We start from the raw sequence: 229,599 nt of genomic DNA on the forward strand, positions 1-229,599 counted from the left end.
TGGAGGATGCATTGATTACATTTAATGTTGTGATTGACAAGTTTTTGTAAACTTTGGGAAACTTCGTAATGAGAAGGTACGGGAAATGTATATCTTATACAGTGAAGGGTTTTGTTTAAAATGTTGATATTCGAACGGTTAAGAAGCTTTGTTTATCTTTTTATACATCAACATTACCTTCAAGAAGGTGTCAGTAACATTTCGCCAGGTTCCCCCAGCGTGTGTGAAAGCTGAAGGAAGTCATTGTCAACATCCTTTACAAAAGCCAGAACTTATATCGCCGAATACCAGTTAGAAATACAGGTTTTGTCATATTATTACAGTCTGGCGGGGTTTTGTTGTGGAGGATCCACGAAAAATGGGGCACCACTGATTATTACCTTAGTGAGATTCGAGGTTTTCTTGAGGCAATTCCAAATATGGCTGTATCCTGTGCTGTTGCAACTTGTAGTCTGGTAGAAGTAAGGACCGTTCAGTTACACCGTTAAATTTCCATGCAAAAGATTATAAAATATTGTTTTCGTTACACAGAGAACATAAATTAATGCATTTCGACTGAATTTGTTATTGTTGATCGATGAAGCGTGCTGTTCAGATTGGCATCCATTGCATCTGCCTCAACGAATAGCTCTCACTGCAAACAAATTGAACATAGAGCGACTTTGTTGATTCACTATGTAATATTTAACGAAGGTCTTATAACAATCGGAGTAGGCCTATATTAGAGCAAATTAATATTTAAGCTAATTTGGTGTTTAGAATCGCAAAGGATTGTTATGTTCGATAAAATGGAATGCATCTATCATAATAATAATAATTAAAGCAAAAATAATTCCAGTAGTTATAAGGTCAACAGGAACTGTCTCCAGGTCGCTCAGGAAATATTTGGCCAACATTACGGGCGAACACGACGTCAGGGAACTTCAGAAAACTGCCATTTTGGGAACTTCATACATCATTCGAAAGACGCTGTCGTAAAATAAAATAATATAATACATGTAATACATATTAAAAACAAAATGTATCCCGGAAATAGCTGCTGCCCTATGTACCTTAGGGACAAGGTCTGTCTCGGGTACATAGAAGTACATACCCCATAAAGTGGTGAAGGGATGGGATAATAATAATAATAATAATAATAATAATAATCATCATCATCAAGTCCACTACTACCCAGATTGGGTCTTAGCTACCACTTTTTTCCCTCTTTCCTAACAATTTTTCTTTTACAGGGATCGGTTACCAGACAATCGCCCAAACCCGTCTTATATTTATATTAATATTGTAATGGTACTTGGCCATAGAAGCTTCAATATATTTCTGTACTTGTCTGTCCTCTGTTGACGGGATACGAAGTGACTGTATTCAGTTACAAACAGCCATTTTGTGGCGGTTCCAAGCGGTAAAGGTTGAAATGTAAGAGACCGATTTCAGCGGATCATAAAATGTCTTGTTGCATGAAAAATATAGAAAAAAATGTCCTGGTATTTTACATCCGTATTGCAGTATCATTACTACTTTCAACCATTTGAAGAAAAATAATTATTGTATAGAAAATAAAACTCCGACTCGCGACATAAAGTTAAGTAAAGTTAAGTTTAAGGAATAAAACTCGTGAAATACCGAAATAAAAATTAGGAAAAGACATCGCAAATATATATTCTTTATAGGTATTTGAAGATTTTGAAAATAATAGAAAATAAGAATAAATTATTTCAACTGCTGAGTGGCTTCCTTGTCACAATGGTATGGCTCGTGGAGTTCTCTACAAAATGTGAAGGTAACTGCGAATGTATAGGATAATTAGTCTCGTACAGCCGACATGGGGCAGTCCTCCGGCTTGGGGGCTGGAAGAGGGCTTAAAGCCAGCATGTTAAATCGCCTTTCGCTTGGCGGGGTTCTTCAGAACACGACAGTAAATCATCGGGTTGTATAAATGGCTGGTATATTTTTAACAGCTGAACGTACTGTTTGCTTCGCAAGAAGGTCTCTACTGTGTGGAATTATGTGTTTCTTATATGTGTCCTTTCTCCTTGGCCTGGCCTTCGTCGTGTTGACTTCTATCGTCCCAAAATATTAGGTGAAAAGTATTGGGTGTGAGGTTTCTCATTTTGTAATTTCCTCCAGTCGTTTGTTACTTGGTCGTCAAGAGGTGCAAATGTCTTTGTTAGCAGCACGTGATTCTGTCGTTGCTAATGCAAACACTAATCTTCCGCCCCTGATACAGACCGACGTGGAGTGCGCTGCAAATGTTGACATTCACTTAATGTGCCCAGCATAGTAAGTAGTGCGAAATTACTGGAGATACATTAAACATTCTCCGAAGTGTTTTGTATAAGAAAGCAGAGTACCAAAGTTCCAATTAAACACTAATGACTCCATGGGACAGAGAAGGTAATTAGTCCTTCACCTGGTGAAGCAATTCTCCGGCTTTTATGGATATAGGAAGTTCATTGTCGTATTCACAACAGCTCGCCAACAGACCCAATCCCAATTCAGGTGAATCCAGTCCGCACCTTCAGAACGCATTTTTTCGATGTATGTTAATGTTATCGCCCTCCCTACATCAAAATTTCAAAAATTTTCTCTTCCCTTAAAGATTCTCAACCATAATTTTGTAAGAAATTATAATTTATTGATTTGTGCATACATGCATCGCCCATCTCGTATTTGATTTGATTACTCTGATGATTTTAAGAAAAGAATGGGATTGAAAAGTCACCATGTTGCACCATAGTCTAATGCGGCAGTTTAATTTAAATTAAACTGTCAGGGAATCGAACTCGGGGCAGACGGGCACATCACTTATATTTATGTCAGCTGGGATTGCTTTTGTGCTGCATTTTAGATTGCTCCGCGTGTCATAGAGTTCTCAAGAGATACGAGAAAAGTAACTTCATTTCTTCGATGTTTGAGGGAAGGGTGGAGTAATTTGTTGGCATTTCTTAGCGTTGTGCGTCAACTTTCCGTGTCGCTGGTCGTAACGTGCAGGAGAGACGAGCTCTTGAAGTCCCATTTATTTTACTTCCACGTGCATTCACACGTCTTACAGCATTATCTTGGGAAGGGCACAACATTGAATCAACTGTGGATCGTGGATGGTTGAACTGGACAACTAGGTTTCTGAAAGTAAGTTATGGCATGAAAACTGAAGTTTATACGGCAGCGGGCTCAATAAAAATTTTATTTTCGCTTTACGAACAAAGTTTGAAAATTATAAGAACCACCTTCTTAATAATAGCAAGAGATGTATTGAAGTTCTCCCTAGGTTTTTTGTCGTAAATATTAAGATTTTGTTAAGTGAGATTTTAAGTTTTCAAAGCTGCGAGCTTTAAGAAGACTGTCTTTTAGGTGTAGTCTGGTGGAAACAAAACCGACGTAACATGCGTACAAAGAAATATAATTAAACATTGTATTATTATTGTTATCATTAAAAGTGGCAGGAGAAATATTTCGGAACCCTGAAGTATGCCATAAAATTGTCGAATGCAGTTATGTAAATCTTTGCTTTTACAAATGTCATTGTAAACCACAACTTCGGCGTATCGACTCTACACCTTGTTAAATTAGATTTGATGTATTTTCATTTGCATTATACAGAGTCTGGCAGAAATACCCGACAATTTTGTATAGTTACTTACCAGAGCCACGGTTAAATTGTTAAGGAATTAATATATTATGAATTTAAATAAAACTTCTGTGCTTGTATAATTCAGATCTAACCTCAAAATTAAACCAACGTCATTACCTCAGAAGTATTATAATTTCGAAAACCTTCAGGTATTTCTGCCGGACTCTGTTTGAAATTTTCGATGTTCATAAATATTTCATATTGCCTGTGTATTAGAATGCAAATGACCTGAGTATAACTGCGTATTTGCGTTCCCAGTCACAAGGGTTTGGATATAGTAATATGGTTTAATGAACTGTAATAAAATGGAAAATGTCGTGTTTTACAAATTGACTTTGTTTTGGCTTGCGGCGTATATTGGTTTAATTCATACTGAAAAAACAAAGAAGCATAGGTCAAAGAATTATAATTATGAATTCAAAACTAGAAACGAAAATACGTAATTGAGAAACGCTCGACGGACGTTTGGTATAATTCTGTAAATCTATATGACCCGTATGGAGTCTTAGTTTTATTAAAAGACCCAAAATTCAAAGGATTTGCGCTCGTGTTTCGGCGAAAATGACGATCTTTATGGAGTTTAGAGATATAAAAATATGCGAGCACCAGGGTTTGGTGAGACATCGCTCTGAAAATTTACTTGGGTTACAGATTTGGTAGAGAACATTTGTAGGAATTCTGTGTGGGCGAAAATTAACAGGATTGGAGGACACGTGTTTTTCGAAATATTTCTTTGCTTCTTTTTTATATAATTGTATTAACGTTTATACATGTCTGTTATTGCAAATCCAACCTTACTACATAGCGCATAGTCAAGCAGATACTTCTATTTTGTTAAATGTTTATTATACCAAAATGTTTATGGAGTGTTACAATAAAAGTGTTACTATTTTTAAGAGGTTTATGAAACAATGCGACTTTTTTTACAGAATACCAAGTATATATTCTTACTACTTGCATTGTTACCATTACATATTTTACCATACGTTCTGTCACTTTTATAATCTCAGAGCGTTTTGACGTAAATAGGATTTCAGGACCGATGTTTTTTAATAAAATTTTATGTTTAAAACATGATTTTATTAGAATGAGAGTAAGAGAATTATGGGTTAAGAAAATAGCGCTAACTTTATTATTTTTCATGAAGATGCTTCAGCAATAGATGCTACGATACTATATAAATGCATGTATACGTGGTCTCTAGAAACCTGATCCAATAATTATAATGCAGCTATAAAAATGCCATGTAAGAATGTACATTGCCCTCGGTGCCAGGAGTGCTTTTCGAGATGATATACGCGTATAGTTTGAGACAATGGTTTTATAAGTACTTGGCTTCTCTCGGGACAGCGAGGTAAAAATTCTCTGCTCTTTAAACAATCTCTCATATACGAAATAAGTTCCCATTTCTTGTATAAATAGGTGGATGCTTCACCGACAGTGTTCGATGGCTAGCAAGCTGTACGTTATGCTTCGTGCAGAAGGTGTCAGAAGTTGCCGTCAGTCTCAGGCATTTCATTGTCTTTGTTTTGATGATAATTGTTTTTACTAGTTTGCGGGGAGAGAACCGGTTTGACATGAAAATGAAATGTCTGTAGTGAACTAAATAATCCGTCCTACAGCCTGAATTCTGGATATTTTGTAGACTGGCCGAAGGCCATATCGAGGAACAATAAATGCTCTGTAGCTCCGTAATTTTTTTAACATGACATTGTCCTGTTTCAGGAAGATACTTGGATTGTACATATCAGAAACAATCCAACACATTTCATTTACACGTTTACTTTGGAAAATGTTTGTTGTAAGGCACTTACTCTTGTCGTGTTTATAGGCGAAACCGATTCATAATGGAAAATTAATAATGGTAATACTAATAACAATAACAGAGGCTTAACGCAATATTATAAATATGACAAATCTTCAGTAGTCGAAAATTTTAATTAAAATTTTACTGGGATGAACCTGGATAAATTTATAGAACTGTTGATTGCAGCAAAAGAGTTATGTTTAGGATAACAATGAAAGCGTAGACTGAATAACAGAAACAAGGGACCATTAACAAAATCTCTTGAAAGGTGGATGGAGTAAGACTTAAGTAAAAAATTCTTTATAGAACTCAAAAATATAATTGTTGAAGAAGTTGAAACAATGTCAATACTAATCTCAATCACTGGTCTTGTCCCCTGGAGCTTTGGTAGCAACACATTTAATATCATTTCAAAAGCACAACTTTTCTTCTCCAGACGTATCATCTGCTGAAAAAAATTGAACAAGAATTAGAAGTTTGGGATAAAATTTATTTTATAAAATCTGTACAGAGGAATTTTAAACTGAAAAGCAAATATGATGGAGTTGCATTTATCCAGTTGAAATTTCACTATAGCAGAATAAGACTTGTTATGAAAAGTGGATGTTGGTTTTCTGGGTTGTAACGCTATGTTTACTTGTTGATGTGTACCAACATTTCTAAAGAATCTTCAACCTCCAACTTCAGAACTGAAGATGGCGGAAGTATGTTCCTCCGAAATTTTTTTATCTCCCTGTAAGTTCGCATGGCGTTACAACACAGGAGACATTTTCATTGCTGTGAGAAGTTCAAATATCAAATTGAAAAGAATCGTCTGATAGCTGAAGAAATTTAAAAAGAACGTCGGAGGGGATAGATCGATATATCGAATGTTTTGGTACGTACCTATTTCTGTGGAAAGCCTTCAAGGACCCTATAAACTTAAACGCAAATATTCGTCGTATCTGATATAATATTGTAGTATCATAGTTATTTTCAACTTGGCTGCAGGAAACAGTGCATCATTTATCTCTCACCGTCGTAAAAGCGCAAATAAGGATTTTTTTTTGAAATTCACCAAGCACCACTTTAAGCAGCCGTTTATTGGGGGGGGGGGATTGCTCTAAATGTGACAGCCCGTAGGTCTCAGGGGCATGTAGGCAAAATAACTCAGTGAATTGTTAATGAGCATTGCTGTTGTAATTACAACTTGTTTACACAACGGAAGTTGGTGATTACATTTTGACAACGCGCCCGAAGTTTCACATCAGAGTTACATACGAGTACACACTTCCCTCATGAGTACTTACACATTCTGTGGTGTATATGCCGCAAAGTATGATAATTAAAAACGAAGATGCAAAATTGTAAAAGTTTTCCTTTTCTGATAAGTGAAGGTATTTGGAAGCAACACGCTGAGATTGATAACCGAACCCAACGGAGAATTTTATTGCGATGATGAACTCCAGGATGAGATGGGGAGACGAGTAGCTCACATAAAAATTAAAAGTGCTGTAACTTTTGTAGACGGGAAGAGAATTTAGTTAGACGTGGAAGGTGGGCGGTCACAGTGTTCGCGAGGTCTGGGGCTTGGGCCTCGTGCGCTTGGAAACTGGGGCCGTGGGTTCGAATTCAACTCAAGACATTGATGTTTGTCCGCGTCCCTCTATTTTTGCACTATCCTCTGTACGGACAGAGACCTTGCGAAGGGCTGATCACTCGTCCAAGGGGTCCCACCAAATGTCTAATTAGATCAAGTAACCTCCAGCTAGCTGAAGATGATCCCCAGTGTTGAGATGTCTGGTTGATATTAATATAGAAATTTTTTTATGCATACTCTTTCTTTAATGATGTTATTTTGTTACATTTCTCTGAAGGTGTTGTGTTAATTGTGTCCTTAATTTTCCAGCGGTAAATAAATAACACAATTGTTATTTACCAACGTATAAAATGATGTAAGTGATTTACTTATTCTGTTAGTCGTTTATAATATTTTAATTTAGGTCTTGTATTTTTTGCATACATGTTATTTCATTTTCTTATTACGATTTTTTCAGTTGCACATTTATTAGAAAATATTTCTGAAGTCGTTATGAACATCATATACACATTTTAATTTATTTTCTAGTACTTTAATAAAATGTATAAAATGCTTGTTACAAAGGACTAGCGAAAGTTCTTGTGTATTACATGTTTTACTACAGTGAGACAAAACGTAGAATGAATTCCCTCTGTAGACAATATTTCGGTTTCTTTCACTTTTGAATAAAGAGAAATAAAATATAAGTTTAATATAGTAGGGACCTTTGTATTATTCATGTGAATCGGTTTATTACCGGAATACATCAGATGTTTTCTGAAAAAATTTATGTCTGTCACATCGTTTACTCTGAATTGCTGCAGACTTCAGAGAAGAGTGTTCAGATGGATTCGATGTAAAGTTAGGTTAGGTTGAAAGAGGGAACTAATTTTGAGGATGGATGGATTAAACAACAACGAACGTCTCAAAGCTTTCAGTGTAGCGTATTTGAGTGTTATGGTTCCTGTTCCGTTAACCGAGAGCCGACGTTAAACACACGCGGTGTGGAGTTATCTTATGAAAGGAAGAAATTACGCAAAGGCAGAAGAACTTTGAGCGTATTATAAATCCTGAGATTTATTAAAGCGTTGAAACTAAGATAGTTTTATTCATAAACGAAATACAAACAATTTACAAATTTAAAGCTGAAAATTATTACTTCCTCGGTGGTGATAGTCATTGAAGTACTAGACCAGGGGCGGGCCACATTGAAAGATGTAATGTGCTACCTGGACCGGAGTTTTTCAGTATCATATGTATCATATGTACCATAAGCAACACAAAACTTAACATTATAATAAAATCATGCGTTAGTGTAAAAATTGGGCTTACCTTTGCGTTGGAAGAGAATTAGCATTTGGTTCCATTTTTGAAATGTCAGTTCGCCTCATATCATGTTCGTGTGCATCGATGATCCCTGAGTGGAAATTGGATTTGCTTTGTTTCATACGTGAAAGAAAAATGTTTACATGTGTACGTGCTACTTAGTGCAGTTTCCAAATGTGCTAGCAAGTCATAGGACCAAGAAACGTAAAAGGTAATTAAAGCTTATTAGTTGGACGAGAAATTGAGTCATACTGCAGTTCAGTCACTTAAAGTTCTAGTTTTTCTGGTGCATCAATTTCTTCACCGGGGAATGCATTTCCAAAGATACGCAAAATTGTACGATAGTCTTTGAATTTCATTTTAAAATTTCCGCTGAATTAATCAAATAATTCTACAAAGCGGACACTTGTGAAGGGAACATTTACAGATCCATCTTTGTGAAGAAGATCACAGGAAGAAAAATGATATCAAGTCATCATTTTCCAAGTACAGAATGTCCAAAAAATACGTATACACGCAACCATTACGTATGTCAGCTTTATATATAAATATTTATGCGACATGCTGTATTTCTGAAATAGTTTAAGCTTCATTTCGAAAGTCAATTGAATAAAAATTTACTTGGATATTATCCATCGTCTAGTAAATATAAAACGTAAAACGACGTTTCGGAGATGGGACTCTAATCCCTATCTCCGGAGATAGGGATTAGCTCTATCTAGTGGGCCCAACTGTGTAGGAACCTGAAGACGGAGATAGAGTCCCATCTCCGAAACGTCGTTTTACGTTTTATATTTACTAGACGATGGATAATATCCAAGTACATTTTTATTCAATTGACTCTTCACCATCGTCAAGAAGTTTTAGATTTGATATTCATTTCGAAAGCTTTGTCAGCCCCATAAATATCAGAAATGAGTTTATGCTGACCTTGAAATTTGGTATTTAAGTCATTTACGTTGTGGGTGATATCACAGTTCAATGCCAAATTTCAGACTTATCTATCTCTCTTATGTATGAACATTTCTATTCATAGCCTCAAAAAAAAAATCTTCAGTGTCTCACGACTCATTCAGTACGTGCTCATATTCAACATCAATTACCGACAAACTCTGATAATGATTAATTCCATGAAATTTGGAAACAGAAAAATAAGTACGTTTATTCAGAAGGAGACAGACAAACTGAGGACCAGACGAACTGTGGAAGGAGGGGAGTAAATAAGTGGAGGAAAATATAAGAAGATAACGAAATAAATGAGAAAAGGATAGGAGTATAATATTAAAATGTTAGACGAATAAGGTATGAAAGTGTGGCCTGCGTGCACGACAGGATTTGTGAAGACGGTGAAGAACCGATGAAATCTGCGAGAGTAGGAAGTAACTATCAGCTGCTCTACGAAGATTCTGCACCGTGGAGTGAATTAGATCTTAAATAGTAACCCGTCGCTGTTGTAATTACTTTAGTCTGGTATCCCTTGTTGGCAGGATTTTGTGTTGGGGTGGATGTCATTACGACGCGAGCTGTTACATCGCCTAAGTGCATCATGACTTCTGTAAGTTGATTTTAATGTCCCCATTAGACGGAACGCGTCTGATGGAATCTGAATCGATTTTGTGGTAATCTGCAAGAAGTCTCTAGGAATCACGGCATTTTGATTCGGTGGGAAGAAACTCAGGTCTGATTTATTAGATAGGTAAAGGATCGGCCGTGTGCGTCATAGCATAGGTTTGTGTTCTGTTGTTACAAAGGAGAATTCTGACAACAGAATAATGATTATGTGGTTTCTGTGACGATAAAAAATCGGGAACTCCTGTAAATAAGTAAAAATGCGTGACGTTTGCTATGGAGTGCACGATATAGGTTGAAGATCTGAAGTGTTTGTTCTGCAGTCTTCGGTCTAGACGCCTATAATTAATCCAAATCCATTAAATAGTTTTGGATATGAAACACATGAATGGACAGATATACATTTCATTCATACACGTCGTGCAAAGAACTCATTCTTAAACTTTGTAATGGAATTAATTTTTGTGAATAAAGACATCACTGTTCTCTTAGTACTGACATTTTTATTAATTTATTCATATGGGTTTTTATTATATTTTTACAAGTTCATAATACGTTTATTAGAAATTATATTTTAAGGGCACCAAGCATAGACCCAGTCGAAAATAAATTACCACTGTAAGCATAAATCTGGCTGGAATGTCTTAGAAGGGTGGAAAGACACCAGGATCATCCTCTTGACTACTGGCTCCCCGAAAGGCAAAGACCTGGACATGGCAGGATAGTATGCACGTGAAGGGCTATGCAGACATGCTGGGATTTAAGAAACAAAAATCGACGCCATAAGGGGTTATCTTCAAGTCAAGAAGAGAAAGATCTCGAAGTCTGAAGTGTACAAATAAAGGCGTTTGTTTAGTGGAGATGAATGAATAGATGGGGGTTCATTTCTTTAGTAAGAAATCTAATTAAATGTAATTTGATCTAAGTTTTGATAGTAGCATTTTTACTTTCTCGGTTTTATTATTTATATTTTATGACCCAGTACCTCGAATTACGTAATAAAGTTTTTTTATGGCGTGCGTTGTGGTTGAACTTCCGAGACTCGGTCGCCAGAGCCTTGTTTTAATGAGGTGTTCGTCGTAAGTTTTTCTTGATATTAAAAGAGTTTTATGTCGTCTCTCCGACTTCTTAAAACCTGGATATGCTTAAGAAATTTTGTTTTAATCTACAAGAGATAATCTGAAATTTATAATTGGAAACAGAAAACTTCAGTCTATTCAACTGTCTGAACAAGAACATTCAGTGACCTATAAATTATAAATAACACTCACATTTTATAAAAATAGACTCACATTATTTTCTGTTCTTTTCTGACTGCAAGTACGATAAAGTTGCACTCTCTCTAAATATTTTACGCAATTATCTTAAATCTTCATTCTAACGGTCTAAAATCACGTAACGAGCGATGCAGTTAAGCTCACTCTGTAAATCGCGTGATTACATACTCAGAATAGCCAAGAGCAGAGCACGAGATATTCACTATAAATCACCAGTTTCACCCTTGTTTTGTGGTACTACCTGTTTCAACTACTTGACAATGTGCAAGTCTGCACTTTTTATGTTCAGTTTAATTTTCGGTGTAAACAGCTATTATTTTTTAAACATAATTAACAAACTGATTTTCGTAAAGGTGAAGTGTTTCCTTTGCGGTACGGACTGACTTATTAAATAATAGCGGCGTGCCCGTAGTGCTACTACGGGGAGCCACCGTGGCGATCTTGGCGACCGTCGTGACCTGACGAGTATTAAGCCCTTGGCGACCTTGGCGACCGTCGTGAGGTAGGCGAGTTTGTCTAGTCGCGCTAAGGTTTGGTTATGTTCTGATAGGATAAGTTAGGACAGGTTAAATCAGATTGGGTCGGGTTAGATCAGGTTATCTCAGCTTACGTTAGGTCGGGTAAGGTATGTTTAGGTTATTTTAGATGGGTTGAGTTATATTAGGTTTGGTATGTTTACAGTTATCCACGTCTCGGCGCTTGGCGTCGTGATAGTTTTTGTCCATACACTCTGCGTCGCTTTGCTAGCGTTGTATGGTTCCCGAGCCATCCTCATCTCTAATATATGCGTCTTGACGCACGGCGTCGGTTTGCCAGAATCGTGACGCTTAGCTTTCCGGGGTTTCTGTTGAATTCACTTTCCGAAGTTGACGCTGCTGTGTTTGATTTCCTGACGCTCGGCGTTGGTTTTCCACTGTTGTCCTCAACGACATCCTGAGGCACAACAGCGCAAAATGTGACGTCTTCGACAGCGTCGGTTTCTTAGCTTCCGCCGTAAGGTGTTTGGAGACATATTTTCTAAACGGAATGACACTGCCTTTCACGTACGTGTTGTCACAGCTTCGGTTGTCGCTTATCCTATTCATAGCGGCACAGCCGTCAAAAAATCTTATTGTAGATATAAAAATGAGCACAAGTGCCTTTAGAAACACATATCCCATCTATGTTGTTCAGACTGTTCTAACTTTGCAGTTCCAAGTACTGTAATTTAATGCAGGATGAATGCGTTTGTGTGTTTGCATTAGACATTTCACAGTGTTTACCGCTGTCACGCTGGTTCACTGGAACTCGTCCTGAACAATCCACGTAATCTGCCATTGTGCATTACAGGCTTACAGTGATTAATGTAATGGCCGACTAAGTGGCGACTTAGCATAGCTTAGGCCTGTACGTTAGGCTATGACTTTTGACTTAATAAACTTTGTGCAGTTGCAAATTAAGTTCATTTTTTTAATTATAACCACTTATTATTTTCGGAAATAGGAATCCATATGCAAAGAATCATGTAGTTAGCTGTACTTAATTTGATAAAGCGGCTATTTAATGTGATTTATTAAACTAAAAGTCTTCAAATTGAAACAAATACTGAGATGGAAGCCTGTGTTGAATAAATCAATAGTCGGAGGCAAAAGGGGGATAGACTCAGCTCAGATCAGATTTTGAAGACCCTTAACTGGGCATACACATTTAGAGGGAAGCGAAATTAGATATTCGTACTGATATAGGTGAGAGATGTTGGCTAACCATGAGACTAGGTAAAAGCAATTGGCTACGAGTACCAGACCTGGACGAAGATTAAGAATAAGACGTTTTGAAGTCTGTGTAGGCAAAGAGTTTCCTAATACGAGAAAGGAAACATCGTGTTTTTTTCCACAAGAGTTCATTAATTATTTTAAACCTGCTTCTTAATTATTAATAACTTTTTCTATTAAACTATCCCAAAATGGCAATTTCACGATTGCCTATGCTCTTGTGTATCCGGTACATAGGAAAATAACTTTTTTTCTGTCTTAGACATTAGGTACTCTTGTGAATGACGTAACATAACCAGTTATTCGTTTTTATCTGTGTTAATATTAATTTCTTGTTGCTTGCGCGCGAAAAGCTTTAGAGACGGGAAACAAAAACAGTGTTATCGATCCTGGCCGCTTGTGATGTTTCTTGCAGGCCAAATAAATCTCCAGGCTATGTGTTTTTGTAACAGGCTCAGGCCTGTTGTAGGTCCTAACAATGCTGTGCCAGTTCTGCTTACTGCGAACTAATGCGCTTTTGACTAATTAAGAACTACAATAAAGCAGTCTTTGAACCACTGGGGTGACTTGGAAAGTCGATACTTAATGTTGCAGATCAGATACATATTTAGCTGTGTGTTTTCGTCGAAGTAAGTAAGTAAACGCTTGATGGTCAAGCCGTTAATGCCCATCTGTCTGTCTGTCTTGTCTTTTTCATCTCTAAAAGTACTGATCTGAATTTGATGATATTCGGTATCTTGGAGTAAAGTAAATAGTTACTGAGAGGATTTAATTTTGTGTTATATCGTTCTAGTTTATGCAAAGATAAAATCGAAATTTTAAATTTTTCTAAAAAAAATTGATCGTAATAAATTTCAGCACCCCTCTTAGTAATCTAATGATAAAATTGTCAGAAATGAAATTAACAGCTGGCGGAGACAAACGTCTTTTATGTTGTTCAGGGAAACGGTCGCTGTTCTGAGAGCCGTAAGAAAGCCCATCATGCAACACGCAGAGTTATCGAATGTTAAAACAGGTGGCACGTGTAGTAACAACTGTGCTGTAAAGGGTTAAATAGGGCTTATTAAGAATAATGTTGGATATTGTCAGTTGCCAACCGTTGTGTTACTTAAGTGACACTCATATGAACAAGGTGCAAAAAATGGGCCTCCAAGTCAGATGAAGTCCCTGTGCTTAAACACCAGTCCAAGAGGACGAACAGTGGGCCCAAAGAGAAATGTCCCACCCCTTCCCCAAGCCGGGAGTCGAACATTGGTCTTTAGGTTGACCTGTGTGGGCCTCGAGAATTCAGACGCGTCGCCTTAATGCACAGCGCCGTTCGGCGCGCACGCCGGCCGGCGTGGCTTTCTGCTGCTCGTTTGAATTCCGGACATCAGTCGCGTCTTGCTCGTCGGTCCGGACGCCAGGAAGCTGCGTCACGATCACTCAGATTCTGCCGCGAACTTCGCGCTAAGCGAACTCTATGTTCTATTAGCTGCAGGACTTATGCTGCGAAGAAACTCCGGTTTATTTTGCGTTCAAAGGTACATAAAATTGTAACAAATGTTAATAGTTTTATGAGAATACGTGAAGTGTGGTAGCTTCAGGGAACCAAACGTTTGTTCTCTGAATAGCGACTAACAATTTGTTGTAACTGAAATTTATTAACTGACATAGAACTCTTTATATTCTGCAAAACGTTACTTGATAAAAGTCTAGAGTCCTGTTGATGTTTTCTGTAAATATATTGTTAGTACTACCAATTTTCTCTAATTCCATTACATAAAACTTTAAAAACTTTTCTTTAACTTCCATTGCGATAAACACACTGGAAGAAACATCATGGGTACCTTATGTATATACGTTTAATTCTCTGTCGCAGATTCTGAATTTCCAGTTCAAGAATGTGTTGGGAGTCCCATTTGCAGCTGATGGGATGTTTATAATCGCCGACAATTCGGGGACTTCCTTATAGACAAGAAAATGCTAGACAGTGTCATTCTTCAGCTCGTAATAGAACAGTAATTCATTGTTTCAAAAGTCTTGACCCTCTGTTTAATGATCGATATTCTGACGATTTGCGTTGTGTGAAAATAATTTTCTGAAGTTCCTGAAATATAAATGTGAAGTATTAATTGAAATCTAAGTTAAGAATGGGAAAATTTGTGGTCTAATCCTCAATACAACTTAAACAGAGCTATGGAACGAACTGTAGCTAGTTACAGAACTGACGGGTATTATGGAACCTGAAATAAAATTGTATTTACATTTTAAATTGTTCATACTTGTTTATGAAATGGACATTAATATTCATCACGGAACAGTGTTTATTGTGTAATTTATGAACAAATAATTCTATGATAATCTTATTATTCAGTCCAGTGTACCGAGAGTTTTGTGGACTTATATTTCATTGTAGCACTGTGTTTGAGACTTCAAGAAGACTCGTGTTTTAGTTCCTTAAAAATACAGTTTTTAAAACGATTGAAGTCTTGCTTCTGTGCTGTGATTGCGTAGAAATGCGTGTCTGTGACTGTCACCTTACTTGAAAAATGACAGTAAATTCTTTGTTGTAATCATTATTGCTTTGTGATTCGCTGAGCTGTACGTCGGTTTTCCTCAGCCTTAGAAGATCAAAGAAGCTGTTCTCAAGTCAGGGAACGTAGAACGATGTATTGCCCTCATTCACGGTTTCTGATTAAGACGACTGAACATATCTGCAGGGTTTTCCCTCCTGTCAGCACAAATTATAATTAACTGATTGTTGCGATGACAGTAGCCAGTGCTTTTAAGCGATTTTATCTTTTAAAGATAAGTGCGTGGTTCTCACTGTTACCCTTGCTATTTCAGTGGAGTCAGATTAACTTTTATTCTGTACATTTGTATCTATAAGAAAGCCATTGATAAAGTAGGCGATTAGGGTTGCATGTGCTCGTAAGTGATGAGTTATATTCATTGCGTTTCCGGGAAGTGAACTTTAAGTGTATTAAGGGTTTTAAAGTGGGCCGTGAAAGTTTTCATAGTTAGTGGATTTTATATAAAATGTTACGTTTCGCTTGTTTATTATAGATCAGACGTGAAGAATGATTGACAATTCTCGATTACGTATTTAAACAGTTTAGCCAGGTGTTTGAATATATTTCGTGTGATTTTTAGCAGGACTATGGAAAATGCAGACATTTGAATTTTGTATATCGTGTGTTTGAACAGTAATGTCAGATGTTTTGATACATTCCATATGATTTTGAACACACCTTCGGAAAATGCAGAAAGTTTATTTCTGTATGTTATCGCCTTGGAACTATTGTGTCACGTGTTCAGCTACACCTGGTGTGATTGTGAACAGATCCTTGGGGAATGGTTGATAGTTGAACATATTTGAGCCGCTAAACTGTTGTGTCATGTTGCGACTCTAAACAGAATTTTTGGAAACGTAGAAAATTGATTATTAAACATTTTAGCTTTTCAATTGTTGCGTCTTGTATCCTATTAGTGCTTCTGAACAGTGGTTGAACACTCGTACTGATTAGTGATTAGTTCAACCATAGAAGTGATTTAGTGCAAAGGAAACATCATGGACCCCAACTTCACCTTCACCTCTAATTACTCTTACTGGTACAACTCAAGCTTTAACATATCTTGCGAGAATGGTCCCGGTGGTGTTGACACATCCCCTTGTTATCAGGCGGCAGTGTACATAATGTATTGCTTCATCTTCATGCTTGCTTTGGCGGGCAATGGGCTTGTTTGTCACGTGGTACAATCTTCTCCACGTATGAGGACAGTCACCAATTACTTCATAGTCAACCTTGCTGTGGGTGACATCCTCATGACATTGTTCTGCGTGCCATTTTCTTCTGTGTCCACTCTGCTGCTTCAGTATTGGCCTTTTGGAGCCGAGATGTGTCACACCGTCAGTTACTCTCAGGTCAGTCGAACGACTTTTTTTTCATGGAAAATCGAAATAATTAGCAGTGGTTTATTTTGTGTTTTGTTTTTTTCTTGTCGGTAGAACAGCAGACTAGAGAGAGTTATAAGATAAGTGAAGTTTTCAGGTCCACCATTTGTTCATTAGTAGGTTATTTCATAGAACTGTTGTTTTTGTGTCGTCGAATGAGATGCGAAGCAGATTATGAATGGTGAGTATTTGAGGATCTGAAAAAGGCGGTAATGTTCTACTTGAAGGTACTGGTCCGGCATTCTCCTTTTCTGTGACTGAGGGACATTACGAAATGTCTCAGCCAGAATAATCGCGAGCCTAAACTAGATTCGTACAGGGTGCCTTCCGTAAACAAGCATACATTTTGTAAGACTTGAGGTTCTCACAGCGGTGAGTATGAAGATATCCGTCTTCTGGGTTATTGCGCTGTGTAGTCTGGTCGATGTTAACCAACGTTTCAGAGGTCATACTGCCTCCGTCATCAGGGCGATGAATACTCATCGCCCTGATGACGGAGGCAGTATGACCTCTGAAACGTTGGTTAACATCGACCAGACTACACAGCGCAACAACCCAGAAGACGGATATCTTCATACATTTTCACTGCTCGAGTTCGCGTGCATTTTGGTTGTATATTTTATTTCATAATAGATTCGATAAAGAGGTAACGTCGAAGGAATAAAAACACAGGAAAAGGAAGAAATACGAAAGAATACATTAAAAAAAATGAAAGAATACAAAAGAAAGGCGAAAAACAGAATGTGTGAAGTCTAAATAGAAGGAATTGGGTGTAAGTCTTAACTGTTCGACCGCTAGCTTATCAAAATATTGCCTCAGTTCCTCTGAGTTTGAGATTGAAATGTCATTAAGTACAGTTTTCTTCTGTAAACTAGATATTCGTTACTTGTGTCACACAGAATAAAAGTAAATAACACCATCCATTTTAGAAATACACTTATTATTTTTATCATACAGAAGAAGTATACAGTCAATTTTGGAAATCACACTCACATTATTTTTGTCATGCTGAAGGAAAATTTTATTTTCCCTACTCAACTTCGCCACACGTCTTTTTGGAGCAAAGAAAAGTCGATTCATCGTGATGCTTACCTTTCTGACACTATAAATCCAAGTATAAATATTTCCATGAAGGTCGTTTATTTCTCTTGGCACATAACTAAAAACATTTTATAATGAAGTACAGGGCTAGATACAACGTAGTTTCATATCTGAACGTTTTCAGTTCTGTATGTTTTGACGTACTGTAGGCAAAAGTTTGTCGAATTGAAGATCTAGCTAGTTACTCTGGATATTCTCACACGATCATCAATTTCTTTCATCAAACAGTGCACCCAACCTTGCACTAAAATTAGGTCAGCTGAAGTTAATTCACTGTTGGAATATTTGATTTTAACCAGCGCTATTACACGTCGACCTCTTCACCTAGTGAGTTAAAACTGCAGTACGAATTTCCTCTCCTCAATTTCGCTTACGCTACCTTAATTTAATTTCGTAGGATACATTGGATAATGAGTGAAGTGGAAGACTGCTCAGTAGAAGTTAAAAGTTTCCTGTTTTTACAGCTCTTCCTACAGCGATGTATTGGGGTTTAAAGATTCAGAATGTTGAGGTGGGCCTCCTAGGTTGTAACGCCGTGTGGACTTCTAGGTATATATTAACATTTCGGAGGAACAAAATGCCTCCATTTTCAGGGTTGAAGTGTGATCATAAATATACTAAAGTGCAGTCAGTATTTGTTGCTTTTCTCGTAAAAGCATTTTAACATTTTTTATGCTGTGAAAATTAGACAATAACTCGATATTAAAACAGTTAAGCTGATAATCTGATAACAGTCAAGGCTTGAGTTTTACTAACTAATCTGTGTATGATGTGCCGCGAGGCTTCACTTTATAGTCTGTGCATGTTTAAGATTCGTGTCTTTTATAACTTTCGTCTGTGAAACACAAATTTGGCCACGAACGCTTCCTTCTATATCCACTGAATTTATTATTTATTATCATGTTCTTTGACGTTATAGTCTGAGTTTCAAACAGCATCGTTAAATGCTCCACACTATTTAATGGGTTACAGTACCTGCTGCATTGTGGAATTTTGAATGGAAATTGATCAGATATGTACTTACATTTCTTTAAAGAATATATTTATTATCTTTTGTCAAAATTATTAATATTAAAACTTGAGACTCACATAAGCTTGAATGAAAAATAATGCGCATTATGTAAAGATCCCACCTGCTTTGTGTTAATTTTTGTGTTTTTCGTGCAAAGACCGCACAAAAAATATAATTTCACTTGTACCTACTTGTTTCGTGCATAAAATAGAAATGGCCAGAGTTGGTAATACTCAGGACTCACTCGCTTATTTTCTGTGCTGCCACCTGTGGTATGTTTCAGTTCGGAGTAGCAAAGTAGTCCTGCTATGTTCAAAGCTAGTTAAAGTGACGTTCAGTGGACTGTTCACCGTAAGTTTAGACTCTAGTAGTGCTTCATGCAAAGCAAGGGGTGTTCTAGCGAGAGAATTAAAGCCTCTTAACCGAGGCTTATTCGTGTCGACCAAGAAAATTGCCAATTTGAAGTGATACTGGCATGTAATGATGAAGTAGACTACGCGTGTAAGGTTGAGGTGGTAGGCTAATAGTAATTTATTGGGGCGTGCGATGCATTCAGGGATTTGCCTTCCTCTTACAATCCTGTGTTTCGCGGTCCTCCTACGGTAACACTTGTCTTCAACGAAAACATGTTTTGCAGGAACAACTATCTTGTTCCGGCGGGTACAAAAATTCTTGATTATAAGGAAGCAGACTACTTGGTAGATCTAGATGTAGATGGTATAATATTAAAACTGTGAGGTACAGTAATGAGATGTGGATACTACCCAGTGAATCTTGAAGTTTCTTTAAATGTAGAAAATTGCGACCAGATGAGTTACTATAAGCTTCTCAAGGAGGATCGTGCTCTATGGTGTTTGTCTGTTGTACTAAAGACCAGTTTATGGTAGAAGTGACATTAAAATTGTCTGTGAAAATAATGGTTGTTGATGACAATAGAAATTGGCACAAATTAGAATAACTCTGCTCCTTTTGTTTAAATGTTAATTACTATTAGCATTTTATAACACTGTGGCATTATATAAACATTAAAATTTAAAATATAGGTTTAGTAAATTAAAATGTTATAAATAATTCATTAAATGACTTCAGTGTTGTTAAATTTATTGTTAGGGGTCCCTGAAAAAGAATGAATATCGTTGTATTGGGTTTAGTATTCAATGATGTTTGGTTTTAAACTAATTTCCGTGCTCCTGTTAGCATGGAATTTTAAATGGGTTAAACACACTGTACTTAGTCTGCAGACTGCAATCTGATTATTACTGCATTACATTCCATGGTGCATGAGTGCATATTGTGTTTTAAATTTATTTTTTTTTGATCCAGAGCTAATGCAAAACTGCAGAGAGAAATGTTAAACATACTGCAGTCGAAACCAGTAAATTAATATGTGTGTTTGAATTATATCTGAGTATACGGCGTAAATCGTGCCTGTAAACTTGACGTCTTTCAGCTGGTCAAATTTTTTTTGTGGAAACAGAAGATTTATTAACACGTTCACAGAGCTTACTCCTGAACTCTGTCCTCAGGAAGTAAAATCCTTGCCCCATCCTGAATTTAAAAATTTTGTTCCAAAGAACGTTCGCCCATTCCAAACTTTTCTCTGCTTAAATACTTTTAAATCTCTAAGAAGGGGCTCTTTATACCTGATTGACACTCAGAATATTTTGGGACGTCGTGTTCAGTGAAGAGAGGCTGCTAGTCTTCATTACGTTAATGAGCATAAATTTACACACGAGCTCAACAGAGTAAGAATTTCCACACTGATTGAAGATAATGGACCGTGTTATGCGCGTTAGATTACATACGCTGTCGGAAACGATATCGGGCAAATCTGAGAAGAAGTGAACGACCTTGCACTATTTATTGCTTATGTTGGTTCATTCAGCAATGAATGTTGAGTCACATTGTAATTAATGATTATGTAATGAACGGGGAAGTATGTGATAAATGACAGCTAATCTCATAATCTCTCGCGTTGTCGAGTGAAGGACTCGCTGATAACAATAGATGCTGATGTTCGTCTGCTTTCACGTACGACGCCTATAAAACCGTAATGGTACTATCCCGTCCGACTGCTGAGTCGGAGTTGTTGCCGGGTTAGAACGGCGATGAGTGACTATTCACAGAAGAAATCAACAACCCGACTGACCAGATTACTTGTTTAACTAACCAGCTAGCTCACCAACAAATGAAGTACATAACATTCTTTTAAGTCGTTTACACTTAAAATATTATAACACTGTGTTTATCACGTATCGATACTGGTCTTTTGATTTGTAACTATGTGGACTTCTACCGGTTGTATAACAATGATTCGGAGTAACATACTGTTTCCATCTTCAGGAACTTTACTCCTGATAACAAAGACAATACGTTTGTTTCAATATTGATACGTATCTTCTTACAAGTCCACATGGCGTTACAATCTGGGAGACAAACATCGATTTCTTCACCGCCCTAAGAACTACAGGTCTGAAGTATTTGCCACGTAGTTTGCTTTGTAGTTCTGTAATTAGACTACATGATGTAGCTTTATCGTTAAGATTTATAACATATTTATTTGAAAGATTATTAATATTTCATGTTTCCAAAATGACTGTCTTTCAAAGTTGGTGATTTGTTTGTTATGTATGAAACTCTTGAATGTCAGCTTGAACTAAAGCATGTTTTAAGAGATCTGAAGATGACCATTTTAGGTCGAAATATGTAGTGGATTTTTAATAAACATTGGAAATATTATAAAAAATTGTTGTCTAGACGGACTGTAAACCTAAAGTTGACTAAAATGACTGTGTTCATGCAATCAATGTTGTTATTGTTATTATTTTTATGGATGTTCTTTCAGGCCGTGTCAGTGTTTGTGAGCGCCTACACTCTTGTGGCCATCAGTGTGGACCGATACATGGCAATCATGTGGCCACTTAAACCTCGGATGAGCAAACGCCACGCCAAGGTGATCATTGGCGTCGTGTGGCTCGTCGCCCTGGGAACAGCTCTTCCCATCTTGCTGCTATCGAACTTGAGCCAACCTCACAGTTGGTACGAGGAGTGCGGCAGATTCGTCTGCGAGGAAAAATGGGACAACCCGCATTACCGCTACTGCTACACGTGAGTCTCTTGTGTGACTTTGTATCCTACGTTAAGGGAAGAACACGGATTGAACAGTGTCCTCAGGAGGGTATTTGGAACCTAAGAGACATGCGTAACAGGAGTTGGGAGAAAATCACATAATGAGGAGCAGTATATTTGTACTTTTCACCTGTTTTTATTAAGATCAGATAAAGGAGGAGGACATGGACGGGGAATGTAGAGAGTTTGGGGGAGATTACATTATTTTAGTTGCATAACCTGGTAGGAAGAGACGACTCATAAGATCTAGGCAAAAAATGGGAGGATAATAAAACTGAATCTTCTGGAAGTGGGGTGTAGGTTGGATTCATCTGGTTCAAGATAGGGACAGCTGGTGGGATTTTGTGAACATGGTAATGAACCTTAAAGTTTCATGAAAAGTGAGGAATTTCTTCGCTGAGTGTACTGTCAGCTTCTCGAGTAGGACTGCTACACGGCGTTAGTTGCTTAGGGTTTGGTGCTGCCATTCGTTTTTAATCTTTTGTCTGACTGTCGTCTGTCTGCAAATGGAAGAATCGAAATATGTGCAGTTGTAAATGGTTTTGGGATAAGGGAGTGATTGGTTGTGAACAATATGCTGAGGAGAATATTTGGACACAAAGGAGAAGAAATAATAGATGGAAGAAAAACACTGCTTAATGAGGAGCTTTATAATATTTTCTGTTCATTAATTTTAAAGTAAATTTTATCATCGTGACAAATACGTGTTTTGCTGTACAAAGTTACGGTCATTGCAGTTCGGGCTTTAATTAAGTCACAACGTCTTGATTCGTTTCACGTTTCTTTCTTGGATTTTAATGTCACCGGCATCAACTTCAGATGTTGAACATGCTAGTCTGTTTCGACTGAAACAACGCTAAATCTGATCTCTCCATCTTTTCATAGATCTTCCTGTTTCCCTTTCTCCCTTTGGATATTAACATATGAAATAATTTTGGAAACAGCTGATTCACTCTTTGTTACACATTTCACTGTCAATTCGTTTCGTAAATTATAATATTTTTAGTAATGAAAATATATCCTATTTAGTTGTCTTATGTTTTAATGCGATTTCGGCTAGATCTTCTGATTATCTATACAAGTTGGATAAATCTTATTTCTAATCGTTTCCGCTGGTTTTTAGTTACAGTTCAGGATTCTGGATCATGAGGAAGCTTAGACATGTCCATTACTTTATAGAATTTAAAAATAATGTCTCTTCTTTTTCTCCAAATAACGCTGTGTTGGTGGTAACACGTAAATACTGAAAACTTTAGTTGTTCATAACAAGTTTATTTGAGTCTGGAAATCCTATTTAGCAGCTAAACTCTTCAACTGTTTTGTCCCCACATTCTACCCTTGCTTTTATCTGAGGGGGTATTCCTTTGAAAAGCTGAGTTTTGTTTAGTCTGTAGGTGAGTAAAACACATCTTATTGCGATCTCGCCTTCCAGGAAACTTTTCTGGATCTTTCCATTTGCGCTCTGAGTGCAGAACCCGCAATCCCTGTTTTACAGCCACTGGAGTTTGTTGTAAGTTTAGGCACATGACATTTTCTCCAGGAGTCGTGAATTTTGCTACCCTTCGTCCTTCTAGATTACTCCACTGTGTGTTGCATAGTTTACAGGACTGAATAACACGGTCGAGATTATGTAGCGCTTGCTTCTGTGTTTCAACTTTTACAAGTTAAGAACTCACATAAATAGAGAATAATGCCCTCGTATGGGGAGCGCAGGAAATGTTGTTTAACTTGTTTTCTGCCCCACTGTCTTGCCGCGGTAACAAGTAGCCCCCTTTTGGTGCTAACACGTAACCAATAGTGGGAAACCAGTTACACACGTGCCAAATGTGGCACGTTGCATTCTTAATTCCATTTTTGGTTTTTAAACACGTTGATGAACTTATCGATGTTAGGTAGGGTCTAATTTAATGGGAATGTAAAAGTGAATAAGTGATTATATTTGGAAGTGATCGTGGCTTGTTTTAAAAAGATTCTACTACTATTCGTCTCGAGAGACTGAGGTAAACAACAAAAACCTATCACGATAGCAGGTAATCCGGCTCAGATTTGAAATGTTTACCTCCCTAATACGGGTTTGTAAAATTATTGCTATAAATCTGATTCAAATCTTTTTAGTATGTAGTTTCGCTCAATTGTGAACTACGCATGCGTGTATAAGTTATACGGTCTGGTTCATCGACGTTCTGAATCAGAAAATAGGTAATTTATTTCTTGTATTTGTTTTCGCAACCAGTATTTACAACATTTTCGACTGTTAGCCTCACCATATGTCTATCCGTCTGACATAATTTAACAACCAGAGAGACGCTAAAAACAATCTCATAAATTTTTATATTGTTCAGTTTTACTTAAATCTGCCACTCTTTGGTTCATATTGATGGAGTATTTTCGGAATTTAATTATCAGGCATTGTTTTCTGAAAATTCTAGATATTTATTTTGATGGATTTTGTTGTATTTATTCCAAGTTATTCTTTAATATCGTCTTTGATTTCATGATGAAATATTCCGTGTCCTGCGTTCGGTATAAGAAAGAAGATTTATTTCTTCTACATTTTCTCATTTTTTTGTACGTTAAAGAATAACATTCCAGTACCTGCTAAATTGCTGGCGTGGTTAGAATTTTTGTAAGGTTTATAAAACTTAATAGCAAATATTTTCCGAAGTTTTGACTTCGACACGTCCAGAATCCTGAATGTTGGTGTGTACTTAACGTAGCGGGCTGTTACAGAGGGTGTTGAAGGTGTATGAATTATGCATGCGAGTAAGTTCTTCGTGTAATGGAAGCACCGCACTGACGGCCCGCTCTGCCAAGAGGGACCCTGTTTCGCCTCTCCCAGATGTTAGCTAAACTTGCAAACTGCTTTTCGCTTTCATTGTTTACACGCGAAACTCTCCAATTAGAAGTCTGAGTGCACTCCAAAACAAATGTAGTCAAAAGCTCCGTACTGATTATCACGTTAACATCGGACGGTTTCCACGCGCTTCGTATTTGGGAGATTCTGGGTTTGATTCTCGGTTCGGTGGCCGGCTTCCCTGGCCAAGACACTACCCGTAGTTTCTGTCGTGAGCCCGCAGACTCAACGTTGTGCGCTGCTTTGCTTGAGAGTTATCCAAACGCTTATTCCATAGTCGGCGGGCGAAGACGATGAAAGAGGGTGATGGGGAGTAGTTGAAGGAGAATAAGGAGGAAAAGAAGACGAGGGGTAGAAAAAGGACGGACAAGAATATGAACTATATGTGTAGAAGAGTGATTAAAAACACGAAGAACACATGGAAATTTTATGGTTTTGTATGGTATAACAATGTTTGTATTATTCAGGAAACTACATGATTATAGAAGACACATTACCTGATGACGTGAATCTTAAGCTGATATATAGCCAAGTTTTGTTTTACCCGATTCGAGTGAACCAAAGATATAATTGCATCTGTCTAACTGCTGTTGGTATTTGTTTCTCTTACGTAAGCAAAACGCTAATTAGCCGTACGTAAACAGTGTTTTTGCGAAATCAGTATTCTTTTGCCTTTTTGGAATTTATTTTAATCCTAGATGTAGACACTGAGTAAGACCGAAAACGTTTAATATTAATGTCTGCGATCGTAAGAAATAATTGTGTGCCGAATGAATCATATTTATTTAACCTTTTTGTATTTTAATCAAATATCGGTACTTTATCCTGTTAAGGGAGTAACAAATCGAATAATGTTATTATATCACAGTTATGTAATTATTTATTAATTGTTATGATTCTTTAGAGAAATATTGCTAATATTTGTTTTGACGCCATTTCGGAAGTGAGTAATCAGGGATTAGGAAGGAGGTGACCTAGCGTATTTTAACTGTTTGTTAGGTGGGGGTGTGAGGAAGGTACTAAAGAACTTAATTCTCGACGGCTGGTGGAAAGGCGGAATTTCTAGTCGGATACGTCAGTGTGAAACGGATTGCCTCGATGATAATTTGCTTAGTTCCTAAAGAGAAGTGATGCATAAAACCACCTGGTGTTCTTATTACATAATCTGCTTAATTCGGCGCAAATACAGAGGACTTTCAAATGTTCAAGAGATTTGTTGAAAGAGTTTGTTTAATTAACCTTTCGTGTTCGATACGTTTTACACATTTCCAGTCTGTGAGCCCTGACACATTTTCCTTTTGTCCGCGTTTACCTGTAGCGTACCTTGTTCCAGGCGGTGGGACCGGATGAACAGCGGTAGCAAAACTTCAAATCCGAGTCACACTTCTGTAGTAACGTGAACGAGGATGAGAAATTTGTCCCTTACGCAGGACAAGCGCGTTCTTTATTCTCTTACCCACAAAATAGTGTAGTTGCGTCATATTGTGATTTATTAAATTAAAATTAAATTATTTGGTTATTCCATCAAATCACAATGTATTTAAAATAAGATAATTAAAATAATTAAAATATCATTCTTTGTTCCATATCGAATAATCGATTTACAATTGGAACAGTTACAACATGTTTCGGTTTTATTAAACCATCATCAGGTGTAAAATTATATTAGATATCTGGACACGACCTCCAAAACTACACTACGAAAAAAATTGTAAAAAATTGTAATTGAGTTTTAAATTTAATATAATTTTACACCTGATGATGGTTTAATAAAACCGAAACATGTTGTAACTGTTCCAATTGTAAATCGATTATTCGATATGGAACAAAGAATGATATTTTAATTATCTTATTTTAAATACATTGTGATTTGACGGAATAACCAAATAATTTAATTTTAATCTCTTACCCACATAAATGTTTTAATGTTCATTTATTATAAATCAAAGTCTGCTGTTGCAGGTCTTAATCGTACAACATTTAGGACCTCAGCAGATAGAAAATAAGGTATCCTTAAACTTCGTAAAATATCCACTGTATCAGAAAATATTGGAAGAAAACGTTTGTAGAATTTAAAGAGATAAATATTACGTGTCATGTTTTAAATTTTATTAGAAAAGATGTTTTGATAAATTTTATAAGTTAAATTTAGGTCTCTTGTAGAATAGAGATTTTGTTGACCGATAAAGAACAAAATTACAATGTTAGTGTAGATTTTAATATAGATTATCAGTATTTATTTTAAATGGCGTCCGTATATTTATTTTCGATGCGAAATATGACGACTGTTGGAGACTGACAGGACATTTGTACTATGTTTTTGTGTAAACGACACATTAAAACCGAGACAGATACGCTTAATAATTATGAATGCATTCAGTTAAAAAGAAAAATTATTTGTATGCGAGTTTGGATTAATAAATATGAATAAATACAGTGTGATACAAACACCAAATTAAATAGGTAAATACCAACTATAATTGATTGCACTTTAATTGTAAATTAATCGAACAGTGTTCATTACAGGTGGTAAACAGTTAAAGTTAGTGAAATGTTTTAAACTGTCATTTAATTACAAAATGAAGCAAAACCAGTAAGGTACACATATTTTCCAAATATATACTTTAGAAATGTGTACCCTCTTATACCTTTTAACTTTTGTTTTTAATAGAGAGTGTCCAAAAATGTATAGGAATTATAATACGGAGTATTAACCATATATGTATACGTATTTTTGGGACACTCTATTTCCGAATTCAGTCGTAGTTGTCAAAATGTTGCTTTGCGGTATATTTATCTCTTGTTTCTGTTTGTCTATCAGCCAATTACAATAAAGAATTATACTTAAATATTTTTGTTATTTTTTTTTGTTATTCTTTGTTGTGAACACGTGTAGACTCATAGGTATATATAAAGGTTTAGGAGAAACTCCTTCTTCAGGGCTGAAAAACAGGTTATCAGCCCAGAAGATGAAGACGGTATATTTCTCTTGAACCTGCGGGTATGCACGGCATTCCAACCAAGAAGAATAACAACTCCGCTATTCTCACCGCCGTGAGAACATCAGATCTTAAATGTGAAATTGTCGTCTTCCAGATATTTCCTACGACACAAACCTGTTAATTCCATATAAATTAAATCCACTTGCTTTTTTCTATTTATTTGTTTATTTATCTGTCACAGTGTGGCGTCTTACTATTTTCATTTAACAAGCTGCCGTTTTTATCAATAGAAATTAGAAATTGTCTAATATTACATTTATTAGCTCGTTCTGTAACTTATTTAGAGAACAAAAACTTTCCATAGTTCATTTCCGTTTGCAAAGAAATCATTCGTTATTGGTTCATGCTGCCAACAGATGGCAGAAGGGTTCATTTTAACTGATATTTTCAAATAGTGTGGTTGGTTTGCAAAGTGATCATAAAGTTTAAAGGTTTAAATAGAGGAGATTTATAAAATAGATCTTAATATGCGTATATAGGCATCTAAAGGAATTAAGTACGATGTAACAGGTCGGAGATGACTGACCATTTTTTTTAAGCATCATGAATCTTGAGTTGCAAACTGTAATGACGTTGATTAATCTTTTGATTAAATTTACTTCAGGGTATTTCAGTGCGTAAATCAAGGAATTTGAAAGGCATTTCCTCGCAAGATGGACCAAAATGTAATCTGTACTCCAGTTTCGCTCTTTAGAGGTTGTATGTCAGAGGAAGAGGTCATATTTCCAATTAGAACGTATTCATTAGTCACTGGCGCTGGTATGGGACTTCCTTGTTAGTCCAGTGTTTGCGGATAAGGAGATACGAGATTCGTGTTGCTTGTAATTGAGATGGCAGAGATTTCCCTGGATCTGTAAGGCATTTTGGTGGATCAGTGGAGTTAGAAGATGTTTTGATACAGAATTACGTGATTATAACACCTTACAAAATAATTAATTACTAGATCGAGTGAGTTAATCCTCTTATCGCTCCTTTCTTGTTACTTTTAGATAGAAACTTCTTTCAGGTCTGTTTTCTTTTCGCCATAACTATAATTATATTCGTGCAAAATACTGATGAGGTTTTTTGTTGTTAACCTCAATCGCTTCTATTTTTAAATACTTTCTAATTTTCCCATTCAAATTTATTTTCCTACCGACGTTACGTGACCTAAGAGGTTAAAAGAAGCGTAGTTTTTTAAAATAAGCTAAGAAATATTATTATCCGTTTCCAGGTTGGTGTTGTTATTTGTCGTAAGTTTTGATTCGTGTTTCTTGCAGTAATTTTACAGTCTCTTTGACGATACTTAATGTTCACTATGTAAGATAAGGATAGATGATAAATCAACTGCTTAGAGGTAGTTTAATTATTTTTAGGGGTCCACACTTTAGTCCATCCACGTCGGTCTGTCTTTCTCGGGTTCGATTCTCGGCGGTGCCCGAATTTATAACTTGTGTTGGGCAAGGCCGTGGTCTAGGCAACACGGAGTTTTCCTCCGGGGGCTTCCCCGGTTTCTCCGTGGCATCCCAACAATTACTCCATTCACACACAGAAGAAGGCAATGGCAAACCACTTCTGGATCATCTGCCAAGAACGTATATGAATAGGTCCCCAGTCCGAGAAAAGGATGGAAGGATCCTGTTCATATGGACCTGTCGTCAGACAGAACACTAAAAAATAATGACCCGGGGTCATTGTTAGAAAAAGGTTTGTAGCAGTGGGGACGTAGGTAATTGTTGGCCCACAACAATGACATGATGCATGAAGAATACTTTTGGAATTTTAGTGTAATCCGTACTGATAGGCCATTCTAAGAACTAGAATAAACAGAGACAACTGAATTGTTCTCTAACTCGGAGACAAGGAATTTAGGATGCTGTTCGGTAACGAAGCAGACGTTTACTTTGGACTTCTTTAATCTTATCGTGTGTCGATGACAGAGAACATTGCGTTTGAAAGGTCAGATCAATCAGCGTCAACTAGAACATGACGGAAGATAGTGGTCTCAGTGGGCATAGCTTTTATAACTGGAGTTTATTGTTTTCTAGCATCTGTTTAGTTGCGCTGAAGCATTAGCCCCTTTGATAATTTAATAAGGGATGCTTATGTAAATTGGGGGGAGGCGAGCCAAATGGCGAAAGATATTAACACTTTATTAATCAATGCAGTTAATCTGATAGTGAATCTATCTCCGTTAACAAACTGGAACGTAATTAGAAGTTTAACCGAGTCGACAAAAATTAGCAATTATAGTCCATTTACCTAAGTAACTAACCAAGAAACTCATTGAAGTATATTTTGTTTTGGGAAACCAGTAGTTGCTCATCTAGTTGAGAAATGGCAGCCTTTTATGGAACCGGAATGTTCTCTACTTTGCTCACCATTGTTCGCTCTCCAGAGCCGGATGAATGTAGTCCACACCGTCCTAATCTATTTCTTGAGATCCATTTTAATATTATATTACAATTTATTCCTAGGTCTCCCGATCATGTATTTTATTTATGAAGAGAAAAGCAGTGAGTTCTCCAATGATAAGAATTATAGCAGTAGATAACAAATTATTTTTATTTTTCTTCGTAGAATATTTTCATGAAAAAATAATTTATTCATATGTAGATCAGATAATCGATTTCTGATAAATAACTAATCGATTGGTAGCCCTATTATAAATATTACATTTTCGGATATGCATTCCTTAGTCGTTTGCTGTTGAGCACCGTGTGGTAACTTCTTAGGACACCCGAACTTAGCAACACCTAACGTTTAACTTTGGAACCGCCTATAAATCTGCATAGTAAAAATTTAGAATTCAGGGCAGGTGACAGACACCGTTGATGGTATCTTTTTGTTATCATAACCTTTATTCACTGCATTTAATGCGATCTGTACAGACTCGCAGCAAATACGTTGTTTGATTGATTACTTCGTTTATGGGCTCCTGGCTTATATAAACATCACATGTTATGATTGTGTCATTCTGTCACATATGTAAGGGCTTATCAACGGTGCAGCTAGCAATGGAACGACTGTCACAGTAGTATGCTTGATATTGAGCTGTATTGAGCTCTACAAAATTTTAAGAACTATCTGAAAGTGAAATCAAATTTATTTGTTATATTTCAGTATCGCCAGTCCATATTTGATTTCCTTCTCAAATAAGATTAACATACTGCATAGACTATAGACTTTTATTATATTATGATGATGATCATTGAGAATGACATCGCCGGAGGAAAGCTGTGAAGGCAGTTATGAACTGTGAATACGGAGGGGTTATCAGGAAATGCATACACAAATTTTATTATTGAAGCTGAAGGGAGGATAACATTTGTGTTCCCTAAGAGTTTGTGAGAAGAAAATATTAAAATGGACCTTAAAGAGGATATGGGAATGTGGAATGGGTTGATTTGAATCGGAGTAGGGTCCAGCGGAGGATATTCTTAAACACAATGATGAATCTCTCGGTTCCACAAATTCATGCTAACTCAAACCAGTTTTGTACGCCAAGAAATACGTACGTTGTACCTTGGACGAATCTACTGCCGACTCCAACGTTCTGATTTAAAGCCGCTTGACCTAGTTGGGATGCTACGAACTGCAGAGCTGGTTGTCGCGGTATGAAAGTCTAGACTGCATTCACGTGTAAGGAGTTGTACTTCCAAATTTAAACTCATGAATTTTGCAATAGTAAACCTACATGGAACCGACTCTATATAGCTTCCTTAAATTTCGTGTAAGAGTTTCGGCTTCCAATATTTCTCCGTCTGATGTATTTTTATAATTTTACAGCGATATATTTTATGTAAAGCATTGAGCCTAGAACAAACGAAATATTAAAAATAGATTGAATTGTTCTTACACAGCTTAATGAACAGGACTTCTTAATGGCCGCTAAAGCGATTAAAATAAAATACCCATTAATTACAAAAGACAACGTCTCAACAAAAAAAAAGACACGGACAGTAACAGTTACAAATAAGCAGGATTTGAGGTTCTTACTGTGGTGAGTACTAAGATAAATGTCTTCCGTTTTGTAGCGCCGTTTAGTCTAGTAGAAGTTCATCGTTTCAGAAGTCCTTGCTGCTTCATCATCGGGGCGATCAGGGCCCTGATGATGGAGGCATTATGTTCCTCTGAAACTTAGGCAACACATCCCACTTCGAAATGGTGAAAGCAGGCAAAGCGCGAACAACATAAGTGATGAATCACGTTGAAAGCTTACGAACCACTTAACTTATTGCAGTTTCTTCTTGTGAACAGGGCATTTGGGTGGAAAGTAATGTTTGCCCCGTTCCCACTGAACATGTCTTGTTCTTGTTGCAGCATGATGCTTATGGTGCTGCAGTACGTGGTTCCACTGTTGGTGTTGGTGTTTACGTATACGAGAATAGCCATTGTAGTCTGGGGCAAGCAGATACCCGGAGAAGCGGAGAATTCGAGGGATCAACGCATGGCTCGTTCCAAGAGAAAGGTCTGTCATATCACTGCATTACTGATACTTGGTTAAACATCGAATTTTGTGTCCACATTATGAGGAATGAATTCTCGTGACATTTTTAAACCCTGTTTTTTTTTGTTGTGAGGAAAATAGCTTATGGGACACTTTAAAGCCCAAGAGAAAGAAGGGAGACAGTTTTGAAGGGTAACATAAGAGCAGAAGAAAAGAGAAAAGTGTGGAGGGGAGTGAGAGACACTTTATTTGGGGTGGGGGGATAAACCCCATCTAATAGAAGATTCCCAGGCACTGCCCGCTCGTCCCTGTGGTAAGGGAAATTCAACGATGCGTTGAGTCACTTGGTGTGGGAGTAATGCTTTGTACCTTTGGTTCCGGTACCTTAAGAACACAAACTTTATACAAATTAACCGATTTCTGTGAAAACCATTAGACGTATATTTAAATATAGGCTGATGATTCACGTGGTGGTGATGATATCTCTTTATGGTGCCATTTACCATTTTAGTAGGTTTACCCTTATTAATACATATTGAGCTTTTATGAAAGAGTCGTGGTCGAGTCGGAGTTTTCGTCGAAGCAAGAGTCGGAGTCGGAGATTTTAGTACCGACTCCACAGCCCTGCTTTTTAAAACACTCTTATGAAGTCTATGGCTGTAATACGCAATATTGCGAACATCAAGTGTCAGATTAAAAATATCGCTGTAACTGAATGAATAAAATCAAGAAATAAAATGGATTATGCTCATTTACATACCATGTAAACAATAAATAGGCATTGTCTATTTGGTAGCTAAATGACGCATTTAATTCTGTTTTAATTAACAAAGTATTTTATATGCAGAAAGCTGACCTGCTCGTACAAATATTCTACTAATATTGATTATGTACCTTATATAAAGTACGTATTTTTTTATTAACACATTAATTGATTCTGCGTTATTTAACCATGATTTTTAACAGCATAAGTTACGGGTCTGTAGCGTCGATTAATAGGGTGGTTATGACGTGTAGATCTTGAATGATACAGATTTTATTTAAATGACCTTTATGTATTTTAAAATATTGACCCGTTTCCTCGGACAAACGGCATACAACGACGAGACACATAATTCAAGACAGCTGGTCCCCCGGTCAAGATTCGAACCTCTCACCCCCAACGTTCGGCAGGAGAAGATTAATGTTACCAGTATTTCGGAGGAACGTGTTGTCTTGATCTTCGGAGTAGGGAGATGGTGATTACTATTTACACCTAAGTATTAATAACCATAACACTGCTTCACAACCTGGGAGGCCATAATCGACGAGATTGCTGTTGATTAGCATAAAAACTTTAACTCTCAGCGATGGAAGAATTTCATTGCAGGGGATCTGGAAAGTACATGATGAAGATGCAGTTGTTTAGTGTTATAAATGTTTCAGACCTTTCTGATGGAACTGAAAACATATGCATTGTCACGGAGATGTATGGCACCATGCCTGGTGGCGACAAAACACAGTAATAATTTGTGGCCTTACGGTATGCATTAATTTGGTCTTTTCATCACCGCCATGACAGTAGGCGACCAACAGAAGATGTGGGTGAACATTCTACGTGCATCTTTGCGATTTTCACGTACGTGAGCAAGGCGCCATTTAATTAAGGGGAATATGAAGTCATTATTATTATTATCATTATATCGATTTTCAAAATATATTTCGATTTACGAATCTTCAGCGTGTGTCGTTTCAAATGGCTGCACACGATTCTTATTATTAGGAAATTTTTTCCCGATTTACGTTTTGTTCTTTTGGCTGCAGGTGACGAATTACAATTAGGGTTCATTTTAAAGTCAAGTCAGCTGTATTTTTCGTACTTTTTACGACGCTACAGGATACACACATTAACACTTTTTGTGGCCACACTTTCAATAAATATTAAGTAGGTAGTGATATTCCTAACTTTATCTATTAAATATTAAAACAGGACCACACCAGAAATTACAACACCACTTTAAAACATAAATACCAAACGACTTTGGTAGAAAATGGCGAAGAATGGAAAGCGATTACTGACTAATAACTTGTGTTCTGTCCTCTGAAAGCCCTACATCCCGCCTCCTTTATCTCGTACTGATTCAGTTAAATTCACTTCTGACAGTCTCATATTTATTTGAGAAATTTTTTAATATTATTCTCTCATCGGCGCCTCCTGTCTCTTAAGTGGTCTCATATTTTGAGGTTTCCCGGCTAACGTTATGCGTTCATTTCTCATTTCGTCCCATGCGCGCTAACATATTTCGGTTGACTATTAGAATTCAGGTCTTATGGGTTTTAGCGCCGTGCAGTCTGGTAGAAGTTTACAACGTTTCAGAGGTGCCATCATCAGGGCGATAAGTCGTTCATATCAACGCCGTGAGAACCTCAAATCCTACTAAGTTGACTAAGTACCGTCAGGTCACATTTTGCTCAGTTTACCATCTAAAATACTTTTACCGAAACATTCTAAAACAAAGTCTGTGAATCGCCAATCACATCGAAAGAATGTTTCTGTATTTTCATGGCACACGATACAGCGAGTATGAGTACAAGCTAATAATAAGTCAATAAAGAATGACTACAGAGTTCGGGCGTGGCTGGTAAGCAGGTCGTGGTATTGGCGAAACAAACGCCAGCCTCTTTAATGTCGCAGCGGAATGGAACCTGAACTTCGAGAGACAAAGCGAGATGAAGCGATGGGATTGAACAACAAAAATATAAAGAAAAAGGAATGCAGGGGAAGATAAAGAAAGAGAAAAGAAAGAATGAATTTGAACAGAATGGAAGCGTTGAAGAAATTAATGCAAAGTGAAGTCCATAAATATGCTAAATAGTTAACCGACACTATGTCACTAAGCTACAATGAATTTAATCTATTTCATAAAATATTTTGAAGTTAAATTGTTTTTTCCTCCTTTAAAAACAATAATAATAAAGCAAATGTGAGTTATAAAATTCATAGTCCTCATTCAGACACAAATATTCTGAAAATAATACACACTGTTTCCTTTTAGAACAAAATCTAGGCCAAAGACTTATGAAGAAAAATTATCAAGGAACACATTTAAAAAAACTATACGTAATTGGAATACGCATTTAAACTCTGATCATTACAATGTAACTTTCACGCACTTTATAACGGGACAGTGTGTGTTTGGAAAATAGTTTTGAAGCACCGTTTAGTGGAGAACACGCCTGTTTTGAGTTGTAATTTGGTGCAAGATCAAACGAAGAGTTTCCTGTTCGAGGTCAGTTTGTTACAGCGGACCTTTGATGCTGTTGATTCTCGGCCTGGAGGGACGAGATGACATTTATGTAGGTGATTTGCGGTTATAAGTTTTTGCGTGTCTATTCTGATACCTTGGCTGGTCCCCCCTTAGTAACGTCACATATTAAAATGTGAAGTGTTGTCTAAGTGACAGCAACGTTCTTATAATTTTTGAAGACAAGACCATGAAGGAGCTTGAACTTGACCAGCTGATAGTTGCTTGGTTGGTCAAGATATTTATGGAACCCAAAGATTTATTATCTTTGTTCATTTTCTGGACCATTTCCATCGTCCTATTTTAAAAGAGAAAACTACGACTAGCTCTGTCTAAAAGACCCAACTGATTAGGTACCCATCACCTGAAGACAGAGACAGAGCCAGTCCCTGAAACGTCGTGGTTTTCTCTTTCAAAATATGACGATGGAAATAGTAAAAAAGAACAATTTTAAGTGTAATCTATCGTCGTCAGAGCCCTTTAGAATTGTTTTATTACTGTGTTCACAAAAGACCTCCACAGGACACCGTTAGTTAAAATATTATCATTTCGTTTCTCTAAGTTCCATTTTAACAGTGTATTACAGTCCACGCTTACGTTACGCAAGTGGTATCTTCTCTTCAGATTCAAAATTTTCAATCAGAATTTTGTGTGCACTCTTATTTCTTACCAGTGAGTTTTAATAAAATGCTAGTATTGCTTATTGTTTATTAGCTACAAGTTCATAAAAATGTGTATTTTACGAAACAAAGAATTATCGCCTTCTTGCAGTGAATCGTAATTCGGCACTATGTCACATGTTTCATTATCGATTTACAAAAAATTTCGAGGCGAAACTTTTCAGAAGTTGGTCAACGAAACTGCTGAAGTCTTCCGAGGCAATTACATTTCTCTATTTCCTCTGAGACTTGGGATATATGATTAAAATCCATTTATAAATAAATTTATGGTGTCACCGCTGAGTTATTTCCCTTGGCGTCTGCTGCATAACAGTTTGAAACGAGACCTTCGCCATGCGTTTTTCTCAAGGGATCAAACAACTCATCGTTTCTGTTCTGAGCTTCGAACTCGTGTGTGTTTACGCAGGATAACAGTATGAACAGACGCTCCTTTGTCTTTAGGTCAGACAATATGAATTTATATTAATTTTTGATACGAGAGGTTTACTGGCATGCAGTTTTGTATCACAATTTATAACAAGAGCTTACTGTTAATGGAATATATTGTGTGCTCAGACACTCTTCTCGCGTACTTAAGTTGAGACCGTGCTATGCAAAGTCAATATCTGGCTTTCCTTCCATCCGACAATTTGATAAGCCATGTCAGTTCATAGCGTTTTCAGAGTCAACAATTCGTTTCGATAGGAAATAAATCTTAAAGAAAGGCCTTTCTTGTTTATACTCCGATGTAGTATCCATGGTTACACCAGTTCCTCAAGCATCACAACGAACTGAAATTAGCATAGAACATGTAGGAGAAGTAGGCCTACTTTTTCATTGGTATTGTTAATCGCCGAAGTCAGTCAAAGCACAAATGGCTATTGTTTCTGAGTGAAAATGTCTTTAGTAGATTTATGACAGCTAATCGATAGAGTTCTTGGTTTATAAACAAAATCAAATGCATATTCAACAGATGTATGTACCAAAAAAATACACAAAATTTATAGAAATTAAATGAGATAAATGTGTACGGGATGGATTGTCCGGCACGTCTTACTGTGTCTGATGCCTTCCGAGGCTGCGATCACAAAATGTGGTTCACACGTATGCAGTGTCCATGTTCACTCGTCGGGACGCACATCCTGTTACTGTAATAATGATTGCTGTAGTTGTTAATAACGCTTCATGTCCTAAGCCATGCATCTCATTGTCATCCGTGCAAATAATCTCCAAGTAAAGACCCTTATTGATTAATTTATAATCCTCTACAGGTTTCAGCTGAGGAAATTGTATTTGAATGCAGATTCAATCTTCAAGAACCTTTTAGTGAGGTTTTCTGTACCTGCAACGAAGTATTGTCGTCACATTTGAACTTAAAAATTCTAAGTGTTATGTTCACTGTATGTACCCTTGTTACATTCACAGGCGTTTTTGTTTACAACATTCGTTAATACGATAATCTGACGCCAAATTACAACTAGGTCTCCCGCCGACATAAAACAAACAAGTACTGTCACAACTTGGTGACAGAGAAGTAAGCCTTACGTTTAAGAGAAAGGTGCTTACACAGCGTCTTCTTGGACAAACGATGGATGAGTCAGCCGTTCCTTCGGACGATGTAGGTCTACAAAGTTAAAGACGCCTCATGTAACAAGCCGACGTCACTGTCACCGGGTGTTTCGTAAACTGCTCACGGTATATCCACATGAGCGGATAAGCGTGTGTGGTAAGCAGTATGTACTCGTAGTAGGTTTTTGTTTGTTTTTCTTTTATTACAACTGAATTTTTTCGCGGCCTACCAGACTTTGCTTTGGGTAAAAGCGTTTGTGCTGTTGAATACTTTTATGTATTTCATTAAATGCAGGAAATGTTCATAGCAGTGTTTCTGTAAAAAATACTACGAGTGCCCGGAGCTCAGGTTCTTCTTATTACCCTGTTTAAAGAACCATTGAAAATTGCAGGCGCCTTGAGCAGTAATGGAGTCAGTTTCGCTCCTTACGTAGAGCTTCAGTTTTAACAAAAATTGCTAGTTGTATGCGTTTAAGTGTCTAGCACTTAAAAAGAACCACATTTCTTGTATACTATAATAAGAACCTCTAGTTCCATTTATGCTATTTGTGAATTATTTGTAAACTTGTTTTTTTCAGATAAAGTTTTTGTGAATGAATAATTTAATTGTGAAGACAATAGACCATACGATTTCAAACGCACAATTTACCCCAGCCGAAATTCGTCTCTCTTATAACCTGTAATCTCGACGTACATGTTTTAATCTCGACTGGGCCAGCTATTAGCCAAATTTAAAATAATAATTTATTCTAACTGAAGCCTTCGTGTATTTTTCCTTTCGATTTATAAGATATATCGGTATATAACTCTGAAGTATAGTTATTTGGTCACAGTTGAAGGCTACTGAGCGCCAAATTCTGCTAATTGAATTATATTCATAGCATTTATTGGTATCAGCTTACTGTTTGTTTGTCTAAAAGTTTTCGGCAGAGATTGTCACTGAACAAAAATTGTTACAAGTTTTGTATTACCTGACAGATTTTCGGAAGTTGGCTCTGCTCCGATAGCCAATTGACTGCGTGCCATTCTGATTAGTTTAATAGTCAAGATTCTTCGTTTGAGAAGCTGATAGCTACTCACCTTGCCAATAAACAGAGTTATGTAAAGGAACATAAAAATCCATGTCCAGATTTACAGAATTCTGCAATTGTACCCTTTCATGGACTATTTGAATCCAGTCCATAGCTTCGAAAACTACACATCTAAAATTCGTTTTAATATCATCTTCCAGTATACTACTAATCATACAAAATGTTCTGTACCCTGGAGGGTTTGGAAGAATGCTTTTATAGATCGTGTTTGTAAAAATCAGTGAAGAGACAAATGCCTGCTGAACGCGGGGGTAAATGCAAGTCGAAATGTCACGTGTATTAAACATTCCTCACAATGTTCAATATCGAACATGATTGCGGTGTAAAAGTCTGCACTATTGAAAATTATCTGTTCAAGCTTAATATCATAGTAAACATCTAAAGACCTGACAAATTACATAAATCTTCTACGCTGTAACACGTGCGATGCATAGATTTTTGTGTCCCCTCCTGTGAACTGGCCCGAAAAGATGGAGGTTATAAGTATTTCTCACGTCCTCTTCGCATTTTATACCACGTCGCTGGGAATTTGTCACCCAGATAAGTCGTAAACCACGCCGTATGTCACTATAGGGGTCTTTGCTAGCCAGAATAATAGGGCACAGTTTTACAAGATTCCGACGCGATTATTAAATATGAGACTTTTAAAGCAATGTTGTCATGCGTAAAGAAACAACAGTTGGAACATAAGAGCAGAAAGGGTGTTTTATACAGTCCTTTGAGACCAATGAAAGCCGATGGCCTCGTTTCAAATTCAAATACCTCTGTAGTAAAAGTGGACTCGTAAATTGCATGGAACAACATATATAAGGTGGTTTATTATTAAGATGGGTGTCTTCTGGGACGTAGCTGCGTGTAGTCTGGTAGAAGTTTACCAACGTTTCAGAGGTTCTCTCTGCTTCCATCCAGTAATTTTTGGTTGTTGATAATAAAAAGAGTGTGGCGTCGTAATGGCTCATCTAAGGCAAAAAGACCCAACACTTAAAACTGGGAACACATGATTTTTAACAACTATTCCCTCTTCACATTTTTTTTCATACTTTGCCAAATGAATAAATTCTCCTATGACCTGTGTACTCCTTTAAGGCTGTTGAAGGATGGCTCAAGTTAAGTAATGTACTTTAAGATCTGTGAATTGGGTTACTTTATAGAGCTTATGCAATCAACAAAGGTGTAATTTCAAATTTAGTTTGTAACTCAGATGTGCTTTGTTTATGTCGAACCACGTTTTCACGGTAACTAAGCGGCAAGGAGTATTTTCTTGGATTCATCTCCTTTTTCTTTCATAAAGTTACTTTACGCCTTATCTTTTAATCGAGCTATTTTCATTTTGGGTATAAGTTTTCAGAATATATTTAAAGCTTCATGCAGTAAACTTCTAACTTATTTTGTCATAGTAATGTTTTTAGGGTGTCGACTGTTGTAAACTTACAAACTTTGGAGTTGTATATTAAAACGTTTCACAAACTTTGCGACAAGTAAATAGGAGTTTAAGTTAACATATACACGCTTTCAACACAAAGTAACTTTTGCCCGGCGTGTGCAATTTATTCTTCTCACATCCGGAGTTATCTCTGACGTATGAACAGCCGATGTGGGAGCCGCGTTAACACCACTAGATTGAGAATTCTGAAATAATGTGTATTAGTGTGTCGCATGATTTTTGTTTATGACTTCCGCCTTTGTGGCAAGAACAGCTAATCATAAATATACCTGTAAATTACATAGAAAATAATGTTTCCGTGTCAACAGAAATAAACATGGCGTCGGTGGAGACATATAATGTGTAATCGGAACATACGAGTATAGGCAACTAACTGAAAGTATGTACACATACGTATAATTACTAATTATATTAATTTATTGATATATTTTACCAGATTTATTATTTATTTAGTGTTCTGTCTGACGACAGGTCCATATGAACAGGATCCTTCCATCCTTTTCTCGGACTGGGACCTGTTCATATACGTTCTTGGCAGATGATCCAGAAGTGGTTTGCCATTGCCTTCTTCTGTGTGTGAATGGAGTAATTGTTGGGATGCCACGGAGAAACCGGGGAAGCCCCCGGAGGAAAACTCCGTGTTGCCTAGACCACAGCCTTGCCCAACACAAGTTATAAATTCGGGCACCAGATATAGGTCATTAATTAAAAAAATTGTTGTACATGTACGGAGATAGGTCACTGATGAGAGCACGCGTTACTTTTTATGCATATAAGTAGGCCACAGTGTAGTATGATTATTAATACGTTGCGGGTAGTCTCACCATATGAACTGAAACATTTTAAGGAAAACAGGCATTACAACTTCTTCCCAGAACGTCTTGTTTAAGAAACTTTCCCTCGCAAGAAATGTCGTGAAAACAGACTTCGTAGCATTTTTAAGACAGTTGCGTTGTATGCTCTAGCCACACTTACGAGTCGGTCTAATGCCCTGTAAAGCCACCGCGACACCGTCGTTTCAGCATTTCAATGTACACACGGCGACAAACAGTTTAGTTCCGTAGCGTGAGAGCTTGCCCGACTCTGTACGTAATTAACTGAGGCATTTCCAGGCAGGGGCTGAATCAACAACAGCAAAGCGTGGAACGGCAACCACAGAATGTAATGGCATCTGGTGCAATGTACACTGAATGGTGTTGCCGATTCAAATGAAGCTAGAAGTGTGATCTCGATATTCAAACAAAACGAGTCAGCCATTAGACTTCCCCCCCCCCCCCCCTGGTAACTGGTAGTACAGTAGCGTACAAAGGGTTAATCATAACTTGTCGAACATCGGATTATCCTCTGCCTGTAATATGGTATCAATCACGAAACATTTGATGTGCACTGCAGTGTTTATTCTTGCCAGAGTACTCGTAATTGTATTGCGCTGTTTACTGACTGACGTGGATTGTTCGTGATGTTTATGCGATTGTGCGTGTGTACAGTCCACGACTGTAATCTTGAGACTTGCGGAAGTCTCAAGATTACAGCCGTGGACTGTAGGACATGTTTCAGAGACCAGATCGGTTGTTTTGTGACGTCAAATAGGATGCGAAGACGGTCTAACTGAATAAACTAATTTACTGATAACCTGGTAGCGAAATCCGTAGGTCCAACAAGGCCGAAACCAAAACCAGCCATTGAACAGATTCTCGAGTCACTTCTGTCCATATCCCGTGCTCAGAACATATTTTCCTAAAATCCTTCCATCCTTAGTCTTCTGAGACTTTAAATGGACTTTCCTTAGATATTTATTCCCCACGATTATGTGTGTACTTCTTGTGTCCCTCATCCTAGTTATATGCCCACGACATGGTTGCCTTATAGATATTACTGCCCTAAGTTGTTCAAGGGAGAATAATATTTTAACATGTAACTTTAAAACTTGTGAGATTTTAAGTTCTCAAGGCGGCGTGTGAATATGAAAACCTCGTTGGTTATTGCTTCGTGTAGTCTCGTACAAGATTACCGACGTTTTAGACTTGCGTTCATCATTGGGCAGTAAGCACGTCCGAAACGTCGGCTAACTTCTACGAGACTAAACAGAGCAGTGTCCCAGAAGGTTGTTGTCTTTAACATAAAGATAGACTTTCCATTGTATATGCTGTTTATTTTAATCTGTATTACGTGAATTTATGGATTACATTTATAATTGCTCGTACTTACCTCTTCGAAGATCTCCATTCGTAAATAGATTTTTCATAACCTGCGTCTTTCCCACCTAATTGGTTTTTATTTTGGTTTTGGTATCAATAAGTAAACGTACCAATTCCATTTTCAAGAATTCGGAGATTTTACGAAAGACCTTTAAAACTTCCACGTGCCTCTTTCTTTGAAGTATTTTTACATGTGCCGTTATATTTGTAGTAAAGAGGTTGTTTCTTACAGGCAGGGTGTCATGAGGACGAAATTGAAATTCTGATTACATTGAAACATTCCAACGTACACATGAAATATATCACAAAAAAATGTATCGGTTTTACAGGAAATGGTGAGCGAGGAGCCGATTAAAACAAAAATATAAAAATAACCGTGCTTGAAAATAAATAAAATATAAAAGTGAACAGACTGAGATAAGACGTCTTGACGGTAGTTCTGAGTTGTGACATCTTGTAGGTGGTTAAAAACGTTCTGGAGGAGCGTGTCGCATCCATCTTCAGGTTGAAATGAAACTTCACTGCAAGACCACGTGATATCACAACCTTGAAGACCATAATTGAGAAAACTGATAAAATGTGTGAGAAGTGAATGGAAGGAAAATTATGTAACGATTATCTAAAGGTCTGTGTAATATCGGATGATAAATTACAATGCTAGCAAGTTGGTCAATGAAATATGTATTTTTGTGTAGTTACAGGGAATCCAGTCCAGTTTTACTTAAAGAGGTCATGCTAATGGAAATATAATTTTCCCTTTATGCGTTCATTTTAGAATTTCATGTAAAGAATCGTTGTTCACATGGAACATATCCAGAGAAGGAAATGTTAGAAATTCTTGTGCTTATCATTGTTAAAGTTAACTGTTTGATTAAATTTTGTATTTATGAAAGAATGTCTTTAAAGAAAAGCGGAAAAAATCTCAAGAGATGAGAAGCGTTACCTTGGATACCTCTTCTATATTGTGTCAGTTGTTAATGTGCCCAGTTTGTACCTGCGTCGCCAATGCAAGTACTCCACCGAACTTGCAGGACGGCCAAGTTTCAACCATGAATTCCCCTCCCCCAATAATCGCCCATTAAAGGCGCCAGTCGCTTGGTCGCCTCGCACCCACCGGTGGTTAGAATACAGTATTTTGAAAGCCTCTATTCATAAATACATGCTACGGTTGGTTCTCTGCCATATTCCCTTAGCCAACACCGAATACTTTAAGGAAACTGACTTGCAGATAGGATTGGATTGGATTGGATTTCGTGTATAAGCCTATATTGAAAGATGGAGAGACTGCTTGCTATTTCTGTGAATTTCATATGACGTCAACGAACGTTTCGCGTTGTGATTTCTCCCATCCAATCAGATCTTAACCAGTGTGGGCGTCGAACGGTGTACTTATTTTGCTGAGTGTTTGGTTTTTCCGCTTTGTGTGTGTGTGCATTACTGAAAACAAGCCACAAGGATTAAAATATTCTAACGTAACCCGTCGAAGAATTTTGTCGGAATTTTCATCGCAAATGAAGAGACTGTTTATTTTATGAGTAAGGACATACGCGAGGTAGTAGATGTCTAACAAGGTATCCTGATATTGTCATATGTTTTATAAGTTTTGAGGACTATAATTTAGGCAGTTAGTCGCCATATTTTTACCTCAGAGGCCTGGGTTCGCACCCAGGACATTTCATGTAGGTTTTGTTGTGCGCAAAGTGGCACTGTGACAGGTTTTCCTCATAGTATTTCGGTTTCTCCTGCCAATATCTTACCCTTCTGTTCCGTATTCACTCATGTATCACCTCGAGGATGGACAGTGGACCCGTTAGCGGCCGCATTTCCATGGAGACAGTTTTATCTCAATCCCAACAATAAGTATCGGGAGCTCTTTCAAAACATTTTATCTTTTTTTGTCTGTGTTTGAAAAATATTCGAAAAACTTGTAAGCGCGTCTCGGGAAATAGATATGTCCCCTTCCTTCCCTTCCTTCTTCTTTTTCTTATTTTATTTCTGACTAGACAGCATGGCGACGACGCGAAATTTTGCTGGCATCTTTCCCACTACCGATAAGATTCGTTCCGAAAACCTAGAGAGTTTTACAATTTAGTATATTGGAAGAATGTCATGTGTGCACAAATATCTGTTGTCATTATGGGTGTGTGTTGAAACATAGGGACAAGTAAGGCTGTCGTTTCAGAACAAACAGAAATGACCTTTATTCAGTCCTGTCCTACAGGTCTTATATTTTTATTTACTTTGTATATACATATTTATACTCCATTACTGCTTGTATCAGACAAGAGTGAAACATGTAACAGTTTATAAGATAAGTAAATGTCCCTGATAATATTCCTAAATACTTTATTCTTCGAAAATATATATCGGTCTTCTAAACAACCAGTAGGTATTGGAACAAATGAAGAAGATTAAAATGTAAAGTAGAAAGCGACAGAATTAATGTTGTATGAGGGTTGGAAGTTACAGGGAAAAGCTAGGGACACCTCGTGTGTGAACAAGGTGAATGGAAGACATGTACGAAGACTTGAAAAAGACATTCTGTGTTGTTTATTGATGGAGGAATTCAGTTTGAATCACACCCACTTCTTTAGAGTTTTTCTAAAACTTCGTTATGTCTTTACGAGAATTTTCTGTTTTTCCTGTTAATAGTGGGACTAAAAGATGTTCAGTTTTCTTCACTCTGTTACGCATTTCGCAAGAATCGTCCGACTTCGCGTTTGACTGGTCAGAATTTCTGTTTCGTATTCGGTAGGTCAAGGTTTAGATTATGGGACCAAGTTCAAGGCTTAACATGGTTTTTCCGGCGGATAGAACATTACAACTCTCTTACGTGCACGTGACAGTGTATAAAAACGCTTTTTTCAGGCACTACTCCAGGTGGACCAGCACTCTCTCGTCCAGTGTTGTAGTGGTCACTGACCTTTGACTGCTTATTCATTGTGATAAACATTACCCTTTTACCGAGGAATGGCACTTTGTTCTATTGAATATTAGCGCCTGGCGGCTGTGTTACCTCGCCCATGTACCAAGCGATCCATGAACATTAATCATTCTAAAGCGTACGAGATTGACTTTGTTTGCATATCTGATGACTCTGTTTTCTTTAAAGCTGACAAGTTTTTTTTTCGACTGGCAATTTACTATGAACATTTTAATTGGCCTTACGTAAAAAACGTAGTAACTACACTTTATTAAACGAGAGTTTTTTTTCCTTGTTGTCACTTTCCTCAGTTTTTACGTTTATTTATTGCAGAAATAAATAAATGTGTTTATTTCTTTTATGTTTTCCGTCTTGTGCTGAGTTAACGTGAGGGGACTGAACGCTGTTAGTTTGTGGAGCAAAACGTACAAAACATTTCGGAAGGTATTTTGATAACATTCAGGAAATTCATATCGATATATAAATAAAAATTGAAAATTTTAATTAGAACTTTTGAAATACAGGTTGTTTTAAACAGGCATGTGGAAAATAGTTTTGAAGCTCAGTTGGACCTTCGTATGAAGTAAAACTTGTATAGTAAACCAAGATGGACCAAAATTAAAACGTAACCACAATTTCTGGTGCTGAGTATCAGTACCAGATTTTACCGAATTCTTTAAACAAGCAAAACATCGTTTCCTACTTTGTTCTTTTCATGTTCTCACTTGTCCGCCTTGTATTTTCATTAGTATTATAAATAAATCATGGGCGCTTCAAGTGTCTCTCCAGCAGGACTACGGATTCCCTTAATTAAACATTTCCGAATATGAATATTATTAAACGTTTTATTTTATTTCGAGGCATTTATTGTGTAAATTTGTACATTGATATATTTATAAGCACCAAAATATCAATTAGAATTAATCACTTTCGTACCAAAAAAGAATGATATTATTTTGGGCTTGTAGCTGGTATTTAATGCTCACTTAAAGGTAGAGAAGGGCAGTAGTTGGTAGGATACGTGAGCGATATTGCAGAATACAGGAGGTATTCAGACGCACTCATTAGGCATTTGTGTGGAAAATTCCGTACCGTTTCGTGACAGGGTAAGTCCAGGAATAAACTGAGCTGGAGTAAATGTGAGAGACGCAGTGTTTTACTACAATTTAGTTTGTAATAGTTTCTGCTGTTCATTTATTACTGTCTTTCTTTTCTGTTTTCATTTTATTACGTTGCTATTCCTCCACATCCCTTTACCTGCTCTCTCTCGTTCTTATTTCACTCTCTCTTTTCTCTTTATGTTATTTTATTTTATCTTGTTACTTTCCCACTTGGTGAGTGCTTTTCATTCATAGGTCCATTTCTCGTTCCTTGTCTTTATGATCTCTTTGCATTTCCCTCAGACGTACAGATTCTCATATTTGTTTACTTTACCAAATGTTACTTCTGTGACCAAATCAAAAAGGATGTCATGTGGCACGTACCTTCTTTTGCGATAATGTACCGTTGGATAAGATAGGCTAAGAGAAGCAGTTCTCAAACTGTGGTACCGGTACCCCTTGGGGTACCACAGATGTTTTCAGGGATACCATAATCCTAATTTATGTGCTTACAGTATAAAATAAACGCGAGCTTTGAGCAATCATGAGTCATAAACCATTTTAAAATTAATTGGGATTGTAGGCTTAAATAAAAGCTAATATACATCTAAAAATGTGAAAGTTTCTCTTATCCTCATAATTTTTAAGTTCCTTTTGCGTGAGGTACAAGATATTTCTTTGGTTTTATCAGGGGTACGAGGCACAAAACGTTTAAGAACCCTTAACCTGTAGAGAACCATTATGAATAATTAATCAGAGTAGATATGGGACGAAGCGGTTATGGACTGTAATATGTTAGGTGTACCATCTCGGAAATTATCAGCAGAGACTAAGGAAAAACAGCTCAGATTCTCCGGATATCTGGTTATCGACCGGGATTTGTGTCTGATACCAAAGACTTCCTCTCAAGGCAGATTACTGCTGTGCTGAGACAAGAAATCTTATGTTCCTCCGCTTTCCCAGTTAGCTCATTCTTTCGCCCTCTCTCCGTCTTATACTTCTCTTCATTTCCCAATTTTTCTCATGTTCTCCTCCATCTCTTTACCTCCTTTACAATTTTCTTCATTGCTACGTTTAGTGTCTGAAAGAATTGAAGCGAACCGACTAAGGAAAGGTCACAAATTGTATGAAACCCGCATATTTGTAACAAAGTTAACCGTGTTTGTCGATTTTCTTTGGGCGAAGGAAAATGTACCCTGTCACTCAGCATTATGATCAGCAATATGATAATGAAGCCCACACAACAGGTAAACCCTCATGAAGGTATGAAATTACTTCTCAATAATGACATAACCCGTGGCATTAGTTCTCAATTTACGTCAATATGAATATATCATCTTTCCCTAAGTCTTACCATTTAATAACTGGTAATGAATTCGCCTGTTTACTCAATAAATTGGCTGTGTTAATTGGATTATCTTGTCTGATGTTACGGAAGTTCTACTAATTGGTCTTCATAATGAGGCGCTGATTGTGACGTGTGAGTATTGTAACTTTCTAGAGCCCAGTGTGAACTGTACGTACCACGTGGTTTAACAGTGAGTTAAAGCTGCAATTAATGTTTATGTTTCTTGGTGTAACAACTATTATTTCCTTAGACAGCATTGCCCATTTGATCTCTGTAAGGGCGAAGCGTTGTGTTTTCTTTGCGGTACGGACTAGATTCTTAAATATTATTTAGACGTGCTTCGGCGTAGTGTTTAAATGGGAATTGGAATGTAAGTGACCAACTCGTATCATGCAACGTCGAAGACGATTGACTGGCACACTAGACCAGTCGCTCTGTAGACCTCTGAGAAAACAGTTTTAGAAAAGGGAGTTCCTGATAACCGTTGTTTCATTGCTGTACTGTGGTAACATTTGAGGCTTCAGAAAATGTTTTGTTTCTTCGGAATTTTGGTAAATATTTATTTTGTCTCTAGCTATGAATTTTTATGTTGTATGAGACGTGAGTCCTCACGGCTGTGAAGTTTGACTATGTTCTGAGTTGTGATATCCTCAGACTCGTAGGCAGATACCGACGACTTGGAGAAACATTTGTATATACCTACAAGACTACACGGCATCACAAGTTATAACAACAATATCGTCTTTGATACTGCACTCTACAAACGTTTTATTGTTCAGAATTTAGTGATATACATTTGTAGAAGACCGTCGGACACTTCACGATTTACATCAAAGATAATTATGGGTCATTTCGTGATTTAACACAGTATTCTATCAGGAGAATAGACATTTTTGTGACCGTGCTAATTTAGTAGTTAGCGAACTAACAAGTTATATAATGTGACTTTAGTATGCAAACCTTCGAACTTCATTTTAAGTTTGTAATTGCGTACCTTTCAGAGAATTTTAATTTGATTATTCTCCCGTAAGACAATTTCTGAATCTTTACAGTAAATTTACATGAATTAACTTTATCAAATACGTATAGGATTGTCACAAAGTTAGTTTACAGTACTGGTATTCATAGAAGAAAGTTTCACACACTAATTCAAACGACGGATAATGACTTGTGTTGTTGAAGCCATGTGCTTCAAGACACTGATAAATATTGAACATAGTTACAGACCATTAAAGCTGATGAATCACTTCGTTCTTATTCCATATGAGGACGGAATTGTAGCAGCCATATTTACTGCTGACACTTGTCGAAATGCTTTGAACAGGGTATGGTCATGTCAGTACATTTTAATTTAATCGAGTATAAGTAACTTGTAATCAATATCCGATATAATGTATCGAGAAGCGGAACTGAATATGGCTTTAATCTCCCTTATTTTATTTATTTAATAATTTTTTATCGTATTCAGAGGTTAATATCGATGGAGAATGAGTGTTAAGTTGAACTGAGAATTAGGCTGTACTTGAAACAGTCGTGGTTTTCCCCAAGCACTGACGTGAAAACTTCATGGCTTGTAGCTATCCTTCATATTGAACCTGGAACCTCAAAAACACGAAAGAGGAAACTTATCCACTCGACCACGACTTTTGTGGAATAGCAAATATAATCGAAATCAGTTTGCGTCATCTCACGATTACCAGTTAATGTAATGCGGTACGTTGTGCAAAAAAAGGCGTGAAGCGAAACGATACGTCATTTTTCATGTCATCCATCATTTTCGATTATATTGATGTCTGCTGCTCTGATTATAATCGTATCTTTTCCGTCCCTTTTGTTAAGTAGCCGGAGACGAATCGTGCGCCATGGTAACCACGTTTCTGTATTTCTGTACAATGGCAGATAAAAATGTTTCTACGTAACCGTAGGAAGCGTGTATAGAACCGCTGATTTTAGCTATCAGTCACAAGTATGATCTTGTATATTTCATCGAAACTCTTTCACTGAACAGGCGTGTGGATATGTAGCAATTTATTTTAATAGTTCAATACTGTCTGATGTAACGGCAACTGTATTCCTAAGGTACACGGATCATATCTCATCCGGCTTACCGATTATCCTCACTTTTGCTCTTAATGGGTTTCCACAGTTTGTCCAGGCGAATTCTGGGATATATATTAAAGTAAGCCACGGCTTCGTCCTTACAATCTCTTATTTACTCACCAATCATGATCATCTTACAAACTCCTGCAGTCTCGCACCTTTGGTAACATGGTCATAAATTACGAGTAATTTAATTTTCCTTAAGCTATTGTTATTAAGCACCAAGTATGTAAACTGTTAAGTAGAATCGTTGAATAAACTAAGTAACTGAATGCAGTAGAGCCCTTCTTGAGAAGCTAATAGTCGTTCAGTTGTTCAAGTAAATACCCGTTATTTGTGGACTCCGATAGTTCATTAATTCTTCACAAGAGCTCGACGCCAAACTATGTGATGAACCAGATAAATTCATTTAACCTCCTATGTCTTTAAAGCCCACTTTATTATTATTCCATCTCTGCCTAAGGTTGGCTGTGATACCTTCCTTTTATGTTTTCCGACCAAAATTTTATAAGAATTTCTCATGTACTTAAGAACCTCAAGGAATTATTTTTAGAATCATAAAATTACTTTTAAAATGATGTTACTTTGATCTGCATTTATCCGGTATAATGGGAACCACCGTTTCATTTCACATCGCTTGCCGTCTGAAGACATTTTTGTTGCTGGATGAACCCTTGTCTCTCTCGGGTACGACACTAACTTCCCCTTACTCTGAAGTTTTTATCAGCTTTGCTTTGCAATCTACTTACACTGCACTCAAATAACCGGCGTATCCACTTGTCAGGTTTCCTTTTAAGGAAACTCACAATATTACTTTCAGAGTGATCTTCGTAATATCGAAGTAGGCTCTACGCGGTTTAAACAAAAACACAAGCAGTACTCTGTTTTGCAATCCTTATTGGCCTAAATGTTCATTTATTTCAGATATGTATATTTTGTGCCACGGTGGTCTAGCGGTTAGAAGGCTGGCCTTGTAATCCTGGGGTCTCGGGTTCAATTCCCGGCGGTGCCCGAATTTATAACTTGTGTTGGGCAAGGCCGTGGTCTAGGCAACACGGAGTTTTCCTCCGGGTGCTTCCCCGGTTTCTCCGTGGCATCCCAACAATTACTCCATTCACACACAGAAGAAGGCAATGGCAAACCACTTCTGGATCATCTGCCAAGAACGTATATGAACAGGTCCTAGTCCGAGAAAAGGATGGACGGATCATGTTCATATGGACCTGTCGGCAGACAGAACACTACAAATAAAAAATGTATATTTTATTATAATGTCAATCACATTGTACAGAAGTATAACGTGTTTTACATATAAACACAGCCCCTCGGAAAATATCTCAAGTTAAAATAATAGAACTTAACACGTGTATTTTTAGCCACGTATCAATTCTTCCTAAATTAACCCCTTTTTTTTAAAGAATCTTGATAATCTTTTGAGAGTTACATTAAACTGATGCAATTCAAAAATAAACTGGCCCGGTAAATTTTATTGTAATATGCCGATACCAAATATAACCCAAATCTATTGTGTAGTTTCGATGATGAATTATGACGACGTGCAGACTCATATGCCGATGCCCCTTTGTCTTGGTTTTTGCGTGCCTTTGAAAGAGCACGTCAGAAGCAGCACTGTGACACTGACGCCGATGGTCCGGAATTTCACTTCAGTTTGCCCTCTTATAATTTAAGGCCTGTAACTTTATACAATATTATTTTATAGATCTGTATAATACATAATATTCACTATTACATAGTAAACAATAATATAATATGAATTGTGTTTGTAATGTAACGTGATATAAATGTTTTTCACTCGTATTCCATTTCAAATTGGAAGTAGGTCTGCCCTCTTCAGTGTCGCATAACAGCTTTATATATCCATATGCCTCCATGTTACTTAATGTTTCCTTACAGAAGTAATTTTCGTTTCTTGTGCGGCAAAGGTGATAATTTTTTGGACTGCGAAGCATAAGACTAATTGATTACTGCAGTTAACATCAGGATTTCCTTTCTCCTTTGTCTGTCTTTCTTCCATTATGCCCCTTCAGAGACGTTGCTAACATTAATTTCTCTCTCGATTCTCTGACAAACAGTGAAAAAATGTTCTGTCACTGAAATTTATTATGTTTACCATGTGGTAATCTAGTTTACTAGAATCAATTTATTTCCACTTAATATATCGAGTATTTTAAACAATCCAAGTATCGTACGGCGAAAATCACCCCATGACGTTATCGGTTTGCTTCTGGTCCAGTCAGAGGGAAATGTAATTAGCACTGAAAGCAGTTGCAGTTATGATTATTTATTTATTTTTTTACGTTGTACAAATATGAAGTCAGGCACAAGATCGTTGAGGAATTTAAAGCGAATTAGATCCATTTGTAATAGATTACGATAAAGAGATCATCGATAAACTTTGCCTACTTTTTTGTAATTGAATTGTTGCCGCTGTACTGCAGGCACGCAAACCTGTCACGACAGCGTCAGATAACAGAACACATGCGGACGACTTCGTTTTCAATTATCAGGTTCGCTGTGCGTTAATTAGTTTCGAATTTGCTCGCTCGGCAAGCAATACGAACTCGCTTAGGCTTCTCTTGTGGCGTATTTATCGCCAGTCCTACCCACAACTCAGCGCGTAAATATGAGGTGGAAAGAGTGTGATCGCATCATTTAATTGAAGATTTGTAAACGAGAGATTTACTTCTACACAAATCCAATTTCGACATTTTGTGTGGTAATTCCAGTTTGATGTACATATATTTTATAACTGCATTGATTGTAATTTTGCATACCTCATTGATCTTGATGTTAATTTATATGAGATTGAAATCTGTTATTAAAAGGTTAATCACAATCCATGATAATTAATTATTCTCTGTGTATTCGTTGAATACATTCCGTATTTAATAACATTGAAATATCAATATGGAGAGAAAGGATTTACAGAATTGTTTGCTTACTCCGTGATGAAGACTCATAGATCGGTAGAGCTTGTGCTGTGGAAATACGATAGCTCATTTTCCTCCATATTATTTCTCCAAAAGATGTAAGTACCTCGAAACCCGTTCCTGTGTTCAGAAATTGATTTGTCTCTTACGTCCGTCCCTAGGTCTTCTTGTATATATTTTTCCTGTGGGAACGAATGCGTCATCTTATGAATATTTTCTTGCCTTCTTTCTTTGTTTCCTCCTATTTAAATGGTATTCTTTATTTATTCAGCTGGGTTTATTATTTACAGGCTTTTTTGTTATTTATTCGTTTTGAAATGTTCCTCGTATCTGCGATAGGCGCCTAAGAAACCCCACGTGTTAGTTCACTTGTTCTTTTGTCGTCCATTCTCCAAACATGTTTCGTTTAAAAACCATTAACTCTGCATGAAACTTTGTGTCGCCTCAGTAAGATATATCGTTTCATTTTTACGTTGTTATATTTGTAAATTTTTTAAAAATCTTTTTCTGGATCTTGATATTTTTAAGCCCAGGGAATTTAAAATTTTAAACTCATGTCTGTTCAGTAATCTGACCATTTATGGATATTTCACCTGTTCTTCTTGATGTTAATAACATTTTCAGTATTATTAAAAGTGTATAGGATGATTTTATCGCCATTATTGTTATTATTGTTAATAGAGTCGTGTGACGAGTTGTCTTTTGTCGATTTCAACAAACTGGCGCACTTGGAGTCGGGAGAACTGAAGTTTATTCTCCAAATACAATAATACCGAAATGTAAAGCAGGCAGTGGCTTTAGTGTGGGACATCATTAGGTCAATCAATTATAATCAAACGGTTCATTTGTCAGTTGCACACATCTGTAGCATTGCGACCACACGTGTTAGTTTAGTGTTTCACTGTGTGTAGCATTGTGCCTGAAGTGCACACAGGAAACAGTCGGCAGGTAATCTAACTCAGTAAAAATATCTTCTAATGGTTCACTGCAATCAGATAAGTTAAATATTTTGTTCAGTATAGTGTTCATATACGTCTTATGACGGTATTTACAAGGAGTGGTACTAGCGTAATTATTTCTTTGAAGTCAATGGACCCTAAAATTTCAGTCTTCATACCAATCCAGAATCAAAAATGAATACTGTTTTACTATAGAAACAGGTAATTAAATGGAAATGTCATATTATGTAAATAATTCTGGACGAGCGAATTTTCTTTGTTTTATTTCTGATATATGCTTTAAAATTAAATTTGACACCCATATCAATTCATTTACTTTTCTTAAATATTGTCACTATATTAATTACTGAAATACGTAACTAGAACAGATGAGTACAGGATCAAGGAAATATTGGTTTGGGGCCGATCAAAAACTGGATTTATGTGACGTTTTGTTCTTTTATATTCCTGAGGAAGCGGACTTGAATTCATGTCTCTTAAAATGTTATAAACAATTCTGTTGATTTTATTCTGGTAATTTTTAACAAGTTATGTTGGTAAACTAATGTATTGCTGGAAGAATACTTAATTTAAGCCAATAAAGGAATTTTTAGAACAGTGTAACTGCAGATTTCTCTCTTCCCCCCCCCCCCAATCAAGGACTTGGTGGTTTGTAGACAGTTTCTTCGTTCAGAAATTAAATTTGTCTTAATAAAACGTTCTAGCCATTCTACTAAGTTGCTCGTTGCATCTGGTGGTGAATCGGTTTTGTCATAGAATGTGGGAGTGCCTGAACAACTTATTTTGTTTTGAAATAACCAATTGTGCTTTATTACACTCTGATGATAATATAATTTTTTAGCAGATTTTTGATTTTTTCATTCCCAGTCCCGAATTGCATCGTTTTGAGATGGGTCTAACTCTTCTGCATCTGCTGGGGGCACATTCGCCCCGCCTGGTGGGTCTCCACCGGCGTCGTTTTGTGGTGGGACGCCACCTCCACCTCCAGGTGGTAGAGTTCCCCCTGGAGGACTCGATGGTGTGCCCTGTCTTCTGAATATCAAGTTTATGATCCTTACCAGTACATCCAAAAATGAGTTGCACCTCTGTGATCCTGCAAAGCGAAGAGACATTTGATTTGCATATTTCAAATATTATATGGACGAGCTTCGGCTTCAAAAGGATTGCTATATCCTTTGAACACTGTTATTCTTGGCAAACGCTAAACAACTTTTAACAGTGTTTATGGTCGTGGGTTTTGTAACATAAAAACTAAAATTTTATCGGCATATGTTTTGTCATGAAGTTGGCTCTAAAAATATATATGCAGAATTATGTAAGCTGATATAAATTTTGAGCTGGCGTCGAATTATTGACTGGGGAAATAAAATCTTTGCCACCACACTTATGAAAGCTGCGAAATTATCCTGTTTTAGGTAACAATTGTTGAGTGTTAACATGTAGAACTCTGATTCACTTTTTGAAATCTTCTTAGATTGTTATTGGCTTTTGTGGACATTATGATTGCACTGTATTAGGAATAATTATTATATAGGAGAGATAACAAAATAATTACCGTATTAATAAACAAAATCTCTACAGGAACGTGAATACAAAATCGAAATAGGGCATAATTAGAAAGTAATCTGCTGACATAGTTATCCGTAAGGTGCTTGGATATGAATTTTACGAACGCGGTTAGATTTTTGATGGAGGAGAGGGTAAATAGGCCCTTATAAAAGCGAGCCATAATGATAAATCTGTGCTTTGAAGCTATAATGCCAATAATATAATGGCGTTTAAGCCTACCACCAGAAGGTTAAGAAACATGATCGTAAACTGTTGTAGATTTTGCAGAGTGTGAACGTCCCGATCACGTCAAACACGCTGAGAAGTGTTGTTACCATGGCAACGAATCACAACGCCTTCCACCTCATTTAGCTAGTATACGTACTTCTCTGTACAAACAAATACCATTTACCGTCTTTCCCTTCTTGACCGTCTAGACCGTCTTGATCGCCTTGTCCATCTGCCTGCTGTTGTCCAATACCAAGAAACTTCTTAGCCTTTTCGACCCATTCCTTTAGTTTCTGACCAACTTTCTCAAAGAAATCAGGGCTTCTTTTCTGCCTGGAGAACGTCGTCGTTTTGAATGGGTCGTCACTAACGGACTTTTGAATTTCCTTCCCGTGTAGGAACTTGAAACGCTTCCCAGCCACTGATACTCCTCCATCTGCACAATGCTTGCTGAGAACCAGGTCGGAGTCTGAAACATGACAAAAGAAACTCTGGATGCGCGGTGGAACTGATCGGATGAAATTGAGAATTTGTATCGAAAATCAGGATCAAGTTGTTAAACGCTAGTGCGAGGTTACTATAAAGATAACAAGTTTGATCCTTGGTTAATCTGACTGCAGGATTTAATATTTTACGTTTTTGTTTAGAAAATTGCTGGGATAGTATGTTAAAATAAACCACGACCGATTACATACGTAATCTCCACAATTTACTGTGCATGTTGAAAAAGTCTACCTATTCCTCGCCTATTCAAGAATCCTTCAGTGTGTTTCTATACTCTGTGCTAATGCACCCTAATTAGTCTCTTCCCTTCCAATCAGACTTTTGTTCAGAACCTCGCAGAAGGTAAAATGTCAGCGATCGATCTTTAACTGCGTGAAAAGGTCACAAACAATCAGTGAGCCTGACCTACGTAGAAACCCCAGCGTGTTTCTTCCTTGACGAAGCCAATCGTTCTATTGCCGTTTTCGTTGAAATTCATTTGCCAACTGTCCCATGGGAGAGGTGTTGTTAAATTTCCCTCCGCGAAACAGTTCCACGTGATGGTGTCGCTGTGGCCGTCACGCAGCCAGCAGACACCAGCGAGAGCCGTTTCCTTCCCAGTCTTGTTGAACAGGAATCCACCGCCGCTAATTTCTGTAACAGGTAGTACGTTCTTTAGGGCTGAAGGAGAACGGGTGTAGCCTACTTCGGGTTACAGGTCAGTGTTCTTATAAAGATGGCTGTCTTCCTCTGGAATGTTGCACCGTGTAATCTGGCAGAATTTTACTGACATTTTACAGTAGCTTGCTGTTTACATCATCGGGGCTGATGAAGGCAGTAAGCAGCTGTAAAACGTCGGTAAACTTCTACCAGATTACACAGCACGACAACGCAGAGAACGGACATCTTCATACTAGCCACCATAAGAGCCTGAGATCTTATTCAGCATTTTAACATTTTTTTTTTGTGGCGAGAGAATAAAATATAGGTAATTGTCTCAAAGTACAGCTAATCCTGTGTTCCTTACATGCACGCATAAACTATATCCTTACTGTTCTTAACGCTTCGTTGTGCTCTTTATTAATATTTATGCTTGAATGTGCGTAAGAATATTTGTACTGATTGCAGTCCACAGAATAACTTAAGGCATTAACATAATTGTTTCGGCGAGAAACACGCTTCCTAGCCGACAAATCACATTAAGATGGCTATTTTGAAAACGAGTAGAATGTGGTACGTAGAGAATTTTGAAATGTGCATACAGTCGCACGCACGCATCCATACAGCCCTACAAAATAACTTTCATGTCATATTGAAGTACATTTAAGTGACCACCTTAAGGACTTACCACTGTCGCCGTTGGATTCCCACGTCCAGGCTGTCCACCTCGCCCTTTGACCTGCGTCCCACACACTCGTTGTGCCTTGCGCCCATCCCAGGTCCCAGCCGAACTGCAGTCCCATTTCAGGACGTGACGCGTCCTTAAAATTTGGGAACTGGATGAGTACTGAACTGATGTAGGCATTGTGGTTCAGTGTCAGGTCCCACCAGAAGTCTGGAACCGTGGTTTGCTGCGTGTCGGAACACAACAAAGAACTTTAGTTACTTTGCTACAGAATGTTCTAGTTCAGTCAATAATTGCAGCAGTCTAGAAAGTACCTGTTTTACGGAACCCAAAAATTAATTTACTTACTCTCAAAACCCCGCCACTTTGTTCTGTCTTGGCGCAGTTGAGAACCACTTTTGATGACTGTCGTCTGCGATGTTGCGCCGTGTATTCTAGTAGAAGATTACCGACGTTTGCCAGTGCCGTTTAACCGGCAGTAAGAACCCCTGAAACGTCGGTAAACTTACACCAGACCACACGGGGCAACATATCCTTGACTAAATTTTACCGAAACATATGTAGCATTCTTAATTAGTGCGTTTAATATTGAATATATCTGCAGTTATCTGTCCTACCTTACACGCGCCTCGTTATCTCTACCAGGACTCGACATCTTGGCCGACAATTGTCATAGTTTATCTTAGTACTTACAGGTGATTGGTGGGGAAATGTATTGAAATAGTTAACGGCCAGTTCCACCTCATTATTTTCAGTTTTACCTTACTTTTCGATGCTATTGAACTCACATAGTTGATAGAGAGTCGTTAGAAACCAACGATCCACCGTACCATTCAACCCGAAACACGTCGTAGGCTGCCATATAAATTCACTTCCTAAAGCTACAGGTGTTATTTAATGCCTACTTACATTCTGGAACCCACTGGATGTGTATTTGGTGGATTTTGCGTGGTGCAGTGTAACCACTGCGAGGCACAGTGCCAGTAGGTGTCGCGGTGCCATTGTAACTGCCGGGCGGGCTGTTCGTCGGGACACTATGTGTGCCCGATCACCGGACATGGCACAAAGGAAGGGAAGTGCTAATGAGCGCCAGCCACATCACACTGCCAAGGGCAAACAACAATATTTTATGCTTGTGAGAATGAATGGACTTTTGGAGAAGCCGCTCTCTCGATAACATGCACTTTTTTAGTGTGGGCTTAAGTTCAGTTTATTTTATCTCATTGTGGTTTTATTTTTTTTTAAAAAAAACTGCGCTAAGTCAACGCGTGTAGGGGAATTATACGAAACTACTGAACGAATTTATGCGAAATTTTGTATTGAAGGTCTAACCTAAAAGTTTTCGATAAAATGTAAATTATATTAAGTTCTTTTTTTGTTCTTACTAAGATATTATAAATCTTTCGTACACTAAACTGAAATATATATATATATATATATATATATATATATATATATATAAGTAGGTATACGCAGAGCACCGTGGGAATTTATGTTATTTAATAAACCATTTGGAAGACATTCATGACGATTTTAAGATAACTTTATGATGAATGTTAGGGAGATAAATTACGAACATTGCAGGTGAATGGAACTGATTGTTTGATAAGTATTGCAGGGAAATATGATGATGTATTACTTATCTAGCTACTTTCTTTCTTTTCAGGTAAGCTGGCTTGCTACGAGTGGCTTGCTCTCATCTAGATGTGAGTAAAGAGAAAGTCTAAATTCTTTTAGAAAGTGCACGGGTGTAGATGAACGCGAAACTGAAAGTCAGAGGAAACAACTAATGAATAACTGAGAATTCAAGAGTAAAGAAAAGAGATTGAATGTGTAGAATTCTGTATGTTCAGTACAAAGGAAGAGGATGCAGAATCAGTTAAAAAAGGAGTAGAAAGGTGTATTGAATGGCTGGTGTGCTCTCGTCGGGGTAAAATTTGACATTCGCTGCCAAAGAACAGAATTTTTCCTATGATTCGTGAAGAGTATTTCTTCGAATTTATGTTACTTACTTTTGGGTTCTGCATGCTGAATTTTTAGGTTTTGATTTTTAAAGATTTTCATATTTTGAATTTATATCAAATGCTGGCAAAAGAATTTTAAAAAAATGAGGCCAGAAGGTACTTATAGATCGAAGATCGCGGAGGCATGCCTCAACGTACAACTTAATTACCAGTTTAATTATTCGTGTTTTTTCCGTCTAATCACAATTGTATATAAATAAAATTATACATAAGATATTAAAATATCATTTACATATTTGGTATAACTTTTTACTACATGTTTCGGTTACATTGAACCATCTTCAGGTGTAAAGTTAAAAGTTAAAAGTTATAATCTTATAAACTAAAACTTAATTACTGTTGTTGTGTAACTTCTGATGATGTTTACTGCCAAATTCATTGGAATGAGGGTATATTTTGAAGTGATAGTGGTTTAACATTGGCCTGTAACGTAAATAATTAAAATATTTTTAATTATTACTGAACTTGAAAGAACGAGTATAGAAGACAAAAATATAAAAATGGAAGGTAAAATGTAAATTTTACATTTTACCTTCCATTTTTATCTTATGTATAATTTTATTTATATACAATTGTGATTGGACGGAAAAAACACGAATAATTAATTTTTAATTCACAATATGACGCAATTATATCAACTTAATTACCAGTTTTAAAAGAGCCCACCAGCCACCGATCCCTATCCTGAAAGAGGTAAATCGATTGCATACCATCCGACATTAGTTTCGTGATATTGATATTAATGTTATCCTTTAATCTACACCTGTTTTATATACATTCCCGATCGCACAAGACATTTGTTTAATGTTTCATATTTAACAACTGTAATTTATTACTTTTATCACTAATTCCTTATCAATTTCTTTGTGTTTAATACGCTGATAACACGCGGTCCGACTTTTGTGTGTGAAATTTCAAAGAGACTCGCGTGGAGTGGCGAATTGGCGACCCCTAGCAGAGAAGAAAAATGAGTTTCATACTCTGATCGAACAATGCAGGCTAGTCGAGGAGGGTAAATAATGGAATTGTATTGTATACCCACGGCCTTGGTGCAACCTAATGTCGCAGAGGCGGTATCATTATCACACTCTACTATTGTATTCTGCAGTGTATCGGAGCGGTCACTGAACACAAGGAAACTTCGACAATAATCTCGGGACACGTGTATTATTCGGTATCCTTTGATCGAGAAGAGGGTACTGATAAATGGTGGATCTAGTAGGATGAAACCTTCCGGAGAAAATTCTATACTTGATAAGAAGTTACATAATTTGTACTGTTAGCAAAAATATAATTTCTGTAATCAAGTCAGGAGGATGAGATGAATGTGATATGTAGCACGCACATTGTGAAGACGATAAATGTATACGTTATTTCAGTCGGAAGATTTTGAGACAAGAGACCTCGTGAGTGATCTAGGCATAATGCGAGGATGATATTAAAATGAATCTGTAAGAAAGTGGCGGTACTTTCCTGATAAGCGGAGCTATTGCCACCGTTTCAAGAAGGACTCTACTGAATGGAAGTATAGTATCTTACAATTCATCCCGACAAATGTAACAATTTATGAATAGAGATGTCTTTCTGGTAGAACCGTGTCTTAGTGCAGTGGACACAATATCAGATGTAGGACTGTAGTGAATTTGACAAAGTTATGTGATTGAAAGCGACCATTCCAATAAATGTAGAATCTTATTTTTAACAAGACTAGATCGGCGTCAGCAGATTTGGTCAGACACGTTTTATATGTTCGATATTTTCAGTTTTATATAGTGTAGCGTGTCGTGGCTAATTCTACAGTTTTATTGCGGAATTTTCTTGGTGGCAGCTCGGTCAGTATAGCTGGAACCTTGGAATTAGTTTAAGCGAGAATACTAACCATCGGTTACCACAACGAAAATACATTCTCTTTATATTGTGAGGTAAACAAACGTTCTGTAACATCTAATATCTGTATGCACTGCGATACATTTTGCATGTAATTTCACTTGTGCTTCATAATTTTTGTTCAAGCGTCTGTAAATTCAGGAAATTTCTAGTTATGTCATTTTATGTTCTATATAAACATTAGTTATTCATAATAACTTCTATCCTACATTAACCGTACTCCGACATGTTTCTGTGCCCTGCTGATGGAATATTTAACGTGGAATGAAATTTAAAAACAAAAACCAGGAACTCATTATTACAGCGTCCAATGATATTTCGAGGATCCATACACTGGTACATGACGCAGCAGCTGTGTGTGGTTCCGGTCTCACATAAAAGTAAATAAATAATGATGATATAAAACTGACAAGGTTGAAGATCACTAAATTCAGATAATTTTTTTAACGTGAAATCAACCAGTCGTGAATTACATTCTCGAAAATATTTGTATACAGTTTATTTTGCTAGAAAATTACCGTCAAGAATGACAGAAAAAGTAAAGTATTAGCACATTTTTATTGGAAAGTATAACAAAACAGAATATATTTATATGTAGTCATAAATTTATCGTAGGTTATACATTGCATTGTTTTGATAAGTTTCTAATACAGACGTAGGGCCTTCTCGATATTTCCTGTTCTGTCAACAAGCTGATTTCGATAAACAACTGAATCAGTAAACAAGAAAGAAAACAATGTTCACAAACGTTTGTTCATGCATTTCTGTGAAATTGTGGAAAGTATGTTCATTAGATCGCCGGTCACAATGACCGTGGGTTCGAATCCCACTCGAAGCAATTTGTGTGTTTTTATACTAACTAACTAACTAACTAGATGGCTTAGGGAACGCGAAGGTTCATCACCGAATTAACCAAAGCCCTCCACCGGTCCCTGTCCTGGGCCAACAAAATCCACTCTCCTTCATCTCCTATCTCCCATAGATCCTGTTTGATATTATCCTCCCATCTATGTCTAGGTCTCCCCAGCGGTCTCTTTCCTTCAGATTTTCCTACCAATACCTGGTGTATACTTCTTGTCCCATGCATGCGTGCTACATGACCCACCAATCTCATTCTTCTTGACTTAATCGCTCATCAATATGCAGTTTTCTCCATACCGCATCGTCTTCTCCCCTAGACCCACATATTCTCCTCAAACCCCTCCCTCAGAATCAGAGACCGTGTTTCACACCCATACAAAACAACAGGTAAAATTATTGTTTCTTATATTTTAACCTTTATTGTGTTTATACATTGGATATTATGATGCTTTGTTACACATACAAATATTATTCTCAGTAAGAGGGTATTGTTGCTGAGAGTCTCACATTATAACCTTTTGTCATTTTAAGAACATAAATTGTCTTCTTTGTTATTTCGTTAAATATTCACCGCATAAGTTGAGAAATGTTTGAAATAAAAGTTATAGAACTTAATTAGATATTATAATGTGTACAGATTTTATTTTGAATCAATCAGTACAATTTTAGATTTTGTTCGTTTCTGCTATTTTGATTTGCAAAATGCGACATAGTTTAAACTTAATTTGGAACTGTTTTTTTTTTTCGGTTTTTCGCAGGCCACATATGCATATGGATAGCTTTGTTTACGTTATATTGCAGTTATCTGTCCGGTCACATTTACAGAATTTCTCTTGTCACGTTTTAATGTGGTTTTTGCCAACGGATTCTATCTATAACTTCTGTCTTTGATGTTATGTACATATTTCAGTTCTGACGATTGTAATGTGACCTATGAATGTACCCGTGTTCTGTGGTGTGGACTTACAACGACAGTGGTCTATTTCCATAATTATATTGTGTACATTTTTACAGTCTGACAAAAAATAACTGAATGAAATTCATAGAAGTCTGCTTAATCGTTGCCACTTAAAGGGGAATAATGAATATAGAATTGATTGCAATTTATTCCTGACCCGAAGTGCTGAGAGCTACGCTTATATTACTTTTGGCGGGATTTTTTAATTACGCGCTCTTTGAAGATCATTTGTTTGCTCTGTAATGCTGATTATTGAGATTAAAATATATAAAACTCTAATTTTATTTCTTATTTGTACAGGTATGAAACCTCGAGGAGAATGAGATGGGCGGGGCATGTAGCACGTAGAGAGGATTTTTGTTGGAAAGGAAGAGCCCACGCAGAAAACCTTGGTGTAGATAGGAGGAAATTAAATTTGTTCTTAGAGAAAAAGGGATTAGGGATGGAAATTTTATTCGCCTAACGTAGGCTAGGGTAAAGTGATGGAGTACTGTTGCGAATATTGCTTCATAAAATAAGTAAATTTCTTGAGCGAATATGTGCTTCTCAGAAATAATTCAGATCAATAATGTTGCTGTTTTATGTCTACTACGTGTACAAAGGATCAATTGCAAGTACCATTAAGGCCTGTTCTATGTCTGCAGTAATTCTGTTTTATTGCATTTCCCTCCGATACGCAGGTCACGGTCATTATCAGGATAAACAATGCAATAACGGGCAAGCGAAAAGGAAACTGCACAGAGAAAAAGAATATCGAGTGTACCTTGTTAGTATATATCTGTGGAATGCATCTAATAATAATCTAGTAAATTTTAATTTAATACTCGAAATTACTGTTTTGGGTGTTCAGAGTTGGCTCAGCGAAAATCAAAAAAAACCCTAATAATGTCGAAAAAAGTACGAGATTGGAAAAAAAACATGAGCTAACCAAAACTGTCCGCAGCTGTGATCTTTGTCGATTTAATTGAAACCCGTATCGTATCGTATCGTATCGCATGTTTCAGCTCGTATTACAACGACCGCTTTTTTTTACAGTCGCTTTGAAATCAGTTCCGTGAAATGTAACAATGCCGAAAATTACGAAATCTCGTATTTTCGTGTTTTCTCTCGTGTGGGTCGTTGAATACGTTTTAGTGTTACTTTATGTAACGCTATATCCCATAATATTTTGAAAGTTCAAAGTACAGTAGGGTAATTATTAATTGTGGGTACAGTGGCTGTAAATTTTAATGACATTTTTTTAAGAAATATATTTCCCTCTTAGTCACACCTCCAGTGTATAAATCCGTGAATGTATCATACATACATAAATATGTAGCAGTGAGAAAGTACAGTGACTTCAAGGAAAAACAAGTATTTATTATCTCTGTTTCTCCCTCTAAGTTATAGTTTTATGGATGATTGTTAAGTAATATAACAACGCTCATTAATGAATTTTTCATGATGTCTACTATACTCCACATTTTTGCTTAAAATAATTACTCCTTAATAATTATTGCTTCGTATTCGAGAACTAACGACACCATTTTTTTTCTGTAGGTGAAGAGTAGGTCGTTATTTATATACACACTATAAAGGTCACTGAAAATGAAGTTCTAAGTGAAGTTAATATTTATCTCTTTAAACATTTCACGATTAAAATACATAATTTCCTGTTCATATTATTATCCTCAGGCCCAGTAGCTCTATGTATTATACAATATTTATTACCTGCTTTGAAGTCCAGAATGGAACAAGAGCAGAAAGATATTTAATTATCCTTTAATGCCTTAATTCAGTTATGTTTTCATTTGTTTTAATCTTTTCGCTTATTTTCATAACAATTTTTGTGTAATCTATATTAATTTAATATTCTTTTTAATTTATAATAATTCTTGTTTCAAGTCTCCACTTTTATTTAACATTTTATAGTTTAATGTGACAGTTCAATTTTCCTGACATACACTGAAAATATTCTGAAATTTGTTCTGCGTTGCGTGTTAGTGTTACTACGACAGCACATCCTAGCACACGAAGCGACCGGACACAGTATTTTAATTCCGCTGTAGATTTGTATTGAACCAAACTTCCGTTCTAGGTTTTCCCTATTACCTCTTTGTTGCTGTTTCAAGAATAGTATCAGCTTGCTCAGGGGAATCCACGGAGTGGAAGATAAATACTTTGCTCTTCAGATACATTTACGCTACCAAAGTTTTGTTTATTTGTACACGTCACTTTGATTACAACTTTAAATGTCTCTGTTTGTTTTCAGGCTTTCAGTTTAATTGAAGATAACGGTCCGAAGCTGACTTTATGAAGTTTAACAAATGGTTTTAGAGTAATTTTACTCTTTCTGAATAAATACATGCATAAGATTATTACTTTGAATTAATGGGTATGCGCCAAGGGATGAGGCATGAATAAAAAACAGAACAAATTGAAGCATATGGCTTCTTTTGTATTATGCCTTAACAGACATGCAGAATTATACTCATTAAGAACTATTTTCTGTTTTATGACTAACTCCATGGAGTAGAATTTTTTTAGAAACCATCAGTCGCATTGCAGTTCTAGAAATATACCGGCTTTTTTTACGTGTCCGTAAGAACCCGCCTCTGGAGTGTGTCCTGAGCTAGATTTTTACAGTGCGAGGCTTTTAGAGCCCCAACCAACCCCGTTGCTTATTGAACATACTTGGACCCCTCCCCCTTGTGTCTGGTTGCCAAGGGAAGCAATTGCGGTGGATGTGAAGTTACATCCGGAAAATGTGACGAAATAGAGTTCCTTGTTAATCAAAATTATGGAAGAAAATAATCTTTGTGAATTTTTCTGCGAACATATTATTATGTTTTTAAACTGTCCCCTTTATAGCCAAAGAAAATAACTTTCTCGTCATATTTACTTATTTCTTCTACGACATTATTATTTTCATAAGTTTCTGTTCTTATCATTTCTGCTGTCTATATTTATGCCTGTTTATGCTTCTTATACCTCGGTTGTTTGCATAGTACTTTGTCTCCATGAAATCCTTCTTAAGTATCCTCCAAGTTTATTTGTTAATTTCATGTATTTCAGCAATTTTACTTAGGTCTAAGCTTCCTTCACAGCTCTGTATTTATCATTATTTTCTACAGCATAAACTGATCACATATTACATCAGCTGTAATAATAGAAGGATTTATAATTATGCAGTTGAAATTTTTAATATAAATTTAAATTTAAATTTAAATTCAAAACGCGTTTTTGTAGTTAATGATCCCGCAACTATTAACCAAGTCGACTAATAAACAGTAAACAACAAAATAAATGCTTCATTAGTTAGTTATAGTGCTCGTTAATTATGTGTTTGTTTGTTTGTTTGCCGATAAAACAGCGTGGCTGATTTTCCACCCAATGTAAGCAAGAACGGTACCAAGTGGAAGAACATAATCTTATCCCTGTAGGCGTGTGTATGTTGGAATATTGATGTGTGTCGACTCTTCTACCTTCAGCCTCGATGATACTCCCGTCTATCACCTCAGTTGCCTTCAGCACTGGCTAAAACCATTTCTTGCGTGCATTTTACAAATACGCAGTGTGCCTGAAGAATATACGAAGATTGATGGATGAGACGTTACCGCGGTTTAGAAAAATGATTGATTCCTGGCCCGTGTATATTAATATGGCTTACGCATATCCAAATCTGACAGATTTTCATTGCTGTAAAAATGACGGGGCCATAATTATTCTTAATTTTCCGTTCAAAATAAATCACGCCTAAATACAACGCCTTTAACCATTTAAATATAATTTTCGATAATAAAGTTTGATATTCCGGTTTCTAACACAGAATAGTCTTGTAGGTGTTTACCAACGTTTCGGAGGAACATTTCTCTTCCGTCTTCACAACCCAGGCGACCATGAAAAGCCTGTAATTTTCGGTATATAGGCAACGAACGTGTATATAATTCATGGAAACGACGGTTTTCTGAAATAAGATTGGTTAAATTTTGTTTCTTAAACAGTACGAATGGGTTCATCACATTTATATCAGTTTACATATGCGTTAATAGTTCTTTTCCTCGTCTAAAAATGTTGGTAAATCAGTTTCCTTCCTCTTATTCGTTTGTAATGCCAATAAGATCGAATACAACAAAACTTATCTGTCTTTCTTGAATACAATTCGTCTTGGTAAGGAATTATCAAGGTAGATCATTGCTTCCAAGAGAAATTTAGCACTGAAGAATGATATTAATTTTGTGAAAATTTTATACCTATGAGACTAATTTTGTTGCGTCATTGAATTAAGAATCTTTCTCCTTGTTCTTGCGAGGCAGATAAATACCAGAGCGGACCGTTGAATATTTGATGATATCTCAGCGAACTTTTTTCAGGAGGTCCTGGAGTGGTACGCTAAAATATCACATCAGTTTAATTCAAGCCGTGGTCTATTATTCTTCTCACTGCGGTTCACTTTAACAGGCACACACTGCATTATCACCCTTACAACTCCGGACAACCTGTTCTATCCTCAGGCAGTGGCAAATTACAATTTATCTCTCGGTGGAAATGGGACTGCTGCATTTTAAGAACCATATTTTTGTAGTATGTAAAAGTAGTTGTAATTGATTGTGGGTCCCACAGTTCAGACGGTTGTATGTACAAAATGTGTGGGTTGTGGGACTTTCGCACATTCGTGTGATGTTAATCACGTTTACAACCATGAAAGATCATTGGATAAAGATCAAAATTGTCAACATTTTGGAAAACATGGTCAGACGTCTATGCCAGTTGTGTGGAACATTTTATCAAATCTTATTTTGAAGTCTTTGACTTGTAATCTTAGTCCTAAAAGCCTGTAATTCAAGTGATGTTTGAACCTAGTACAATCAGACTGAAAATCGAAGGTCTTGCCGCGTAATCGCAGTTATTACTAGGTCGCGTTCAAATAATAGCTTGCTGTTGTTCAGGTTGGTGCAGTAGTTATTTGATAGCGCAACGGCTTTGGCAGGGAGTACGTATCAGATTTATTTTATTGTGCTGTAAAATAAGTTTCATTCTTACAGGAGCATTTCACGGCCGTAACTTTCTTAAAACGATTAATCCGACCTTTCCGGACCAGTAGTTAGCATTCTTGTTCCGTGTTCAGTAGGTCCCGGATTCGAATCTTGACTTTAAAACCGCCTATCCTTAATTGGATTTTTCATGATTTTCTTCAGTTTATCCATATAAATACCTGGTCAGATACCTTCAAAATAGACAGGTCCGTTTTGCTCCACAGTCTTTTGAATTTGGCATTCATAATATATATATCTTTTGTTGTTAGAAAAACATCGTTAAATAACAAAATAATCCAATCTGTTTGCAATGGTTATGAAGTCTGTGACTATGACTAATTTCAATCGAGAATCTCTGTTCTTGTTTTATGTCATTTTTTGAGCTATACTTTAAATGTACTGTTAAGTCTAATTCCGTCAAATCAGCGTTCTGTTTAATATGGTTAAACAGCAACTAGTCAGGAGCTACAAATTTTATATGGAGACTACGTAAAATGGTGGGGCTTACATATGTTAAAATAGTGTTTATTATAAAATTCTCCACGATTTCTACCTCCACTCGCAACATAATGCATGAAAATTCTGGGTGGAATACAGAGCTATATAACTTTATTATGTTGTAAATGTAATTTACTGGGCCATGTAGTTCCTTTGATATTGTCCTTTACAGTCTGCGTTTCTGTTTCGACGCTTACTTTGTTCGTCGAGAGCTATTATACTCTATTACAATGTATTAGAAACTTCTCTGTGTTGCCAGAAGGCCTTGTAAGGTCTAGGTCTCAACCATTTCATATTTCATTACACACGACTCACAGGTGGAAATGTGGAAATCCCATATTTAGCAAATTAATATAATTTTACGTATCACTGTAGGGTATTTGGACATACTATTACCGCCGTTTGCCACACACTGATCTTTCGCAGACAGAACAAAGATCTATTTTTGGTCTCTTTGTTGTATACGGAAGAAGCCGCACTGTATAACAATTTTCGTTTGATATGTATGTATATGCACGCCATTGCCTTTATTACAAATGTGACGTGTTTGCAATGAACAAAGCCAAAAGTGTATTTATCCGTATAGTCTGAGACAAAATCTGAAGGTATTCTGTAAAGGTTATGTGACGGTGATTATTTGCCTCTCAGTCGTTAGGTGTTGTCAATTTCCTGGGCCAGATTTGATACGAATGGCATTTCGGGATCCGATAAGAAGAAACATTACCTGACAAAATTAATGCTGATTCCCTTCACCAGATTTAATTGAGACAAGTCGAGCAGCGTTGGAGAGTAAACAAAATGAGAGTTAATATACTCACCTTAATTCAATGTATTTATTTAGTCTTTTATTGGATATATTATAAAGCATCTGCATTCCAGTATAAACCACCTCGTTAATTAAATGGGGGTTTGCGCAGGTCCTGCATGTAATTTGCTCCAAAAGATATAATTTATTTTGGTTTTGTGTAGCGCAGAGAATGCATGATTGATGAGTCGATTTCTTTAGACGTTAAAATTCATTATACCGTATCGGTTTTTCTAGATTTGGAATGGATTTAACTGGCTCAGGAGACAGAACATTGGGACGAACTTTGTGAACACGGTGATGACAATTCTGGTTCCATTAAGATAGAATTTTTCTTTATCATCTGAGCAACCATGAATTTCTCGAGTTAAATAAATGCTGCACAATGTAGTTACGTTACTACTAGGCAAGGTAGTTAGTTGTTACTAACGTCTACGTCACGTGCTTGTACACGCTGTCTGTAGTAATAACAATAGGCCTATATCATGAAGTTTCACTAGGGAACGAGTCTCAACTTTTTGAGAAGAGTTCTTCTTCATTTGCATAGTCTGCATGATGGTGTATAATATGGCTAAAAACCGTCCGAAACTTTGGCAAAGTTCAAATGTTTTGGGAAAGACATCAGATTAAATTCAGAGAATACATTCGTATTTCATAAGAACGTGCAGCTTAAAGTATACCAAGGCTATCTGTTGTTTTGTATGGATGTGGAACTTCGTCCCTGATCCTAAGTTTAGAACAGAGTGCTCAGGAGAATATTTGTTGGTAAGTGGGGAGAGTAATAGGAGGTTGGAAGAAATTTCGGAATGAGGAGGTTTATAATTTGCACTTTTCCCAAGATATTGCTAAGGTGATCGCATTATGATTGTGAAATGGAAGGTGGTTGAGAAATAATACAATCGGAATAGGTGAAGGAACTGGCCCTAGATGGGGGATCGTGTTAAAATTTAAGCCATAGTACGTGACGTTTTGGGCTGGAATGAATAGATGTAGGATAAGGTTCATTGCGAGCTCTTGTGAACGCGGTGATGAATCTCCTGGTTCCATACAAGACGGAGAGTTTATTGATCCATTGAGCGACTGATAGCTTCTCAAGTAGAACTCTGTTGAATGGAGCTAGTCTGAATAATGAGGTGCCACGAGTTTAAGGACACTTCGTAACTTAGCTTGAAATAATCCGGTGTGATAAAAACACTGCTTCTGTTTTTGCAAAGACCCAAACTGCAATTTAATTAAGCTTTTAAATGTCCTATCTTGTAGATTGTCATTAAGGGTAATGGACCAGTGTGTGTTCAGCCACTTATATTGGGCTATTCTGCTGCCGCTTGGGATAAAGTAATTGGTGGTGGGGGATTCTGCACATCGCGTGGCAGAATTTGCCGCTCGGAGATCTCACAAATCCACAGTAACGAGTGGCAAGGAATATGGTTGTTTTCCAGGCTCTAACGACATGTAGTCTGGTAGAATTTTACCAAAGTTTCAGATGTCGTTGCTTCCTCCACCATCGCCCTGATAATGAAGGCAGCAGGGACCTCTGAAACGTCGATAAACTGGCGCTACAATCCAGAAGACATCCATCTTCGTACTCACCGCCGTTAGACCCCAAAGCCTACAAAAGGCAAAGAGAGAGGGTTGAGTCGTTTGTTGTCTCTCTTCTTATTAATATTATTTGTTGGCATTATTTTATAGACGTACACATCTAGCTGATATTCGCATGGCTAACCAAAAAATTTCTTTCTCCCTTTTTAAACCCGAAGGATTATTACCGTGCCTACAAGTGCCCGCAGCTAGACCCTGCATCTAGTTCACATTTTCACACACTTTATTTAATATTATCCTTTCATTGATGTATTAGTGTCTCAAATTGCCTCTTTTCTTAGGGTTTTGCGACTACATCTTTGTAGAAATTTCTCATCCCCCCAGTGCGTACTGCATACTCTGCCAATCTCAATCTACTTGAGAAGAGCAGAAGTTATGAAACTTCTGGTTATGCAGTTTTCTCCATTTTATTACACTATTGTATTTTGTATCTCTAATCATTTTCGTACCTATTTTTCGCCAAACATTTTCAGTTCTCTTCCCTTATAGTGAGAAATCGATTTTCACAAAATGGATTGCCTATTGCAGTACCAATTCATGTGCAAATAGATTCGTTACTTTGTAAATAAGTCGTCGCGAGGCCTGTGTTTGCGCCTGGTGCACGCGTTTCATCTTCCTCGTTTTGGTAAGACACCGCCCATCTGCATAACACTGCCTGTTGCGTGGGCTTCAATTTCTGCATGTGTCGCCTGAAGGCAAAGTTTATGGCCGCGTCTACTGGAAAGCGACTCTGCCCTGTATTCGTATTCAGGTTCATCACAGAACCAAGTACCGTGCTCTCTGATCGACCTATTCCTGGCTCTGACACATGTGGCAGCTTCCTCAATGTTACTATTAAGTTTCTGTGTAAGTCTCGGGGGACACAGGCTTTATTCTATGTCTCAAAACACAGAATTCTTTCTTTTATATTTCTGATTTATTAGTAATTTTCTACTACTCCCTTTTTGTGGGGATCGGCCACACAAAACCTCCCTTGACAAAACGCAACACAAATAAGACGAACAAAGTTTGTGTAAAATCATGACCCTCTTTAATCGGACGTGGACAATTAAGGTTTGATGTACGACGAATGCGTTTTGACTGCGTCGTAAATTGAAGCTGAGAATCGAATTTCTTTAATTGACTCAAACTTTTCTATTGTTCGTATGACGCATTCTTTTCTTGCGTCGGGGCTATTAGAGATGTAAGTCATTACCGAAGCTACTTTGCTTCCTTGTCAGCTTGATGTTTCAATCTCATCGCTGTAATAGTCTGCTCTGTGTAACTTCAGACGTGTGCCAGCCACAAAGTGCCTGCTTAGTAGTTGGTCGGTCCTCATGGGAGCATCCACTGGTACTTACGCCTCTGACGTAACGGATTGCAGGAACAGAGGAAGCTTGTACTTCGCGGGCTGCCGTCTATATGCTTCATTTACACCTCATTTCACATTTGATACTTCGCCTGCAGACATCCACCTGCCTGCTTATTTGTGGTACAGAATCTTCCTTCAAAATTCAACAATCAATCTCCTGATTAAGAAATTCTCGTCTTTACATCACGTGAGGGATCATTACAGTTTTTACAGAATCTTAAGGAAAACATCAACACCCTTCTCCATACAAAATTGTCTTTAATCCTCGATGTAACTGATGTTCCTGATTCTTCTTTCCTTCGGGCTTCCAGAATCTCGTTTCACTGATGGTTTGTGTTCCAGTACTTTTTTTGTAGTCTGCTGTATTTATTTTGTATGTGTTGTGGCCATTTGTTTTGGCGGCTTTTAGTTGCCCTGAGAATATTTCAAAAGCTCACAGAGCGTATTTCATATATAACAGAGTTCCACATGACAACGTGTGCGGAGTTTAATGTGTTCATGAGTTCTTTCTGCTCTTTCTGGTGAGAGTGCATGTGACCCAGCTTATACGTCAGATCCTTGCTCTGTCTCGTAAAACATGCGCTGTACATGGAACCGCTCTCTGTTGTAGTTTGGTGATGCTGGCGTCATATGCACCTTAGTGCATAATATTTTCCTTAGTTGTACCATTGTCTTATGACCTAGGCTCGAACTCATAACGGCACCTTGCTCTCGACAGTGTATTTTCACACGCGTAATCGTCTCAATTTTGAAATGGTGGCCCCTGAAAGTCCTTGAAATTTCGTTTAATTTTAATTAATTCTGCTCTAATTTAAAGACAGTGATAGGCTGACTGTGTGATACACACATTGCGCATTGACCATTTGAAACCGAAACTCGTCCGAATATATTTTAAAAATCCAGTTCCTACTTCAGAGAGAACACAACACCTCTGCATGGCAGCGATCAGGTGGTTAACGGTGTTTAGGGAAATTATTATTGTGTTTTATTTTGGGAATTATACAAAACCGATAAATACTCAGTGTGGGCAAAACGAAAAACTGATTGTATGATTTCAGGTTTTCACAGCGGTGATTGTGAAGATTTCTGTCTTCTGGGCTGTCGCGCCGTGTACAGTCGGCGACTGTAATCTTGAGACTTGCGGGGTGAGGAAGTGGGGTGCCTTTAACGCTACGTAATTACTGCATCCCTTGCAAGTCTCAAGATTACAGTCGTGGACTGTAGTATGCTAGATGTTTACCAACGTTTTAGAGGTCATACTGCCCCCGTCACGAGGGAGCAACAACCCAGAAGACAGAAATCGAAAAATTGATTGTTTGAAGCAGGCGTTGAAGTGTTTATAGAGTGGTGAAAAATGAAGTACACGTAACGTGCACGGCGAACTGAATAGTAGTTTCAATTTCTTCATAACACATTTTGGCTTCAGTTTCTATGACGTCAGAAGCATTTCGCATGGACACAGAACACTTCATCTTCGTTTAAGAAAACTTGTTGATTGTTTATTGTGGCTTTTTTTTAGAGATTTTTCTCTGTCGGAATGAAATGTTCTCGCAGTCTTGACGCTTTTGTCATTGTGTATCGATATTCATAAAAATATATGTTCCAGAGGCGTGAATATTTGACCCCTCTACACAGATTCGTCGGTTTAAAGTTCGTGAAGGCATAACCAGGGTAAAGATGATCCCGTTTTATATCTGCGTTTACTTTTGTAAGTCCTTTCCAAATTATTCCTCTTTCGGTCCACTGTCTGTGATTTCTAAGTTGTTACAAACTATGTCTTAAGCGCAGTTTTATAGATCTGATCGTTGAACTGACAAAGGAAATTACCTGTCGTAGATTACAATGCTTTGTGCAATTTCCTGATGCGATAATGCCATTCCCAGTCTGCAGATAGGCCTACTATGGCGTTGACAAGCGGGAAATGAAACAGACATGCTTCGTCGTTACGTGTCCAGTAAGACACAAACTTCTTAAGAGACTTCGGATTTATCACGTACGAAACTACGCGCACTTCGTACTAGAAGGAAGTTTAGAGTGGGACGACGAACCTATTTGCAGCTACCGGTAAGTGGCGGAGAAGAAGTTCTGTTGAGGTTTGAATTCAGACGGCGAGTAGGAAAATGTCTGACTGTCTTCTCAGATGTTGCGCCATGGAGTCTAGTAGAAGTTTACAGACGTTTCAGAGGCAGCAAGCTCCTCTGAAAAGGAAAGAAAAAAACACTTTTCCTGACAGTAACTGGCAAGATTTCTGGAAGATAGTGTTTTCCTTAAAACGTTTTCACACTCTGCAACCTTTTCAGCAGAAAATTAAATTCGTATTTGTCTTGTATGCAGGCCACAGAACTGTTGTTGATGTAATGGATGATGCAGTCCTGTAGGAAAGCTATCCTGAGTTGAGGCGGATATACTAAGACTCTGTATGTTTATTTAACGATTCAGTGTCAGGTACAGAAGTTATAGGTCTATACACAAGTGGAACGACACGATGGGGAGCATTTGAAGATCTGAAGGACGTGGAAGGAAGAACATTGAGTGTATTTTAAAATATTGATATAGCTTTCGCCTGAGAAGACCTGAGTCAGTGTAGACTATAGGAAGCATATATACCTCGAGCTACGAGCTATAAGCTTCCGAAAGCAAAAAAGTATCGAATACCAGTCGCTTTATTCATGGCTTTCTTCAATTCCTTGAGTTGTTTCATAATTTTTCTTTATTTCTTTGTGTATTTTCTGTCTTTCTTCTTCTTTATTGGCTCGTGTCAAGTCGCCGATCCGTATTTACTGCTTTCTTTGTTTCTCCTTTATTTATTTCTGTGCTTGCTCAGAAAAAGGTCATGCTGTTTTGCCTCCCGGTGTTGGACGAGAAATAAACAGCCCATTAACACATGAATAATGTTATAACGTAACCACGTTAAGCAGCACAGACATGTAAATTTACGTTTCGTTGAAATTAGGTTTTTAGCATTTTATATGCGGTCAGTAGTGAGACCATAGCAAATTACTCTCTTGTACATACCACGCAAAACGTGTTTAATATTTCTGGCAGTGGGGGGGGGGGGGGGGGTTATTAAAACCACCAGAAATCAGTTTTTAGATATGTCTTTAAGTTTTCAAAAACGACTGCTTAAAAAGATCCAGAATTTTAAGGAAATGAATATTGTTTTCTGGGATGCCGTACAAAAATAAAATATTTCTTGATTTCACGAACATTTATGGATAAATTGGTAAGATAATAGTTCACGTAAGAAGGTGGGGGCTATATATTTTGATTTTACAAGTAAGATTTACTTTAGTTCAGAGCGTTATGTTTTGAAAAAAATAACCGAACCTCTGAGTGAATCTCGATGTCATCGTTTTGAGTATTGCATCGCAGAACTGACACTTTGTAACTTTCGGAAATTTATTTTCTGTGTGATGTTCCGAGACTTCGAACTTTGTAGTTAGCAAATAATGTTATGTATTGGTAACTGTTCTTCCCCCTGGCTGTTTGACCCACTCGTAGTTACTTTCTGTCTGCGGAGTAAACACATGGCTTCTGTACTGCGTTCTTCTTGCTGCCACAGCAACGCGTTCTAGGACTCCAGGTCCTCCTACAGCGGAAGATGATTCTTCAGTCTGTCCATCAAGTCGCATTAGTTATTCCTAAATGCTGGTCGAGATAAGATAAGTAATTTTTTTTGTAGGATGTGAGGTTTTTAGGACGGTGACTTCGAATATGGTTGTCTTCTGGGTTGTAGGGCCGTGTAGTCTGGAAGACGTTTACCAACGTTTTAGAGGTTCTTGCTGCCTTCCTCATTAGGGTGAATTATTATGAAACAGTATCTGAATGAGCTTTGGCTTCATACGATTAAAATTTTGTATTGCTTGCCACCATTCAGCAGAATATTTTGTCTTTCCATCTGCTAGATTAATTAGGTACAAGTTAGGGTCCAGTGACTGGCTTTTGAGAACACGGTAGTGTAATTTCAGGGTTGTATTTGCTACATTGACTGCTATCTTCTGTAATTCAATTCTAAAGGGTTCTGACGATGGTGGATTACACTTAAAATTATTCCAGATAACAAATAATTTTCAGTGCTATCTTCTGTGTTCATTTTAATTAGGTTTTTCCCCCTTCATTACTCGGGACTTGAGCACAGGGACATTACCTTACAAATTCCTTAGCTTTCGTTCAGGAAACATTATGTATCGACCTATTTAGCATATATTGGCTTTCGGAAATCTTCAATCCAAGCAACGTCATGTTATTTTCTCACCTCGGCCTACATCAGCATAAAATGAAACATGCATGTGTTAAGATATAAATAACATGTTATGCAGGGTGTCCCAAAATGTTGTATACACACATTCAGGGAACTACTAAAGACATTTTAATAAACTATACCATTACATATGCCTCGGGACCCGCAGTGGCCGCGCGTTCGAATCCCACTCAAGCCATAGATGTTTTTCTGTGTTGTGCTGTCCTGTGTACAGGTAGAGGCCTTGCGACTGGCTGATCCCTCGTCCAAGGAGTCCTACCGAATGTCTATAGATCAAGCCAACGAAAAGTTGGGACCCGCGGTGCTCAGGCACTTGAAGAATGGGTCAATCTCAGTATCCCCAGTATTACATACGCCAGAATTGGCACGTAGTGAATTAGTGTAGGTGTTCGATATGACCACCATTAGCTTCGTAACGGTGTGTGATTGACAAGTGGCCACCAAAATTGCTGATGTGTATACATCTTTTTTAAACATTCTGTACATTTCTTTGACTAAAACGCACAGCTCTGTCCTACAGTTAATGCCCTTTAGTATAAGTTTGTGTTTCAGTGTTCAGTGACTGTAAATGGAAAATTGAGAGGAATATTTAAGTAAGAGGTCGCAGCCTATTTTAATGTACTATCCCAGAATTTGCCTCAATGGACTAAAGTTAAGATATCTGGGTTTATAGGCAAAGGATTTATTTAACCTGGGTTCTCCAAAATTCGGAACGGGAATGATAAACATGCAACCATGACGTTCCCACTATTCAAAATGAAGTCATCACAGTCAAGTACTTGCCATATGACTGAAATTAGTCAGTGTAACTTCCGTCAAATTCCGCTAAAAAATATTTTCCTATGAGCATTGAATGCGTTGAGTACAGGTCTAACCGTGACAACTGGATGCGTCATCAGTATCACTACATAAAACATTAACTTGTCACGGCTGGCATTTTTTGTGCCTCAGGGTCAGCGTTGACCTTCAGACATTGAGCTCTTCTCTTTTGTTACGTCGCACAATGCGACAGAGCCATTTCACTGCGAGAGCGAATGATAATCATACCGCAGTCATCATCAAAAGAATAATCGCGTTGTGTCAAGGTTGGCGGAGTCATTAATTTATCATGACACTGCCAACAGGGACAGACACTTTGGTTTTGTCAGAGAATGCAGATTCAGCAAAGACAATTATGTCCATCGATTGATTTGTATATATTCTTTACAAAAAGTTCATTAGTTGAATTTATAATAAACAGGTCGAGTCAATCCGTCTCCATCCTTCATCAACAAAATTCTTTTACCGATTATAATGAATTTTGACGTTTACATTAAAATCCGCTGGGCAAATGTGATTTTGGTGCTTATCGATTCAAAATAACCCGTTTCTACATGGAGCTCAGTTCAGAATTATGACTTCTCAAAAACACCAATTTTTTTTTAGAATTTTGACGTGACAAATTACAGCCTACAGCTCATTAATATCTACGACGCTTAATTGAAGAAACTGTTGTTATAGCGATACTGTAATGAAATACGTGGAGCGTTTCTGTAGGGTTACAACTTGTTAACACGTAGCGTGATTTTTACGTGAAATAAATGTCCATCAAGGCCAGTGACGTATGTAAAATCGGAAAAATTCACTTGGATAATTGCAAATTCATGACCGAAACTACACGTAGATTCTGATTTGTAAAGCTCAGTCGATTCCCTTTCAGTATATATTTTTTACTGATGAAACGCTAAATATGAATTTATAAAAAAAAACATTGTTTGAATTACAAGTGATTAACACACAGTTTCCTGAAGTACTGAAACTCATGTAGGATTTGAGGTTTTCACGGCGGTGAGTCTAAAGATGGCTGTCTTCTGAGTTGTTGCGCCGTGTAGTCAGGTAGAAGTTTACCAACGTTTCAGAAGTCCTTGCTGCCCCCATCAACAGGCCGATGAGCGACTCATCGTCCTGATGATGGAAGAAATATAAAACATCGAAGTTTGCAGTTCTGTCGGGTTGCATCCCCTTCGGGTTAGGGGCACAGTAGCAGGTGTTTAGCTTCTGGTCAGTTCTCACAGGCTCTGCAATTACCGGTACCCATTAGTCTCGGGTTCTGTAAGAGCTCGCTGCTTATAACGTGTCTTACCAACTAAGAAACGCTAAAAAACTATTGGTTACCTTCATTCCTCAGAAGAGACTTATAAATAACTCTATTTTATTCATACTGCCACCTTAAATATTTGTGTAACCTCTGCGAGTATAAATTCAAAATATGCTTCACCTTTCAGCCGTGTGTTTAATCTTTTTATTTCATGAGTTTTAGGACTTAGATGCGTCCTTCGGGAGAATTGAAACTATATAATGCGTGTAAACAGTAGGTAAATGTTGGTTTTTAGACCGAACTGGGAGGGGAAATGTGGAAACTGGAATAATGCATGTTGGTTATATGTGCTCAATAGTATATGAAGCTACGTTTGTGAAAATTTGCTTAGTTATATTATCCTTTGCACAAAGTTTATAAAATTAGCTAGCATTCAGGGCCGTATTATCCTGTGGGCACAGTAGGAACGTAAAGATTGAAAGTTAACGAAGAAGCCTTGCTTTGAACACTGGTCATTCACATTAAGTAACATAGGTTCACGAAAACTGTAATACTGTCATTTCCCTGAAATTCCGGGGGCAATAATTTTTTCCCCATTATTTCCCGCATTGGTTGCACAACTGATATATGCTCACAAAGAACCGTTTGCTCACAGACAATTTGTTGTCATGTTTCATTAAATTTGTTCCCTTTCATACGATGAACGTGGTTTATTTTACTTGTCTATTAAAGCCTTTGATGTCACTTTCGTAAATACTTTCTCCCATTTTGTGTCACATACATTATTGTTTTATATATCGATAAATAAACTTTGTAATTCTATGTTTATTCTTCAACAGTATCCATAACACTGTGGTAGTACTCAGAAGAGAGTACATTATTCCATCATTCCGTTACACATGAAGTTAAAAATATACGATCCTTGTCTCAAGACAGAGCTTATGTAAATATAATTTAAACATTCGGTCCTTATCTCAAAGACAACACAACATTTAACAATTACGAAGATCATCTGGTTTATACTATTCAAGGAAACATTTGTTGTTTATTCTGCGAATCGTACGAAACTCAAAACACTCTCAATAATAATCGTTGACTGTTTGTTGTCTGTGGAGCCCCACGGCCATGTCATCCTAAGTAGACATTACGGGTCTTATTAGGCGTATGTCTGGAATATACTTACAATCGATTTGCATGTACCAAGCTGATGTGTGTGTGGTACATCTTTCCACACATCAGCTTTGTCTACAGCCAGAATGTATGGAAATTGGAAATTACACCATAGTGCCCTGTATCGAGATCAGGTGTCCCATATGGGCAGCCTAGTTACTCTGCAAATACCTAATAATCCCTTGATAACGGGAGAGCTAATGGGCTTAGTTTAATCCTGCCTGACCAGTTCAGACAGTCCCTGATATGTATATATATCTTTGAGTTCCTTAAGTTTTGCTAAGTAATTTTCCTACTTTTAAACTAATCCATTTTGTACTGACGACCTGCGTTAACCGTTTCCATACTATAAACAATAGGTCTCGTTTCGTAACACCGGACTGATTTTCTCTGAATATTTATAACGTTTAAAAGTATCATTACAAGTAAACGTCTCTTGTTATCGTTTTTCTTATTTAATAAAAAAAATGTATCTTTCAGCGTCTTCATCTTCTAAACGGAGGGGTCATATTCGTTTCTCAGATCTTCTCCCAGTTTCGACATTTTTTATTTCCGCTCCACTTACAACCCATGTACCCCCCTTGCATCACCTGTGTTTCCTTTAACATGAATTACCAGTGAATTATTATTCTTAAAAATATATTCTTTATTTTATTTCATCTTTCGTAACCATCTGGGATATAATTATTATTATTTATTATTAACTGCAAATGAGTTTATACCCGGTGGCAGTGGTGCTACAATAAGACACAAAACAATAAGACATAACAGAACAATAAGACACAACAAAACAATAAGACACAACAAAAACAATAAGACAACAAAACAATGAGACACAACAAAACAATAAGACATAACAGAACAATGAGATACAACAAAACAATGAGCCAGAATAAAACAATGAGACACAACAACACACTCAAAATAAAACAGCTCATAAGATTACGAAACCATATAACCTAAAGTACATAACTTAAAAATTAATACCAACTAGACATAAGACAGTAACAGTAATGAATTACATACGTCATGAACTGATGCACTCACATTTCATCAGGACCTTCTCTACACTTATGAAGCCTTTCTATCCTCACCCCAATTTACCCCCTTTCACTGCACCCACCCATGTATTCCCTTCACTCCACCTCATTTATCACTTTTCTAACCTTCTTCCTAAAAGTACTTGGTTTACAGGAGAGAGTCCCTAAAACATCAGCAGGTAGCTGGTTCCAGAGTTGGATGGTCCTATTTACAAAGGAATATTTCCCGATATCTGTTCTTTGCTTTCTGCTCCTAATTTTCCGAATATGATCGACCCTGCTCAGATAGTATGACCTTTGCCTTCCATGCCCGTTCTCCCGTGTACGCTTTGAAGAGAGCACATATACGTGCTTTCTTTCTAATCTTTATTAATGTTTATTATTTTCTGTTTATGAAGTTGTATTCCTTTCTTTCATTTTCCGGAGTTATCTGAGAAGAAACTCTCCCGTTATAAATGCGATGAGCAAAGTTATTCTGTCTACGGAATGTGTGTTGAATAATTTAACGCGAAACTGGCGAAATAAAAGCTGAAACTGTGTACTGTTCAGTGACTGTGATTTTAGAGCATTTATTTATAATTTATGATTTATATAATGTTTATTCTGAGCATGTGTTATAAAATAGTTCCTTATTCTGAAAGTGAATTTCCTATTTTAAATGGAACAGCTGCCCAAAACAAAATAAAAATTCTTCCCCATTCTTTATGGTTCTGATACAAGTTGGTTTGATGTGCAGGCAGTTTTCTTGGAACTATTTCGACAAAAAACAGTTTGTTAATTAATCTTAAACAAACAAATTTTATTTTACGTGGTGTCCATGAAATTCTGAGGCAGAATTAAATACGGAAAACTTACATTCCTACAGCCAGAATTTACCTTTCTTGTAGGACATGCTTTATGTGCAGATATATAAGCTGTTAATTCCCATTGAATTGAGCATATATTGAACTCATCTCACATTTCAACAATATTCCGTTAACAAAGTAAATAGATTGTTTTTTTCTCATTTATTTCTAGTCAATTGGCCCACCAATAACAATAACTTTTTAGTACATTTAAAAGTCGTAATTTCGCAGAGAGAAGGGAACAGGTTTCAAGACCTTGGTTGGTTTGGTCAGCACGAATTTTGTGCATTGTTGTAGGTAATGGCAGCTGAGAAGTACATTTGAAATAATTATTACATGAATTAAAAACAAGCTGTCTAATATATTTAACCAAAAATGATTATTCAGAATGAAAATAATTAAATATTACTTTTTATATCCTGCTTATATTTCTTTGTAGGAATCCGTATTCCGTTTTTGGATCATACCGTCGTTCTGAGATTCTGGAATATATTAATCGGTCAATAGACATCCCACGAGGGGTATATAAAACGAATTACGAATTGTTGTCGTAAGAATAGACAACATTTTTGCCCATGTAATATTCCTCGCACCACATAGAATTTATCTAATTAAAAGTATATATATGGATTTTTAATATGGCTGCCATGTTTTGAGTAAAACATCGAGTGCATGTAAAAGGGATATTTTAATACATCACAATTGCCGATCTTCATTGTTTGTCTCTCACGCTATCTGGTGATGAATAGAGCCAACACTGCAGATCGAAACATGAGCTTGTTAAAACACAGTGCTTCCGATGCAGGCATGTTTCATTATGAAACTGCCCATAGTGACCAACCGCCCTTGGTAAGAATTTTAATAACTGTTGTATTTGAATAGAGTTTTATGTGCTTAAACAACGGCGAAAATGTAATTAAATGTATAAAATGTATGCAATTGTATATAGGCTTGTGTTATGGAAGACAAACAATTAAATGTTTTTTATTTAACTCACGTTCACAGCCATGAAAATGTATATAAGCATTATGCATCTTTCCTTATTTGCTCCTAGTTGGTTTTAATTGTAAATAAGCGTAATTTCGTATTTTTTGCTATTGAATCTGTCGTTGAAGAAGGAATATACTTTCGCTAAACTGTTTACTTCAGATCCTATTTGAAAACAGGCGGGTTTTTCCGAAACGTCGTTATGTATCTACGAATTCACACGGCGGCAAAACCCAGAGGAACATCATCGCCTTTACCGCCATGAGAACCTCAATTCTCACGTAATGTTAATTGTTTATACTCACTCGGAACATAAATGTGGTTTATTTTATTTATTTAGTGTTCTGTCTGACGACAGGTCCATATGAACAGGATCCTTAATACATTAAAAATATTACTAATCTGTGTGATTTTAATTTTTACGCCAAGAAAACTTAAATCAGATTCCTTCAAGAACAAGAGTGTTAAAATCATTCTACTGGAAACGATGGTGGAAAAAGTAAGTGACATACTAAAGTATAATGGGTGAGAACCTGGCACACACGTTCTTAGTGTCACTTGTCATAATTGAATCCGTGCTGTACCAGTGGGACAATCTGAATATTTTGATTAATAAAACGGGATAGACAGTGACCAGTTACCTTGCTGGGTCCGTATTTCACCAGGAAATAAAGAATACATGGAAGATAATATGAATGAAGGAGACTCTTCGGTCACAAAGCACTGCCGGTCTTTGAGAACGCAAGAATCCATTAAGATGTTCTTTAGAACAACAAACCCAAGGAATTATCTGTCAGTCTGCTACCCCCTCCCGCCGTCCAGAGAAATTTTTAAACCTTTTGATGGTTTTTTATGGAACTTGGAACAACGCTCTACATTATGCTATAAGGTTTTATTTCTTACCATAAAATTATTTTAAGAAAAGGTGCTTTAATATAAAATTGTAGTAAGACTACGTGGTTAGTTTCCATCATGTCAGATACAGCTGTGTTACCTAGCGACCGCGGTGACAAGGGTAGGATGCAGGTTATGATACTCCCTGCGAAAGAGATACAGTGACCTTCAGTCACTTAGTCTGTTCGAACGTGATTCAATATCCGAAAGAGATTTTTTTTAAGATAGCGGACGACTTAGAACGCTTAAACCTAACTGATCTCACTTATTTGAAGTTCGTGGTTTTTGGTGCTGAGTAATTGATGGATATTCTTTGTCCTTTAATCAGCTTATTACGATGGAGAACGTTTACGTGATCTTCCTTTCATAAATAAAAGATGTGATTATATCCTGCGGAAGCTGCTCTAGTATTATACAATTAATATTGCATTTATGAAGTTATGGTGCTGGGAGGAATGGTAGCCAATATCCGGTCGGTGTGTTGCGGGTGGAGGGGGGAGGCGGAGTGACGCGTGACGAGAACGGAAACTGCAGATTTTCCGGAAGTTACTCCAAGAGGAAAAGTGGTGACTGAGTCATCAATCATGACCACGGCCTAAACCCCACACATAAAGTTGCTGTTATGATCAGCATAGCCTAAGTAAATTACTTAGCAGATATTTCTTTAGGGTTTATTAGAGGAGGGTTGATATATACTCCATTTGCGAGTGTGTTTGTTTTTTAAATAAGTTATATGATATTTTGACATTTATGTAAATTTATTATGGGCACAAGTCTAATGGTGCAACGTGAATCTTTTTTACGTTTGACACATTTTACAGAATTAGAAATTATTTATTCTTCTATTTATATAAATATTTAGTGTGTTTACAAATGCTTGCAAATGTGATTTTATCTTAATTATATGTACGTTTTATACAATGTGCAATGAGCCATAATATTGATTTTACTGGGGACTTTGAGTAAATTTTACGAAACGTGTGGACGCTCTTATTATCTGGTTGTATAAGCACACCCTCGTATTAATTCACCACGCCTTTTCTGTGAAGATATGAAAGCCAATCTCCAATGTCCTAAAAACGAGTGCTTAAAGACGTTTTCGTAGACTTCACGTACAGACGTTTTGAAAAATGAGTTAGTCATTTTTGTTTTTCGCCCTTACGCGCTTACTGGCTGCAGTAGTGGCATCACAAAACTCCCGTCATGCCCAGCGGCAGACTATGGGTCTGATAGACTTCCTCTTCAACATGTGTGCAGAACCGAGATTCAGAGATTTTTTCACAAAATTATTTCCACGTGTTTTGCAGGATAGACAATATGAGATGGGAGTGACATGTAGCATGCCTGAGGGCATAAACAGTAAAGCAAAATGGTAGTTCAAGAACCTGAGGGAAAACGACCACTTGGATGACGCGAACATAGATTAGAAGCTAATATGTAAACGTTGGTATCTACAGACGAGCCCTCATGGCTGCAAAACCGAGATTAACAACGTGATTATCCTCACCGTCGTGAAAGCCTCACACGTTTTGGTGCAGGTTTCGAATATTGTATTGGAAAAATCATTCCGTAGTTTCTGAATGAAACAGGCATACTAATGGACAGACAGACAGACGGATGAAGAATCCAGCATTCTATATAAAGACCTCATATTCTCTGCATCGTATAAAAAATTTATAAAACTTTACTCTCCTCTTTCCTGGGGGTTTATATTTGTGTTCATGGCGTTGGACGCGTCCACATCGGCATCCTCCGAATTTAATAACTCTCAGAACACTGTAAAGCTGCTGTTATTAACACAGGCTTGCTCATAACTCATTGATTTTGCTGCCTCAAAATGGAATTAGACATGCTTATGGTTTTGTCCATAATAAAGGCTTGCGTTTCTGTGCACCTATATGAGTCCCCTTTAACGACATGCTTTGCATACCAAGTCTGATGAAAATTCATCAATACAAAAATTATTATGGGGAACACGTTAGAATTATAACATCATAAATTTGTTTTTTGCGTATATGGATCTAAGTAAAGTGTTTCAGTAACTGCATGTTGGGAAGTAATGTGGTTATAAGTAAAATATAAAATGAGTGAAAAGAAAGGATGCAGAAAACTGCCATGGAAAAGAATATGTTGGCTAGATTTGCAGTATATCACTAGTAATTTAAATTATATAATAAAATACAGGTCAATACACAAAACTATATTTGGGTGTTAAAATTTAAAATTTAAATGTTAAAATTTTAAATTTTAAATTAGCGCTATTCATCACTATAAGGATGTTACATTTGCGCGCTTTCATTCATTTCACAACATGTTTCGATGTAATACATCATCTTCAGGTGTTGTTTTTTATTTAAAACTATTTTATATTATAATGCATGCCTTTCAATAATTTATTATTGTAATATGTGTTTCGCTGGTCTTCTCGTTTTTCCCATCTTATGTTTGTTTTGAATTATGCTGTAAACAAATGTGATAAAATTTGGGAGTTATTCATTTTATATGCAAATAAGTTTGGAATATGAATTATATTGTAATAGTAAGAACTCAATATACAATATAATTCATATTCCAAACTTATTTGCATATAAAATGAATAACTCCCAAATTTTATCACATTTGTTTACAGCATAATTCAAAACAAACATAAGATGGGAAAAACGAGAAGACCAGCGAAACACATATTACAATAATAAATTATTGAAAGGCATGCATTAAAATATAAAATAGTTTTAAATAAAAAACAACACCTGAAGATGATGTATTACATCGAAACATGTTGTGAAATGAATGAAAGCGCGCAAATGTAACATCCTTATAGTGATGAATAGCGCTAATTTAAAATTTAAAATTTTAACATTTAAATTTTAAATTTTAACACCCAAATATAGTTTTGTGTATTGACCTGTATTTTATTATATATTTTAATCCAAAACACAAACATGACGCATGAAAACCTTAAACACTAGTAATTTGTATCCTTGTAGTCACTGTTAGCAAAATAGTTTTCTGTATTGTAAATAAGTTAGCGAACAGTTAAAATGTTAAACATATAGACTTTATCCTCCATTAATTTACTTGCTTACATAAGTAGGCCACTTTGTTTGAATGGCTGGGGTAATCTGTCATGGACGCGACACATCTCATTAGCAGGCCGCCATGATTGATACTGTGTAGATCTTGGATACTGAACTTGCGTAATGCAATTTTGTTCCGTTCCTAACACTTCTTTGAACTTTGCTTATGTAGTTATAATTTAATGTTGTAACATCCTTTAACGAGACAGGCTTTGATGTGAGATAAAAGAAGTTTCAAGACACTAGGCTTTATTTAGAAAATAATTTACTCTGATAACTGCAGTATTTTTTTATTAGTCTACTTTACTGATAGTACTTTAAATTTCTGAGTTTTACAACACTTCTAAACAGGTTAGGTTAGACTGTGTTGTGAAAAGTAACTCCCTAGATAGAGCCCAATTGTTCAACATAGCTATCAAATCAGTTTAATAGTTAAGAAAGTTTACGTGTAGGTGTGTTTTTTAAAAAATGTTTATGCCAAATATTAGAGAACAACTAACTAACTAACTAGATGGCTTACCGAACCCGAAGGTTCATCACCGAATTAACCAAAGCCCTCCACCGGACCCTGTCCTGGGCCAACAAAATCCAGTTTCCTTCAACTCCTATCTCCCATAGATCCCGCCTGAGATTATCCTCCTATCTACGTCTAGGTCTCCCCAGCGGTCTCTTCCCTTCAGGTTTCCCAACCAGTACCCGGTGCACACCTCTTGTCCCATCCATGCGCGCTACATGTCCCGCCCATCTCACTCTTCTCGACTTAATCACCCTCACAATACTGGGGGAGCAGTACAGATTTTTAAGCTCGTCATTGTGCAGTTTTCTCCACGCCCCATTAGAGAACAACTAGACGCAATAAATGAGTGTCGGTAAAATTAATCTAAGTCGAGTTGTTTCGGATGTGACCACAGACAGAATGGGTCTCGTTATGTTGGGAAGGAATGTGTGAGGTATTTTACTTTGTGGAATGTGAAGTATCGTAGGGCGTATTTGCTGGACTGTGGTAATGTAATGAATGTTCGATAGTGGGTGTGCTTCACGGAAATCCTGCGTTTGGTTGGAATGTTTTTTAGATGTTGTTCATAACCTCAAATCCTACTTGATTATGTTAGGTTTGGTTACGTTAGATTTAAAGTCACGCCAAAAATTTCAAATTAATCTTGTCGTCTCACGTCGTGACGTACGGAAATGAAACAGACGCGGCAAACGGTCACTACGTACGAGGTCTCTGAAATTCTTGAGAGCATTATTTCACGTCGCCACAACACATGATTTTGATGTGAACGCATAAATGACAGCGTCGTGAGATTTATTTATTTTATTTAGTGTTCTGTCTGACGACAGGTCCATATGAACAGGATCCTTCCATCCTTTTCTCGGACTGGGACCTGTTCATATACGTTCTTGGCAGATGATCCAGAAGTGGTTTACCATTGCCTTCTTCTGTGTGTGAATGAAGTAATTGTTGGGATGCCACGGAGAAACCGGGGAAGCCCCCAGAGGAAAACTCCGTGTTGCCTAGACCACGGCCTTGCCCAACACAAGTTATAAATTCGGGCACCGCCGGGAATCGAACCCGAGACCCCAGGATTACAAGGCCTGCGTTCTAACCGCTAGACCACCGTGCCCAGTCGTCACATGTATTTTCTCGTTTGTGTTTAATTTAACGATGTTTTATCAACTTCGTGACACATCCAGGCGTTGCTGGTCTGTTTACAGTTACTGCATCGACATTGTATGGAGTAACTGAATAAAACCAAAAACTGTCTCAGTATAATTGGTCGTTAGAATCGAACTCCTTGCTCAAGATTTCGAAGCAGGAGTCCCGAACATCTCGATCCAGACGTCATATGATACCACTGCGTTCGTATTCGGTTTGTTGAACTGGGTGTGAATGTAACAAGCTGTGCAGTTTCTGGGCGGCAGAATAGACGCTACAAAGGAATTATACGTGTTGTACTGTAACTCGAAGGGAGGTAGCAGCATGTGAGCCGTGTTACACCCTTAGCGTTGCCACAGGCAGCCAATATCCGGTACATCACTACCGGAAACGGGCGTGAATTATCATCTAAAGGGTCATCTGCAATGATTGCAGCAACCAAAGAGTAATGATGCTCTGCAAATAAGCCACTGTGACAGAGATTCGACTTAAGTGAGTCTTGAGTTGCTCCGGCGAGTATAAAGATTGCTGCCTTCTAGGCTGTTGCGTCATGTGGTCCGGTAGAACTTTACCGACGTTTGAGAGGCGTCATTATTCATCGTCGTCCTGATGAAGGAGGCAGCAAGCACCTATCAGACGTCGGTGAACATCCCAGAAGACGGCCATCTTCGTTATACGGATCCTTTCGGTTCCTTCCTACTTCTGCACTCCTTAATAACTTACTTCTTCCGATCTTTCATCATCGTCTTCCTTTCTTCTGTTTGGCATTCTTGCCGTGACTTTTCGTTTATATTTTACTTTAATTTTTCCCTTACCTTATGAATTTATTGTTTTCTTCCGTCCTTTTCTTTACTCGATTATTTATTCTTGTACGTAAGCCTATTTCTTTCCCTTCTCGCTTTTTGCCTACGTATGATTCTTCCTTCTGTCACAGTTTCCTCCCATAAAGTAGTTGAATATCACATAAGAGGAGCTGAGATTGGAATCAGTGCACCGGTCATCCTATCTCCCACAGTTTTTTCCGACCTTCGAGTAAAACGTTGTTGCTCTCCCTCGTTCGCCTGCTTCTTTCCAAATTGAACACTTGAGGCTACTCTCTGCCTGCGGGAGAAACGAAGAACGTGCCTCATCTTTGAACAGCGTCACGTTCGTGATTTCTGCAGTCATGACTGCTTTTTCACGTAATATTATAAATTTTTCAATGTTCTGCATCGGAGATAAACCTCCAGACTCAGGCTGGAGAGTTGCACTTCATAGAGCAGAGCTTTCACTGCAGCGGTATCTGCAGGAAACGTCATTAAGAAGTTATAAGTCACGACGCAAACGAACTCGCTTCTGCTTTAGATTGTCTGTTATTGTAAATGGCCGAAAGGACCACCATTCGAAATTTATTTAGTATGCGGGATTTCCCGCCACAAGTTACTAATGTACTTCAGCTCACAAGCGTCTTTTGAAATTAAAAACTTCAGTGTTTTCGTGTTTGTAAAGACTGCGGTACTTGAAGCTATCAAGGAAAGTATTTTAATTAAATTCAAGAAGATAAGATAGTGTAGTTGCGTCATATTGTGACTTATTAAATTAAAATTAAATTATTTGGTTATTCCGTCAAATCACAATGTATTTAAAATAAGATAATTAAAATAATTAAAATATTATTCTGTGTTCCATATCGAATAATCGATTTACAATTGGAACAGTTACAACATGTTTCGGTTTTATTAAACCATCATCAGGTGTAAAATTATATTAAATTTAAAACTCAATTACAATTTTTTACAATTTTTCGTAGTGTAGTTTCTTGGAGGTCGTGTCCAGATATTTTCATATAATGAATCAACTCTATTGTTTGAAGTGATGCTTTGATGTTTACATCGGTCAGAGATGAAATAGTAGACAACACAGTTGTGTCTGGAGGTGATCCAGAAGTATTACCGTATTACTCAGTAATAAACCTTGATCGGATACGGTAATACACCTGATAACGGTTTAATAAAACCGAAACATGTTGTAACTGTTCCAATTGTAAATCGATTATTCGATATGGAACACAGAATGATATTTTAATTATTTTAATTATCTTATTTTAAATACATTGTGATTTGACGGAATAACCAAATAATTTAATTTAAATTCAAGAAATAAAACAAATTCAAATATCAATAACAGATTATGTTATATGCGACCGAGAAACATAAAGATAATTTGTAACTACATGCAAGTAATATTTGCTAGTTCAGAAATTAAATTCATAGATAGGCCTGCGTAGGCCTAAAAATTTTATAACTTTTTAACACACAAGTTAAATACCAGGTAACAACAGCAATGGGGAAGAAAAGTCGAAGTTTATACATTTAAAAATATAAAAAATATGTAAAATATTTGCCTACATTTAACCCTTAAAGACATAAGAAAGATACAAGAATGATCTATATAATACGTTGGCTTCTTCATCTCTGCTCTGTGGTAGGGAAACTCGATTAAGAATGCCCAAGGGATAACTGAGAATCAGGCCTATTGAGGTTTTTATTTCAAAACATGCGTGGAAATGTCGAAAAGATTACCAACCATTTATAAGACAACACGGCGTCACAACTCAGAACATCGCGGTTGACATTTTTACCGTCGTGAAAACCTCAAATACCACACACGTTGATATTTTAGAAAAGGGATGAAGACTGTTTTTGCTTTGAAAGAGACCACAACAGCTTCGCTCCATAAGCCTTCCAATTTACTATTCGTAGTCATTCAACCGTTCAACAAAGTATAACTATCGTTATTAAACAGCTTCGTTAAATTAACCAAAGAATACTTTTATACTGCTTCGAAACTAAGATTAGATTAAGAGTCAGCTATTATTAATTGAAGAATCAGTTTATACTCTGGTGATGTTTAAGAATACTTTTATTTTAGATCGCGGGGCCCTGGAGGGGGTCTTACATCCATTAGAGTGGACAAGAAAAGCTGATGGGATTTTGACGCACAGTTTCAACCGCTTCTTGTACGTCGCATATCAGTCATGGTACAGGACTTTCTCCCGTCCTGTTGCTGTGAGATGGTTTAATCCTGCAGACAGCTAAGCGGTCGATTTCTCGAGTTTCCAGATGATATAGCAGTAAATCAGATCAATTTCTATCTTCCTCCTATAGGTATATATTTACTCACACTTCACATTTTCGTTCAGTTAGTCTGAATCCGTTTTTATCTTGTTACTTAACTAGGACACACAGCCCACTCACCAAGATAGTTCGCCTAGAAATGTATTCTGAAGATCCCCTTTCGAATCTCAGCCAGGTTACTGACTGTCCTGACTTCAGTTTCTCCAGCCGAATGTCGGGTATTCACTAGGGAAAAATTCTTCGGAATTTGTTCTAATGACCAGCAGAGAACACGCCAGCTCGATTAACCATTTTATTCCCAGTGGTAACTAAATAGACCTCCTACTTTAACAGTCACTAAACCTTTGTTTTTTTTTAATTGTGCGTTTCATATGATTATCCGTATAGCGATTAGTTATTTAAACAGTATTATCAACCAGCTGATCTTTGTATGGTGAAATGTTGTGTTTTCTTTGAGGTACGGACTGAATTCTTATGTATTATTCAAACGGTCTTAATATCAAAATTTCATCTTCTCCGTTTCCGAACGCCTGGAATCCTCTTTAACCTACCTCTACCAGAAGGACGAGCTGGTATTGCCTGGGAGACTTCATAGCTGTAAATTGTTATACTTATTTTTGCCCTGTTAAATGTAGTGTCTCTCACTACGCCCCACTTTCTCCTCTCTCTTTTCTTCAGTTTCAAAGGGTTAAAAAATATTCTGATTTACAGTTTATTAATTAAAATCAGTACATAATTCTACAGGTGTGGTATTGATTTATCGCACACTCTGTGGATATCCCAAATATTTTCAGAAAAGTAATTTTGGGAAGGTTTGGGGGTGCATACGAGACTCTTAGAGCTGCACGGTATCTAGGGCACTAGCAATGCTCCAGTCTGTTCGATCTAAGGCAAAAAGAAATTTTTTGAAAATGAACCAAATAGAATTGCATCGAGTACTTTGCAGAATGTTTGTCCTTACACATCTCTAGTACGGAAACGTTAAAAATGATTTTTTTCCCTTCTTCTCGCAACTTGTGATATCAGTTTTGAGAAATAAATCTTTCTGTTGCTGCCACTGAAGCATTTCACAGTCTGTTCCTCACAAATGTGTTAAGTTACTTCTGTAGAAAAAGCAATTTCCTCCCAATACTTTTCACACTGCCACTCACCCATCCACCCCAGGAGTTTCCTTACGTGTGTAACTCAGGATTGGTCATGACAAACTAGATATTTGAGCCACTTATGAATTGTTTACGCAAAGCCGGAAATTCAGATTTCATGTGTGCCACCAGTTTCAAGAACTCAGACATAAGACGCATTTTATTACATTCTTTTTCTGACAACTGCGTCATTATACATATACGGAATTCATGGACATAGTACTTAATTTTCGCAGAAGTTAATAATAAAACTACAAATCGTTTTGATAATTAGTGTCAGATTTTTTTCCCTTGAATAAATCTTTAAATCTAGAACCTCGTTACGTTTGTATTTCGTCTGCCCCTAGGGGCAAAGCGTGTTCTTCACCAGGATTTGCTGCAAGCCACAGTCATGTCGATATTCTAACAGCCGTTTTCTCTGGTACAATCAGCTGCTTCCCCCCCCCCTCCCCCCTGTGTTCACCCTCTTGCATTGTTTGACGTCGTAACAGATTTATTAATCATGCCCTTATAAATAGGCTACCTGCAGTACTCGTTTTTCGTCTGTGAATTTTTTTTCCAAATAAAGTATACTTAAACCTCAATTTCTGTCTTACGTGTCATTAATAAACTGTTACTAAATGCGTCTTACTGCGTTATTAATTAGTCTCGGAACGTTATTATAAAGTAGTTATCACTCATTCCTTGTGTTCGTGTTCGATATGTCGCGAGTTTGGGTCTCTTTCGATAAATCAGCTACGCTGAACTGAATTCTTTCATGGTCTAACTCAGTCCCTCCAGTCAAATTAGGTGTTATACCTTAGAGTCAAGCAAAAGCCGCTTTCTCGTGGATCTACTCTTTACAATTAATTATTCACTAGTAACCCGATCATTCGAGACAACAGAATTTTAGCAAGAGAATGTTTCGCTAAATAAAAATGGATGACATAAATTCTGTATGTACGTTTAACACATTTAATAACAATTCGAATAACAGCGCACTTTGACTTCTTAACTAGCATATATGTTAGTGAATTGTAATAAACGAGTATTAAGTTATTCGAACTTGTCATTAAATTGAAATTCTAGAAAATAAAGGTTGTGACGACATATTGTGCTAATATTTACGAACGGCTGTCGATATAGATCTCTTTATGCATTATTGATATTTTATATAATCTTCTACGAACCACCAGGCGGACAGGGCAGAAGAAAATGGTGTGATAATGGTTTTATGCTGTATATAAAAGGGCGAACGGAGCTTGTAGACTGGGTAAATCCAGGTTACTGGCAGGTTTATCATGTCGGTGCACATTTTGTATATGCGCTTACTTGTATACCGCAAGAAGTCGATGTAATGCGGGCCAGCTTTGTGTTACTATAAGAGAACACAATATATATTAATAGTGGGAGGATAAGACAGAGAGGGATTATGACGGAAAGCAAGAAATAAAGGTAGAGACACAAGAGGAGAGGTATAGACGGGTGTACAAATCATTTCCACCAAAAACTTTAGTGCTTAATATCAATTGTCTGCTAGGTAATTTTCAGTCTCCGAACTAGTACCTCCACCGCGTATAAAACATGACTTCAGATATTTTAGTTTGGAGTGATGCATGGGGCGAGTTAAATGGCCGACCAGTGGTCTACCTCTGTAGATCTACACTCAGTAATTGACTATGGATCGGTTGATTGATTAGGAAACATGAGAAATAAAAAATGGTATTAGCTTCAGAACGAAACTAAATAATTGCACAAGCTTTGCCGCAGTTTATAGCCAGAGTACACGCGTTAATTACTGGCATACTTTTTAGGATAACTGCAAATTGGTTATACACTTTCCACATGGAAACCATGATTACGAACATTTATCCTCTAAATTTTATTTTAGTGATTATATAAATTCATTTTTTGTGGATACACACTCTGTAAGCTAGGGCGTAGCTGCACTCATTCGTAGTAAAGTCAAGTTACTACGAATTACTCTGTGAACTATAAGTTTACTATGAATAATGTAACTTTACAAACGTATGAAATATGTTTGTCCTGAGATGTATAATTATACCATTGTGTGCCTCCATGTAGTTGTGTCTGAGATACACCAAACTAAATGACGTAAGAATCACTAAGCGAATCGTTTCGGTACTTCGATTACCATAAGAGACTGGGAGCTTCTTCTCCAGTAGACGCAACTATTCCCCAACTCCCGTATAACCTGCCTGTCGTCTGATTGGAATTCCAATAAACATACGCCGTCTATTGACTCGAAAAGAGACGTCGATTGTGTGAAGTACTCTCGAATAGCTCTGCCATCTGCACGCAACGAGCTGCTATATTTCCTGAGCAGATTACTTGTCTGTTCATTGAATTAATTGGCCCTACTCACAAATCAAGGAAGCACTCAGAATCTTCTTCTTAGTGTGCAGTTTAACTAAGACCTTACAAGCAGTGAACATTTGTGACGTCCTGATGCGTTCGCAGATCTTTATCGGGAAGACCACTTTACTTCTCGTCTTGAAGATGGCAGTTTAGGAGTATGTCTGACTCAGTCACAGTCTGGTAGCAGAACACGAAGCTTGTGCACCGGTGATACTAAAGCCCGTCTTTAGAAATGGTCTTGAGTCACTTCCACGCAACTAGGATTTATTGATTCCCCTTGCCAGTCTTCCAACTGCCCGGTTTTCATATAATTTACCACAAGAAAATTCTATCACTTCTTGTCTCTCTTGCCCGAGCTATACGTCACAACGCTGTAGTCTCGTGTAATTTACCTTTCGTGTATAAATAAGGGATTTCAGAAACGGGGATGTATTAGGTAAGAAATATACGTTCCTTAATTATTGTCACAGCAGAAAGTTTAGATGGTACTATTTAAAGGTGTACATGCGATCCACAGAAGTTAGTGAGATACTTTTCTAAGCCGACAGGTCATGATTGCCATTCACTGAATCCTGTTATATTTTCACAGCTCTGAGATTGCAATTTTAAGGCCTATAACGTGCTTTCGTCTCCCTCCATATATTTGTAGCTATATTGTTAGAGCTTTTGTCCTTAGGCGTACTGGATTTTGACTGAAATCTGGCTTCTTATAGTATGTAATGAAGATCTTGCCACCAAGTGGAATAATTCCGTGTTGTTAATTCTCTCGTCCCAGAGAAACACTTGACTGCTGTAGAGAAGGAGAAAGTTGTAGAGGACTGTCTGTAAGAGATTCCACGTGCAGTTCATATTATTATGAAAGTAAATACGCCATTAAATTCCTCTAGAAAATGCTAATGAAATGTTCGCCGGCAGATATGGCAGCAGTCCCGAATGTAATGTACCGCAGAGGTCTGAGGTTTGAAAAGGAAATAAATCCTTTGCTCGTGCATTTGACTCAGTGCTTGAATCTTCGAGCAAATGGTTGGTTAAGAAAGATTAATTTCTGAGAAGATTTATTTTCTTTCTGTGTTACACGGCTCTTTCATTCCCAGTATTTTTTTAGAATTTCTGAAGATAAATTAATGCCGTTCAACATTCAGACCAAATGGCTAGCCTGTGTCCATTAAATATCCTATGCAGTCATCACTTTGTAGATCATAATAAAGTAATTATTTAGGATTATATTTTCTTGTGAGATTCTATCTATAATATTGTAAAAAGGAATTTACTTTATTACCTCCTCATTAACATTTTAAGAGTTACAGCCAGATTTCAACAATTATATACTTCTTTCTCGACTGTTGAAAAATCCAATATGGCGGCTTAGCAACATTGGAGGTTGTATTGAAGAAATAAACGAAAATAACTGTATATCACTGCCCGATAACTTTGGCTTTATGATTTCAGTGAGTTGTAATCTTGTCTGGGAAATTCTGATTACTTGTTGACTAATTCTGTATCGATTCTCGGTTCCGCGTATTTTGTTTAATTATGTCTGTCTCTGAAGATTTCTGTCTTCTGGGTTATTGCGCTGTGTAGTCTGGTCGATGTTAACCAACGTATATATATATATATATATATTCATCGCCCTGATGACGGAGGCAGTATGACCTCTGAAACGTTGGTTAACATCGACCAGACTACACAGCGCAATAACCCAGAAGACAGAAATCTTCATATTCACCGCTGTGAGAACCTCAAGTCTTACATGTCTGTCTCTCTCTACCCCTCTCCGTTTCTTTGGTTGAATTCTCTTTAGTAGATTACACTGATTTCCGGTGGTATTCAGAGACTTGTGTAGCGTTAACCATCCTTGTCGCAACGGAGGTCGAGCTCATTTCAGAATGTCGGAGGCCGATGATTATTGTAGTGCATTAAAATACACACAAATCTGTGTTTTTTGTGACTGCGTGAACATTAATCTCATATTCATTAAATCAATACACTTCTTTCATGAACGTACAGATCTCAATATATTTCAACAGTTGTTTTTGTTCTGTTTATGGCATTAATGTTTCCCAGCTGCAAAGCGTATATGCGTTCAAATGGACATGTCACTACTAATGATGAATTAGGAAGGAAACGATCGATGCCTGTTTTAAGGTTTTGCCCCTGAATTTAACCGTACAGACTGACAACAACCCTGAATCCGGGTAGCGGGCCTCTGGCCGAGTTTCGACCCTGGAACCTTCCTTATTGTTACCGGCATGTGACTGTAGTGTCCCATATGTTACTTCATATGTCTCCAGAATTGAAGCAACATTTCGGAGATCTTATATTTGTAACTGGTGGCAACTTGAAATAGCTTTGAATCTATGCTTAAAGGAACAGAACAGTGATGTCTGTGGGCAGGGGGAGAGAAAAACATGATATCCACATGGCGTCACAACCAATATCATCATCTTCGCCGTCGTGAGAAGAGTAGTAACACCGCTTACGAGTTGCACATTGCATTATTTACATAGAGGATTTATTTATCCAGTTTGCTTAGTGGATTTCTTTTGCTGTCTCTCGCAAATTTGGTAAATGGGATTTAATTCGAGGAACTGCAGGATTAACTCAGTCAGGATTTCAGAATACTTAACTGGCAACGTAATAATAGAACCTCTCACGCTCAGATGCATCGCACTGCATGGTGTAACAAGATTCGAATCACAGCTAGTAGCCATTCGACCAGGTAAACGTGTCTTTTGACGGCAATTATTCGTTCGGGACTCGATATTCGTTTTAATCGTAATCTGTGACACGCAATGATGCATGTTTAATACAGATTCTGGTGTGTGTGGTTTTACGTCTTACTCAGCAAAATTAAAATGCGTACTTTCGAATTAAAAGCCCATATGTAGTTTCTGGAACAGCTTTTATCAGAAAATGAATATTTTTTTAAATATTTTAATTTGGCCACAGTGAAAATGTAAACAACCTGATTGTTAATTGAATAAAAATTTTCTTGGATATTATCCATCGTCTAGTAAGTATAAAACGTAAAACGACGTTTCGGAGATGGGACTCTATCTCCGTCTTCAGGTTCCTACACAGTTGGGCCCACTAGATAGAGCTCCGGAGATAGGGATTAGCTCTATCTAGTGGCCCAACTGTGTAGGAACCTGAAGACGGAGATAGAGTCCCATCTCCGAAACGTCGTTTTACGTTTTATATTTACTAGACGATGGATAATATCCAAGAAAATTTTTATTCAATTGACTCTTCACCATCGTCAAGAAGTTTTAGATTTGATAACCTGATTGTTGCTCCGTTGTAGTCTGTTAGAATTTTAAAGGCGTTGCTGTCTTCATTATCAGGGTACACTTCTACCAGACCACGCGGTGCAACTGCCCAGAAGACAGTCATCCTCAAACTGTTTCTGTTCGGGTCAATTGTTTTACTGATTTCTGTTATGATTTTGTTGATTGGCTGTGGAGTCTAAGATATGCCACGGTACTGTGAATTCCGTGCAGTACTGAAGTTATACGTAACCGTGTTCTGGCTTCACAGGTCACTGAACTTTGTACGCGGATCTGAAGATCTGGTCACATGGAAATAACTGTAGGACGTCAGACTGGTTCTGGATCACATATTGGATGCAATTGCCGGAAAACTCAACATTCAAACCCAGCGACTTACGTCTTCAACATTCAACACATTGAAGAAGACAGGAGAAATTGTGGAATAAAATTGTTTGTATTCAAGTGAATGACCCACAAGGGGCTGAAGAAAGACGGGAGTAAACAAACATAGGAAGAAATGAAGAAAGGAAGAGAGAAACGCAGAGACAGAACGAAGGAAAGATACGAAAGAATAAACAAGAAATCAAATGGAGGAGAAATAAAGGGAGAAAGGAAATAAGACCAAGAGTAACAAACAAAGAAAGGAGACGAAGAGAAAGGAAGATATGGGGAAATCAGTAAAACGGAAGCTGGGCTTAAAGGGAAGAGAAGAGCAGTGGAGAAAATGAATTAAAAGGGACTAGGAAGGGAGGCGAGTGATCGACCAGTCTTGGGGCAAACACCCCCACACCTGTGACCATCCCTTCCTAAGTTGAATGTTTCCTTAAAAATAAAAATATGAGCTGAAGATTTGTTGTAGTGATGCTTTTTTTATTAGCAAAGGACGGAACCTATTGTCATATTTAGTCGTGAGCTGCATTCAGTTTTAATGTTTTGCCCTTATGCTTACTGAAGTATTTCCTTCTACAGGTAAGCCATCTGTGATGTCCTTCTGTGTATAAGCCTGTACGTAAATCTGGTAAGATGTATAAATTCTTTATTGGTTGTGTGGAACCCCATTAAAATAAATGTAAACATTGTTTAATAATTCATATACAAAGAACATTGTAAGGTTCTAAAGTAATGCACCAGTAAATTTGCTTACGTTTTTTAATAATCGTTTTTTGTTATTTACAGACAATTTAAACAGTTAAATTGAAAATAATAATGTTATAATGCGTAGCGTTAATTAAGTTATAATCCTTTTCATAGAAATAACCAGGGTGTTCCAAAAATATGTATCCACATTATAACACTGAATATTAACCTTGAATGTGTGCACTGTGTGATTTTTCCAACTTTTCGACTTAGTTTCTGTTCGCTAGGTCTGTGTTCTTTCGTTTCTAAGCTTTCTCCTCGTTGTGGAACGTTGAAATGTAGTTATGAGGGAACATACTACAGATTTACATTATTCTGTAATAGTTTTACATGCGATGATAATTTGTGGATTTGCTGCTGACGGTTTCAGGCGTTAAATAATGCATTTTACTTGTCACGATGACGTCAGTGCAAATGGTGGGGGACTGCATGACAAGAATATTTATAATTTATACTCGTCAAATATCATTAGGGTGGCCAAATCAAGAAAGGGATGGTCAGGTTGTGTAGAAGGCATGGGAGGTATGAGAAGTGCTTATGAAATGTTTTTCGGAAAATTTTAATGGAAATCTGTGCTTGTATGGGAGGATATTATTAAAATTGGTTTTAATAAATATTGCGTGATACCGTGAACTACGCCCATCTGGTTCGGGATTGGGACGGACTTCTGGTTTTTTTAAAAACTGTAATCAGCGTTCAGGTCTTATCAGATTCGGGGAATTTATTGACTAGCCGAGCGACTGTTACTATCTCAAGGACTGCGCCTCGTGAAGTTAGTTAACATATTACCAATAAGAAACCGGATAAGACCACAGTAGTAAATTATCATCTTTGTGTTTTTGCTACTGATCATTGTTATGTACTTCGGTTGCAGAATTCTGACATTCAGGTAATATTTGTGACTGAATTCCATGTTTTACTTACCACAATTGTCTCCTGAGAGGTGAAGCTTGAATAATTATAATCTGATTATTACAGTAGGAAAAGCAACCTTGGAGTTCACGACTGCTGTCTCAGAATTAGCGTCTAACTTTAAATTTTGTTGCTTCAAATAGGCCCCTGGCGGGCTCTGAATCTTGTGATTCTTACGATAGTTTAGCGTATTACACATTCCTGTTTTAGTGTTTCTTAACTTCTGTGTTGTCGCGTTTTAATTTCTTTGTACACATTTAGAACAACACAATTTATGGAAATATGAGTCTGATCTTGTTCGGTCCTATCTTGAAATCCCATCGAATCTTACAGTTCTTTTCTTAAACAGATGGGAATCGTGGTGTTAATTTTTCATAAGAATTGCGTAAGAAAATATTAATTTACGAGAATTTCTTTATTTCTTCCACGTTATTCCCGAATACATTACGATACTCAGATTACTAAGTCTTTAAATATGACAGTGCATAGTTCCCTTGGTGCTTGCCCACTTATCGGTGTCTTAGGCTGAAATATTAATCAAGTTTTGTATTTGAAGAGGGAGTTGTGAGGTTCAAATCTGATATCCAAACTTTTCCCTTCTGTCAGTATTAAAATATTTTTGGCTGATTTTCACATGGGTCTCATGGGAAATTACCGTCCCTTTCTGTATAATTCTGGTCTATAAATTCCCTGAATTTGGAATACAGATTGATCAGCGTTCATAAATTGCCGACAAATTAAAAGGCTGCTGCACGATTTTTGTGTGGAAAAAAAACTCTTTTCTGTTTACTGATGTACGCAACACTGGATTCGTAACAATTGGATATTACTTTTAAAAACATGCATCGCAGTGCACAGAGTCGTGTTATACTGACATCGGAAATAACTTTTCATCCAGTAAGGGAGATAATATTTTTCACATTTCGGTATTCGTTTTCAAGTTTGTTTATCATACAACTGGAAGTAAATTCAATACAATTATATTTTCAGCCATGTTTTATGGATCAGAGTGCTTTATTTATGCATTCAGATAAAAATGGCAAATACAAACAGCACAGATTTGTTTTCTTAACCAGTTCTGACCTGGAAGACACATGGACGTGGGAGATATTTTACAAAGCTTGGCATGTATTAATATCCTCCATAATCATATTCAAAAAAATACCTAGAATTTAGTGGTAGAACGTGACGTATTATTTACCTACTAGCTTAATTATATGAATTCCGTACATAAATGTCTCACTTCGCGTAATTTACAAAATTTAAATATTCTTGAACTGTTGGCTGAGTTCGTATTTCGATAAAAGGTAGCGTGCCATTAGCACAGCTGCTTTAAAATACTGCAAAACCAATTACATTTTTGGCTGTGTTTTCAGGCGCTTTAAACAGACAACCAGATGAAACATTTAAAATGAAACATCTGTTAATCGGGTATCGTATGACAAATGCATAGCGCCTCAGTTAATTACTTTTATGATCCTCAACTTTTAGCGTAATATAAAAACACGCCAGTGTTGCAAATTGTATTTTTCCCCTTTCATGACAGCCGCCTTCAACAAAAGTACATTACTTTAAAATGTCATCACTATCATGTTGAGTATCATTGATAAAATATTAGGCCTTGGTTCTGCTGACGGTTTGTTTCAGCCGTGTAATTCCTTGCCGAAATTGTAGATTAACTTCACTAGTACTATTTTGTGGAGGACCATTCCGTGGCTCACTCACGGACTCGAAACATTTTACCGTCGCGGAACAGGAACGTTACAGTCATAAAGCAGGGCCCTTCGCGAATTAATTCAGGACAGTTAGTGCATAATCCGTATAATATTATACAATTAATTAACCAATTACATTAATCTCATTCAGTGTGTAATTTAGCGACAAATTTTTCTGCATGTTATTTCCAGAATGGTCTGTTTCTTTCCGGATTCTTCTCTAAAATATTGTATACAATATTTATATTTCATGTAAGCTAGTTATATCGTCCCTTAAGTCCTCCTCCTATGTCCTTGACCCTTAATAGGGCGTGGTGGCGCTTAGCGAGCTCTTGGGAGTATAATCAGATGGTTTACCCTTGCCTGCCGTTGACTACACTAGGTCCCTTAAGTAATGCAATATAATATTCCCAGCTTCGAAGCTGTTCGAACAACTTTACATTTTGCTTCGTATTTTCTGTCTTTTCATATTTATGTCTTGTAAGTCTATATTGCACGCAGGATGTGACTGTACCGTCATTTTAGTAACTGGTCAAGACTGGTTCCGCCCGGAGGAGACCAATCTACTTATTCTACCGAAATGTCAGAATTCTATCGTAAACCCCAAGAACTGTCGTCTTAAAAAAAAAGTTTATTTTTTAGGATGAATGTTAACCCTTCAAAGAAAATGCGAATATTAACAAATACATTTATAAATGCTGATAATGCAGTGTACTATTTAGTTTTTTTTTTGTTATTTTAACGTTAATTTAAATTGATTTCAGTGGACTCAGTTTATATAAATTAATCTCGAAATTCAGGCTAGTGATCTTCCTCAGGCCCTGGAAAACCTGGATTCTGAAACCAACTAACCAGGTGTAACGTCCGGATTAACAACCATCTGAATTTTTGTTCTGTTCAGTTGGTAATTTCGCCTTAAATTTGTAAACAGCTTATTTCGCTGAAATGCCGAAACGTCGTACTCATCACAGCCCTGTGGCATCACGAAAAATAGAAAGAATGTTAATACAAGTTCTTATTGAATTAAGTGAAGTGTTTAAAAAAGGTTTAGGGTCTAATTGCTCGAAAAATCAGTTTCCACTTTAATGCAACGTAACAGAAATTGTGTCGAGTACAAGAGAACATTTTGCTGATGCTGGGAAAAGTTCAAAGAATAAATGCAATCGATGTATGTGATTCTATCTAAAAGCTTGAACGGACTGAAATATGACCGTAGCTCCTGTTCGGGTTTCTGAATGCTGAGTTCACCACCCTCTAGAGACGACCTCCTTTTGTTGTGTTCCCTCAGCCAAAGGGATCTTTACGTGCAATTTAAATGGATTTTTGTGCAAATAAACACTTCAGTGTAACCGAAATATTGATACAAAAATTTGTTGTCGGCCCAGAAGTGTAGGCGTATTTGTGTATACGTACATCATTCAAGAATAGTGAAAGGGATAAATTGTCGCTTAACTTTTTTATGTAATTTATACGTAAAATGGAGACTACTCGAAAGTTTGGAATAACATTTGGGAACTTCTAAAGTCTGTGAAAGTCTATATTAGCCGAAGTATTGTGCACTAAATTTCATGCGTTATGAACTTCGAAGTCTGGCTGAGTTTATTGTTCGGATGGAAGCAATTATGTGTGGAACTTGACTTCGTAAGTTTTGCGCAAAATTTATTGGTCTCAAAACTATGGGCGTGATACCCTACAATTTCCTTACTGAACTCTGTTGCTAGAATTATGAAGCTGGATGCTTACATCTGAGCTACAACACAATGAAATTTATTGAACTACGTACCCTTTTAAGATGTACGAATAAACACACAATAATTCCATTAGCCGTCTAATTGCAAAATTAGTGGTCTGACAGTTTACAGAACACGTGGGCTGCATTTAACGACGTGCTGCATCAATTAATGGCTGACCATTGGTTCAAGCTGCAGTCAGGCAGAGCTGAAAATGTTTGAAAAGCAGTACGTTCGTTAGGATACAAACGCAAACAAACGGAATATGCCGCCTTCGACTCTTTGATGTTAAATCTGGTATCTTGACAAATACACTTCGTATTCAATGTACCAAAAATTTCGTAACACATTTCTTCGTCGAAGAAAAAATATTGTGAAATCTTCTAATTGGGGTGAAAGACTTGGTGTTCTTTCCAGGCGAACTAGATCAGTGTCGTGCATCCTGTTTTATAGGCGTCTTATTTTGTGTCCATGTTCTGCTTGTCCAAAGCTCTTTCCAGTTTAACAATTTATTATTTTTAAGGCGGGAGGAATTCTAAAACATTTCCTTCCTTATCGTAACTTTGAAAGTAAGTTTTTAATTAATTAAGTTAAAGTTGTAACTTATATTTAATTTTTGAAAATTACAAGCTCGACTGACCCAGAGGAGATTACTTTTTCAATGAACACAGACATTTTAATTACCCATAATATAAAACTTTCAAATTTATGGGCCTTTTACATAATGAGGAACTTCGCGATTTATACACGTCACCTGGTATTGTTAGGACAATGAAGTCTCGGAGGTTAAGATGGAATGGAGATATGGCTAGGTTTTTGAGATACAAGAATACTTACTGAATATTGGTGGGAAAACTTCGTATTAAAGGACAACTTGGAAGATTGAGAAGAATATGGGAAGACATTGTAAATATTTACATTAGAAGAATATGTTGTGAGGACAGATGAGTGGATCCGTGTCAGAAGTGTTATGAACTTTGATATCAACGGTGTTGGATCCTCGGGTTCCGCTACCCAAGAGTTAGCTCTTAGATAACTTGAAGGGGACGGGACTGTTTTGGAAACGTAGATACAAATGGAGTTAGTTTTATAAACGTCATGATATACGACATATATTTTATGCATCCTTTATGATTCTCCCACGTTTAGTTAATTTCAGCGATATTAAATTCCTTTTAAATGTAATTTAGGATAAAATCTACACGTGTACTCGCCACTATTGCCAGTTTTAGAATTTAATTTAAAAGTTACATCATAGAACTCTAGGGGCATTGCTTCATCAGCGAGTAACCGTGGTACTGAGGCAGGCAAAGTAACACATCTGCATGTTTTATATTGTTTCATTGCGTACCTAATCGGTGGAATTTTTCATCGGGACATACGAATGCTTTTTCAACTTCGCGTGTTAAATTTCCCTGGGCCTTATGATCCCTGTACAAACGTTCTCAATTTATCACTCTCTCAGTGCAATTAGTTACAAATGTAATCAGCTTCTGAGTGCTCTCTTGTTTTGTATCTGCCCGAAAACTTTCTCCCGTGTTTAATCTTTGTATCTACTCTGCACTGTTTTCTGTCGTTTGTGTTTATTTCACCTTCCATTGTTTTCATTGCCTTGATTTGTAAGTCCATTGCAGTAGAGAAAGTCATAACATTTTCTTTGATATAATTTTATGAACTAGATAGCAAAATTGACTAACCCTAATTTATCTTCCAGAGCCATAACTCGACCTTACTTCTCGAGCATAATATTCTGGTTGTCTTAACTGGTTCCTTTTTTCTAATATTACCCTATAATTTAACTGAGATACTTAAATACCTCTTCTGTCCATCTTTCTCATTTCACCGCATGTATCCATCATCACATCTTATTCGGCATCATGACTGTTATTACCATGAGAAGTGAGGATCACGTTGATTGCTTCATAATATCTGTAATGTGTGACTGGCATCCGTATATTTTCTTCGGATGTTTGTATTTCCTTGGTGATCTTGTAATAAGCAGCAACATTCACAATTAGATTACTCTTCTACCAATAATCTCTGTGTTCCTTTTCTTCTATATCTCACTAACAAAAATTACTTTTGCTGTTATGTTACGTGTTTTATAGCAAAACTACTGCAGCGAAAGTGCGGAAAACATAAATCCAGTAATCAAAATTATTTCGAGGATGTATAAAAACTTAAAGAGTATTCGTATTTTAAAAGAAACTCCAAATCCGTTAAATAAAAATTGAAAACAACCAGTAAATTTGCTGTACTATTTAAAAACTACGACATATTTTAAGTGTCTGAGACAGGTAATCCAGGGTCAATTTGATCCTTCAAAACTTCTCATGAAAATTTCATGACCATAGTCTGTTTCTCAATGTGGTGTATATTCATTTATTCCATTTTGACACTGGAAGTGAAGACGAGATCTGCCGGCAGAAGGAATCTTAAATAGACTCTCTCTCTCTCCCACCCCTTTAGGTCACGTGATAGAATCAATGAAAACCACTTCGCAACTCGAATGTGTTCTAAACCTTCATTTGCATTTGTAATCCAACTATTCCTGAAGAGAGAATAACTTCATGCAGTTCCGTCTTCATAGTTGGTGTTGTTTTCTGAAAACATTATTTACTCACAGCGAGCCGAAGGGACTAGTACTTACCAAGCAAGTTCTTGTAGCAAATTTTTACTACGACGCAAACCGGTTCGAATCTCAAGGCGTTCGCTTTTCCTCATTCTGTCAGGGAAAATTTAATAGTGTCACCTTGAAATATACCACGAATTATTTTACGCAGATTCGCTTGTCGTGATAGTTAACGATCATCTCCTTTTATATAAATGTAAGTTTCTCTGTTGAAACAGAGTTATTAATTAACCAAAAATAAATTAACACGTCACGTCTGGTTCATTTTAAGCGCTTTCGCCACCTTGTGGAGTTTCTATTAAAATCGCTCGATCTACCGGAACGCATGACAAAAGCAGAGAACGGATAAAGAGATTTGGATTAAATTAAATACTGGGATTTTTACAGAAAGAAAAATATGTATTTTTTTTGTTTCAATTTAAATTTCGTTTGGATGGTTTTAACGACATCTTTATCTAAGAGCATTAAAACTTTTTTGAGCGTAATTAAATATGACTTTCTTGGTTACCTTTGTAACCATCGTTACCTGGAGAGCGGACTCCATCTTGATTACTTATCGCCTATACATTCGAACTGTTTCTGACCTCAGACAACTCTGAAATTCCTGGCGCCTTTTTCAAATTCTGAAGAACGGGTCAGAATTGTTACGCTTTGCCTCCTGTTCGTAACTTGTTTAAAATATCAAGGACAATAAACTTATCGATTTACGAGCAGCATCACGATTTCTGCCGGGTAATAAACTTCATATTCCGTATTCCGCTGTATATATATATATATATATATATATATATATATATATATATATATCACGAATTATGAAGCAACTAGTATTTTATCTATTAAACATTCAAGAATTTAATAGACTTGTTAATAGTTCGTTTTGAAGTTTTCTCGTGTCCGCGAAGGAAGGAAACTTATGATATTAAATTAAAGTACGCTTAGAGGCCAACACCGATTTACAGGTCTTCGGTTTGTGCCTTACCACATAGGCTACATGCATCTTACATTGTCAGGACCGCCCCTTATTTATACGCCTCACATCCTCTTAAGGGACCGACATGAACACACCGCTGTGGGTAGCAGATGAACAGCCTCTTCAGGTTTGTCGTAAAGGGCGACAGCTCTCACTTATATTAATGCCCTGTTAAAGTTACTTTACAGCGTAAAAATGATTTACTGACGCAATGAAGTATTTAGGGCTCCTTTACGTTTTCGTATGCTTCATGGTCTGTACTGTAAACGTAAAAGCTTGCAAGTGTAGATAAAGAAGGTTACTACACTTGCATTTGAAATGAGAATGCCATGAACATGGCGTTTTGTGAGTGCGTATAATATTAATCTTGTCTCCCTTAGCTGGTGACGCCTTAGTGTGGTGGGATGGCATTACGACGTTCGGGAGAACTTAGCTGCTTCCATTTTCAAGGCGAAGTTACTGAACGATAGTCACTTAGTCCCTTGGACAGTGATAAATTTCATGTTCGTCTGATCGCACATCCGCCACTAGATATTAAATTTCATATTACAAATTATTTGTATTACGCCATAGACCTATTTTCCATTCAGAAAGAAGTCAATTTAATGCATTTAAGCCTCTTTTGCGCCAAACACTTAAAATAAGCTCATTTTTGTCTGTCCGTCCACATACTGTATTTTTCATAGTTCCGAATGATCTTAAGTAATGTCTGGTATTGAGAATCTGTTTCAGAATTCGTGGGACGATTTTAATTTTGATACGCACAGATTCACACCTTACACCTAGTTCAAATCAAACTTCCGGTGTGTCGAGAAGCGAATTTGGTTATTGTCCAACAGTTGTTCTATAACGAAAAATATGGAACTCACTGGGATCTACAAACTTTTTTGATAAGGTAAAATTTAAAGAAATATTTGAGAAGAATAATTTCGTAATATGTAAAATGATGCAGACGACATACTGCAGTTAGTTTCGTAAAAATATGATTTTATCTGCAATAAATAAATATCAGGTAGGTAATCAGACTTGCTTAGAACGCATTTATGTAATATATTTATTCAGTTGGAGTACCGTTAAATGTTTATAGGCCTATTTGTATTACATACATTTTAATTAAACAAATAAACTAGTATTAAACCGAGTTAAATTTGTTTTGTTCAGATTTGACAGCATAAGAAACACTAAGAACACTTAATCTTCTCTCACTTTCCTGCATGTAATCAAATCGCTCGGCACCCAGGGATTCTCGTCCACTTCGTATTTTGAAATAATTTTTACGTCTGAATTATGACCCTCATAAAATTCAGTTTTATGGTATATTTTAAAGCCTCCCAGATTTCTTATCTCTCATGTCTGTCTGCGTAAGATAGATATCAATTAATGAATGTCATAACCTAAAGCACTTTACTGCAGTGGTTTTAGACAAACGGTTAATTTGCCTACGCTACAAATGTTTAAAAGTTTATAGCATTTTATATCATTTTAGAAGTTGTGTGCAGGAGTTAAGCAACATTAATTTTAAGGAGGCGACATCCTTGATTTTTTGTGTCATTCCTGCAGAGATGATTTCAAAAGTATTTGTTATTTTACAAATGTTTCAGCATTTTTGTGTTACATATAAGAAGCTGTCACGTACGCCGCTGCCAAGTGGTTAGCATTCTGTATTTATTTTCGGGAGTTTCTGGATTTAAATTTTGGCCTCATGATCCGCTATACCGACTGACATTTTCAAGGTTTTCCATATTCCCCTCAGACAAATGCCGGTTCTTAAATTATACCACGACCGTTTCCATCTTTCATTAATCGTCTTCTCGTTTGACTCTGCATAGTCTACACTGTTGACAGTGTCGTTAAATAAACCACGAATAAATATTTCTGCTTCTTATTAAGATATGAGATTGGATGATAGCGAAATTAAGTGTTTTAATTATTTAAAATATTTTAACTTTGTGGATTAGCCCGTTGTTGCGCTATGATTTTCAGTTCCGATAATTTGTTAAATTCAATGTAACGTACTTCCAGAAATGCCACTCTGTTTTGCGCCGTGTTAGACATTAATTGGACAAAGAGATGTAACATTAATATAAGGTATAATTCTGTATTAATAGTGAGCCAAGCATCCTAATATGAACTACCTGAAAATCATTAGAGCAAATTCATAATTAGTACTAACAAAGGTGTGCTTTCCATTCACGCCAGCGATGTGATGTGTTCGGTACCAGAATTTGTTGCGTGATATATGCACGGAACAATAAGAGGTGGGGAATAGGTCAGAGGTTATGTCGCATTGCTCCCTGAACCATTTATTTCATTTGTCTCAGAGGACTTACTTGAAGGCACATATACGTATGCTGTTTGTCTTATACAATTGGGTCTACAGTCTGTTGTCTGCATTCAGTGATCTCTGAGCGTGCGCAGGCAAAGTTCAAATGTTACGCTGTGATTTATCACACATTTATTAGGACACAGTTATAATCACTGATTGTGTTACCATTAGTCTATTATTTTTGTTCACTGTATTATTGTTCCTTTTTCATTGTCACTCGGTTTTATTTGCTTGTTTATTATTCGTGTTTTTAAAAATTATTATTTATGCATTTAAACACCTTCATCTTTTAAGGTGGGTAACCTCATGTGTTGGAATGTGGCGTGATAATTTCCAAGTGGTGGAAACATATGACTATAATAATATGAAAATTTTTTGTTGTGTTAACTAACACGTCTTATTTTTTAAATATTTTTAACTTGATAAAAGTCTACGAAAATAAACAGCTAAGATTACGCGTATATTTATAATAGAAACGAATGAAAAACTTCTTAAAAATCAGATGTTTTGTGGAAGGTGCTAAATGCACTTATGTACTATAACTCATAATGCATGTGTAGTACTTTTTTCCATTTACGGCTCTTAAAATCAGTTGTTTTCTTTCCATTAAAGGCTGCAATCAGGGACAATGAAGGAAATGCTGTAATAAAAGTAAGGAGAAACAGGGAGTTTGTTCTAGTGTTACATAAATAGACTTGAGTGGGAACGTGCTGTTGGGTTTGGAGGCTAGCCAATAGAATCGGAGAGGGATTATAATAAATCGCATAGAGAGAGGGGGTGGGGAGGAGAGTCAGATTGCATGAAGCCGCGGCCACCTTTGCTTTTCCCAGTCCTCGAGCTTGTTGAGTGGAGATCTCGTACATCTCAGAGTAAATTCCCTCTTGGTTTAGACCCTTATACGAAATTTGATCTACATTCGTTCAGTAATGTTACAGACTCAGCATTCGGACGTACAGATGTGACTTTCCCACAATACATTCACTGTAAGCAGTTTATTTAAAGGACGTATATACTGTAAGACGGTCCGAATCTCTTGGACAGTTCATTTCATTACGATAAATGGATGACACGTAAACCAGCAAGGGCTGGACTGAGCTCTGGCTATCACGTGGCTTTTGCTGATCTCTTTAGCTAATCCAGTTAATCCCGGCGCTGCCTTAACATTTCCTCAAGTGGAGCACGAGATGATTCGTTTAGCAGCATCCCTCACCTCTTAGGCAGCATAACTCAGTTATCTTAATGGACTTTACAAGCCAGATAGCAGCTGTACTCTTGCTTACACAACTGCATTTTCGTCTCTACTCTAGGTATAAGAAATTTTGGTGTTTTTAATTAAGGTATTAATCAGGTTACTTGTATTTAAATAGCTCGACATCTTTAATGTGATATTTCTCTATAATAGTTTGTAATCGTGTGACATGGTTCATTTGACACATTAGCCGTTGCTGTTAAGTTAATCCTCCGCTCCACCTCCTGATTTTGAACATACACAGACGCGGATGGACAGTCCTTGGGCCATTCCTGAAAACAGGCCAACTTCAGATATCGATATTTTACTTTTATATTTTTATTTGCATATTCCCAATATTATTTACTTAGTATAAGAGCCTCTGTATTTATTTGACTTTTTTTTGTTTATGTTTCTTCCGTTCAGTTCCTTTCTCTTCCTTCACATATTTTCTTCTTCCTGTTTCCCTCTGTTTGTCTGTGTGTTCCATCACTATTTTTATTTTGGAACGTGAGGTTCGATCCGGAATCTGCTCGCTTTGTTTACGCGGAAATTTTCATTAAAGTGACCAGCAGTCTTGCTTTCGGTTCGTATTTAGTGCCCGATACCCCGGCTTCACGTATCCGTTAATTAGCATTTCCGTTCGAACAGAAGATACGACCCGCTACAGTTAATTTATTTTCATGGATTTTTGTGGCCCTACTGTACGGACATTGCTAAGTCTAAAGAATGTACAGACCTTGCGTCTGGTCTGATCTGCGTCTAGTGCAGAACACTAATGGGTCTTGCTGAAACATGCGTTCTAATTCTGTTTACAGTTACTTATTTGCAATGTTTTATTTTCAATTAGCAAAGAGTCCGTTCTTCTTTCGGGTTTTTAGGAAAATAAACTGTAGGCCTGTTACGGAAACCGGGAGGTGGAGGGGACAGCTCCTGAGGAACAAGTGGTTCACCGTTGGCGAAGAGTTGGCCTTCAAGAAAATTTTAAGCACTACGAATGACACGGAGGTCAGGGATGTAGGGAAATTTTTGTACAAAGTAAGATGTAAAAGACAGGTCAAAATTAGGAATTTAGAACTGCCACTGGGGTAGAAGGCACGAGAACAATACGAAAGAGTTATGTAAATAGTATTAGGGATTAAGGAATAGTCATGTAGAGTAGCATTAGTGAATAGTTGTAGTAATCAGTAGTGCTAATAGTGCTACGTATGTAAGGACTGTGGCCGTGAAAACCTGGTGTTAGGCAGCCACAGATCTCTATATATAGTTCTAAACCAAATATATTATTATTAAAAAAAATTAAATTGCTTATCTGCTGTTTATATTTATATACACGCACGCACTCACCCACATATGCATTCTCGTTGAGCAGATAAAAATACCGAAAATACAGAAATGTGTGAGTTGACATGAAAGCTGTTGTCTATTGTCTATTATTTATCACCATGGCGATGCACAGTGATCTATCTAAGCATGAAACGGTTGCCAGTAACCTAAATATTGGTTGTCATAGATCGCTTTATGCACTATTCCCAAGACCGGTTGTGGTCGCTTAACAACAAGATCGTATGAGAATTTACGAAAGGAGCTGGAGGTTTTGATATGAATGCAGACTGAGACTGGAACTGTTATTTGTAATGCGCAGTTCGGGATCATCAGTCCTTTGTAGCCGAAGCTCGCCTAAATACGTTTTAAGAATTCAGTCCGTACCGAAAAGAAAACAAAATTCTTCACCAATATAAAGATCGACTGGTTAATGCTGTTTAAGGAAATGATCACTGTATACTCTGATAATTGCAATAACACATAATAAAAATGCAGACTCATTGATTATTAGAGAAGGTTACCACTAGGTTTTAAAAGGGTTAATCATGTAAATGTCAGGAAGGGCATCACGCTAGGTTTGCAGTGTCCATTCCAGAAGCATCTTACAGGATTTAAATTATAATTCCTGGGTATTGGAGCCAACCTCATATCGGATTATGTAACCCCCAAGTGTGGGAACAAGGATTATGTTCTGTGCAGTGGAGTGGGTTACATCGTATGCTGTCTAGGCGGTATGTCTGTGTAGTCTGACGGCATGCCACGAGCTTGTGGCGTTCGGAAATTAAGTAACAAATTGCTGAGACTAGCATCTCGGCTTTTCGTGTTTTCAGTACAATGAAGGAATGGTATGTGCTACCACTGGAATGAGTCGATATTAAGTTGATTCTTTAAGTTTTCGTCTTAGTGCAAGCGCCTGTCCGTCTGTCCGTCTGTATATACAGACAGTTTACACAGGGATTTGTCTGTGTACTAATAGGCCTGTATTGTTTTAGTTTACGTGCTACAATGCGAACAGACTAGTTCGTTGTACGTAGTTAAAAACGACTCAGTCAGTTCTTATTTCTTTCTTGTGGAATGAAGAAGTGTTCATGTGTATTTGTGTATCTGCTCGCTCTTTTTCAGCGTTTGAAGCAATTAACCGATTATGAGATCTGAGACTCTCGTTCTCACATCCAGCCTCCTGTCAAATGAACATCATGATATAACCTTAGGTATAAAGTGGCCGAAGCGTGAAGCTAGCAGTTCTCTTTCACATGATTGAGGCTTTCCGTGAAGATTACAATCCACACGCTATAACTTGGAGTCTAATTGCTTCATGAAACTTTCATGTCAAAATAAAGAATTAAGTCCTCATCTAGAACGTGAGATTGTAGAACCATGGCAGGCTGTTATGAGAAAGCTGTATTTCAGCTCAGCAAGACATGCGCTGCGTAGTGTTCCAGAAGTCCTCTTAGTGTAATGTAAATTTTGCAGGTTGCCAGAGGAATACACTTCTTGGAAGGCTTCTGGCAGAGACGCGTGGCATTTAGAGTACTGTCAGTGCAGAGAAACCTGAATATGTAATTTCTTTTAGTGGACATTTGTAATGCTTTTGGTCATCAGTAATGAAATCGTCGTGTTCTGTTTTAAGGTACCGCAAAAATAAAAAGGAATTCGTGTAAGGTCCAAGTCAGGAGAAGGTCTTTATGTGGTTGTACGTTTTGATATTTTGTTTGCAAATTTAGGAAAATTATAGTCAGATTCGGGCAATCATATGTTCCTTCGCCCATATTTTTTGCCCTTCCTTTGATTTTCTTTAACTTTCATATTCTCGTTTCTTTCTTATTTTCTTATATTTTATTTCGTTTTCCCTTCCTTCTTTCCTTTCGTCTTGATTCCTTTGTTGATCCTTACCGTGTCTCAGGCTTGACACAAATATACTGAAGCCCTGAAAAAGTCAAACACGATGCATTCGTTTTTTGTTATACGCATACAAAATATAGCCATAATTATTTCCTGTGAATCTGTACAGCAGTGAAATGAATAGGCCTTCGGCGACTTCGTTAAGTTCTTTAACACCGTTGCTGCATAAGGACTGAGAAGTTAATAGCTGCAAACTCCCCTTTGTGCAGTCGGTTCGACTAACCCGCTCCACAACCATGTCGGAGAAGTGGTCGAGTCAGAACGGGGTTGCCTGTTTCCACGGACTAGAACGTGGTATGAAATGACCGTTCACGAACATTCTGTTGACGTACCTACATATCATGGGTTCTTCGTTGCACAAAGTAAACATTCGATGAAGATGTCAGGCTTTCAGTTTGTCCGTCCACATGTTTCACAACCGTTGGACTGTATTTTTATTGTGTTTACATGAGGAGGATAAGATGGCTGTGACGTAGAGCAAGGAAGGGAGAAATAAGAAATGTATTTTCAGTTTTTGACAGAAAACGTTAAACGAGTTCTTGACTCAGGTGGGGGGGGGGACAATATTAAAATTTATCTTCATCTAATAGGATATGAGGATTTCGACTAAATTCCTGAGCAGATGAGGGACTGTCATCTCTGGGCCATCTGGGTAGTTTTACATCTGAACTGTCAGGCGATGAAAAATCTCAGAAACTGAAACATTTAAACTGTGATTACTCTTACTCTGAATATGACTTCCAATTTTTATGTTCCACATTATGATCTCTTTCCCATATGTATCTATATCTTCCAAATTGAATCTTTTCTTCAGGTTTCACGATTAAGATTTCTCTCTGCGATGTACGCATTACAATAATATACATAAGAATTTCGTCTAAGAAAGTTATATATTATTATTTATTATTGACTGCAAATGGGTTTATACCCGGTGGCAGTGTCCTACAATAACATACAAAACAATGAGACAGAACAGAACAATGAGATACATCAACACAATGAGACAGAACAAAACAATAAACAAAAGGACACAACAAAAACAATAAGACACAATAAACAATGAGATACATCAACACAGAGACAGAACAAAACAATAAAAAAGGACACAACAAAAACAATATGACACACAAACAATGAGATACATCAACACAATGAGACAGAACAAAACAATAAACAAAAGGACACAACAAAAACAATAAGACACAATAAACAATGAGATACATCAACACAGAGACAGAACAAAACAATAAAAAAGGACACAACAAAAACAACACATCCCACTCAAAATCAACCAACTCATAAATTACAAAACCATCCAACCTCAAGTACTTAACTTAAAAAAAAAAGAACTTAATACCACCTAGACATAAGACAATAACTGTAATGTATTACAAACGTCATGAACTGATGCACTCACACAACAATACAATGAGATACAACAATACAACATACCACACTCAAAATAAAACATCTGACACACAATAAAAAAACACACATCCACTAATTAATCACAATACTTAGAGTAGAATATAAAGTCCGCTCTCAGTACATGAAAATTTTATCCCAAAGAACTACAGCCCTTCATCACTTGGAGACTAAGACACTTCACTTCCCTTATCACCATTTATTCCCCAACTTAATAACCCTTAGCTTGTAACTACTTTTCTGACCCTCTTTCTAAAGGTGCCTAATTTACAGGGGAAAGACTCTAGCACGCCTGGAGGTAATTGGTTCCAGCTTCTTATGGTCCTATTTACAAAGGAATATTTGCCTACATCCGTTCTTTGTTTCCTAGTCCTAATTTTCAGAGTATGATCGTCCCTGCCCAGGTAGCATGGCTTTAATAATCTATCCTTTATCATTTTCCAAGCCCAGTACAGTAATTAAACAAATCATAACAGATGGAAGGATGACTATAAATTGTCAGATAAATGCTCCAAGGACAAGTGTGTTCTTCAGGAAGGTTTCCGATAAAACATTCCAACTGCTGTACGATCACCCATCATGTCTGCAGAAAAATCCGTACCTCCTTCAACAACTTCTTAGTTCCTTTGGTTTCTGGAATGAGTCGTTTCTCCTTCGAGCATGTGGGAGTCCCCTGCTGCTTTTTAACGATGTCTTCCTCATCTGGTCCGTAATTGGCAAGCCCAGCCTCTCGTGCTCATTAGTGTCTGTATCCTCCGGCTGCGTAGTCAAGGAAACGAGGAAGTAAGTTTTAAAGTGCATGCTGAAGGTACGTTGCTTAAAGAACGGAGTGAGCTAGAATGGTCAAATTAAGGTCTGCAGATTCTAAACTACTGTACCTAGTTGCACATCTGAAGTCACAGCGAGTGGGAAAATGGTTTATTATACCGGTAAATCGCTATTACAGAAATAATTGTTAGTTTCAGTTCGAGATAGACGGCTACGACAATTTGTTTAAGGATATAATTGCGATTCTATTTGCACTACGTGATGTGAGGGAAATTTTTGAGTAATATATTGGATTATGAAATATTCTGTTATTATTATAGTCCTATATTGGAAGAAATATTGGTATAAGAAAATTCCTTCTTTGGATTATTTGTTGTCAAACGGGAAATAAATGTTTTCTTTCTGATTGACTCCACGATTTGATAACCGGTTTTGAACCAACAGGAAACTAGATTCGAATTTGTTACTAAATTACTCTTTTAATTTGTAAAGTTCCATTTTCTACTAATTTACCGTCCACTGTATAATTTCACCCGAGTTCTTCATGTTTCCTTCCTACCTAATTTATGGAATTGCTTTTGTGTTTTCTCCACGATGATGCTTCTGCCTCGTCCTGAGAATGAAGCTCCTTCAGTTCTGCATTATTTTAATACGTATTCTGTCATAAGAACGATTCATTTTTCCTCATGTCGATTACTTTTACTGGCTTCGTTTCTTTTCGGTAATAGAAGCCACTATCATCAGAGATTCGCTTCCGGTGTTTTCGTAAAGCCATGCTTTTACATAATTACATAATTTATTTTAAAGGAGTGCATTTGGAGATTAAAAGCTGGAGCGGAATTACGCGGTGATAATAATGGAGGACTCACGAAACTTTGGTAGAACTTCGTTCTGGTGGTTGGCAATCCTAATCGGCGTTTTTCCTGAGTTTCTTCAGTCCCCCCAGATGCATGCTGGTTTATTACTTTCAAGCAGGTCTGTCATCTTACTATTTAACTACGCCTATGATTAACATGCTGTAGCATTGTAAATAACCAAAGAATCCATCACAGTTGTGACATTGCTCTCCATAATTGTAGTCTCTGTCTTTTGGCTCTGAACATAGTTTTCTTCATATCGATATAAAAGTGCTGAATTGTTCCTGTATTATCTATTTTTACGCACACGTCCTGCGTTTACCGCCATGATGTTCATATTTTTTCTGTTTAAAAAATTTCATTTCCGCGTGGTCACTGTCTCTTCTCCAGTTTCATTTAAATCTACATTTCGATCTCATAAGTCTACTCTAGTCCTTTCCGTTTCGCCAGTGAACAGTCCTCAAGATTGCGTTTCATCAGCTTTAAGTCTGGAATTCAGTATTTATATTAGAGAATACAAGTTTAAGCCCTTAAGAAACCGAGAGACTCTCGGTCTGTTTTGAAGGCGAAGACTGCGTTTCTATTGGTCGCATCACTTGGTTCGCGTTTTAGCTGTGACTGAGATTTATTGCACTGTCTGTCACGCGGTCTTTGATTTATGTACTACGTGCTCCAGTAAGCCCTGGTTGAGCATCAGGTAACAAAGTTTCCAGGTATGTTAATTATTTTATGTAGTTTTGGAAGTATTCCTCACTCTGAGAATGTTTGAGAGCGTTTCTAGTAATATTTGGAACTAAGTATTGCATTAAGTAATGTCTGAAAGAATATACAAAGAAGCATAATATGGTTATAATATGAGAGTTGATGTTTCATGTCCTTGAAACGTCGGCTGTGGTCCCCTGGGTTATGACACCGTGCAATTTTATAAAACTAGTGTTTGCCATAGTTTTGTAGACGATACTCATCTAATTTTTGGATTGATAATGAATATTAATGGCAGTATACGTGTTTACAACCCAGTCTGTGATCATTCCAAAACAAAAGAAAATTCCTTTCAATGTATTTCTTAATCCCTTGTTTTACGTTGTTGTTGTTTGCGGATGGTAGGTAATCGGATTAAGCTTAAAATTATAATTTAAAATGATGGTACAGACTTCTTCATCAAATCTGATTACACATAATTCACTCGTTAAGGCATGGACTTGAGGATTCACGTAATCTGTTGGACCTAATGAAAACTGTTGGCCATTTTCCTTGCCCATTCTAATTGAGTACATTGCTAACTAAATTTTATTAAATCTTTAATTGTATGTATTTTATAATAAATAAGAGTTTAATAAAGTTTAATGCCTTTTTTGATGTTGCCGATTGTTAATATTGATTGTGTTAGCAACAAATTGATTTGGTTTCCTTTGTTGAATCATTACAGACTGGGGAGAAAGTATTGTTTAAATTGGAATACATAATGCATATTAATATACTTATTGTTAATTTAAATAAGAGTGTACACCTATGTGGTCTAATACGTAGAGTAATTATATTATTAGTCAGTCATCATTTGATAAGCGGTCTAAACATAACAATGCCTGTGTTTATTAACATTTTATTGACAGTGGAAACTTCGCTTTGAAGTATTGTCTAAAATTTTACATATCGGATTTGAAAATGCTTCTGCAAGAAATTAGCACATAGATGGTATCAAATAAAATCCCTTATTAGGCTGTTTTTTAAGAAATTATTTTAAATGCCTAGATTTACTCCAGCAAGAGAGTGTCAGTGGCGTTTTCTTATAAACATATGTCTTTTGTAAGCGTTGTTATTATTATTGTGCAATGTTGTTATGTAAGAAAACATGTGACTCAGGTCTGACAAACATAATATTATATTATATTTTAATTTAACACGGAATAGCCAAGTAACGTGTTCGATATTAGTGATTTTTTTTTAGTTCCTGTATTATAAACAGTTATCTAATGCTTTATCAGTTTACTATTTCCTAACATGAGGACATTATTTATCTAGCCAGATAAATTGGAAGATGAGATTTGGATTGAAGTAGCTCAGGATCGCATCCAATGCGGAATTTGCCATTTGATTTCTGCTACTATATTGCTAATTTTAAATTATGCATTGCCATGAAAATGAGGTAATGAAAGATATGTTCTATAATAAAACAAATTACACTTCATAAATTACTTCTCTGTGTTAACTGTATTTGCAGGCGTTCCGTCACTCAAAGTACATTCGTTGCTGTTATTTTCTGATGTCCATTACATGAAAGTTATTTTAAAATATCCAGCATCAGGTGTCGGAGTGAGTTCTTGGAACATGTTTTATTTATTTTTAGCAATGCAGTGTGTATTTTACGTACCAGAAAGACCCCAGTCATGAATTTCGTGTCTTCAGGCTGAAACTGAGGAGTGCCACATAAGGGACTTCAGAAAGAGAAAAGTAAATCGCAGTTGGGTTCAGATGCAGGAAGGCGGGGATTTAAGTTCCATCTGCTGTAAGAAACAAGAACAACTGAATTAAAGTCGGGATATAAACGGTACGTTTTATTACTGAAGAGCCTCGCGTGATCCTGGGGAAATGCGTTCCTGCTACGCATTGGATGTGACGGCGGATGATTCACAAGTCTGTGCTGGTCGAACAGCAGTTCCTGACCGTATAGACAGAGTTAGTTTGCGAAATGTCAAATTTATGTTCCATATTGACGTGGCTAATCGCCCGAGAAGAATCGATTACCTTTAGTCGCCATCCCAAACAGATGTTCGCACGTGTATGAACTTCGTAAGAATAAAGTAAAGTAAAGCTGTCCCTCTATACGCCATGTAGGCGCTTAGCGGGAGTGGAGGTATAGCTCCTACTCTTCCTTGACCTCGGCACTAGATGGAGGTGAGTGGTCAGCATCACGCCCCGGCCGGATTTACCCCCGGGAAAGGACCTCGGTACCCATTGTAGAGGAGGCTGGGTGGGCCCCAGAACCGGTCTGGACGCAGAGGCTAGAGGAAAAAAATCCTCTGCCCCCGTCGGGGATCGAACCCCGGTCGTCCAGTCCGTAGCCAGTCACTATACCGACTGAGCTAAGCCGGCTCATACTTCGTAAGAATAACGATAAATAAATGCAATCTAGCTCCATCCATTACAATATATTTGCCTTGTTGATATACTGAACCGAATAAATATGGAAAACCGTCTTATTATCTGTCCAATTGCATGAATTCTCAGAGAAGTAGCGTTCTGTGAGACGAGATTCAGAAGTCAATAGCGTTTTTGTTACGATGTGTATCAGATACGGTAGGTGTGATTTGTGAAATGGGAAAAAGGCGCTTGCTTCTTCTTTGTGAATCTGGAATCCATAGTCTTGTGTAGTAAAGAGCCGTTTCAAGATCTTGAAAAATCTTGTTGACATTAAACATTTCATCGTGATCCACAGTGGCGTTGCGCGCGCTACCACTATCGGGAATTTTCTTTGGGCATTTGCTGCTTCTGTTACAGCCTGCAAAATACTGTGGATGTCCAATAGGAAGCCAGCATTTGTCACTAACAGTTATCCTGTCCGTGATTTTCTTCAGGCTTACTGGATCCTATCTTAAAACAAGTTATGGCCACTTCTTATAGATTCTTACATACCGACAAATAATTTTTCATCTTCCAATCTCATCCGGCCCTGTACGAGAACAGTGTCGTTTAATAAGAAAGAATAACCACGACAATCAAATGTCGCTGTTGAGTAATTGTCACTCCTGGTTCGTATTTCGTCCAGAGACTGGTACGAGGTGCGATCGGAAAGTTTTCAGACTGCGCGTATAAAAACCCGTACACTTATCTCAGGTATTAAATTCATCCATCACCCTCGAAGTAGTTCCCCTGGGAGTGAACACAACGATCCCAGCGCCGCTGCCAAGCCTGGAAGCATCCCTGGAAATCGTTCTTTGTCAGCCTGTCAAGCACCATCTGCGATTTTGCCTGAATCTCTTCTATCGTCTCAAATCTCCTTCCCTTTAGCTGAATTTTCATCTTTGGGAAGAGGAAGAAGTCACACGGAGCTAAGGATTGTATTCAGTCGTCCAGGCAAGTGCTGGAACATTGCCTTAAAATTGGCCACGACTGTTTCCTTCCGCATACTTTACAATTTATTACTCACTAAGATTCTAACTTTTGACGCTTTGTATAACCTATGTTACTTCAAAAATATTGGCATTAGAGAAAATATAACGGATCAGCCAATCCATATGAAGTACAGCTGATCCTTATTCCTTAATACGTATTTGAACTATAAATGACACAATGGAGTAGAGTCGTTCTTGAAAATCTGAGTTGTTGAAGAATTTCCTCGTCTTTGTTGTTGCCTGAAATTATAAGAACCTACCGCTGGACCCTATACTGAGCCAGTTAAGTCCAGTCCACTCTCTCTCCCTCCCTGTTACCTTAAAATACATTTCCGTATTCTAGCGTGTATTTTGTTTTGCTTCAGGTTTTCTTATCAAAGGCCTCTGTGTAATTTCTCTGAAAGCAATTGTAAGAATCATCTTTATCTTCATTTCGTGAAGTATTGGCGGAGAATGGATTGTGGTATTATTGTGCTCTTTTTTCTTCAGGAATGAATTTTAAATTTTGTTCTGTCACACATTAGACGTCGCTCTTCCGGAGATGCGCTCGAGACAAAGATCCCTAGACCTTGTACCAGCGCCGAGTAGGAGTAATAACTAAGCACTCACGTGTGAGCGCAAAGTAGTCAAAGGAATCGGTTAAGCTTTCCTTCAGGCACCCTTGGTTTAACCTAATTCTAAGCTTAACCCTTTTGGGTTAGTGAAAACCTTCAAAGACTCGATGTGTATGCACGATGACGTAATTTCTGTTTCAAGTTTCGATTTCAGATTAATTTCTTTAATTATAATTGTTCTAGACGAAGAATTGTTAACAGTTTACTGTGGAAAAGTTCGTCATAGACACGATTTGTAGAAGTATGGTACAAAGTGTAGGTCTTATTGAAAGGCTTAAAACCCTTAAATAAAGGAATGAAGTACGAAATACACAAAAAAGTAAGTGAGATTTCATTGACTTGATGACTGAGAAAATAAGCATCTCGGAAACGTCAGAAATTTTCTACCATATGACAATATATGTCAAATAAAGTTATTTTTGTAGAATAACATTAGAGAGCTTGGAAAATTTGTACAAGCTCTTTTAGGGAAGACTTTTCCACCATTGTTAAAACTTGCATTATTTTGTTTCGTTGTTAAGATATCGCCTTGAAATTTAATCTGTTTGGAGTTTGGATCCTGATATCACCACCTTTATAAGTACCTTATTCAGAGAAAAGTGAAAGTTTTTTTTTATTTTCTATTTGTTTTATTTTCATTGCTCGAACAGGTGTAGGAGATCGGAGGAAAAGCAAGCACGTGTGCTCTTGACAGGAGCTGTCGTTAGAGTTTCAAGGATGTTGAAAGGTACACAGTTTGTCAGTCAGCTTCTAATCACATAGAGCGGTTTAATTAAGAAGTAGCAGAGCCCTTTAATGTTGCGGTTATTTCCCGAGCTTCTTGCCTGGGTCGTTTCCCGAAGGCAATTAGGCATCCAGCTAGAACAGGTAATAAAACATGCAATTACATGGAACATATGAATATAAGAATTCGTATTTTATTTAAGTTTAGACGTGTTTTATAGTTTATTATGTGGTTATCTGCCTTTCAACATTTTTCGTCGCGTAAGCTAACAACCAAATATGTCCTTTAAAATTACGGGTATCTTGTCTGAACTTATTTAGAAGACCAGTGATTGTCGTTAATTTTACCTAACAATCATACAGTGCATTCAATAGCTGCTTCGTATTAAAACATTGATGTATAAAACTATTTCCGAGTCCGATCTGATTTGTAGGAACGGCTTTAGTCTGACTGTAGGTTCAGTAGCTTTATTGAACAGTGAGAATAGCTTAACTTTAGAGTTTACTGTGAGTACAGACTTTCGCTTGGAATTTCAGGAAAGGACATTTGTTAGTCCGTTCGGAACATATCGGAACGAAACGAGTAAAATAGAAGACAATATGCATCTTAGCCAGAGACGGTTATTGAGTGGTGGCGATCCAATCACTCCATTGTCACTTTACTTAATGCCGTCACGTGTGGCCTGTTTGGTCACTGAACCGCGAGAGTGCGGTTTGTTTCTCTGTCTGCTGGACGCCTGAACGACCCACGTGATTTCTGAACTGCTAAGATCATTCTGGTGCAGTGGTACATTATTCTGCGTCCTTGTTTGTTAATTATAAGAAGCTCAGAAGGAATGAGACACACTTTTAAAACACCGAAAACACACTATGAGAATTTAAATTGTGAAATTTTTTAACATTCTAAAATTTAATAACATAAAAATGTATTTTTTTTATATCTTAATTGCGTCATGTTTGTGTTTATTAATACAATAATTTATTTACCGTCTATACACAAACTTAAAAATGTTGTTAAAATTACTTAAAATTATAACATTTTTTCATTAGATACTAGATCTTGTTACATTTTATATTGACGACATGTTTCGATGTGTATTACACCATCATCAGGTCTATCAATTTTAAAAACTGTTGCACATCTTGCTTTGCGTATATTGATTTGTTTGATTTTTAAGTCTCTTCCTTTAAATGTTGTGCTTGGATATAAAGGAAGAGACTTAAAAATCAAACAAATCAATATACGCAAAGCAAGATGTGCAACAGTTTTTAAAACAGTTTTTAAAATTGATAGACCTGATGATGGTGTAATACACATCGAAACATGTCGTCAATATAAAATGTAACAAGATCTAGTATCTAATGAAAAAATGTTATAATTTTAAGTAATTTTAACAACATTTTTAAGTTTGTGTATAGACGGTAAATAAATTATTGTATAAAAATGTATATATATATTCATATTCGTGTTTTATAGAGGAAGTGCGGTAGGACGTTAATTTCATGACACAAGTAGAAGCACTCTTTGAATTTCGCATCAAGAAATGTACGGACATTCCACTTTATTTTACACCGAAACCTATGTCATGTGTAGGCCCCCTTCGTCTGTCTGGTTCTCTTCATCTCTGGATCTCTGGCCTTATTTTCAGGCGACCATAACCGTTTTATGGTTCATAAAGGGATCACTATGTTCAGCCACGGTTGTAAATAATGGCAGATATGTGTGATGTCACATGCTTTTGCACTTTTGGTACACTTTTCTTAGGTCAGCAGGAAGACTATTACAATAAATTATCAGTTACGTTGTTCCATTACAGTCTGTTTATAAAAACGTGGTAAAAGAAGGGCAGTGTCGCCCATATTAAACAGAAAATGATCTGGCGATTAAAGAGTCAAAATAGTTTAAGTTCGTTAAAACCTAATGAAGGTATAGAACCTTCGCTGAGGCCACAGAAGTAAACTGTGGACGTTTTGCTGCAAAATTAATTAACACGGTCAACTAAGTGATGTAATGGATCCGACAGTTTAATATTACATAATTAAAGAGAATTAGTTGAGCCTAAATTTTGAAGAAGCAATATGAGTCGCCGTGTAACGCTTGATGGAAGACGTTGCTTTAAGTACGCAAATTTAAACTCTAACACCGTGGAGAATGTCAGTCGCTCACCTAATCCACAGATACTATTCATTTTCTGGCATCGATTCTGTTTTATATGTAGCCTGAAGATCCATTTTAATAATATTTTTTTTGTTTACTAATTTAAGTATATTTCAAGTGGTTTTCTACCTTCAGGTATGTTGTTGTTGTTGCTGCTGTTATTACACCATTAATACTGTTGGTATTCGTGTGGCTTTAGTCAAATACCAGATTTTTCTACTTTTTGCTTGAGCAGTGCATTAAAACATAGGCCTAGTCCCTTTTGTAGGCACATTAACTATACGCAAAGTTGTCTAAATTGATTAGTTGTTGAGTTTAGTTTTATTATGTTACTCTCCCGTGTATTTACATTGGTATTGGCAAACACTCTAAAAAATGTAATTTAGTTGGATTTAATTTTTATACAAATTTAAGTCTTGAGTAATAAGCACTGTAAGACCAGTTGTATTCAGCTAAACTTTCGAAGTGAACCCTGGATCTTTCAAGGGCGCATAAGCCTGGGTTTACAACCACAAATATATAATGTCATGACTCGTTTAATTGTCCGGACTCAAGACAAGGTTGAGGATCCCAAGTGAATAAAATATGATACTGAATCCAATAACACACCTACGGCTGGGCGACGGGGATTTCAGCCTAAGTAGTGAAGTGAGGATATTGCTTTTCGTGGTCACGCTCAGAACATTTCTACGGCTCATCTTGTCCAACCTGTAACAAGGATAAATTCTCCGTAAGTGAAGATGTCACCTGACCCTCACTCCATCTAGTGTGGTGGTATATACAATACATTTCGCGCTACTTCTAATTAAAAATGAAACAACAGAAAGCCGAACACCATCAAAAAAATTAACAGCGCTGGAAAGGACGTCGTAATGGAGGTCTGTATATCAGAATGTGGGTTGGCCAGGCCATTAATTTTTATTTCCTTCACTCCTAACGCAGACTAACGTTGAAGGTGTCAACATTAATGTAAAACACATGTCGGTTCAGTAGTAGGAATTTGAGAAGTCCCGGGTTCCATTCTAAGCTTGGTTATTCTAATTTGTTTGTCCGGAGAATATTTAAATATTACCTGCAGCAATTGACAACCGCTGTCTGTCAAGTCCCTGCCAATTCATGAATTATAATTATCTCGCACATTTGACGCTATTTATTATTTATTTATTTAGTGTTCTGTCTGACGACAGGTCCATATGAACAGGATCCTTCCATCCTTTTCTCGGACTGGGACCTGTTCATAAACGTTCTTGGCAGATGATCCAGAAGTGGTTTGCCATTGCCTTCTTCTGTGTGTGAATGAAGTAATTGTTGGGATGCCACGGAGAAACCGGGGAAGCCCCCGGAGGAAAACTCCGTGTTGCCTAGACCACGGCCTTGCCCAACACAAGTTATAAATTCGGGCACCGCCGGGAATCGAACCCGAGACCCCGGGATTACAAGGCCAGCGTTCTAACCGCTAGACTACCGTGCGGTATCTTTCACTTATACCGGACGCAAAATAAATTTAATATATAAGGTCACTGCTTTTAAGTGAGATAATTCGTGATTATCCTTCGAAAGGGTTAAGGAGTGTAACTTCAACATATCATTAAACATCCCCCCAGCCGAAAGTTATCGGCCGATTGCTACGGGATCCAAGGCGTGCTATAAATATGCCTTAGAACTAAGTACGTCGTAAATGATCGTTAAGCCCATTTTGCGGAGACTGGCGGAGGTTAAGCAGAAGTACTTCATTTTCACTGTGTACGTGCTATATTAAATTTAACCGTGTAACTGAGCCTGCTAGTGACAGTCGTTGAAATTTCGTAAGTAATTGGAATTCTGTTTCATTAAGCCGCGTGGCACAACCGTAATGAAATATTAGCTGCCATGAAAATAGGAATCATTAACAAAAATTACGTATAAAGGGATATTATTTGTAGATGTATGGATAAGAGGATTAAATAACTAAATGTCGTTTTAATAAAGGGAATTTCGGCATGCACTTTTCTTATTTTATCCAATTTCCGACTTAACCCTCTGTTCTATAACATCGCAGACATAGAAAGTATATGTCACCCTACAAGTACGGAACGTTTTAGAAGTTCACATTATGCAAAATAATAACTCGAACTGAACACAACTGAGGTTGATACAGCGTACTTGGAAAATTACAGACTTCAGATGGTGAACGAAGTTTGGCAATTCAACATTTCGAAACCATGTACCACTAAACAATTAAATGTTTATGCTGCTATGGATTGTGGTCATCTGACTTGTGATGCATTGCAGTCTTGTGGTATTTTACCAAAGTTTCTGAGAAACGTATCGCCTCCATTTTTAGGGTTGTAAGGCATAACCCAGAAAACCACAGTCCGCTTTTTCTTCGGTTGGAAAATCTCAATTTCTGATTTTTTTTTCGAATAACATCTGAAGCTCACTGGTTGCTTGCAGGGGTTCTAAAACTACAGTTTTAAAGTTTCTCACTGATCTCAGTTTATTTGTTTTTGTTATTATTAGTATGTTCCATATATTCAACACTTCATAGGGTACTTACTTCTATGTACCCAACACAAACCTTGCCCCCGAGGTACATAGTGCAGCAGCTATTTACGAAATACATTTTGTTTTTAATATGTGTTACATGTATTATTATAATAGTTTTATAATTATCATTATTGTTAGTTCCGGCAGCCACCGCTGGCATTATTCCAGTGTTTGTTGTTGTTGTTGTTGTTCCCTACCGCCACCATGAATTGTGAACCCAGAGCAAATGAAACAATACCTTCATGGGTTTTGCATGTTGAATCAAAGGATTTGCATAATAGGTGTGTTCATGGCCCCCATTACACAAACAGTGTGGACTTCTGCTTTGTTTGCAGGAGTCACACTGCATCACAGATAGGATTCCAGTGGCACTTGAGCTTCTGTTCTTTCGAGGCACACTGTAAAATCTCAATTATCAGACCACGAAGTACCTTCCAGACTGAATGATTCCGGTTTTGTTGCCACAGAATAAATAAAATAGTTCTTAGCAACCCTGTTTGCGACCTGAGTGTGTTTGTCTTCTGATTCAACTACAGATATCTGTGTTGTAGACACTAACTTACCTATTTGTTGAACGACGTATGTGCATTACGTCACTGGGAACATCTACAGTTTGCTACTTTTAAAATTCCGCAGCCAATGGTTCGAATATGGCCTTCGTGCGAACTTTGAGGTGAGATTAATACTATATTTATTCAGCGTAGGCCAGAAATGTTGTATGAGGTTGTGTTTGAAAAGTATACAGTTGTTATAAATAAACCAATCGTTGCAACTGTTTTTTTTTTCCTGAAATTTTAGTTGTCTTATGTAAAACGTCATCTGCTAATGGAAGGAGTAGTCTTAAAACCCACATTTTTTAATCCTTCGGAAGCCTAAAATACGCTCTGCTAGCAGGGAGTGGTTTTAATGCGTGTTTTACTTAAGTGGTATTGGAAAACTTTTGGTTACTGTGATTAAGATAATGTACTAGGAACTTCATTGTTTGTTTTTTTAACTGTGAGAAAATTGTTAATTTGTCTGGAAACGTGATGGTTTAATCTTTACCAAACTGCTTTCTCTTCTGTACATTATAAATCCTGTGGGGAATAGGCTGCTCCTGGTGTATGCACTCGGTGGTATTCAAAATGAGAAACTTGGTTAATTCCACCAAAGTATAAAGTAACCAAAGAGAACGCCACTACTCATACTACAGTCTTATAAGAGCAAAATCTTTTTCTTTCTCAGATTGGCAAGAAAGTTTCCTTTTTTTCCTTTCGTAACATCTGAAATGGATTACCGAAGGAGGTGTAAGAGGGCAGTAAAATTGAAGAAGTGCATTTGAGGAGAATGGAATAATGGAAACAGTCGCAAATGAAATTGAAGAACATATTTTATGTGGCATGGTATGGAAAGAGACGGTTCCAATAAGGCTGTTTGATCAAATAGACTTGGAACAGTCGCCAGATTGAAGGAAAAGGAAATAAAAAAGTTCAATCGAAGGAATGAGTTTGACCTAACAATGTCAAGTAGGGGCCTGAGAGATCTTCGTGATAGTTCAGAGTCGAGAGTATGCGATTACCGTAACATTGCTTTAACCTAACCTCACTTCCTTGATTTAAGCCGCACAATTTTTTACATTTTAACATTTCTGAAACCGGTGTGCGTCTTATATTTAATGGCGTCTAAGAATTGTTGTATTGTGTGACTAAGCGGAAGGAAATTCTCCATGTCCGTAACATTACTCGTGGGACAGTAAACACAAACATAGCAAAGAGAAGTATCAATAAAAAGGAGTTTTATGTATTAATATTGACAGTTCGTATTGTAATATATTACTAAATCAGGGGTTGGTCTAACAGTCGATGTTGTCTTAAAATCGAGTGAATGCTGTAATAGGACTATAGTTAGGTGGGACGTGTAGATTGCATATTAGAAATGATAAATAAGTATTAGATTTTAGTTTAAAATTCTATAGGGAAGAAAACATTTTTGGGACAGGTTATAAATGGGAGAATAATATTAAAACGAATCTTATAGAAATAGGATAAGTTGATCGGTTCAACTGACTCGGGAATTCGACAATGAAACTTTGGGTTTCATAAAAGTCGGGACTCTCATGACCAGCATAACTAGGCCTTGATCATGAATATCCTATTCTACTAATAATAATAGCAATAAGATTCTTATAATAATACATGTATTAATATATAAATCTGTTTTGTGTCTATAGAACTGGCGTGATGTTATTATTTTCTAAACTACGAATAATAGAGCTGGGTTCTCCACTACAAAAGAAATACGCGGTCCGTTGTTATCAAATTTCGCTACGCGGAGAAACCAGTAGTGGGAACAATTTTAAGGTCCGATAGAGCACAACGTAATAGTCTCGTGTTGGGTAACAGATCGATTTTAGGCAGATGAAAACAGAAGAAACAAATCGGTGACTAGCCACGTAATCAGGACGGAGGAAAGTGCAGAAGTGGCTTTCAGATGAGGTAACAAATGTTGGTAGGGTTTATGCTAATATATTTTTCTCCTTTTAATTGTAGTCTTATGCTTTTATCAGATCCATCCCTTTTTCTTTTCCTCATTCTGCCTAATTCTCTGTTACTTTCCTGTCGTCCTATTTCTCCTTCTATGCTATTGCTTACTCTTCACCCGTCTCTATTTTCTACTCCTCCTACTTATTCTACTAAGTGTCTGCTCACTCTGTTAGCTTTTCTCTCGTATTTTTTCTACTTATATATATATATATATATATATATATATATATATATGAGAGCCGGGATAGCTCAGTCAGTATAGTGACTAGCTACGAGCTGGACGACCGGGGTTCGATCCCCGACGGGGGCAGAGGATTTTTCCTCTAGCCTCTGGGGCCCACCCAGCCTCCTCTACAATGGGTACCGGGGTCCTTTCCCGGGGGTAAAGCCGGCCGGGGCGTGACGCTGACCACTCACCCCCATCTAGTGCCGAGGTCAAGGAAGAGAGGAGCTATACCTCCACTCATCCCAAACGCCTACATGGCGTACAGTGGGACAAACTTTACTTTACTTATATATATATATATATATATATGTGTGTGTGTGTGTTTCTTTTTATCATCTATTATTCCCTCCTTCATATCGCTCCTCCGTTTTCTTATATTCGTTCACCTTTTCTCTTATTCTCATCCTCTTTTATTTTCTTGTGCGGAGTTCAAACCCCCGGATGTGTTGAATATGAACCGCAGAATTGTGCCTTTGGGGTCTGAACGGGATGTATCATCGGGAGACTGCTTCATAGGCCTTCGTGTACAAGGGACGGAAACCGAGTAACAACACAATGACTGGGTGTGTTGTTTTTATATGCCTCGATAGGTTGAAACGGACTGACCAGCACCAAGGTCCCTTGTAGGCGAATTTTGTAGTGAACTCATTCATTTTCTAATTTATTTGCAGGTTGCCTCCTTTATCCCTGCATGCAATTATTTCTTGCTGCTTTATTATTTATTCTGTTTATTTATTTACTTGTCACTGAGATCTCGACCACGAGACTGAAGTTATAGAAATAAAGAAAATGACTCAAATTTATGAAATGTCTAGTTTGAAATGTCACTTATGATAGTGTTGTACTTGATGTCGAATTAATGTTGACCGTTCTTGTAAAGTACACATGTATTTACAACTAGCCTTCTATCACATACATACTGCGGTTTAATTACAATGAGAAACTACATTATCAAACATAATTCTCACACCCGCCACATAAGTCCAGTTAAAGTCGTTGTCAAATGGTAGTGCATAAGGGGCATAAGACTCCCCATGTGCTTGCCTTGTTGTGTGTCGTCAGCCTCGATGTAAAATATTTAAAGCATAATTTGAGGTTCTCACGGCGGCCTTCTACAACCAAGAAGACAGCCATGTTCTTAAAATATTCAAGACTAGGAAGAGGATACAAAAACTTGGTACATACTCCAAGTGAGTTTGCCATTTTTATGTATCATTTTCCTTTATATTACTTTTTCGCAGTTGCGAATTTGTCGACGCAAATTATGTGTCCTTCCACAATGCGTGAACATATAAGCATTCTTCCTTGTATTTAATCACATACTCATAGTGATGATAAGTTCTTAAAGTAAGTGATCAGGAGATAAACATTTTCTGTTTTGTACAGATTATTTTTGTACAAAAATTGTTGTTTGTATATACGAGGCGCGTCCCAAAAGTACGTTTCCCACTCGTCCCACAGCTAGCAAACCTTATATTGCGCGAAGCGACTGTGCGTACGTGATAGAGCAATGACGTAGCATGGCGCATGCACTAACGGAACTTCCCGCGTTCTCACATTAGCATCGTTGCAGCTGTTGAAGATGGAGGTTCTTATTCCAGCTCCCGCCGACTGTGAAGTGCGGTCAGTGATAACGCTAGGCCGCACACGGCTCGACGGACAGCAAGTCTCCTGCAGGAGTTCAGCTGGGAGGTGTTTAATCATCCACCCTACAGCCCGGATCTCGCTCCCAGTGATTTCCATCTTTTCCTACACCTCAAGAAATTCCTGTCCGGTCAGCGTCAGCGTTTTGAGAATGACAGAGAGGCGGAGATGGTTGTCACACAGTGTTTCCAATCCCAGGCGGCAGACTTCTACGACACAGGTATTCAAAAGTTGGTCCCACGGTATGACAAATGTCTCAATTCCGGTGGCGAATATGTTGAAAAATAGCTGGACACTTGCTGTATCTGTTGCAATAAATATTTCCATGAAATTGTGTTTTGTTTCTGTAAACGGCCCCAGGGAAACTTACTTTGAGGACGCGCCTCGTATTAGCGCTTAATTGTGAACATGGAAAGGGTCAAGGTACAAATGTAAGCTGGTCCAAAATCATCGGCTAATAACGTAACAGATGTATGGGACTTTACATTAACGAGCGGCACAGTGTGTAGGTGTAACTGTTGTTTTATTTCTGGGGTTGCTGAGTGCGCTATATTACTTGTTTCTATCTTTCAGATGATCAAAATGATGGTGATAGTGGTGATAATATTCACGGCATGCTGGCTGCCGTTCAACATACTTATGGTGAGTAGTAACTACTGAATAATTCTGCTTAGCATAAAAGAGACAAAGATTTAAATAATTGTTTTATTCTTCGCTGATTCGTCGTCAGTTTTTGCCTCAGTCTGTGTACATTTGTTCTATTTTTCCAGATATTTTAATTTCTTTATTCATTACTTTTTAACATTTTTTCTGTCCCGTCTGTTTCCTTCTTTCTTTAGCTGTTTCGTTCTTCTTATTAATATTCCTTTCCGCCTTATCTATTCATTTCGCTTTTGCCGTTGCTCTCATGAACCACAGCATTCATTTTACCGCCCATATTGAAGAAGCTCTTTTATCAAAAGTTAATCTGAAAAGCAAAATTAAGTGTTAATTGAAGATTTCTGTCTTCTGGGTTATTGCGCTGTGTAGTCTGGTCGATGTTAACCAACGTTTCAGAGGTCATACTGCCTCCGTCATCAGGGCGATCGCCCTGATGACGGAGGCAGTATGACCTCTGAAACGTCGGTTAACATCGACCAGACTACACAGCGCAACAACCCAGAAGACAGAAATCTTCATACTCATCGCCCTGATGACGGAGGCAGTATGACCTCTGAAACGTTGGTTAACATCGACCAGACTACACAGCGCAAGAACCCAGAAGACAGAAATCTTCATACTCACCGCTGTGAGAACCTCAAGTCTTACATAAGTGTTAATTCTTATAATTTTGGACTTATTTTATGAAGGCGAAAATCTCTCAAATGCGAACATGGAGAAATTACAGCCCCTAACCCAAGCGATGAGATAATTTCCGTCCGACCAGAATATGAAATAAGATACAGAGAGGCAGACGAGCTTCTGTTCTCGATAGGCTATCAGAACGAGCCACAGGAAGTCTATGTGCCATAGTACTGTATTGAATACATTAATTTCATGTAAATCTTACGCTCATTTTAACTTTATTATCAGTTTTTACGACTCTATATAATGGCGTGTGTTCCTATAGCAGGGATTCTCAACAAATTCATGATTATGACTGCATTAACCGTACTGAAAGTAGTTTAATAAATTTCCCATCACCGCTCTTAAACTAGTTAGAAGACAAAAGACGGAAGTAATGACATGTTTATGTGCGCAGAAACACTTCAGTTAACAAGCCGATAGAACAGGTTTTAGAACTCAGGCTTATGTGACCCGTGTTAATTTTGCGGGTATAAGAACTGTGTATAATAAAATTTAGTACTGGTACTTGTTAGTTTCATAAGTAAAGTTTTGATGGCTCCCTTCTGAAATTAGTTTAAAGGAGCTAAGTAACACAGACTGCGGTGTGTGACTGTGATAATGCATTTACTTACTAACGTTTTTTCTTCTTTAAAAACTCTTTTACCTTCTGTTACAATTCTGTTCTCCCTTTCTTCAGACATTTATCCCGCTCCATGTTCATCTCTTTCTCCCTTAACTTACAGTGGATCACTATGGCGGAAACGAGAATTATTTGGATTGTGTAGTAGCGTCTGGACATATGACGTGCGTAGAAATAAATTATGTATGCTTAAGTGCGATTATTCCTTATCAGAGACATAAATTAAGACGAAATCAACATTATTATTGAGCTTTGTCTTTAGCAATATCCCAGTAATACGTAAAAAAAATAAGCAATTTACGCACGGAAACCCCCAGTCCTTCACAGTCTTATGGCCCTTGTGTCTGGTACCAAGGCTATATTTTCTGATCCCAAAAATGCGTCTGTTGTTTTTTCTCCCTGTAGGTGGCACTAGACAACAACAGCGATCTCGCTAGTTGGTCAGGGACACCCTATTTGTGGTTTGCCTTCCACTGGCTCGCCATGTCGCACTCCTGCTACAACCCGGTCATATACTGTTGGATGAACACTCGTTTCAGAGCAGGATTTTGCACCGTTTTGGATCGGCTGCCAGGTCTCCGAAGACTTTTTCCGCTCAACGTCAGACACCGCCACAGTAACACGTCTTCAGTTACTACGGGCGTCGCCCTCACAGGTAATTCAACTTAGAATTTAAAGCTGTGACATGTCATAACTCAGATCAACCACGGCGAACTGAGATAGAACACTGCTAATACTCGAAAATCACGTATCGATTCTGTGTTCAAATAAAATGTAACGCGATTTGACTCGAGAAACGACAAGTAAAATGACAAGTGTATGACCAGTGGTTTTTGATTTGACCCATTTTATTTCGGGTATTTTTGAATCTCGGAAGACACGTGGCCCTGTTTCAGGGGTAGATCCTACTGAATCGTCGGTGCTGCAGCGTGTCAACACTTGTACGACGTACCTGAGTACACGCCGCAAACACCAGTACCTGTCCAACGACTGTGCCTCTCCCGCCCGGTCAGGAACTGCGCTCCTCAAGGGCTGCCCTCCCACGGCGCACTACAACGGACATCGTAGACTGTCCCGCCTGGACAGCTACCCGGAAGATCAGATCTAGTGTGTCACTCAGGTTCAACTGCGCGCCGTTTGGCTAGCGAAGCAAAACTCGAAAACTGAGCCTCAGGTGACTCAGTGCCACCACTCAGCTGTTATCATCGCCTTTGCGTTTGAAACCACTGCGGGAATTGCCACGCGTACGGAATACGCTTTGCGAAGTTTCGCGAGAGGAAGACAGACCCGCCGTCGGTCTAACAACGAAATGATTCCCGTTACTGTGTAGAAGGATATAAAAATGTAACACATGGACAGGTGTTACTTCTGCTGTTTGAACTGAAGAACGTGCATGATACTTCCTCTTCCGTCAGATTTATATAACTGATAACTAATACTGAAGCGATTCCAGGGTCAGAATGCGGGTTGCATAAAGGAACCTATGTTTCTCTTTTCGAGTTATTTTCCCGCGGTGCAATTAACTTGCGTAATGTTACACAACCATCAACACGCTTTTAATATAGCCCACTATGTGTTTGAATTTAACCTGTAGTTATAGACCCATGTGATAGATCTGCATAAAATTAATTCAGAACTTTCGAAATACGCTCGTCAAAGTCATCATAAATCTCTCATATCGATTTATTCAGTAAGCAGACTATTTCGACTTTCGTCCAGTGACATTCCATAGCCATGAAATAAGCTAAGGTCACGCTGACGACACTTGCTGTAGCCATCGAAGTACGTATCATACTTACTTGAACTTACTCAGCTGCAGTTCAATCACATACCCTACAGAATCTTGTGTTTCCCGATTACAAGTTGTAATAAATCAGGGAGGACCTTATGTTAAATTTAAAGTGATAGCCGACTGCTCAGAGAGTTACATTTGAAACCAATCTTTACTTATATAAATTCTGATTCAAAACGTCGATGCAATTTATGAATTAACTTCGAAATCTTTTAAAGTTGCACAGTTTCTGAGTGCTCTGTTACAGTTAAATGGGCTTGTAACATGAGATCGATGTAAATTTCTTGGTGGTGGTGGTGGTGGTGGTGGTGGTAACTACCCACCAGGACGCTCTTATTTGTGAAATTTCAGTTGTGGGACCAAATTAACATAGTATAATATGTAATGGCTGGCGACTAATTCGGTCAAATGGTATTATGGAGTTTATGTCGACATAATTTGTGCATTTGTCCACGAAGAATTTAATTCAAGCATGTTATTAAAAGAAAAATGTTCATGAACAGTCCAGCAAAATTGTAATAGGAAATTAATGGATACTACGTAATCAAAACGTTGTCTTCATTTTAGCAAATCTCATATAAAATGAATGAAATGTTACCTCACGTACTTTGGACTCCACAACGTCTGTAAATCATAAAAATGTATAATATTTCTTGTACAGAAACAGTTGAAGGGTTGGTTCGATATTGACAATGAACACAAATTTAGATAGTCCTATTTGTGAATATATCCAATTTAGATTTTATCACTGCATATTAAACGACATATTAAAATAATCTGTCTGCACGAGTAAAGTAAATATTTGATACCCACGGCTTTTCTATTTATTTCCATTATATATTCCATTGTATTGCTTTGTACGGTGTCGTGTGTTTGATGTGCAACTCGTGTTTCTATTTCAAAGTCGTTAAGGAGTAAAGAAACTTGTCTATTTTGTATCTTTGAACTTGATTTGAAAATTTTGCGTGAATCAGACATACGAGGTGGTTCAAGAATCTACGACAACTATTTTTACTGTATTCTATAGTGAATAGTGAGTTTGAGTTCTTCAGAATTTCCTCATGTTACTTTGCGGTGTAACCATAAGGAGATATATCCATATTCTGTGACAGTGTATTGATCTGACTGGTGCCATGTCATATGATGTTTCATTAAGACAACAACAAACAACATATAATGTTGTTGTCATTTTAGCTTACAGTGTCAATAGATGACGGTTCAGATTTATTTCCAATGACGAAACCTATCAAAGAAACGCCTGTTCTAAACTGACGTATGTTAAATGTATCATCGAAAATGTGAAGAACTGTGTAAGGAGTTTTGTCTATTGTATTATCAAATATTACCTAGGAAACGTACCTAAAAACAACACTGATTAAACTTTTTATTTTTGTCTTGGTGCTGGATGTGTAATAGTCTCTCGAGTTTTCTAATATGACATTTGTTGTTTTCAGAAAGAGAATAATCCTTTCCATGTTTACTCTTCTGTTAGGGAGACATTCCTTTATTTAATATTTCCATTGGAACTTATAAATTAAGTTCGCAAAAAATCTACAGTTTGTCAGTTACTTGAAGTATTAAGAGATGACAGAAGACTTTCTTTACTGATTTGTCACAAATCGATGTGTATAGAGACAAACGGTCGATATCAAAGCATTGTCTTTTCTGTAGCATAGAATTGGTTAATATGTCTCATATAATTAATATTGTCATCAAACGTAATTTCAAGTCAGAATCAGTGACGTTCAAATATGTCTCATAGTGAGTCAATGCCAATGTCTATCTTGGGAGGTGTTCAACAGTTTAAATGTTCAACATCATAAATATTGAATTCCACCATGTAATTGTGCCAAATCCATGTTTTCGTCTTAAAATATATGACACGTGCTATTAACTGTATCACATTTATTGTCATGTATTGCGTGTTTTTGGCGAATGAACAGTCAAAAGTATTATGTATATTTGGTCTTTAATTATATATCGTGTTACACAAAATAAATTGAAATAAATATGTGTAACTAAATATCAATATTTATTTCGTCTCATCAGAAGACAGTTGTTATTTTGATTAATCTTGTCATTAATTTCAAAAGTTGGATAGCCGCTTTGTACTAAAACTCGGGATCACGAAAATCCAATCGTATGCACACGAATATAATTCACTTGTTATGTAAAAGTCTTGCATATTTGAGGATTATAACGTAATAATAGTAATTCTGTGAATTATAATGGCGTAATGTGTTATGCGACAATCCATTTAATTGTTACTTTAAAGGTGTTCATAATTATTCTCGCAGTTTTGCTGCTTAGTTACATCGCTACATCTCCACTTTGAAAGGGAAACGGCCAAATTTTCTATCAGCTGACATTGAAAACTCTGCCCCCCGCTTAACATATTAACTGCAGTTTAATAGCAACTTTATATTTGAGCGTTTCTTCAGACGAGCGTCTGGAAAGTACGATTTTCCACACATTCTCGATGTATGTGGCCACACTTACACTTCGATTACCTTTATTTAATTTAAGAGTGTCTCCTGTTCACACTGGGTAAGGGAATGGGCAGGACACTGGACTGTTATGTGCATTAATCTCACCCTCGAATCCCTTACCGGCTGAACAATTACGGGTGCAACTGAATCAACAGCATTTTATTTTAACTCCAGAGAATCGCTGATATGGAATGTCATGTAGATATCTCCGGGAATCTGACCCTGGCTATCGAGCCGAACGAGGTGTCTATTGCATCCTGAGAACCATAGAAAGGACATGTGTGTGTGATGCAGTGCTCTCGTAATCATTTCAAACTCACACGCCCGTGTAATGCAATTAATGATGCTTAATAAGGCATGATGGGTCCTGTAATTTTCCCCCCGCGTACAGGAATCTAGCAACAAGTGGGCTCTTGATTCACGCCATGCGCCTTCAAGTGCACCCTCACTTGGTTGTCTCTGTCTGTAGTTCCACTTTTCCCTAAACTAATGAATTGCGTTCGACAAAATGGATGGTGTTGCTGGTGGTTATCTAGACTTCTTTTTTCTGAGTTCTGTATTTTTCCTACGCCTGAACTGACCGCATTAATGTCCTACTTACTCGATACGTTTCAGCTATTTAAATTCATTAGTTATTCTATATGTATGTTCCTCTTTTTTTCCTTTCTTTCTTTCTTTCTTTCTTTCTGTCTGACGACAGGTCCATATGAACAGGATCCTTCCATCCTTTTCTCGGACTGGGACCTGTTCATATACGTTCTTGGCAGATGATCCAGAAGTGGTTTGCCATTGCCTTCTTCTGTGTGTGAATGGAGTAATTGTTGGGATGCCACGGAGAAACCGGGGAAGCCCCCGGAGGAAAACTCCGTGTTGCCGTGTTGTGTAGTGTGAATATTATAAAAAATTGTGTCTAACGTTATTTTTATTTTTTGTTTGTTACGGACCTATTAATCAATAACTTTAATATCAGTGGAATGTAATACAACATTCGATATAGAATTCCATCCTGTAAATTCGCCTAATAAAGAAAAATTAAGTCTGTCAACTACAAGAAGACGTTTTCTCGTGAAAAGCTCATTGTACGAAAAAAGTGTTGACATTAAATATTCTCCTCAGTTACACCAACAGTTTTATTTTAAACATTTTTCTACATTATTATTTGACCTATGGAACAAAATTCAAGAAAAATTTCATCTGATTGTATGTAGCACGATTACCTTTGTAAAAATGGAATTGATGGAATTGTACCTGCAGTAAATGCATGTCATGGCCAATTACCTATGAATAACCAGCAAGAACGGAATTTATAAAAAATATATGTGCCCCATAGAGTCTTGCGAATTTTGATGACGTAGATACACAATTTCGAACGGACATTCAATGGTACGGAAGACCAAAGAGGGAATCTGCAGCTTAGACAATTGATTCGTTGAAGTCGTGCGTAAGTAACGCGTATCTCAGCCACTGTAGCACGTAATTCAACTATAGAGAAAGGCAGAGAGACTGTGCTCCTCTTGTATCAATCCTAGGCCTGCTACCTACCATTCTCACACTGTTTAATAAATCTTAGCGTTACCGTCCAAGTCACTTATGAACAAATGAATTAAAATATTGTATAGATGAAACAGCCTTTGAACTACATTAATTACACTGCCGTTTTAAAATATGTACGTTTAACTAAATTTAGACGACTCTATTATGAAAGATTCGAAAATCAAACTCTTATTTTAATTAATTTCAACTATTAGCTAGTTGAAATAAAAGTTTAAGTTTAAATAGAAATATGTGGAAATTGTTCTTTTGCTTTCAGCAGTCCACACAAGGGTTATGGGTTAAGTATACATCTCGCAGGCATTCAATTGAATAGGCGTTCCTTGATGTCCCAAATTTCGTATGTTCATATGTCGATATAAAATTAATTACAAAATGCTTTAGACGTTGAGCGGCAGAAACTTGCGTCAATCAGTTTAGGTAATTGAAACTTCGCGCCTCTGTACTGCCAAGTATCGTTAATAACCAATTGGAAGTGAAAAGGGGTCGAGGAAGAATACGGAGTGTCTAACCAAGATTCCACGCAGCTGATACAAAACCCAGTAACACACTAAAAAACGATCCTGAGTTAGTTACATATGCCTCACAGTTTACTTCCCTGTGATTCGTCTAAATTTTACTTTTCAGTCACCTTATCCATCTCTAAAGTGGCAATTCTTCAAGTGACTTCACCACCCAAATTTTGAATGCATTATTTTCCTTCCCATTTATAGCCCAGTCCAACGTAGATTCCTAGATATTACTGTCCTAACTGTGATGTACTGTATATTTCAGAGTAGTCGGTCAAGGACTCAAATTGAGAGCCTTCTGAATAAAATCAGAGTTGCAAAAACTACGCTGAAACTTTCTGTACGTTTTATCTCATTTAGATATAAGTTATTCTGTTTTAGTGTAAATTTACCTTTTACAGTTTTGTAAGGGGGACAGCTTCAATACCCGCGTTACATGGCAATTGACATTTTTCTAACATAAAACATACGTAATCGTATTAGGGGGCACAATCATAGCCGCGGTATAACAAAACGCGGAATATCGAGGTTCCACTGTATTGTGACTTTGGTTTAGACGACCTGCATGATACCTTACATACTCATTTGTGTAACGGATTATAGTAACGTAAATAATGCCGAAAATACAATTTGTAGAAATTTTACAGTTTTTGGAAACAGGGAACTTAAATATGTGCACTCTTGCGGGAAAGTGAGAACTTAAACTTACTTTATCAATGAGGGACTGTCGATTTTGGCGCTATCTGTCAGACATATGTATAATCACTGTGAAAAGTAGTTTGCTGAGTCACCTGTTGAGCACATGTCATAACCACTTTCTAGATGCCAGATAAGTTGTTTCAAGGTTAGTTTGTTAAGGAGATGAGTGTTGTATAAATGGATTTTGTAATTATAGAAGAAGAAGATTTGTTACAAGACAATAACATTTACGTTAACAACAGTGCTGTTGTGTTTAATAACAAAAGAGTAAGGGTTCTTATCTTTTGTTAAGTTGCCCTGTTGTATTATAGGTTGTCAATGTTAAGACAGTTATGACATTGTAAGAATATACCAGCCCCTCCAAACTTGTGAAGTTTCTGTTGCTGTTAATAAGGAGGTGATTAATGTTTTAACTATTAATGATTACAAAGTTTTTTAAAATGATGTAAATAATTAGAACAGATGGGTAAGGAATGGTAGCCACTATTGTGTTACTAGGTGTGGTAGCTTGTGTAATCAATATCAAGTTGTTGTGTAGATTACAGTGTTTGTTTGAATACACACACACACCATTTTACACACAATTACATATCTTTTCTTTTTTTCATCTCATGGTCAGCTTGACCCTCGTGACCCCTTTCGGGGTTTTCTTGCGAAGGTACCACGATGGTTTCACCTTGTCTTCCATGGCCAGTCTTTATCCATCAGACCAGAAGAGGGGACGCGGACAAACATCCATGACTTGAGTGGGACGAACCCACGGTCACAGAGGCCAGGCGCATGAGGACCATGCCTCAGACCACGTGGCCACTGCGCCAGCACAATTACTTACACAGCCACCAAAATAAAAGAATATATCAGAATGGTGACAAGCAGTGCAATTAAAGTGAAAACATTTTAGGTATTCACCAGTTGAAAAGTCTTCAATAATTAGATGTCATACATTGTGTGTGCTCTGTATTTTCAGCTGAGCTATGTGGGACAGGACTGTTGGAAGATCCCTCCAGTGTTGGTGCAAATGTATGGCACGAAAGTTCAGTTCCTTGACCTGAGCTTCAACTGTCTGATGACTCTGCAGGGCGTGGAGATGTTCCCAAACCTGGAGGAACTGGTTCTGGACAATAATAAACTTTCTGATTCTGTATTAGTGCCTCAGCTACCAAACCTACACATTCTGTCTCTCAACAAGAACAATGTGAGCCTTATGAACAATGTAGTCCTGGTCTGTGACCACTTTACAGTCTGGATAGTCTGGGTTCATTTCCTTGAAAGAGTAGAGACTTTTCTTTTTGCCACCACATTCAAAATGACTAGGTCACAGTTAATACCAGAGGATATTTTCCCATGGCCACACCATGAAATTGACCACCCACATTCATCTAATGCTGAAGTTAAGAATGTTTGGAGCTTTGTCTCCATTCTGAATACATGCCTCATAGTTTGGTGATTACACATAGGGAAAAAATTACCTTTACAAGCTTCATAATTATCCAGGAAATTGTTGTTCCTTTGCTTTCTAAGATTTTTTTATAGTGTTTCATGCAAAACTTTCCAGCTTTTTCCTTTTTAAGAATATCCGTAGTACAAATAGGTATGTATCTTTAAAGTCTGTTTAATTAAATGTGAATGCCATCTATGAGCAAATATAATAAGTGAAGTTACAGTATAACCTCACAAGATTATTTCAGTTAGTAGTGGCGTTAGCAAGAATAGTTGGGGCTGTTTAAATTATGATAACTTTAATAACAAAAGATGAACAACTATTCTGTGTGAAGTTGAAGCTACTACATATTTTTTAATGAAATGGTATGCTGACCAGGATGGAGTTTTAAATGCCCAATGTGTCAGGGGAAGGATAAATATCAACAGACTGTATATTGTTACTTCATCCTCTTGGTAATCCTGCAAAATAAACTCATGGAGCAGAGTCCTTGAGAAGCTGATTGCTCCTCAGCCAGCCGATAAATTTTTAGAACTCAAAGGACTGTTGCTGCATTTACAACAGCCTGCCACCAGGCCACACCATCCCACCTTGTTTAAGAACCATTTTAATATTGTTCTCTCATCTACACCTATGGATTTTGCTTAGTCTCATTTCTTCAGGTTTTCCAGCCATCATTTTGTATGCATTTATCATCATCATTGTGTATGCTGCATACTTCTCCCATCTTATCTTCTTTGATTCAATCATTCTAGTAGTATTCAGCAAAGGATAAAAATTGTGGAACCCCTTTTTTGCAGTTCTTTTCAAACTCCTCTCACTTCATCTCCTATTAGATCCAAACATTTTTATAAACAGCCTGTTCTGAAACTCATTCAATCTGAGTTCTTCCCTTAATGTGAGAAACTAAGTTTCACTCCCACATAAAACAACAGGTAAAATTACAGTTCTGCATATTTTAATGTTTACATGTTTAGATAGGAGCTGGGATGACAAAAGATTGTGAACTCTCCATTTAATCTGCTCTTAAAATTTAATTAAAAAGAAGTAACTTCGTTATTTTTCACATGAATGGGAAAATATTTTTTTATGTATATATTGTTTGGCCAGATCAGCAATTTGGAGTCACTGCTTACCAAGATAGCCAAGAATTTACCATCACTTCATTACCTGAGTCTCTTGGGAAATGCTGCATGCCCCAATCAGCTGTCAGATGCAGACAAGGATGAAGAAGATTACCAGAGATACAGGTAAGAACTAGTACTGTCTCATTTTCTTGTCTACAGTATTTGCTAACACAAGAGTCAAAAGATATAAATAATTTTAAATTAAGACATAATTGTGTTTCAGATTCTATGTGCTGTATCATCTGCCAAGGTTAAAATTCTTAGATTCAAGATGTGTCACCTCAGAAGAATGGAAGGAAGCACAGCACAGAGGGAAGTTTATGAAGATTATACGTCCTGAGAGTTCTCATGTATGTGTATGATATCAGTTTTGTATAAAACATCTGCATATATTCGTTTACCGATTTTAGTTGCACCTTTATATTAGGTTTGAAGAATCCTGCACTGTAAATTAATACACTTTCAAATGTAGCACAGCAGGTAAGTAATTTTGTGTTTGTCTGTACCCACATATTCCATGTGGCTCGTGGCAGCACGCCTGTTGCTGTTTGAGCTTTGTTTTCTGTCTGTTTACATAAACCGATCATCATCATCCACTGACTGTTAATTTCGGTTCTTTCCATTTTTTAACTGTGTCGTCTAATCAAATTAACTGAATTTTAAGGACACCAGTATACTTTCAAATGTGTTCCAAGAAGTTGTTTTTGAAAATATTGGTATTCTGAAATCAAGATCTTGTGTCCAGTACAGTGTTTGTTTTAGTTTATGATTCTGATTACAAATACAAGACGAAGAAATGTGTGTAGGGTCCATATTTGATGTTCATTTGTTTGGTTATTTGAATGTTGAAAATAATATCATCTTCTTCTTCTTGTAGCGTTATAACCCTGTGTGGGTCTTAGCTTGTTCAACGAGTTTTTTCCATTCTGCCCTATCATTCACAATTCTTCTCATCCCCTCACCCCCATCGTTCTCACATCCTCCTCCACGTCATCTATCCATCGTTTCTGTGGTCTCCCTCTCATCCTTCTTCCCATCGGTCTCCATTCCATCACTCTGTTGAAAATAATATTGTCTCATAAATTATGTTCACAAAACATATATAAACCACCTTAATTTTTATTGTGCTAAGTCCTGTATAAACAGTGAATGTTGGGGCAGGTTAGTTCATTCTTCATTTTGATTATGTCTGTAGTTTCTGTGCATTTTGTTGGCCTTGCATGAAATCGCACAAAGTTGTGAAAGCTATCATCTGCCTGTGGCATGCAATTACTATTAATGAACTACCCTGGGATTGAATTAAGGCCTCCAAGATGAGAAACCAAAATAATGTAGAATTATATTTTGAGACGATCCAATTCTGATTATGTGATTTCTTACGTAGGTGTCGCACAGAAGTGATACGTGTGGTGGCAGCCCACCGTCGACATACACCCCTTTGCCTACATCTTCAAGATGTATTGGTGACCATCAAGGTGAGAATAACAGTCTTATGGAAAATTGCTGGAGAGAATATTTGGATCTAAGAAAAAAGAAATAACTGGAAGGTGGAAAATATTACGTAATTCAGTTTTGTAATTTGTTCTTGACACCAACTATTACTAGGGTGCTTAAATGAAGGAGAATTGGGTGGGCATCACATGGGGAAATTCGAAATAAATAGAAAATGTTTGGTTTTGAAATCTGAATAATAATATTAGCCTTTTAGGTTGACTTTTCTATTTAGTATTGAAATTCCCATGTTTTTGAAAGTAGTCTAAAGAAAGGAATTGCATTTGTCTTATGTTAAGATTAAGTTTGAGGTCTTTATAACTCACTAATGTGTTTTAGGTGCATATGGGAAATGTCGCTATCGATATTCTGGGAAACACTCGGAGGGCAACCGCTTCATCCAGAATAGCGATCTCTAAAATTGGGAATTCAATCACTCTCACTAGTCATAATGAACAACAATTAATAAATTAATTTCGCCCTGCAGCATACTCTACACAATCCTGTACCTGCCTGTGATACAATTTTTTTAAAAATTTTACAAGAGGAATTGTAAAAGAATTTATTCTTTCTAAATTTTACAGATTTATTTTAATGTATTATAAGCTGTATTGTTGTCTACCAGTTTTACAAATCCGTAAGCAGACAGTGCAGATTTTAGTGCATAAGATGCTTAGACAATGTAAGCAATTTTTCAGTTATATTTTAGAGCAGGGTTAACTTCTTCTTGTAAAACAACTAAGCATTTTGTTGTCTATCTACTTTATTGCTACCAGTAAGTACTTTTATATCCTAGATGTGTTGTCACCACCATAAAGTATGGGATATGCTTTTATGTTTTGTGTGAGCTCAGGACATTTGTACTTTGCAGTCTGCGAAAGTTCATCTGTCGGCAGTTCTGTTGCTTTTGATTACCAACATGCAAAAAATTATTTTATTTGCTTATTAATGGAAACCATGTATGTGCAATCATCATTGCAATTGAAAGTCAATGATGGGTGGTTTAGGAACATTTTGTAATTATGGTCAGTGTCTACTAGTTTTGCTGTTTCCATGTGTATGTTAAGAGGTGGTATTGTGGGATATTTCTGTGGTTTAGCCTGCTCAGTCTTTAATTGTAATTCTTAAAATATCACTAAGAATTTTTTAATTGTTACTCCAAAAGGTGTGAAAACTTGACTCATTTTATAATTTGAAACTAGTCTCTCCGTGGACATCCCAAGTCTGTTTTCTCGATATTGGTATTCATAAAATATTCCTATGATTTGACATTTTTCAATCTTCATAAATTTTCTAACCATCATTTTTGATAATCTCATGTAAGTAAAGTAAAGTTTGTCCCACTATACGCCATGTAGGCGTTTGGGGTGAGTCGAGGTATAGATCCTCTCTTCCTTGACCTCAGCACTAGATGGGGGTGAGTGGTCAGCATCACGCCCCGGCCGGCTTTACCCCCGGGAAAGGACCCCGGTACCCATTGTAGAGGAGGCTGGGTGGGCCCCAGAGCCGGTCTGGATGCAGAGTTTAGAGGAAAAATCCTCTGCCCCCGTCAGGGATCGAACCCCTGTCGTCCAGCCCGTAGCTAGTCACTATACTGACTGAGCTATCCCGGCTCACCGATAATCTCATGTTCTTTTATTAATATAAACTATTCCTTTCTTGCATCTGTTCTGGTTAAGTTGGTTTGTGGAACATGGGGAGCTCATTTCTTGGGGGCTTCCTCTTTCCGCAGGCTATAAATGTGAAAGACTTCTCTAAGGGAACAGGAAGCCAGCTCATAAAAAATAATGGAACATTCACTGTGTAAAAGGATTTGTTCATTAATGTAATGCATGCAAGTGTATTCAGTAAATTTCATTAGTGGATTATAGTTGTTAAGCTTTCTTTTTGTCTCTGCCAACTCCTGCCATCCATTGTCTTATGTCAACATGTTCATTTACTGGTGTTGGTCCTAACATTGCAAGCTTGTGTGTTTGAGAAAGAATATTTTGCTATGTATGTCCTGTTTTCGGAAAGAGTTATGATGTTAGTATTGCTAGTCTGATATCAGGTTTATGAACACAATGGTGCATTACGTATTAAAAAAGTTACATCATTTTGCTGTTTAGAATCAACTGCAGTACTGCCTGCAACTGGTATTTTTTGCCAGTGTGGGTGTTATGAGGTGAATAGCATGTCAGTGATGGATAAAAGCTTTTGGAGGTTAGGGAAGCATCTTCTAGCCAAGTACAGGTGACTCCTGTTATAATGGGATTTAGTATACAACAAGAAATTTACAAGGTAGGAATAATAATTCCTCAACCCCTGCAAAATGGCAGTACGCTTCACATTGATTCACAGTCTCACAAACTATATTTTGATTTATGGCGGGATCGATTCTATATGTATTAGAAAAATGATGTTCAAAATAGTACTCCTTGACAATAATACCTCGACAATACTCGTTACAGGATGCAACTTCGTAATTTCAAAATGGCGCTCATTAGGTTGGTGTAAAGTTTACACTGTAAACTATTCAGTGCTAGTAGGTATGGACGTTGGTATGACTGTGGCAGAGAGTACAGAATAACTGGATAGGTGGATAATCTGTCGCCCAACGAACTGGTCTGTCTTTTCTGCATGGCGATGTTGAGTGCGCGGGTTGGAGACAATATTAATTGATTTCTTTTTTGGTCTTTTTCCGTAAGTAAGTATATAATGTATATATTTGTTGGTAAAGCTTAATGTCGAGTAGTAGATAGTAAAAGCAATTAATGTTGACCTTAGACATGTTTCTTTATTCGATTATGTTCAATGGCTACGTTGCTCGAAATGATTTGTCATTGAAAAATGTGTTATTTTAATTACTGTGTTTCTTGAAAATGATTCATTCGTATTATATTGTTTAAATTTCTTAATTGAAATGATTGCTGATCAGCTCAAGACAACTTATAATTCAGCCGATGTTGACTGATATTTCGAGCTATAAGACATGCTGGTATCGTCAGCCCCTCCAGGCAGAGATAGGATAGTGTCGTGAATCGGCTATGACTGTGCCTTTCCATGTTCTTTTCGATTCATTTAATCACCCTATCATTTGATATTTTAGCTTGTACGGAAACTGTTATTAAGTAAGGCATGAATAAATTTCATAAAATAGAATGGTATTACTGTGCGTAAGTGATTGTTTGCCTTAAGGGAAGTAGAAATAGTCTGATGTGTTGTATTTGTACATCACAAAGGTAAGGTATTTTGCGGCTTTGAAATGACAAGGTCTTTATATTTATCATACAACCACTAGGCAGCCACTGCCCTTTTACCGTGTTATGAAAAATAAGCAATGAAATTTAAAAACATCTTTCAGGCTACAGTGAATGGATATGAGTGCCTAGTTAATTCTGTGATTAATTTTCCTCACTGTATCAGTGTATTACATGCAATGAAGGTCCTAGTACATTGGTCAAAGTGTATTTTATAATTATAAAATCCATTTTTGCATTGTCTTATTGGCATTGGCGGATGTTATATATTTCTTTCAGTATGTGCAAAGTGGGTGTGAAGGAAGAATCTTAAGATGGTGGTGTGTTCAGAATTAGTAAGTTCCTTGTACTGATGAATGAATACAAAATAAGGTGCTGTAGAATTACAGAATTTACCTGGTGGTTCTCTGGTCCTACCATGATGTCCCTGTAACTTTGCTTTATTGCAGATAACTTTTACTTTTTATAAACTTGGTTATCTGACAGGTTTTCAATATTTCCATTTTTATTTAGAGTATGTCCTGGTGTGTGAATATGCAACAATTTGAATATGAAGCAGCATTTGAATAGAAATGTGTTGCATGTAAAATTATTAATAATTATGTAATGAATTAGGATTGTGACAAAATTTCATTTTTAAACATGTTTTGAATTTAAAGGGAAATTTAAGTTTGATATCATACCATGATGCAAAAAACTATTTAGTTTATTCAGGGAGATACTTTATGAAAGTCCATAATCAAACTATGGCTGTAAGGTAGGATAAGATACTTTGACCATTGTGTCTTAATATGAATTATAGGAGAACATAGTTCTAGACCCTACCTGATGTGATCTATTAGATCGATTGTGTAGGGTTAATGCACCAAGAGATAGTTGTGGATAATGGTGGAATTGAGATATTTGACTATTTGTAAATAATCATAGTAAGTATACATAAAGACAATTTTGAAATTACTCCTCACACCAATTTTATGTTGACACTTTCCTTTATGGTCTACTAACTTTGCAATCATACCTGGATGCTTCAGAATGTTGTTCTGCAGACATCAGATACCAGCCTGTAACAGCCAGCAACTGCACAGAAGTACTGCATGAAGGCTGCATTTTGAATTGTGTTAGAATAGTGGAATTTGTTGTATTGCAGTAAAACATATCGTGGCCTGAAGCAAACTTCAGCACAATGGCAGCAGCGTTACATGGTGGTTTGAATACGTGAGTGAACACATCGTAACCACAACATACAATCTCCGTACTTTTTCAGGTATGTAGTTGGTATGCTGAATTCTGACATTATATTCATGCTCTGTTTTTTATGTTCTTTACACAATGTGGACAAAATACAGGCAGATTATGTCTGTAAGGCTGTTTGCCTTTATAGAAACCACCTTGTAAATGTAATAATTTTATACTTAGTCCATGTAATAAGAACCACATGGCAGAGTTCTAGTTATCTGCATGATGTATCTGATTTACTTGTGCTAAAATTCATTTTCAGTAAATTCTCATGAGGTAGGGACTTGTTGAAGCATCTTCTTGCTGTTTCCCTTGGGTTTTGCTTTTACATTTTTTAAGTATCAAGTTGGAGTTATAACATACAGGAATGGGGACATTTTAGAAACTGCAGAAAATGGTCCTTGCTCATAATGTCTGAACCTATAAACATCAGTACCATATTTAATAGAAACATATGTCTTCAAGGAGGAAACTTGTTAACAGTGAAACCAGGAAATTAAAGGCTCGGATCGTGTTAAAATTCTTATATCAACATATTTCTTTCTATTAATTCATATGAAAGAAAAGTTATAGATCATATGTCCCATATTAAAAAGACATTTTATTCAAAAAATGTATTCATCTAATTGTTGTTTAAATGTGTAAGTCCTTATGAAGTGAAAGGAATTAGATTTCCAGTTTATCTGAATGGTTTCTGATGCAGAAGATGTACATGGAAGCAGATGATGATGGCAGAACTTGGAGGTAATAATTACCTGCAATTATTACACGACTCACATCTGCGATTTATAGAACACTGCATTTTGCCATTGTCCTTCTGTATTTTGTAAGTTGTTAAATTTCAGATGTTCATGCTGGCATCATGTTTGTATTTTTTATCATTTTTATACTGAAGTAGATTCTTTTGTAATTTATCGCTGCAGCATTCCTATAGGTGGGCCAAAGCAGGCTGTTCATAACCATTAAAATACAAGTATAAATATAGATTTGCACAGTCACTTTTTTCAGTGTTGTTCCCACCTCAAACTTACCATAGCGTTCATGTTACTCAGTTAAATGTATGGAGGTAGGATGACCTTCAGTGCCATATTTCATAAACATGGTAAAAAATATCTTGAAAATCTAGTCGGAGAGGTTCTCAGACTTCCTGTTCTCAAGAAATATGAGAACTAGTTTACTTTTGTTGTCTTTAAGTCAATGCTGCAATTATTTACAGGATGTGCAGCTATGATGAAGATGCAGCAGCCCCATTTCCCATCGGAGGACTCTCTAGAGCTGTACCATATTCACTTGTGGAACTGACTTTTCAACACTACTGCTTTTAGGAGGTAAGCTTGAGAACTGAAAGTTACCGCATAAGCGAACTAACTGCAGATTTAATATTCATAACACAAGCCCACTGTTAAAACCTTATTATCCCCTTATCCTATACATATGAAATTAATAGTAGAACACAATTGGGGGATGTTTGTTTTTATTCAATCCAAAAACTGTTATCATCTCATTTGCTATCCAAAACACTTCAGATCAGGTTGTATAGAACAATAATTTTACTTGTTGTGTATGGTTGTGAAAAATGGTCTCTTACCTTGGAGGAAGAAAGTAGATTACAAGCATGAAGTGAAGCTTTCACAGCAACTGTAGTTGATGAAAGACTTGGGTTACAAGCCGCGTCATGTGGCTGAATGGTGAATAAACCATATCTTCTGCCAACGTTTCGAGAGCAATCTCTACTCTCATCCCCGGGGCCACCAGCAACACCATGCTACTACCTGCCATCCATTGCCAGTTCCCATCGGTGAGCACGCTATAGAGGACCAGATTTGTGATGCAGCAGCCCTGAGGATGAGAGCAGAGATTGCTCTCGAAACTTCGGCAGAAGATATGGTTTATTCACCATTCAGCCACATGACGCAGCTTGTAACCCGAGAGTCTTTCATCAACTGGATTGTTTGAAAACAAGGTGCTCAGGAAGATATTTGGACCTAGGAAGGATGAAATAAGTGGGGAATTTAGAATACTTCATAACAAGGAGTTGCATGAATTGTACGGGTCACCTAGCATTGTGAGGATAGTGAAATCTAGGAAGTTCTGTTGGGCTGCACACTTAACATGCTGGGGGGAAGTTGTGCCTACAGAATTTTAGTATGGAATCCTGGAAAATGACCAGTGGGCAGACCAAGGAGGAGATGGGAGGGTAACATCAAGCTAGATTTTAGGGAGGCAGGCTGTGACAATGCATAAGGCTCCCACATACACACACAGTTTGGCCTCCCGTTCGGCCTGCACAGTTGAAGACTGAAAGGCAAAACTCGTGTGTGGTGCGGCCGGCCGGACAATCGTTTGGACTGTTGGACTGTAGGAAATCCATCAGTTCTGCCTGCAGGACGTAGCACGTGTGTGACGATACCGGCAGGCCAATCGCTCAGTTGCTGCTGCTGTCTCGTGTTCCTCAGCACTGTTTCGCGTTGTGTGTCATTTCTTAAGAACGTGACATTTTGAAACTTGTACCGTAAATGCAGAATTAAACATCAGCACTGGTCCAGACATTACCACGGTCTCACCTCTACCATTGCCAGCAGTTCCTACGGCGGTTCATTCAAACGTAAAAAGAATCTGTCTGCTAATGATCAGATACTGGTGGCAGTGGGCGATCAATTGGCTCAAGTGAAAAATGAGGACAAATTTGACCTCTTTGCAAAAAATGTCGCTGCCAAATTACGAGCATTAGGAAATAATGAACAAAGGATTTATGCAGAGAAATTAATAAATGACGGCATTTTTGAAGCTTTCTACTCGTAGATACTCTTCAATCAATACCGGTACTGGAGGTTACTTAACATACAGTACTCCTGACCCTCAGTCAAATATCTCCTCGGGTTCCAGCTGTGATGATTACATGGGTCACTACTAGGGCGGGTCAATATTACTTTTAAATACTTTATTTCCTTTACAGTTTTTTTCGTATTACTCTATTTCAGATAAACAACCTTATAATGGGGGAAATCTCTTAATTTAATGTGCGTACCATGACAATTTATCTTCCTGTGTTTATAATGTTTCTGTAACTTTTCATATCCTATGTAGTAAAAGTAAAAATGTTCAAAGAAACTTGTTTCACTTACAGCAGCCTGCCGGTTTATCTGCGTGTGTATGGGGAAGGAAAGGGAGAGGGCAAACTGTAACAGTTTTGCCTGTAAGGTCGATCGAAAGGTCAAACTGTGTGTGTGTGTATGGGGGGCCTAATGGATGGAGTTGGCTCAGGAAAAGAGTAAATCACAAAAATTCCTCCTCATCATTTCTTCCATTTTCACCTTTTCAGGATTCACTTTTATGTGTATTGTTTCACCTTGTTCTCTTCCCTTGAACAGTGATTCACAAACATAATGACATTATGCAAATTATTTTGTTATATTAGGTGCTTTACAAATTTTATTCAGATTTGTAGGCGATCCTAGTCTTGCTTGTATACTGGCAGTGCATTGAAGCATTATACACAACAAAATCTTCCAGTTAATGTGTGGTTTTACTAGGGAATTCTATTTCCTATGTTTTTGTTTAATTTTTGGGTAATATTTTGGGGACCTGTATCTTCAAAAATTGCCAGGTTTGGTTCAGAATGACAACATTTGCATCTATAAATTATAACTAAAATTTTGAAATGAAATTACAGAATCCCAATTGAAGAAAATGAAAGATGTAAGCACATTTGCACTTTCATATTGTACATATATTTATGATTGTTCTGCTTTTCTCATTTTTTGAAGTGTGAAGTATGAGTAACGAAGTCCATGGAACAGAGTCCCTCTTGAGGAGATATAATCTTGACTGGTCAGGAAATTTTCTGCCTGGTATGGAACTCAGGTTCAAACTTTTGACATTCTACTCTTCAGTTCCCAAAATTATTTGCATGAATGTGAGTAATTTTATTTGTGACAGTTTTTATTTTTAGAAATGTCTGTCAGTATACAGTATACATTAAATGACTGGGACTTGTCTATAAATATGTAATGCAATTTGCCATTGCTCGGTATTACAACAGAAACTAGTTTTAAGTCTTTGCAGACAGTTTTTGCAATATTGTGGGTAGTTTTCTCACTTCATGCTTGTGATTTAATAACAAAAAAATCCAAATATAAACTGAGTTGATGTTAAAATAGTCCAAATTTGGTTAAATTCTTTCATTCGCTTTAGTATGTGCCAACACGATTAAAGTTTATTTAATGACAAAATACAGTGTTACATGACTATTTGTGTTCATGCTTTGGTATGTCTGCTGGCTACAGTTACATTTTTCAAACGATATTGAGAAACTGTTGTAAATGGATGTAGACTGGCATGGATGTAACCTATAAATTAATATTGCAAATGTGTCATTATGGCTTAATTTTCAAATGAAGCAGCAAATTTTGATACACATATTTGGTTACAGAGACCTTATGTCTTAGACTGCATATTTACATTTCTGAGTGGGCTGAAATAATACAGAGTACAAACATTAATTTTTTAGTTTGTAATAAATTTATAAGAACATGGAAAATGGCCAAGGTGTCCAATTACCTTGTCACAATTAGCTATTGGATGTCTGAGTTGAAAATGCAGTTGTCTCCTCGTATTTGTTTTGTTTTATTTTATTTTTTGAGGTTATTTCTGAAGTTTTCATTGGGAATAGTTATGAAATGACTGATATATTGTCACAAGATCTGACTGCTATGGCTGTTGGCTACTTTTTCTTCCCCTCCCTTTCTCTAACATTGCCTGCTTATGTTGATACCATGACTCAAGAGTTGCACGTGTATGTAATTGATCTGCATCTTTAAAACATAAACTTCTGCAAAGAAGGGCAGTGTTATATTGATAGTGAGATAGTGTAGTGTTCATGTGATTGTAAACCAGTAAGTGTTGGTGTAGTATGCAATAAGAAGTATGAGTGTCTGAGTAAAAAGTGGAAAAACATTGCTTTTGAGGTGGTGAATCTGTGGTTCCAAGTCAATACAAGCCGTGGATACCTGGCTAGTGGTGGAATCTTTGTGATTAAAGTGGTAGTGTGTGACAGATAGGCTCGAAAACAGGAATATAGAGTATGTATACAAACAAAACTGTACGTCCACTGGTTTGATTGCCATTGTTGGTCTACTGTGAGCCATGATTACATCATCTGTGCCTGTGGGCATTACTGGAAAACTGGACATCAGAGCTGCTGAAACACAAAATTGAAAGAGGCTAATATATCCTCAGGTCTGCAGTGGGGCGTTTTAAGACCAAATGGATCTCGTAGCTGTGGGCTGTCTTTTACTGGCTGCGAAATACTGTAACACGAAACACTTTGAGCATCCTGCTCTAACACAACTAAAGCTGAAACCACATCGATGGTTTTCTTAAAATTGTTCCTAGTGGTTGAGGTGAAGAATGCTACCTTGGAAAAAGAAAAAAAAAGATTAAGGATCCTACCACTGAATAGTTTTATTTCTGTGCATGGCATGTGAAGCTACTATTTGATGGATTTAATCTTATTTGCCTGAGTAAGGGTTCCACCGCCATGTTTCTCCACCCCTATAATATGGTACTCACTGAACATACATAGTAGCAGTGAGAGTTTTTAACCAAAAATCAGTCACTTAGTATGAAAATTAGAATGTATGGCTGAGAATTGAGGAAATGACTACATATTAGACTTCATTATTGTGGAAATTTTGCCATATGATGAAGACCAGTGAGTGATTGTAAAATTGAAGTTTTACTGTTTCGTGTGTTTATTTAAACTAGTTCAATGCTCATATATTTTACATTAATTAAAATTACCATTGCACTTGAAAGTTACACATCTGTCAAGATGTTGCACCAAAACAGAAGTCATATAGAAGTTACGAAAGCAACCTTAAGCATAATTAAGAAAAATAATTAGAAATGGAAAGTAGTTGCTACTGCAGTCTTGCATTCTGTTGTCAGAAATGTGTCATGCTCTTCCTCATGCCTTGAATTGTAATTTGCCTCTCCAGAACAGGTCTTCCCAGGTGAATAACCAAAACGCTAAAGTCCGTCTTTTTCTGATGCTTAGAGTCAAATTTTGTTTTATTTAGCAGTATAAGGTGTAAGGTCTCTAGTATCATAAAATTTGCTGCTTTATTAACAGTTTGCTCTTGAGTCCTGGCAATTCAAGAATTAGTAACTATTTTTGAAAGGAACAAAGTAGTAGTGTTTAGAAATAGTACTTTATAGCAGCTTAGAAGAGCCAGCAGTTCGCCGTGTACAGCTGGAACTGAATCTGCTGAAACATCGAAAGGTAAGACGGAAGCTCTGTGAAGAAGATATCAAGGAGTGATATCAGCGCACATGAAGGATGGAGATAATGTTAAGTTTACATTGTAACATTTGGTATGTGGTGTTCTTACACAGTTTACTGCCTTATGCTGATCCAATTGCAGAACTGAATTTGGGGGCAAAAGGTAAAACTTTGCACATTCTTAACATGAACATTAGGTGGAGGTGAGTGGTTGCCCTTGGAGAAAGAGGCGGTAGTATTCTGAGTTAATCTGGACTTGCTGGGGAAGCTGCCACAGGCTGAATTTTGGTTGAGTTTTGGGAAGGGTCACTGATGGTTGCCACATTATAAGATACAGAAGGATCTGCTCAGTGTGGCAGTAGGTCTAAATAATGCAAACTTTTCAGAAGAACATGTCTTTCATGTTATGGCAATATAGTGACTGTAGTAGCTGATGCACATCGTGCACATTTTCCTTAAAAATAATTGAGAGTGGACAAGAAATACAGATGTGTTGTTCCGCAATAACAAAATGTGATTTGTATTCTGCAAAGTACCTTGCAGCTCTCTTTGTTGTCATGTGTTCATGATGCTTCAGGTAAAGAAGGGAGGAACAAACTAGTTTTAAATTTATTTAGTGCAGGTACAGTTTGTTTTGGTGTAAAGTGGTCTGTGGTGTGTTCATACCTGATAGGCTTGAGGAAGGCTGTTGCATGTGTAACAAAGGAACCGTGGCTGCAAGCTGGTTCAAATCATTAATTGTGTGAAAGCTTAATGTTTGTAACAGCATAATTGTAGAAATAAAGAATAAAAGTGTTTGAAGCTGTAAGAAAGCGGTTCAGTGAAGGAAGCAGTGAATTGATGAAAATCAAGATTAAGAAAAGTCTCAGAAGGCATGATTGAAATTTAAGAAAAGAAGTGAAACATTTGAGATAGGAAGATGGCTGCCTTTTGTGTAGTAGCGTCGTGTTAATCTGAAGGAAGTGGGGAGAGGTGTGGATAGAAAGTATGAAGAGGAACTTGAAAGCTGCGCTGACAAATTCTCTCCTGTGTAGAGTGAAATGAATGAAGACAGCAGATCCAATTGAAGTACAGTTTGTGTAGAGTTCAGAAACCAACTAAGTAAAAGTAAAGTATTTGGGAAGTAATTGGATAAGGATATATCGATTGGTGGATGTTTGTGAGAAACTGATGGGACTTGGAGAAATCATGTATGGTGTGATTAATGTGAAGTGTGTGTTGGAAACCATATATACACCTAATATGAAAGGTAACATCGTCTGTTCATGTTGCAAAATTGATTGGGATAAAATTTCAGATGATCTGATTGATAAGAGTTGGAAGTATTAGGAAGGAAACAGCGTGATTAAAACAAATGGGGAAAAGATGGAATTTTGAGATGGGAGAAAGTTGTTTTCTGCATATTTTCCTGTAGGTGTGCTAATGCCGGACACGGCTTACGAAAGATTGTCCATATGAAATTCCTATAGGCTGATGAAGCGGATTAAGAGATTCAGATGTGTTCCCTGTTGGAGTAGATTTACTGAAGAGGATCTGCTGCAATATATTCTGAACAGTGAGGACACAATGGGAGCTGAAGGTACAGAAGCAGGAGCACTCCGATTGAAAAGTGCCATGACAAAGAAGAAAGGGAAACAAGAAACGGAATGGACTTCAAGAGGTATATATGCGAGGAAGTTGATGCGTAGAAGGAATCTTTGGTCAGACAAGGGTTATGTAGAGTGGTGGACTCCAGTAATGATGCAGATTCTTGACAGAGGAAAAGTAACTTAAGAACTATGGTGATTGTAGTTTCTGAGTGGATATACAGCAGATGTTTTGAATTTCATAATATGTCACAGGAAATTGATTCAGAGTTTATGTAAGAAGCCACAAGAATATCAAACCAAATGGAGGCAGTACATGGAAAGGATTTGTGCAGTGTGAGGTGTTCAGGTGAATCGTTAAGATAGGTTTTGATTTTGGATCCGGGGCAATAATTAACTCAGCCTGGAGTTCTTCCTCCTGCAAACCTCACATGATCAAAATTCTACAGTACCAACTTAAAGTTCTTCTTGAGTGAACTTTTAAGAGATCTTGCTCACTTGTTTGTGGAGAGTATCTAACCCCATCTGCTACAGATGTGTAAAAAGTATTGAATTCCTTTTAGGAAAACTGCCTTCACGGTGTCTTGCTGGTTTTAGAAAACTGAAGTTTCAGTTTCTTTATTTAATTTATTTTGTGCCCCCGCCAAATATTAACTTAGAATTGTCCTAACAGGCAGATACTTCACAGACAAGTTTCATTGTATGATGCAAGAATAAATTTTATTCTGGTTTTGAAGATGATCTGCATGATCCAGGATAGCTCAGCCATTATAGTGACTAGGGTACTGATGCTGACTGCTATTTGAGTCTCAGGGGGACAGGATTTCTCTCTTCTCTGCAACATCAAAAGTGGCTGTGAGGCCCACCAACATTTTCAGTGGATTCTAGGGTTTTTTCCTCTGGTGTAAAGCTACAGTTCTTGAAGGTACTCGCCTCCATCTTGTGCCAAGGTTAAGAACGTGTGAAGACACTTTCAGACACAACGCTTGTTCTGCTTAATTAATGACTCACAACAACTTCACCTGTATTACTGTTAACTGAAATGGGGCTTATTGCGAGGTATTTTGTCTGTTGAACATTAGAATTTGTTTATTGAATATGGTTGGCTATTGTATGTGTATGGAACTTGTGGAAGATAAAACCCCTATATCCACCTGTGCAAAGGTGGTCCTTTTTGAGTTCTGGGTTCTGTGAATGGCATGATGGCTGCCTTCTGGAATGTTGCACTGTGTATGGGTGGTCGTGGGCTTGGAATGTCAAGGTTCTGACTGACAATTCATAAGTTTTAAGAGAAGCGACTTACAAAGTTTTATAATTTGTGCAGTTATTGCCTCGCCCCTTTCAAAGTTTTCATCATAATTAGTGGAAGTATGCAACAGCATTAAATCTTATTTTTAATTGGGTAAAAAGCATGTAACATACACTAAACTACAAGATATAGGTTACAGTGCAATAACATTTAATGTTTCAGATTTTCATAGTGCTCAGAAAATTGGGTCTCTTTCTGTTCTTACCAAATTATTTGAAGAAAAAACGAACTGGCTAAAAATTTACATACAGTGTATTTTAATGTGTACTGAATAGTAATTAACTAGGGCATTTTATGTGAAGCATGTATATAAATGATCTCAACCTGCGCTATGTAACCTAAACATATTTCTCGTGATTGTAGGAATTCCATGTAATAGGTCCCATTTGACTTTATTTTAAACTTACATTACTTGTAATCATACCACTGTGTAACATCTATTTCAGTAATAACCCTAGGTACCTTTTAATTAATTCTCTTTTGACTTCTGTTTTGAATAACACGTAAAGGTTGGCCTGAGGATGGTATAATTGTACCAAAACATTTCCCAACATGGAAATAAAGGGACAAATTTTAGGACATTAACCCATTGAAGATGAAAATTGTCTAAATAGTATTTCAGAATTCAAAACTGTGGAGAAAAAACCAGTCTTCACCAGTACAAAGATTAGCTTGTTAATGCAGTTTAATAAAGTAGTCATCCCTGTTAAAAGTAAGAATTGTATGAAAATAAAATATATAATGAGTTACTGGCTGTTGAAGCACGTGGGTAATGCAGTTGCCATCCAGCCCCAAGGTTTTAAATGTGTTTGAGGTGCTACATCAAATAACAGGAATGCTAACAAAAAGAAAATAAGAATGTTCCAAAATTTGCGAAGTGGCTACGAAAGTTACAGAAAACAATCATCTAAATGGTTGCTTAATTGTTTTGTATTTCCACATTGTGTTGCTGTTGTGTAATTAATGATGCTAATTGTCTTTGTAGTATTAGTGATGTAAAAATCACTATTGTGGTATGTGAAATTCTTATTTGGAGGCCAGCGTACGCTGCTGTAAGAATACCATATTCAGTTCTATATACACAGCTCTCAATAAAGGTTATAAATCCAACCCACATCCTCACCCAACTTCCACAGTCTTCAGGGTGTATATTTTCTTTTCATCCCCCCAAATGTAAATATTTTGCAAGCAGTATTGGTTTCTTGTTAAAATGAGTATTGCTACAGATGCCAAAATTCCAAGTATCAATAGTATTTTTCTACAAAAAATATTTACTTAATGCGTTTCGAATTTAACTTGATAACAATGGTTAGTCGTATTTCTTTGAATACCTGCTTTAATGTCTGGGGAGTAATTGTCTCCATCTTTTGTTTGTAGGTTAAATTAATTTCTTAATTCATTATGTAGTATTTCCGTATGTTCGGGGTATTGGGAATTAGGCGGCCCTGTTTTGCTAGTAGCGCTGTTTTTCGGAACTATAAGTTGTCATAATTTGTTACCAGTTAATGTTAATGTTTCCATCTCAGTCTTGTGAATAGTATTGCCTTCTGGCGGCGTCCCTGGGAACTCTAAATTCTTGTGCTAAGAAAATGCTGTTTTTTTTTTAGTATTATCTAGTAGCAACTGTTAGAACTACCAAGAGTTCGTGATTGTAAGTAGTGTTGCCATCTGGTGGAGTTTTTGTGAACTGAAAATTCCGGCTGTGTTAATAAAATTGTTTTTATAAACTTTGTTGTTTTGTATACCTAGTGCCTTATAAATGATATTGCCATGTGATGGCAGTTCAGCGAACTAGGAATTGCTGCTCTTGAGATGCGTATTACCATCTAGCGGCAACCATTGGAACTATTTGGAGTTTCTAATATATTTATGGATAGTATTGCCACCTGGTGGTGGTTTCAGGAACTAGAAATTGCTGCTGTGCTAATGAAAATTTTATAAATAAATTATTAGCTCGCTAATAAAAATAGTGCCATCTGGTGGCAGCTCTGGGAACTAATTTTTCTTGCTGCGCTAATAAAAATTTTATAAATAAAATTCCTGCTGTGCTAATAAAATATTTTATATTAAAATTATTAGCAGGCTAGTAAAAATACCTGGTGGAGAATGAAAATTGTGGGTGTGCTAGTAAAAATCATGGGTGTGGCAGCAAAAAAATATTTTTTTTCAATTGTGGTAGAGGTTGGTTTTGAACTGCTGATCTTCAGGATGGTAGTAGTCTGCTGTCTTGTAGTCCGCTGTCTTATCCCCTAGGCCGCCGCTGTTTCTTAAGAGATATAATTTCGGAACTTCCTGATATATTGCGAAGTTGTTCTTGGACTTTAAAATTTTTCTTGGATCCCATAGGTTTTGAACTGCCGATCTTCCTGATAGAAGCCCTGAACTTCAGCTCTCAGCAGTCCATGCCTTAGCTCTCTTGGCTACTGAGGCCACAACTGGTAGTAAACATTCGGAAGTTCCTGATGAATTGTGAGTATCGTCCTCTCCCCCAGCTACTAGTCCTACTCTACTTGCCACAGCTATACTTCAGAGGGATGAAGGAAGTACTTCAGGTGGTTCATCAACAACACTTCATATTCTGTATCATTCTATATATTCTTTATTATTTCATAAGCATACAACTACAAGGCATCATGTTTCCATCACTGCAGTCTCAATGTATATGACTGGTATTACAACAGACATTATTATTATTGTTTCTCTTGAACAAGACATTTTGGAAACTATTTCCGTCGCCAGGTAAAAGGGGAGAACATTCAAAAACACTGTACTCGCGAGCAACTAATACAATGGATTACAGACAATGGTACCAACATTAACATAATTATACAGCATGTAATAAGTGTTCTGGAGGTTTCCACTTGACGATGATGCTAATGTTGGCTTCAGAGAAACTCGCTAATGCAGCCCGAGTGATGGAGATGGTGGTCGGAACTCGAGGCCGTCCGTGTAGTGCGTAACGTAGAACTTCTCCCTGCACAGATGACACCGAGTTTCTTCTCCAGTATCAGTTATGGCAGTCCTAGAAAAAGAAATATATAAATAGCATTTTCATCTTCGATGCAGTACAGTCTGTAGTGGGCTGTGGTTGTACTTCTGATGGAAATATTACTATTGTAGTAGGAATGAACACGTGGATGACTTAGGGTAGAGGGTAATAGATAAACATTTTTATATATATCGAGTAGCGCTAGCAGGGTAGCCAAGTGTGCACCAAGTACAATTTGTGGTTTTCACTGTGGTGAGTCTGAAGATGGCTGTCTTCTGGGTTGTGGTGCCAAGTAGTCTGGTTGAAGTTTGCCAATGCTTCAGAGGTCCTCTCCATCCTCAGGGTAATAGATAAACATTTTTATATATATCGAGTAGCGCTGGCAGGGTAGCCAAGTGTGCACCAAGTACAATTTGTGGTTTTCACTGTGGTGAGTCTGAAGATGGCTGTCTTCTGGGTTGTGGTGCCAAGTAGTCTGGTTGAAGTTTGCCAATGCTTCAGAGGTCCTCTCCATCCTCAGGGTAATAGATAAACATTTTTTATATATATCGAGTAGCGCTGGCAGGGTAGCCAAGTGTGCACCAAGTACAATTTGTGGTTTTCACTGTGGTGAGTCTGAAGATGGCTGTCTTCTTTGTTGTAGCTCCTGTAGTCTGGTTGAAGTTTGCCAATGCTTCAGAAATCCTCTCCATTGTCAGGGTAATGGAAAAACTTAGTTATAGGAGACTGGCAGTGGGGATTGGGAACGAATAGGAGCTGGGGACATGTGACACCTTGTCCACAAGAAAGGTGAGGGACATTGGGGGCTCTCATAAGGGCTCCTCAGATTCCTGCCATAGGATCAACTGACATATGGGAGGTGAGTGGATGTGATGTGCCCTGAAAAGGGCAGGGTAGTGGCTTACTGGCAATGCTGTATGGGATGTTTCAGCCACAGCAGATTTATCTGGCTGGTCCAGCCGGATGTGGCACTGGTGCCGCTTTCCTTCCTGCTGGCCAAGGTGTGGCATGCCCTGCTCCTGTTAGTTCCCAGGCCCTCACATTTCTGACTCCAGTCAGCACTGGTTGTGCCAAGGCTCTTCATTGACTTCCAAATGTGTGCCTTACTCATCACCCTGATGACAGATGCAGCAAGGACCTCTGAATCGTTAGTACACTTCTACCAACAACCCAGAAGAGAGTCATCTTCAGACTCACCAGCATAAAAATGTCAAATCCTACACGGTAATAAACCTTTGGGTTCTGTGAAATGTTGAGAATTTTTAGATTGCCGAGTGACCGACTATTGTTGGCTTCTCAAGGACCTAGCTCCATGGAATAAATGACAGATGGATCAAGGTTTGCTTTTTGTGGCAAACAGAAAATGCAGACTTGACAAACTGATGTGCACATTCATGAACCATAACTGAAATGTTTTTATTTCTTGCAGTTTAAATGTGTTAGCAGATACAGCAACTATGAGAATGTGTCAACAGCTGGGAGACGGGAGAGAGCAGATTTCTGTACTCTTGCACTACAAAGGACGACTATAAATATTTGGTACAAATTAGTGGCAGAAGTCTTCTCCTCAATAGGCCAGCCCTAACAGACATAGAAGGGAACATTCAAAGACAAAGGGCCGAAGGAAATTTACTTGGCATGCACTTGTGAGATGTATGTCTCTCCTTTCCCATTGGCCTATTTTGGATCAAAATGCTGAGATAATGAAAGGAAAAGACACAATTTTATCCTGCAAAAGCTGTTGATGAGTGGTCCAAAACTACAAGACACAGAAGAAGCCAAATCAGAAACAGGAAGTCAATGTATAGCTCATTTGTTGTTTTACATCTGAATGCTATTTTGTATGACATAATTGTGCACATCTTGTCACTGCTTATAGATATTAAAAGAGTTTATTATGTACTTCAATGGTGGCACACTGGATTCTTTTTTTAGCAATTAATACGTAGATCCTGAGGCTTGTAGCCCACAAAAAAATCATAACCTTACCTGACATTAAAGAGCTTTTACGAGGTCTGTCCAAAAAGCATCCGACCTTATTTTTTTCCGCGGTAAGTAATGGTGAAAGGGTGGGGAAACTGAGCGTAGTGATGCAATGGGGGTCACTCAAATTAAAGAGTGGTTCAACCGCTTTACAGATGGCCGCATGTCGGCGGACAGCGACCAGCGTTCCGGGAGACCATCATCGAACCGAAATGCTGATGTCATTGACAAAGTGCGGACAATGGTCATGGAGGACCGTCCGGGAAATTGCTGATGAGGTTGGGATCAGCAGAGGTTCCGCAAACACGATTTTAACTGAGGATTTGGGCATGCAAAGAGTGGTGGCAAAATTTGTGCCCAAGCTGCTTTCGCCGGAGCAGCAACAACTCCGCCTTGAGGTCGTGCAGGACATGCTGGAGTGCACCAATAGGGATCCTAAGTTCCTGAAGACTGTGATCACTGGTGACGAGTCGTGGGTGTACAGATATGACCCGGAAACCAAGATCCAGTCGTCACAATGGAAGCATCCAACATCCCTGAGGCCCAAAGAAACACGACAGGTTCGGAGCAATGTGAAGGGGATACTGACTGTTTTTTTCGATTACCGGGGTGTTATGCATCATTAGTACACACCACTAGGCCAAACAGTCAATCAAGAGTACTACCAAGAAGTCCTCCCGTCATCTTTGTGAGATGCAGTTCGGTGCAAGAGACCGGAGCTGTGGGACGCACGCAACAGGCAGCTGAATCATGACAACGCCCCAGCTCATTCATCACACCTGAGCCAGGGTTTCCTGGCCAAGCACGGCATTCTGCAGGTTCGCCAGGCTCCCTACTCTCCTGACATGGCTCCTTGTGATTTCTGGCTGTTCCCGAGAATGAAGACACTGCTAAAAGGCTCCTGTTTTGACCGCCGTGAGGACATCATACAGAACACGACAGCACAGCTGCACACCATTCCAAAACAAGCCTTCCAGAATTGCTTCCAGCGATGGAAGGACTGCTGGGCTAAGTGTGTGGAGTCATAAGGGGCCTACTTTGAAGGGGATTAGGTATTGTAACCCCCCAGATACAGAACTTTGTTTTCCTGGCCCAAGGTCGGATACTTTTTGGACAGACCTCGTAGATATGACATTAGAAGTCTAGTTACCTTGGTAAGATCCTCAGCAGCAGTACAAAAGTGCACAGCTGACACAAATCTCCTGTCTCCAGATGGCAAAGAGCATGTCCACTGCTTACAGACGAACCAGTGATCCTAGGGCCTGCAGACAAATGTGTATCAGATTCCATTGTACTTAATACACTGTTACAGAATCAAACAATTTCACCTGTTTTTTGTAATAATGTAATTCACCAAAAAATCTGCATGACAGTCTACTTCAAAATTACCAAATCTTTGGTTCCATGAAAGTTAGAAGACCTGATTTAAGCCTACTTGGGAGGCAATAACATGCTCTTTCAACTGGTTAATTTGTATTTAATTTTATTCAAATGGCAATTCCCTAATGTGATTCTTATATCGTTTTAATAACATACTTTTAAGTGCAGAGAAATTAAATCTTTTTTTAACTTGACAAGCAACTGTTAACAATGTGACTTATTCCATTCTTGGGAAATGTTCTGCAACTGCTATGAGGAATTGCTGTGAAATGCAAATGCTGAAGTTTTATTTCTCCGTCCAGCCTCTCTCTCCACTCTCACCTGCATAGCCAACAGAACTGCTATTTTGACGCCACGAAACTCGTCCTATTTGTTGTTGTATTTCCCAACTGCACTCCTGTTCGCCCTGAAAAGTAAATGGGGAAAACAAGATTAGGATCAACAGAGATATTGAAATAGATAACAGCAGTTCAAAAATGTAAGATGGAGATGTGCAGATATGGTAAGGACTGTAGTATATAATGATCAGTCTCAAATAATTACGCTAATTAACTTTTACTTGGAATCAACTGATTTCAAATCCCAAGGGAAGTTTTTTTATGAAGGAACTACAGTGACTGCCACCCAGTGAACTGCCCACCTCTGAGCTCAGCAATAAATCAATCCACACATGAGCCTAGAATTGCTCTGCAAGAGCAACAATAAAGGCACCAACCTTAGAATGTAAGAAAATTTACACTTGTATCGCTTATATTTTGGCAGTCTCGTTACTTTTGCTGTTGAAGATTTTGAAATTGGCGTCTCCTGTACATGGCTACTGGCACAAATCTGGGAGCTTGGCATTTGGCAAGTGTCTGTGAGGGGGAAGGCAGCAGGAGTGATACGGTTGGTTGCTACAAGGCCTGTGAACATCAGCCCTTGATGCCTACTGTAAATGATTGTGTGCCTGATAAATCATTAATTACTGGTATGAAAGAGCATTATGAGACATCTCAGTAAATGCCATGGAGAATGTTTTATCTTTGCCCCTATTTCAACAATTTTCTTTTCAGTAAGTACAAAGTTTTAAAAAAATGCATCCTGTCCAAGTGAGACCCCACGTACCTGACGTAACAGTACATTTGTGAATGCCTATTGTAGTTTGAATTGTGACAAAGGAAGTTAAAAGTTGAATTCTGTCAAATAATTTCCGCAATATTTACTGACAGCACTTGGCCTCAATCATTCCAGTATAAGGACCAACCTCAACGTGCTTAACTAGACAGAGTGCACGTGTGTACAGTAATAGCATTTTATACCTATTATAATCTAAATTTTACTTTTATTGTTGTCATGGAAAAATAAAATATCAGGATGTGCTGGCAGCAGTCATGAAATGACACAAGCACACAAATATGTAGGAAGATGTACAACACTAACATCTACTACAAACATATTTTCATTGTGTTCTGAAAACAATGTCAGTGTTAATAAAGTCAGGCAAAACTTACTTTCCCTGTTCTGGAATCAAATGGCTTCATTTCTTCTCAAGTTCAGCTGCCTCGTCTGGATCCATGGCACCAGCATCACCCACCTCCAAAAGAGTACTCAGATCCTGAAAAGATATGAAAGTGGGTGACTACAATGAGGTTGGTACATCTTATTCCTCTTTTGCTTCCACAATGTTTTTACATTAGTTACACTGTAAAATAATTTTCTATTTTTACTAATTTAATTTATCCAACAAACTCAGATTTAAAGTTACACTGTATGCGTGTAATTCACTTACATTAAGTTTGCATTGGGGCCAATATAAGAGAAAATAGGGAATAAGTTTTGCATTATGTTATATCAACTGGATGATAAGATGGTTCTATGAACATTTGCATTGTCTTCATTAAACCACCCGACACGACTGGTAGCCAAGAATAATTCATTATATAGATATTATTTCATTGGATCAACACATATGTACAACACTAAACCGAACTTTAAAAACTTCGTGGTAGTTCCTGTTTAATCGAAGCAACTTTAAAGTCTCAACTACGTAGTATTATGAGCTAGTAAAAATGACCCAAACAAGCGCCATCTTTGGTATATGAATTTTATTAGTTTTGTAGAATTACGTTTACAATATTGTATTACATGACAAATAAGTTTCTTTCAGATAAAACATAATCCTACCTTCAAGTTCAATGTTGTAACTGAACGCTTATAGCAACGTAATCCGCCCTTGGATGAGTACGTCTGAGTAATGAACCCACGTGTCCTACGCGCACTGAATACTGGGAACTACGTTACTCAAATTGAAGTGTAAAAGGTCATATGCCTATGCACAAAAGTTTATTGGAGATATTTGGCAGCAACTTTTATCGGCTGGGTGCCATTAATTACTAACTGATCTAATAATAAACAGCAATCCAGATTAAATGTACTACTAAGCATAAACCGCAGATCGGGAAATCCATGATCCCCCCCCCCCCCACATGCTAACTATCGTGATTGGAAATATTAGCTAACGAAAATATTTCATATTTACGATATTACAAATGATAAAAAAATTGCAATATTAAATCTCCTCTCTAATATAAATTATTACAAAAGCAGGCTCAACATTTATTTGCTTGAACTGTATGTAATGGGTAATGCTGGTTCAGATGTGTAACACAAACTGAAGTTGGAAGAACAATGGGATGAAACAATAAAAAGGCCACGGTACTTGCGGATAAACCTAACTACTTTCATTTTATTCCTTGTAAATCCCATAAGGTATGTCCTAGCAATGAACCCTGGCATCCACACTTGGATTCAAAATACTAACTTCCAGAGTTACACTTGTATTGTGACTATATTACCTATTCTACATATTCTGTTTCATTACAAATAAATGATGGAAACTGATAATATAGTCCTGCAATACTCCAGCATATGGTTCATAAAGAATGTCTTGCTTTTTGTAACTTAAACACAAAGCCTCTTTCACAGTTATTTCATTTCATTTAATTCTATTAACAAGTTTGCATATTAGTTGCCTCAATGTTTATGTAACACCCTCATCTTTCTACTGCCACTGCAACTCAGTCTGAACCTTGACCTCTTCAGCAGCAGCTCACCTACTTCCAATTAATAAATAACTCACAGCTTTCTCCTATCCTTTGCACTCACTACAACAAAAATATGTAACATTATGGTTAGGGGGTATGGACATGTATCACATGTGGACAAAACATGTTTCTTTTGAGAGCATTAGATATGGATGCATCAGATGTAGATAGTAAACCCTGATTAGATTATCTCATCATGGCAACACTTGTCCCCATTTCAATATCTATCAGCCCACTTTCTGTCTTCAAGAATGATGAAAATGTGATACAATTGTGATGTGATTTCGCTTATCAGTACTGAAATCAAGTTGCGAGTTGTTATATTCCTTTTAATTGAGTAGCTGAAAATATAACAAAAGCAGTCTGGTTTTTCCCATGTAAACTTTGTATCTGTCACCTAACCAGTACTTCATGCTTCAGAACTTGAATGATTCATTTCACCACCAGACATGTAGTTTTAGAGCAAGATCAATCAGATGCTGGAAAGAAAAATTTGAGGCAGGTACAGGCATCAAAAACAACTTGTCTTTGTAATTTTATTTGATGGTTTACAAAATATAAAAGTATATATTTGACCAAAACAATGATAAAATGAACATTAAACAAGCACAACACTTCCTTTCACAATTTAAATTTTACTGATGGAACAAATTTATGGATAGAAACTTTACTGACAACCCCAAGGCACTTTACATAATGCTAAGTTCAAAATACATATAACTTCAATATTTTGGCACAATTATACTTTATCATTTCAAGTAAAATAATTATCATTTGAACATGGGTCATCTCTCATTGTCCTGAAAATGATTAACAACTTGATTTCAAGTACTTGATTCTAAGCAAGATCTTATCTTGTACAGATTATATATATATATAAAAGTCTGTTAGTGTCTGTTTATCAGATCAGAAATATGAAGTTCCTTCTTGCAGTTTTTTCCATGCTGGTGCTTGGGTGCCATGGTAAGTCTGAATATTTAACCAATAAAAACTAGACTGAAAAGGCATATATTTAATTTTGTATTATGGACCATTTACATGAAAATTGATTAAATTTGAATTGAGCTTCACCCAAGTATGGGTCATACTGAACAAATACCTAACTCTACAGAACAGAGTCCTTCTTGAGAACTTATCAGTTCTCTCAGCTAGTCAAGCAACTCCCTATCTTTCATGCAACAAAATATTTAATATCATGTTTACAAGAGCCCACCATGGTCTCTATCCTGAGCTTGATGAATCCATACCTTCCAATCCTACTTCCGTACCATTCATTTTAATATTATCCTCATATCTATGCCTAGGTCTTCTGAGTGGTCTCCTCCCTGCAAGCAACCCTATACTGGACAAGTAAAGATCGAAATTAAGCCAGACAATTTCAAGTGTAAACACCTTAATACCAAATTTGATCACATCAATTGGCCAGTTTCCGAGGTGAAATTTACAGGCAGATGGGCAGAGCGAGGTCCTCACAGAGTTTTAATTTTGTGAAATCCTGTGTACAGAACATATGAGAACAATTTATTCAGTGACAATATAATGGCTTCACAACTAACAATGTAGCTCCTATATGAACCTCATCTTGTTGCAGGGGCATTCAGTAATATACAGGGAGTCCTCGTAGATGTGGCCAGAAATGTAAAAATTGTGAATGGTGAGAATGCTGAAGAAGGAGAGTTCCCATTTCAAGCAAGTATCAGAACCAATTTAATCAAGAAACAAATTCATAACACTTTGCATGTTCACTTCACAAGATAAATGGCAATTTTGTTGCAACAAGAATTACAGACAATGCTGTGATAAGTTCAGTATGAAGATGACTGGGTTGCTGCGCCATTAGTCTGGCAGATGTTTGCCACAATTTCAATTGTGTCTGCTGCCTCCATCAGCAGGGCGATGATTAGTTTCTGGTTATGAATATTTGATTAAAGATACATAAGAATATCACACATATAGTTTAGCTAAGAAATGCTCCCATACAAAGCAAAATGGGTTTGTTATCTAGAGATAACTGACATCTTCACCATCATGAGAACAACAAGTTCTAGATAAATATATATGAAGTTGAGTAATTAGTATACAGATATGGTAAGAAATGATGTCTAAGCACACATTAGTTGATGAAACAGTTCCAACCATTAATGGTGCAGGACTTAATCATTACAAAACACTTATCTCATTTCCAGGTGTCACTGCAGTATGGCGGCAGTCATTACTGTGGTGCTACAGTTTTATCTCCTGAGTACGTCCTCACAGCTGCTCACTGCATCTTTGGGTACGCACATAAAACAGTATAAGGGGAACAGTGGACACAAAGCACAAGATACAAATGGAGAGCATATGGGAACCAAGAGAAAAACTGAAAAGACTTTAGCATAAAAAAAGACTTGCCCTGATGAAAACACCAATAACTGTTGATAATGAATATCAAAAGGAAAAATTATGAGAACAATTTAATAATGCTTACTTTCCTTCATATGCTTCAATCTATATGATGAGGCAAACAAGAGCCATAAATATCAGACACACACACACTCAATAAAATTATATAAGTTACTAACTTATGTGCATAATTTCCACCACTACAAAGTCTCATTTTGTTAAATTTGCCTGATACTACTCACACTTTCACACCATCTCCATGTCTGCAAAGGTTTAGACATCAATGAAATGTTTCGTACAGATCTGGAGGTGTATTTATGATCTATCTCTATACAAGATTCTCTGTGCCTAGTTACAACATTAAATCACACAAAAAAAATTCTCAAAAGTGGCTCCTCATACAAAGAATGAAAAACACATTTCACAGGCCCCTTTCCAGTAGGGTTTATACTTAACAAAATACTTGTAAAAATAGTTTATGCCTTTTGCAGTGTAATACTCTTATAACAGAAAATACTATCTCTGTCACCAAGACAATTTAAAACTATGCACACCATATTATCTCCAGTAGTGACTGGGTCTAGAATAATAAATGAGCATACAGAGCTACTGGGAAGATGTGGAAGAAATGTGAACTCCAAAGTGGAGAAAATCTTTCCACTAGTGTTTGGTGACATGTTATAATGATTTAAACATATTCTTGTAAGGATTTGTTTATATTGTGGTATACCATTAATATGCAAAGCAGAATGCTGAAACTTTGTTTACAGTAACAGCATTGATGACTACAGTGTTCGAGCAGGAACCAACACTTATTACACAGGAGGCACTGTCCACAGAGTTATTGAGTGGGCTTATCACGAGAACTACGTGAATGAAGCTTACTGGAATGATGATATTGCTGTTGTCAAGGTAGGTGTTTCATTCCCTAAATACAATATATGGTATAACTAAAAGCAGTTATGATGTTTTGAATATATACATAATTATGTTTAATAGGTGAGACCAGATATCATATTGGGTGACAACATAAAGCTAACCACACTTCCTCCTCCTGGTGATGAACCTAAAGGTGGAGCTGCAAGCGTGGCTATTGGCTGGGGATCTGGATGTGTGAGTTGCTCACTTTACATAACAATTTCTGTGTTTTCATTTGCTCTGAAGTATTCATCTCAATTACTTTGTGTAAAATATTTGAAATTCCAGCACCAACTAAAATTAAATGTTTTAATGTTGAAAGTCCTATGTTTAAATGGCTATTAACTTTTATACAGTATGGCTGTGCAGGAATTCCTAACCTGCAGAAAGTTAACTTGAAGATCTATTCACACGAAGATTGTCTAGATATCTATGGGTTCGGACCTACGACTGACATGGTCTGCTCAGGTATTCCAGAGGAAGAGAAGGGTGTTTGCAGTGTAAGTATCATGACTGTTACAAAGTGAGAGACAGATAGCACAAAACTAATATCTCTACTTGTATTCAGAAGATACTTTCAACAGAGTCAACTCTCTGTTAAAAATATGTTAGAAATTATAAAACTGCTATTTTGAATAGGTTCCCATAATAATATGTAATTTATTTAATAATGGCAATATGGAATTTAAATTAATTTTCATACTGAAATGAGATTTCTCAGTTAGAACAATAAATGCTGTAAATGTAATATATCATACTGCAGATGCTATGAGTCCTGCAAGTATAAGGAAAATGTACAAAGTATCTATGCATTGTACACCACATTACTAAAGTATCAAGCAGATATGGAGGAAAAGTACCTTGCATTCTTGAAAATGTTGATAAAATTCCCTAAACTATGCAAAATTTTTCATATCTGTGAATATAATATAATAAATATATAATTTAAGCAGAAACTTTTCAGGTTTTAAATCATTAGCTTAAACATTTGCAGCTGGTACACTGTTCCTTTCAAAAAAGTGGTTCTTCCTATAACATTTTAAAAGCCTTCTTGTTACTTATTGGACCAGTGAATTACAAAATAATTGAATACAATATTTTATTTTATTTTCCGTCTATACACAAACTTAAAATAATGTTGTTTAAAATTACTTAAAATTACAACATTCTCAGTAGATACTGCATCTTGTTACATATAACAAAAAAAATTGAATATCAATCTTAAAATTCATAATAAATGCTTTTATACACTGTGTGTAAATACATTAGTTCATCGGTAATGGATGATGAAGTCCACCTCATAACTCAAAAGATTCTTTACTCAGAGCTTGCAGTGGCTATAAACTTGATTACATACAGCCTCCTGAGAGACCTCACACACCAAAGAAACAAACCAGATATCCAAAATTGCTTACAAAATTTTCAGGGTGACTCTGGCGGTGCTCTCCTTGTTGACGGCATCCAAGTTGGCATAACCTCATGGACCCGGGTGCCCTGTGCAGAGTATCCTGCAGTGTGGACCAAGGTTTCCCACTATCGTGACTGGATTGCAGAAAAGACAGGAGTGTAATCTGTAAGACAAGTCAACCACTGGCATATGCATAACTTTTGCCATGATCCATAAGTCTCAAGCAATTGGCCGACCTTCAGTACAGCGTTTTGCCTCATCCACTAGCCCGATTTACGATACAGAACACACATAAATTTAATGGTTGAAACTGTGTCCATGTTATACATAGATTAAACAGTTATGCCACTGGAAACTTAAATACACAAAGCCAAACAGGCTGAATATGATAAACAATTCATATTTATGTGCACAGCCATACCATAATTTTCTACCAGCTCTCTCTATAAGAACAGTGTAATAAATTAACTTTCGTGCTGGGAACAGTCTTAAACAAAAATATTACAATGTAATAAACTTAAAACAATGTATATAAATGAAATTTTTTTATTTAAATACTCAACGTGTTTTCTCAGAACAACAAGACAAACATATGGGGGAATAATATGGCTCCAGATCAGGGCTGGCAGAGGGTTTTTGTGAAAACAGTAATGAACCTTCAGGCTGCATAAAAAGCAGGATTTATTTACTAGCTGTGAAACTATTAGCTTCTCAACAAGGATTCTGCTCCACTGAGTTAGTTAGTTATAGGTAATACTATTTGTATTTATTGTGCATCTAACTGGTAGGTGGCAGGAGAGAGAACTGGAGTCAAAAGATGGGTATTATAAGTTTTGCCAGATGCATTATTTTCTTTTGGCAGATATTTAACCTCCCCCCCCCCAAAAAAACAAAACAACAACATCCTTTTACCAGAAGGAAAGATCAAGACAAGATGTCATCATGTCTGTATCCATCCATCTATGTGTCTTCCTTAACTTTTCTCAACCAAATAAGGAGTCTTATGAAACGTGGTATGAATATAATAGAAATTACAACTCTACAGTGTGAAGACTATGCAGACAAAGAGTAGAGGATTCTGAGGTCAGTACAAGCATTAAGTTGCCGTTCAGTGCTATGCAACTTAACCTCTCAGATTATGCACAAGAGATGCACCAGTTGGGATGTCCAGTTTCATTTTACGTTATGTGTGTACTGTGTTTGAATTATAATGTCAGATAACTTGAGATGCATGAGACAAAAAGATATGTAACAAATCAAACATGTCTGAATGCTTATTATGAATTTATGTTGAAAAATACAATACTGCTTCTCACAGTACCACACCTCAAAAAGGAAAAAGCTTCTACATTTCCAGATAAATTTGTGTAAAATAGAAATGCACATAAAATCACAGAGTTCTTCTGTTGGCAGAATGCATGTATTAACAGAAAAATAAAACAAATTTATCCTCAAACCCACCACAAATATATTGAATTATATTTTAAAATACAGAATATAAAACTATTTCTTTCTTTCTATGATTATTTATTATCCAATATTTTCCTCACGTATTATTTGACACTACATAATTAACAGCTCGAACTGCACTGTCAATTTTAACACAAAAATTATGTTCCAATGCAATGGGGCTTTGAAATAAAATGTTTAAAAAGACTCCTACTTATCTTTACACAAATATTTAAAGAGTTAGTTTATAAAACCTGTGAAGAGCTCAGACAATACAGCCCATCAAGCAATGCAAACTTTCAATATACTAGATAAGATAACATGGAGAGATCTGATTCATAATATTAAAACACCAAACACAGCTGCTCACATAAAAATCGATTACACTTTTACTTCATCACAGAATCTCAGTACTGCTGTGCAAATGGATATAGCATAAGATTTATAGACACATTTCATAATAGGGTAAAAAATAATAAGTTTCCCAGTCTGTCTGCAGTCCACTGACATTTCTAACATGATAGAATTATCTTCCCCTCTATCCTCCAGTAACTACTCCTCTTTTATTTATACAAAGAATAGGATGGGATGAGTGGACACAGGAACACTCTCCCCAATCCAATCAGGCATGGCAAAGGGGCTACTCACATAAACAACCAATTTAAGTAAGTTTGGACCTACTTGTGTTTGTAAAAGGATCCTAAAAATTATAGAAACTGTTTCTTTACGTACACTGTCACAGAATATGGAATAATTTTTGGAGCTCATATTATAGAAAATCTGCTATCACTTAAGCAAACAAAATTATCTGATACGAGATTGGTGAATGTGATTTCTACTACCCCTGCCAGGCAGAATTACCGTTGCTAGGCATATGGCTGTAGGTTCTCATTATAAATCTTTCAATCGGTGTCTCTGCTTGTTTGTGTGTGTGCATGCATCAGTCTAGAGCATCATGAAGTTCACTGTTCCAGCTCTTGCTGCTCTCATACTTGGGTGTCTTGGTACGTCTAGCTTTTATTTGTCTACTCGTCTTTATAGATTAGGGAACTTAATCTTTGTACTGATCTCAAAATCACTCTTCCAGAGTCTTGCTTGATCTTCTATATTATCTTTATTCTGTAAATTCATAGGGTCACGGTATACAAAATTTGTAAAAAGTAAAGTAAAGTCTTCCCCTGCATATACGTCAAAGGCCCTTAGGGGAGAGAAGGTACAACAGCTACTCATTGATCTTGGCACTATATAGGGGTCAGTGATCAGCATCACACCCCTGCTGTGCTCTACACCCAAGGAAGGATTCCAGTATCCATTGGATAGGAAGGACACTGGGTCCCAGAGTCTGGAGGCTAGAAGGAAAATCCCTTGCCCTTGCTGGAAATCAAACCCCAATTATCCAATCAGTAGTTTGTCACTGAGCTACTCTGGCTCCATACTTACTTTATATGGATGTATTATTCACAGAACATGCTGTGGACTTGCCCAGCCAATTGATTTTTATATAATGGCTTTAATGATAACATATGCAAACAGGATTTTGTTTTAATTTTGTACAAGAATTTTTTATCACAAGCATCTTTTAGAAAATTATTTTGCATTCATTTAATGCATTATGTACAAAGAACACTAAAATAGTAGTTTTGGAGAAGCACCTGGAGTTCAATAATAACACTCCTCAAATTAATTCTCTCACTTCTCCTCCTCCACAATTACAGTAAATCATTTAATATTTGCAAATTTTTAAAACAAACTGAACATTTTAGATGAATGGATAAATATGTAATCATTACTTTAATTATAGTTTAATAGCAAACATTCATCATTATAAGTGGATCAACCTATGAGTTTTGTAGGCCCAAATTTTGAGATCAAAGTATCCTAATAAAAATACATAGATCAGAGTGGAATTATTGCTAAAATTTCGTATCTCTTACAACAGGACACACAATTATGAAACTGTAATTGTCAGATATACTGTATACAATAATAATGGACATACAAAGCATTCAAATTCAGTATACACAATGAGAACAGACAAGGAAGAACATAGCATTACAAGCCTGTATTTGATTATTGAAAGAACTAATGAAGATGAAGGTGTATTATTGCCAGTACTGTGTTGACAAACACATGTCCTCTACCACCTTCATACACTTTTAGTTAAAACATGGATTTTATCATCATTTCAAACAAAATTTGGAAGTATATTCATGATCTTTAACCACAAAAAATCTGTTACGCTATTCATATGGTACAGCAACAAAATGGCAGGTTTTGTGTCCTTATAGTCCAGTCTGCTCTAGTATTCATTTTAAATATCCTTTGGCTACAAAATTTGGATTCATCACTGAAATATTTCTTATAATGTTACAGGGTCACACATAGATGTAAAAGTATATACAAGAATTGTAGGTGGGGAAGAAGCCACAGCAGAAGAACCAAATGTGGTGTGTTATTTCATATTTTTACGCTTTATGTAATACAGTATGGTATAGATCCTCTCTTGCTACATATATCAGGTGTCAAACAATATCAAGCTCACAAACAATCAACAGTAAATTTCATATATATAATCTCAGACATTATCTGGAACATGAGGTACCCACAGCAATGAAGATATCAATCATGGTTTACTGGGTTGTGACACCACCTAGTCTTATAAGTCATAAGGACATAAATAAAATGTGTTAAGAGATATATGTTGAGCCCTATTGGAGAGCCAGCACACACTACTTCCTCTACATTCTTTATTGCAGGTGTTTCTACTAAACCATGACACCAAAGCACAATGTACTGGTACATGTATCAATAGCCACTGGGTTCTTACAGCTGCAAACTGCAATCCTGGGTATGATTATACTTTCTATACATACCATACAGTACTGTGTTTACTCATGTATTTTTCCCAATTTTATTTTTTTGTAATTCTGAAAAACAAAGTGCAGCAAATTAATTTTTATAATATCTGTCCACTTGTTTCACCCCCACAAATAATGCATAATTTTCTCAAGAAGTAGTTTCATACAATTTTATAAATTAGTAGTCATAACATTAACTTTATGACTGTAACTAATAAATGTATCTAGACTGGGTTAAAGACGCAAATGGAACACATGAAGATAATATTTTGTTTTTGTTTTCACAGAGGTACAGCAAAAGATTTCATTGTGATATCAGGGAAGGACAACAGCGGACAAGACAGAAACCATACTATTACAGAATGGATTAATCATAAAGAATACAATGATAGTAAATACTGGGACAATAACATTGCTTTGGTGAAGGTATGATAGTTATCAGAATGGAAGCAATTATGCACTAAATACAAACGTTCAGTCAGGATACACATCACTTACTGTGTTCTAATCCAGCGTTACAATCGTAAAGTTTATTGCCATATCATGAGGTATATAGTGCAATGTAATATTAATACCATAAACAGAAATAAGAGAGAATATGACATGAAGTTATATGTAATATATTTACATCAAGAGAAAATATATGAGAAAGGTAAAAAATATTTAAAAAATTACAAGTTGCAAATTTTAACAGGTGGAACCAATAATTGAAGGCATACATGAAGTTGTCCTTCCTACAACTGAAGATGCAGACTACAGTGATGAGACTGGCTCTGCATTTGGTTGGGGGGCCAACTGTGTAAGTATCACATTCTTTAGAATAATTCATTCAATCACATGTAACCATATACATCAAACTGTCATGCATCTTAAACAGATCTTGTTTTATAATGGTTGCAGAATTAAATGACATGTTTATATGATGTCATAAAATAATACCCCAGAAAACAAAAGAAGAAGAAAAAGTTTTGAAATTCTTGAATAGTGTCCCCCAATTTGTTTAACTCTTTACTGCTCTATTTAAATTCAAAATGCACTCATACTGCCAGGTGACTTAAACACGTTTGTGTTCATAAAATAGAGATAAAGGAATTTAATTTACTATGTACTACTTCATTAATTGCAATAAAGTATTAAACTAAGTAATTAGTAGAGATACATTAATGAAATTTTACAGTTTAAACCACAGTAATACCTTGAAATGCTTCAAAAGTAGCTACTTCAGTAATACTGTATTAATAATGATTATCCCCCACCTTTCCCAAATACTTCAAAGTGGTAAAAAATTTAGATATTCAAAAACAAGTGATGGAACTGAAAAGAAATTATGACATACTTTTCTTTAAATACTTTCTTCCATGCATACAGGCTAGTAGGAACTATAAATTAATAATTACGTAATTTAGTGACATGTTCTGTGCATAATGTCTACTGGTATACATCTCCCTTTCATCAAAGTTGTTAAATAGAACTAAAATATTTTCAAGTATGAACTAATGTTTCCTATAAACATTATAGGTATGCTTATTATCTATCTCAGTACCATGTTTCACATTTGTTGCTCCAATGATTCATTTGTTAGTGCTATGAAACAATAACATGCTCAACTCTTATTTCACCTTCTACAAAAAATAAATGTAATTCAAAAAGTTGGATACCTTTATGGTTCTTTACCATACAGAATTTTGATTTTGCACTAAATGATACTAGTGTCACTCCAACCTCATAAATTTTCATTGAATTACTGACTAGAAGCTATTAAAAATATGAAGATAGGATTACCCACAATGCCATGGCATCCACACACAACATAAAATATAATAAGAAGATCAACAAACACTGGGTATTAATCATCACCCATCAGGAAGAAATATGCATGTGATAATGTGCTTCAAAAAGTTTTAGCCATCATGCTTGAAAAATGCCACTATGAGAACTAAGCAATTCAGATGTTCAGATGTATTTGAAATAAATGTCTTTGATTTTTTAAATTAGGCTTTCCCATTAAATTATTTAATGGTTGTAACATAACTTCTCTGTAGGGCTTCTGTGGCTGGAGTGAAACTTTAAGGAAGGTTGACAACCTGAAGATCTATAGTCATGAAGACTGTGAAAAAATCTATGGAGGAGGGCCAACAAACAGTACAATCTGTGCAGGAAATCCTGATACTTTGGAAGGAATATGTGATGTAAGAAAAAAGCCTAGAATTTTTAACAGAAAACATGGTTAACTGTAAAATTCAATGACATGTCTGATTGGTATCATAATACACACAAAACTGAAAATTATTCTGAAATGTTGAATCTGGAAGAGGACATTAGCTTCACAATACATGATACTGTTTGTTTCAGGGTGACAATGGTTCCCCACTCATGGTCAGAAATGTGATCGTTGGCATTACTTCTTGGATAAGACATCCATGTGCTTCACAACCAGCAGTATTTACCAAAGTCTCACATTATAAAACATGGATCTCTACAATTACTTCTATTTCAAAATGAACATTTACAGAAGTCTATGGTTCATGTTACTAATAATATATAAGAATCATTCTAGACACAAACAAGTAGTGAATTCATTGATTTAATTCATTTCATAATATATTTACATAATTATTTAATATATTTAAAACAACACACAATTCCAAACATACCAATTACCTACTTAAATTAGCACTCTACAGAACACTGTCTTCTTAACTGATTTAATGACACTCTCTCAGGTGATGGCATAAAATACTAGGAGTATTATATATATTTATGTGTGTTTGTTAGGATATGGAAAGAAGTGGCTATGGCATATTTTAGAGAACTATCTCAGCATCTGCTTTGAGAGAATAATACCATAAAGAGTCTGTCAGGATAGCTACCATCCTAGCCAAGGACCTCCTGAATATGATGCAGGAGTAGATAATTGATCTACTGAACTTTGGATAACAAATAAGTATGTTACTTATGAGCATGGTACTCATCTAAATCATCGTAAGAACCAGTAACAGATTACAAATGTCTTAGCTCAATCCACAAGCAACGGATGTTATAAAATAAAGAATAAAACAAACTCAGTGTGTATGCTAATTAATTTATTTGTCTGTCTAACACTGCCGACTTGCATATGTGGAACGACACTTCAAAATGGGAAAAATGCGGAACTAATTGGAAATATGCAACTGAAAATGTATATAGAACTCACCTATATTGCATTCTATGCCACTCTTGACTCACAACTGTTACATCTGTCAGCTACGGAAAGGCACATTTCATTCCAAAAACACTTCTTCTAATTCTAGTAATACTTACTTCCACGCCCCCTTACCCAACCAACACAAGACCCCTGAGCAATTATCATGTAACGTGTTTTACTTCCAAGTGGAATTTTCTCAGTTATTTTCCAAAACATTAAAAGTAAACAACAAAACCAACCAATTTAACTCCTTTCACGAACTTCTAGCATTATAATCTCCATAACTTTGGGTTCCCAATAAAATCTGCCATATTAACACCGCGTTTAAAAACTATACTACGCATTGATTCAAGTACCTACACAGAATTATTTGGGTATACTGAATTCAGCTCATGGATAACTGCGCTGTGGTGATAAAAAGCCGAACTAAATCGAATGTTTCGATAAATTGCTCTCAACTATTCCTGGCAAAATATCGATAACTTGGCGGCTTAAGACGATTGACATTTTACTTACTTAACCTAATATAAAAATGTCACAACCATTCAGATATTGCCAAATCTCTTGGTTGAGATTAACATCAATTACAAAATGTTTAATGACTTCTCACAAAATACTGCCTGTTAACACAGACATTGTGAGAGAAACCTTGCTGGTGCATTCAATGATATGGAGGGTTTACCTTGAGGGCAGACATGATTAGATCCTCAAAAACATTTCTAACCACTTGCAGGATTACATGATATTATACCCCTGAAGCCCAAAACCCAAATTTCTGCCACTGTAAAAATCCCAAATATTACATTCATTAGCTTTAATTCATCTCAAACTGATTTTACAACCATTAAACAAAATACCACATATATTTATATCTAATTACAGCCAATTTCAAGTTTTGAAACCACTTGCTGCAAGCATGATAAGTATATATTTTGACCCCACTGACAAAATTATATGAAAATCCATAACTTGTATTATGCAAATAACACTATATGCAAGTTTTATTCCATTTAACTCATCTTAAACTTATTTCACTAATAACCCTAAATAAAAGTGTTTCCAGCCCTCTGACACAGTTTGATGAAACATGATATATGGCACGAGAATCATCATTAGTTTATTTACATTCATTTGAAGGCCTACATTAATGTACTTGCAGGCATAAATTAATTTTTACCTTTGAGCCCAACAGATTTTGATAATACACTTTTTTGACTTTATTCATCTGGTATTTTAAAAATCCCACATTTCAAAATCTGGATGTTAGCTCTTTCCAATGGATGCAACTGAATAGATGCCCCACTTCCAGACACCTGAGAATGAAAACAGATCCAGTTTTCAAAAATGTTGTGGGTTTTTTGGAATACCGAACAGAAATAGTCCAAAAACTCAGTAATGCAGATTGTAATACACCACTGCCAGAACCATTTAGAATCAACTTATAACACTGTCTGAAACAGTAAACAAGAAAATGTATAAATGAAACATACCCTTTTAATGCCACCCAACGGTACATACACTGATTATTCTTGTTATATTATGAACTCTTATAATGGATTTTTAGTGTACTGTATTGTCATTGAATTTAAGACACAAGAAAATTCAACACAAACTACTGATTCTTGACACCACACTGGGTTAATTAAGTTAAACACTTAAATTTTATAGAAACCCATCTGAAGATGTAAACTTGTTTAAAAATGTTGAGAGAAAACCAAAATTTTGGGTAAAGAAATTATAACAGATATAATATTAAAAATAGGCATGAAGAACCTTAGTTAAGAAGAAGACTGTCTTCTGGGATGTTGTACTATGTAGTCTGGTAGAATTTTAAAAATGTTTCAGAGGTGCTTGCTGCCTCCTTCACCAGGGCAATAATGGAGGCAGTAAGCACACCTAAAATGTCAGTAAGCTTCTAGCAGACTAGATGGTGCAACACCTCAGAAGACAGTCAGTCACCTTCATACTGGATGAGAACCTAAAATCTCAACCACAGTCATTGGCAGCTCACAATATAACACAAATTGCTTACAACTAAATTAACTAAATAACATACAAAACAACATTAATGGCAATCAGTTTCACTATAGAAACAAAAATCAGATGGAACAATAAGTATAACACATTTCAGATTAATTCTTTAAACAAACCATAAGAAGCTAAAAAAACATTTATTTTTAACAAAGATTAGTTTTCCTCCTGCTTCCACCATTGCCCTTATGCACAGCAGTCAAGAGTTGTAACTAACGTCACTGTCAATTTCATTTACAATGTATAATTTACAAAATTAAAACTAATTTTACAACCAATAAACAAAATGCCACACAATTCCAAGTTCTAAAAGCACTTGTTGCTCTTAGCATCACAGGGTTATAAAGGATTCAATTTTAAAGTTTATGCTACTACCATCACAACCATCACCAATAACTATTACTACCACCACTACTACTACAGTTATTACTTGCTAATACTACTACTAATATCTCTCGTCCAAGGAATCTTACCAAATGTCTATAGATCAGGCCAATGAAAAGTTGGGACCTGCAATGCTCAGGCACTTGAAGAACCCAGTATCCCCAGTACTACTACTAATAAGAATTTGCAAATTGATACAGCATACTCTTATGAACAAAGTATCTAGCCCATGTCGACTGTTGGTCTTTTGGGTTGTAAAGTCATGACACTCTGCAGATATCCACAGATACGAACATTTTGTAGAACCATACTGTCTCCATTTTATAGGCTGGTGTAGACTATGTTTCTCCAAAACACTGGTGTCTACCTACAATTTAACATGACAAAACAAAAACCAACACTGACCTCTTCACTATCAAAAGAACCTCAAATCTCACATCTACAAGTTCTGTAAAGATGGTGTATTAGTATTATTTTCATACAGTGTTCTATTTGGACATTACCCATTATCTATTATTTAAATTACACCAATTTTAAAAATTACAATGCCTAAAATTCACTGTGTTTCAGGATAAGAAACAAGGTATGTACTCTGCAATGCCTATTAGATACAGCCAATCTGATGCACAATGATGAATATTACTGGCAGCGCTAACAGGCCCTACAGAGTAGGTACCGTCTTTAATTCTTTGCTGAAATCAAAGACAGAACCAGTCACTCTGAAATGTAATGCATCTTATAATTATTCATTTTTAAGATTGCTGCAACTTAAATAAGAGATGATAGATGTTCAAAATGAAATATCACAATAACCGGCTCATACTGACATACTGTGATATGAGAGTTGCAAGATATACCACAGTTGGCAGATGTCACTTAGTCTGTAGATGTGCAGCAATCCTGTTTGTGGACTTATTCAAGGTACAATACAATATGTCAATTTTAAAGGGTTCTGTATACACTAATTTTAAGGATCATATTCTTTCAAATGTTTACAATAACTGTGCTTACTGCTGGTGAAAACAAAGTTAATAGATAACATGACATACTTGATCATGGGAGGTCATGTGGAAGCAAGAGGGACACATCTTAAAAAGATTTCTTAATTATTTTTAATTTTATCTGGAAAATGACATTCTTTTTCCTTTTTCCACTGGAATACAGAAGAAATAAATGGTAATTTATAGCAAAAAAAATACAGTGTATTGTCTTTAAGAAATATATCATTATTTGCACTGCTATCACTTCAGATCAACTCTTTTGTGTGGATGTTCTTCCTGTGTCTATTCAGATTGTTAGGAGACTTGAAGTATTGATCACAGTCCTCACAATGATAAGGCTTCTCTGTTGAGTGGGTCCTTTTATGGCTCTTCAGAGTACCTAAGTCAGAAAACCGTGCATTACATACATCACACCCATACTGGAGCACCTTTTCTGTGTGCATGTTCTTCCTGTGCCTACTCAAGTTATTAGGAGACTTGAAATATAGATCACAGTCCTCACAATGATAAGGTTTCTCTGTTGTATGAGACCGCTTATGACTCTTCAGAGCGGTCGAGTCAGAATACCGTGCACCACACGCATCACATCCATACGGCTTCTCCCCTGTGTGAAGTCTCAGATGTCGGATCAGGCCACTTCTGTCAGAAGACTGTTTCCCACAGTAGCTGCATCTGCAGTAAAAAGATTCAATGCATTGTTGTTTCTAAATTAAGTAAGACTTGAAGGAATGAAGTCTTCTCTGGCAATCACAATGATGGAGGCAGAGAAAGACTCTGAAATAATCCACACTTATACAGCTGATTGTCTGTAAGACTTCACTGCATCATCTGTGGATGTAAATAAAATCAATACATCTATCAGCTATAATTTTTACATCCTCAGACCTAATTTTCTGTAACTGTAAACTCAAAATTACACCAGCATTTCTTGTCCAAGCTAATATATGTCATATCTACTTGTCTGCTGGTCCCTGAAACATAAAGTTTTTAACGACTAACATAGCTGATAACCCAAGATTATTTTATTAACGTCTGTCATCATGAAAGCTTCAGATCACACATTCTGTTAACTAGTTTTGAATATGAAATATGTGGACAGATATGACCTTCCCACTCATATACATGAACAAGTAACCAACGTGTTGAGCAACAATAAAAAAATATTTGAAAAACTTTGTGTTTTCCACATGGTGAAAGGGCCCAGCAGAATACAAGAACAAACAAGTAATACATCTTAGTACAGACTACGAATAATGAACATATTAACCTACCTAAACTCCTTATCAGTACGGCAACCTATCATTGAATGGATCTTATATGACTTCTTCTGTTTAAAAGACTTTTTGCAGCCAGCACATTCAAACTTCCGATCAGAAGAATGAGACACCTGATGCTTCTTCCGTAATTGGCGTGTCTTAAATGTCTTGTCACACTGCTCACACTGGAAAGGTTTCTCATCAGAATGAGATCGACGATGCACAAGAAGGTAGCTGCTTGTTGAAAAAGCTTTCCCACACTCGTTACACCGGTACGGTCTCTCGCCGGAGTGAGAGCGAAAATGTGTCACTAGGGCTGACCTTGTTGTGAAACTTCGTGAACAATATTCACAGGTGTAAGGTTTCTCCCCTCTGTGGCCACGCATATGAACCTCAAACACAAATCATAAACTACACTAGAATAACATATAAATACAATGACAGCAAGGTATAGTAATCTTTAGTACATATGAAGTGTGCAGGTATAGCTTCACATGGCTGGTAGCCCGAGAGGAATTCATTATATAGCTACACCCTTTCTTGATCTTAACACTAAATGGAGGTTAGTGGTCAGCTTCATGCACCACACACTTTACCCTCTGGGAAAGAACCTCCAATAACCAAATAAAGCTTTATAAAATGCAAAAAGAGAATATAACACATGATATTCTGGTTAAATTATCATAAAACAGTTCATTCTTTGCTCACCTGAAGATTTTCATTTTGTGCAAAGTGCTTGTGACAAATGTCACAGGTGAATGGTTTCTCTCCCGTGTGTACACGCTGATGTTTACGCAGTTTGTGCGCCTCACCAAAATTCTTGCCACAGAATGCACAATTAAATCTGCGTATAATCTTAGTTTCCTTGTGTTCACTGCGCCAGTGTTTATTGAATATTTTAGACTCAGTGAACCCAATTCTGCATATCTCACAATGATATACTGGCATGGTGTGAATATTATTAGTCAAACTGTTTGTTGGAAGAAGCGGAACCTGAGTAGATTCTCCATTGTCACTGCAAGGAAACAACACAATGACAGCAAAGAAGTTGGATTATTTTTAAGGTACAGAATAAGCTAAACACTTCATGTAAAATCAAATTTCCTTACTCTATCAAGCAGTCTGAACTTGTGACTTCATAGAAAATTAAGTTCATTATAAGAAAGAATTAATACCAAATACAACAGATCTTCTATACTGAAAACTTCACTACAAAAAGGCAAAACAAAAACAAAAAAACACTTACATATACCTTCCTGTAGATGTAAAAACAAACATTTCAGACCTCCAAAGGACTACTATCTACTCATCCATGACATTTTGTCTGATTATATGTGTTTTGTTAGCTCCTGAACATCCAACAAACTAATCACTCCACCCTTTTATATGCTCATACAGTATACAGAACATCTGGATCCCATGAACTGGAGTATAATGTATACCAAAGGGACTGCAGGGATATGCTTGTTACCTGGTGTGCTCCTGTAGATATTCTTGCTTCACAGGCAATCCATGCTCTCCAATCGCAACATTATCCTCTGCCTCCACCTTCACTATCACTTCTGGTTCCTGTTCAATGTATGGATCATCTTCGAATTCCTCTTCCTTCACGTTTTCCTTTGTTTAAAAATACAAACACTTGCTGACAGCACATAATGATCAGACTATGGCTGACAGATTTATATCTTTAAGTAACTCAGTGCAAACCTGAACTACTTTCATAATGACATTATGAGAAAATTGTCTTCTTAGTAAAGGCAGCATGATGAGAAAAACAATAAGAATCACAGACAAAGAAAAACCATTATAAATATATGGAAATAAGAAGTATTTATGTGAGCAACATAAAAATAACTGCAATTTCTGACTAATATATTCTATTTCAACTGCGGAAGTTTTACAGCAGCAAATGAAATGGGACACATTCCACAACCTTGGCTTGTACTATGAAGGATACATGGTATGTAAATAAATTCTAATTCTAATAAACTTTTATTTATTTATAAAAGACTGTGGAAGCATGTACTACAACAGAACACACATATTTTCTAAATGCACTGTTTCCTATTCCATATACTGCATTGGTCTTCATGTTTGATTACTGCATATCATTATGAAACTAAACAGCACAACAGACATCACACAGCACATACTTGGAAATTGTTTTTTTCACTGTACTTCATTAAATGTTCATCATAACAAAATACATTTAAAATAAAAGTTGCAGCTCTTAATAAAATACACATTTGACTTCCACACAAATTACAGGTTATGACTTCTGCATGACAACTTTTAGTGTAGATGGCAAATATCAAATTTATTTAAATCAATGCAGTAGACTGAGATAACACATGCAGGCTGATAAACCAACATGTACTCTAATGAATGCAGGCAAAGAATGCACTAAAAAAACAGAGTATATATTAATATAAATTAAGCTTAGAACTTGAATCAAAATACTCACTATATACTCCTCTTTGATAGTTGGGAGAATTATAGTTTCTGGTGGCACAATGGGATCCTCTTTACCCATTTTTTGAATTACTAAATCCTCACTGGACAGCTGTTCTTTCAATGGCAATGCTAGAACACACATTCATTCTACATAAGCTAACCAATCACGCTGATGATGGAGGCAGCAAGGACTTCTGAAACATTGGTAAACTTCTCCCAGACTACATGGTGCTACAAACCAGAAGACAGCCATCTTCATAAAAACAGTTTATAACTGCTTGCTTGCTTGCTAAGTATTCCAGATATAAGCAAGTACTATTAAACACATTATCACACAAAGTTTAACAGAGTAATGTACATAGCACCTCATTGCAAAGGATAGGGCTACACACATGGAGGAATAATCTCTGGTGCAGGAAAAAGAAGTGTATTCCCAGAACAGTGCACCACAGACTGTGAATAATCACTAGTAAGAACTGGCCATAATGCCAAATGTCTGTGCCCAAGACATTACTACAGAAATCACAGAATAACTTACAGCAATAGACAATTTCTGAATATTGTTAAGACACCTCTTTCAACAACTGCTGTAAAATACAGTGTTTTATAGATGTTTTAAAACACATACAGATCCTGATTCCATACCTATGCCAGACTGTGTTTCCACAAAACCAAATTACATTGAACGATATTAAGTACTTTTGAGGATGAAAGACGTGAGGGGGCAAACAGGCATCCTGGCATTAGTATTAATTTTATGCACTCCGCAAAGAATGCAAGAATTATATACCACACACACAAACACCAACAACTCACGTACACATTGCACATTAGCTTTATATTCTCGTCACAAAACTGCTTCAAATTTGGTAGCAATAGGATTATACTTTGAGGTCAGCTTCATTCAATGGAGTGAGCAGGCCTTGACTATAAACATCTGAAAACGTAATCAAGAAAATAAGGTTCATTAGTATACAGTACGTCGAAAACCTCAAATGAAATAAACGACTGCTTATCCGCATGCTTACCCACCTCGTACAACAACGTTGTAGTCCATTTCAAAACTCCGTATCATTACTTCAAACTAATAGAAATGCACAAAAAAACATTGAATGGCTCCATTCCATACACTAGAATATATACTGCGCAGACATTTAATCACAGAATTTCAAAAACATTATATTAATTTACTTGTGCATGATTACATTTAACCAACAATCTACACGTTTATTTTTACTGTAATTTCAATCGATATATCATAAAATAGTAAACCAAGCACAGAGAAAAGGACTGGCAGAAAAGGGAAAGATTGTAGATAGATAGCAGAGGTTGGAGATATTCGTACATCGATCTGTATACAACGATTCTTGATGAAGAAGAAAACAACATAGCTAATATAACGTGGTATGCGCAGAAAAATGTAAACACGTCTATATCACATTATCTGCAACTTACTTATTAAATCTTATTTTTGTTGAGCACCCTCTTAAATCCTTTCAAACTCCGAGTTTTCAGGATCTGTTGCCTCGCAATCCAATCTCCAGTAATTCAATCCATACCTTCCTGCCCTGTTACCCTCAAATTTATATAATACCATCCTTACATCGGAGACTGCTTTCCAAATGGTCGCATCCTTACAGGCTTCACAACAAAAACTTTTTGTACCTTTCCATGCATGCTACATACTCTGCACATCTCACCCTCGTGGATTTTATCATCCTTGTAATATTTTGAGAAATGTGCAAATGATGGGGCTGTTCATTATGCAGTTTTCTTCAGATTCCTGTCATTTTATCTCTCTGAGGTCCAAATATTCTGAGTATCCCTCAACCTGTGCTTCACTTAATGTGAGAGACCAAGTTTCACACCTAAATAAAACATATAAAATTATAATTTTCCATACTGTGAAAGTTGTATTGAACAGCCTATATGAAGTGTAACATTTTTGTGCAGTACTAAAAGGGTAAAACAGTTTTATCAAAGAATAAACAAAAGAGGAATGTGGTTTAGAAGGTTAAGGAACAATAATATGGCCAACAACTGTTTCTATCTTTATTTTGAGAGAAGAATTACAGCAATCAGTCTCTTATAAGCAAAAGAGAAGAAGCACACATAGGAGTGATGAAAAATGCATACTAAATTTAGTTTCAAATCTTTGAGGACACCTTCAGCATGGATAGAATAGTGTTACAATTAATCTATAGTGTGTGAGAAAGAAAAATGAATTCAACCAGTTCAGGATAGGGTCCATGAACACAATAATGTATCTTTGGGTTCCCTCATCATCATCATCATCCTTTGCTGTTTCCAGCCTGAGGCCGTGTCTGCTTGGTAAAGCCCCTCCATCTCTTCCTGTCCCTCCACCACTCCTCTTCCACCAACTGCCACTGGGCCTCCTCGTTTTCCTAGTCTTAGCAGTGGTTGTTTCCGGCTATTACCCTGTTGAACTCAAGTGATGTTTTCTTGGCTTCAGGTATCAGCTTACTAGGCCTGTCATACCCTACACCCAAGTGGTGGGGCTGCCACTGAGTCCTGGGTACCTCTTTGTGGTAGTGGCCCTCCCTTACTGGGGCTATGGGCACTGCCTTCCACACTTTAACAGGTTATTTGTCACTGTCTGTAGGCTCCCCAACCCATCCCATTGGGGACCTGCTGAACAGGCCCTTTTCTGAGCTTGTGGCTTTTGGCCCTGCCCAGTGTTCTGGCAGCAAAAATCTGAGCAACTATTAGCTTCTCAAAAACTCTGCTCCATAGCATTAATTAGTTCTCCTATGTCCTCAGGTTATTTATGAGTAGCAGATTTGATGGATTAATGAAACTTACAGGCAAAGCCAAGTGTATTTGAAGAGAAAATTTTAAAGTTAAACTTCTTAACTTCTTAGCTGATTAGATATAAAACATATTATATGCTAGCAACAAATGAATAATATAGGGATCTGGATTGGAATACAAAATAGCTGCATCTCAATACAAGACATGTATATTAAAAATTATATACATTATAATACACATGGACTTAAAATAATAAACAAAATTACATCATAAAAACCTTTTGCTTTATACATATTTTTTATTTGTTTTTACTTTCATACCAAATGTGAAGTTTGTCAAATATCAGCTAACGAGATCAAACCACATACCAATATATTACAGTCAAATCTATTTTCTATTATCTTATCACAAAAGGGATTTTCCACACATGTCACAAACATCAAGTCCCATGCTGCTATAATAACATTACCATGTAATACAACCTTTTATCAAATGCAGGTAAGCATATATCAAGAGACAAAATAGAAAGACAAGACTAATCTGTTTTACAATATGCACAATATACAGTGAGTTCTTAATGGTGTCAATATGTTGTTATTAAGTTTTGATGTTCGTATTATTCTTGCTTCTTAGATAAGGATAAGCAAAATAATCCAAGCAATCTCATACAGTCCGAGGTTACAGGTTCTCATGGTGATGAAGATGTCAACTGTGGTCTTCTGGGTTGTGGCACTGTGTAGTCTTGTAGGTGGTTACCAACGTTTCACCTCCATCTTTCAGTATAACCACTTACAGGACTACACTGCATCACAATGTGGATGACCACAATCAAAATCTTGTACTACAAACAAATGTTAAATTGTCTTAACAATTCAAATATCACATATATAGCAAGAGCTACGTGAAGACACTGAAAATGAACATAAACTTCCTGAAATTCCTGTAGTTTAAAATTTTACTGAAGACCTTAAAGAGTTAGAACAATTTAATAACTATTTTATCTCAGTAAGACTTCAAGTTCACACAGCAAGTATGAAAATGATAGCCTTCTGGCATACTGCGCCATGTAGTTAGTTCTATGAGTTCTATGAGTATACATGGTGCAGTATCCTAGAAGGTTGTCACTTTTATGTTACCTTATCTTTTATCAGTTAAATATTGCAACAGACTCGCATTTACTGACAAACATATCCAATTTGCACACTAATTTGATCATCAATGTGCTTTCATTCATAGTGCTCAAGAGTACGTCTACACACAGCACAACGCGAATTCAGAGCCTTTGATGAAAGGTTCACACAGCAGGAATATTTGCTTGTTTCTATTTCACTTTTGAATCATTAAGCAATTTTAATAAAAACTAGCATAAAAATTGTGCCACCTGCGAGACATAAATTCTTTAATCTCTCATATCTAAGGTATAACACTGAAAAGAACTGCAACGAAGTGCAATGTTCAGAATATTACCATGACAAGTTTGGACACATCATACTTGCATTTACATCTGATAAAACATTTTGTTATATCCATCAGTAAGAAAATATCACATTAACTATAATCTTTCTAGTGTTCAGAGCAGACCAGTGCTCTTATGACAGCAATGTTGAAACAGTAGCACAGTGCACGCCAGGTACCTGCTACCAAGGTACAACACTTGACACAAATTATGCGCATGGTCAATGTAAAACCACATTTTGAAACCATCCTCTCTGATTTTACTGTCAGCCTGAAACTTTCTCTTTTATGAGAAGCTTCTGGCTTCACTTTACAAAAGCAGCATTAGTAGTTCTCTCTTGCACACTTTGCTTTACCACATTATCAAAGAAAAATAACAAATTGTTTGGAGTAATGGACTGGCCAAAAGCATTAGGGGAAACTAAACTGTCACATGAGAAGGAAGTTGTTATGTTTAGTGATCAGGATTCTGATTATCTAACAAATGAGAGAAAATTTAAACCTCTTCTTCAGATGCTCATGCTATGAACTGCTTTCAAACAAATTCAGAAAGTGCATTCCAAACCAGAATGCACATAATATCCTCATGTGTTCTTTGCAACATGCATCTGCCTTGTTCAATATTCCCACTTTGGCATCCAGATAACAGTACCTCAATGTCTACGTCACTTTCCTCATCTGCCAGTTTATCACTGCTTGTAGGTACAATTTGAGGCCATGCAGAACAGCACAACCACCTCATCAAATTTCAACCAAATCCATCCCAAGCTAAATCGACTGAACAGACGAACATGAACAGCCCATAATGCACTCTCACTGTGCACTTTGTGCAAAGAACACATAAAAACATGTTTAATAAAGAAAAACAACAGAATTTCCCTTGCTCAAATAATATTGTGCTTTGCATAACCAGAAGAAGTGTAATGTGTTTGAGAGGGCCAGAATATTTTATTTTTCAGATAAGTCCATCTACTCATCAACATATACCTGCGCCTAATACAGTAAAATAATGCCCCTTGGGCATACTTAACATATTGAAATGTATTACATACAAGGTGTTCAACTGACTTGACAGCATCAGAATACATGGAATTTAAATAATGTGGCAAAGAGCTAAATATACGAAGACCTCTAATCTAACACTGTCATGTTTGAAGAAAAAGTTGTTTGTGACAAACTTTCCTGATTAGTGTCATATATACAATCATTCTTTTATTAAGAAAGTTCTCACTTCCGATCAAACTGGCAATGTGGCAATGACTAAATTAAGGCTATGCTTTGTTTTAATAAGATATACAGGAGTGTTCAGTTCACTCAGCCTATCAAACTATAAACAGAACAGTGTGTTCCTAATGTAACTGTACATTTCAAAACCCTAAAATGTTTTGTACTTACAGATTAGTAACATTTTAAAATAGTAGTAGTAGTAATGAGATGATTTACTTCCCTGATCAATTGTTTCTTTAAGCATTTAAAATATTCTGACTTGCTGATTTAAATTTAACAGCAATATTAACTTAAGGCAGTCCCCCAGAAAGAAACCATCAACTTCTTATGAAATTTATTTACACGAGTCCTACTTCACTTTAGCACGTGCTTGCACTTCAATTGTCTGTTCTTCTTCATCCTGTGAAACTGGCTTTCCTCGAATATATACAGGCGGACTTGTTCCATTAACGACATCTTCTGTGATGTGGACACTCATCACATCGGAACCAGGGATTTCAAACATTGGATCAAGTAATAGTGTTTCCTGGAAACAATAAACATCCATATACTGTATTCACAAAAACTCATAAATAAAAAGTTTTCATGGCATATTTACATTAATGAGAGAAAATAAATTAATTTAATTTAATAGATGGCTTACGGAACCTCAAGGTTCTTTACCGAATTAACCAAAGCCCTCTACCGGTCCTGTCCTGGGCCAACAAAATTCAGCCGCCTTCTCCCATAGATCCTGCTTGATATTATCCTCCCATCTATGTCTAGGTCTCCCCCAGAGACAAAATAAAAATATGTATAATAATAAAAACAGGTAATGACAGTGGAAGAGTGTTTCATCCAATTACATTCCTGAGAAACAGATGCTCTGGAAAATATTTGGGGGGGGGAAAAGAAAAAAGTAACAGGAAATGCGGAAAAGTGCATAACGAGGAGTTTCAGAACCTGTCTTCTCAGTTAAAGGAAGATGGGAACAAGATACCTTACATGCTATTGCTTCATCTCTGTCCCTGTACCTCAAATGGCTGGCCAGCCACCAGTGTGTGTAATTTTAATGATCTACTAAGCTCAGAGATATCTTGTGTACAATCCAAATTTTCACTGCTGTGAAAAACTTTAATCTCAGTTGATGTAAATAAGGCTAAAATAATTTTTCAAGGGTCACCCATCACCTGCCTGTTCTATAATAGTAGCAAAATGAGCACAGGCTATAAAGGTCTTCATATAATTTCTGTATTAAAAAGTAATGCCATACCCAACACAATACAAAGTTTAAATGTGGAAGTAAAAACAAAATTACTGATAAATATCTTATGCCTGGTATCCTCCTTTTTGCCCAGTAGTCAATTTGAAACACATTAATTGAAGGAATTCAAATAAAAAAATAAAGAGACAGAGAGCAGACACTTGAGTAAAAGAGTAACTGTACCAAATTACTTACCATAATAGCTCGCAAACCACGCGCACCTGTCTTCCTTTCCATGGCAAGTCGTGCAATGGCCAATAACGATTCTGGCGAGAAAGTCAGATCAACCTGACAAACATACCACACAATATCAATTTTTATCAAGTGAAACAAAATCTCACTCTTTTATGTAAGCACTATCATTACAAGGACAAGAGAAACAGATGCAACCAAACTGGTTTATCTCCATATTTAGGTTTATCAATGATCTGTATGTAAAATGAAAACAAATTTTTGTATTTTGAAAATGTATTAATTTAATTTTAAAAAAACTATATGTAAACTTATTCATGACCATAAAATTTAACAAAATAACTCTCTGAAATTCACAGGAACAAAAAATACAGTGTGTAATAAACAGGCTGCCTTGATATTAATGGCACTGCTTCAGTAGCTCTGACTATACAGTGTCGAATGAGACGAAAGTGAATAATGAATTGGAAAGGATGTAGAAGGAAGCAGTTGTGGCCTAATTTTAGGTACTATCTCGGCATTTGTCTGAAGCGACTGAAGAAAAACACAAAAAACCTCAGTCAGGATAGCTGGTCTCTGGGTCAACATTTGAACCCAGGACCTCCCAAATATGAAGCAGGAGTGATAACCACTCAAAAATTATTAATGATGTTCTTGGATCAAACAACTTCATATGTTGGTATTTTACGCTTACTACATTGCATTTATAATCAAAAAACATTACATAAATTGTAGAAAAGTTAAGCTTTCGTGATGATAAGGTAAACGGCTAATATATTTTTGTAGAATAGTTTTAACTTTACTAATTTCTCAGCTACTTTTCTTTATCCTTACAAATCACTGGAGCAAGAAATCAGATACTTACTTTATCCATACCAAATAACATCTGGTATTGTGGTACCACTGCATTACGAGGTTCACTAAGTATCCGAACTAGAAGTTCTGTGTTCAAAGAATGGAATGGGACTAGAACTGGAAACCTACCCACAAATTCCTGCAACAGGCCACACATAGTACAAATAAATTTCTGTATCACACAGCTTCCTCCAATAGCAAAATCCAATATATCAAGCACGATGAATCTTGAACAAGGACAGTACATCCAAGGCATCAAAAGACTGACAAGGGATCATTTCTGCTTCTGAACAGAAGCAGAACTTACTGGAATCATGCCAAATTCTATGAGATCCCTAGCTTCAACTTGTTTTAGATACACATCCTTCTCTGCATTATCCTCTTCAGCTGATGTGACTGCACTCTGGTGAGCCTGGTCTGCTAGTGATGCAGCACGCCGACCAGGTGACTCACTGGCAGGTACACCAAATCCAAGGTACTGCAACGAAGAACTCTAATGCTCAGGCAAGTACAATTTAATTCAACATACAGCTCACACAACAGGACACTAAAATTTACCAGGATAGCCAGCACAATTAACGTAATATAACTGGACATCTCATTCCGAGTGTCTCAAAGTAATGAGTTATCTCGATTGTAAGATTAATATTTTACGAACTGTGTGACAATATTAATAATTAATTAAATGCTTACTTTCTCATTTTTTCTCCGGCTGATAAGTCTGTCCAGGCCATTGTAAGCTCCTGAAGCCACAAATAAAATATTTGTTGTATCAATTTGAACAGTTTCTCCGCGTAGTTTGCGAGGGGAGTTTCTCTCTGGCACATTTACAATAGTTCCCTCCAGCATCTGTTAACATAACTGCACATTACTACAGTATTCATAATAATTTAAATGTTTCAAATTAGCACTAATTTATAGTCTAAAACTATGAAGCGTGGTTTAGAATGTAACAGAACAAAAATAATTCTGCCAGATCACATACATATGAGGACCCCAAGTTGTGTACCATTTTTGAGGGCTACCGCGTCTGCCCTCGTGACAATGAGACAAAATTCTACTTCATAAATCAGATTCTATGTATGAGCACACATAACTAGTGTTAGAATTTCAGTATAATACAAAAGTCCTTTAAAGTAATCCATAGTAATGTGTAACAGAAGAACTGAATGTGATGAAAGGATGATTATTCACAGTGACATAGAAAGAATGAGGGAGCAAATGATCGTCGTCTGTTTCAATGTATCACCTCGACATTCATCTGGAGTGACAGAGAAAATACCAAAGTAATGCCTCTACATATCATTTTACAAATAAGTGTCATGCGTGGTGAGACCTCACAATATTTATAATCTATAAAAGAAGATGAAACTTGCGTTATAATGATGCAAGAAACTAATGTACTCATAATTCAAAAGTCACAAAATTCTTTGAAGGCATAACTTGGCTTCTGGTGCCAAAAACTCATCCCATGCATCACTGTAAATTATTTTGACATCTTGAATCACTGAATCAGGCTGTAAGTACAGTGCCAAGCTCTTTGCTCTCTCAATACCTACCTATTCACTCATCTTAGTACATTTTACAAGTCTTTTATAACATGAAACAATATGAACGTTTAACATTTTATGTTTAGAATCTTGCAATACTAATTTACAATATATCAGGTGTTTCTTATCCACCACGTATTTGAATACTTCCTGATAATGACATATATTTAATTTCTGGCCCAATTTTACACACCTTGAGCATTCCCTGCTGCACACCCTCACCTCCAACATCTCTCAGTTGATGAATTCCTGGCACAGCTCCAATCTTGTCCACCTCATCCAGGAAAACAATTCCTGTCATAAGAAACAAGACACATTTTACATATACTGCATGGCAGGTAATTCAACTCCTCTAAATATGGGGTAGGGGTAAACACACAGAATCTTATCCCAAATTTCTATTTATATGTGATCATATAATTGATTATACCATCATTTCAGGTACTAGCCATGTTTCAATTTAAATGATTGTGAAATTTCACAAATTGTTATCAGCTGTGACAGTAGAATAACAAATATAAGAAAGTAAGGGCACTGTTCGCTGAATTAATCATATTTTTCAACAATTAAGTAAATTCTTAAAACACTATAACAGAAGTTCATTTGCTGCAAAGCTAAATATTCACAGGTATTACTCTGCATCAACTCAAATAGGTTTTCTTTCTATTTCAATGAACATTCAACACTTCCAGAAATGTTTGAAATAAACATTATAGACCTTAACAAGATTTAGTTTTTGTTACACACTGATATATACTTTCGGTTTAATAAAAGAGGAAGGTTTATATTGGAATGATATGAACCAAAATTAAATTTTCTGTAGACACAAAACATAAAATTTCACACACAAATATTTTGCAGTTTCAGAGATGAAATAAACAGATGGACACAACCACTTAATTAGTGAAATAATTTCATATGTATTTTGTATAAATAACACATAATTTCCCTTATTATTACCTTTCAGAAAATAGTTACCAAAAATTATAAAAAAATTACCAGGCACCATATTACACATACCCATCTGTGCTCTTTCAACACTGTAGTTAGCGTCCTGAAGCAACTTTGCAATAACACTCTCAATATCCTCGCCCACGTAGCCTGCCTGAGTTAGAGTCGTGCAGTCACATATTGCAAATGGCACATCCAGACACTGTGCTATTGTTTGTGCTAGAAGTGTCTTCCCTGTAGAATTAATATTTTGAATTAAAAATTGTAACATACTTCACAATATAATTTTACGATAAATGTATCACCTGAGAGGATTTTAAAACATTCATTCACTGTGAAAGTTCCAAATCTTAAGCGGCCCATCCACGTACGAGTCTGACTTGCGAGTCTGGATCGGCGAGCTTGACTCGTGAGCCGGGTTGGGATATATTTCGCCACACATGCATAGCAGACTCGGCTCATGACACCCCACCCACAAACGAGTTTGGCTCAATGGAACCCGAGCCGAGCCGGACTCACAAGCCAGACTTGTACGTGGATGAGCCGCTTTACACATTACAATGTACTTTGAAGGTCTATTACATATAATAAAAACATACAGATAATTTTATGTAAAAATTTACATTTTAACTATAAGTAACCCTGCCAAGATCATTTACTTTTTGTATCCAAAACACAACATTTAATACACTAAAGTGATGGCGGCTACAAACCTGAACCCGTGGGTCCCAACAAGAGAATGTTGCTCTTCTCTAACTTCAGTTCATGGCTGTTAGAATCCAGAATGTCACTTCCCATCGTGCTTGACGCTGCTGGCCGCCGAGGCTCTGGTTCAGGGGGTGGTGTATGCTGAAACCCCACACCAAGACCTGATGCACCATGCCCAATCCCTGTTATGTGCAGCAGGTCTGCAAGTACATAATGTGATAGCCACTGGGGCACAGAAGTGGAGAGAATAGCGTACAATAGAAAACCTACATAGAACAGAATTATGAGGGACCTGAACATTCCGATTCCAGACAGCTTTCAGTTTAATACCTACTTCTTGATAAATAAATTATGAATGGTACATTTTGAAGTGATGCTGAGTCAGAAATTCTTTTGAAATGTGTATCTCAGAATGGATGCGCACATGCATACTGAACACTTCCACCTAAAGGTTAAGAAAATGTCCTTGGTTGCACAGTAATTTCCATCCTATATTCTTGCTAGTAAAATTTTCCAATAAAGGCAGGTAACCATTTTACAAACGTTATGATTCAAGGATAAAGACTGGAATCATCTCGATTCAGCATCCAATCCTGAGAATAAGGTAATGAACCCCAGGGTTCAATAAAAAGCAAAGAATGTGCTGATTAGCTGAATGGCTCTTAGCTCTTCAAGACAATAAAGCTTCATATGCATAATAATAAGCCCAATTTGGCCATCTCTAAAGCCCTACCTCTATGAGTGAATGAATGTTGAGGTCCTTGCTCCATGACTGCCATGTCCTGCCTGTGACTGCTGTTACTTTGCTGCTGCTGTGGTATATTATTGTATATTCTCTTGTAGTGGTTGTACACAGCCACAGACAAAACTTTCTTGGCATGTTCTTGCCCTACAACATGCTTATTCAGGTACTCAAATATCTGCAAGCAGTGACATTTCAAAGTTCAGATAACTGAACGTATCTACTGTATAAGACAACTTTCAAGAAACCACATAATTTGTGCTGAGAATAATATTTCCACTTGTCTAGAAGTAACAGGAGGATGGAATAAATGACATAATCATTGTCATAATTTGTATGTTTCATAAAAACAATTATTTGGGTAATCAAATCAAGGAAATGGAAAATTCCTTGATCGGCTGAGCACCTATCAGCTTTTCAAGGACTCCACTTATACAGACAGTAAGTTAAACAAGTCACAATTAACAAACTCCTGCAAGGTCATCCAGTGAAATTTTTGCTGAGGCAAGCCTCAGTATAATTCTTGAATTCTTAAATAAGCACTGGAACCTCAACACCAGGAATCACAATGCATCAAAAATATGATTGAGAAAAGCCACATGTTTAGCATATCATATACCTTTTTAGGAGGTGGTGGGGGTTTTCTGAAGAATCCACTTTTTTGGTCCTCACGACCTTCCTTTAAACTTTTCTTGGTGTCCACTTCTGACAGAACCACAAAGAAATGATGACATTTTTCACATTTTACGAACCGTGTTGAAGCTACAAACACATAAAACCATTTTATGTAATCTGCTGAGTGTAACTGAAGTCAGAAAACTCATGAATGACAGATATTTTAAAATAGATGCTTCAGTACGATAACACAATAAAAATAGCCACTTACGCTTTCCTGTAAATAAGTACCACATTTTAGGAAGATGGCTGTTTTCTGGGCTGTAACACTGTGTAGACTGGTATAAGTTTACCAATGTTTCAGAGGTCCTAGTTGCCGCCATCATCACGGCAATGGAGACAGCAAGGATCTCTGAAATGATTGTCAAATTCTACCAGTCTACACAGTATTACAGCCCAGAAGACAGCCATCTTCATACTCACTGCTATGAACACCTCAAATCGTACTTAGAACCACATTTTATTTGCACCATGCAAATAGCCTCCCACTGTATCTTATTTTATAAAACACAGCTCAATCAGTGAAGTGACCATGGTCAGGAACTGAATCCTATCAGGGACAGAAATCTTTCTCTTTACTGCCATGTCCAAACTGGCTCTGAGGCACACCCAGCTTCCATTTAACGGACAACACAAGCTTTTTCCTGCGGATAACACGCACTGATGAGCATTAAGATGACCACTGACCCCCATCAACTGCTGAGGTCTGCACTGTGAGAAGCTTAACTTCACACACCTGGATGCCTCCATAATATGGTGCTTAGCTACCAGGACAACTTTAGTGTTATGTAACAAAGTCAGTTACTGCCTGTATACTGAGTTAAACCAGCTCTTATAAATTAATTATATTTGTAATGTATTTGCAATTTAACTGAATAATTCTAGAACTCTGTTGTTCAGACTTTGTTTCTCTCTGTTGTTACATGTTCTTCATACACTAGCATGAGCAAAGATCACCTAATGAGCTTATCCATGGCTGCCTGTTGCATTTTTATAACAATGAAACTTGAGGTCCCTGGCTGGAACTTTCTCAACAAAGGGATCCAGGGGTTCCCACTGTTAGAACACAATAAGCAACAATGACCTGGGGTCACATTACTGCACTAATGATCTGAGGCAAGTAAATGGCCTTGAATCTAATTGGTGCACGAATGGCACAAGACACAAAATGCTACCACAACACATTAGTGCAACAATAACCTATGTGATGTGGCATGAGGAACACTTATGTCAGTGTACTCCAAAGAGCACACCTATTAAATACTGTCTTAATTCTTGCCTCAAACTTTATAAACTGGTATACCTACTTTTTCTATTATTATTGAATTCTGACATTACACACACTATAAATACTTACATACAAATGTCTCTACATGTGTACAAGGATCACCACATTTAGGGCATGTCAGATGATTTCCACCATCTTTGCCTGTTCCTTTGTTAGAACTCCCCTTCTTTCCACCTCCTTCAACCTTTACACTACCACCATCTGAGTCACTACCAGGAGAATTTGTTACAACCTTAAACAATGATGAGGTTGTCACCAAACCACGTCGAACAAATGGGTTTGAGCCAGTGCGGAACACATAGCACAAAATCCCTGCAAAATTAAAGTTACATTATATTTACAGCAGTACCAAAGCAATCAACAGTTTCTCCAGTCACCTGATATCAAGAATTTACAGTTTTCCATTTGTATCCAACTCACAATGGCAACTTTTTGCAAGACTATCTAGTGCATCTACATCAATTTAGGAACAGACAACTTAATTCAGCACTAATGAGTGTTACCAGTGACCACAGTTTAAAATTTTCCATAAGGCCTTGGTCTTGCCAACAACAATATTTTTCAGAAACATAATTCATAGTAAGTCCACTACACCTTTCATTTGCTGAAACCCTGGCTCTCTTCATTAATTAATTCCTGCATCACTTTGTATGGTTTCTAACACATCTACGATTGACATTCCTTTTAGTGTGCATTTCAGTTTGGAGTTTATAAAAAAGTCACTCACTGCCAAATCCTTAATGAAGGAACTTACCACGATAAATACTGGAACTATGCACATTTATTAGCTTCCCAGTAGAAACAAAGGCATACCTCACACTGCCCATGGCTATAAATTTCACTTATGTATTATCAGATGCGAGTGACTTGCCTAAAAAGAAAATAATTATTACGACAAAGGAAATAATTTACTTAAAAAACTAACACTATGTCATTTGAAACATCCAGTTTTATGTTAAACAAACTTTCATTTGTTCACACCCAGATAATTTGTCTTGTCTGAGGGCAAATTAGCACTCTGCTATTTTATTTATTACAATGGTCTTTGTGTTTACTTATTGCAGATACAAATCTATTGCTTAAATTCTAATTTCGATCAAAATCATAAATTACTTTACATCAACATAATAGAAAGTGTAGATCTAAAGTCTAGTACTAAACCACAAATGAACACCCACTAGAATCAAACATAATTTGGCATGACATAATGTTTACAAACATACCAAACCTACCTGTATGTAAACAGTACGAAGTGCCAAAAGTTGTGTACGCACTATGCACAATCGGGATTACGCATTATTTCTCTCTGCCAGAAGGTGCACCGTTAAATCACACATAACAAATTATTTTCGTGCAACGAACATGACAGGTTCCTTATGATGGCGCATTGTTGTTCATGCAAAATCAACACTCAGTTAGCAGATAATATTAATGGCGAGACAAAAACTAGTATTTGAATAACATAGGTTAAGACCTTGAATTGGGCTTTGGAACACATGACGTCACAAAAAATGTAACTATGTTAATTACGTACGCACACAATTTTTGACCGTAGTTAAAATATTAGTTTTGCTTATCGTGTATTCAGTAATTCACTACCAAATGAACACACTTTCTTACTGACTCGTGCAAATTTTGATAGAAAACAACAAAAAAATCATACCACTTCTCATATCAGACTTCTCGCTGTTTGAAATACTTCTGCTAGAGGTCAGCATCCATTGACACAACTTGCGACATCTTGGTAACAGTAAACGACTGCCAACATCCAAAATGAAAAATACTATTTCTATACATCAAAAGTGCGAGTGCCATATGAGTCAGAATGGTGTGGTTCTTGACCTTACAGGTGTAAGGGTGGGGATGGATCGATGATGACCTCAATTCAAGAAAATTAATATAATAAATCTTGGATGTGAATTTCATGTAACAAAAAACATCATGAGATTTGCAGTATAAACCTCAAGTAAACCGGCCAGCAACAAGGTCTTACTTTCACGCTTAAGAGTGCAAAATCAAGACCATGACCTACTTCACGCTCAAGCGTGTAAAACCAAGATCACGACCTATGTTGGCAGTATCTGTTGTCACGACAATTACGGACATACGATTACTTACCAACAAAAAGAACCGTAACTCAATGCTGTACGTTGGCAACACACGACTATATTATTCTGCACTCTAAACTGCAATAATGAACTACAATGATTTGGCGGTTGCACCTACTGCCTTATCGATAACAGGGTTAACTACAATCCAACTTGTCCATATACTCATTCACATGGATGAACTTACCTTTTCCTTTCCCAGTGCAGAAGCTATTGGACAATGAAAATAACTGTAATAAAATGGCCTTCCAGTCAATTGGTGTCATTTAACGTTTACACAAACTTCATTACAACAGGCCCTTATACTCTGCATGTGGAGTTACAGGTCAGCAGCAGCTCATGGTTTTAGGTGTTATTTATCACTAGATTTCAGGCAGCCAACTTGCTACTGTATGAATTAGACTAACCTTTAGTTTCTTCATTCCTTGGATGAAAATGCATTTCTTTACTTCTGCTTATGATAAGTAGCTTTTTGGCTATAACTGGAAACAATCATTAGGGTTAAAAAAGGAATGTCATAATATAGTTACAAAAATATTCAGTCAGGGAATAAAATAAGTTTTCTTCCAAATCACTTAAAATAGTAATTCAGTTATAGTAAAATATTACGTAGGTGGTGTCTAGAAAGCGTAATGCACACCTCAGCATTTCAAGAACATGATACAAACAACTGTGCCACATATGGCTGCACAAGCATGTAAACAATAGAAAAACACATTGCATTAGGTAATATTTACATAAGTGTACTAATTGTATTTGAATCAATTTTGACTTCTTCACAACAGCTATAAAAATGCCTAGCATTAGAGAACTCTGTTAAGTATAAAGATAATCTTCAGCAACACCTAAATAAATGTATGATATTTGAGGCTTTCATAGCTATGAAACTGTGGTCTTTTAAATTGTGATACTGTGTGGTGGTTCCCATCAACAAGAATATACAATGTCACAACCAAGAGGACAACAATATACATCCAGAAAATCAGTACATGACTCACAGAGTTCTGTTAGGGTATTTGAGGCACATCCTAACAAATTGTATTCAGGAAACAGCAAGAAACATATTACTTCTAGTTTGTGATGTATTATTCTTAACAGATTTTAAAACAAAATAAACAATGTTAAATGTAAATAATCTAAAAATCACATGTTGCAAAAACTAGTTACCTTATATACCATTCACAATTTTATCCAGAATTGAATACAGATACCACTGATAAGGTTATATGATCATAGGTAATAAGAAAGTCAAAGCAGCTTCAAACAGTGAAATCTTTTCAATGGTACATGTTTAACCTTTCTCCACTCCCAATATCACCATCACATATGATATAATAAATTACATTTATTCCATTATAATGGATATCAGATTCAGGAGCCATATGGGAAGTCAGTCACATTATACAAATAAGGGAACCACTTTTGTTAAAATATTTCTTCAAAGTTTATCTACAAACCTTAGCCAAATCACTGTAATATTTACAATAATATACCATCTATGGCATCTGGAAAACAATTTTTAACAGCTTTGAAGCTTCATACTTATTTTATTTCCTCCGCCATTGTTCAAAATTTTACATAATCCACCGAACTGTCTAAAACCTTCCAACTTTCACATATGCCTTACAAATATTTTGTATAGAAAAATCTTTGTCTTTAGAACCTCGTTTTAGAATTTGTTTGCAAGGATAATTGCTGATGATGTTTGACTGAACAGCTTAAATAGTTTTATACTCTTAAAAGATTGTGTTGCTGTCAGTAAAATGACAATACTGTGTAATACTACAAATTATGACTGCAACAACAATACCTAAAATACTGAATGCAAAAATGGTTAGATAATATTTTCCCATTACTGACCCCATTAGCAGGAAAATGAAAACTTATCTTACTATTTGTATATACCTCATACATAGAGAACACAGAAATAACGGCAAAAGTTCTCCAGGATGTCTGGTGTTTCCATCATTTGCTATCAGACATGAAAAACTGAGGCATTATATATAACACTGCCACCATTCAAACAAGGAAGAAATTTTGGTCCATAACTGTTGAAATCAAAATATAAACTATGAAAGTGCATGAAGATGACAATTGTAGTCCTTTAATGTCAAAAACCCATGTTATAATTTTGTTTTTAAGTTCAAAGTCTACTCTCCTGCTTTGTATAAAATAGTGATGTGGAACTACTCAATTAGGTGGCATGCAGTGCTCTGAACCACTCTCTTATATTCATTCCTTGTCCCTTTCAGGATATTTTAATTACAATACTTTAGCCAATTATTCTTGAAGATTTCTGTCTTCTGGGTTGTTGCGCTGTGTAGTCTGGTCGATGTTAACCAACGTTTCAGAGGTAGTATGACCTCTGGGTTGTTGCGCTGTGTAGTCTGGTAGATGTTAACCAACGTTTCAGAGGTCATACTACCTCTGAAATGTTGGTTAACATCGACCAGACTACACAGCGCAACAACCCAGAAGACAGAAATCTTCATACTCATCGCCCTGATGACGGAGGCAGTATGGCCTCAGAAACGTTGGTTAACATCGACCAGACTACACAGTGCAACAACCCAGAAGACAGAAATCTTCATACTCACCGCTGTGAAAACCTCAAACCTTACCAATTATTCTTATTCAAACGGTCTGTTACTGAATAACTCAGTATGCTGACTTCATGTAACAAGATTTTTGGACTGTAAAATTCAGCAAAGAAAATCTCAGATTTTGTGTCACTTTTGATATTCTTTCTTGTAACACCATGCAGACTTGACTGAACTAAAACACTGGCATCTATCCACAAGCCAATATGGTGTTGCAACCCAGAAGACCAACATGACATACACTGCTGTGAGGATTTCAAATCTTATAAGATATCAGTTTTAATTATACATTACAGGCCTAGAATTATATAATATTTGTGTTTCCTTTTCTCTGATATAATACCATGGCACAGTTTTTCAAGGAATCCTATGGGATCAGAAAAAAGAAATAATATGAATTTAATTTCATAGAGCCTGAATTGTTTACATTAACATCATGCACAACATATGTTCCAAAGTATAATTATGTATCTCCTTTACATTTACAACTGAAAAAAAGGTCTTTACAACTCTTTCAAGCACTGTTTTTTTACATTTATTTATTTTAAATTTGGAAATCACATGTACAAAACTGCAATGCATCTTCAATTACTAAGCCATATTCACTGTACAACCATTAGCATCACTAATACTCTTAGAAGTTCAGTCATAGAGACTAGAAAGTTAGGAAATGAGCTGGTCTAAAGCTTTGTCCCTATCATTACCAAAACTTATAAGTGCATCTGACACGAGATCTTCTGGGAAACCTAGGTCCAAAAGTTGGGCCATTGTATCAAGATATTTAACAGCATGAGTAATATTGTATCTGTTCAAAACAAGGGCTTTTTCCACTTGGTCACTTGGATAATTCTTCTCCTCCAAAGACTGAACTTGAAGTAAAAACTCCACTATCTGCAATTAAAAGAAACAAAAGATATATCATCTGTTTCGATCACAAAGTCATTTTTTACCATAAAAGTCCTCTGATTGGACTCACTTTCTTGTCATCCTCGCCCAACATCTGGCATGCCCTTGCTACACGGGGCAGAGAAAATCCCATCTCACTGATGTGTTTCACTAGATTCTGGGCTGCTGGATTCAGATCCCGGAATGGATTTAGCAGAGTTGATTTTAGCATGCGTTTACTAGCCGAGTGCCTTGGAATTGATGGTGATCGTTCTTTTGTTTCAGACTGTGGCCGGTCAGGACTGTCCAAGTCAGGCCATGGCTTCCAGTTCTAAATAAGAGAGACACAATTATTAACCGCATTTCTTCTGTTACCCACATATAATTATCAACAGTAACACACCCATTTACACAAAGATTCTTGCCCATTTTCCAGCATATCAAATGTAGAAGGATTACCCAGGATGACTTTGAACTCTGTTCTGCTTGGAATATACAACATAAAGCCATATAAAATAAAATTTTAGTTTAAAAAATGGTGATCTTCAAATTATTTATGATGTAAAAATAATATGTATGGAGCATAAACAGCATGGAGAATGGAAACTCAGCTTCTAGGCAAAAACACAAGATATTTTCCTGCATTTGTAAATGTTGTTCCTTAGCAATGTTGCAAGTGATCAGTTACACATATGGCAACTGTGTGAAAGCATATGGACATGGATACAGAAGCAAGACATGCTTTCACAGATTCACAAAATGATGAACAGGAGATTAATGTCCAAGGCAACAACTTGATTTTGAACTTAAAAGCAAGACTAATCACATTTCTTACCTCAAGTCCTGTAGACCCGAAGCTGCTAGGTCTTGGAGGTGGTGTGTGACTTGATCGACCCACACATGAATTACTTTCTTTTGCATGTTTATTTTTCAATTCTTTCTCCAGTTCTTGGACAATGTCTGGAACACTCTTGGACAAGGATCTCCCAGGGGAATGTAGGTCCTGATTGGAGTTATATGTGGACGGAAAGGACGCACCATAAGTCAATGGTGGATGATGAACTGATGAAGTGAAAGTTGAAGAGACAGATCTTTCGGCCATGATAGCTTCTTGAACTGCTGCTGAACACGTCACAGATGGCCGTGGAACTACTGCTGAGTTTTCAGAAGTTACAATACAGTCAGTTTGTTTACTAGGATCTAAGGAATAGCTGATTCCTGCACGACCAGTATTCGTACTCGCTGCCCATGTCCGTCCAGGATAATAACAATATGAACTTTCAGATTTCAATGGCATTCCAGCTATGGAATAATCATATGGATGAGACACCACAGTTATATAACTGTCATTTCTGATACCTTGTCCTTTTAGCCGAGGACCGGTTCCACAGAGACCATATCCAGTTATACCATTTATGTGAGTATGTGCTGCTGCTGGCCCTTTCTTTAGCTTTGAATCAAAAGTATTGCAAAGTGCCACCTGATCTACATTATAAACAGCTACTGAGGAAGCATAACAGTTCCCCAAAGCTACTTCCAAGTCAGGTGGTTTCTGTTTCAACTGACTGGAAGAATTTGACAAAGGTTGTAGGACATGAGCTAATTCCTCCATTTCATTTATTGTCTTAAGTTCCATGTTATCAAATGGACTTGAGGTGTCAGCTTCAAAATCAGAGAAGTTAAAATTATCAGATACTTTGCTAGAACATGTATCAACAGAGGATACTGTAATTGGAACAGGTGTTAAGATGGAATACTGAGGAACTGATGTGGAAATAGGGTTAGAATATGAAACCGCTTGAATAGCAGGAGATACAGATAAGGTAGTGTGGGAGACTGGGTTGGCGAAGGAAGGTGGTGGTTCAGCATATGAAACATTTCCATCTGTGGAAATGGCATAGGAATCACCAGACAACTCCACAGTGAAGGAAGAAGGTGCAGGACTCATGCTGGGGTCTGAGGAGACCACCCCTGTTTCCTGAGGTTTAGATGTTGCTCTCTCCTGAGTCTTGATTCTCTCCATCCTATTCTCAATGCCTGTCTTCCGCAATTTTCGCCATTCCCCCATTTTCTGTAGTACACTGTGCTCCAGCTTGAACTCATACTACAACATGAAGAAAGCACCCACATATATCAGCAATTTGAAATGGAGTTCTAAGGACAACTGTAATGCACTAATATACTATGCTTATCATATCATGTTATTATTAAAAGAAAAAAACAAACCTAAATGCACACTCAATTAAGACAGCCTATCTTTGGGATGAGATTCAGTACCAGGACCTCATAAACATAAAGCTGCTAACCACTCAAGTGCAATGTTCAGTAGAGGGAACAATGCAAATGGGAGAAGGAATATCTCACCTCTTCTGTAACAGTTTCAACAGACATCCTATGTTGGTAGCTAACTGGTAATGCAACCTTCCTTGGTGGTTTATACTGTTCAACAATTTTGACAGGAACTCCATCCATGTACGAAAATGCTGTAAAACAACAGAAATAGGTTTACTATTAATCACACTACCTGCAATGTTATGCACTCCTTTTGAATGAGCAATTTCTTTTATATATGAGAATTCAAAATGGATTTCTTGTATTACAGATCGGTTACAATGCAACAATGTATAGACTCCAGTACAAAAGAAATTCTGTATGCATTCACCAGATGCTGTGATTAAATGAACATAACCATGCTTATCAAAAAATCAAAAGTTTTCAAGTTATCATCTAACTCTGACCTCACCTTGCTTCTCTGATTCATGACCATACCGAGACATACTGACACTTCACAGCTGTCTTTGTGATCACCTGGAAATAAAATATTGACAAGATATTCTGAAATAGATACAAAACACACTAATATTAAACTAACTCAATCATGCAGAGAGATTTTTGAAAGCAGATTTTAAACTCAATATCAAGTTCTGAATGGGGCCAACCATCTGATCCTATGCTGATCTACTGGAACCCACTCCTTATCAATCACAATAAAGTGGTAGTAAAATCTAAGACGACTCAATTCAGTACATTCAAGGTTAATGCAACAAAAATAATGAATCGTACCACTATACTTAACCCGTCAGAGGATTTTATAAATAAACTTATTAATTAATTACGAACAACCCCAAATTCTCTAACCTATAATAAAACTCTTAAAGCATACAAAATTATTCGTACAAAAATGAAATACAGTAAAGCATGGTATAACCAACACTCCGTGCATGATGCTCTTACTGTAGTATTTTTACGAAATACACATATTCTGAAAAAAGCAATTCACGTAACAATGACACTTCACACTGAAACGTCTGTCTTAAATGTAAAGTATTCAGCCAACAGCCATATGGAACTGACCTTTTTCTCATCTCGATTTACTATTTACGACAGACTCTCTGAAGCACATTAAACATTGTTTTCACACTAGCACATTACCAACGAGATTATTTATAAGATTTTGACACTTTTATAGTATGGTACTGTTATGCAAGAAACATTTAATGTACACGATCTTCGACATATTTCCACTGTTGATTCCCGAATCCTGATTCGGTAGATGAACGATACTATTGCCATCTTCTGGAAATATGGCAAACAGTTTTCTCAAATAGAAAATGTTCAACACAATTATAACCTCATTTCTCACACATTTATGTAAAAACTTGACAATTTCTTTTATATGAATTCATATGAAGGGCACTTTTTCCGAAACAACGTATTGAAACTGAAAGTCGACTTGTTTTTGATATTGATGTAAATTTTTTTATTGCTTCTAAATATGCAGGGTGAAACCCCAGCACTGGACCCAACAGGAAATAACTTGTCAACACATCCATTTGAACATCCTTCTGCACGTATCTAGTTCGATTGGCGTATATTAAGGAACTATCTTAGAAACGATGAGGAAAATCAGGACATCTTTTGTAACTGCCAGCAGTCAATGATTCAAATAGGGTGCTCTCACCACACACAAATATCTAAATGTCTTTTAAGATCTTACAGATTTGACCAATTTCATCACTGAATGGTCATGAGCAACAAGTATCAATATGCATATCTAAGAGAGATACCCAAAAATTCCTCTTCTAGCGCACAACTAAGTCAAGCATAATTTGTGGATTGGAAAGGGCAAGATTTTTATTGAAATAATGTAAGCTTATTTTGGACAATACATTTGCATTAGTGATTACTCTCCTGAGAGGGCTATTGCACTTTTAAAAATGTCAATATCACTTTATGTTTCGGTTTGAAAGATGTATTACTATAATTTTCACATCATTAAATTTTCATGTACAATGACCACCAACTGCAGTAAAAAAATTTGTGTTACAGCACCCTGTCATAGTAACAACTTTGCATTAATCTGAGAAAGTTAGTGCATAAGCACTAACTTTCTGGCTCTAAAATCCCCTATTTGCAGATTTTCTAAATAAGAATGTTTCAATTTGTAGGACAAATTTGAAATAAAACATATCAAATGAGTTATTCACTTACTGCAATGATTCGGAATAAGCTTCAATCAAAGGCCTACGTTAAAGACTATAGCTCTGTAAGGGCAGGGGGAAGTGCCTCTCAAATCAGAATGTTACATTTATGTTTGCAAATTAAAACTATACCTGATAACAGAAAGTTGTCATATTGAAGCTTGCCTCACATTCATGTAAATGTGATAATCTTCATACTATCCAGTTATTGGCATTGACTATGATTCCTATGTTTTGAAAGAGTGAAACTGTCCATTACAGTTAAGCCTTTTCTATGTATACTGCAAGTAACAAATTATGTTTTATGAGGGAAAAAGTTCTGATAAAGTTCCTAATCAGAGGCGAGAAGTTTGTATTATAAGTAATTCTCAGTTACATGCATTTTTTTTAGGTAAAGACAGAAGTTGCCATGTTATTTCCAAAACATTACATTTTTTAATACTGTGAGACTAATTAGTGAGGACACAGAATAATCATGACTGATTCTGTATGATCTGAGGCTTTCACAACAGCTAAATATAATGAGGTCTTGGGCTACCAGCCATGTCAGGTGAGTGAATGGAGAAAACACCAACGTTTCGAGTACTGAAGCACCCTGAGCACGAGGACGAAGATGGTTCTCAAAATGTTGGTGCTTTATCTATTCAACCGCCTGAAACGGTTGGTAGCCAAGAAGAATTCATGAAGACGGATTACTTTGATATCTATCTCTGGGAACAATTTTTACACAAAGAAAGAGGCAAGAAACCAGAATCCTTATAGACTGCATGTACAATAACGCTGCAAGTAAGTCAAGACTATACTTGAATGTATGGCAGTGACTTCTTATTGAGAGCTTAATACATATTAGTATGAAGTAATGGTATCAACTATAACACTCCTACAAATCTACAACAGCTAAAACTACTGTACCTTAATAAATGTGATTCTTAAGACAAGCATGTAGTAAAACAGGAACTGATGTAAAATAAATGCAAATCCAGTCACATATTCTAAAATAAACATTTTATAAAAATGATATAAAATTACAAATTTCTTTTAAAACCTTCATAGATAAAAGGTATGACTATGTAGTGAAATTAAATGTAAATAAAAGCTCACCGAAAGTGTAAGATCACTGTAATATCTAACGCTGCACAACCTGATACCAACACCAGAGCCCAAAATGAAGTTGCTATACAATGAAAAGTGACAATTATTTAACCAAAAATCAGTAAATGCAGCTGACCGTCGTCTATACAAATACTCATTTCACTACAAATGAAGCTCAACAAAATTTATGCATGTAGTTGAAATTTTTTATTATTTTGACATCACGTGGTTTTGTTAGTGCGGCCCATCATAAATCACATTTGACTACTCTACTGTACATATAAAATGTATGACATTACTTCCTTTTCTAGATACCTGGTCACTGTCTGCATGCTCAGTATTAAAGAGAAAGAGGGAAAGGTTGTTCACTATCAGGCAAGGAAGTGGACCTGTGGGGCATGAAATTAACATGAAGGGATGGCAGTGCAATGATGTCTCCTCAACCATCCCCAAAAGAAACAGTAATTCATTTCATAATATTTTTGTCCCTAAAAATGGATTGACATTTGGTAATAATCAGAAAGGCATACAAAGCTTCTGCATTCACCACAGATATATCTGACTCCAGGAAATCTTGTCAGTATCACCATATCTACAAACGCAGATTGGTAAAATTCATTGCAAGCCGGTCACACCATCTGTTAAATCAAACAACTTTCTGGCTGTTTCTAAATTCATCATCCATTTTTAAATTTGTATTTGTACATAAAATAAAATGAAGCTTAATGTGGGGATGATGGGGATCTCTTTTGTTTTAAAATTATTGGTGCAGTGTCCTCAACACACAAAACACACTATCTTACAGTCCCAGTCATCCACCCCAGTTCATCATGACGAACTGCTGTTGTCACCATTGTCATGATAACTGTTTCCATTCATCACAAATGATGTACCAAGCCCATACAGATGGCCACAGTACTTTGCATCGTCGATGTTATCTTCAAAGAACATCTGCAGAATGGGAAACAAGAAAAGAAATAGTTAGTATTTTATTGATGAAAATAAGGCAGCTACGGAAGATACAATAAAATACCATTATAACATCAGTTCACAAAGTTCATACAAAATCACAGTATAATGAATACATGTTGTGGATAATTAAAAATTTCAGATTATAAAAATGTATTCCAGAATCAAACTTCAGTTTATTTCATAGAACCATTTATACCACAATAAGTTTAAATATATACACGTTTTGAAGCAGTGTATTTATCTTATTAACAACTAACACTCAATTTTATTGTTGTTCAACCAATACGGACATTTAAGAAATTGGTATTTGCTACAAAACACATATCTCATTATAATCTACAACATTTACTGCATTATTCATCAATATGGTAAAACTGACAAGAACATGTTTGGAAAGAATGTTTTCTCCACTACAGTACAGCTTTCTGCTGTTATTACTGACCTCTCGCATTTTGAAGAAAGCCATTCCAGTGAGGAGGGAGTCACTGCCTGCCTGATGTTGTGGCCCGATCCTTTCCAACTCCAGCTGATCTGCTACTTCTTGCAACCCACCCTTCAAGTTCTTGCAGCTTTTCATAAGATACTGGAAGATAATTATCAGAAAGTGCTTATGAAACATTAAGGCATTATATGTCATGTTTTCAGCTGATTATTATGTTTTAAGGCCCATCGGCTATGTAGTGCCAACATTATTTGTGTTAGCTATATATATATATATAAAAGTTTTGATATAACAACTGGATAGTTCGGTTTTACCAAAGAAAATAAATATGGATGCTTAATGTCATGTGTTTCCTGGTGAAAGGAATTAATGTTTCTTCCTGCAACAAATCAGCTTGAAAATCACAACACACTTATTATAGAATCAACATAATGTGCAATTATTCAGTTTTAAACATTTGAAAGCAAGCTTCTAGAGCAAGAGTGACGATCAAGTATGATGTTCAGATTTCACGGCAAATGCCCACCTCGTTGGCAATGTCTTTTGACTTTGTGGCATCTGCTCAACTTGTCAAGAGCAAAGAATTCACTTTTGAGGTGGTAATTGATACACTACAATTCAAAGGCCTGGTAATCCTCATATTCAGTCTTGAATTTGTCACAGGCAAGGAACACAGAAAACATCGTAAAACATTCAAACTCAGAACTTCATCCCTTGACTGCAGGTCTGTTATCCTCATTATTAAAACTGATAGTTTTATTAGTCTGCGTACCAGCCTGACAGTTGTTGAAATTTATCAAAAAGTCTTTGCTTACTTACCTGTTAATAAACTTTTGAAATAATCAGATTACTTACAACACATTTAATTAAATTATACAGCAACCTTACATTAAGAAAATGCAACATTTTGTTTCACTGACTAGATGACTCACTTTAACGTCATACACAGTCGGAAAATATATCCTCAGCAGCTCAAAGAAATCGCTCTCCTCATGCGGGAGGTTCTGATCCGTCAATAACTTCAGGAGGTAGCCAAAGTCATAACCGCTAAAACAGACATAAACAGTAAGGGTTAGATAAAGCGAGAGTTGCACAGGTACATCTCTCAAACTCCCATTAGCACTATTTATTACAAAATTTCTTTCTGGAGAAAGTTAGATAGGGTGGAGACAATGAAAGTACATCTCATGCAAGGGAAAAACAAGTCAGAAAATATATCTGACCTTTGCCCTCTGTAAATGGCCCGGGAATTAACCAGTCGGGTATTCCCCAAAAGGGAATTCCAAAGCCAGTCAACTGGAATTCAGAAACAAATGCAGGAATTCTTATGAACTGCCTAATACAAAATTCTATGAAAACGTCTTCACTTATTCTAGAGTTGTTTCATATACGCAGACAAATAAACAGACAAAACAATTTCAGGGATGCAAACATGCCTCAGAAAAAGTGTCCAAGCAGATCAATCAAAGTCGAGAAAGTGGAAAATACCACCCATCATGAAGATTCCTTTCACTGACCTATGAAATGATAACCACTTTATGTTGTCCATAAGTACAATGCCTGATGTCATGAGGAGTTCGGCAAAGTCCAAAGGATCAATCCCTTCTTCCTCGTGTTTCTTGAACTGAATTCCAGAATTTTGGAGCAGATCAATGCTGTCTTGTGCATACATGTCTTCTCTGTAAGAAAACAATAGCCTATGTAATTTATAGTGGCCTGGATGTGAGAAAGAGAAAAGAAGAACTTCAGAATGCAAATATATATCCGTAGACAAAGCTTCATCGAAACCCACGTTTATAAATTCAGGCAATGGAACCATATTCTGCTGTCCATTATTATGCATTCATTACATAAACTGAACACATACGAAGGAGGATACATCTGCTCAGCTAAATATTTCATCTCTGAAACTAGCAAACTAATTCTGGCTGAATTTGGTATTGCATTTTATGCTGAAAGCTGCCAGACAAATTTAATTTTGATTTGTACTGTTCAAACCTTCACTGAAAACAGAGGACAATGTATCAGATGATCCTTCACACCTAGTGCCTCTGTAACAGAACGTGAGGGTGTTGTAAAGAAGCCTTTAAAGAGTATCAGTGAGCAGTAAGTCACTGTAAAGTAAGTGGTAGAAATACAATTTTACTTACGATAAGTTAAATTTAAAATTGAACTGCCATGTAGTGTATGATCCACCTGGTGTCTTGCCATTCTCATCCAGAAAAGTCAGGCCAAGCTGAATAATTCTCAAAAGGTCTACATTACAGCGTAGCAGCTGGTACTGATAGTCAGCAGTGCTGCGAAATTCTCCAATTGGCCGAGCCACCACTCCAGGGAATTCAGTGTCCTAAAAACAAAAACAAAACAGAAAGTAAACTTGATCTAAAGCTTTCATGGAGACGAAGTATAATAAATTCTTCTCAGGTTACCAGTCGCGTAAGGTGGCTTACTGAAGAAGTCACCAATGTCTTGAGAACCATCTTCGTCCTCATCCTCAGGGGACGAGGACAAAGATGTCACTTTCTTTTTACAAAGTAAAGTTATCCAGTACTTGGATGCGGCCCAAACACTTTAAAAGAGAGGAGGGAAAAAGAAATCTGCTTCCTCAAAATTTCAATATGTTCAGCACATACTTACCATTGCAACATAGTGGTACTTCTGAACAACCTGACGGATGGTTCGGAATTCTTCTTCCAAGTTGTGGCCCCATACATCTCGAATCCCACACTCTTCATTACTCGGGATGTTGGCATGACCACTGTGTGAGCTACTGCTGCCTGCATCAAAATTTAAAAAAAAAAAACCCTCTTTTAATAGACTTAACACCTAGGCATGGGTAAGTGAACAAACAAGAAGCTCTAAAACAAGTTATGATGATACTTTACTTACTTTGACCACAATAGCCCAGCACCAGTCAATATCATGAGCCACATGAATCAAATCCACAACTTTCCATTCTATTTCCTTAAAATTCATTTTAATATTATTCTCCAATCTGTGCCTAGGTCTTACAAATGGCCTCCTCCTTTAGGCCTTCGAACCAAAATGCTGTATGCATGTCATCTCCCTCATGTAAGTAACATGACCATAACAATACTTGGGAAGATTACAAATTATGATGCAACTCATTACCCATTTTCTATCAGTTTTGTATCACTTCATTCATCTTGGTTCAAATATTCTCCTCAGAATCCTGTTCTCAAACACCTTCAACCTGTGTTCTCCCCTAAACACAAGAGACCAAGATTCACACCCACAACTAACTAACTAGATGGCTTATCGAACCCGAAGGTTCATCACCGAATTAACCAAAGCCCTCCACCGGTCCCTGTCCTGGGCCAGCAAAATCTAGTCTCTTCCAACTCCTATCTCCCATAGATCCCACCTGAGATTATCCTCCCATCTACGTCTACGTCTACCCAGCGGTCTCTTCCCCTCAGGCTTCCCGACCAATACATGGTGTACAAGATTCACGTCCACACACAAAAAAAGGCAAAATTACTGAATCAGCAACTTAAATACAAAAGTAATATGTACCTGTCGCTGTGGGCATGGCAGAACCGCACCCCAGTTTCTCCAAGAGGTGAGTGGCCCAGTTCACATTGGTTGCCCGAGCCAGACTTTTGCCTCTGTCCACACCACTCTTGTCAAACAACACAAACTATAACAAAAAGAAAGAGGAAATTGTGCTGTAAAGTAGAAACACATAAAAGCCATGGATGAAAAGCTTCTAATCTATATTACACTTCAAAAATAAAGGTCTTATGTTATAAGTTAATGTTATCATAGTCTCCAATTTCTGTAACACATATCCTAACTCTTCATAAATGACTCAAAGGATTTAACATTACTGCTAAAAGCAGGGGTGAACAAGTACTGAGTCAATTCACCAGTGAGACATGAATTCTAATTGCCTGACATTTTCTCAACAGAGAAAACAACAGCCACACCACTTTAATTGTTCACTCTACTTCAAAATGCAAAATATACAAGGCATAAAATACTGTGAACAATCATTAGTTAACAAATAACTGGTTATAAATAGCCTTAACTTCAAATTTAATTCTTTCTGGGTTAGAATCAGAATTCAAGTTGGTCCATATAAGAAACTATGTGTAATACACTTTTATAGAGAGTACTTTTATTTAATAATAAAGCTACAATAAAAATGCATGATAGCTAGAAGATAACAATAAGCACTGTGCACAATTTACCTTGAAGTTAGTAAAATACAATTTGATTTGCATTTAACAAGACAGAGAGAGAAAAACATGCAAAATATATATTTACTCTGACATGAAGTTAGTCCCACAGAAATGTAATCTGTACAAACTATAACAGTGCCAGAAGAAGAATAGGACTACAACAGCGATGAAGAAAAAGAAATATAAATTGTAAATAGATTTCAGGTGTTGGTACTGTCAGTTAGTTTATGAAATACCAATATAGTATTATTCCAAGTACAAGAATAATGAACAACAATAAACGTTCAAGTTCCATAACATGCATGGAACTTCTTGACCACCTAAGTGACTACCAGCTTATCAAGAAATAATGCTCAAAACTTGCTATGCAATTCTCAATATACATCTGCCCACTTTGTGTATTCACAATGCAAGTCCAGTCAAAATAATGATAAACCTGATAATAAGCTGGAAGAAATAAGTTTGTGGATTACTGCAACCAGTTCCTGCAAGCAACATCAGTTTTAATTATCAAAATACAATTTGCTGTACCTTTTCCTTTCCTTTATTCAGTTCGCAGTGGTTGTTATCTGGTTTCTTTGGTGTCTCCACAATTACTGCAATGATACTCACATCACAACCATGCAACAGTTTCATTGGTTAGTATATGAACCTGAAAGACAAAGAGCTCGAACTGATGATCACAAGGAGGCAGTCATTAAACAAGTTACATAAGAAACATTGCACACAATGATATAAAGATCATAATAATAAAGGTAATGTAAAGAACCGATCCTCTTAACCTCATTTGGCATTAAATTCCTTCGATAAAGCAATGCAAACAGCATCATATAGAATAAGTCACTGTTTAATTTATTAAAACAAATTCTTAGAAAGCAATACACTGTTGAGACAACTAAATTATAACACGTAAAATGTACTGGAGGTATATATGTATATTTAAAGCAACCTTGGAGGTTGGAGTAGACGCCTTACATCAAGAGTTGTGTTTCACACACACCAAAACTTGTTTTGTATCAACCTCTTTGAACAATGCATCAAACAGAAATTAAACACAATCAAAATCACACTTACGAACCTGTCATTGCACTAATGTAAATTATATTTCACTTTCTTATTGATTAGATTATTAATTTTGCAATTCCTCCCGACAGACGAATACAGTACCCAACTACCACAGATAATATAACTAATGACGTCACAGATATTTAACATAATGCAGAGTCGTCGATACATCGAACAAGTTGGAAAACTTTCGATGGCATGCCCATCAGTTCCATAAGTCTCTCCAAAGATGTCACTGTATCGATGAAATACTGTTGGTCTCTTTTGATCTTCGCCATAAGATGTCTCCGTATGTAACTATTTGAAGATAGTATGACGTTCAAAACATAAACTAATCACATCACACGAAATATAATTGATTAATTTATGGATGTTTTGAAGAAATTAGATTTTTAAGCGTTCTTTGAAAAAACAATATGAAATGATTGGGGAGGCAGTGTCAATCAGCATGTTTTATTTCCAAAATTATTAGACGGATTTCGATAAAATTTGGCACTGGAACCATATTCATTGTTTGCCACGTGACAGGAAAATACCTTGGAATTAATATTGAACAACTTTTCGACGTGGTGAAAATTTAACAAAGTAAAATGGAAAATAATTATAACACTCTGCATGACTTGCATTAGACTGTTAAAAAAATTAGAACACACGCTCATCTTGTATGATATCCGCTTTCAATTGCACAGCCTGGCGTGAGATTTCCGATAGCTATCTGCTTCATTTTCAGGAAGAATGGTTTCTCAAGTTACATTATATTGTAACACGATTTAATACAATTACAGACGTTAGTGCTTCTGACAGACAGACGGACAAAACTACAGCTATGGCTACAGATTAGGGGGTAGGAACATTGGAGTGACATTAATGACAACGTTTCGGAAAGGAGCACGATGGCTTATTTAAACAGGTCATGACACCCCTGGTATTCGCCCAAGAAAACTGTAAAACCTCACTCAGGTCAGCCAAGGTTCGAACATGGTACCACAAAGGTAGACTATTCCCACTACCTCAAACCGCCTAGTCAGCGGTCTGTAACTACGTACCTTCTCACCACTTGTCGAGAACCACAACATCACGTAGTTAAACAGTATAACTAGAGTTTACTGGTAGTGGCATTAATAATGTAGGGCTTGATGCCAACAGTTAATTTTGTACTTGAACGCAGGCGCGCGCAGGACGCAACCCGCTTGGCTCCTGAGCGTGCCAAGCTCTTGCTTCAGTGTGTGGCAGTTTCCTGAAGCCGCTGAATGGACCAACTTCTCGTTAACAAAAATCACTGAAAATTCTCGTGTGATATCACGTGTTCGATCCATCTTACAGCAACACAGGAGAAACAATGGCGCGAGGCTGTTTTACATGCGTGTGTACACACAAGATCACGTGAACGGTACGTAACCATAATATGAAAATATATTTAATATAGTTTTTAGGGCGTATTAACTTCTCTGTAGAGCCAACGTCTTAAACAAGGGACAAATAACATCCGTATATCCATTGTTTACAAGGTTTAGAATCACACGAATCAGGTTTCACGTTCGACTTTAAGATAAGCATCTTTCCCATCTCAGATTTTCAATGGTAAATAAATTACTTTTATAAGTCACAAATTATGTTATTGAAAAGTACCAAATATTAAATGCCCAGTTTCTAAAGACGACCGTCAATGAATGCACTGCTGAGTCTTATAACTTTATTTTTCACGTTAATTTTATAATGACAGTGACGAATTGCACTCTTAGTAACGGAGTTGTGTTCAAGTGAAATCGAAGGATATTCTTCTTTGTAGACACACGTTTATTTTTAACCAAAAATTAACATTGCTCTTTCCCACGTCAGACAAACGCAACTGAGTGGTATGCATCTGTATCTGCCCAGTGCTTAATTTCTTACTGTGACCAGCCTGGCGACTGTATTCAAACTGACTGTATGTTAGTTATTCGAAGTGTGCGGAAAGCACTTCATTGCCGAAAATCCACTAGAGTGTCAAACAGCAAATTAGAGGGTTGATCTGTAAGTGTTGTACCATAATTTTTTGAATATTACCTGTTATAATATATGTTTATTCTGGGTAATATTTCTGTTTACAAATCAACGCCTGGAATTAAAATTTAGCTATTTACGCGGATGACTACAGTAACAGCACCCCCCACCCCCCCCCACCCCCCAAAAAAATGGAGCTATAAGTGGTTTCTTTCCTGGAAAGGTTTTACTTGTTAACAAGGAAGTTGTCTTTACAGTCTAGTAGCATGGCGTTTTATCGAACTTGGTTATAATGTTTAGGTTTACATATGAACTGCCACAGATGTTGGCGCTTTATCGGGGGCAACCTTTTAAAATGACATAGGAAATTTTTTTCAGAGGATTTTATGGGCACAATGCGAGGGCAGCGGTATATACAGGAGACCTGTATAGAGGACTGACTGAATTCAAGTTCATGATCATAAAACTGTATAATTTGTTGATGTTGTGTGTTGTAACGCCATATGGACTTGCAGATGGATACAAATGTTCCTGAGGAACAAATTGCCTTCATCTTCAGCCCAGAGACGCTGGTATCTGTCTAGAAGTCCATGCGATATTAAAATCCAGAAGACCAAAAAAATATATGCAATAAATGTCAAGTTCATTTAAAAAAATGTCTTCACGAACTGGGCAATTCAATGCCTATAGAGACCTCAAAATGCAATTTAAAGTCTCTGGGGGCATTTCTCTTTCTCCAACAGTAATTTTATAAATTGGCTAGCTAAGATCTTGTTTTTATTGTGAGAATTTGGGAATAACAGGATAAATTTGTACATTAAATTGTCATTTTGTGTTGAGTAGAATAACCTGGCAGAAATAAATCACTTGTAAAGCCTAGGTGCAGATAAGAAAACAACATTAAAACGGATGTTGACATATGGCGAGAGGAAGTGAACTGGATTAATCTGATTCAAAATAGGACCCACAAACTGAGCGACTACTAACTTCTCAGGAAGGACTAAGATGTATGGAATCAGTATACTTGCTGCTTTTTCAAACATTCTTAGCTTCCCTGACACGCCATAGACAGCGGGAACTTATTCCCACCTCAATTTTCCTACGAACTGAGCATATATACCCAGTTTAATTCTAAACAAGCATCAGCTTTAAAAAAAGTAATTTGATCAGGAAAGGGTTAAATATTATTTTAAAGCTTCAATTCGAACGTATTCGTGTGAAATGAATGGTGTGTCAAAACGCGTCTGGAAACCAGGAGTGGATTTGGAAACGCAGTTGGTTTCAGCGTGGGTTTGTGGTGTAGCAACGCCACATTAATCGGATTATTAGGTGGCCATTGAATCACGTACCGTATTTCACATCTCTGCAGCGTGTTAGGACTAACAATGCTGAAGAACGAAATTACGCAGACCGAAGCTTCAATGCCGAGGCAAATTTAACAAATTGTTGTACTCTGTTTACACATTTAGATGCACAAGACAATCACGAACATCCGATAATCTCCGCCCCTCCGCGATTCAAACCGGAAAATCGTTTCTGGCTTCTGCTGAGTTGAACGGCGAAACCTGAGTTTAAATATTTCAGGTTAGAAACCAATATGGACTTCCTGCGATTACAGATTAAGGTTCCACGGAAATGGAATGTTTACAACAAGTGAACATCCATCGTGGAATTGATTCACTAGTCGAGAGCTAGAATTTCAATTGGCGATGTTCGAGGAAGCCTTCCTGTTCTCTTGCTTGATGACCTATGCCCTGGACCTGAACTGAATGGATAACGGACTCTCAAACTTTGCTTTTCAGCAAACAACTCCACGTACTACAGTCCTTCCTGCGAAGCTGATAGTCGATAATCAAGTATCTACCATTCTCAGGAAAGCCCACCACTGGACCCTATCTTAAGTCCGTTGCATCCATTCCTCATCCAAACTGTTTAAAATCCATTTTAATAGTAATTTCCGATTTACGGCTAGGAATACACAGGCCGATAAATAAAGTAGTCTATTCCCTTTAGGTTTTATTATTAAAATTGTGTTTGCGTTTTTCGAGTCCTGTATTCGTACGGCATTTCCTGCCCATATAATAATCACTGGCTGATTGAATCACCACACGATATTCAGTGAAGAGCACAGTTTATGAAGCTCCTCATTTTGTATAATTTCCTATTGTTACGTCACTGCCTCTCGTTTAGAGATCGTAACTGAAAACCAAACGGTTGTAGACATTGTAGATACAATTCTATATATAACTATGACGTCAGAAAAATCATAATACACGGTGGGGACACAGCGTTGGTATAATAAGACTACGAATCGAAAAGTAGATTAAACATTTCTCTCTTGGATCATGGATGTTCGCGTTTTTCTCTGCTGTGTTGTGATGGACCGGCGCCCAGTCCAAAGATTCCCAAGAAATATTCCGAAGGATTAAATGAATCAGAATTAATTCTGAATCTGAAGACGACAGCCCTAATCAAAATAATCCCAACTGTTTAGCTGATTTCGGAAGAGATTTAATTGCACAATCGAAGTCTGCATCATCTTCCCGTCCAAGTGTTATCTAGGCCCATCCGCATAACACGCGGCTTTAAAATTCCGTGCTTAACCTAATTTCGATTTCTCCTCTGCACGTTTCTACTCAGCAAGGCTCGCAATTATGCTGTAAATGTGATGTTGTCCACTACATATTACGCACGACGTTTCGGGAGTTTAACTCTGCCCTTGTAAATCAGGTGATTAGGTGTCATCAGATTGACAGATATTATATTTTTAGATATTAATATCATTACTTGGGATTCGTCCGGCAATACTTTAAATATTACGTTCGAAGTTTAATATGTGCATGTATGTAGGCAACACTTTCCTAGAAGCCGGCTTTATTTCCATCTTCAGATATTGGTCATTATTATAACAGCACATATTTTATATATTGCTTGTTTTACCTTTTATGTTTTACTGTGTTTGTGAGTTTATCTCTGTGCTGTATCTGTAATTGGCCACCAGGCTGTTGATACAGCACAGAAATAATAAAGAATTGAATTAAATTGAAGAATTGAATTGAATTTTCCCAAACTCTTCTTTTATTTTAAGTATTTTGATTGAGGCTGGAATTGATCACAGAGCCATTAGATTATTAAATAAAATTTCGGAAATTTTGTTCTAAACCGTCTTCAAATGATTTGTGTGATTAGGACGACAATTCAATCATCATCTGCCAAGAACGTATATGAACAGGTCCCAGTCCGAGAAAAGGATGGAAGGATCCTGTTCATATGGACCTGTCGTCAGACAGAACACTAAATAATAATAACAAGCTCAGAAAAACCATAAATCGTATGTCATGATGACTAGTATTCTGAAAGAGGTCTGAACCGATAGAGCCGTATGTAGTTATGGACAGACGGTTTTGTTTGAAGCAAATAAAACACTTGAATAATGGAGCATGCCGGCACATACATCGCGGTAAATGGTCGGCGACGTCAACCTCTCGCCTTTGGTCTCTGACCTCCTGTAAGGTTTCTGGAGCGTTCTCACTAAGCTGGGCAGCCAACGGCGGTACTGTACAAGGAAACCCATTCAATTTCCAAACAGACCACCATCAAAGCGACCCTACCTCTCGTTATAGAGAAGTGTTCTCATTTTCAGAATGTCTATGGTAGAAGACATACAGGCATTTGTCGGACAGAAACAAATGACTTCCAACCTGTTTAACCAAATCACATTATCGAAATGTGAAGTCATATTATTCCTAAATTAACGAGCCATTTTGTATAATTAAAAATGATTATGAATATAACACACATGGGGAGGCCAGCTATATAATTTGAGTACAACAATTTGGTCCGAAAATCCCATAGATGGTGCTGTTTGGGAAATATAAGCGTAAATCGGAAGGTAATATTAAAATGTATCTTAAATAATAGTGGACTGGATTCAACTGGCTTATCATAGGGAGCAGTAAACACAGCAAGGACCTACTGGGTTCCACATAAAGCGAAAAACTTCACGATCATTATCTTCTGAAGAAGGACTTGGCCCCACGCAGTTAATTAGTTATAAACAGAGTGACTACCTTACTGTAATTATTTTTCAATTTAAACACCAAAACTGGGATTTATGTTTACATTATAATTATGTGTCATGTATATCTGTAACGGCTAATGGAGTGATTTGCGAATATTGGCTTTATAAGCGTGAAACATTTTTTTTACGTGTTGATTTTAAAAGCCCAGTTCCTTTCTGAGATATGATAACTGATCATGCAAACGTCATTAGAACTGAATAACAAAGTAACAATAATAATTGTCATAATTTGGGCGAAAACACGTGCGTGCGTGTGTGCATGTGCGTGTTTTTTTTTAACCAGTGTAGTGCTTTCTGCAGAGCAGCCAGGCGATAAGGTTTCTAGCGGCAGGACGGGGTAGAAAACTGCAGGGCTTCGGATTTCGATTTGTATAAGCTCATTAGTCAAGGATTTTACATGAAAACGCGGAACACTGTGTCTATAGAGGAAGAAATTGACAGCTGTAAAGAGGATTGGAATATAAATACAGTACAATGTGTATGAAGTAAAATTTATATTTGTAGAGTGTAATTGGAAAACAAACTGGAGAAAACACAATGCACGAGCTAGGTTGTATTCCGTTTCAGAAAATCAGTAACACGGAAATAACTTCAATTTTTCATTATTCTATACTAACCATAACAGCTGTATGATCACTTGATAGATTATTACCAAATTTCAAAAAAAACAAGTAGTGACATCTGTGAAGCGCAGGTGATACGTCGCTTAAACCATCTGACCTGAATTTAAGAAACCCTTTTTGCAATAGAAATTATGATATGTATTAGTACGGAAATTATAACAGAATACTTTTTTAAAATAAATAACAATGATAGGACTGAAAATCCGATGTGGTGGAGTGACTTTTAAAATTTTCAATGCAAAGTCTCCTTCATCTGTTGCACCGCGCACAAACAAAGGAGCTTCTGAAAACCTTCACGTCTCCCACACACCATCACAGCATGGTGCTTAAACACGGTGATAATTTCACCTGAACCTTAGTTAATTATATCATGAACCTACAGTTTTGTGAATTTACACAATACATTTGTGACTGTCACTATCAAGTACTTTAACACCACATTTCAAAAGGATTCATTACCAGCAATTACATTAAGATTTTGTCCTTTATTCTGGTGACTAGACAAGGACTTGTTGCTTGTATCCCAACATCAACCTCACTACTAATGTATAGTGCGATTTCTGTGTTCTAATTTAAATGGAAAAACATTCGTGTAAATAGGATGATAATATTAAAACGGATCTTAAAGAAACTGAAGATGAGAATATCTTTGAACACTTCACATAAAAGTGGTGGTCTTAATTAGGCGTATACTTAAAGTAAACTGTTTTGTATGATTAGTCTTTTTTTCTTTATCAAGTTAGGAGGTTAGATTTGAACTTCATATAAATTTCGGATCCCATTTGGTATTCGTTTTATGCATTTCATGCAAAGAACGAAAAACACACGGCAAAACATCAGCTTCAGATATTATATTATTTGAAATCATTAGATCAGCGGCTGTTTCAATGTTATCTGATTTAAGAGAGCATTTGTTTCGTGTACCGACTTGGTTTTGCCTCTAAAAAGACGCAGTGCGGAATCTCCGTTCAGAAATGAGCACAAAGCCTGCACTGCTTTCGGAAACATAAGGCAAGCCCTGAATTATTCCATTATTTATTTACATTATATTGATTTTGTTCGAAACATTAAGTTTCTTAAAGACTTCGAATGAGCGAAAAGAGATCCTAAACTTAAACGCCTTGTTTCTGTAGCTGAAAAGGGGAGAAAATAACAGAACAAAATTCTGTAGAAACACTCTTAGTGAAGTAAAGCTTTTTATTTAATTTTGTTAACTAAAAGTTGAGCTTTTGATTTGTGCTGCCACCTTAACGCAGTGCACTACTGAAGAATTAAACCTGCTATCTTTTCGATTTGATCTTTATTCCTGCCTGGGACGAAACCTAAGTTTAATACCTTTCTTTCGCCATCAAATTTTTTTGAGTTAAATTACACGCTAGGACAATTTTGAAACCTTTAAATTAGTACAATGTATCCGTATAAATTCGTGTAAACACAAAATTATACGCGCATTTTGTACACCCGTTCTCTGTCAAAAGAAAAAGTTTTATGGCTGTGACATTTTATCTGTCATTCTGAAGGCAGGCTGTATATCCACGGGTGCATACGCACAAATTGTTCAAGATAATTTGTGAACACGAGACAGAAAAGTTAGCAAAGGATTGGATAAATTTAAATAATGAGGGGATTTATAATTTGTGCTCCAAGTAATATTCTTAACGTGATTAAGTCTAGAGGAAAAGACAGGCACAAGAGAGATGAGAAATGGTATGGAACATTGTCAGATGCTTCAGGCAGGATAAAAGATTACTATTGACAGCTACACATAGAATGTAGTCAAACTCATCATTAAAATTTATCATACAGAATATGGTGTGAAAATGTGAAACGGATTCAACTGACTCAGGATAAAATCCAAAGACGGGCTTTTATGAAGACGGTAACGAATATTGCAATACCATACACGCAGAGAAATTCTTGATCAGCTGTGAAACAACCAACTTTCCGAATTAGTCGCAACGTATCTGCATATTTATATAACTTGCTGTCCAGTAAGCTCCCCTTTTCTACCATCACCGACAGTTAACACGGCCTCACACTGCAGGATCATTTCCAAAGCACACCAAACTTGTAACACGAACATTTTGGTTTTTGGTTAAAATTTCTGCTTCGTATTTGAAAGGTCTCTGCCTTTCTGTGTAAGCTATTCGGGTAACTAAGCTATATCAAGAAACAAAAGGACGGGAGAACATTCTTAGCTTCTTAATCCCATGAGACACGCAAAGGTTACTGATGGTAATCATAGTGTGTGTTAACTGCGTGACCAGCAGCACAGAGCTTTACTACCATGTCAAACCGTCATTCATTTGGCTACTTCTGCTTTTAGTAGCCACTGAAATTTTACTTAAACAGATCAGAAATATTACAATATGTCTGTTGTCCCTGGCTGATGCTAAGAATAGATTCACTTAAAATAGGTCAATTTGCGAAGGCCCGAAAAAAAAAAGCTTTGTCAGCGGACTGGACACTTCTGCGTAAATTAATATGACTGATTTGAATCCCACGATGACAATAATGTTCTGGGTTCTAACCCCGTTCAGACTCATAGGTAGAGACCAATGTTTCGGAGAAACATACTGTATCCGTCATCAGGGCTAAAAATGATTATCAATAAATAATCGTACAATTTAGAATCGAATTTATATACGTAATTTTAACAAGAAAAGATTCCGGTTAATTTAAATTTGCGCACTGCATATGTAGTCTTTAGCGTACAAAATACGATTTTGGCATATTTGTATTCTCTTGCGTAGATAATAGAAAACCAAGAGAATTTTCAGTCGTAATACTCGTCAAGTCTGCCAAGATTCGAACTGAGCGCCTCCCGAATAAATTGAACGTCGAGCTTTTGGGTTTAAGGAAATTTATTTGTTACTGCGCTTGTTGGAATTTAAGCCCGCAGAGGAGTCACTGGGCGAAATTTTAAAGCTGATGATACTGACGACGAAATATACAGTAGCTCATAGAATCCAAGAGTTATAATAAATGCACATTTTGTTATGCACTGGTTGTACGATAATGGTATTTGCTGTGTGAGTTCATTAGACAACTAGTGCTCTAGTGTTTGCACAGTCACTTTCATCGTTGAGAGCCTCTCGAGTCCTCCTCAGCTTCTGAATCCAGAAATCTAAGAGATTCCCACTCTGCCGAAAAGAATCCGTTATTCAATTTTCAGTACCGTCATCTTGCGCACAATCGTGGAAGGGAGATAATATTAAAATGTATTTTAAAATAGGGTGTTAATCTCAATCAGTTGATTCAGCATGAGATGAAGTCGTGTGATCTTCTTAACTTAGTAATGAAAAGGAGTTATGTAAAATGAATAATTTGTTGACTAGCGAGCAACTATTTAGTTTTCAAGAAAGACGCTATACTATGGGCTGGTTATGGGTTAAATATACAGTCTACTTTACACGTTATATGACGTGTTCCTTTCCTTCGCCTTGTTCATCCTTCCTAGGTAAATTACGTGTTCCTTTCCTTAGGCATTGCAGCCCGCTGTTCCGTATCACATTTTTCACTGTACAGTTTAAGACTCTGAACTCGCCTTTTCCGTGTGCAAAATGACGTACGTACCAGTTTATCCACCCTGCAGGGAGATATTACCGTGACACATCCCTGCTTCTTGTTCTTTTGTTTTATAACATCCCCCATCCCAAGAATTACGTCCCTCAGGGAGCGGTATAGATTAAGAGAAAAACATAAAAAGTTGAAGTCTTATAAAAATTGCGTCTGCCCTTTTAAAGCCTCACTGTTCCCTGTGTCTCGGGTTACGCTGCTAAAGAGTTTTGAAAGATAGTCTTTTACAAAAGGCGAGGACAAACACTTTGAATCTACACTGTAATCCTTAAACTTAATAAGATAAGAACTCACTATTCCATCAGATAAGTTTTAACATTTTTAAAATTATTATATATAACCCTTTTCATTCTACGAACAAGTTTTTTTTTTCAATTAAGAATA

General features: G+C 36.9%; 10 protein-coding genes and 1 long non-coding RNA gene across 26 annotated transcripts; 4 read left to right on the forward strand and 7 right to left on the reverse strand.

Moving 5' to 3' along the window:
• The first annotated feature begins 14,311 nt into the window (after positions 1-14,311).
• RYa-R (RYamide receptor) lies at positions 14,312-137,744 on the forward strand. 2 transcript variants are annotated; one of them, XM_022068661.2, is made up of 7 exons: positions 14,312-14,442; positions 14,781-16,826; positions 21,815-22,077; positions 32,257-32,404; positions 132,537-132,605; positions 134,335-134,584; positions 134,826-137,744. In XM_022068661.2, the coding sequence occupies exons 2-7, from the start codon at positions 16,473-16,475 to the stop codon at positions 135,035-135,037; spliced, it is 1,296 nt and encodes a 431-aa protein (XP_021924353.1). In that variant the 5' UTR covers positions 14,312-14,442; positions 14,781-16,472; the 3' UTR covers positions 135,038-137,744. The 2 variants fall into 2 exon arrangements, with proteins under 2 accessions (XP_021924353.1, XP_021924354.1); XM_022068662.2 differs by having other exon boundaries at positions 134,832-137,744.
• LOC110832040 (uncharacterized) lies at positions 54,257-58,698 on the reverse strand. Its single transcript, XM_022068663.2, has 5 exons — positions 58,523-58,698; positions 57,617-57,839; positions 56,695-56,922; positions 55,970-56,254; positions 54,257-55,102 (listed from the first exon to the last, which is right to left on the reverse strand). Exons 1-5 carry the CDS (start codon positions 58,670-58,672, stop codon positions 54,867-54,869), a joined length of 1,122 nt encoding a protein of 373 aa, XP_021924355.1. The 5' UTR covers positions 58,673-58,698; the 3' UTR covers positions 54,257-54,866.
• On the reverse strand, positions 122,825-134,988 carry LOC110832041 (uncharacterized). Its single transcript, XR_002543802.2, has 3 exons — positions 134,882-134,988; positions 125,655-125,753; positions 122,825-123,022 (listed from the first exon to the last, which is right to left on the reverse strand). It is a non-coding gene; the product is annotated as an uncharacterized LOC110832041 (long non-coding RNA).
• Positions 137,745-141,044: 3,300 nt separating the features above from the next.
• Positions 141,045-163,578, forward strand: LOC110832045 (leucine-rich melanocyte differentiation-associated protein). Of its 7 annotated transcripts, none has more exons than XM_087355566.1 (11): positions 141,066-141,236; positions 141,937-142,164; positions 143,521-143,660; positions 143,761-143,887; positions 144,922-145,012; positions 145,368-147,714; positions 148,547-148,602; positions 149,415-149,531; positions 150,720-150,831; positions 161,028-161,150; positions 163,100-163,578. In XM_087355566.1, the coding sequence occupies exons 1-6, from the start codon at positions 141,147-141,149 to the stop codon at positions 145,445-145,447; spliced, it is 756 nt and encodes a 251-aa protein (XP_087211692.1). In that variant the 5' UTR covers positions 141,066-141,146; the 3' UTR covers positions 145,448-147,714; positions 148,547-148,602; positions 149,415-149,531; positions 150,720-150,831; positions 161,028-161,150; positions 163,100-163,578. The 7 variants fall into 7 exon arrangements, with proteins under 7 accessions (XP_087211698.1, XP_087211692.1, XP_087211696.1 ...); XM_087355570.1 differs by lacking the exon at positions 148,547-148,602 and adding an exon at positions 153,271-153,419; XM_087355568.1 differs by having other exon boundaries at positions 145,368-147,710.
• Positions 161,258-169,709, reverse strand: LOC110832047 (uncharacterized). Of its 3 annotated transcripts, none has more exons than XM_087355575.1 (5): positions 169,364-169,709; positions 166,524-166,627; positions 165,355-165,439; positions 164,804-164,915; positions 161,258-161,703 (listed from the first exon to the last, which is right to left on the reverse strand). In XM_087355575.1, the coding sequence occupies exons 2-5, from the start codon at positions 166,551-166,553 to the stop codon at positions 161,580-161,582; spliced, it is 351 nt and encodes a 116-aa protein (XP_087211701.1). In that variant the 5' UTR covers positions 166,554-166,627; positions 169,364-169,709; the 3' UTR covers positions 161,258-161,579. The 3 variants fall into 3 exon arrangements, with proteins under 3 accessions (XP_087211701.1, XP_087211700.1, XP_087211702.1); XM_087355574.1 differs by lacking the exon at positions 169,364-169,709 and adding an exon at positions 167,197-168,912; XM_087355576.1 differs by lacking the exon at positions 169,364-169,709 and adding an exon at positions 167,197-168,912 and having other exon boundaries at positions 166,524-166,651.
• LOC110832030 (trypsin-1) lies at positions 168,959-174,330 on the forward strand. The gene is made up of 7 exons (XM_087355564.1): positions 168,959-169,079; positions 169,708-169,805; positions 170,303-170,391; positions 171,269-171,410; positions 171,498-171,611; positions 171,773-171,916; positions 172,843-174,330. The coding sequence occupies exons 1-7, from the start codon at positions 169,031-169,033 to the stop codon at positions 172,984-172,986; spliced, it is 780 nt and encodes a 259-aa protein (XP_087211690.1). The 5' UTR covers positions 168,959-169,030; the 3' UTR covers positions 172,987-174,330.
• A 132-nt stretch (positions 174,331-174,462) lies between these two features.
• Positions 174,463-180,192, forward strand: LOC110832031 (uncharacterized). The gene is made up of 7 exons (XM_022068648.2): positions 174,463-175,277; positions 176,647-176,720; positions 177,030-177,121; positions 177,419-177,557; positions 177,826-177,930; positions 179,174-179,320; positions 179,484-180,192. Exons 1-7 carry the CDS (start codon positions 175,229-175,231, stop codon positions 179,631-179,633), a joined length of 756 nt encoding a protein of 251 aa, XP_021924340.1. The 5' UTR covers positions 174,463-175,228; the 3' UTR covers positions 179,634-180,192.
• A 1,216-nt stretch (positions 180,193-181,408) lies between these two features.
• Positions 181,409-188,719, reverse strand: LOC110832044 (uncharacterized). 3 transcript variants are annotated; one of them, XM_022068670.2, is made up of 8 exons: positions 188,474-188,719; positions 188,262-188,378; positions 187,452-187,570; positions 186,459-186,604; positions 185,696-186,002; positions 185,003-185,379; positions 184,234-184,403; positions 181,409-184,110 (listed from the first exon to the last, which is right to left on the reverse strand). In XM_022068670.2, exons 2-8 carry the CDS (start codon positions 188,263-188,265, stop codon positions 183,977-183,979), a joined length of 1,257 nt encoding a protein of 418 aa, XP_021924362.1. In that variant the 5' UTR covers positions 188,266-188,378; positions 188,474-188,719; the 3' UTR covers positions 181,409-183,976. The 3 variants fall into 3 exon arrangements, with proteins under 3 accessions (XP_021924362.1, XP_021924361.1, XP_021924363.1); XM_022068669.2 differs by having other exon boundaries at positions 181,409-184,403; XM_022068671.2 differs by lacking the exons at positions 181,409-184,110; positions 184,234-184,403 and adding an exon at positions 184,410-184,559.
• A 1,686-nt stretch (positions 188,720-190,405) lies between these two features.
• ClpX (Caseinolytic protease chaperone subunit) lies at positions 190,406-202,913 on the reverse strand. 4 transcript variants are annotated; one of them, XM_022068653.2, is made up of 14 exons: positions 202,763-202,863; positions 202,332-202,472; positions 201,854-201,970; positions 201,169-201,411; positions 199,756-199,898; positions 199,128-199,314; positions 198,400-198,594; positions 197,756-197,920; positions 196,929-197,029; positions 195,879-196,034; positions 195,493-195,663; positions 195,196-195,324; positions 194,334-194,426; positions 190,406-193,421 (listed from the first exon to the last, which is right to left on the reverse strand). In XM_022068653.2, the coding sequence occupies exons 3-14, from the start codon at positions 201,924-201,926 to the stop codon at positions 193,245-193,247; spliced, it is 1,833 nt and encodes a 610-aa protein (XP_021924345.1). In that variant the 5' UTR covers positions 201,927-201,970; positions 202,332-202,472; positions 202,763-202,863; the 3' UTR covers positions 190,406-193,244. The 4 variants fall into 4 exon arrangements, with proteins under 4 accessions (XP_021924345.1, XP_021924347.1, XP_021924344.1 ...); XM_022068655.2 differs by lacking the exon at positions 202,332-202,472 and having other exon boundaries at positions 198,400-198,576; positions 202,763-202,913; XM_022068652.2 differs by lacking the exon at positions 202,332-202,472 and having other exon boundaries at positions 202,763-202,913.
• A 1,358-nt stretch (positions 202,914-204,271) lies between these two features.
• LOC110832034 (uncharacterized) lies at positions 204,272-210,247 on the reverse strand. Its single transcript, XM_022068651.2, has 6 exons — positions 210,047-210,247; positions 209,436-209,500; positions 209,057-209,175; positions 207,528-208,796; positions 206,784-207,023; positions 204,272-206,698 (listed from the first exon to the last, which is right to left on the reverse strand). Exons 2-6 carry the CDS (start codon positions 209,467-209,469, stop codon positions 206,471-206,473), a joined length of 1,890 nt encoding a protein of 629 aa, XP_021924343.1. The 5' UTR covers positions 209,470-209,500; positions 210,047-210,247; the 3' UTR covers positions 204,272-206,470.
• A 1,914-nt stretch (positions 210,248-212,161) lies between these two features.
• Pop2 (CCR4-NOT transcription complex subunit Pop2) lies at positions 212,162-219,085 on the reverse strand. Of its 2 annotated transcripts, none has more exons than XM_022068656.2 (9): positions 218,963-219,085; positions 218,416-218,536; positions 217,217-217,340; positions 216,317-216,456; positions 215,830-216,026; positions 215,197-215,358; positions 214,612-214,726; positions 213,680-213,820; positions 212,162-213,216 (listed from the first exon to the last, which is right to left on the reverse strand). In XM_022068656.2, exons 2-9 carry the CDS (start codon positions 218,518-218,520, stop codon positions 213,094-213,096), a joined length of 1,107 nt encoding a protein of 368 aa, XP_021924348.1. In that variant the 5' UTR covers positions 218,521-218,536; positions 218,963-219,085; the 3' UTR covers positions 212,162-213,093. The 2 variants fall into 2 exon arrangements, with proteins under 2 accessions (XP_021924348.1, XP_021924349.1); XM_022068657.2 differs by lacking the exon at positions 218,963-219,085 and adding an exon at positions 218,667-218,795.
• Between the last annotated feature and the right edge of the window lie 10,514 nt (positions 219,086-229,599).

This window comes from Zootermopsis nevadensis, unplaced genomic scaffold, assembly GCF_977971745.1.
Source record: "Zootermopsis nevadensis isolate Lab colony 2312 unplaced genomic scaffold, Znev_1.0 Znev_ptg000024l, whole genome shotgun sequence".
NCBI lineage: Eukaryota > Metazoa > Arthropoda > Insecta > Blattodea > Termopsidae > Zootermopsis > Zootermopsis nevadensis.

Coding starts and splice junctions, on each gene's coding strand:
- RYa-R (XM_022068661.2), top strand. CDS start 16,473: ATGGACCCCAACTTCACCTTCACCTCTAATTACTCTTACTGGTACAAC. Junction 16,827..21,814: donor ACACCGTCAGTTACTCTCAG/GTCAGTCGAACG, acceptor ATGTTCTTTCAG/GCCGTGTCAGTGTTTGTGAG. Junction 132,606..134,334: donor TGCCGTTCAACATACTTATG/GTGAGTAGTAAC, acceptor TTCTCCCTGTAG/GTGGCACTAGACAACAACAG.
- LOC110832040 (XM_022068663.2), bottom strand. CDS start 58,672: ATGTCCGGTGATCGGGCACACATAGTGTCCCGACGAACAGCCCGCCCG. Junction 56,255..56,694: donor ACGCTGGGGTTTCTACGTAG/GTCAGGCTCACT, acceptor GTCATGTTTCAG/ACTCCGACCTGGTTCTCAGC. Junction 55,103..55,969: donor CGGTCAAGAAGGGAAAGACG/GTAAATGGTATT, acceptor TTCGCTTTGCAG/GATCACAGAGGTGCAACTCA.
- LOC110832045 (XM_087355566.1), top strand. CDS start 141,147: ATGGATTTTGTAATTATAGAAGAAGAAGATTTGTTACAAGACAATAAC. Junction 141,237..141,936: donor TTGTGTTTAATAACAAAAGA/GTAAGGGTTCTT, acceptor CTGTATTTTCAG/CTGAGCTATGTGGGACAGGA. Junction 145,013..145,367: donor ATGTATTGGTGACCATCAAG/GTGAGAATAACA, acceptor AATGTGTTTTAG/GTGCATATGGGAAATGTCGC.
- LOC110832047 (XM_087355575.1), bottom strand. CDS start 166,553: ATGAAGCCATTTGATTCCAGAACAGGGAAA. Junction 165,440..166,523: donor TTGATTCCAGAACAGGGAAA/GTAAGTTTTGCC, acceptor TTTACTTTTCAG/GGCGAACAGGAGTGCAGTTG. Junction 161,704..164,803: donor CTGCTGAGGATCTTACCAAG/GTAACTAGACTT, acceptor TTCTTTTTCTAG/GACTGCCATAACTGATACTG.
- LOC110832030 (XM_087355564.1), top strand. CDS start 169,031: ATGAAGTTCCTTCTTGCAGTTTTTTCCATGCTGGTGCTTGGGTGCCAT. Junction 169,080..169,707: donor GCTGGTGCTTGGGTGCCATG/GTAAGTCTGAAT, acceptor ATCTTGTTGCAG/GGGCATTCAGTAATATACAG. Junction 171,411..171,497: donor ATGATATTGCTGTTGTCAAG/GTAGGTGTTTCA, acceptor TATGTTTAATAG/GTGAGACCAGATATCATATT.
- LOC110832031 (XM_022068648.2), top strand. CDS start 175,229: ATGAAGTTCACTGTTCCAGCTCTTGCTGCTCTCATACTTGGGTGTCTT. Junction 177,122..177,418: donor GCTGCAAACTGCAATCCTGG/GTATGATTATAC, acceptor TTGTTTTCACAG/AGGTACAGCAAAAGATTTCA. Junction 177,931..179,173: donor TTGGTTGGGGGGCCAACTGT/GTAAGTATCACA, acceptor ACTTCTCTGTAG/GGCTTCTGTGGCTGGAGTGA.
- LOC110832044 (XM_022068669.2), bottom strand. Junction 185,380..185,695: donor CACAAAATGAAAATCTTCAG/GTGAGCAAAGAA, acceptor TTTGTGTTTGAG/GTTCATATGCGTGGCCACAG. Junction 184,404..185,002: donor CGTACTGATAAGGAGTTTAG/GTAGGTTAATAT, acceptor TTTTTACTGCAG/ATGCAGCTACTGTGGGAAAC.
- ClpX (XM_022068652.2), bottom strand. CDS start 201,926: ATGGGCAGTGTGAGGTATGCCTTTGTTTCTACTGGGAAGCTAATAAAT. Junction 198,595..199,127: donor ACATTCATTCACTCATAGAG/GTAGGGCTTTAG, acceptor ATGTACTTGCAG/ACCTGCTGCACATAACAGGG. Junction 195,664..195,878: donor GCCGGAGAAAAAATGAGAAA/GTAAGCATTTAA, acceptor TCTTCGTTGCAG/TACCTTGGATTTGGTGTACC.
- LOC110832034 (XM_022068651.2), bottom strand. CDS start 209,469: ATGTCTCGGTATGGTCATGAATCAGAGAAGCAAG. Junction 208,797..209,056: donor TTGAAACTGTTACAGAAGAG/GTGAGATATTCC, acceptor TTCATGTTGTAG/TATGAGTTCAAGCTGGAGCA. Junction 206,699..206,783: donor TGGGCGAGGATGACAAGAAA/GTGAGTCCAATC, acceptor TTTTAATTGCAG/ATAGTGGAGTTTTTACTTCA.
- Pop2 (XM_022068656.2), bottom strand. CDS start 218,520: ATGAAACTGTTGCATGGTTGTGATGTGAGTATCATTGCAGTAATTGTG. Junction 216,457..217,216: donor TGCCATGCCCACAGCGACAG/GTACATATTACT, acceptor ATTTTGATGCAG/GCAGCAGTAGCTCACACAGT. Junction 215,359..215,829: donor AATTTTAAATTTAACTTATC/GTAAGTAAAATT, acceptor GTTTTCTTACAG/AGAAGACATGTATGCACAAG.